Source organism: Orcinus orca, chromosome 21, assembly GCF_937001465.1.
Source record: "Orcinus orca chromosome 21, mOrcOrc1.1, whole genome shotgun sequence".
Taxonomy (NCBI): Eukaryota; Metazoa; Chordata; class Mammalia; order Artiodactyla; family Delphinidae; genus Orcinus; species Orcinus orca.
Genome location: NC_064579.1, coordinates 1,806,706 through 2,078,343, shown reverse-complemented (window position 1 = coordinate 2,078,343; position 271,638 = coordinate 1,806,706). Strand labels below are relative to the sequence as shown.

Genomic DNA, 271,638 nt, shown 5'->3' with positions numbered 1-271,638 from the left:
TTGCTGCAGCCACTATGGAGAACAGTATAAAGGTTCCTCAAAAAATTAAAAAATAGAACGACCATATGATCTAACAATCTCACTTCTGGGAATATATCCAAAGGAAATGAAATCAATTTCTCAGAGAGATATCTGAATTCCTACATTCATTGCAGCATTATTCACACAATATGGAAACAACCTGGTGTCCATCGATGGATGAATGAATAAAGAAGTTGTAATATACATATACATATCTGTGATGGAATATTATTCAGCTGTGAGAAAGAAGGAGATCCTGCCATCTGCGACAGCATGGATGAACCTGGAAGACATTATGCTGAGTGAAATAAGCCAGAGAAAGACAAATACTGTATGATCTCACTTTTGTGTGGAATCTAAAAAGGTCAAACTCATAGAAGCAGAGCGCAGGACGGTAGTTGCTAGGAGCTGGGGTGCGGGTAACGGGAAGATGTCGGTTGAAGGGTACAAACTTACAGTCACCAGATGAACAAGTTCTGGTGATCTAATGTACAGTACGGTGGTGACTACAGTTATCGTATTCTTGACATTTGCTACGAAAATAGACCTCAAGTGTTCTTACCACCTCTCCACCACACACACACACACACGCGGTAACTGAGTGACAATGTGTTGGGCTGATTGTGGTGAGCATTTCGCAATGTAACATATGTTAAATCATCACATTGTACGCCTTAAACATACACACTTTTTATTCATCAACTATACTTCAGTAAAGCTGGGGGAAAGGAGTCAGAGCCTAAGATGGTCTCTCAGGGACCTCCTATCAAAACATTCCATGACATCATCACAGAAACTGTACACTTGGCAATTGTGCAGACTTCAGACTAACGGTTTCCCTCAAAATTTATTGGCCTCATATCTCTTGTGGGAACGAAAAAGGAACGATCATTTATTTAGCACCAAACTTAGACCGGGCATTGGGCTGGGTGCCTCAGATATGTCACTTTAAGATGTTACTCAAATTCTCCTCTTAGCAGATGGGCTTTTTGTCCTTTGCTGAAGTGTCCTGTGGAGTTTGCAGAGAGAAGGCGTCAGGACAACACTTTATCATTATGGATAAAAAACCACCTTACATCCCCAAATGGGGCAGTGCCTCCCTAGTTTTTAGGGTAAAACCCAAATCAGCTGGCTGTTTTCAAAGCTCCAACACTTTCTATTGCCCAGACTTTGATTGGTTTGTGCTTCACACTTTCTAATGGATACAGTCTTTCAGGAAAACTGTGGTCTCAGGTCTTTTGTTTTATCCAACCATCCTTCTCTGTGGCCATCACCTGTCAGCATAAAGAACCCCTGTAGAGGAAGGGTTCTCTGGGACAGTCCCCCTTTCCTCCAGGAAGCTGCAGGCATCTGTCCTCGTTGCCAAGGTGCAGAGTGGGGAAGGGGTGTCACAGAGGAACCTCACCAGAGGGGAAGGAGGCAGAGGAAAGAATGTGGACTTTGGAGTCAGACCTGGATTTGGACCCTGGCCCTGATGCTCACTTGGCGGATGCCGAGTAAGTTACTGAAGCTCCCTCAGCCCTGTCCTCATCAGAGAAATGTGATTAAATTTGGTAACATAAATCGTTTAATCTCTCCCTACCCAATTTTTCATGGAATGTTCACTCCCTCTCTTACCAGTACAAATAGGTAACACAACTAAGTCACTTTCAGGCCTGAATATACTTTAAATATATATTTTAAAATATTTAAAAAATATATTCAGGAAGAATATATTTTAACAGCTTGTAAAGAAAATACATTCTCCCATTCAAAGAAAACATTTAAACTATCCCCTCATCATCAGAAAAATGCTTGAGTTTTGTCACTGAATTATGGGTTTATAGCCTGCTTCAAACCGCTTTTGAAAATTGCAGAGAAAGAGGTTAAAACCAAATATACAGGAAAAAAAAAAATAAGCACACTTCCAAAGAAAAGAATTTTTTTTAATTCAAGTAACAAAAGATTTAAAGACAATTTGTCTCTCCCTGTGGTTGCTGGATACCATTTCACATTCACGTTCTATAAGCAGTTTTGTTTTTTACATCTTTATTGGAGTATAATTGCTTTACAATGGTGTGTTAGTTTTTGCTTTATAACAAAGTGAATCAGTTATACACATACATATGTTCCCATATCTCTTCCCTCTTGCATCTCCCTCCCACCCTCCCTATCCCACCCCTCCAGGCGGTCACAAAGCACCGACCTGATATCCCTGTGCTATGCGACTGCTTCCCACTAGCTATCTACCTTACGTTTGGTAGTGTATATATGTCCATGCCTCTCTCTCACTTTGTCACAGCTTACCCTTCCCCCTCCCCATATCCTCAAGTCTGTTCTCTAGTAGGTCTGTGTCTTTATTCCTGTCTTGTTTAGCCTTGTTGAACCAGTTTTGAGTGCTGATCACGGTTTATGGAGGTGGAAAGGCTGCCGGGAGGTGAGAGGTTAATTGACACGGGACGAGCTGGCCGGGGCGTTCTTCCTTCCTCGCATAACCTGCACCCTCTCACCCCCTTATTCCTCTCAGCCAGTTCCAAAAGGAAAAAGGAAGAAGCCATGGATCTTAACTTTCTTCAAGACCATAAACATCTGATAAAAACTATGGATCCTCTGCTCCCCCCTGCCCACCTGTGTGCATCAAACACCATGTGCCATATGATACCCGCGGGCCCCAGACCCGTGGAGGGCAGCTGGGCAGACAGTAGCCGTAGCTGGCATCATCGTTTCCCAGGATCTGTCCCTAGCCACTCCACATTTTCCCTTTTTAAAATAACATATTCTAAAGAGCTAATGTGTCTGGAAATTGGTAGCCTTCAGAGACTAATTGTTGGGCTCCTTTTTGGTTTTTATTCATAGAAGCGAACTTCAATTTGGAGGTTTTCTGAGGAAAAAAAAAGTGATACTGTTTAATATGAAACTTTGTATTAATATATTTTAAGCTTTTTCTCCTTAGATACTAAATTAAAGCCATTGCTTCATTCTACTCTAAAAATAAAGGAGACTATTTGATATGGTTGCATAAAATTTGTTCTGTTTTTATTGGAAGTTTCAGGGGTTTGGGGCATAGAAACTGCACGAATGAACATTTCACTGACCTTTTTCCACCTGTCTGTTCTCTTTAAACTCCAAACGAGAAGACTCTTTAGTTGTCCCTAAAGAAATGTAAAGGAAATAACCCTTTAAACATGTATTATTTACAAATCATTGCAGCAAAACATTATCAATAATTTAATGATCCCATCTGCTTGGCTTTGTCTTTTTATATTTAAAAAACCCACTGTCATTAAACACTCACATGTTTAATATCCCTAGTCAGTAGTATTTCAAATCCACCCCAATTGACATTTCCCACCCTAGAAAAATAAAATAGCAGAAGGGGAGTATTCAAATTCAATGATCATTTTAGACCACAAAGAGAGAAGGCGTCAGGACAACACTTTATCATTATGGATAAAAAGCCACTTACATCCCCAAAGAAACATTTAATAAATAGCTCATAAGAGAGGCTCAAATGAACTGTACAATCTTTTGTCCACGTACATTTTAAGAAAAAGAGAAAGCCTTAGGACCTGGGCTGGGGTCAAGCTCACTGAAATGTTCAGACGTTGAATAAGAGTGACAATGCTCACTCAGCACTTCTCGGCCAATCACCAGGCTAAGCCCTGTACCATCTCTCTTTTAATCCACACAGCATCCCTAAGAGGTGAGACCCAGTTTTGGAAGTGAGGACATTGGCCCTCAGGCTGGTTAAGTAACTTGCTTACAGGTCCATCAGAGCGGCTGCATGGCTGAGTTAGGATTCCAATCTAGGTCTGTCTGATTCTAAAGGCAATGCTTTCACCTTAAAGCTATACTCAAGTGCTTTTTAGATCCATGAATACTTTATAAGTTCAATATATTTTTAGAAGGTTGTTACTGAAAAGGGCCACAGTTAGCACTAACTTCATTATCATTCACGGTGCATCTCTCACATGAGCTGAGGGGGCCATGGCTAATTTGTACAGGGAGCTGAAATGATGGACACAGTACCAGAGACAAGTGAAAGCCCAGGAGATTGCCCTGCTTAGGGCTCAGGCTGACATCAGGCAAGCTCCCTGCTCCGGGAGAATGGGATCACAGCCACATCCATGTCTGGGGGTGCTGTTGCCGGCTGTGCCGTGCACATGACTAAGTACCACACTTTCCCAGCCAGGGTGATTCCTACACAGGACTTTGGGGATTTTGTAACTTCCCCAGCCTTTTCACTGCAGTAAATGAGGAGCAATTATCTCTGGGCCCAACAAGGCAGAAAGAAATGTGTTTAAATCATAAATCTCCTCAAAGGAAGAGTCAATTCAAGGTTACCGTTGTCCCAGGACCCAGCAGTTATAAACTGTACTCCACTAGAGTAGACCCAGCTCTATAACCGTAAATGGGAATAGCAGTACCAATCGCTATTAGTTTCCTATGACTGCTCTAAGAAATTACCCCAAACTTGGTGGCTTAATGCAACCTCATAGTTCCAGAGGCCAGCAGTCCACAATCAAGGTGTAGGCAGGGCCATGCTCCCTCTGAAGGCTTCAGGGGATGATCCTCCCTTGCCTCTTCCAGCTTCTGGGGGCTCCAGGTGCTCCTTGGCTTGTGGCAACATCACTCCAGCCTCTGCCTCTGTCTTCACGTGGCCTTCTGCTCTCTGCCTGTGCCTTCTCCTCTTTGTCTCTTGTAAGGAAGCCGCTCATTCAATTTAGATCCTACTGGGTAATCCAGGGTAAGCTCATCCCGAGATCTGTAACTTGATCACATCTTGCAAAGACTCTTTATCAAAGACGGTCGCATTGACATGTACCAGGGGTTAGGAGACAGACATATCTTTTTGGGGGCCACCATTCACCCCACTACAGCATCCCACAGGATTGTGGTGAGGATCTAATCGGAAAAGGTAGATAATAGCAGCTACTGATGTACCATAGGGACAACGCACACTGATTTTCTTCTTCCAGAGAGCAACATTTCCACGTGTACAGCAAACCTTGGGGACCAGTGGGGAGGCCCAGAAAGTAAGACTGCTTTTACCTAAAATGATACAGATCTTGTTCTTTCAAAGAAGAAAACCTGAAAAGTCACTTAGATGACGTTTTCTGGTGAGTAGCTCTCAAATGTCAGTGTGCAGCAGAATCGAGAATAGGAGGCATTCTTAAAAGGTCGGATTCCGGCGCCGTCCTCAGAAATTCCGATTCCCAGGCCTGGGGTGGGACCCAGAAGCCGCATCTTTAAAAAACCCCCCAGCTGATCCCAAGGCAGCCTGTCCTCTGGAGGGCTGCCGGCAGATCCCCCACAGCCCACCCGCACAGCTCTGATGTTACAGGGTCAGACGTTTCTGGGTCACACGCGTCCCAGCAAATTTGCATGTCACAAGATAAAAATGTTAGAGATAGTCTGAAGTTGCCATACGGGCACCGTGTTGTGTGTAAAAAAGGCTAATTCAACCTGGGTATTGGCTAAGTCCTGCTACGTTCTGGGCACTGCGATAGATACTGAAATATACTTGTAGAAAATATACATTTTTTTCAAGTACTCACGGCACATTTACAAAAGCTAAACTCTTCTTAGGAACCAACAAAGTCTCAACAAGTATCAAAGAATATATACCGTACAGAAGATTCTCCGTCCATAAAAACGCAAAATAGAACATCAATTCCAAGAGAATTCCCCCAACTTCCCTTTTTTTGCAGGTCTTAAATGTTATCTCCGCCTTTTATTTTTGAGGGTTGGGAGGAGGTAAAGCTAATAATGAACAGAACTCTTAGGGCTCGGGTTTCACCAGCTGGAGCATAGCTGAGATCCTGTTAATCTCAGGTCCTTATCTGCACCAGCCGTGCAGAGAGCTGCACTCCCCAAGCCTGTCAGGCTGCTGTCAGGGCCCCCGGGGGGAGCTTGGCCACCCCAGGCCTTCTCGATTCTTTGCTGAGCACGGCTGTCTTCCCAAAGCCAGGGCCGTCCTGGGTCTGAGGTCGGGGGAGGGGGATGAGGGATGGGGCCAGAAGGAGTCCGGGCGGGGGTGCCGGAAAGAACCCCCCCTCCACCAATGACCCCAGCAACGTGCTAGAGCACGGCTGCTCGTGCCCGAGGCCTCACCCAGACTTTCATAAACCTTCCAACAAGGGTGTCAGCCATGCCACCGGCCAGGCACAGCCTCCATCTGTGAACCCCAGCACCCTCTTTCCTGGAGCTCTCACGTCAGAGCACCTCCCTCTTCCTTGAATCGAAAAGAGATGCTGCCTGGGAAGCCCCATGTCCAGACGCAGAGATGCCAGCTCATAGATTAACTCATAGAGGAGATCAAACCTGTGGGAAAGGAAGTGGACTCTGGCCTAAAAGGAGACGTCAAGGCAGCGTGCTGGAGGCCACCATGGCGGGGTCGAGAGATCTACTGACACCACCACTGGCCCCCTTCACAGGGAGACCCTAATGGAGTCACCTTACCTGTCCAGGCTGCCATTTCTTCCTTAAGATGGGGTGAAGCAACCGGATGGATGCAAGGCCTTATCCAGCTCTCTCAGCTGTACTCAATACAGTGACAAGAGCAGATACACGGTGGTAGTCTAACGCGCTAGTGTTGTCATTTTAAAAATATAACAAGGGGGCTTCCCTGGTGGCGCAGTGGTTGGGAGGTCTGCCTGCCAATGCAGGGGACACGGGTTCGAGCCCTGGTCCGGGAAGATCCCACGTGCTGCGGGGCAGCTGAGCCTGTGTGCTACAACTACTGAGCCTGTGCTCTAGAGCCCGCGAGCCACAATTACTGAAAAAAAGAAAAAAAAAGAAGGTATCAGAGCATTATTACATAAATTCCACTCCCCTTCTCTAAACTTTACCTGGAGAGGGAATGATACTGGAGATGCACAAAGAATTAGTGATGTGAGTTAGTCGTGCAAGAGAGCTGCCAAATGTCACGTTTAGAATTAGACCTTCCTAAATGTAAACAAACTAAGTGAGCAATATGAAGAGTGTATTACAGTTGCGCTTAAGTATTCCCAAGGCCCCCACCCCGGCCTAGCAGGGTGATCCAAGAGAGGAAGCCATCCAAGCATGTTCCAAAAATCACAAGAGCACATATTCTATCAGCTGGTAAAACCCAGCTACACAGAAAAGCTACAAGTAAACACACACACACACATACACACACAGTGAAATTAATTAACCACCATGGTGTATCCTTGATCCGGCTCCACCTTTTTTCTGTCTTAGAGTGGCCACCTTAAACCCTGAATTTTATCATTTAATTCAGACACTCTCTTGAGACTTTTATTAAATCATGGAAAAGTTGGGATCTAGGGGAAGATGGCGGAAGAGTAAGACGTGGAGATCACCTTCCTCCCCACAGATACACCAGAAATACATCTACACGTGGAATAACTCCTACAGAACACCTACTGAACGCTGGCAGAAGACCTCAGACCTCCCAAAAGGCAAAAAACTCCCCACGTACCTGGGTAGGGCAAAAGAAAAAAGAATGAACAGAGACAAAAGAATAGGGACGGGACCTGCACCAGTGGGAGGGAGCCGTGAAGGAGGAAAGGTTTCCACACACTAGAAGCCCCTTCGCGGGTGGAGACTGCGGGAGGCGGAGGGGGAAGCTTTGGAGCCGCGGAGGAGAGCACAGCAACAGGGGTGCGGAAGGCAAAACGGAGAGATTCCCGCACAGAGGATCGGTGCCGACCTGCACGCACCAGCCCGAGAGGCTTGTCTGCTCACCCGCCGGGGCGGGTGGGGCTGGGAGCTGAGGCTCGGGCTTCAGTCGGAGCGCAGGGAGAGGACTGGGGTTGGCGGCGTGAACACAGCCTGCAGGGGGTTAGTGCGCCACGGCTAGCCAGGAGGGAGTCCGGGGAAAAGTCTGGACCTGCCAAAGAGGCAAGAGATTTTTTCTTCCCTCTTTGTTTCCTGGTGCGCTAGGAGAGGAGATTAAGCGCGCTGCTTAAAGGAGCTCCAGAGACGCGCGAGGGGCGGCTAACAGCGCGGACCCCAGAGACGGGCATGAGACGCTAAGGCTGCTGCTGCCGCCACCAAGAAGCCTGTGTGCGAGCACAGGTCACTCTCCACACCTCCCTTCTGGGGAGCCTGTGCAGCCCGCCACTGCCAGGGTCCCGGGATCCAGGGACAACTTCCCCGGGAGAACGCACGGCACGCCACAGGCTGGTGCAACGTCACACTGGCCTCTGCCGCCGCAGGCTCGCCCCACATCCGCACCCCTCCCTTCCCCCGGCCTGAGTGAGCCAGAGCCCCTGAAGCAGCTGCTCCTTTAACCCTGTCCTGTCTGAGCAAAGAACAGAGGCCCTCCAGCGACCTACACGCATAGGCGGGGCGAAATCCCAAGCTGAACCCCTGGGAGCTGTGAGAACAAAGAAGAGAAAGGGAAATCTCTCCCAGCAGCCTCAGAAGCAGCGGATTAAAGCTCCACAATCAACTTGATGTACCCTGCATCTGTGGAATACATGAATAGACAACGAATCATCCCAAATTGAGGAGGTGGACTTTGAGAGAAAGATTTATTATTTTTCCCCCTTTTCCTCTTTTTGTGAGTGTGTATGTGTATGCTTCTGTGTGAGATTTTGTCTGTAGAGCTTTGCTTTCACCATTTGTCCTAGGATTCTATCCGTCCGTTTTTGTGGTTTTTTTTCCTTTTTTAAAAAATTTTTTTCTTAATAATTATTTTTATTTTAATAACTTTATTTTATTTTATCTTATTTTATTTTATCCCCTTTCTTTCTTTCTTTCTTTCTTTCTTTCTTTCTTTCTTTCTTTCTTTCTTTCTTTCTTTCTTTCTTTCTTTCTTTCTTTCTTTCTTTCTTTCTTTCTACTTTTTCTCCCTTTTATTCTGAACCATGTGGATGAAAGGCTCTTGGTGCTCCAGCCAGGAGTCAGTGCTGTGCCTCTGAGGTGGGAGAGCCAACTTCAGGACACTGGTCCACAAGAGACCTCCCAGCTCCACATAATATCAAATGGCGAAAATCTCCCAGAGATCTCTATCTCAACACCAGCACCCAGCTTCACTCAACGACCAGCAAGCTACAGTGCTGGACACCCTATGCCAAACAACTAGTAAGACAGGAACACAACCCCACCCATTAGCAGAGAGGCTGCCTAAAATCATAATAAGTCCACAGACACCACAAAACACACCAACAAACGTGGACCTGCCCACCAGAAAGACAAGATCAGCCTCATCCACCAGAACACAGGCACTAGTCCCCTCCACCAGGAAGCCTACACAACCCACTGAACCAACCTTAACCACTGGAGACAGACATCAAAAACAACGGGAACTACAAACCTGCAGCCTGCAAAAGGGAGACCCCAAACAAAGTAAGATAAGCAAAATGAGAAGACAGAAAAACACACAGCAGATGAAGGAGCAAGATAAAAACCCACCAGACCTAACAAATGAAGAGGAAATAGGCAGTCTACCTGAAAAAGAATTCAGAATAATGATAGTAAAGATGATCCAAAATCTTGGAAATAGAATAGAGAAAATGCAAGAAACATTTAACAAGGACCTGGAAGAACTAAAGATGAAACAAGCAATGAGGAAAAACACAATAAATGAAATTAAAAATACTCTAGATGGGATCAATAGCAGAATAACTGAGGCAGAAGAATGGATAAGTGACCTGGAAGATAAAATAGTGGAAATAACTACTGCAGAGCAGAATAAAGAAAAAAGAATGAAAGGAACTGAGGACAGTCTCAGAGACCTCTGAGACAACATTAAACGCACCAACATTCGAATTATAGGGGTTCCAGAAGAAGAAGAGAAAAAGAAAGGGACTGAGAAAATATTTGAAGAGATTATAGTTGAAAACTTCCCTAATGTGGGAAAGGAAATAGTTAATCAAGTCCAGGAAGCACAGAGAGTCCCATACAGGATAAATCCAAGGAGAAACACGCCAAGACACATATTAATCAAACTGTCAAAAATTAAATGCAACGAAAACATATTAAAAGCAGCAAGGGAAAAACAAAAAATAAAACACAAGGGAATCCCCATAAGGTTAACAGCTGATCTTTCAGCAGAAAATCTGCAAGCCAGAAGGGACTGGCAGGACATATTTAAAGTGATGAAAGAGAAAAACCTGCAACCAAGATTACTCTACCCAGCAAGGATCTCATTCAGATTTGATAGAGAAATTAAAACCTTTACAGCAAGCAAAAGCTGAGAGAGTTCAGCACCACCAAATCAGCTTTACAACAAATGCTAAAGGATTTTCTCTAGGCAAGAAACACAAGAGAAGGAAAAGACCTACAATAACAAACCCAAAACAATTAAGAAAATGGGAATAGGAACATACATACAGATAATTACCTTAAATGTAAATGGATTAAATTCTCCCACCACAAGACACAGACTGGCTGAATGGATACAAAAACAAGACCCTTATATATGTTGTCTACAAGATACCCGCATAAGACCTAGAGACACATACAGACTGAAAGTAAGGGGATGGAAAAAGATATTCCATGCAAATGGAAACCAAAAGAAAGCTGGAGTAGCAATGCTCATATCAGACAAAATAGACTTTAAAATAAAGACTATTAGAAGAGACAAAGAAGGACACTACATAATGATCAAGGGATCAATCCAAGAAGATATAACAATTGTAAATATTTATGCACCCAACATAGGAACCCCTCAATACATAAGGCAAATGCTAACAACCATAAAAGGGGAAATCGACAGTAACACATTCATAGTAGGGGACTTTAACACCCCACTTTCAACAATGGACAAATCATCCAAAATGAAAATAAATAAGGAAACACAAGCTTTAATTGATACATTAAAAAAGATGGACTTAATTGATATTTATAGGACATTCCATCCAAAAACAACAGAATACACATTTATCTGAAGTGCTCATGGAACATTCTCCAGGATAGATCATATCTCGGGTCACAAATCAAGCCTTGGTAAATTTAAGAAAATTGAAATTGTATCAAGTGTCTTTTCCGACCACAACACTATGAGACTAGATATCAATTACAGGGAAAGATCTGTAAAAAAATACAAACACATGGAGGCTAAACAATACACTACTTAATAACGAAGTGATCACTGAAGAAATCAAAGAGGAAATCAAAAAATACCTACAAACAAATGACAATGGAGAGATGATGACCCAAAACCTATGGGATGCAGCAAAAGCAGTTCTAAGAGGGAAGTTTATAGCAATACAATCCTACTTAAGAAACAGGAAACATCTCGAATAAACAACCTAACCTTGCACCTAAAGCAATTAGAGAATGAAGAACAAAAAAAACCCAAAGTTAGCAGAAGGATAGAAATCATAAAGATCAGATCAGAAATAAATGAAAAAGAAATGAAGGAAACGATAGCAAAGATCCATAAAACTAAAAGCTGGTTCTCTGAGAAGATAAACAAAATTGATAAACCATTAGCCAGACTCATCAAGAAAAAAAGGGAGAAGACTCAATTCAATAGAATTAGAAATGAAAAAGGAGAAGTAACAACTGACACTGCAGAAATACAAAAGATCATGAGAGATTACTACAAGCAACTCTATGCCAATAAAATGGACAACGTGGAAGAAATGGACAAATTCTTAGAAATGCACAATCTGCCAAGACTGAATCAGGAAGAAATAGAAAATATGAACAGACCAATCACAGGCACTGAAATTGAAACTGTGATTAAAAATCTTCCAACAAACAAAAGCCCAGGACCAGATGACTTCACAGGCGAATTCTATCAAACATTTAGAAAAGAGCTAACACCTATCCTTCTCAAACTCTTCCAAAATACAGCAGAGGGAGGAACACTCCCAAACTCATTCTACGAGGCCACCATCACCCTGATACCAAAACGAGACAAAGATGTCACAAAGAAAGAAAACTGCAGGCCAATATCACTGATGAACATAGATGCAAAAATCCTCAACAAGGACTTCCCTGGTGGCACAGTGGTTGAGAGTCCACCTGCCGATGCAGGGGACACGGGTTTGTGCCCCGGCCTGGGAAGACCCCACATGCCGTGGAGCAGCTGCGCCCGTGAGCCATGGCCACTGAGCCTGCGCGTCTGGAGCCTGGGCTCTGCAACGGGAGAGGCCACAACAGTGAGAGGCCCGCGTACTGCAGAAAAACAAACAAACAAACAAACAAAAAATCCTCAACAAAATACTAGCAAACAGAATCCAACAGCACATGAAAAGGATCATACACCATGATCAAGTGGGGTTTATTCCAGGAATGCAAGGATTCTTCAATATACGCAAATCAATCAATGTGATACACCATATTAACAAATTGAAGGAGAAAAACCGTATGGTCATTTCAACAGATATAGAGAAAGCTTTCAACACAATTCTTCACCCATTTATGATAAAAACCCTGTAGAAAGTAGGCATAGAGGGAACTTTCCTCAACATAATAAAGGCCATATATGACAAACCCACAGCCAACATTGTCCTCAATGGTGAAAAACTGAAAGCATTTCCACTAAGATCAGGAACAAGACAAGGTTGCCCACTCTCACCACTCTTATTCAACATAGTTTTGGAAGTTTTAGCCACAGCAATCAGAGAAGAAAAGGAAATAAAAGGAATCCAAATCGGAAAAGAAGAAGTAAAGCTGTCACTGTTTGCAGATGTCATGATACTATACATAGACAATCCTAAAGATGCTACCAGAAAACTACTAGAGCTAATCAATGAATTTGGTAAAGTAGCAGGATACAAAATTAATGCACAGAAATCTCTGGCATTCCTATACACTGATGATGAAAAATCTGAAAGTGAAATCAAGAAAACACTCCAATTTACCATTGCCACAAAAAGAATAAAGTATCTAGGAATAAACCTACCTAAGGAGACAAAAGACCTGTATGCAGAAAATTTTAAGACACTGATGAAAGAAATTAAAGATGATACAAATAGATGGAGAGATATACCATGTCCTTGGATTGGAAGAATCAACATTGTGAAAATGACTCTACTACCCAAAGTAATCTATAGATTCAACGCAATCCCTATCAAACTACCACTGGCATTTTTCACAGAACTAGAGCAAAAATTTTCACAATCTGTATGGAAACACAAAAGACCCCAAATAGCCAAAGCAATCTTGAGAACGAAAAACAGAGCTGGAGGAATCAGGCTCCCTGACTTCAGACTATACTACAAAGCTACAGTAATCAAGCCAGTATGGTACTGGCACAAAAACAGAAAGATAGATCAATGGAACAGGATAGAAAGACCAGAGGTAAACCCACGCACATATGGTCACCTTATCTTTGATAAAGGAGGCAGGAATGTACAGTGCAGAAAGGACAGCCTCTTCAATAAGTGGTGCTGGGAAAACTGGACAGGTACATGTAAAAGTATGAGATTAGATCACTCCCTAACAGCACACACAAAAATAAGCTCAAAATGGATTAAAGACCTAAATGTAAGGCCAGAAACTATCAAACTCTTAGAGGAAAACATAGGCAGAACACTCTATGACATAAATCACAGGAAGATACTTTTTGACCCACCTCCTAGAGAAAGGGAAATAAAAACAAAAATAAACAAATGGGACCTAATGAAACTTCAAAGCTTTTGCACAGCAAAGGAAACCATAAACAAGACCAAAAGACAACCCTCAGAATGGGAGAAAATATTTGCAAATGAAACAACTGACAAAGAATCAATCTCCAAAATTTACAAGCAGCTCATGCAGCTCAATAACAAAAAAACAAACACCCCAATCCAAAAATGGGCAGAAGATCTAAATAGACATTTCTCCAAAGAAGATATGCAGACTGCCAACAAACACATGAAAGAATGCTCAACATCATTAATCATTAGAGAAATGCAAATCAAAACTACAATGAGATATCATCTCACACCAGTCAGAATGGCCATCATCAAAAAATCTAGAAACAATAAATGCTGGAGAGGGTGTGGAGAAAAGGGAACACTCTTACACTGCTGGTGGCAATGTGAATTGGTACAGCCACTATGGAAAACAGTATAGAGGTTCCTTAAAAAACTACAAATAGAACTACCATATGACCTAGCAATCCTACTACTCATCATATACCCTGAGAAAACCATAATTCAAAAAGAGTCATGTACCAAAATGTTCATTGCAGCTCTATTTACAATAGCCCGAAGATGGAAACAACTAAGTGTCCATCATTGGATGAATGGATAAAGAAGATGTGGCACATATATACAATGGAATATTACTCAGCCATAAAAAGAAACGAAATTGAGCTATTTGTAATGAGGTGGATAGACCTAGAGTCTGTCATACAGAGTGAAGTAAGTCAGAAAGAGAGAGACAAATACTGTATGCTAACACATATATATGGAATTTAAGGAAAAAAAATGTCATGAAGAACCTAGGGGTAAGACAGAGATAAAGACACAGACCTACTAGAGAATGGACTTGAGGATATGGGGAGGGGGAAGTTTAAGCTGTGATAAAGTGAGAGAGTGGCATGGACATATATACACTACCAAACGTAAGGTAGATAGCTAGTGGGAAGCAGCTGCATAGCATAGAGAGATCAGCTCGGTGCTTTGTGACTGCCTGGAGGGGTGGGATAGGGAGGGTGGGAGGGAGGGAGACGCAAGAGGGAAGAGCTATGGGAACATATATATATGTATAACTGATTCAATTTGTTATAAAGCAGAAACTAACACACCATTGTAAAGCAATTATACTCCAATAAAGATGTTAAAAAAATATGTTTCACAAGCAAAGGTGAAATAAATGTATCTGCAGACACATAAAAGCAGGGAAGCTGTCATCATCAACAAACGTGTGCTACAATAAATATTAAAGAAAGCTATTCAAGAAGAAGGGAAATAATACCAGTTAAAAATCTGGATCTAGACAAAGAAATTAAGAGTTTGGTAAACGGTAAATATGTGGGTAAATATAAAAGTTTTTTTCTTATATTAAAAATCTCTTTAGAAGATAGTCACCTTTTTGAAGCAAAAGTAAAAAAAATGTATTATGGGGGTTGTAACATATGTGAATGTAAATTGTATGACAACCATAGCACAAAGGTCATGAGAGGAAAAATGAAAATACACTGTTGTAATGTCCTTATACTATGTGTGAAATCATGAAGACAGACTGCTATAAGTTAAAGATGTATACTATAAACCTACAGCAACTACTAGAATAGTACAACAAAAAAGACATAGATAACAAGCCAAGAAAAGAGATAAAATTGAATAATAAACATGTTCAATTAATACAAAACAAGGTAGGAAAAGAGAAAGTAAATAAAAGATAGGACAAACAGAAACAAATAATAGAATGGTAGATTTAAATCCAACCATTTTGATAAATACATTAAATGTAAATGATCAAAATGCACATTTAAAAGGCAGAGATTGGAATACTAAATTAAAAAGTAAAAAAGCAAGACACATGTATCTGCAAAAAAAAATCCATTTTAATTGATTTTCAATGTTAAATTAATCTGGCATTCCTGGGATAAGTCCCACTTGGTTGTAGTGTCTAATCCTCTTTTTAATGTTTCTGGATTCAGTTTGCTAGTATTTTGTTGAAGATTTTGACATCTATATTTATAAGCAATATTGGACTTCAGTTTTCTTGTAGTTTGTTGTCTGATGTTGGTATTAGAGTAATACTGATATCAGAAAATAATTGATAAGGGTTCCCTCCTCTTCTATTTTTTGGAAGAATTTATGAAGGATTGATGTTAATTCTTTAACTCTCTGGTAGAATAAACCAGTGATCCTAGTTTTTCCTTTGTTGGAGATATAAAGAAAAATTTTTATTACTAACAATCTTTTTACTTCTTATTGATCTGTATGTCTTTATAGGAAGTTGTCATTTCATCCAAGTTATCTAATTCTTGGCATACAGGTGTTCAAAATATTCCCTTATAATTATTTTTATTTCTGTAAAATTAGTAGTAATCATTCCCCTCATTCAACCCTCATTTTAGTAATTTCATTAGTCTGTCTTTTTTTTCCTGGTCAGTCTAGTTAAATGTTTGCCAATTTTGTCGTTTTTTTTCAAAGAGTCAACTTTTGGTTTCATCTATTTTTCCCTATTTTTTTATTCTTTACTTCATTAATTCCACTTTAGTCCTTATTATTTCCTTCCTTCTACTTGTTTTGGGTTTAGTTTGTTCTCCTTTTCCCAGTTTCTAAAATAGAAGATTAGATTATTGGTTTCAGATCTTTCTCTTTTTCTTTTGTATATATTTTTACTGATGTAAATTCCCCTCTGGGCACTGCCTTAGCTGCATCACATAAATTGTGTTATTGTTTTCTTTTATTTCAAAAAAGTTTCTAATTTCCATTGTGAATTCCTCTTTGACCCACTGGTTAAGAATGTATTATTTGGGAATTCCCTGGTGGTCCAGTGGTCAGGACTTGGCACTTTCACTGTTTGGTCCCTGGTTGGGGAACTAAGATCCTGAAAGCTGTGTGGTGCAGACAAAAAAAAAAAAAAAAGTATTATTTAATTTCCACATATTTGCTGAATTTTCCAGATTACTTCCTGTTATTAATTTCTAACTTAATTCCATTGTGATCAAAGAATATACATTGTTATATTGTATGATTTTAATAGTCTCCAATTATTATTGTTGAATTATATCTTTCTACCTTTGTTTCTGTCAGTTTTTGTTTCATATATTTGGTGCTTTGTTATTAGGTGCACCTATATGTTTTTGTCTGTTTGATCTTCCTGATGGATTGGCCAGTTTCTCTTTCTAAAATGTCCTTCTTTATCTCTAGTAACATTTTGTTTTAAAGTCTATTTTGTCTGATATAGCCACTCCAGCTGTGTTTTGGTTGTTGTTTGCATAGTATATCTTTTCCATCTTTTGCTTTCAACCCATTTGTATCTTTGAACCTAAAGTGCATCTCCTATAGACAGCACATAGTTGGATCATTCTTTTTTACCCAGTCTGACACTTTCTGCATTTTAATGGATTATTTAATCCATTTACATCTCATGTTATTATTGGTATTACCTCTGTCATTTCGCTTTTTGTCTCTGTCGTGTCCTTTTTGGTCTCTGGTTCTCCTTCACTGTCATATTTTGTATTAAGTGAATTTTTCTAATGTAACACTTTATTTCTCTTTTATATTTTAAATTTATTTTCTTAGTGGTTGATTTAGAGCTTACAATATACATTTTAACTTATCATAATCTACTTCAGATCTTTACTAACTTAATTCTAGTGAGATGTAGAAACTTTATGCCTATATAGGCCCTGTCTTCTTGGCTCCAGCCTTCCGAAGTTGACCTTTTGTTAGGTTGAGCTAGGTGAGGAGCAGACACTCCGAAATCATCCTGTTCTTACCTCACATACATCCCTCATTTCATAAGTGTCCAGTGCTTCCAATTCCTGGCCTTTCTGGGACCCTGCAGAGTCCACTGACTAAGGGCTTTCTCTGCTGTAGGCTTAGGTTTCATTAATTCGGTTATCATCCATCTATCTCTCTTCTAGCTTCCAAAATGTTGTCCTTTTCTTCCATCATCTTTGCCCTTATGAACTTATCCCCTTTTTAATCCCTTTTAGCATTTTAACGGAGTTTCAGTTGGGTGAGAGGCATTTTTCCAGCCCACCACATCTGACCAAAAGTCTGTCTCCTGTGACTCTCTAAGGAAAGACCCCCACCGCCAGAAGACTTCCCCTTCATCTCAATGGTCAGAACCAAGTCACCCACCCAATCCTAAATCAATCACAGGCAAGGAGCATGGAACTGACTAGTGACTTAAAGCCTAACCATCGGGGTGGAGTGGGTGTTTGAGATCAACCACAGTGTTCACCCTCAGGAACCTTAATTAAGGCGTGGAAACGCCAACTCCAAACCACTTACCCGAACCAGAAGACAACCTCTTAAAGGCTGTGGTCATGTTTGATAGCTCCATCTTTAGCAGTGAGTGAGGGAATGACTAGTACATAAATACAGCGTATGAAGATTATATTTGTGCACAAACCAGTGAGATAGTAAAGGCAAGATGATTATAAAGGTGATCCACCCAGACAAGACCTGGAATCACAGAGGGAGGAAAGCTTTAGAGCCTGTAGTTACACTGCCTGAATCCTGCTGGGCTAGCCTGTGACCCTTTCCTTCTGTGTAAAGAGGCATTTTAAATGTCAAGGAGCTACAGGACAGGCTTATGATAGCTCTCAAGCTGAATACTAAATCAAATTACTTCAAGGACTCCAATCCTAAGGTCATATATACATAACAGTGGCCAAAATAGACGACATTGAAAAGTTTGAGCTATTTTGTTCACCATGGCATTCATACATTCATATATATATATGGCACTCATTTGAAAACCCCCAGTTCTATTCTGCAAGACATTTAGAGAACCTCTAACAAATTTAATCAAGTGAATTTTTTGTCTGAAATTAAAATTTGTCCTAAACATAAGCTTTTTTAATATGAAATTTTAAGAGAAAGTCCATTTATTAAACAGAGAATAGAAGGCATGGTCATATTGCCTTATAAAATAAACAAGCAAAAAACATGGAAGGGCAGAGTTTCTGAATTGCCTGCTACAAAAACCTCGTAGTTTAGGAAAGAATATAAGAGAATAAAGAGGCTCCTTTTTTTCATAAGAAAAGTGCACAATGGGTTACATTTAAATTGCACACAAATAAGTAGTGCAAACACTTTAGTACTTTTTTTCACACATGTCCTTTATCTTGATGCTAAGATGTACTTTCTTGCAACATCACAGTTTTTATGTGCAATGCACTTGTGAAAAAAATAATAAATTTCTAAATATGATGCCCATCTCCAGCAAATCCATGAGTTTATGACCTCCTCATGAAGGAGCTGACTCAAAGTTTCACAGAAGAAAAGGATGTTGGAAATCTTCTAAGCTTTTGAAGTTAATGGGTGATCTGAGAAAAGAAGAAAACTATATTACTTGTCTCTCTGATTTTAAAAAAATATAATAAAGTTCTTTTTAAATAAATAAATAAATGTATTTATTTTTTGGCTGCGTTGGGTCTTCGTTGCTGCGCATGGGCTTTGTCTAGCTGCGCTGAGGGGGGCTACTCTTCGTTGCGGTGTGCGGGCTTCTCAATGTGGTGGCTTCTCATGTTGCGGAGCAGGGGCTTTAGGTGCGAGGGCTTCAGTAGTTGTGGCTCGTGGGCTCTAGAGTGCAGGCTCAGTAGTTGTGGCGCACGAGCTTAGTTGCTCGCGGCATGTGGGATCGTCCCAGACCACGGCTCGAACCCATGTCCCCTGCATTGGCAGACAGATTCTTAACCACTGCGCCACCAGGGAAGTCACAAGTTCTTTTTTTTTAAGGCAACAAAACTGGAGACGATTGAAAACCCTGGTCTGCTATTCTTCAGCTGTTCCTACTGTTGCTAATAGAGAGACAGGGAGATAAGGCAACGTGTACAGAACCCAGCTTCCCACCACCTGCCGCATCCCACAGGGTTCGTGAGGGAAACGTAGGGCAGTAGGGAGAAAATATTTTAAAAAGCAAGCAAATATTTACTATTTTATTTTATTATTTTTTAATTTAATTTTTATTTTCTATTGGAGTAGAGTTGATTTACAGTGTTGTGTTAGTTTCAGGTGTACAGCAAAGTGGTTCAGTTATACATATACATATATCCATTCTTTTTCAGATTCTTTTCCCATTCAGGTTATTACAGAATATTGAGTAGAGTTCCCTGTGTGATACAGTAGGTCCTTGTTGATTATCTATTTTATATATAGTAGTGTGTATATGTTAATCCCAAACTCCTAATTTATCTCTCCCCCACCCCTCTTCCCATTTGGTTACCGTAAATTTGTTTTCTATGTCTGCGAGTCTGTTTCTGTTTTGTAAATAATTTCATTTGTATCATTTCTTTTAGATTCCACATGTAAGTGATATCATGTGATATTTGCCTTTCTCTGTCTGACTTATTTCATTTAGTAGGACCATCTCTAGGTCCATCCACGTGCTGCAAATGGCATTATTTCATTCTTGTTACGGCTGATTTAAAATATTTACTGTTTTAAAATATTCACTATTTTTAAAAGCAAGTAAAAATATTCACTACTTTTAAGCCTGTGGCTCTAGGCAAGGACTGCCACTCAAGCACCTTTAGAGCCAAATAAGTAACAGCCAAGACTAAAAGGGCGGGGGGACTTGACCTGTACTTGCCCGATGCCCTGCTCAGCCCCTGCCCCTTGGGCCACATGGAATGATGTTGCCAGAATTTCTGATTTTTTAAGAGAAATGCAAAATTTCAATTCTATGGGATCACTCTCGATTTTTAATTTGGACAAAGCTATTTTGCTCGTGGCCTCACAAAATATACCTGCTGGCCAGAATCAGACCATAACCCTTAATTTTCTAACTCTGCTCTGGGGGAAAACAGTGTCTGCTAAGGAGAGGATTGCTGTGTCACTCAAGAAAACGCAGCTGGATCTTGTTGCTAAGCTAGGTTACACTGCCTAGTTGCTCTACGTAACAAATAAGATAAATGTTTGATTTCTGAAGAATTTCAGGGCCAAAAAACTTTTTAAAGACCGGAGAAAACTCTTGGGAGTGAGTAGGAAAGCAGATTTCAGCAATATGGCTGGTGGTCTGCACCTTAGGAGAGGAAGATGGTGAGAAACTCACAGTGATTTATTCTGTGTGAGTATGTATGGTGTGTGTATGTGGTGTGTGTCGTGTGTGTGTGTGGTATGCAAGTGCTGCAATAACCCTCTGTTATCATGAACTTTCTGCGCAACTCCATTTCAGCAAAGCATTGCAGTAGTTACACTAGGGAAGTAAAAGCCAGAGCTGCCTCCTCGGAAAGTTAAATAAGTTTTGAAAGAAAGTGTTATTATTAGGGACGATAAATACCAGAATGCAAATGTATACAAAAAGGGAAAACAAAGGTTTCAGTTAATTCATTTTAATTTGGAGAGTGACATGTGATCACAGGCACTTAAAGGAGGCATTATTCCTGTTTCAGACGCTGCAAATACCAAGCTTTCCCTGCCACCTACTGGCTGTTGGATGCAATTTTTTTAAAAATCTGGGAACTTCCCTAGTGGTCCAGTGGGTGAGACTCCGCACTCCCAATGCAGGGGGCCGTGTGCATGCCACAACTAAGAAGTCTTCATGCCACAACTAAAAAAAAAGATCCCGCATGCTGCAACTAAAGATCCCGCATGCTGCAGTGAAGACCCCGAGTGCCGCAACTAAGACCTGGCACAGCCTAAATAAATAAATAAATATATTTTAAAACAATTTTGAATAAGATAAAGTATCAAGAACACCACCACAAACATTAATGTGCCAGCTTTAGCGGCAAAGTATTATCAATAAAGCGTGAGGGCTTCCCTGGTGGCGCAGTGGTTGAGAGTCCGCCTGTCGATGCAGGGGACACAGGTTCGTGCCCCGGTTCGGGAAGATCCCACATGCCGCGGAGCGGCTGGGCCCGTGAGCCATGGCCGCTGGGCCTGCGCGTCCAGAGCCTGTGCTCCGCAACGGGAGAGGCCACAGCAGTGAGAGGGCTGCGTACAGCAAAAGAAAATGAATAAATAAATAAAGTGTGAAATCTCCTGACTGCATCTCCCTCCTCTTCAGAAATACCCATTATCTTGAATTATATTTGTATCATCCTAACACACTTCTTTATAATTTTCCTACGTATATATGTATCTCTAAGTAATGCTGGTGTTTTGCATATTTTTGAGGTGCACATAAATGATATCCTTCTGTATGGTATCTTGTATGAAATCCTCTGCAGTTTGCTTTTTAAACCTGCGTTACATTTATGAGATTCTTCCTCGTCAACCAGTGAAGTCATTTTCACAGCTATGCAGACTTCTATTTAATGGACATGTCATAATTTATTTGCCCATACTCCTTTTGGTGGGTCTTTAGATAGCTTCCAATTTTTTACTACGGCAAACATTCCTTCTCTGACCATTCTAGAATATGTCGCCATGTGTAAATGTTGAGTTTCTTAGATAAAGGTATTGTAATTGTCTTGCCATAATCCTTACACATCTTGTCTTTCTTGTCATTGCCAAATTGTTCCTCAGAACGATCCTATCAATGTATGCTCTGACCAGCAATGTATAATGGTTCCCACTGCTCCCCAACCTCATCCACACTTGACATTGTCAGATTTCTGAATGTCTGCAGTTATGATGGGTGTGCAGTGATACATCTAGAGGGCTTCATTTCATTCCCTTGATGGACTTTTGCATTGAATATATGAACCATCTTGGGGAGAAACCTTGCTATGGAATTTTTCTATTGGCAAATATGTTTTGTTTAGGTCATCTTGAATAGGGGTTTATAATCTTCTCCATAAAGACCTTGCATTTCTTTTATTAGATTCAAGATATTTCATATTTTTAGACTACTATAAATGTGTAGTTTTGAAGTGAGACTTCCTAACTCACCATTTTTGGTATTAGGATGGATATATTAATGCAACTCATTTTTTATATTGATTTTATGTCCAGTAACTCTGTTAAATTATTTTGTTAACGGCAAAGACTTTATTTGTAGATTCTTTTGAATTTTCTATAAAGGCAATTGTATTTTCTAAGAATTTTGATTTTTTTTTTCTCCTCTTAAATTCTTATTCCTCTTAACAACTTTTCTGCTCCTATTACACTGTCCTGGGATGTAGCACAGCATTGAATGGGAATGGTGAAAACCACCACCTTTGTTACAGCCCTTGATCTTACCGGGAAGTACTCTTCAGTCCTCGTTTTCTAAGAGTTTTCTTTTTTTAAAAAAATCCTGTGTGTTAAAATGTATCTTTTTGAGACTTCCCTGGTGGCACAGTGGTTAAGAATCCGCCTGCCAATTCAGAGGACACAGGTTCGAGCCCTGGTCCGGGAAGATCCCACATGCCGCAGAGAAATTAAGCCCGTGTGCCACAACTACTGAGCCTGTGCTCTAGAGCCTGCAGCCACAACTACTGAAGCTCACGCGCTTAGAGCCTGTGCTTTGCAACAAGAGAAGCCACCGCAATGAGAAGCCCGCGCACCACAATGAAGAGTAGCCCCCGCTCGCCACAACTAGAGAAAGCCCACGCGCAGCAACGAAGACCCAACACAGCCAAAAATAAATAAATAAAATAAAATAAATAAATTTATTTAAAAATTTATCTTTTTTGGCCCTGCACATATTGATAATTCTATTTGGTTTGTCTCTTGTATTCTGTTAATCTAGTGAATTACATTAATAGGTTTTTTTCCCCCAGACTTCAACCATTCTTGCATTTGAGGGATAAACATAACTTGAATTTATTTCAGGGTGAGCTCAGCCTGTAATTTTCCTTCTTACACTCTTTTGTCTACTTCTGTTATAGTGGTCACATAAAATGAATTGGGGCATATTCTCATTATCTGTTCTCTGCCACAAAAACTAAAGATTTAGAAGGAATATTTGTTCCTGAATTCTGAGGGGCAGTGAGAACATGTAAGTAATACTTCATTTCACTTTACAAATGTATAGTATACTAAATTAAATATTAGAGAAGCCTATGAAAAAAGAGAAAGGGCTTCCTTGTATGCCCATGAAGAAATAGAACATTAGGGAACCAGTCTGATTTGTCCAAGGATTAACACTGATTACATGAACCTGGTTTCTTATAGAAAATTACTTCTGAGCTAGCAGTTTCCATGAGAAGGATTTTTCTTCAAAAGCTGTTAGGTTTGGGCTTCCCTGGTGGTGCAGCGGTTGAGAGCCCGCCTGCCGATGCAGGGGACACGGGTTCGTGCCCCGGTCTGGGAAGATCCCACATGCCGCGGAGCGGCTGGGCCCGTGAGCCATGGCCGCTGAGCCTGCGCGTCCGGAGCCTGTGCTCCGCAACGGGAGAGGCCACAGCAGTGAGAGGCCCACGTACCGCAAAAACAAACAACAAACAAAAGCTGTTAGGTTTAACATATTAGAAATTTTGTTTCTTTACTTTCTGGGAATTCTGGAAGCACTATATTTATGAAAGTGCTTAATTAGTCTCTATAAACCAACCAGAATGGAGCTCCTGTTTTGACACTGTCATCTAATTTCTGCATGCCTTCCAGAGATAAGAAAATACTTCATACACATAAAGAAAAGCAAAGTCTTTTCTCAATTACAGCCACACAAACACCTGGAGAACTTACAGCTTCAATTTTACAGCATCAGTCCCTAATCAAAAGTGAACAACAACAAAACCCTCACCAGTTCAAATAAGAAGATAACCTCCTAATTAATTTGGACTCACAAATAGATTAAAAAAATAAACAAAAGCAGATTATCTGTTATCTCTCACCCAACAGAGCCTAGACCCCCACCATCTCAACAGAGATCACCAAATATGTGGACCGTAAAATCAGGTTCCCAAGCACTGCCAAACACAGTTCCCAAAATTACTGCCACCAGTGGGGAGCAATTTGCTGGCCACAAACAAACCATAGTCCCATATACTGGGTTGGCCAAAAAGTTCATTCAGGTTTTCCATGATACCAAACCCGAATGAACTTTTTGGCCAACCCAACACATAGGGTGTTCTCTCGCCACTCATCGATGCTGACTTAGCAGTCCATTACATGCCAGTCCTTGGACCCAGTAATGGAAAAAGACAGAGCCCAAGCCAGGAAAGGAGTAACGGATGACCAAGAACCAGAAACAAAATCAAAAACATGGAATCAGAAGAAAAAAGAAAGAGAAAGAATCAGAAAGTCAATGAAAGGAAAGTTCTGTTTCCACTTGGGATTCATTCTGGTAGCCAAGAAAAGATATGTCTGGGGTTAAACAGCCCATGAGGTCTATTTCTTGGGCAACACAGTTTAGGCTCAGACAGGTGGGTCCACGTGGACATCCTGGTGGGGCCTCCAAATTGTCAAAGTATAATTTTTTTTTAATTAAAAGCATGACATCACACAAATAGAAAGTGAGCATATGTCAAAGATTTATTTAACTCCACGAGGGAGCCGGCAGAGCCTGTGAAAGACTGATGTATAGGTACTGACTACAGATGCTGGAATACGGAGGTTGGATTGGATGGAAAACAGGCTTATGTTTGTACAGTCAATAAAACTGCAACCTTCGAGGTGATCTCTTCTACCAGACAGAAATCTCATTCAGCCCTACAGGTAAGAGTCTTAGCCCGAATTGTTACAGAAAGTGGACCCCAGCTGCTTGCCGCTCTAAAGCCAATACTCGAGAGGCAAAGTTGGTGGAAAGGAAAGTTTGCTTTTTTCAGGGGGCAGGCAACCAGGGGAGAGGGAGAACTTATGTCCAAAGGCCAACTCCCCCCCGGCCAATCAGAGGGCAAGAGCTTTGAAAGGGGAGTTTCAGGGGTGTACAGGAGGAGGGAAGGGGCTATGTGTAGAAACAGCACAGTCAACTCTGACAGTCATCTTGAAATTGGTCCTGCACTGGTCTGATCAGCGTCATCTTGACTAAGTACAATTAACCTTCAGTTCCAGGGTCAGTTTATTCCCACTTCTTTGAGACCAGTTCTTGGAATTTTGCAAGATGGAGTAGCTTATGTCATGGCTACAGCCTGGTCATCGTGTCGTTAACTTCTTCCACCTGCTGGAGGTTTCAGTATCTACAAAACAGCTCACAGGATACGGCTCAGAATATTCTGTATAGCTCTTGAAGAGGAACTAAAGGTCCTTGAATTTACTTAATGACTAAATTATTATTATTTTGTCATATTTGACCACTTTCCTTTGCTTCTGCATTTTCCCACTTCTCTGATTAAATGTATTCTTTTTTTTTTTTTTTTTTGGCCATGTGGCATGTGGGATCATAGTTCCCAGACCAGAAATAGAACACTGGCCCCCTGCATTAGAAGCACAGAGTCTTAACAACTGGACCACCAGGGAAGTCCCTAAACTTATTCTTTGACTAAAACTTTTCTATAGACAAAAGGCAGGCGGAGGACATAGGAGAGAAGGTCCATAGGGTCCTGCTCCGTTTCACAATCAGTAGTAAATAGTAAATCAAACAAAGTTACAGTTTCTTAGAGAATTATACAGTCTTTGGTGAGCCTATTAGGTAACGCTCTATTAGGACACTGGAGGGACTTGCAGTCATTCTTTGCCTTACGTCCTTGTTTTGGATATTCTTTCTTTTCTTTAAAATTTTTTTCCTTCCAGTTTTATTGACATAATTGGCATACTGCACTATGTAAGTTTAAGATGTACAGCACAATGGTTTGACTTACATACGTCATTAAATGATGATCACAGTAAGTTTAGTGAACACCCATCATCTTTTTTTTTTTTTTTTTTGCGATACACGGGCCTCTCACTGTTGTGGCCTCTCCCGTTGCGGAGCACAGACTCCGGACGCGCAGGCTCAGCGGCCATGGCTCACGGGCCCAGCCACTCCGCAGCATGTGGGATCTTCCCGGACCGGGGCACGAACCCGTGTCCCCTGCATGGGCAGGCGGACTCTCAACCACTGCGCCACCAGGGAAGCCCCATCATCTTATATAGATACAAAATAAAAGAAAAAGAAAAAAATATTTCTTCCTTGTGGTGAGAACACAACTGAATGCCTATTGTGTGCCGAATACCTACCAGTGGACTGAGGGAAGGGAGTCGACCCTTGCTCTCAAGGACCATGCAGTCCAGCAGAGAGAGACAGCCATGGTAACAACTAAGTTCACTACTGTATTATAGGTACTATGGTAAAAGGTCTCCTGAGTAGCAGGGAGGGTGTAGTCAGGTCTACTGGAACCAGAGGCATTTATTTCCCAGGTGCTGGGGAGAATAGACCATTCCAGGAAGGAGGAGAGTCATCAAAACCAAGAAGTTTTTAAAAGCCAGTCATTTGACTTGTCATAACCACTGATTATGGCCTTTAATTACATACCGTCCTGAACTGTCACTTAGCTGGTTTGTGCAATAGCGACATTTCATGCAATAGCGACATTTCATGCTTGGAGTGGGGAAATGCCAGGCAGAGAAAGTGTAAGACAAAAAAAAAAAAAAAGTAAGAGGCGGGCTTCCCTGGTGGCGTAGTGGTTGAGAGTCCGCCTGCCGATGCAGGGGACACGGGTTCATGCCCCGGTCCGGGAAGATCCCACATGCTGTGGAGCGGCTGGGCCCGTGAGCCATGGGCGCTGAGCCTGCGCGTCTGGAGCCTGTGCGTAAGAGGCAGTGTGGGCAGTGATGGGATTTGTGAAAATCAGGAAAATTGACATTTGGGACCTGGTTTCCAATCCCAGTGCGACCACCTGTTGCTGGGAGACCTTGGGTAAGTTAATAACCCCCCTCTGTGATTCCTTTGTGCAAAAGGGTCCAGAGTCCACCCATCACCAGCACCTGGAGGTTGCAGTGTTTCTTTGGAAGCTCACAGGCAGGAAGGCAGCAGAGTCCAAAGTTCCTGCATTTTTGTCATCCTGCAGGTCAGTGGCCGGTTGGGCTGAGACAGCTGGCAGCACTGTGGAAGCACCAATAGGCCTCCAGTCCCATAATTACTCTCCAGCTATGTGTGTGTGGGAGAAGGGGGGGTGGGTCAAAGGGGACACTGCGGTGAAGCCATAACTGTGGGAACTTCCTAGAGGAGGGAATGGCCTTTTGGAATGAGGGACCTCCAGAGGCCAACCTGTCAGACCTGTGTTCTAAAATTACCCCTGCGAGCTTTTTATTTTTTTTGCGGTACGCGGGCCTCTCACTGTTGTGGCCTCTCCCGTTGCAGAGCACAGGCTCCAAACGCGCAGGCCCAGCGGCCATGGCGCACGGGCCCAGCCGCTCCGCGGCACACGGGATCCTCCCGGACCGGGGCACGAACTCGCGCCCCCTGCATCGGCAGGTGGACTCCCAAACACTGTGCCACCAGGGAAGCCCCCCCTGCGGGCTTTTAATTTATGATGGTGATCAAGTGCCAGGACAGAGGGTCAAAACCACTGAAAGAAGGATTCATTACATTTCCCAAGAGAACGGGACACCATGCCATGCAAGGCAACAGGGGGAAATCCGGGTCTGATCAGGTGGCAGCAGACAGGAGGAGGGTTAGGGTTAGGCTCAGGGTTAAGCAGAGGCCACAGCCTTTACTGGGATGTCCTTGAGAAAGGCAAGACAGGGCACAGTATTCACTTAGGATTGGCTAGCTTGAATTATTCCAGTGGCTTGGGCTACAGGGGTGGTCTCCAGTCATCTCGTTCCTGGCCCTGGGTGATTCAGGGCAGGGGAAATGTTCTCAGTGTGTATGAGAGCAGAGAAGGGGATGGGTAGGGTGGGCTTTGGATCTGCCAGTCTGTGCAGGAAAGACGTGTTCCAGGCCAGCTGTCCCCACCCCCAGGAATTAGCTGGCCCTGGTGCTGGTGGGAGGGTGTTCCTGGACTGTGCTTAGTCCTCTACGATACTGTAGCGTTAATATTAACCCATCTCACAAGGATACAGTGAGACTTAGGTGTAATAGCAGACACTTCATAAAATGACAGCTGTGTGACCTGTTTCACCAGCCTGGGCTTCAATAATCCACATCACTTTTTATGTTATTGTAGTAAAATACACATAACAAAATGTACCAACTTAACCATTTTTAAGTGTGCGGATCAGTGGTACTAAGTACATTCCCATCACCATCCATCACCAGAACTCTTTTTATCTTGTAAATCTGAAACTTTATACCTATTAAACAACCCCCCATGCTCCTGTCCCCACCAGCCCCTGCCAACCACCATTCTACTTTCTGTCTCTATGAATCTGACTACTCTAGTGAAATTGTACTGTATTTGTCTTTTTGTGACTGGTTTATTTCACTTACATAATGCTGTGAAGATTCATCCATGTTGTAGCATGTGTCAGAATTTCCTTCCTTTTTAAGGCTGAATAATATTCCATGGTATGTAGAGACCACATCTTGCTTATCCATTCATCCATTGATGGACACTTGGGTTGCTTCCACCTCTTGGCTATTGTGAATAATGCTGCTATAAACATGGGTGTACAAATATCTCTTCAGGACTCTGTTGTGAATTCTTTTCGTTGTATACCCAGAAGTGGAGTTGCTGGATCTTTTGGTAGTTGTATTTTTAATTGTTTGAGGAACCATCATACTGTTTTCCACAGCAGCTGCACCATTTGACATTCCCAACAGTGCACAAGGGTTGCAATTTCTCTACATCCTTGCCAACACTTGTTGTTTTCTGTTTTTTGATAATAGCCATCCTAATGGGTATCTCGTGGCTTTCGTATGCATTTCCCTAACAATTAGTGATGGTGTACACCTACTCCTGTGCTTATTGGATCCTTGTATATCATCTTTGGAGAAAGGTCTATACAAGTCCTTTGACCATTTTTAAATCAGGTGGTTTCAGACTAAGACATTTTAAAAAAATATTGATTTATTTATTTGGCTGCACTGAGTCTTAGTTGCTGCACGTGGGGTCTTCGTTGTGGCATGCAGGATCTTTAGTTGTGGCATGTGGGATCTAGTTCCCTGACCAGGGATGGAACCAGGCCCCCTGCATTGGGAGCGCAGAGTCTTAGCCACTGGACCACCAGGTGAGTCCCTTTTTTTTTAAAAAAATTATATGGTCACTCCTTGGTATATTTTTTTAAGAATTTTTTTTGACGTGGACAATTTTTAAAGTCTTTTATTGAATTTGTTACGATATTGCTTCTGTTTTCACATTCTTTGGCTGAGAGGCATGTGAGATCTTAGCTCCCCGACTAGGGATTGAACCCACACCTCCTGCACTGGAAGGCGAAGTCTTAACCACTGGACCACCAGGGAAGTCCCTGAGATATTTTAATTAATAAGATGAAACATGAAATTTGGTAGGTAAAATTTTGTACTTGTATTTATAAATGGAAGGAAGGCTTTTTTTTTTTTAATGTTACCTAAGAAGAACAGAGCAAGATGGAAGACACAGGCTCAGAAGGTAGAATTTCTAAATATAGGGCACATTTCACATAGGACTTCAGAGACTGACACTAGAATCCGGTTTCCTGAGTCTTGATCTAGCACAATGGCCGCTAAACTAGTTCTCAAACCAGTGTTTTCTCACGACGATGCTCTTTCTTTCAGTCAAGGTCTGACACACAAACAGACTAGTCCATGCTTATGTAAAATTTCCACATTTTCTAAGAATTTACTTTCACTTATTTTATTTTGGCTGCCCCGCATGGCATGTGAGATCTTATTTCCCCGACCACGGATTGAACTCGAGCCCCTGCAGTGGAAGCGTGGAGTCTTAACCACTGGACTGCCAGGGAAGTCCTCATTTATTTTATTTTTAAGCAACCACAAACCACTTTTCTTTGGGAATAATGATTATAGAAAAGGAGTTGTGGTACAAAAATGTCTTTTTCTCTGCAAATGAATGAAATTCTTATAGGATATGCAAGAAATTATTTACAGTGATCTCGGGGAGTGTAGAAAGTATGTCAAAAGGTATCATTTGAATTTTGTACCACCTGCACGTACTATTTATTGAAAAGATTTTAAATTTTCTTTTCAATTAAGATAAAAAAACAGAGACCAACATTTAAGCAACTTACAACTAAGACAAAATTTTAAGGTAGCGTAGATGTTAAAATCTGACTTTGTCATCCATATACCTTGTGTTTTAGCCTCTAACGCATATTTATTGGTGAATGAAGATCATTGACATTTTCTAGAAATAATCTAAAAACGTTGACTAAATCTGGTGACATGGAAGATAGGGAAGGGCTATTCTTTGTCCCAGGTTTTGTGAGTGTTCATTTGATTAGGAATGAGGCAAACTCACTCTTCTTTCATAGCTGTCAGCCTGTTCTCCAGAGACATTACAAGCAAGTTCAACTGCCTACAACTTGCAGTGCAGACCTTGGGAGACTTCCCTGAGGAAACAGTATAGAAGAAAAAGTCCAGTCCTGTGTCCTCAGATGCATGATTCATTTGCTAGCAGTTTTTAGCTGAAAGGGCCTCGTCAGAAGCTCTGGTAGAAAATTACACCAAGAAATAATGAATGTTTGGAGATGGGGTTCATAGATGTTACTTAATTTTGCTCAGATACTCATAAGCTTCCCACAGGTCCTGAAATTTGTGCAAGTAAGTACCTGAGGTCATCTCCAATGTGCTTCTAATATTTAAAATACTTCCTCATGGGAGGCTGGAATTCAGTGTGTTCAAAATGTGTAACCATTTTGTTTTCTTAAGAATCTGGAACCCTAGTCAGGCCATGATTTTTCAAATTGTTCACTTTCGTAAAGAATATAGTAACCTGTTTAATAGGTCTGGTTTTCTTCACCCTATTCTTCTATTATCTAGAGTTAGGACTAATTTTTTACTTCTTAGGGAGGCAGTGTAACATGATGGTTGAGGGTGCAGGTTTTGGGGTCAGGCTGCCAGAGTTCAAATCCTACGTCAGTGGTCCCAGCTACAACAGGAAGATAATAATAGTACCTCTCTGACTCATTGAGGTGTCCTGAGGATCAAATGGCATGAACTGTTTGGCAAGGTTTTTATGTACATTAACCACTAGTAAATCAGCTATTTGTTGTTATTTTTCTCCTTTTGTTTTTGGAACCTCGGGTGTACAACGTTAATCAGAATGCTTGGTTCACAACTCACTATCTTTATTGGCCTGTGTATGGTACTGTTTCCTTCATTTTATTTAATTTGTGTTAATTTTTGTATATTAACTTTATTTAATACGATAGCAGACACACACTAACCCACTCAGTCTTAGAACTAGAATATTGCTAATAACTTGCATCTAGTTAAAGGCTCTTATCTTGTCCTATTCTTTAGCCTTCTCCCCTCCCAGAGATAACCACGATCTTGAAGCAATATTGTAACAAATTCAATAAAGACTTTTAAAACAATACATTAAAAAAAATAAGATTTGCACGTTATTTTGCTACAATGATTTATCCATGTTATTTCATGAGCTCTAAATCATTTATTTTCAATGTTGTATAATGGTCTATCATGTGACTAAACCACAATTTATCTATTCTATCAATGGGAATTGGGACTGTTTCCTTTTTTCTTTTTTTCTTTGACACTGTTTCTATGTACATGTCTCTGGTGCATTTGTGCAAGAATTTCTCTTGTGCATATAAATATAATGGATGTGCTAATTTATATACACCTGAATATTAAACTTTACAGGATAATACCAAAGTGTTTCCCAAAATGGGTGTACCAATTTACATTCTCACTAGCAATATATAAAATATCACATTGGTCTATATTCTCTCCAACACTAGGTATTGTCAGACTTCTTCATTTTTAATCATCAAATAGGTATGAAATTATATCTCATTATGGTTTCTGTTTCCATTTCTCTAATTATTGATGGCATTGAACATTTCCTTATATGTTTATTAGCTACCTGTGTTTCCACTTCTGTGAAATTCCTGTTCATATCTTTAGCAGGCAGCCAAACTGGCATTTAATTGTTGTTGATCAGTCTCCTAAAGTTTGTCCATTGTGTTGATTTTTTCATAGAACCAACTTTTGGCTTCTTTGATTTTCTTTATTGTTTTTCTATTCTCTCATTAATTTCCTCTTTAATGTTTATTATTTCCTTATTTCTGCATGTTTTAGGTTCATTTTGATCTTTTGTCTTCCCAGTGTCTTAAAGTTAGGTTACTGATTTGAGTGAGCTCTTTCTTCTTTTTTAAAATTCAGACTATAAATTTCCCTCTAAGCACTGTTTTAACTGCATCCCATAAGTTTTGGTATTTTGTGTGTTCATTTTTATCTATCTCAAAGTATTCTCTAATTTCTCTGGTGATTGCTCCTTTGATCCATTGGTTGTTTAAGAGTGTCTCATACTTTTCACATTCTTGTGAGTTTATCAAATTTATTTCCATTATTGATTTCTGATTTAATTCCACTGTGATCAGAGAAAACACACTGTACAATTTCAATACTTTAAAACTTCTTTAGACTTTTTAAAAGCCCAGCATATGATCTATCCTGGAAATGGTCTATGTGATTTAAAAAGAATATGTTTTCTACTGTAGTTGGGTACAGTGTTTTATAGATGTCTTCTAGGTCTAGTTAGTTTATATTGTTGTTAAAGTCTTCCATACTCTTGTTGATCTTTCTACTTAGTTCTATTAATTATTGAAGGTAGGATATTAAAGTCTTCAATTATTAGCATTGAATTGGTATTTCTCCTTAATTTCTATTAGTTTTAACTTCATGTATTTTGGGGCTCTGTTGTTAGATGCATATATGTTTATAATGGTTATATCTTCCTGATGGATTGACCCTTTTATCCTTATGAAGTATTCCTCTATATTCAGTAATTTTTTTTTTCTTTTAAAGTCTATTTTGTCTGATGTCAGCAATGCCACTTCAGCTCTGTTTTGGTTACTCTTTGCCTGGTATGTCATTTCTACCCTTTTATTTTCAACCTTTTTTATATTTAATGTAAAGTGTGTCTCCTATAGACAGCATATAGCTGGAGCTTCTTTTTCTTTTTTTCTTTTTTTTTTTTTGTGGTACGCGGGCCTCTCACTGCTGTGGCCTCTCCCGTTGCGGAGCACAGGCTCCGGACGCGCAGGCTCAGCGGCCATGGCTCACGGGTGCAGCCACTCCATGGCATGTGGGATCTTTCCGGACTGGGGCATGAACCCGTGTCCCCTGCATCGGCAGGTGGACTCTCAACCACTGCGCCACCAGGGAAGCCCCCACTGTGCCACCAGGGAAGCCCTGGAGCTTATTTTTCTTATCCACTCTGATAATCTCTGCCTTTTGATTGGATTGTTTAATCCATTCACATTAAATGCTATTATTGATATAGCTGGATTTGTGTCTAGCATTTTGCTTTTTGTTTTCTACATGTCTCATGTCTTATTTCTCTCTTGTCTCCTTCTGGGGCTCCCACCATGCATGTGCTGCTGTATTAATTGTTGTTTCAAAGGTCTCTTAGCCTTGTTCACTTTTCTTTAATCATTTTTCTCTCTTCTTCGGACTTGATCATTTCAATTGTCCTAGCTTCATGTTTGCTGAATCTTTCTTTTGTCTTCTTAAATCTGCCTTTGAACCCCTCTAGTGAATTTTTCATTTCTCTTATTGTACTTTTCAGCTACAGAGTTTATATCTGGTTTCTTTAAATGTTTTCTACCTATTGATATTTCCATTTTGCTCATATATAGTTTTCTTGATTTCTCCATAACTTCCTTTCTAGTTCTTAAGCATCTTTAAGACAGTTGTAAAGTCTTTGTCTAGTAGGTTTGGTTTCTTGTCTTTCTCAGGGACAGTTCCGTAGGTTTACTTTTTCCTTTGATTGGGCCATACTTGCCTATTTTTTGGAATGCTTTATGATTTTTTTGGACGTTTGGATCTAATGATGTGGTAACGAGATTCTACCTCCTCCTCAGGGTTTACTGGTTTTTCCTGGGTTTGGGGTTTTTCTGGTTTTGTTTTGTTTGCTTGTTATATTTTTATTGTTTTAGGCTGTCTCCTAAGGATCTGCCAAGGATCAACATGAAGTGTAAACTTAAGATCATCTCAGGCCTTTTCTGAGCCTGAGCCTTTCCCTGGGTATGCATGGTGACTTTCTGCTTTCCTTGTATGTGCAGTTGCTTTTGAGTGCCCTAGTCTTTAATGCCTGGTTCCGAAAATGGGAGAAAAAACTGAAGTGGGGAGGAGAAGGTGCCAGTTCCTTAAATCCTTTGAAGTCACTTTAGCCAGAGGCGGAGCAGCTTGCAGTAGTGAGGGGCATGTGCCGATGGCTGCCCACCTCTGTGTCTGTACCTTTGTGATCAGAAGGAGCAATCAGCAAACAGAACACAGACTTCTGATATTGGAGGAAAGGACCTGATTGCCCACCATGGCTCTCACAAGCTGTGTGCAAGGTCTCCTGCAACTCCTCCACTGCCTGCATGGGCTGGAGGTGTGAGATGGGTAGTTGTCACTAAGCTAAGAGCTGGAATTGACCAAAATTAACCACTGTTTACCATCCAAGCCTTCCCCTGGAAGTTACAGGCCTTTCATAGATTCCGGAGTTCCAATTACTTATATCAGATAGACTTTGCCAGTACTATTGTTGCTTTGGTTGGGAGACAGATTCTTGGTGCTTCCTGCTCTACCATCTTCCCAGAAACCTCTTTCTTCACTTTCATTTTTGAAAGATAGTTTTGTAACATTACATAGTTACATAATTACATTCTTGGTTAACAGGTTTTTTCTTCAGCACTTTGTCATCCCACTGCTTCCTGGCCTTTATTTTTTCTAATGAGAATTTAGCTGTTAATTGTATTGGTGTTCCTTTGTATATAAATAGTCACTTTTCTCTTGCTGCTTTCTAATTTTTCTCTTTATCTTTGCTTTTGATCATTTTTACTATGACGTGTATGGGTGTGGATCTCTGTGTTTATCCTATTTGGTAATTGTTGAGCTTCCTGTGTGAGTAGTGTTTTTCCTCAAATTTGGGAAGTTTTCAGCCATTATTTCTTCAAATATTTTTTTCTGTTCCTCTCTCTGTCTCTTTCTCTCCCTCCCTTCCCCACTCCTTCCCTCCCTCCTCAGCTTCTCTCTCTCCTCTTCTTCTTCTTCTGGGACCCCCATCATGCATATATTGGTGTGTCCAATGGTATACTATATTTCTCTGATGCTTTATTCATTTTTCTTCATTCTTTTTTCTCATTATTCAGCTTGCATCATCTCTACTTACCTTCAAGTTCACTGAGTTTCTTCTGCCAGTTCAAACCACTATCAAGTTTCTCTAGTGAATTTTTCATTTTGGTTATTGTACTTTACAATTCCAGAATATCCATTTGGTTCCTTTTTATTTGTATCTCCTTATCGATATTTTCTTTTCGATGAGATATTGTCATTATATCTTCCGTTACTTCTTTAAGTATGGTTTCCATTGGTTCCTTGAACAGATTTGCAATGGCTGTTTTGAAGTCTTTGTTAATTCTGACGCCTGGGCTCTCTCACAGACAGTTTCTATTGCCTACTCTGTCGCTTGTGTATGAGTTGTGTTTTCCTGTTTCTTTGCATGTCTCATAACATTTTGTTAAAAACTGGGCATTTTATATATTGTGGGATTTCTGAACACTGATTCCAATTACTCTCCACCCCCACCTCTGGCTTGCTGTGATTGTTTTCTTTTTTATTTAATCACTTGGCTGGACTAATTTAGTGAGGTTTATTTTCCCTTCAGTGTGATGTCTCTGGTTTCATTCCTTAGAAGGTGCAGCCTTGGGCATGCACACAGTCACTTGGGGTGACAGGTTTTAACAGATCTTTCTTTCTTTTCTTACCTGCCTCTTTCCCTGGTTCTCTCTGGTAAGTTAGCTTGTTCTCTCTTGTACAATTTAGCTTGTTGCTCTTGTGGAGCTACCACCCTCCTCTTAATTGCTAACCACGTGGTTCTCCATTGTTCTTGAGAGCGCCTTAGGCGTGAACTTCCACTACACACTTGCAAATAAAATAATTTCCTTTGGGGAGAGCTTCAGAGTTCTCTGTCCTTATAGCCTGCCGCAGCCCCGAGGAAAAAACCTCAGACACCTTCTGGGGCTGGCAGTGGGGCCCATGGCCTTCTTCTCTAGCACTCATATGCCTGCATTATGAGCAGAGCTCAGCTTGTACTGTAGCCTCTGGTCCCCTTGACTTGCCCCTCCTGGCATGGAAACTTCACCCTTTGAGCATATTAGGGAGAAGGTGATCAGGGTCCCAGTATTCTTGGCCTGCTGCACCTGAGATAGAGCCTCCATCCTATAGTGGGAGCTGAGTGGAGGAAGGGAGTCCTGACCTCTTGGCTGCACTCACCTGGAGTTTAGCCTTTGCAACACAAAGGTGGGGGGCCTGAGAAATACTGGCAGCCTCCCCTCGCTGGGAGATACATACTATAGCCCATGGTTGGGAACTGGGAGGAGAAGAAACATATATGCCACACAGTCTTAACTTTCTTATGAGATTTAGATGTTCCTGAATGTTCATCTGCTGTATGCCCTTAGGACAACATGCACAGATTTTAAATGTTTTTTTCTTTTTTTTCACCACCTACAGTAGTTACGGTGTGGAGGAGTTCAGAGCTTCTCGTGTAGTCATTCCAGAAGCTGTTTACCTACTTATTGTTAATCCTGTACAGTTTGTCTCACCAAAAATAGTTTAAAACAATGAAAGTTTATTCATATCCCTTATGACGTTTAAAAAATGAAACTTTTATAATCTCTAAACCCAAACTATGAATTTGGAAAGAATAAAAATTCTGAAGATTTTGAGAGTTTTAAAAAATATGTATCATTCAGAAAAAAAATCTCAGTAAAACCACATCCAAGGTAAAAAAAAAAATGTATCCAGACATGGAATTGTAAGAGAATATTACTTCAAGCAAACTATTGTTATTTTAAGGCCAAATTTATAATTGCTTTTTTGCTTGTGTGTATATCAGTTTGCTTGGATATTTTTCTTTCACATCAAGGATTGCATTTTAATACACAACTATATAAAACCGTAATGTCCAGGAACACCGGTTACCATCAGCCAAGAGCAATGCTCTTCACTCACTGCTTATCCAATTCACAGGGTCCCCAATATCAGGAAGAGTAATAACCAAAGAAGCAAATCTGTTCTCTTTTTCCTTTAAATGCTACTCATAGTTGGCTGTCTTCTTAAAATTCTGGAGCACAGCTGGAGTTTTCTTTTTATAGATCACATGGACTTTTAGATATGTCACTTATGACTGACTTTATAAAAGCCATAGGTTGTGGGTATGTGTATGTGTGCATAATTTTTTAAATAACTAAAGATGATCAGAGAATATTACTTCAACCTAAAAACAAAAAACCCGCATCAAGTGAAACTTTCAACTGCCTTCACCATTATGGTTATACTTCTAAGAAAGGGATTACACAAATTATAGTTAAAAGAAAAAATCTCCTCATGTATTTGAATTTCCAAGCAAAAATTTTTGCTAATAACTTTAGACACCAATGTTTCTTTACTGTAATGACAGAATTATTTTTAGTACACATAACAGGTACACAACTAATAAACATTAGATTATTTTACAAAATTTTGAAACTTCTTTAATTTGGAATTTGATAGTTCAAACTATGCAGTAGTTTAAAGCAAAGTTTATAGTTGCATTATAAACAAGTATTTTAAAAACTGGTAACAAATTCTACTCTATTCCAGAAACCCATTTTAAAGAATCTAAACAGAATTGCTTAAATGTAAATGGCATACAGAGAACAGATGTCCAGTTGTCAGGAGTATTTCACAAAGGGATTCTGCAGGGTTTGGAGGTTCAGCAAGTGTTCAGGTCCATTCTAATTCTAAAATTCTACAGTTTTCCTAGCAGTTCTATTAAGAAACAGTTATTTCTTCTATTATTGCCAAATTATATCATTCATAGATGGAAACTTTAGGATGTCACTATCGGTGCTTAGAATAAATGTCATCTTTTATACTATGGTGAAACTCACAAGGGTCTCCTCCCCACTTGTTCCAGACTGAGACCTTGTCCCTGCTGTTTCAGACTAAGTTTCACTATGATTGAAGAGGACCTATTTTAGCCTAAATGTTCTCCTTCTCTTGGCAATGTCATAAACGATACAATAGACAAAATGAATTTTAACAAAATGAATTTTTAAAACATTTCAACAAATGTTCCTTTCGTATTCAGAAATAAACACCTGTACCTCAAACTCCCTATGTTAAACATAATAAATGATTTAAATGCAAACAGTTGGTATACATGCTGCTTGCTCAGTTCTCTCCAAATAGGGATTTATGTCTCATGAAAAAAAAGTAGCTTCAGGTTAAATCATAATGCTAAGACACTAAGTAATTATGATGATCTCTTTTACAATTCAATGTTGGATTCTTGGTTCTGAGGACATGGACGCACACACACACAGATTTTTTTTACGTAGATGACAATTTAGATTTAAGATATACACTTTGCAAAATATTTACCCACATATTCTCCAGGAATCGTTAAGAGAGATGAAATGTAAAAACAACTACTTAGAGATTTTGTGGCTTCTAAAAACAGTGATGAGACTCACGAATAACTAGAAAAAAATCCTGATTCCTTAGAGTTAGTTCTAAGTGTTATCAGACGATATAATTTCAAGTAATCATAATTTTCTATTTTTGAAATACTGGTTCATAAAAAATCGAATCTCCATGAATCAAAGTAGTGGCATGGCAGTGAATTACACTGAAAATCAGGTCTACAAAAGACACTCTTGGACATCATCACTGAGTATCTTTAATACAGCCTTCAAAGGTCTGTGCAGCACTTTGAAATATGAAATAATTACAGTTGGAGCAGTTACTCTAAATCTCAGTAGGTAATTCCTACAGCAGTACTTGTTTACTCAGAACTGTTTTCATTTCAAATATATGTAAACTTTCTCACAAAGTCAGAACACAACTCACAGTTTGAACAGAAACCTCAGTATTTGAGTCTCGGCATTAAGTAAAATAAACATTACCTAGCAGGATGCTTTCGAATGCAAATCACTCCTTAAGGTAAATGGGATGTAATTTCTAACTTGTGGTAAAAGTGAAGAAATCGTTTTTTTATGTGAAGGCTTGACCAAAATCAATTAGTCAAGTGCAAGATTTTCACCTTATGGAACAAGTCAAACTCTACCCACACAACACATCTGGCAGAGATCTGGATGCAGGTACACCTACAGTTGGGGACTGGATGTCCCTTAGCTCGGCGCAGTGAGAGAAAAAGGCAAGCCGTGGATCAGCCCCCATTGGTCATTGGTCATTACCTCACTGATAACAATGCCTACTTTGCTTACTGGAGAGTGTATCTTGCAGTGGAGACACACTTCTAATTCTAGAATGCCAGACAGTGGGGGGAAAAGAAGGGTCCACTTTTTAAAAATCCATTCTTTAAAGTCTTTTAACCATTTTGATTAGGTATGGAATGACTCATTTTCTGCTCTAAAGACAACCAATCTTTTTTTTTTAAGTATTGACTTGCCAATTTATCTTTGATAAATGATTAAGAAAGATAAATGAATCTGCTGACTTTACAAATAAGAATATGTGAATAAGAATATATATATATATATATATTCTGAGAAGTTATTGTCCCATGCTTCTGATTTAAAATGTGACTAAGTTCTCTCTCTCTAAATGAATAAAGTGTTCATTTAAAATTTTAAACTTAAATCATCCTTACTGCACTGTTATCATTCTCTTTACTTTTTATTTTCATATCATTTCTATAAATACTCAAATTAAGAAACAAAAATCCCCAATCTTGAAACCAACTTACAATGAAGTTAGTTTATAACTTTTAAAATATTTTGTTAAAATGTAAAAACCCTGAAATTACAAACAAAACATTTACAATTTTACAGTATATATCTAATTTATTCTTTTAAAAAAATATTCTGAATTGTTTTTATACAAGTGACCAAGTGTAGTTTTTTTCAAATGAAACTCCTCTACAGGCTAGAAGAGGGCAGGTGGTATTGCCCCACTGAACACCAACACAAATTTCACTCTTCATGCTGGGACTTCAACTATTTCAAAATAGTCATTTGGTAGAATCACATAACCCCTCTCGGAGACGTCGTCTTTCTCCTTCTGGAAGTGCACGACCTCCTTTAGCTTCTCCAGCTGCCGCTCCTGTCTTCTGCACCGCTGCTGTGCGGTCTTGAGCTTCTTTCTGAGCTTCTCTACTTGCTGTTCGAGCTGGTGAATCCTCTTCCTCTGGTGCATGGTGTCCTCCACAGTGTAGTTGTGGTCACAGAAAACGGAGAGGTTATCAGGGGTCTGAAGAGGAGGCATGAGTAACCCGATAGCAGCATCAACCTGGGAAACCGGGGGTGTTGAAGGAGGTCGGGGAAGCTGTTCTTGGGGCTCTGGAAGATCTTCCTTCTAAAACAAAGATGCAGAGCACGTTTCAGTTTCATGACGAAACAGTTCACAAGAACTCATCTGTGGAATTTAAGAATACTAGACTCATTTCTGTCTCCTCGGTATAGAAACATTCTAAAATGAGAAAACAGTTCAAGTTTTAATTGTACTTTTCTTTCTGAAGTAGAAATGGGATGCAAGTAACACAGAATGATTATTAAGATTTAATTAAATATTAAGCACTTAAAACTGAGGGGAAAAATACTTTGAAACTGAACTATCACTGACAAAGAAAAATCAAACCTTATCAACATGTAAGTAGGACTACAGAGTGATCTCGAAGTAAGTTATGAAGCTAGACTGAGTTTCTTAGTGTGAGGATATTTAACTTTAATAAACTGCACTTTGTATTTTTTAAAAGTATTTCACTGTGAACAGTGGTTATTTACAAGTGATGGGTTCCAGGCAACATTTATTTTCTTAACACTACTCTGGATTTTCCACAGTGAACACATTAATTTTATAAACAGAAAACCACCCAATATTTTAAAACACTTATTACCTTGTCATGTGGTTCAGTACAAAGAAATATTGTGGGGACAGCATCCTCTTTCAGTAACTTGTTGTTGCACTCCCTCTTAAAGCAGTCCGGAGTAAAGTGTTCTGAGCAAATGCTGCTGTACTTGGTGGGCTTAAAGTTTTTCCTTCTGACAGCTGCCTCCCATTTTTTACAAAGACTGGGTCGAGTAAGAGGAAACCTAAGAAGACGACATAATTCAGTTTTCCAACCTTATTCGAAAAAAAAAGGCACACCCAGACTTTCCTGCTTAGAACTAGCTTACATCGGTGTTAACACACCAAGGAGGCATTTGATTAAAAAACCAGCCCTGCCAATCTTTTTTTTTTGACAGTGTTTAGTTGTGTCCTTATTACCTTAGTTTGTTGAGAATGTACTTGTTTTGACATAGAAAACAGACTTGTGGTTGCCAAGGGTGGGAGAGGGGGAGGTATGGAGTGGGAGTTGGGGATTAGCAGATTCGAACTATTACATATAGAGAATGGATAAACAACAAGGGCCTACTGTATAGCACAGGGAACTATATTCAATATCCGGAGATAAACCATAATGGAAAAGAATACGAAGAAGAATGTATACATATGCATAACTGAATCACTTTGCTGAACAGCAGAAATTAACACATTATAAATCAACTAGACTTGAATCAAGTAAATTTTTAAAAAATGTACTTCTTTTAAAATCCTATAACTAAAGTGACCACCACTAATGTGGAATATAAGTCATCCCTCCCAGCATGGTATCTTTGTTCTTCTTAAAAAGCAATATTTCTTACAGGAATCTGATTGATCACATAACAGCTATAAGAATGTCAGATACAATGACATATACAATCTAAACAGGACAGGCTGATTAAGAATTTACATTATAAAAAAATATTCTTATTAAAAGGTAGCCATGTGGATAGATGCACGCAGGTGGCAGAGTTAAGTGATGGGAGGCTGGGGTCGAGGCCCACATGCAGCGATATTGTAAATAACCTTCACTAACAGATACAGGGATTCCACACACATCTAAACACACAAGGGTAAATCGTATAGGTCCACTATCTGTTTATCTCAGTTTTTAATGCTTAACTTTTATACTGAAGACACTAAAAGTTTCAGGTAAAAATACAGGCTATAGAGTGAATTTGTATTAATTATTTTTTCACCAGTGATTTTCTGCATATTATAAAACAAAATTGCACATTTATAACTATGTACTGAGAAAAAGAAGCTTTTGATTCTCAGAATCAGTATGACAAATATGAATTAATCAAATTAGTTAAATCATAGTGAGAAAGAAATAGAGAAAAGTATTCATTTCGAATTACCTCTTAATCAACTGAAATATGTCCATTAGGCCCAGATAAAGGGAGCTAGGAAGAGCTTAAACTTATTGTGATTTTATTCTTCCAGGTCAAGGATTTAGTGAGCTGGGGGATTGGAAAGAAGCCAAAAAAGGGTGCTTTGCATCTGTGTTCGACAGTTCCTCTTCCAAGTGAGGTACGCCTGAGCCTGACTCTGCTGTGATCAGGAAGCTCTAACCCACCGTTGCGGCAGTCCCTTTTCTTTGCCCAGCATAGCTGTTCCCACTGCCATCAGGTAGAAAGTGAGAAAAGGACTCCTAGAAGGTTCCTGCTGGAAGTGCCTCTAGAAGTACAAACATGGTAGCAATCACTGGTAAAACTCAGCACTCAGGGCCTCCAGACTCAAGGACTACAATGCAGGTTCTTTCTGAGGTCAAGATCTTTCCCATTTACTTCCCCAAACTGTTCTTTTAGATAAGGGCTTAGAGGCAGGTTAGCCCTTCTTTCGATTTAACAGCCAGCAGAAACTCAGTATTTCTGATGTGTGAATGTCATCCTTAACCAGTCTGCAGTGCCAGTGAAGGGTCTTCCCTATGTTTAGATTCCCTCTGCCATATCATTAGAAATGGGGAGGTGGGAACTGAATGCCTTTGATCACATCACCATCTCCAGACCTACTCCTTCACTTTGGAAGTCCTGGAGGTCAATTCATCAGCTTTCAGAAATTCTAATAAATCAAGAGGTAATAGAAGGACATACTGAACCGAATCCTGGAAGTGTTAAGTGTTCTATCCCCTTCTCGGAAGGGGAAACATCAATACTCAAGATCTCTTTAAAGGGACTTGCTTGGTGACACAGTGGATAAGAAGAATCCGCCTGCCAATGAGGGGGACACGGGTTAGAGCCCTGGTCCGGGAAGATCCCACATGCTGCGGAGCAACTAAGCCCGTGAGCCACAACTACTGAGCCCGTGTGCCACAACTACTGAGCCCCCGCGCCAGGCTCCGCAACAAGAGAAGCCACCGCAATGAGAAGTCCACGCATGGCAACGAAGAGCAGCACCCGCTTGCCGCAACTAGAGAAAGCCCGTGTGCAGCAACAAAGCCCCAACGCGGCCAAAAATAAAAAATTATTTTTTTAATTAAAATCTTAAAAAAAAAAGTTCTCTCTATGCTCTAGACACTCTTATTTCTGTTCCTCTCATATTCTATCAAACCTATAAAATGCGCCCACATTCCCTGTTAAAAAGGTCCCCACCCCCAAACTGAATATTTGCTTTTGCTTTTGTAATTACTTAGCTATAAATAATTTGTATGATTTACCACTAACTCTCATTTCTTTAGCTATTATCCACTTACAGTCGTAAGTTACGGCCACATTTTCTTAACGTAGTAAAACTTGTGAACACTGAATTTGGCTGAATGAAAATGGCACCGTGCAGACATCGAACGATCACTATCATTCCGTTCTGCGGTTTTCTTCTCAAGAGAAGACCGTCCCTCCTCGGACTCCGGCCGCGGCACCTCCCGGATGAAGCAGCCCCGAGGGCGGTGGGCCGCGTTCCCTCCGAGAGTGCTCTTCCCCACGCACGATACCCTGCTACTGCCCACGCTGCCGCTGTGCGCGAAACACAGCTCTTCATCTTGGCAGTACCTGAACCCTTCTGGGAAACTCACTGGTCCTTGAACGTTGGGTCCTAGAAACTGGGTCCAAAACATCCTCCCGGACGCCTGGCCAAGTCAGTCCTAACGGCTGTGACGCTGGACCGCCCCACGCCCCCTCCAGCAGGCCTTCTCCGTCGCTGCTGCTGCTTCAGCCTCCCTTCTAAAGACTCATTACCACCTGCCTACTCCGCGACCCGGGTGATGAAACCAGTTGCCTCCGGGTCTGGAGACCTCACGACCCGCCGGGTCTCCAGGCATCGCCCTTGGGCCCCGAACCTGCCACCCCGAGCGGCGCGCGAGCCTAAGCGCGAGGACAGGCCGGCGCGGCCACGCGCGCCGAGAACGCCACCCGGGGCGGGGCGCCGGCGGCTACTCCGGGGACGAGCCCACCGCTCCTGGCCCGGAGCGCCGACGGCGCCCCGCCCCTAGCCCCGCCCCTAGCCCCGCCCCTCTCACAGGTCTCGCGCGGACACGCGCCTGGCTCCGCCCCCGAGCACGGGCGCGCGCCCCCGGCCCCACTAGGGGCCGAGCCCACGAGGCGCGCAGAGTACTTACTTGTGGAAAGAAACGGGCTTATCCTTGTCGTATCGGTTCTTGCAGCCGTAGGCGGAACAGGACTGCACCATCCTCCCGGTCCTCAGTTACTTAACTTCTGCCGCCCCAGCAGGCAGTTGAGGCTGCTATCGATGTCGCCGCGCTCGGCTTTGACACCTTCACTGCTTCTGTAGTTTTGGTCAGCAGTTAGAGTGATGAGAGCCTTATTCGGAGTGACTCATGTGCTCGTTTTGTTGTTTGCATTAGCAGAAGGACCACAGCCATCGCCCGTCTCCCATCTCCAAAATGGCGGAGGCAGCTTCAACCTCACCTCTCGCGATGAGTTCGTCCTACTGTCTCTGATTAGCCCTGAGGTCAGAGGTAACGTTCCCTGGGACGCAGGCCATTGGCTGAGGCCCGGCGTGTCGCGAGGCGAGCTCGGCCTTGCGCAAGTGGGCGGGGCCTCCGAGCTTCCGGAAGGAAGAAGGAACTGCCTGGGGGGAGGGGAGGGGGAGTGGGCGGGAGCCCAGGGCCGGTTCCGCCCCCACGGTGCTTCGCTGGGTTACTTATCCCGGACGGTGTAGGGTGGAGAGCTAGACGGTCTGTTGGGTCCGCTGGGCTAAAGTAGGGCAGGTGTAAACCTGAGGGCGTTGGGCAGTTGCGCTCTTTTCTCTGAAAGCGCGGCCACAGATGGCGTGATTCCTAGAACTAGGTGGACTCCTCCTCTCCCAGCCCGCTGGCCTCCATCGCCTTACCTGCCTCTTCAGGTATCGCGAGGCTCTGAGGAGCCCAGGCCCCGGCGCCTAGCAGCGAGGGCGGACGCCCGCACGCAGCCGGCGGGCCGAGGCTGTTGGCTGCTGTAGCGATCTCAGTTAGCCCGTCCCCAGGTGCTGCGTCGGGAATCGCCGACAGCTGACGCGCCTTTCAGTCGGAGGGAGGTTTTGCCTCTTCCGTGGGTGCCGGTAATCTCGTGGCTCGTGATGAAGTGAGCAAGACTAGTATAGCCCCCGTGTTCATAGCGCTTATGTTCTACTGAGGGGAAGGCGTACAATAAAAAATATAAAAGAATCGCACTGTGCGAAGATGCCCGAATACGTTAGAACGCTGGAAGGGTGAATGAGGGCGGAGGAGAGGTCACTGCCTACTGTCTGAGAAGGGGGCCGTTGAATCTGAGAACCAGAGGAAGGGAAAAACATGTAGCGGTGTAAAGAAGGAAGGTGGGCAGGCTGGGGAGAGCGTTCCTGGCCCAAGGAATGTGTGCTACGACCCTGAGGCAGGAAGGAGTTTTGTCTTTTCTGGGAGCTGAATGGAGGCTGTGTGGTCGAGCCCATGAGCCAGGGAAGGAGGGCATGAAGTGAGGCTGAAGAGCAGCAAGTTGTTGGTCTGGATGTTAGCGCAGTGGGAAGCCGCTCAGCCATTTTAGCATTTTGAAAAAGTCATTCTGGCTGTTAAAGGAAGAGTTTATCAGTGAGGGGCAACAGCGAAACTGAGCCGACCAACTAAGGGGCTGTTTCAGGCAAGCAAGAGGTTGGCAGCTTTGGACTGAGGTGGTGGCAGCAGAGACATGTGTAAGGGGCAGAAGCACCAGAGCTTGCTGATGGATGAAAACGAGAATGAGGAGGAAAAGGATCAAGATATCGGGGGTGACTTGAGCGTGAGTTTCTGGCTGGAGCAACTTAAGATAAATGGACGGTGGTGCCTTTTACTGAGATGCTGACGGCCTTAAAAAAAAAAAATTTAAAAAAAAACTATGTCCCCCAACAGGATAGAGGCCTGGGAGGGGAGGGAGTGATTCCGGAAGCTTTGGGGTTGTAGGACTGAGGAATGTCAGACGTGAAAGAAAGTATAAATAGTTCTGAGGTTGGGAATGCAGGCTACTAAAGAAGCGTGGAAGCTCCCCAGCCAGTCCAGGGTGCCCTTTTGAGGCTTGTGATCCAGTCATTTCAGTCGTTTGGTTGGATTTCCCTCAGCCAAGTTCTGTTCTCCCCTCCCCTTCTATCTTCTAGCTCTCCATAATTTGGAAATGAAATAAACATTTTTATTATGTGTTGACTATCATCCTAATGTTTCCTTACTTGAAAATGGTAAATTTACTGGTAAGGTGAATTGAATGTAATTAAAATATATATATTACTGAACTGAACTAAAGGTTGTATTTTTCTTTGTAAAAAAACAGTCCCCCGAACTAAATTTTCACAGTGTGGTCTGCAAATCAATTTATTTGCTTAATAGAAAAATAATTTTCAGTACCTCTAAACTAACCTGCACCCATCATTGGCTTCTCCTTTGCCCATTTCTTAACATTTCCTAAGGCTGGAATAACTGTTCCTTACTTGTCAAGGGGTGACTTCAAGGAAGCATTTTTACTTTTCAAAGATGATTGTCTGCTTTTTAAAATTGTTGATGGAAGCAACCCAAACGTCCATTAATAGTTGAGTAAGTTGTGGTACAGTCATACAGTGGAATACTATATAGCAATTAAAATAAAGCAGTCCCACAACCTGGATGATTCTTAACAAACATAATGTTGAAGAAGTCAGACACAAAAGAAATACACTATATGATTCTGTTTTTTGTAGAGTGAAAAAACAAAAGTAGGTAAAACTAAAGTCAGAAGAGGCTACTTTTGGGGAGAGAGGCAATGAAGGGGGGCTTATGGGATGGTGGTGGTAATGCAGCTTTTGACCAAAGTGATGGTTAAACAGTGTGTTCACTTTATGATAATTCATCATCTGACCTCTATAAGATGTTTGGTATTTGTTCTACTTTAATAAAATAGCTTATTAAGCAAACAAGGGCCACACAAGATAGGCAAAACTGCCATTTTTTTTACAGAATGAGAGAGATGTTTACATGCTCTTATGATCTCTTCATCTGACCACTTCAGTAAATATCGAAAGTGAATATATGTGTAGCTTTATATGACCATTTAAGGGAAAGGGAATAAATAGGGATGAACTGAAGGATACTTAGAAGTTTGATGTTCTTCAGAGTCTTCAGAGGCTGGGAGCTAATTCATTTACTAATAGAACACTTTTTAGGGAAAAAGGAAAATTTAACCCTTGACCTTAAAAGGGTAGGTTTTGTCTCAGTTTTTCTAGCAGGGCACACTTTGTCTTCTTGCTTGATAAACTGAAGAAAAATACACCACTTTTTTGATGTTGGAGAAGACTAAGGCCTAAAGATGCCTTAAACTCACTGATCTCTAACAGTTTAGATTTTAGTTTCTATCCAACTATGCTGCTTTTTCTATAAACAGTTTTTATTTTAAAATACCCTCACATTCATTCTCTCTGGGCCTCATTATCTTCACCTGTAGAGTTAGGCTGTAGGACTGAGGAATTTCTAATTTGGAATCCATGAATGGTCAGCTCTTTGAATCCCCTGAAAATGAATCAAAACTATATGTATGTGTATATATGCATTTTTCTGGGGAAGCTATCCATAGGTTTTATCTGATTTTCACAGAGAAAACACAAAAACTAGTCAGTTTCTAAGGTCCCTTACAGCTGTTAACATTCTAGGATTCGTGAAACAAAGATTAATTTCCATGTAGATGTTAACTATAGGTTTCCTCTAAGACCGATTAGCAGGGTGAGTGTTTTGATCTGAATTATTAGATATTTTTGAGTAGTTATTTTTAAATTTTGTGTTTTAAAATTAATTAAAATCTAAACTGTTAGATGTAGTGAAGTTTAAAACATCTTTATTTAGCCCATAGCCCTCTCCTATGTCACATACTACATTCCCCTTAAAAGGCCACTAGTCTGGAAGAAAAAGGACAGTGTTCAGACATGCTCAGTGTTGTCTAACGGGTGTGTACTCCCCTCATGCCCCGTTCTGGACATGGGACAAGTCAGAGGAGGCAGTGGGTGGAGGGGACAGTGACTGATAACACCTGAGGTTTGCTTGCAGTCAGGAACTCGATGCTTCAAACAAATACTGATGCTGTGAAGATGGTCTGGTTCTGACTGAACAGCAAAAGCTCTACGATTGTCTTTATCTCTGTGACAGGATCGCCTCCTGTCGGCAGCCCTTAAAGCCTACTAACCTGGTCTTGGGAAACTCTTTAAGCCTTAGGGCCTTAAAACCTTGAGTGCCCTTTTCCTATCCCTCAAACTCAGAAAAGAACATTTCAGTTATCAACTATACAGTTTCAGTAAAATACACACTCAAAAGAAATAGGGGTGGGGAATCAGGGTGCAAGGGTACTGATTCCAATCTCACCCTTATTGTCCAGAATTAATATAGATTGCCCACATTAAATAATTTTTCTCAAAAACATTTCTACATTTAAAATTTTAAAATTAATTAGAAATGTGATGAGGTGAAAAAGAAAGCCACTGCAACCATTGTATTGAATGCTATTTCAGGAGTTTCGAATTTTAAAGCAGTGTCAAAGAAACCAGACAATAACAGCTACTCTTTAATTTTAGATATGTTGCTTTTATTCAAAAGAGTCACTGCTTGACAAACTCTTAAATCACAAGGTTTGAACCAAACTGTCAGTCCTCTGAAACAGCTCTGTGAGGTAGGTATCCGCACAGCCACAGGGACCAGCACAGTCCTTTCTTCCCGTGTTACTTTCAGTGCTGAGAACTATAGCAGCTGGAACCACTGTTCTAGTGGACAGTTAGAACAACTGTTTCTTCTGTCTCCCTCCCCACAGAGCTGCCCAAGTTATCATCTGCTCCTGGGGCTGGACCATCTGTTTTTTGAAAGTTACAATATTGTTGTTTACGAAAATCCAAACTGTTGCTTTGATTTATATGCTCTAACTCTGAATCACAGAAGTATTACTATGATGTTTAAAAATTTAAAACACTGATTGACTCTACTTGCTTTAAATACTCTCGGATCCCTTCTACATTTATTATCACTGATCAATAAAGATGACATAATAAACAGGTCTAAACTTCTGAGAAGACAGCATATTCCCTTTTCAACTTAGTAAGACTTCCTACAGTGTTTTTATATGTTACAAAAGTTGGTACAATACGCCTCTACCAGGAAAGTCTTAGAAGGAATTCCAAATATTACAATAAAAGTACTGTAAGTGTGACACTTGAAGCAGAACACATGCACAGAAAATTAAAACCTTTCAAAAATGGCTTTGCTGTAGCCCCACACCAAATTTATAATTGGTAGGCAACGCGTTTCGAGACTGATAAAGAACTCCTACTCATTAGCTTCTCAAGTTAGTGACTGCAGCTGAAACGTTTTCCTATGAAGTGTGCCACTCTATGAGAAGTTTGATTTGGACATGGTGAATGAGGATTCGTGGAGTCTTGATATGTAATCTTTCTAAACCTTTGTTCTTAGGAGAACCCAAGCTGTTCTACTCCAGTATATTCCAAAAGTCTTCCAAAGGATCCCAGTTTCTCCCCATGTAGGAGTCCTAGGAGTCTAATACCAGTTCGGTCACTTATCTGTGCATGGCTTCAGACAAAAAAAAGCCCTTTCATCTACGTCAGGGATTTCATCTATGAAAAGGAAGGTAATGCCCTGTCTTCTTCACCTAACTCTCTTGAGGATTAAATGAACGGTACGCAAGAAATCGCTTTAATTACAATGTGCTATACTTAAGGATTTTGTTTTTCTCTGTGACAAGCAGCAGCTTTGTCTTAGGCCCAAATTACAAGACACTACTGATGTATCATTCAGCATCTCATCAGTTGATGGCCTCTGATTCACCTGGAAGACTGACAGTGAGGCTCACTGATACATGAGTGGACAGGATGACTAGCAGTGGCTGCCAGGCGCAGAGCTGACACTGCCTGAGCCCTGGGGATCAGTGACTACCCTGCTGTCCAGGTCACTCAAGGGCAGTGCCAGCTGAGGGAGTTAAGATTTCGTAATACTTGCGGTTTTGATTCTTCTCAAACAGAAAACTGCATAAAAGAGCGTTAAGTACTTATGCTGTAGTCATCCAAAAACCAAGATAACGTTCCTGCTGAATCATCTCATTCTGCACAAGGCCTGATGAATCTGGGCTATATTCTGTCATCTAGGGACAGTATTACAAAAGTGTTCTGACAAGAGAAAACTAACCAAATCTGTACATTCTGTTGCTATAGCTCACCAGTAATTTCTCTTGTCAAATTTAGTGTTCCTAGTACCCTCCTCAGGTCTTTGATGCTCACAGCTACAGAGAACCACCTTCCTCAGGAATGTACCAAACTGTTATGTGTCTGCAGTATCACCCAGGTTCCTGAAACAAAAATTCCCTTTACAAGTAACTTTTATATACTGTTCCTATAAAAGGACCAAACTCTTACTGAAATGCCATAACTGAGAATATCAAGAGTGCTGGCTGGAGTCCAATGTCTCACAACTTGTTAATTCTCCTGTCACTTAAGGAAGTGTTCTGTAAACCAGAATATAAAATCAAATTAACAAAGTTCAAGTTTCTTCTTTCCCCTTCAGCTGGTAGCAAAGAATTATATCAGAATGGAAAAGCAGAACTGCTCCAAATGAACAAAACCTAGCTACTCAAAGAAACACTGATTTTTCCCCAATATTGTACAATATTTTATTGTAACCAAAATACTTAGGTGAGTCTCACAGCAATATATTATCATGTGGGTACTCACCGAGAAGGATGAATTGGATAAACTGTACATTTGACAACACCTTACTATACATCCAGTTAACCTGAATAGTTTGGTGGGGGAGAAGATATAGAAGCATCCCATTTTATATAATTCCATATTTTTCCACAACTTTATAGACAACACAGAATGAAGATACAGTTGTAAATCACTATAATTCTAACCTTACTATTGGGACCTGCAACATGTAAAAATTCCAGTCATATATTGCTAGGCATTTGCAAATGACAATCAAATGTTTGTCATACAGTGGTTTTAAACTTGTAAGATAATATTCAAATGATTTAAACTGCCATGGTCCTTTTGTTTGATTTTACACATTGGCTCAAATATTTTAGTGCACTCATTATCTCATCTGTTGAGTCTCTGTGTTACTACTTCTCGGTACATAATAGAGATGTAGATGAGCAACAAAAATACGACAAAGAAATCATCGAGAAAGCCTAGAATTCCAAACAGGGCTTCAGGCACAAAATCTAGAGGCGATATAAGGTAGAAAAAAGCCCCCATTAAACAAAGTATTATCCTGATACGGAACATCCAGAAAAGGCCTCCGACCGAAAACACCTCCCTGAATGCATGCCTCAGTAAAGTGGGTAGGTCCATAATTCTTTCCATAATCTGGTAGGGGAAGAACAAATACTGTGATTTGGTATCTAGTGTGTTAGACTTAAAAATATTATAATTTTCTTACAATGTGCAGACAAACTCAGTTAACATGAATGAAGGAGTTTCATGTATTCACTGAACACCATACTTTCTAGTTACACATTTTATTTAAAAATAGTTCTTTGATTACTAGGTTCTTATAAAATAGGTCTTATTGCAGATAATTGAAAAGTAACTAAAATATCAACAAATTTGAAACACAGGATATAGTAATACAAAACTCAAGTTATTTCTAATCTGAGTTAGTAAAATAAACCAATAAAGAACCCAGTGTACTGAACTAGGCTGAGGCTTGAGCTCAAGTCTCAGCGTTAAAGTTGGACACACCAATTAGCCAAGTGATCTTGGGGAAAGTTGTTTAACCTACTAGAGATAAGTCAACAACTAACTGAGTATGTGCCACAAGGACTATTAAGAACTAGAAGAGAGATTGTTATAAAAGACCTTGATAAATTGCCAGACAATATATAAGTATATACATATATAGAATATATAAGTATATACAGACACATCAACTTTGATGGCTTTGACCATCTAAGAATAGCAATGAAACTGATGTCCTTCTTAGGATGTTTATTCTGCTTAGCTTGAGTTTAAGTGAATTTTTTTTTTTCCTTCGGTACGCAGGCCTCTCACCGCTGTGGCCTCTTCCGTTGCAGAGCACAGGCTCCGGATGCGCAGGCCCAGTGGCCATGGCCCACGGGCCCAGCTGCTCTGTGGCATGTGGGATCTTCCCGGACCGGGGCACGAACCCGTGTCCCCTGCATCGGCAGGCGGACTCTCAACCACTGCGCCACCAGGGAAGCCCTAAGTGAATTATTAATTGCCACAAAAATTTTTGAAATGCCAGGCCTTACCCTTTCTGGAAATGATTATGGTTTCTGAATATATACAGACTAATAATTAGATTATATTTACTTTGTAAATATACTAAAACCCACTGAATTGTATACTTTAAACAGGGGTACTATATGGTGTGTAAATTACATCTAAATAAAGTTTTTTTTTTTAAAAAAAGACAGTACCAGTATCTATTTGTATGACCTTGAGCAAGTCAGTTTCGTCTCTGACTGGAAACTTCTCACTTCCTCTGCATAGCTCTTAGCTGACTGCATGACCATAAGGCCGCGTGTAGTAATGAGGCACCGTGACGACTCCTGAACCTAACTTCTTTGAGGTCTTACTTCTCAGGGGTTGGGAGATGCAAGAGAAACTGGCCAGAGGAAGTAAATCACTTCCTGTGGTCATTCCAGTGCCAGTTCAGCTGTTTTTAACAATCTGTATAAATATCACAAATCCAACTCTAAGTATGTATTTTGTCCAACAAATGCCGAATAAGTCGAGAGGGAGATGGAGACGAAAATGGGAAGAACTGAGCAAGCAATGAGAAAACGGTTTTAAAAACCCCACCAGACAAAGAAAATCTTGTAACTCCTTTTGGAAAACGGATCACAAAAGAACAAAAATGGTCTTTTTAGAATCACTCCTCATGCTGATTTTCTGTTCTCTGTGGAAGAAACTAATACTTAAAGCAAAACAGCTATACAGCTTTCACAAGGTCTATGGTAAATTACTTAAGATATTCTAATGACCAGCCAGTATGTCTTTTGAATACTGTTCTGTCCTTTATCAGGGCTATTTTGTTCAGTTCTCATATGGTGGTGTTTATACAAAATCTGTAGTGATTAGACAAGAAATATGGCATGGGTTATTAAGAAATGTTTGTGTACTAATCACAATCTGACTCTAACTCTGGGGTAGAATATCAAAGTAAAATCTAAATGTCTTTATTATATTGTAATTTCATCACATACCAAGCTTTCTCATTCATGAAGTATATATCTGACGCACACAAAATAACTGAGCAATGGTATGCTTCACACCTTAAAATACGAATGAACATCTTAAAATGATTTTTTTAAGTTCAGTGGTAGTTCTTGAATTTGAAACTGATTTTCAAAGAATCGCCCTAAGATGCCCCTGGAGGATACATAAGAAAACTGCCGGATCAGAAACAGCAGAAGAGGCTCCCAAAGAGCCACGGAGGGCAACAGGGACCAGGTCGAGCTTTTCTTGTCACTAAAAGTTTTGCCTGTCACCATCCACAGCAGGCGAGACTGTATGCCTTTAAATGTACCTGACGTCCCAGAATGAGGAACAGCATGTACGAGGGAGCACAAGTCTACGCAGTTGTGTAATACAGAAGCATTTTAACAGCTTATATTCTTGGCTGGGAGGAGGAGTATCATTTCTATCTTAAGGATAACCATAAATTCTACAAGCATTAAGGCCTACTGTATTCCAGACACTGAGACCATAGTAGTGACTAAATATACACGGTCCTTGCCCTCATGAAGCTTTCCGTCTCCTGAGAGAACGGTAATGAACAAGGTCGGAGGGCAATGAGAGAGACTGCCCTGGTTGATTGGGGACGGCCTCTCCGAGGGAGATATACTAGGGCCAACCTGAAGTATGAGGAAGTCAGCCAGGAGGCGAGCAGCGGGACAAGCATTGCGAGCAGAGGAAATGGCGCGAGTGAGGCACGAAGGTGGGAAGGCCAGGAGCATATTCTGAGAGCCGCATCCCGAGGGAGGGGAGGGGGAACCAGGCCATGCAGGGCCTTGAAAGCCACAGCCAGGAGATGGGACATTAGTCCAGAAATTCAGAAGTTTCAAAACACAAGAGCATCGTGGTCTTATGTTTTCAAAATATTACTTGGGCTGCTGTGCAGAGGAAAAGGTCCGAGTGAAGAGGCCACTGCAGTTGTCCTAAGCAAGAGATGGTGGTGGCCTGGCCTAGTCTGATGGCTACAGACACAGGACTTGTTATGAGGCAGAAATGACAGCATCCCCAGAAAGAGAGAAAAGACACGTTAGGACTTCTTTACAGATCAGAGAAGGGGAATGAGGGAGAAGAGGACATGAGCACTGAGCTGAGTAAGGCTGAGGTAAGGAGGGATCGGGTCAGTGTTGTGCATGTTACATCTCGTGTCCGAGACGCCAGGAACGCGCCAGTGGGATGTATCCTGAGCAAGTGGACGTCAGAGCCTAGAGCGTGGAGCAGAGTCTGGGCTTCCAGTACGAATTTGTACTGAGTGTGTTCTGGGTTTTCAAGTACATATTTAGTCATACACTTCTAGAATTCTTTGTTAAATTTTGAGAAAACTGGGATGAGTCAGTAAAGTGTGGGTTTTTAATCTATCAAATGCCTTTTTGGGGAGGAGGGGCAACTGTAGAATTAATGTGCTCTTTAAAAATAGAATGCTTTTGAATACCTGACATACAAAACCCCCAACACTTAGGGTCACTTAAGGGAACAAATTCAAATGGGGCCAGGGTAAAATAGAGTAAAACACAAGGTAAAACTCCCTCCAGAAGTTCTCAGTTGTAAGTTTCCTGGAAGACAAACCCTATTTTAGAATCACGTAGGAGTCAATAATTTTACCTTTCCCTCCAATGTTTTTCTATTGCTTTTTTTTGCTGGTATCACTTTCATAAAGAGTTTAATAATGCCATTTTTTAAAAGATAGAAAACTGTAGTCCTTGGGAAAGCTGTAACTCAGTGAATGACAGCAACAATGAAAGTAAAGACTTCACGTAACACACACAGATTTTTCACATTGACTATTTGTTGGTAAATCTCACTTTACAAAAGCGAAGTATCATCACACTCTAACTTTGCACCCGCTACAACATTACTTACAGATCTGGGCTGCCCTGAGAATCTCCGGTTATAATCATTAATATCTTGATGCAATGATACAGCATCCTGAGACTGGTCATTTTCACCAAATACTGTTAGCAGTAAAGTTACCTGTAGATTTACAGAAAAAAAGAATTGTTACACCTTTCTGCAGCATTAATTTTTTTTCACTTTGTGTTATTATTCAATAGAATGAGAAAAGCTTCTGAATTTAGATTTCGCTCGTTTCTTTTAACAAAGGCGACACAGGGGAGAAAAGTAAGCTACTGTTTCCTTACAATAAAATCCATTCAAAATGTTATTTGAACTCCTGTAAAATAAAATGGGCACTGGTTTAAGTACTTTTCAATCCACACCAGGGATCAAGTTAGTAGTTCGCTGTTTGGGCTAACAGACATTTGAGGATATAAGAATGATGAGAAAATATTCAGGAGCAAAGTGACATATCACTTTGAGAGAGGAAAATTAGGGCTTTCGTTTTTGATTAAAATCATGATTCCTTATCCTCTCTGGTATCTGAATGATCTTTGAATGCTACCAGCATCACACAGAGCTGAAGTTATTGCAGGAACCAGCTCTCAAGCACCCATCTCTACTACAATCAAAAAGGTAATTCTTGATACTGTTATATAACATAATACATTTAATCCTGATTCCTCCATGGCGGAGCTAAGGAGGATACACAAATGTTCCTGGACTATACTCGGGTAATCTGAAGATGACGGTACCTCGAAAAACAAGTATATTTAAAAATATAACACCTCCTATAGAAATGGCCACTGTACAAAGAGATAAATATGGGAAGGAGCCGTGATAGATTTGGGTTTAAATCATCTCACTGTTGTTTTGACCCTCAGCTCAGCTGTAAAACCAGGACCCCACTGTTCAGGTGCTTCCCAAACAGCCAAACACAGGAGTGCCTAAGAGCAGCAGGTGGTAGGAACAGCAGGTACAGCCATCTCTTCACAAATTTGTTAATAAAGATGAATTCTTTCACTAAATGTTAACTGACCACGTACATGGGCCAGGCACTGCGCTAAGTGCTAGACGTACAAAAAAAGGACAACGTGGCCTTGCGCCTTGGTGATCACAATCCCCAGGATAGAAGGGGAGGGAGACGTGTTCAACAGCCCGTTATAAGGCACTGGGGTAGGCGTTATAGTGATGCTGGAGAGGAAGGACTTCCTCTGTCTGGGATGTCCAGAAAGCTTGACACTTGCACTCACCCTAGGGACGTGGTAGGACCGCTGGCGTGTCAGTGTGCACGCCCAGGGGAGACGTGGTGACCATGTCCCAGCCACAGGCAGCAGCCTGCACACTGTTCCCAGTGAAGCAGGCGGTGGGGCAGGTAGATGAACTGCAGTGGGAACGCACTGCAGTTAGGGAACCCACAAGTTTATCTCCACCTTTCTCACCTCTAGCCAATTTATGTGTGGTCCAAAGGATACCACCTGCTAATGCGCATATGCCCTATGAAAAGCCACAGGTAGTGCCAGAAAGAGGGGCAGGTGGTGGAACTAATTGTTTATGGCAAGACCTTCGGCCTGGTCTCCGTGTTGCTGGCAGAGAGCTAAAGATGAGAGGTGGCACTGGCAAATAAGCTTCAGGGCCAACTGCCTTGTGTCACACATCAAATCAGCTGGAGAGGTGGTACCAAAAAATGATCTTCCTCCTAACCATGTGGTAAAAAGTGTGAAAGAGGCAGAATCTGGGGATGTATCGATAGAAGCAAGAAGGAAAGAAGAGAAAGCCTTGAACCTTCCTCTCTCCAACCAAAAAAGGCAGCAGTGGGGGAAGTGGATAAGCGAGAACAATGGCTGAAAGGTACACACACGTGTGTGCATTTCTGTGTATGTGTATATGTATTTAACAGTGCACACTATATGGTTTTATTTATATACAGTCCCCAAATTAGGCAAAACTGAACAGTAATCTTTAGAGGAGCATGCTAAAGTAATAAAACTGTAAAGAAAATCAAGGAAATGCTTATCCTAACAGTCAAATAGTAGCTACCTCTAGGAGAGGAAGGAAGGGGGGGAGATTTGGAAGGGGTCCCGAGGAGGCTTCTGGGGCTGTGGCCAGTTTCTGTTTCTTCATCTGAGTGGTGGCTACTCAGGTGTTGCTTTGTGACAAGTCAGCGAGCTGTACCTCTTTATTTTGTGTGCTTTCCTGTACGTCTGTTATATTTTACAAAGAATTTTTCAACAACTGTTGTGCCTTCTCTAATCTTATTTTACTTTGTGGTCCCTGTGGGTTTACGCCTTTCCTGTTTCGGTGGGGTTGCCAGAGGGAGCAAAAGTAAATGTGTGCACTCAATTCAGCATCCTGACTTGGAAGCTCTCCATCCTGGTCGGGACGTCCGTTTGCACTGGAAGACTTCCCAAGGAGAGGCTGTCTGTGTACCTGATCATGAGTCATTATCAGACAGGCATATATTTTAAATGAAAAGAATAATATAAAGGAAATTCTGAAAAGTGAATAGAACATCCCATTTGGCTATATTTATTAACTTAAAAACTACAAATATCAGTTTCTCAGATTTTTCAAACGAAACAAAATTTTGTTTCTCCAGTTTGTCGAAGAAATTGAGCCGTTTGATAGCGTACTGACACTTCAGTCTCCGACACGCGTGTGTAAAACCTCACTGCGTCCCTCGGAGGCAGCATCTGTACTGATGTAACAGGCTAATCTGCTCTGGGTGAGGCGACGTGGCCACGGCTCCACAAGAGACATTTTTCAAAGGCATTGTTCGTCATTTAAAGCTGTCTGGACCCTCACCACAGATGGGCAGGTTAAAAAGAAAGTACAACTGAAAAATTATTTTTTTCAAAAGAAGTCTATGCAGAGCATATTTGCTTAAGCCTGATTGCCAGTTCAGTTGTTCCCTTGCTGGTGTTACAACAAAGACTTATTAGGATTTGGGGAAGGGTTCATGTACCAGCTGTTTTTCACTATGACTGAAGGGATATCAAAGGGAATTCCCTTTTTTTGAGGTGTCTTAAAGACATTAAAAAAAATAATGGAGAAACATCAGAGAAGCTTTGGATAAATGAAGTTCTGCTAAAAACATAAAAATAATTCAAGAGTTAGATACAGAAACTATAAAAATTTACAAAATGAGCTAGTATAAATGATGTTTTCTGGGCACAAACATTACCGTTTGTCTACAGATTGGACAACTGATTGCCCCAAGCCATGAACCGTATCGCCAGTACGCCACAATGCAGGTACCTAATGGGAAGAAAACATTAATATTGTTGTTGTTAAGTCCATATATCCTGGGAAAGTTTCATATATTTGAAATATTTTAACAGCATCACCTATTTTAAAATGTTTTTTACTTTATCCAACCAAGTCTTAAGGCAAATTCAAATCTAATAACAATTCCCAGCCACTGAGAAATATTTTAATTTAAACTACCTGTTAAGATACAAGCATTTTTACAATCAAAAGCAAGCATGCATTAACTGCTTCAATGCTATGAGGCTTAATAGAAAATACTGCATTTCCTATGTGAATAAATAAAACAGTAATTAATTGAACATTACTGTACATATGACAACCAACAAATCACACTATAAATTTTCTGTTGCAAATTTGATATATATGTTACAGAAACACAACTTCCATTTTTTTAAAAGTTTAGAAAACCAAGTCACTTAAGTGTCAATAATAGTAATTAGGTAGTATGCACAAAGGAGCCAAAGGATACAAAGATTTCACACTTCCTGCCCTAACAAAGTTCATAATCCAGTTAAGTAACTGAATCAACTTTTGTACTGGATGGATTTGATTTTTCTTCTTGAAGGCATTGATGAGCAGTGAAACAGGTAAACACAGCCTAGAGAGAGGATTTACAGACCTGAAAAAGTGGTGGTAGGTGCACTAAGTGTATAGGCACTAAAGTTCAGACCAGTAACAAATGAAGAAGGAGTATTTTTAAATACTGGCTGATATTTAAGGAGCCAATTCAGTTTCTTCTCTGCAGGCCCCCATTTCTCGGATCATCCAGGTTCCACTGTGAATCTGAACTAACTGCTTCCTGGCTCCTTCAATCAAATTAAGGGGACCAAGGTAACATACTTATATGACTCAGAAGGTAGTTACATCTTGAAGTGTGTAATATTAAATTTCAGTACAAAAGGTGTACAGAATTTGAACCCAACTTTGTAGGGGTGGTAAGATTAGACAGGCAGAAGACAGGAGCGAGGACACTCTGGGTTTTGCGATGGCAGGAACAAATCCCAGAGGCAGAAATAATGGTACATGAGGCCACTGGTGAGCAGGCCACTGGCTGAAGCCAAGGCCACCCAACCTGACCATTAGTGACTGTGGGGAAAAACTGGTTCGATGATTTAAAGACAAGTTTAAAAAGCTAAACCATCTGTATCTGATATCTTTTCCTGCTCTCAGGGTGCTGTGTTAATTCGATAATATTTACTAAATACTTTGAGCGGTCTAATTTCATACAGAAACCATATGAAAGCCAAACTGATCATAAATATGTTAGTATTATTACCATCTGTAATGATGCCTTAGATTTAGCTACTACCTTTTCACCCAAAAGTCCACTGTGTTTTGACATATGTTAATTTATTTAATTCCATAACTTTTTCCACAGATTGGAGTATAGGTGTCCTTGGTTTGCAAATTATGTAGTGGCCACTTGCCTGCACTGGAAAACTATGGTCCAGCAAATCAAACACTTCAGTTCATACACATCTGCTGTGATGTGCCTGATGCTTTCCCTTAACCAGGATGGCGGGAGAGATGACTCAATGACTTGAATCCGGGGCACAATCTCTCTAGATCTGTCTATTTGTAAAATGAGAATAAGGCCTCATAAGACTGCCGGGGAATTACATAAAGTAATGTGGGTTACAAATGCAAGTTAGGTGAAGTCTGTTGCTGCTGTTATTCTTGACTTGCTGTAAAGGAACAGAACTGTAGTTCCACACATGGAGCTAAGCTGAAATGCTCTTCATATACATGGTATCAGTATCCTTGAACTACTGTTCAAAGAAACACATTTCTATTTATTAAGAAGCTGAATAACTAGTTTTTTTTAACCTTTGAAGCTACAGACAGTAAATAAAAGTGTCCCGACAAGAAGAGCAGGATATCGGAAGGAATCTACCCTATTACCCCAGACCCAGAGGTAAAACCAAGAGCACAGCACAGCCATCTTTCAACTGACCGGGTTATCCACACAGTGCATCACCTAAGCCTGGGCTGGCAAATAGACTTCGCCCAGCCTGCCAGACCTCACTGATTCCCAACCCCTGCCTTGGGTGCTGTGCTAGGGGACGGCCGAGGCACAGCCAGACCCAGAGCAAGTCCACAATCGATAAGGAACGTCGGCCAGAGGTTTGAGGGGGAACGTCTGCTTTCTCTGATGGCCATTTAATCCCCTGCCCCAGCACCTGATCTTTCATTATTTGGCTGCTCACTAGCACTTCCAACAGATAATTAAGGATAGACACTGAAATAGTGCTTTGTAATTTGTTAGTTACTTAGACAAAAACCTGAGGGAAGAGGTTGAAATTCATGGATGAGGCAATGATGGGATTGGTCAGTACTGACTAAATGGGCACAAGGTATAGAAAACCCTGCATAGCATGGAATGGATTCCAGATACTTTATTTCACCCCCAATAGCATGAACAGTAACACTGTATACCTTGGAATTCTGACTCTTAGACAAAAGATACAAAGGGGAGAAAGCAAAGTACAAATCACTGTATGCCACATGTTAAATCAGTACAGTTTGGGAGCAATTAGCACCCTATCTTGCATACAGCTGTTCGAAGGGAAAGAAATACTACCAATAAAAAATAGGTCTAATGATGAGATAAACCTTAAGGAGAGAGTAGTTGTATAAACCACCATTCACATAGTATTGGGTTGGCCAAAAAATTCGTTTGGGTTTTTGGTAACATCTTATGGGAAACCCCGAACGAACTTTTTGGCCAGCCCAACAGAACTGCGCACAGGCTGTGAAGTCAGACCCGGGTTTAAAACCTAGCTCTGTCCGTCTGCAGCTGGGCTGCCGTTTGTAAAATTTCTTAGCACTGCTGAGCCTCGGGGTTCCTCACCTGTGAGCTGGGATGAGATGGAGTATGTTGCGTCCAGCACACAGCAGGCCCATAATAACCGACTCCTGCCAATCTCACGTGACCACAGCCAGCAGTGGCTATGCGGTATGTCCCATCACTCTCTGTGACTCTTCCTGGAAGGTCAGGAGATGCCCAGGGGTGGACAGCACCCCTTCCTGATACTAAGTTAGTGCGACATCAACGTCCCTTCTCGTCCCTCTACATGTTCTAGGGTTCCCAAGCCTCTGGAAGTCCCGGAGGAAGAGAGGTAAGAACTTCTGCACCGACTCAGAGTGAAAAAGAGGTGGCAGAGCCAAGGGAAGGTCTCGGGCAAGGTCCTTGGGAGAAGAACACTGCTGCGTTGGGAAGGAGGAGTAAAAAATGAAACCACCAGAAAGCGATGAAAATGAGGAATTCAGTGACTCCCTCATGGTACAGATATCCTTAACTCACTATTCAAAGAAACACATTTCTGTTTATTGGGGGGTTGAATAACTAGTCTTTTTAATCTTTGAACTACGGACGCTAAATAAAAGTGGCTGACAGCAAGAGCAGGATCTCAGAAGCAATCTGCCCCACTCACAAAATACAAAACGTGACAGAGAGAAAATCAGGAATCCGGCTTGTGCACACACACGGGTCTTGGTCTAAATAGTCACTTTCCCCAAGAACAGCATTGTTTGCTTACCACAAAAGAGATGTCCACAGTTTGTTTCAACAGGGAGGGAAGCTTGATGTAAACAGATCGGACAGTACATGTCAGTGTAGAACTGCTGTCGGGCAGCAGCAGGTGCATCCTGGTGAGAAGACAAGTGCATATTGAGCCACGACACACACAGTCTTTTCAAAATTCATCTTCATGCTAAAGATACTTGACAATACAGTCAGGACTGTGCAATCCTCAAATTTTAGATGTGCACTAGTTAAGGTCTTACAAGTTTGAGAAACTTATGAGGCTCCAGTGTTGTTCTGCCTAAACTGCATGGTCTCTACCTTCCTTCCTGAACACAGTCTAAAGATAAAGATAAAAAGATATATCTAAAGATAAAAAGCCGATTAACTCAGGAGTTACTCTATTAGAAAGAGTAAGTTATTCTGGGTAACACAGGCTGAGCTCATGCGTTCATTAGCTGAACAATAAGAAATGTCAAACTACTCCCCAGGTGTTAGCTTTCTTCTATCTTTAACGTCTGTTTCATTCATACATTCCTGATAGTCGTTACATGTCTGAAGATTATGAGATAGTTGTATGTGAAATCACTTTGTAAATTATAAAACATCAGGCCAGCATGAATTATTGATAACAAGAGCTCTGGAACACAGTACCACTAATATGCTTAAACCATTTTTGCATCAGTGAATTTAAGTTCTATGAAGCAAGAATTCTTGTCTGTTTAGTTCACAAATGAATTCTCAATGCCCAGAACAATGTCTGACATATGGTAGATGTTCAATAAATATTTGGTGAATGGATAAATCATAAAAACCCTCTTTGGAATTAAAATTTGACTGGTGGGTAGACAATCAATTTTTAATTTTTTTTTTGATATTAGGTATCTCAGCATGAAGGTATACAATGTCCTACTTAATCCAGCTTTCATAAAATATATTACATTTCTGGTTCTTAGGGAATCCATATGGTTAAAAGCAAAGAAGAGGCAGAGGAGAAAAGTTTTCTTCTTTGCCTAAGTAGTTTTAACAACTTTGATCACTGAAGAAAAAGAAAAGGAAAAAAAGCCATCCCTTATAGTCGTTTCTTTGAAGGTCTTAGGGGAATATACTTTATTTATTTATTTTTTTAAATCTATTTATTTATTTTTGGCTGCATTGGGTCTTCGTCGCTGCGCGTGGGCTTTCTTTAGTTGCTGCGAGCGGGGGCTACTCTTCATTGCGGTGCACGGGCTTCTCATTGTGGTGGCTTCTCTTGTTGCGGAGCACGGGCTCTAGGTGCGCGGGCTTCAGTAGTTGTGGCTCGCAGGCTCTAGAGCGCAGGCTCAGTAGTTGTGGCACATGGGCTTAGTTGCTCCGCAGCATGTGGGATACTCCTAGACCAGGGCTCGAACCCGTGTCCCCCGTGTTGGCAGGCAGATTCCTAACCACTGCACCACCAGGGAAGCCCGGGAATATATTTTAGAAAGAGTAGTTTTTCCACTACATTTCATTAAAGCCAATTAGACAGTAATTATTTCCTCACAAGGTAATATCAGGAAAACTGTTGTCTTTTAAAGCAAGTTAAAACTAAATTCATGAAAACATCTTAATTAGATTAAGACTAGTCATTTGCCTAATCTGAAAATGTACAATCAATAGAATAATAAAGGTAACTCCAAGCAGGAAAGAAGCACATGCTTCCAAAAAGGAATTTATTGATACATCATCGCAATTTCTTATGCAAGGGGAGTGATAACATGTACTCCTCATACAAATGCACAGATTTATATCACAACAGTACCTGTTCTGTTTGAAGTTGTTCCCGAAGCACCCGTACTAGCTCTTGGTTTTCTGGGTGAATGTTTTGATGTGCATTTCTGCTGAATAAATTATAATATGGTTTTAATATAAAATATTGTTAGATGAATCCATTTTCCTTATGGGTCTAATTTTTGACCTAGACTACTAGCAACATAAGAAATGTAAATGATGGCCTACAACTGTACTCCAACTGTAGGACTGGACATTCTAGGCTATTCTGAGATCACTGATTATCGGCTCATTTCACGTTTAACTGGCAAATGATGAAATCCAGAGGCCTAGTACCTTGGGGATTGAATGTAATTTCAGACTTACATATAATATAACACGTTTATTTCTTTTGTAAGATTTCTTGTATTATTATGTATTTGAACACTTTTCCATATCTAATTAGGTCCTTCTCCCAACTTTTCACCTATGAGGTGAGAGGGACAGAGAAAAACAAAACCTAAAATGTATAATGTAGAAAAGCCCAAACCTATGATACCACTAATCTCTTAACATTAACAATTAAAATGAAGAATCAAAGGCAGGAAGTTAGAGGTCCATATAAAAGGATGGGATGCCTGAAGTGAGGACTGAAAACTAGAAGCAGTGGTTAGGTTGGTAGGGTCAGGGGTGAAGATTTACATCTGAATCAGTTTAGTTTCATTTGGCTATAGAAGTTTTTTCTAAACCTAAATCTCTTTAACAGCAATATTTTAAGTCTACTCAGTGTCGGTGTTATTAATCTATAGAAGAGCCTTTACTCTCTAGCTGACCCAATATAGCACAGCAATAAGAATTCTAAATCAATATTCTAATGGGATAAGGAAAATTAAAGAAATCCATCCCAGGGTTATTTAATTTTTAGTAAAAAATTTAAATTTTAGAAAAGAAAGCCGAAAAAATATACATTAGTTCAGAGACGACATAAAAACAATTTAAAGTCAAATATCTAATCAGAAGCTCAACATAAATGTAATGAAACTACTTGAATTCTGTTTAAACACCTTAAATTTTGGTGGATTATTTATTTTAAAATGTTACATTCTTATGACTGAATAAATGAATCAGTGAAAGAAAGCTACTCTATGGGAAAAACAATCTATCAAGGAACAGCCCAGGAACCAGCCTATTTACACACCAGGAAACACCCAGTTAACTGGAAATTCTCAGCTCTTTGACAATGAAAAACCATTCCCTTTTCACTGGAAAAAAACAGTCATGGTTTTCTGAGGATTGATGTAAACCATGTGACTGGAAGGTCTTTCTTTTGGTCTCTTTCCATAAAAGAGAAGATATAAAATTCTTAAATCTGATAGTAGAATATTAGAAAAGTCAAAGTATAGCCAAAGAACAAGAACAAACAACCCAAGATGCTAAACATGGCCTGTAGCTCAGGTAGCTAATTGTGACTGGCAACTTTGAGTACAGAACCAAAAATCTAGAAATCTAATCAAGATAGATTGAAAGCTAGATTAGAAGATCAGGAACATACTGTTATAGAGAAAACCTCAGGCCTCAAATGGCATCACCTGTGCTAAAGCCTATGACACCAAACCGAGACTTCACACCTGGCCCAACTGCAGCTCCCACCTTCCCCAGGACCATCTGAATTGGTCAATCTGGGGTTTCCTGGTCAGTACCAAGGAGGTAGCCTGCATGATAAGACCCCTGCCATTTCCTTCCCCCAGAAGAAGAAGCCTTGGCCTGAAATAATCCTAACTTTTCTTTTGCTAATAACTTCCTTGCCCCACCCTCCTTCTGCCTATAAAAACCTTCTATTTCATACAACTCCCGGAAATATCTCTCTACTTGCTGGATGGGGTGCTGCCTGATTCATGAATAGCTTAGTAAAGCCAATTAGATCTTCAAATTTACTTGGTTTAATTTTTGTTCTTTAACAATATGATCACCTTAGCTATGAGAAAATGATGGCATTTGACACTAAGCGGGTCTAAAGTGAGATGCCAAGGAAAACAGTGGCTCTGCTATGAAACAGAAGTACATGTGTTGTTAGTGTATTTATCAACGATTTATGGTCCTTCTAAGTTCTCTGAAAAGAGAAACCAAAACTGTCAAACCAGTTAAGTTATATGTAGCCCTGGAAAAGAGCCAGGAACCTCTGATATGAGGAAAGCAATGATACCCAAAGCGTGGGTCAGGAAAGGAAGTTTGAATCAAAGTTTACAAATATGCAAGCATGTGGTTCATAGGTTAACCTGCCTACCAGACCCTTTTGACTGGCTTCTGGTATGTCAACACATGGTAGCTATTATTAATGGCTTAAGAAGGAAGACCAAATAGAAAAGATTTAAAAAGAAATTAATTATAACTACAAAACATTGCTGAAAGATATTAAAGAAGACACAAATAAATGGAAAGACATCCCATGTTCATAGATTGGAAGACAACATAGTTAGGATTCAGTGCAACCCCTATCAAAATCCCAACAGCATTCTTTGCAGAAATAGAAAAACCCATCCTAAAATTTATATGGTATCTCAAGGGACTCTAAATAGCCAAGATAATCTTGAAAGATAAGAACAAAGTTGTAAGACACTTCCTGATTTCAAAACTTGCCACAAAGTTATAGTATAAACAATGTGGTGCTGGTAATAAGGACAAACGTATAAAACCAATGGAACAGACCATAGAGACCAGAAATAAACTTTCACATATATGGTCAATTGTTTTTTTAAAAATATTTATTTACTTATTTATTTGGCTGCACCAGGTCTTGGTTGCGGCAGGCAGGGTCCTTAGTTATGGCATGCAAACTCCCAGTTGCGGCATGCATGTGGGATCTAGTTCCCTGACCAGGGAGCGAACCCAGGCCCCCTGCATCGGGAGCACAGAGTCCCAACCACTGCGCACCAGGGAAGTCCCTGGTCAATTGGTTTTTGACAAGGATGCCAAGACCCTTCCGTGGAGTAAGGACAGTCTTTTCAACAAATGGTGCGGGAAAAACTGGATATCCATATGCAAATATAATGAAGTCAGACCCTTACCTCATACCATATACAAAAATTAACTTAAAATGGATAGAAGACCTAAACTTAAGAGCTACAACTATAAAAATCTTAGAAAAAAACACAGAGGGAAATCTCTGTGACCTTGGATTTGGCAATGATTTCTTAACCATGACACCAAAACACAGGCAACAAATGAAAAAATAGATAAATTGGACTTCATCAAAATTTAAAAATTCTGTGCATCAAAGGACACTATCAAGAGTATAAAAAGACAACCAACAGAATGAAATAAAATATTTATAAATCATATATTTGATAGGTGATTAAGATAGAATATAGAAATAACTCAAACACAAAAAAGCAAACAACCTAATTCGAATATGCACGAAGGACTTGAATAGACATTTCTCTAAAGAAGTCATACAGATGGCCAATAAGCACATGAAATGATGTTCAACATCATTAGTCATCAGTGAAATGCAAATGAAAACCACAGTGTGATACCCCTTCACACCCAGTAGGATGACTATCAAAAAAACACAAAGTAGCAACTGTTGGCCAGGATGTAGAGAAATTAGAACCATTGTGCATTGCTGGTGGGAATGTAAAACAGAGCAGCTGCTGTGAAAAGCAGACTGAAGGTTCCTCAAAAAGTTACACACAGAATTACCACATGATCATGCAATTCCAGTTGAAAGCAAGGACTCAGATTCTTGTACTCCAACGTTCACAGAGCACCATTCAAAATAGCCAAAAGGTGGGAACAACCTAAATATCCATCAACAGATGAATAAACAAAACGTGGTATATACATACAATGGAATATATATATATTTTTACATCTTTATTGGGGTATAATTGCTTTACAATGGTGTGTTAGTTTTTGCTTTATAACAAAGTGAATCAGTTATACATATACATATGTTCCCATATCTCTTCCCTCTTGTCTCCCTCCCTCCCACCCTCCCTATCCCACCCCTCCAGGAGGTCACAGAGCATGGAGCTGATCTCCCTGTGCTATGCGGCTGCTTCCCACTAGCTATCTACCTTACGTTTGGTAGTGTATATATGTCCATGCCTCTCTCTCGCTTTGTCACAGCTTACCCTTCCCCCTCTCCATATCCTCAAGTCCATTCTCTAGTAGGTCTGTGTCTTTATTCCTGTCTTACCCCTAGGTTCTTCATGACATTTTTTTCCCTTAAATTCCATATATATGTGTTAGCATACGGTATTTGTCTTTCTCTTTCTGACTTACTTCACTCTGTATGACAGACTCTAGGTCTATCCACCTCATTACAAATAGCTCAATTTCGTCATACAATGGAATATTATTCAGCCATAAAAAGGAATGAAATTCTGGTAGATGATACAGCATGGATGAACCTTGCATGCATTACTAAATGAAAATGCCAGAATGCTAAATGAAATAAGCCAGACACAAATGGACAAACACGGTCTAATTCCACTTTATGAGGTACCTAGAATAGCCTAATTTCTCGAGGCAGAAGGTGGAATAAAGGTTACCAGGAGCAGGGGGAGGAGAAATAAGGAGTTATTATTTAACTGGTAGAGTTTCTGTTTCGGATAATGAGAAAGTTCTGGAAATAAACAGTGGTGATGGTTACACAACATTGTGAGTGTTCTTAATGCCAATGAATTGTACACTTAAAGTGATAACTTTTATGTTATGGATATGTTACCACAATAGAAACAAAGGATGAATTATAATGACTACAGACATCAAAGAAATTACAGAAAAGAGACAAAAAGTTCCTTTGTTTGAATCTTCTAGTACGCATGTTACCCCTCCCCTAACTCATTAATTGAATACTTCAGCTAAAGTAGCAGGATGACAATTGCCAACTGAATTTGAATCTGAACAGCTGGACAGCAACTTAAACTGACCTCCCATCCAATCATATGACAGATTCAAGACAACATCCACGTAATGGGGAGCACCTTATATCATTTGAAAAGTTGTATCTTAGGTTAAGCCAAAATCTCATCATTTAGCTCCACCTATTGGCCCGGTATGAGATAATAGAAAATATATATTAATAGATATTGGTCTCTGCCCCTGGTTCCTGGCACAGAGCTCCAGAAACACTTGCAAATTCCTAAGTGATAAGAGTACTAGGAGCACCTTGTATTCTAAGATTTGGTCTTTGACCTGGCCCCTCACACAGAGTTCCTGAAGGCCTTGTAAATTCCTGGGTGACAGGAGTGTCTTTTGCTCTAATGAGGTGACTCTGGGTGGGCTCCTGGATGAGGGCTGCTCCCCGGAAGGACAAAGTCCTGATTAGAAGCTTGGAATGTTCAGCATCCGCCACCCCTGCCCCAATTCTCCAGAGAGAGGAGGGGCCAGAAACAGAGTGAATAATCGATGACGCCTACGTGAGGGAGCCTCCGTGAGATCCCAGCAGTGCGGTCCGGAGAGCTTCAGGTGGGTGAACACGTCCACACCAGGAAGGTGGCGCACCCCAACTCCACGGGGACAGAGGCTCCGGCGCTCAGGACCCCCCGGACCTCGCCCTATGCATCTCTTCATCTGGCTGTGCATCTGTATCCCTTATCACACCCTTTAATAAACTGGTAAACCTAACTGCTTCCCTGAGTTCTGTGACCTGCCCTAGCAAATTAATCAAACTTGAGGAGGGGGTCACGAGAACCTCCGATTTCTTGTGGGTAACCTGGGGACAGAAATCAGACAGAAGCTGGGGGTGACTTGGGGACCGACTTACTTGCCGTTGGCATATGAAGTGTGGTGGCGAGCAGGCTTGTGGGACTGAGCCCTTAACCTGTGGAGCTGACACCATCTCCAGGCAGACAGTATCAGAACTGAGTTAAATTGTGGGACACCCAGCTGCTGTCATGGAGAATTGCCTGGAGGGGAAAAGCCCACACACATTTGGTGACCAGAAGTGAAGAGTTCTGTGTAAATAGAAAGGAGACACAGGAGAGAAACGGTAGGGAAGAACTGGGTCCTTCACTACATAAGAAGGAAAAATCTGTAGGTTTTGTCCTTTACACCCTAGTTCTCTCCATGAAGCTACACAGAATTAACCTAATTCTTCTTCAACAAAACAAGCTCTCATCGTATTTAAAGCTTTTGCATCCTACAGTCTTTTCCCCTAAGCTGGATAGCCCCAGTTCTTTCAGGCATTTTTATATGATTTGTTTCCATAGCTTTACCCATTTTGATAACCTCCCCTGAATGTTTTCCAATTTAAAATTCTTGACCCAAACTGAATATGATCTGTATGTGACCTTTATCTGATTATTCTGATTAATACACCTTGATGCTGTTAAGTTTTTGGCATCTACAACATACAATTGCCTTATTAGTAGAAACTTCTATTTTGGGCTTCACATCACTACAGTCTGTGAGGAAAAATATTTTATTTACAAGTAATAATTATCCATAGTAGAGAAATTAGAAAAACAAGTAAAGGAAAAGAAAAATATTTTTAAATAAAATTAATTTTATAAAAATACTTTTTTTAAACAAAATGGGCTACTTGACCTATGGTTTTGTCATGTGCCTTTTACTTAATTCTCACTCAACAATTTATCATGGATACTTTCAAATGACAATAAATTCATATCTGCATCCCATTCTTAATAGGTAAAGAGCAGATTTTTTTTTTTGGTATTTGCCTAGTCATGACCCATTTTTAAAACAGCTTGATTGAGGTGTAATTAATCACCACCGTCAATTTTAGAACATTTTCATCACCTCAAAAAGAACCCTGTACCCTTTAGTTATTGCCCCCATATCTCCAACTCCAGTTCTACACAACCACTAATCTACTTTCTATCTCTATGGATTTTCCGATTGTGGACATAAGAACAGACTCAAATATATGGCCTTTTGTGTCTGGCTTAGTTCACTTAGCACAATGTTTTCAAGTTTCCTCCATAAGGTAGCATGTGTGCATCAGTATGTCATTCCTTTTTAAAGCTGAATAATATTCCATTGCATGGATATACCACCTTTTGTTTACCCATTCATCTATTGATGGAGCCATTCATCTGTTTCCACCTTTTGGCTATTATGAATAATCCTGCTGTAAACATTCCTGTACAAGTTCTTATGTGGAGATATGCTTTCATTTCTCATGGGTATATATACTTAGGAATAAAATTGCTAGCATATATGGTAACACTATGTTTACTCATTTGAGGAACCCATAGTTTTCCAAAGTGGCTGCACCATTTTAACTCCCCTACCAGTAGTGTATGAGGGTTCCAATTTCTCCATATCCTCAACAATTGTTATTATTTGACTTTTTGGACCTAGCCATCCCAGTGGGTATGAAGCTGTATCTCACTGTGGTTTTGATTTGCATTTCCCTGAATGACTAAGAATGTCAGGCATCTATTCACATACTTGTGGGCCATTTGTATATCTCTGGAGGAATGTCTATTCTGGTCCTTCGCCCATTTTTTAATTGGGTTACTCATCTTTTTATTATTGAGTTTTGGGTTCTCTACATATTCAGATATAAGGGCCTGATCAGATATATGACTTGAAATGTTTTCTCCCATTCAGTGAAATGACTTTTCACTGTCTTGATGAAGTTCTTTGAAGCAAAAAAAGTTGTTACTTTTGATGAATTCCAATTTGTCTATTCTTTCTTTTGTTGATCATGCTTTTGGCATCATATCTAAGAATCTTCATGATTTACTCCTATGTTTTCTTATAAGAGTTTTATAATTTTGCCCTTACATTTAAATCTTTGATCCATTTTGAGTTAATTTTTGCATATGATGTAGTATGGGTACAACTTTATTCTTTTGCATGTGGCTATCCAGTTGTCTCAACATCATTTGTTGAAATCTTTCCCCACTGAAAGGTCTTGGCACCATTGTCAAAAACCAGCTGACCACAGATGTACGGGATGACCCATTTTTAAATCTTGATTCTGTTGTACCAATACATTAGCCATCCATCCCAACTGACAATTTAACAAACATGCTTCTTTTGTCTTCTTCATCCCAGTTGCTAACAGAAATGAGAAGAACAGGCTCAGAAGCAGAGCCCTGCAACAATCCAGTGTCCTTCTTTTTTGGCTTACACTAAAACATTAGTCAGCACTCCTGGGAATGATCTGTCAACCAGTTATAAACTCACTTAAATCTGCTGTCATCTGGTCATCATTTCCCCACTACGTCCACAAGGGCATCACCAGGTACCGTGTAAAATACTCTACTGAAATCAAGATAATGTCACCCTAATAAGAAACTAACCATGCAGAGGTAAAAGAGAATGCTCATATTCTGTTTAATAATACTTTCTATAATTTTTATAAGAAACTAACAGATCTGTACTTTTTGGAATTACTGTAATCCCTTTTCTACTTTATACTTTTGTCATTTCTGTTTTCAACACTATATACAAAATTTTATTTATCTCCATGTGTTAATACTTAAATTTCTACTTTATTACGCTATCTCTGTTTATTGGTACATAGACGTCTAAGACCTTTAAACAGTATTCCTGATTCTATAACAGTAATTCTATAACGGTAATTTATAGAATTCTATAACAGTAATTCTATAACAGTAATTCTATAACAGTAATAACTCCTTTAATCCTCTCAACAACCCTATGTTCTAAGTGTTTCACATTTATTAATTCACTTAATCCTACATAACAGCAATTTTAATTCTAATCTTAATCCCTCCATACTGTCCAAGATTTTTTTGTCCCAGTTTTTTTCATTTAAACACTGAAAATATATTTGCACCTATTATATCACCTATAAGTTGATGAATTCAATTATGAAAATTACATTTTAAAACTGTGATACTCCAACAGAAAATATTAACATTTTATTCAAAATATGGGTGATAAATCTAAATTTTTTTGACTAGACAGTTGATGACGGGAAAAATACACAGTAGCATTCAGAGCCTAGTGGAAAATAAAATACCTTCGTAAATATATACAATCACTGAACTCATTACTTGCTTTTTTTTTTTTTTTTGGTTAGTTTCTGCTTTATAACAAAGTGAATCAGCTTTATTACTTGCTTTTAATATTAAGTATTAAACATTACTAGAAGCAGTCAGAAAGTCAGTGGCCCTTGGAAATACGTATTATTTAAGTTCTTTTGTCCTTTAGTCTCACCTGAAAAGTGCATATACCAGGGTAGCAATCAAAGCGAAACTGACCACAACTGCCACAAGTACTTGGTCACTTACTCCTTCTATGACTGAATCATCATCCAGTTTCAAACTGTGAACTTCACCTTGATATTTGGCCATTCCAGGTCTAAAAGAAAAAGAGATAAGATGAAAATTAAAAACGACACAGTGAAAATGAAATATATTAATAAAAACGATATAAATGTAGCTGACTTCTGATATATGTATTTTTTTGTAGCACCCACTTGAGGTAGGTTGCATTAAGTACATCTCCAGTGGGGAATGCCCCATTAATGAGTTCTTTAAAATCATTAAAGAAGAAAAGACATTTCTCATGCCCAATTGCTCTTTTCTTATTCCTGAATACCAAATAAATTCTCCACATAGATCACATCCCTCTTCTCCCTCATGGCACTGAATGTGCGTCATGGAATGTACCATGTACGGATACGGAAGGAAATATATTGTCTTCTTCTGTAAATATTCCTGTATTACCTGGCATACTGCCCTGTACACAGAAGGACCTAATAAATACATGTTTAAATAGGAGTGACTTACCTTACCTATGGTGTTAGTAATTTGAAAAGTAAAAGACATGGAGGCTATAGAACATTTATAGCTATACTGAGACTACTTGAATTAATGAAAATTCTGTTGCTTGGAAAACGATTAGCCTCACTTGGAACTAAGCTCAGTTTATGGTTCAGAATTCTGGGAACTGCCTGGAATATGGAATCACCCTGAGGCTGCATTTCCTTATGAAGAGAAAAGGGAGGATATGAAACTCTCCCTCCCATACACTAAACTAGAGGAAAATGGTAATACCCAATTTCTATAGATATGAGGGGAGATGGTCCAACCACATCAGAGTCCAAATATCACAGGTTATTCCTACTTTTTTCTGATGGCAAACACTAAAGTTACTTAAAATCTTGTAAGACACCTAAAGGGAAATAAAGGCAATAAAATTCAATTAAATATACATGACTAATCATAATTAAGCTGTATTTATGTAATGTCCTGCACTGAAAACAGTTTTATTCAATATCATAATTAATCAGGTGAGTTTCTGTTAAAAGGAAACTTTGAGTGTGAAAGTCTAACACCTTTGAAAAGAACCTGAACTGGCTGCTAGTAAGAAAATTACCTCTCATGGAAGAAACTTAAGCAAACAAACAGATCAAAGGTGGCTTTCATCAGCTTTACACATGGTAATGGCCTGATGTATCAGGAACTTTCTAATGACAGGTTTCAAGTATCCCTCATGAAAGCACACACCAGAAACTCAGAGAAGGAGCTCTAACCTCAGTATCTTATTCAAAAGAAGAGTCAAATGAACTGCCAAATGAAACTGAAGAAAAAAGCCTCAAGTAATCTTGGGGTGGGCCATGTAGTCAATCTAGATCTTTATGTTGTCAGGTTTCCTCTTTTTAAATTGAAGATGCTGTGGCTGTCAGGAGTCCTGTCAGTGAGAACTACTTGCATCTGCTCAGAGATCAGCAAAATGTTATCCTGTGTGGAGAGTCCCAGCCTCCAATTACTGAATCCAGTTCGGAGGATTTTCTCCTAGCTGTACATTTAGGGAGTTCACTACTTTGTACTATTTCTTTTTTTAATGGGTTACATTTGTTTCACTACTTTGTACTATTTCTTTTTTTAATGGGTTACATTTGTTTCTATGTCCTTCCAAGTGTAATCAGTGATCATGTGACTAAATTCTACTCTATACATTTTATATATATATATATATATATATATATACTCATATCACTGAATCACTTTGCTGTACACCTGAAACACAATATTGTAAATCAACTATAGTTCAATAAAAAAATAAAATAATCAAAATTATATATATATATTCTACTGTATAAAGACATACTTCTACCAATTACACCCTTCAGACGCTGCTTCATTCACATATCCAAGAACTCAGAGATCCAGGATACTTTAAGTATTGCAGGACCATGTAATGTTATTTGCATCATTTTATAGCAAAAGTTCCCAAAGTTGTTGAAATGAAGAGTTACTTTTTATTGCCACAAATTCTAGTGTCACTGAAGGACACTAGAATTGAAGGACACTGAAGAACTGAAGGACACTGAAGGCTGAGAGAGGGTAGGAAGGGAGGAGACTGCTGGTAAGTCTCAGAGAGGAACAGAAAGGTCAGCTGCACTTCCCTGCCACGTGGAAATCCCAGCCCTCACATGGATAACTACTAATGGTGTCTGACCAACCTGTCGGGGCTTCAGTAGTTAACTTCCGCCAGTAGTTTTTCTTATCACAGGAGTCCAAAAAGGAACTGCAGGTGCTGCTGGCTCAAAAATGAGGTATTATGCCACCACCTCAGTTTGGAAAGAAGCCAATCTAAGAATACAGGGGATAAACAATAAAAAGAAATAAAATTTTCTACTTGAGGAGTTGACCTTATACCCCAATCTTGAAAATGAATTCCAATGTCAACCTGAACTTCAGTCCTCCAACGTCTGCTCATCTGGAACAAATCAATGCTGCTGATTTGGACCAAGGGCACAGGCTCTCAGCACAAGCCCAAGCCCCGCTGCATGGCATGCAGGCCCCGGAGTTTACCTCCAATTCTGCTACCACAACTGGGACCCCGCTTAATCTCTTAGGACCCCTCATTTTCTGCAAAATATGAAAGCTGGATCTGAAGATTTCTTAAGTTCCCTCCACCACTACATTTCTCTGATTCAGAGCTTTCTGGAATTGAAAAAAAAAAAAAGGCAGGAAAGCTAAATAACCAAAGGTTAAAATGGTTACAAGTGGGGAGCAGGCCTGGGAGAGCCAGATCCTCACCTTTCCCAGGATACAGTTCTATAGTCTGAATTCTTTTCAAGAACGTATTACTTTAGCAATAAAAATAGAAGCCAGTGTCTGCTTCCTTCCTTCAGAGATGAAAATTAGACTTCAGTGCTCAAATATTTAAGACGTCTCTCCCCAGTACCATTCTTGCAGAGCACCCTAGACCCTCCCAGTTTCCTGATGGTGCCCTCTGCAGACCTCAGTGACTGGCACAGGGAGGCGCCTGCGCTGGCTACCTCTTACCCCGCTGAGCAGCACAGGGGATTTTACATGTTGCAGGGGCCTTGCACTAAATGCTGCTCGCTTGAAACCCCAAAGCAAGGTTATTGAATTTATAAAACATGGCATCTAATCTATTTCATAGGGTCCTATCAAATGAAAACAAGTTAGTAGTACTCTGTTGTTAACTATTTGAGATTTACAGAAACAAAACACCATAGATCTTGGAAACGGTGTTGATAATTGATAGAAAAATTGATAATTGAGGGAAGGGGGAGTGATTTCCAGCACTGGCTTTGTTAATGCTTAGCTGGCTAAGTCTTACTGAGTAGCTTAATACATTGAAGAAGCATAAGCTTTGCAGTCAGACAACTGTGTACTTGTGCAAAATCTGGGTCTCAGCTTCCTCATGTGTAAAATACATAAAATTAACTTGAACTATATCAAGCAACCACTTTTTTTGGCAAAAAACACACAAAACCACTCTAGTTTTGTGGAGTTCATGATAACAAAGGTAGAGCACTTACATATTGCTTGGTACATCATACAGGCTCTCAATTAACGGAAGCTATAATATTTTGATTACTATTATTAACAACCCTCAAGGAATCTGCAGAACCATGATAAGACGTGGCCATGCCTTCCTTACAGCTACACTAAGTAGCATCTCAAGCTCGCTTTGATCTAAGCTCTAAGTATGTATTCCCTGGGAAACTGGATAAACTTGGCACACTACGGTGAAGGACACTCCCCTGTTTACTTGAATGTGATAAACAGCTGTAGATGAGAATTAGCCTCCAACTAACTGGAGTAAGGAGACAGCTAAGACAAGTGCCACTCACCTCTCTTTGGTCTTTTCCAAAGCTTTCAGGAAAAATGAATCAAAACAACACAGACAAATAAGGGAAATATAGGAAATTCCGTAACTTCAAAGGAGAAACTCCATGTCTTTTTACCCAAACTCATGTAAAAACATGATGGCCACATGGCTTCTGCAGACAATTACACACATTCAAGAAGTTTTTAATATAATTTCCTTCATGGAGGGTAACTGGAGCTACGGAATGAAATCTCAAGAACACTGCACATCATGCACAAATGCATTGTGGGTGAGCCATCAAACCTGAGAAGGGAGGCTGAGGTCAACTGTGTCAAAGTCCTAAAAACCAGAGCAGCTGGCGTGAAGGTGCTCACCCATTACAGGCCTTCCAACAAGGCTCCACATCCAAAGACAGGTTACACGGGCATCAGGCTGACTTGATGACTTTACATGCCTAACAAGGGTAATGTTCACTTAAAGTGCCAGGGATCCTTACAGAGATAACCTAGCTTGGAATGTAGAAACTCTGGTTTGACAAAGGTCCAGAGGCACCAAACGAAGGCAGGTGAGGTACATTTTATCACTTCTAAAGGTTTCTCTGCCCTTGGTGTAGGGAATAATGTTTAAAAGACCACTGAGAAGACTTCTGGTAAGATCTTCTACATTCACACAATGAAAAATCTGTTAACTGGGACTCTGAAAAGCATCACGAAAAACTCAATGCTGTCTTGGCAGTTCTGATAGCTCAATGACAAAACCTAGTCTTAACAGGGAAAGGGGGCTCCAGGAACTGCAAACCACAGAAAGGTGTGTCCCGGTAAGTTAACTTTGTTGCACCCCACATAAAAGTTTGGCATCATCTGGTAAAGTGACGCACAACCTATAACTCAACAATCCCAGGACTCCAAGGCATATCGCTAAAGAAACTTACACGTTGATACTAGTCTCCAGGGATATGAATCTTATAGCATTGTTCTTAGTTAGCTCCAAACTGGAACAGCAAAATGCCCATCAACAGTAGCATGGATATACTGTTATATTCATACAGTGGAGTACTAGACAGCACTGAAAATTACCTATGGATCTACACAAACTTACTATGAATGCAAAGCTATAAAATAACAGTGATTCCACTGACTGAAGCTCAACAACAGCAAAGAAAAACTATGTTGTTTAGGCATGCATACGTAGGTGGTAAAGAGATAAGGAAAAGCAAGAAAGTGAACATCATAAAAGTCAGTCTAGGGAGGGAACGATGCTCAGAAAGGAACATGAGGTGCTGGAGGAACTCCTGAGGTACGGGCAGTTCTCTTTGTTTTTACCTGCCTGTTTTATTCCTAATTACTCTCTAGGCATGTCCGTTGTGTACACTTTTCTGCACATGCTGTATCGCCTAACGATTCATCGGTAACCCTGCAGAGGTTCACCCACTGGAACGGGGGCAGCTCGAGGCCGGTCCCCCTGGCCACTGCGGAAGGAAGGACAGGCCCCGGGAACCGTCGCGGTCCCCCGGGCTGGCTGGCGCCGCACACCCACCCCCGCCTCCCGGGGCTGCGAGGTCCGCGCGGCCCGAGCAGGAGCGGCGGGCTGCCCTCGGCGACCCGAGCCCGCCACGTCGGCCTCACAGCGCCGGCGCCCGGGGCCGCCCGGCTCCCCGCGGAAGGCGCCCCGCCGTCCCGCCCAGGCCGGGGCCCCGCCGGCGCTCGGCCGCGCGTACCTCTGCACCGTGGAGGACACCTCGCCAGCTCCCGGTGACCGAGGGCACAGATTGTTTCCGGGGCTGCCCGCCACCCTCGCGGGCGACCACTGGCTGCCTCCTCCGGGCCGGGCGCGCGGGCACGGCGCACGCGCACTGCCGCGCTTCCGTGAGGGCGCGGCGGGGACCAGCCGGCGGGGAGCGCGCGGGGGCGACACGCAGCGGGCGGCGGGCGCGGCCGTGCGCAGTGCTGGGCTACTGCGGCTCGGGCCGGGCTGGGGTCTCGGCGGGAGCGGGGTTGCGGGGCTGCGGGGCTGCAGGTCCGCGGGCGGGGCGGGCGGACGGGCGCGCGCGCGGTGCCGCGCGGTCCCGACGGGCCGGAGGAGGAGGGGCGCCGGTGACGCTGCGGGTGCCGCTGCCAGCTCCGGACGGAGTCGGCGGCCGGGCGGAGGACGGGCAGGCCGACCCTCGGACGCAGCCCCGGGCCGAGCCGCGGGCTTCCTGGCGAGGCAGGGCGGCCGCGAGCCCGGGCGGGAAGATGTTCAACGTGGAGTCCCTGGAGCGGGTGGAGCTGTGCGAGAGCCTCCTCACTTGGGTAGGTGGCGACGCGGTCCGGAGGCCCCCTCCCCCAGGCCGCCGTCCTGGGATCTCCCCGCGCCCCGGGCGGGCGCCAAGGGCGCCGGTGCCGTCACATCCGGGGCCCGGGGCGGGGGCCGGGACGCCGGTGCGGGCTGAGTCCACGGCGGGAGGCCCGGCCGGGTCCGAGGGAAACTCGCGGGGCCCGCGGGGCCGGGCGGAGGCCGAGGACGGGTGCGGGCGGCGCTGTCACCAGGCGGCTCCCCGCGCCTCCGGGGGGCGGGGGGGGCACCCGAGACCCCGGCCCGACGCTGCCGCCTTTGTTGTCCCGCTCGCCGGGACAGCGCAGCCCTGGAGGGCGAGCGGCGCGGGGCGCGGGGGGGAGAGGGCTTGCCGGGAGGGCGGAGGGTAGGAGAAGGACCCGCAGCCCCGTCTCCGCGATAGGAGAGGAGAAAGTGAGCGGCGTGGAGGTGCCTAGGGAAGGTGTTCGAGGTGAAAATAAGTCTGGAAGGTGTAGTGGGACTCGACATTTGGGGGGCAACGTTATGCCATTCTAATTTTAAATTATCAAATGCTTACTAAGATTCTCACATGTGCACGTAAATATGTGTTCCGTTCTAATGCCAACAGTCGTGCCTTTAGCAGCCTCTTGTACAGGTGGACGTAAATCCAAGCTTGTGTGTTTCCCTAAGTGCGGTGTCAGTTCCAGGGTTGTGCCTGTGTGTGTATCTACAGGATAAACCTGGTGCTTCTTTGGGGAGCTTTCCTTTTACTCATTGCTAAAACGTTAAATACCACTTTTAAAATGCAGCACTAATCTATTTAGGGAGGTGACTACAGCATTTGTATTAATGTGCAAGGTAAGACACAGATGCCAAACAGATTCAGTTTAGCGGTGCCTTGGGCGATAAGCTTAGATCCCTGGAGTACAGACATCACTGCCCTGTGTGGGGACATTTGGGTGGAATGCTTAGAGGGCCAGTGTCCTAGGCTGGTTGGAACAAACATAATGAAAATAGTCTTGAGATTTTCACAATTTGGCTTATGACACAAATCAAATTATGTTTTCTGAAACAGAATATGTACAAGGGTAGATAGAGCTTGATCTATTCAGTAACTTTTGTATTAGGGCATTCTTGGCATTTCAAATCGTTTGCAATAATATATAGTTAACATACAGCTTACAACTGTAATGGGTTCCGACTTAAGTGGGGAAATGGGTTCCCCTGCTGCATTTTAGAGAAGAGAAGAAACAGATAAGCTGCATAATGTGGCCAAAGTTTGACTAGGTAGGGGAGAGATAAAGGAAAGAATTACCACATTCTTTGATACTGTGGAAGGAATGGATTTGGCAGAGGTTGTAAACAGAAGATTGAGGATCTGAAGATACGCATTTTTGAGTCTGTACCTCCTTCAGTGCTAGAAAAAAAAGGCAAGAGGGCAAAGATGAGGAGACATTGAATCTGAAGTAGGGTTACATTGTTTAAAGTCTAGAAAGACGAGTCACGGAAACAAAGAGGTGTGTTTGAAGGGCATCTGCCAGAAGGTGGTGGTCAGTGCAGTTATTTGGGTGAGAAATGCTAATAAAAATACAGAGGAAGAATCACAGAGAGAAGTTTGAAGGGGTACTAACAGAAGCACACTATGGCCACATCTATTTAAAATCTGGTAAAATGTTAAAAAAATAGAGATAATCCAGGTTATCAGCTATAGAGAGAGATCAAGGAGTCTGGTTTTGTAGAAAAAAAGGCTTTTTGAAATTTCACTGGAAGGCTCATCCAGGAAAATTTCTGGGGAAGAGATTATCAATGACAAAACTGGAGGGCAGAGTTCAAACAAAGGTATACAATTCTAAAATTTGGAAACATTTTAAAACGTTGTACATTGAAATGTTTCAAAATAAAGTTGAGGTTAAACGCTGGGTTTGTTCTTTTAGTTATAAAAAGCAGAATATCCCCTGTGCTCAGAACACAGGGGCGCCCCGCGAGGCCCCGGGTCCGCGAGGCCCCGGGTCCGCGAGGCCCGGGTCCGCGAGGCCCCGGCTGGGTCCGCGAGGCCCCAGCCTGGCGCGCGCAGGACCTCGTGCCCAGAGGTTTCGACGCCCCATGCACCGTCCCACACCCCGATGTCAACAGTCGCCTCAGCGCCGTAAGCTTCGCGTCTACAGACTTCGGGGCCGCCCAGAAGCCAAAGCCCGTCGAAGGTCTGACCCCGCTGACCCGCGAGCATGGGCAGCAACCTGAGCATGTATCTGGGCACGGCCAAGGCCACGCAGCCAGCCCATGCCCGGAAGCGCCAGTCCCCATGGTTCCCATGGACCGGGCCTGCCCGCGGCACCTGCCGCCCGATGGGCCGGGCCGGGCGCCCAATCCTGTGCTACCGCCGCCGCCGCCAGGATCACGGGCTCTGGTTCCGCAGCAGGCGGCCGCTCCCCGCCGCCCTGCGCAACTGGAAGTACTACCCGGTCCGCGGGTCCTCGGTGCCCCAGGGCTGGAGGCGCCTTCCCAGCGGGCCGCCCCTCCGCACCTCCTCGGGGCTGGGGTTTTCCGGCCATGGCAACGGTTTCACGATGAGGTCCCAGTGGAACGCCCGCCTCTCCTGCCACACAGGAGACAGAGCCTGGTGGACATCCGTACCGCCCCTGTTGAAAGCCTAAGCAGCTTGTCCACGTGTCCGCCCAGCCAGGAGTCCCCGGACCCCTGTGCCAAGGAGGCCGCGCTGAGGCCCCTCAGCCGATGCGAGGAAGGACAAAGGCGGCTCGACGGGCCTCTCAGGTCTGAGAGCCCCGAGCCCAGGCTGTCGGCCTTCCGGCCCGTGATGAGGAATGGAGTGGTCCCTGTCTTTGTGCCCAGGCCGGGGCCTCTGAGAAGAAGCATCTGCTCCGGGTGCAAGCGCCTCCGAGAAGAGGACACTGAGCCCCGGCCTGACAGCAGCCCTGCCTGAGCCTTCCCTGCCTGCCGCCCACCCTGCTGTGAGGCCCCCCCACCCCGCACCCGCCCAGGGCACACTCACAGAGCCTCGCTGGAGAGATGGGGGCGGATCAGCACTCCCGGGCCTGGGCCTCCTGTAGCCTGACGTCCCCCTTGAGTCCTGAGAGCCAAGGCCACCTCCTCCTGACACTCAAACCCACATTTCTTTTACCCAGCTGACCCCTGCCCTACCCCTGCCAGAGTCACTGGCACGGGCCGCCAGGCCAGCTCCCTGCACTCCAGCCAGGAGCTGCCAAGCCCCAGAGCCACCTCTCCTACCTGCAGAGCCCGCCCCGAGGAAGCACCGCTGACGTCCAGGCCTGCACTCTCTCCTGCCCACCCACCCTTGCTGCCTTTGCCCCTGAGAAGACCCTTCTCGGAGGACCCTTCTCAGGAAGGCGTGCTTCTCCCCTATTGCCCACTTCATATGGTTTAAAGGTTGTTCTTATTTTAAATAATACTAAAATAGCTTCATTATCCTTAAAAAAAAAAAGTTTCTCAGAATACTACTTCCATCCAAATCACTGTTCAAGAATACATGTTTTTTAATACTTAAAAAAGAAAAGCAGAATAAATGTTCATGTGGAACGTGTCTGTGGTAGCTGAAAATGTGCATTCACTCTAGTAGCTCCCCTCATAGCTGAAGGCCAGATGAATGCTGAACACAATTCCAAAACCAAAAGTAAGGGGGGAAAATGTATCCTATACATTCCTAAGAAAGGACCCCCATTTAGAATAATTTGTTTTGCATAAAGTTCTAGCCAACTTGGTTGTGCAGTTACTTTGCACACAGCCAGTGAGAAGGTAACTGCCACATTCAGCAAAATGCAGGCAGCTGTCAGTGACAGAGAAGACCGGAGAGGTGAAGGTTCAGCCTGGGCAGTCTTTGAGCTGACAGCCTTGTATACATCAAGAGCCTCCACATTCAGTTACTGAAGATCATAATTATGATCCTGAATATCAAATAAAAGTTTATTTTCACTACCCAGCATTTAGTTTGAGATCAGAGGTATATAGTACATATTAGAAGTTCTTCCACCAGAAATGGTTAAAATAACAACGCAGGCACTTAGAGGGATGCCTATTAGCCACCTATGCAGAATTCATTTCTGTGGAACATCTCAGTGTCCCAAATGCTGGATAACTTGCTATTGTATCAGAAAGGTTACTAGCCCAAGAACCAAATGTTCCCCATCTTTGTTGAAAGAGGAATGCTTGTTAAGAGACAAAGTATCATCCTACCAAGGGAAAATGGTTTAAGCTTAAATTCCGAATCAAAGTTTATGCAGTAAGAAAGTTCAGCAGGATGTGCTGGAAAGTTTCCACTCTTAACCTCTCTACCCACCCTCTGAGTCAAAATGTACTCTTACCTGTTAGGAAAAATCTGCCCTAGGGCTTCCCTGGTGGCGCAGTGGTTGAGAGTCAGCCTGCCGATGCCGGGGACACAGGTTTGTGCCCCGGTCCGGGAAGATCCCACATGCCGCAGAGCGGCTGGGCCCGTGAGCCATGGCCGCTGAGCCTCCGGACGCAAAAATCTGCCCTACCTATTACACCTGTCAAGCCTAATTTCTTGAATGGTACGTGGAAAGATTGCTCTTTCCTAGGTTTAAGAGACTGAAAAACCAGAAAGAATCTGGAATGCCGCCAACTAATGGCAAGAAGCTAAGTGGAGCAAGAATCATGACCACACAGGTTCAGTACATTTCTTCTGGGAAACCCAGCAACATTAACATATCCTTGTAACTTTCATATTTAACAGCCTGTAAAATGGCATGTTGGCGTTTACAATTAGGGAGAGTATAATTTTTGGGGTGGTATCTCCCCCATTCCATTCTCTCTGTCCTTCCTAACTCTTAGGTCCTCTAATGGAGGAATAAAGGAATCAGATATACAAAAGCATGTATATTTTTTAAAGCTTTAATTTTTTTTTCCAACTGAGGGCCAATATGACATGTTAGTTAAGAGTATAGGTTCTGAAATTTGACCACCTGGGTTCAAATCCTGACTTTGCTTCCTACTAACTGTGGGTAGCTTTGGACAAGAAACTTCACCTATGTTTTGATTGCATTCAATTTAACACTAAGAAATGTTTCCTATGCATTAGTATTGATCAGCATAATTGGAGGGCTTGTTAAAATGCTGACTGCTAGGCCCCAGTTCCTGAGTCTGTAATTCAGTAGGGCTGAGCTAGGGCCTGGTAGTCTTCATTTCTAACAGGTTTCCAGGTGGCGCTCTTAGTGGCCTGAGGCCTACACTTTGAGAACCACTGCTCCAGAGCAAGGTTTGTTAACCTTAGCATTACTGACATTCTGGGCTGGATCATTTTTGTTCTGGGCACTGCTCTGTCATCCTGGTCTCTACCTACTAGATGCCAATAGCACCCACTTAGTTGTTACAACTAAAAATGTCTCATAGGGAGCAAAATTGCCCCTGGTTGAGAATCACTACTCTAGAGGTAGTAATTCCAGATGATCTCATGCATTACCCTTCTCATGCTTTTGTGGGGGAAGGTGAGGTGGAAGTTGGATGGTGTTAATAGAGCTCCTTGGAATTAAAAGAGAGGTTATGACCCTTCCAGCAGCGTGTCACGCCCTAATGTGGTTAAGTGCAATTATCTTTAAATTTTACTCTACTTATTGGGCTTCTCTGGTGGCGCAGTGGTTGAGAATCTGCCTGCCAATGCAGGGGACACGGGTTCGAGCCCTGGTCCGGAAAGATCCCACATGCCGCGGAGCAGCTAAGCCCATGCGCCACACAACTCCTGAGCCCACACTCTAGAGCCTGTGAGCCACAACTACTGAGCCTGCACTCTGGAGCCCGCATGCTACAACTACTGAAGCCTGCACGCCTAGAGCCCGTGCTCTGCAACAAGAGAAGCCACCGCAATGAGAAGCCCGCGCACCGCAACAGAGTAGCCCCTGCGTGCAGCAACGAAGACCCAAACACAGCCAAAAATAAATAAAATAAGTACATTAAAAAAAATTTTTTTTTTACTGCTGTCCTGAAACACCCTGTAGATTTTAACTCAGAATTTATGAGAACTGGTAGGTGAGAGATTTTTTTAAAAATTAAAATACACATACCATAAAGTTCTTTTAAAAGTGCACAATTCAGTGCTTTGTAGTATGATCGCAGGTTGTGCAACCATCACCACTGTCTAATTCCAAGAACATTTTTATCGCCTCAAAAGGAAACTCCACAGAGAGAGTTTCTCTGGGATCTGCTTTACCTTTATCTCAAAGCAGAGGTGGACATCCTCTAGCCTTCATGAGCGACTATTTACCTCAAGAGCCAATTCAGAGAAAATAATTGTTTGGAAGCCACATTTAAAAAATCAAAATGAAAATAGTTTTAAGTCCCAAGAGAGAAACAGATGGAGTCTTACAAGTAAATTACTTGCATTATTGAATTACCTGCTTTATTGAGCTTTTCCTTATGCTTGGCCAGAGGCAGTTTTCTGATCTTTCATCCTTTACATTTGGTAGTGGGTTTGGATCAGAACCCTTTGGATCAGAGGGTTCCAAATGCCAAACCAGTGCCCCGCCACATAGCATTATTTGATGAACTTGTTAAAAATAGACTCCCAGTCTTCTTCAACTTCCCACATGATTCGGGTGTACACCCAGGTCTGGGAAGTGCTGCTTAAGACTTTTACAAATACATAATGTCCATTTATTTTCTCTTTAAGCAACACACCCCTCCATAAGGTATTTTTCCCAATTTCTAGATTGAAAAACTGACATGAAATGAGGTAAAGTGGCATATCCAAGGTCACACAGCCAGCAGATTAGGAGCAAAGCTGGGGGTGGAGTTAGTTTACATGCAGAGCGTGTTCAGTGAGGGCTGTTCTGGGCCAGGTTGGTGATCAAGAGATGAGTGAGGTGTGGCCCTCACCTGTGGTCTTTTTCATTCTAAGCCTACAAGAAAGAGATGAATTCAGCAACTGTAAAATGAAAGTGGGTGCTTATTTCTTTTCAAACTACAGTGTTATTGACGAGGCGACTGGAGAGAGTGTGGAGTGAAATTCAGTATCATTTCCTACAGATGATGTTTATCTGGTCCATTTATTCAGTTACTAACGATATATTGAACCTCTGCATGTATAAGGTTAGTGTCATGGGGTAGCCTGCAAGGGCCCTCTTTTCATTACCTCTCCCAAGTAGACACCTAAGTAGAAACCACCTGCTATGTGACCTTTAAGACCATTTCCTTAGTTTCCGCCGCCATAACCATCTCAACCCACAAGACTGTCAAAAATATGAAGAAGCTGCTGACAGCACTTGTTAATAGTTCTTGTTTTAAAGATTTGATAGATGACACGGCACAGAGAAGTGGACGCTCACCAACTGTTAGTAAATTGCTACAGCACTTGTTCAGGGCAGTTTGGCAATATTTATCAAAAACCTTAAAACGTTCATACACTTTGATCCAGCAAATTTACCTCTAGGAATATAACCCTGTAAGTAAAAATGTATTGAAGGCAGATGGTCCCCTGACCATTATTTGCCGGGTTTCCATTGTCATTACCTAGTTTGACCTCATGTGTTAACATACAAACCTATTAACATAGGTCTCCATGCCTATTCCCTGCAAGCCTTTCTTCATACTGCAGCTGCTGTGATCCTTATACGATGCAGATCTCATGGCCTCACCCTCCTGCTTAGAATCCTTTGCTTTCTCTCCTTGCTCTGAGGATGAAGTCCTAACGTGACTTGAGAGGTTTTGCACAACGATGCTTCTTTCTTTAACCCTGTCTTTCCCCGTTCTACTCTCTTCCCTGTTTTATCTCTTCATCTGATTCCCATACTCCTCCATTTTACAACCTATAAACTGCAGAGCATGGCTTGCGTCTATCTATTCTCAGTGATTTATTGCCTTCTAAGTCCTGGTTGTGCTACTGAGTAGAATCATTGCTGGCTCAGCTGTATTATTATCTTGCTCAGAAATAATTTCTACTAATTCTCAGCTATGTTACGTTAGTTCTGATTCATAATACATTGAAAATCAAACTGAACTGAATATCTAACCTAACTGTGTGATTTCTACATCCGTATAAAGATATTTTGGTTCTGAGTAAAAGAAATCTCAGCTTGGCCAGGCACAAAGAAGAAATGTATCTCACATAATAGGAGGCCTCAAGATTTTTAGTTTAGTGGCTCACTTTTGACCTCAAGGACCCCGTTCTTTCTGTTCCTCTTCTCTGCCATCCACTGCATTGGCCTCATCCTAACGGTCAACAAGATGACTGCTCGTGGCAGTTGAAGCAACCAGCATGTTTATTCACACCAAGGGGAGGTTGGCTTTTCTCTCCCGGAAGCCCAAGTAAGCCTCTGTTTGCATCTGTTTGGTCCAAATTGTCTTTGCCTGTGCACCCATGAGCCAGTCACTGGCAGAGGCGATGATGGTACTGTGACTTTCTTAGATGATTATCTGTGAGGAGGGTGAATGCGGGGAAGCCGCCCAGTGTCCACCACCTTCTCTCTTTTACCACAAGGAAAAAGTTGCAATAGCAAGCTGCGGGAAACTTCCCGTGAGGGAACACATTTCACAGTGTTCTGCTTTTTAAAACGTATTCAACTCCCAAGATGAGGTAGAAGAAGTCTAAGAATTCTTCTATATGGTTAACCATGGAATCTTTTTTTCCTTTTTTTTAATTTCCTTTTTCCAGATACAGACATTTAACGTGGATGGACCATGCCAGACCGTGGAAGATTTAACGAATGGGGTTGTGATGGCCCAGGTTCTCCAAAAGATGTAAGAATAAATTGCTTTATCTTTTTGTATCTTATTATACCTGGATATTTATTAGATTGAAAACATGGACAAAAAAATCCAGTGCTCGCATGAAACACGTGTTGCGCGGAGACCGAGAACTGAGCAGCACAGGTGGTTCCGGCAGCCTGTGCTCGTTTAGGCACAGATGGACCGGCTGCAGGGGTAGTTAGGGCTGCACTTGCTGCAGTACTCCAACGGTTTCAGCAGAATTCTTTCTTCCTGTGGTTTTCAGTGTAAGCTTGGCAGACATTTTCCTGTTAGCGTCCAGATTTTGCCATCATAGAAGGATCTGAGAGGTTTACTCTGTCTTTAGGGTTCTGCTCAGACGTTGTCTTACCAGCGGGGCCTTCCTTGCCCACCCCTAGAAAATAAGCGATAGCCATGCCCTGTGCTCGGTTTCCCTTTTAACCTTCCGTATGCTTCTCAGAAGTAGGTAACACCATATCGTATACCATGTATTTTGCTTGCTTATTTGTTACCTGCTGCTTCCCCCCACACCCGTCTGCAGACAGACAGACAGACAGACAGACACACACACACACACACACACACACACACACACACACACAGTGTAAGCTCCACCTAGAGGCAGGGTGAAAACATAATAGTTGTAAAATTGATATTGTATGGCTGTCTTCAACTTTTGACCTAGGAATTTTTCAAACAGAGGATTATCTGTGAATTTAAGATGTCAGTAAGTTTGATGTGATTTGGGGGATACTTCTGTCTTTTGAAGCCCTGAGCCCTTGTCAGCCTGAGACACTAAAGAACTTACATGGGACTTGCTGAGATTTCCTGCAGCTCTTTCGAGAATCAGTATCATTGCTAAAGGATTCTTGCCGTTGCTCCCCTTGCAGTGAGCTGTGTAGAGCTGCCCGTCTCGAAGCTTCTCAAATGCCTGCATTTCAGAGAATCTACCTGCCTTTCACACTGGCGGTTCATGCTTGAAAACTATAGCTTGCTGTACCTTTCTTCTGCACCTTACATCTCTCCAGACATACACGCATGCAGACTTTCTGGCAGAGCTCAAGAAGGCTAACTTGAAACTGACCATCCCGGGTTCTAGCACAGAGAAGAGCGGTCTTGTGATTTTCGTGGACACTTTTGAGTGGTGCCCTAATAACATTTAGCTTTTGAATGGTCTAGAACAGCGGTCCCCAGCCGTTTTGGCACCAGGGACCAGTTTCATGGAAGACAATTTTACCATGGATGGTGGGGGAGTGGTGATTCAGGCGATAATGCGAGCGATGTGGGGGATGGTTCAGGCGGTAATGCGAGTGATGGGGAGGTTGGTTCCGGCCGTAACGCGGGTGATGGGGAGGTTGGTTCCGGCCGTAACGTGAGCGATGGGGAGGTTGGTTCCGGCGGTAATGCGGGTGATGGGGAGGTTGGTTCAGGCGGTAATGCGGGTGATGGGGAGCGATGGGGAGCGGCAGATGCAGCTTCGCTCACTCGCTTGCCACTCACCTCCTGCTGGTAGTGGTCCACAGCCAGGGGGTTGGGGACCCCTGCTCTAGAGAGTTTCAGTGCAGTTCTTAATAAAAATTATTTGTGGGCAAGTGGGCCTAGCTACGTGAGCTTTCCAGGTATGTGTCATTAAATGAATTTTTTGCTTGTTAGTTTGGGTAGGATTTCTATTGTAGAAACCAGAAGAAAGACTGTATGAATATATTATTTTACCAAATCAGGATCATAGCGTGCATTATGTTCTGCAGAGTGGTTATTCTCATTTACGAAAGTCTTGTGGGCATATTTCTCATCAATATTTAGTTTTTTACATTTTTTTCCCAAAACGCATTCCTTTTTTCATTTTGTTGTGGTATAATTTAGACCGAAAAGCATACTAAAAGAAGTGATTAATTTGTGTGTAGTATGTATATATTGTATGTATATGCACACACGTATACACACATCCATGTAACCACCACCCAGACTGAACTATATAACATTTTGAGCCCCCAAATGGTCCCCCTCATGCCCCTCCCTAATCAATACCCCTTGCCTCAAAGATAGCCATGGTTCTGATTTCTACACCATCCTTCTTATAAGTGGAATCATACAGTTTATACTCTTTTGTGTTTGACTTCTTTCACTCAATGTAATGTCTGTGTGATTCATTCATGTTGTTTTATATTGTCTATTTAAATAATTGTATAATAACAGCTTCACAGAAGCTTCCTCCTTTGTCAGTTTGATGTTTATTGAACGGCTACTCTGCATCCAGCACTGGTGATGCAAGGATGAGCCACAGTCCACAGGTAATTGTGTTCAGAGAGTTTATAACCTGGGGAAAAGCAGATGTTAAATGACCAAGGAAACAAAACTGCTAGTATAACAAGCGCTACAGAGAAATGGTGAAAATTTCTAAGTTAGCAGTTGTCTCCCCAGGGCTAGCATTCAGAAGAGTCCAAACCAGAGATATCAATTTGGGTGTTTCTTAATTGAAGCCATGAGTGTGGATTAAATCACTCAGGGAAGAGTATAGGGTAAGAAGAAAACAGTGTGTAGCCTGAGCCTTGAAGAACTCTGACATTTAGCTGTTGGTTAGACATCTACCAGCAGAGGGACCAGAGAGGCACAGGGAAAGCCAGTAGAGTGTGGATGCTGAGAGAAATAGCAGATCTCTTCATTTAAGCCCATAAATGGGCTTACAGTATGTTTTATTTTTTGAGGGAGAGGGTGTGGCTTCTTTCATGCAACATAAAATTTTGAGATTTATTCATGTTGTTGCCTGTCTTAATATAGTCCATGCACATTCCATTGTATGGATATACCACAATCCATCCATCCGTCGGCTGCTGAGGAACTCCTGGGTTGTTGTAGTTTGGGGCTGTTACAAATAGAGCTGCTGTGAACATCAGTGTCTACATCTTTGTATGGACACATGCTGCCATTTCTCTGGGGTGAAGTTCCAACTAGGGGTGAAATGGCTGCAACATGTGGCAGGTGTAAGTTTAATATTTAAGAAACTACCAAACTGCTTCCAAAGCGGATGTACCATTTATGTTTTTACAAGCAGCGTGTCAGTGTTCCAATTGCACCATGGCCTCACCAGCACTTGCTGGGGTTGCTCTTTTTAATTTTAACCATTCTAGTGGCCGTCTAGTGGTGCTCATTGTAGATTTTATTTGTATTTCTATAATGACTAGTGATGTCGGGAATCTTTTCTTGTATTTCTTGTATTTATTTACATTTACTGTGTGTATATATATATGCATACATATATATATATCTTCTTTGGTGAATTGTTTGCTGTAATCTTTTTTTGTTTGTTTTTAATTTCTGGGTGTGCAAGCCCAGTGCCCCACCATGACTCTGGGATCTGGGACATCCCTGGGACTATGGGGCCCTCTGAGAGGGGGCTGGCCAGACCGTGTCCACACGCTGGTGGCCACACGCTCACGTCCGCACACTTCCCCACCCGCGGGCACTGGGTCAAGCCAATGAGGCACAGGTGGGGTTAGGAGTTTGTGGCCACACCTGCCTTTGAATCTTGGCTGTCCCTTAATAGATGCTTGACCTTGGGCCCATAACCTTCCTGTACCTCAGTTCTCTTATCTGTAAGTTGGGGAAACTACCTATATGTTTAGAGTACCTGGAGCGTAGTGAGCTTACAAGAAATTTTAGCTGTTGGTATTATTTCAGTTAGCTAAAGGCATCATTATACACTGTTAACAGTGTATTCTTTCATTTATCAATATAGGAATTTTGAAAATTTTTATGTTTACTTACATTTTATTGAAGTATACTTGATTTACAATGTGTTAATTTCTGCTGTACAGCAAAGTGATTCAGTTATACATATATATTCTTTTTCATATTCTTTTCCATTATGGTTTATCACAGGATATTGAATATCATTCCTTGTGCTATACAGTAGGCCCTTGTTGTTTATATACATAGTAGTTTGTCTCTGCTAATATCAATCTCCTAATTTATCCCCCCCTCACCTCCTTTCCCCTTTGGTAACCATAAATTTTTTTTCTACGTCTATGAGTCTGTTTCTTTTTTGTAAATAAGTTCATTTGTATCATATTTTAGATTCCACTTATAAGTGACATCATATGGTATTTGTCTTTCTCTGTCTGACTTAATTCACTTAGTATGACAGTCTCTATGTCCATCCGTGTTACTGCAAATGACATTATTTCATTCTTTCTTATGGCTGAATAATATCCCATTGTATGTATGTACCACATCATCTTTATCCATTCATCTGTTGATGGACATTTAGGTTGCTTTCATGTCTTGGCTATTGTGAATAGTGCTGCTGTGAGCATTGGAGTGCATGTATCTTTTCCAATTAGAGTTTTCTACAGATACATGCCCAGGAGTAGGATTGCTGGATCATATGGTAGTTCTATTGATATTTTTAGAATACTGTTCTCTATGGTGGCTGCACCAGCTTATACCAACAGTGTAGGAGAGTTCCCTTTCTCCACAACCTCTCCTGTTTGCTGTAATCTTTTGCCTATTATTTATTTATTTTTATTAGAATATAGTTGCTTTACAATACTATGTTAGTTTATACTGTACAGCAAAGTAAATCAGCTATATGTATACATATATCCCCTCTTTTTTGGATTTCCTTCTCATTTAGGTCACCACAGAGCATTGAATACAGTTCCCTGTGCTATACAGTAGGTTCTCATTAGTTATCTGTTTTATACATAGTATCAGTAGTGTATATATGTCAATCCCAGTCTACCAATTCATCCCACCGCCCCCCTTTCCCCCTTGGTATCCAAACATACATCTGTGTCTCTATTTCTGCTTTGTAAATAAGATCCTCTATACCAATTTTTTCAGATTCCACATATACGTTTTGATATATGATATTTGTTTTTCTCTTTCTGACTTACTTCACTCTGTATGACAGTCTCTAGGTCCACCCATGTCTCTACAAATGACCCAATTTTGTTCCTTTTTATGGCTGAGTAATATTCTTATATTTATATATCACATCTTCTTTATCCATTCCTCTGTTGATGGACATTTAGGTTGTTTCCATGTCCTGGCTGTTGTAAACAGTGCTGCAGTGAACATTGAGGTGCATGTGTCTTTTTGAATTATGGTTTTCTTTGGATATATGCCCAGTAGTGGGATGGCTGGGTCACATGGTAGTTCTATTCTTAGTTTTTTAAGGAATCTCCATACTGTTCTCCTCAGTGGCTGTATCAATTTACATTCCCACCAGCAATGCATGAGGGTTCCCTTTTCTCCACACCCTCTCCATCGTTTACTGTTTGTAGATTTTTTGATGATGGCCATTCTGAGGTGTGAGGTGATACCTCATTGTAGTTCTGATTTTGCATTTCTCTAATAATTAGTGATGTTGAGCAACTTCTCATGTGTTTGTTGGCCATCTGTATGTCTTCTTTGGAGAAATGTCTATTGAGGCTTTCCGCCCATTTTTTGATTGGGTTGTTTGTTTTTTTGATATTTAGCTGCATGAGCTGTTTATATATTTTGGAGATTAATCCTTTGTCAGTTGCTTCAGATGCAAATATTTTCTCCCATTCTGAGTGTTGTCTTTTCATCTTGTTTATGGTTTCCTTTGCTGTGCAAAACATTTTAAGTTTAATTAGGTCCCATTTGTTTATTTCTGTTTTTATTCTCATTACTCTAGGAGGTGGGTCAAAAAACATCTTGCTGTGATATGTGTCAAAGAGTGTTCTGCTTATGTTTTCCTCTAAGAGTTTTATAGTGTCTGGCCTTACATTTAGGTCTTTAATCCATTTTGAGTTTATTTTTGTGTATGGTGTTAGGGGGTGTTCTAATTTCATTCTTTTACATGTAGCTGTCCAGTTTTCCCAGCACCACTTATTGAAGAGGCTGTCTTTGCTCCATTGTATATTCTGGCCTCCTTTGTCATAGATTAGGTGACCATACATGTGTGGGTTTTTCTCTGGGCTTTCTATCCTGTTCCATTGATCTATATTTTGTTTTTGTGCCAGTACCATACTATCTTGATTACTCTAGCTTTGTAGTATAGTCTGAAGTCAGGGAGCCAGATTCTTCCAGCTCCATTTTTGTTTCTCAAGATTGCTTTTGCTATTCGAGGTCTTTTGTGTTTCCATACGAATTGTAAAATTTTTTGTTCTAGTTCTGTGAAAAATGCCATTGGTAATTTGATAGGGATTGCATTGAATATGTAGATTGCTTTGGGTAGTATAGTCATTTTCACAATATTGATTCTTCCAATCCAAGAACATGGTATATCTCTCCATCCGTTTGTGTCATCTCTGATTTCTTTCATCAGTATCTTATAGTTTTCTGCGTACAGGTCTTTTGCCTCGTTAGATAGGTTTATTTGTAGGTATTTTATTCTTTTTGTTGCAGTGGTAAATGGGATTGTTTCCTTAATTTCTTTTTCTTATCTTTCATTGTTAGTGTATAGGAATACAAGAGATTACCGTATATTAATTTTGTATCCTGCAACTTTACTAAATTCATTGATTAGTTCTAGTAGTTTTCTGGTGGCATCTTTAGGATTTTCTATGTATAGTATCGTGTGATCTGCAAACAGTGACAGTTTTACTTCTTTGCCAATTTGGATTCCTTTGATTTCTTTTTCTTCTCTGATTGCCATGGCTAAGACTTCCAAAGCTATGTTAAATAATAGTGGCAAGCGTGGGCACCCTTGTCTTGTTCCTGATCTTAGTGGAAATGGTTTCAGTTTTTCACCATTGAGGACGATATTGGCTGTGGGTTTGTTGTATATGGACTTTATTATGTTGAGGTAGGTTCCCTCTATGTCCACTTTCTGGAGAGTTTTTATCATAAATGGATGCTGAATTTTGTCGAAAGCTTTTTCTGCATGATTGTATGGTTTTTATTCTTCAACTTGTTAATATGGTGTATCACATTGATTGATTTGCGTGTATTGAAGAATCCGTGCATCCCTGGGGTAAATCCCACTTGATCATGGTGTATGATCCTTTTAATGTGTTGTTGGATTCTGTTTGCTAGTATTTTGTTGAGGATTTTTGCGCCTATGTTCATCAGTGATATTGGTCTGTAATTTTCTTTTTTTGTGATATCTTTGTCTGGTTTTGGTATCAGGGTGATGGTGGCCTCGTAGAATGAGTTTGGGAATGTTCCTCCCTTTGTAATTTTTTGGAAGAGTTTGAGAAGGATCTGTGTTAGGTGTTCTCTAAGTATTTGATAGAATTCACCTGTGAAGCCATCTGGTCCTGGAATTTTGCTTGTTGAGTCTGGCTAAAGGTTTATCAATTTTGTTTATCTTCTCAAAGAACCAGCTTTTAGTTTTATTGATCTTTGCTAGTGTTTTTTGTTTCTCTTTCATTTATTGCTGCTCTGATCTTTATGATTTCTTTCCTTCTACTGACTTTGGGTTTTGTTTGTTCTTCTTTCTCTGGTTCCTTTAGGTGTAAGATTAGATTTTTTTTTGAGATTTTTCTTGTTTCTTGAGGTGAGATTGAATTACTATAAACTTCCCTCTTAGAATTGCTTTTGCTGCATCCCATAGGTTTTGGGTCATTGTGTTTTCATTGTCATTTGTTTCTAGTTAGTTTCTTATTTCTTCTTTGATTTCTTCAGTGATTTCTTGGTTATTTAGTAGCATATTGTTTAGCCTCCATGTGTTTGTGTTTTGTACAGTTTTTTTCCTGTAATTGATTTCTAATCTCATAATGTTGTCGGAAAAAATGCTTGATACGATTTCAGTTTTCTTAAATTTACCGAGGCTTGGTTTGTGACTTAAGATGTGATTTATCCTGGAAAATGTTCTGTGTGCAGTTGAGGAGAAAGTGTATTCTGCTGGTTTCGGATGGAATGTCCTATAGATATTAATTAAGTCTATTGGTCTAATGTGTCATTTAAGGCTTGTGTTTCCTTATTAATTTTCTGTCTGGATGATCTATCTGTTGGTGTAAGTGGGGTGTTAAAGTCCCCCACTATTACTGTGTTACTGTCGATTTCCCCTTTTATGGCTATTAGCATTTGCCTTATGTATTGAGGTGCTCCTCTGTTGGGTGTATAAATGTTTACAATTGTTATATCTTCTTCTTGGATTGATCCCTTGATCATTATGTAGTGTCCTTCGTTGTGTTTTGTGGGTTTTTCCTATTTTTTAATTGAATTGTTTTCATCTTATTAAATTTAGAGTTCTTTATATATTCTAAATACAAGTTCTTTCTCAGATGTATGTTTTAAAATATTTTCTCCCAGCCTGTGGCTTCCCTTTTTATTTTCTTAATAGTGTCTTTGCAGAGCAAATATTTTTAAAGTTTTAATTATTAAATACTTATTATTTAATATATTTTTTTAAGTTCACATGTTTTTTTTTTTTTAAATTGTATTAATAAACCTTTACCAAACTCAGGGTCTCTAAGATTTTCTCCTCTGTTATCCTCCAGAAGTATTATAGTTTTAATGCTTATATTTAGGTCTATGACACATTCTCAGTTACTACTTTTTGTGTATGATATAAGGGTCTCTTTTTTTTTGCACTATTTATTGCAAAGATTCCTTTCCCATATTTTCAGGATTTTGATTATGTTGAACTGTAATGACTGGACAGAAAACATCCATGGATGATTAGATTCTTGTTCATTGAAGTAATTTTTAATAATAGATCAGGCACTGAAAACACTTAAGATGTAGTTCATCCTTTTACATCTATATATGAACAAATACAAAATGAAAACATTTTCTTGAGGGGGCCCTTAAGTTTTTAGGGAGCTGTGACTCTTAATGTTATCAAAACTCAAATTTATAGAATTTTCTTTCCTATTTTCTACTTCCTGGTTTGAAGAAAATTAACATTAGCCTTTGTAAAGATTTTTACAAAGCAGCACCCACTTTGGAGAGCACAGCATGTTCTATGTGAGACAACAAGAACTTGAATTGACTGTTTATGCTGTAAAACCTGTGATTCTTGGTGAACCTATGGTGCACCTGCCAGAGAACAATCACTGCTTTGCACTGATCAATTTCGGGCCTGAAAGAATCCTCTTCTCCCGTAACAGCACTGCCTCTGCAGGCTTCTAAGTAAGGCTGTTTCTTCTTCATGTACCACTTGGCTCAGCATGGTGCCTCCTCAGTGCTGCTTCCAGACCGTTCCCCTCACATCTTCCCTAACACCCCCCAATTTTGAGTCTTATGACATCATCCCTCTCGTTTCTCAGCAGCTTTGGATCCAGGCATCCTGCTGCTCTTTCCAGTACCACCCTTGCTGAAATTCCTGGGGACTTGGGTATGGTCCTTCAGACCGTTGCCTGTCAACTCCTTGACTCATCTACTTTGGTCTCATCCTCTACCCAGTTTCAGCCACTCAATCTCGCGGTCATACCCCATAGCTTATCATCACCAGTAATCTGCGACCCTCTGTGGTCTCGGTTTGCTCTCTCCCGCCGTCTGACCACTGCCTCCTCTCTTTACATCTCACTCTCTCTGGCCGCACATCTCCAGCCATCCTTCCGTTCTCGAGGGCAGGTGGGGTCTCAACACTGTCCTTCACCTTCCCCTCTTTCTTTCCTCTTATTCAGCTGAAATTCCGTGGTCAGTCATAATCACTCCCTGTGTACATTTTTAGCTTCTCTGCCCCTTTTTTATTTCTTTGTACTTTTTTAGCTAAACCACAACTTGGTTAAATCTAATATCCCACCAGTTCTGCGTCTCACCTATGCGGCTGAACCGAGCTGGAAAAGACACAGACTTGCTGGTGCGTCTCATTTTACATTTCCCAGTGTGAACCCCTGGTCATCTGGTACTTCCCCAGCCCTCTCACTACCCCTCTTCCGGGTGACCGTCTCCCACTGTCCTTTCTGCAGACCTTCAGCACCACTTCCCCACTCTCTCCTCTGATTACCTTCCAAGGTAAGGGACCGCCTACTTCTGAGAAAGTTGAAACACATACAAGAGAATCTCTGTTGACTCCCCGACTACGTTTGCCCCCACCGGCATCAATGTGGCCACCTCGCTGCCCGTTACCGCCTTCGAGCTGTGCTGGGGGCAGTCCTGTCGTAAAGTCAGCGGCTGCACGTTGTCTGTTGGGTCCCTTTGCCTCTCACCTACTCAAGATCTTTGCTTTACCAGTTCTCCCCTCTTTGCTGCACCCACGGCTTCGCCTGCTCTGCAGGGTCATATCCACTAGCAGGGAAGCAGGCTTATTTGTCTTTAAACAGACTTCTCAGGATCCCACTCCTGTCAGCCACTGCTCCCGTTCCCCTGCCTGTGCAGCATCTGTCTCAGAGTTCTCCCCCACCCCCCCTTAAACCCACTTCCGTCACGGTTTCCCCACCATCATGTTAGAACTGCACTTGTTGTGATGCTAATGCTCGTTCTCAGTCCTCGTCTGGACTGGCAGCGGCGTTCAAAGGACAGATGCTCATCTGCTTATTACCTCCTCCTGACACTTAGTAAGATTTGGCCTCCAGGATACTGTGACCTTCCAGGTTTCTCTCCTGTCTCATTGGATGATCTGCATTTCCTGTGCTGGTTTCGCTCTCCTGTGCTCCCTCCTAAGGATGCAGAGCTTAAGGACTCAGGCCTGGCCCCTCTTCTCTTTTGTTTGCGTTCACCCCCTCAGTGATTTCGTCTAGTCTCTTAGCCTTAAATAGCATCCGTATCCTAAGGACGCTCAGATTTTTATCTCCAGCGTGAACCTCTCCTCTGACGTCCAGACTTGTCTGATTGTCTACTTAGCATCTCCAGTTGGGTCTAAAAGACATGTCAGAGTCATCGTATCTAGAACTAAACCCTGTCTTCTGCTCAGACCCACTCAGTCAAAGTCTTCTCATTTCAGTTGTTGGCATTTCTGGCCTTGAGCTGCTCAGACCTTGAAACCTCTCTTTCTTTTTCTCCACATCCTGCATCCAACCCATCAGGAAACACTGAAGGCTACACTTTTAAAATATAGCTAAATCCAGCCTTTAGATCTAACTTCCAGATTACAGAGAAATACAGAGGACAGAGGGATAGGTTAAACTGAGTCACAAGGAAAGGATCAGGAAAATCCAGAAAGTGCGATATTTCACAGGACAGTTGACCTGGTCTCTTCAGCAAGTGAATGTCAAGAGAAGAAAGGAACGGGGTGGATTCTTCTAGATCACAGAGTCCAGAGAGAAAGACACTGACCAAACGCATCACGTGGTTCTTCTGGAAGACCTGCCGCGTGCAGAGTGTGGATGCCCCGGAGGACGTCATGCTACGTGAGAAAGCCAGTCCCAGGGGGCAGACTGCACCACTCCACTTCTGGGAGGTGTCTGAAGTGGTCAGACTCATGGAAGCAGAGTGAAGTGGTGGCTGCCAGGGGCTGGGATTTGGGGGAAATGGGAGTTGCTGTTCAACAGGTATAAAGTTTCAGTTGCGTGAGATGCATAAGCCCTTAAGGCCTGCTGTGCAGCGCTGTGCTTGTGGCTAATAGCACTGTACTCTGGTCTTGAATGTCTCTCGAGAGGGCAGAGCTCATGTTAAGTGTTCTTACCACAGTTTCAAAAACAAAAACAAATGCAATGCATGAAGCTTGGATCTTGTGTGAACAAAGACATTTCAAGGATGTAATGGAGGAAATTTGAATATAGATTGAGTATTAGGTGGTATTCTGGGAGTGTTTCTTTGTTATGTTAGGTGTAGTATCAGAACCATGGTTAGTAAGGCACAGGAAAGTGCCTTACTTATCACAGATGTATAGTGGAATTTTTAGGAGTAAAAAAGTTTTATGATAAAAATTATTACCTTTACTGCTACCATATTGGTCTGGCTGCCGTCATCTCTTGCCCATATCATGTTGGTAACTTCCTGACTAGTGTCGGTGTTTCTGTAGTTGCCTGCCCCAGAGTCTCATGTGAACCCAGCAGCCACAGTGAGGTTTTAGCTTAGAGCCCTGCACTGGTGCCCCATTTCACTCAGGGTAAAAGCCAAAGGACTCACAGTGATGTATCAGAGCCCAAGTGACCTGAGCCCTTGGTACCACTCAGACCGCATTCCATTTTTTTTTTTAACATCTTTATTGGAGTATAATTGCTTTACAATGGTGTGTCAGTTTCTGCTTTGTAACAAAGTGAATCAGTTATACACATACGTATGTTCCCATATCTCTTCCCTCTTGAACTCTGACCTCATTTGCTGGCGTTCTTTCCCACAGCAGCGCCCTGCTCGTCCTCACACGCCTTCTGCTGGGGGCATCGTGCGTGGCCCGTCCCTCTGCCTCGGATGTTTATCAGTCAGATGTCCACATGCTGCCCTTCCTCACCAGCTGCCAGTCCCCACTGAGAGCTGTCTGCCTCTCCACCTAGCCCACCCTGACCACCTGTTCAGTATCGCCGCCGCCCTTACCTCCCAGAGCCCCTTGTCCTGCTCTAGAGTAGGTGTTCTGTAAATGCTAGCTAAATGAATGAATATGGAATTATGAACTTGGAAATGAAAAGAAAGCAACTTTTATCTTCTTTTATCCTTTATCTCCAAGAAGAGTTCACCACTCTGTCATTTTCCATCAACAGTTTCCCTGATACCAACTCGATGTTCTGACACCAGCTTCCTGAGGTAGCTCAGACCCCACAAGTTAAGGTCACAGTCCTTTGATTCTGACACTCGGGGCAGACTCGGCAGTTAAGGCCCCAGTCCCACAAGACTGTCCCCGCTGCGATGCCAGGTAGATATGGATGGGGTCCTTGGGGCACCCACACTTCTGCCCAGCCAACTGCAAATGCAGGAGTTCCCATGAACCCCCTCAGGTTTGATATTTGCGAGAATGACACAAAACACAGGGAAGCTCTATACTTATGATTACATTTTTATTGTACAGGATCCAACTCAGGAACAGCCAAATGAAGGAGATGCACAGGCACGTGTGGGGTAGAGGCAGCGCAGAGCTCTGGGACCCCGTGAGCCCACTGCCTTCCCAGCACAGTGATGTGCTCACCCACCCCGAAGTTCTGAACCCTGTTGTTTAGCGTTTTATTGGGGGGTTTCACTAAAGAGACATGAGTGAAGTCGTTAGCCATGTATTTGAACTCCGCCACCAGTCCCTTCCTGGAGGTCAGGGGGTGGGGCTGAAAATTCCTCTGGGACCAGCCCTCGTCCTGAAGCTGTCTGCGGGTCCCACAGTGAATCACCCTGTTAGCATAAGCTCCAGTGTGGCTGGAAAGAGCTCATGATGAGTTATAAAAGACACCCCATCACTCAGGAAATTCTCAGGGTTTTAGGAGCTCAGCGCCAGGATCCAGGGACAGAGGGCAAATATATTTTTTATTCTGCCACAACTGCATATTGATTGAAAGAGCAAGATCAGAAGTAGTTGTGCCTCTAAGTGCCATTAAGTTTTATTTTCAGAGTTCAAGAAAGAGAGAAAAAGAAAGTAGATGAGACCAAAAGAGGTAAAATGAAGGCCAAGCTGCGGACGGTGGTGGAATGCCTCTTTTTATTTATGGGACCTGATTGCCTGCCCTTGGTTTAGAGCCTGTGCCTCTGCGCCTCTGTTGCTCTTTCTAACACTGCAGGGGCTAAAGCATAATTTGCTTTATTTTTGTTGTCATCAAGGATGCGAAATATAAATGTCATAGCCAACTCTTCCATATCCATTTAGTGGCAGGGGACCAAAATAATTGTTTTAGGTAATGAAAAGATGATTAGAAAATAGACCTAAGAGGGACTTCCCTGGCAGTCCGGTGGTTAAGACTCCGAGCTTCCGTTGCAGGGGGCACGGGTTTGATCCCTGGTCAGGGAACTAAGATCCTGCATGCTGCACAGCACGGCCAAAAGAAAAAGGAAAATAGACCTAAGAATTAACGTATCTATTTTAAAAAATAGTAACATTTGCTAATAAAAATGTCATATTAAGAAATTGAGTCAAAATACAGTGTTTGTTTCGGACCCCATCTTAATTTGGGGGACTTCAATAAGAATATTATGGTACTTAAATAATTTAAGCAGTAGAAATAAAATTTAATTTTTTGGTTTCTGTGGAAGCAGTTGACTGCAGGATGACAGTGTATTCCTGGAATTATGTTACGGATTAAAATTAATGGGCTTTTCCTTTAGCTTAAGCTATGACTGGTGCATGAGTTACAGCCGAATAGATGTGTTACTGGGAAAGTCGAGGAAATGGCTTCATATGTTTTGTGGCTGGTTTGTGTCATTTCCTTAACAGGAGTCAGGACATAGTAAGACGCTAAAGATGGTTTCTGGCTCATGAAGAACATTCCCAGTAAGATTATCCCTTGTCATTTACGTATCTGTGCAGAACTATAATCTGTTAATATGTTGGAGAAAATCACCTTTATGCTGTTTGATCCTAGCCTGAGAATGTTTATTAAGGGGTACTTAGAAAACATTGCTGAAATTGTAAACTACTTAGCGAAACAGTTATGGCTAGATGCCTGCATATTTGAGTCAAGTTCATGACTAGGAAAAGTATTGAATGGAAGAATGCTGTGGACTACTATTCTTTTTCTTTTTTAATTGAAGTATAGTTGATTTACAGTGTTGTGTTAATTACTGCTGTACAGCAAAGTGATCCAGTTATACATATATATATATATATATATATATATACTTTTTAAAAAATATTCTTTTCCATTATGGTTCATTAGGTGATATTGAATATAGTTCACGATGCTATACAGTAGCACCTTGTTGTCGATCCATTCTATGTCTAAAAGCTTACATCTGCTAATCCCAACCTCCCACTCCATCCCTCCCCCAACCCCCTCCCCCTTGGCAACCACCAGTCTGTTCTCTATGTCTGTGGGTCTGTTCTGTTTCATAGATAGGTTAATTTGTGTCATAGTTTAGATTTGTGGACTACTATTCTTGCTGTGTTCCGCCCAAGTAGCAGATTGGAAGCTTATTAAATAAAAGTGCTATCACCTTCCAAATGTATTTCAGTGCACAGGTATCAATGAGAACTGCTGTGCGTCAGACGTGAAGTGCTGGGCAGACAGTGATGAATGAGACAGACACCTGCCCCTGTTGACCATAGAACATCTTGAACGATGTGGGTCTTTGTTCCCTGTGACTAGACGGCTGAGCAGGAAGGAGAGAATTAGCCACAGGACCTTGGTGGTGTTTGCTAGGACCAGTTTCGTGTTGAACTCTGCTGATCTCTTGTAACAAAAGCGACAGTACCATCAACTCTGCCACTTAACGGTGTGATTGAACTTGGGGAAATTACTTAACTTCTGAGTCTGATATTGCTCAGCGTACCATGGGGACAGCGATACCTTCCTGGCAGTGTCACTGTGAACGCAGAGTGCCTGGCTCCATGGTTGGCAGGTTACTGGTGCTGAGTACCTGGTGGTAATGGCTGTCTTTTGTCGTCTTCCCGTCCAGCTCAGGCACATTCTGAGGCTTTGATGTGGTCATCTTTTAGGCAAGAAGCAAACTGTATCATAGTGATTGGTTTGAAATACTTTATTCAGATTTTTCTGAGTTCTTTGATTCATAAGAAGTGTTGCTCTAAGTTGTAAATGAAGTATCCCATAATCTTGGAGTTCTCAGAGTATATAATTTTAGACATTTTAATTTTTTTTTAAATAAATTTATTATTTTATTTTTGGCTGCATTGGGTCTTCGTTGCTGCGCGCAGGCTTTCTCTAGTTGCGGCAAGCGGGGGACTACTCTTCATTGCGGTGCACGGGCTTCTCATTGCGGTGGCTTCTCTTACTGCGGAGCACAGGCTGTAGGCGTGCAGGCTTCAGTAGTTGTGGCATGTGGGCTCAGTAGTTGTAGCTCGCGGGTTGTAGAGCACAGGCTCAGTAGTTGTGACGCACAGGGTTGCTTATTTGCTCCGCGGCATGTGGAATCTTCCCGGACCAGGGCTTGAACCCATGTCCCCTGCATTGGCAGGCAGATTCTTAACCACTGCGCCACCAGGGAAGCCCTCTTAGACATTTTAAAGCATTCTTTTTTATAAGTTAAGGGGTTTCCTGTTGAAATATAAGTATCTTTTAGCTGTGTGGCCCTGAATTTCCACTTAGCTAGTAAGTTCAGTGCCTTTGGCTTTGGGTAATCATCACCCATTTAGCACCAGACTCACAGATTGCCCTACTTATGATTGTCATTTTTGATTGGAAAGACTATTACTTGATTGGCAATGATTATGATTTTTAGATTACAGTTTTTTTGATTATTAAAAATATGGAATATTTTTTACTTTCTGAGCTATTTTTATAACAATTCTTTAATATCTCAGTAGAATTCACTTAAGTTGTTTTTCTTTGCATTATCTATTTTCACAAGAGGTTTTAAGCAAAGAGGACACTTTTGGGGGGTTCTCTGCCCAGTTTACAGGAGTCCCTTTCTCTGAAACCTGAAGTTGTGGGTGTCCTACTTGTGGCTCTCCATCCTTTTGGTCACATACAATCGGACTAGGGATGAAAAACAGCCTCTAGCTGTATTATTTGGAGTTTCCTGGGAATTTAGAATTGGGATTGAGTGATGGCTGGTCTTCAAAACTATCTTCTTGAACTGGCATGGTGAAGACTTGGAGTGTGTGTGTGGCTCTCTTCAGCGTTGTGTGGAGAAACAGAAAAAGTTGGTCTTCAGAGAGAAAACAAATAGATGGGCAGAAGCAAAGGTGAAAGTCAGAAGGGGAGTACTGTCTGGATTCTTAACAGCTTTCCAGATCCTTATTTCACTACTCAAGGAGGCCCAGCTATCTTTATGTACCATAACATACATCAGTGGTCTTCCAGTAAGTTCCCTTTTTTTGCACAATTTTGCTCAAATTAGTTTCTCTGACTTAACAACAAAAGAACCTTGACTAAAGAAGCTAGATGAAGCTTAAAACAAAAATAGATGGGTATGAGTATCTACATGCAGAAGGAGGAAGTTAGACCCTTTACGTACACTATGCACATGGATCATAACTTCAACTTAAAACTAAAGCTGTGAGAATCTTAGAAGAAAACATAGAAGTAAATCTTCCTGACCTTGGATTAGGCAAAACCTTCTTAGATATAATACCAACAGCAAAAGATAGATAAATTGAACGTTATCAAAAATTAAAAACCATTGTGCTGCAAATTATGCCATCAAGAAAGTGAAAAGAAAACTCACAGAATGTGCGAAATTATTTACACATCTTATATCTGATAAGGGGCTTTTACCCTGAATACTAAAAACAAAAAAAAAAACAACCAAAAAAAAAAACACCTCTCACAACTCAATAATAAAAAGACAATTCAGTTGTTTAACAGGAAAGACTCTGAATAGACTTGTCCATAGAGGATATACAGGTGGCCAATAAGCACATGAAAAGATGCTCAACATTGTTAGTCATTAAGGAAGTGCAAATCAAAACACAGTGAGAGGGACTTCCCTGGTGGCACAGTGGTTAAGAATCTGCCTGCCAACACAAGGGACACGGGTTCAAGCCCTGGTCTGGGAAGATCCCACATGCCACGGAGCAACTAAGCCCGTGCACCACAACTGCTGAGCCCGTGCGCCACAACTACTGAAGCCCGCACGCCTAGAGCCCGTGCTCCGCAACAAGAGCAGCCACTGCAATGAGAGGCCCACTCGCCGCAACTAGAGAAAGCCCGCACGCAGCAACGAAGACCCAACACAGCCAAAAATTAAAAAAATAATAAAAATAAATGAATTATAAAAATTTTTTTTAAAAAACACAGTGAGATAATATAATACTTCACACCCACTAGGATGAGCATAACTTTTTAGAGAGATAATAACAAATGTTGACAGGCTGTGGAAAAATTGGAACTAACGTGTTGCTAGCAGGAATGTAAAATGGTACAGCTGCTTTGGAAAACAGTTTGGTCACACTTCAGATGTTAAACAGAGTTATTATGGGACTGAGCAATTCCACTCCTAGGAACATACCCACATGAAGCATGTATATCAGCTGATGAATAGATAAACAAAATGTAGTGTATCCATAAATGGAATGTTTTTGAGCCATAAAAAGGAATGAAGTGGTGACACGTCCTACAACATGGATGAACCTTAAAAGCGTGCTGAGTGAAAGAAGCCAGACACAAAAGACCCCACACAGTGTATAATTTCATTTACATGAAATGTACAAAATAGGCAAGCCCATGAAAACAGAAAGTAGATTAGTAATTTCTAGGGGCTGGAGAGAGGGAAATAGGAGTGACAGCCAGTGGATACAGGATTTCTTTGGGGAAGGTGGAAAGGTTCTAAAATTAGATTGTGGTGATGTGAATGTACTAAAATCCATTGCATTGTGTATTTCAAATGGGTGAGTTGTATGGTATGTGAATTATATCTCAATTTTTAAAAATTTAAGAGTAGAGAAATAGACAATAAAGTTAACATGTTAACTTGGATACAGGCTTCAAAAATAATCCTAATAGATTTCTACAGAGAAAACTTAGCTGTAACTTTTTTCGTAAATACTTATGCCTTGGGACTTCCCTGTTGGCGCAGTGGTTAAGAATCCACCAGCCAGTGCAGGGGACACGGGTTCAATCCCTGGCCCGGGAGGATCCCACATGCCACAGAGCAACTAAGCCCGTGCACCATAATCACTGAGCCTGTGCTCTAAAGCCCGCAAGCCACAACTACTGAAGCCCACACACCTAGATCCCGTGCTCTGCAACAAGAGAAGACACTGCAGCGAGAAGCCTGTGCACTGCAACGAAGAGTAGCCCCTCTCGCTGCAACTAGAGGAAGCCTGCGCGCAGCAACGAGGACCCAACACAGCCATTAATTAATTAATTAATCAAGCAATTAATTTAAAAAATTCTACCAAAAAATTCTTATGCCTAAGTATGTATATTTTTCTTAATAATAAAGTTTTAAAATTCTACATAGCAGGTTACTTTATTTAAAGGTAATTTGACCAAAATTTAGTAGCGGTTGTATTTATCAGTCTGAGTGACAGTGTAAGTTGAAATGTAGATTTTTTTTCCCCTAACATATTTCCCTTGTTGCCATTATGTTTTCTGAGTGAACGGAGGTTGTTGTGTAATGAAAAGATCTTTGGATTTGGCACTTGCTGGAGCAGGACAGAGGTGTTCAGTCTGTGGTCTTGAACAAATAATTTAATTTTTTAGAGCATCGATTTCAGGAACTTTAAAGCGACTATCATACCAGGATAAAACCTTTTTTTTCTTTCTTTCTCGTGTTTATAGAAGTTTTGGAGGTTTTCCTAAGAAAAATAAGCATAAGTATATTCAGCGTCTATCCTTGTTTCAGTTTGTTTGTCCACACCAGTGTTATCTTAGATTTAGGGCTTCTGCAAACAGAAATGGTATCCAACTTTGTCTAATGTCTAGTATTACATAAACAGGTTCTCTGTTTATATTATTTAAAGAAACTGAAATTTTAATAACATTATTGGTGACCTTTGAAGTAGTAGGTGATGGAAGTCATTGAAATATTAACTGAAAAGCTTATTTTAACCTTCTTCCTAATATACGTCCTTTGCCTTTATAAAACAATTGTCATTGATTTTGACTGTTTTTAGATATTAGCATGGTATCTACTAATTATGTTAATTCCAGATTAGTGTATAATTTGAAAAACATGTATTAATTGTATGTTATCACTTTTCACCTTTTAGCTTGCTTTTGATAAAATTATGTTTTTTAATGAGTGATAACAGTTGATTTTAGAGATTTCTACTGTAATTGCATTCGATCTCATGTACATGTATTATTTTGTGGCTCATGTGTGTCAAATACCTCTTTTTGTTGCAGTTAAGTGATAATACAGGACGGGTTTCAGTTGTGTGTGTGTGTTTGGTTTTGTTCTAGCTTGAAAGCTACATGATATTAACATGCTAGCCTTTTCTTATTTGCAGAGATCCTGCATATTTTGATGAAAATTGGCTAAACAGAATTAAAACTGAAGTAGGAGATAATTGGAGGCTAAAGGTATTTTCTTTTTATTTTCCTATTTGTTAATTAACCTTTTACTTGGGTGTATATAATGCTTGTTGACTTTTGCTCTGATGTGTCTAGTGAGCTCTAGAAACTTAGATAGCCTTTGGTGAAATAATCTAGAATTGAAGATTGGGGTAACCTGGAATTGCTCGCCAAGACATAGTCTGAGTTGGTAAAGCATAGTGACTGAGGGCTCGGGCTTCAGAGCCAGACTGCCTGTGTCCACATCCCAGCCCAGCCGCTCACAGCCGCTGGGAAAGTCTTTAACCTTTCAGTGCCTGAGTTTTCCCGTTTGTAAAATGGGGATTGTGATAGGATCTACCTCACAGAGATAAATGTATTAATACATATGATGTACTTAGGACAGTAATGTTAGTTGCTAGTGTTGTTATTAATAATGAGAAAATACTGATCATTATTAACTGTGTCCAGAACACTCAGAGAATGGATTATTTTTATTTCCTTCCTAGTAGCCTTATTTTTCGGTATTCCCCAAGCATCTTTGATGGAAACCCACAGTGAGAAACACAGTTTACACTGCAGCCTCCCACCCGCCTAACTGCATGTTCCTGAATAGTTGAATACGTTTTTAACCTTACTTAATGCAGTAATGTTTTTAGTTTAGTTTTTGAAATATAGATTGCAACCCATCTGTAAATTATTTTTTTAACTTTATATTTTGAAACGATTATAGATTCACAGGGGTTGGGAAAAGAAATGTACAGAGAAGTTCCACATACCTTTCCCCTAGTTTCTCCAGGGCTGACATCTTGTGTGACTGTAATGCAGTAGCAAACCTGGGGAACCGACGTGGATACGATCCACAGCGTGTTCACAGTTCAGTCGTTCTGCACACACTCTTCTGTGTGTGTGCACCGCCCTGTGTGGCCCTGTCAGCGTGTAGACTCACATAACGGCGATGCAGGCTGCCCCATCCCTGCCAGGTGTCCGGTGGAGCCTCTCTCCCATCAACCACACCACCCTCACCCGAACCCCTGGCCACCGCTGACTTGTTCTCCATCTCTATAGTTTCCTTACACCACCTTGATCTGTGGTCATGACTGGCAGCTTGGAAAACTCTGGAGCCATTTATTTTTAACACACATTGGTAGGGACTCCGAAAGTGCAAGTGAGTGAGCGTGTGAAACCCCTGGACTTAAGATGAGCTAAGCGTGGTTTGTCTTTATATTTCCCCATAAAACACGTGTTTGAGGAAAATATTTATTCACTGACTAGATATTGGGTCTGCCAAAATCTAATTCTTCCTTTTCACTAAGCTAGAGTGAATGGATGCTATTTAATTTCTCAATAACCCTTCAAGAACAGGCAATAAAAGTGATGGCTTTTTAACGTTATAACCTGTTTAAAGTCTTGCTGCTAAATCAGCTTATGTTTGCTGCTGCTTCACAAGAGGGAGTTGCGTGTCCCACGCCCGTGCACACAGTGTGCACGTAAATCCACACGGTCTTCAGTGTCACCAGGGTGGCAAAGGCAGTAACAGAGAGAAAGCGAAATGTTTATTGTACTCTTAATATTCTGAACTGAAAGTAACCATTCCGATTTGCATTCCTATTCTCTATATTTTATCCTATATTATGTTTCTTCAATTATATTTCTTCAATTTTAAGATTGATTTTAAGATACCATTGATTAATTATAAGATTTGTAGCTTTTTTCAGTGGAGAATAAACTACCATTTTAAGTGAAAACATTGATTTTTAAGACTTTCTAATTTAAAATGTTATAATACGAAAAATTGAACACCCTAGAACCAGAGAAAGTATATTATATATTTTCCGTGTCTCCAAATTTTTAGGCATACAAAACATGTTAGTTTTATTTATGAGATTCTTTTTTTTTTTAATATGAAGTTTTCAGTTTATTTTCTCCCTTAAAAATAAGTATGTCTTTGATTAACCACTGGATCCCCCTGCTGTGGAATCTTTTATTTGATAGCTATCACTCCTACAGTCTTCTGTCCTAGGACATCTTCAACTATGAGTATCTACCTGGGGACAGCCAGGTAGATGATCAACAGCATCATATCGTGTGTGCATATGACTTAACGCAAATTCAGCCAGATGAGTTGGGTCAAAAAAAAAAAGGGAAGAAAATAAGTTTACAGTAAATAGTGCAGGTAATTCTGCCCGTGATTTCACCCAGGTAACATGACCAGGAGCCTGCGCTCTGGAGTTGAGTGAGTGTTGGCCCCTCATCCTGTCTTGTTACTGGGATGCTTTTTATAGCACAAGTATCTTGGCAATGCTGAGCGTTATACTAACATTTAAAGATGCAGTAGTATTTTTTTAACCTTATGGCTCCTAAATATTTACTTGGTCTCAGCTGAAGGAAAACACTTTTCTGACCATGGAGGAATTTGGAATCATTCCTTCATAGGTGACTACCTGATTTGTAGGTTGTGTTAGGAGATATCCAAGGGTAATTTTGACTGTAATTTTTGTTTAATGCTCTAAATTTAGAACTTACCCTCTATGTAACATGCAACTCTACTTTTCTGGGTAAAACAGCACTGAGCTCAAGTCTTCACTAAGGATGATACATTTTTTTTTCCATGCAGAAGATCTACATAATTTAATCTTACTGTTAGGTCTTGTTCAGTTACCTTCGAATTTTTGTCAGTGTGGTTAGAACATTGAAAATTTAACATAATTGGATACTTAATTTGCTTTATAAATCTCTTAGATCAAATAAATTAAGCCACTGATAGTCTTTTTTATGATAGTAATTCAAATGTACTGTTGAATTTTATTTTTTATGTTTACTTTATGATTAACAAGAATGATTAGTTGGTTCAGAAATTTTTTAGGTTAAACTATATTTTCATCTGTGATTGCTTTTTACCCAGTTGGTTTCTCTCTGTTTAAACAGATAAGCAATTTAAAGAAAATTTTGAAAGGAATCCTGGATTACAATCATGAGGTAAGGAGTTTTTATCATTCTGCTTGGAAGTATTACTGTAGGATAGTTTAATCTTACAATATTTTACAGTAGTTTCAAGTAAAGGAAATATTACCTTAATATTAATAATCAGCTTTATCTTCCATTGTATGGTCTCTAAGATGTTGGTTCAAAAAGCTGGTTCACCAGCTATTAGATGTTTACTAGATAATCTTTTTCACTATAATATGGATAGTTTGTGAGTGGTTACTCATTTATGTTGAACTTTCCCTTCTGCTGTCCATTAACTCTCTCCTTTCTTCCCTTACTCGTGAAGGTGGTTTAGAGTCCATGCATAGTTACTAACAAGTCCTGTGCCTACTTCCATTTTATTCCTTGGCAAACCCCTACCCCTAGATTAACTCAGTTTATCCTCTGAGTCTGCATCAGAACGGTCAGGATATCGCTGGGGAAAAAAATCAGGCAGTGGAACTAGTTTTACTTTAAATTTCATGATCACAGATACCAAGTGGACGCAACATAGCCCAGAAACACCTGTGTTATTTCCTTACTGTTTTTTCCCGACAAGCTTACATGCATTTAAACCTACATCTGTACTTACGTTATCTGTCTTCACCTCAGTGTGTGACTCTGCCGTCCGCCCTACTATTCAAGTCCAGAGCCTACAGATCATCCTGCAGTCCTTCCTTCATTTGATATCATCAGCAAGACCTATAGTTAAATCTCCAAAATACAGTTTTCTCTGTTTCTGCTGCCACCACCCTGTACCGAGCCATCACCAGCTTTTGCTTAGATAACTCGCGGAGTGTGCCCTGATTTCACTTCTGCCCCGCTACAGTCTATTCTCCACTCTCAAGCCAGGATGAGTTTTTAAAAAGGAGAATTTATGTCACTCTCATCCTCCAAGTCATCTTCCATGGTTTCCTGTCGCATCGAGAATCAGATCCATACTTCTTACGAGGAGCCACCGGATGCCACATGACCCTTCTCACCTCCTCTTTCCCTGCTCTTTCCTTACCCATCACACTACAGCCACATTCATCCTGCTTCTGTGCTTTTAGGATCTTCTTTTTTCACTGTAGGGTTATCAGACAGAAACCTACCCGTTTGTCTAAATGTGTCATTTCATTTGGGGCCAGTTTCCCCATGAAGGAAGCCTCCATTCTCTTTGCTTATGTGGGTGTCTTGTTATCAGTATTTTAGAGTCAAATGGAGTGAAGGTGGCCAGGGGAGTCTTCCTGTTGTGGGCATGAACCTATATTTAACTTCTGCTCTTTCTGGTGCCCCCTGGTTCAGAAGCTCTCAGGCTCTACTTCTCTGGAGAGTGCACATCCAGTCTTTCTGGGGGAGGTGGAGGGGTCAGTAGTACTGTTTCTTTGCTCAGCGTGCATACCACATACCAGATGAGGGACTAAGTTGTTGTGACTCAGGATAGTTATAATTTATGTATGGGAGGTATAAGTAGAAATTGGGAGTGAGATTGGCTTAACTGCTCTGCTCTTAACAGTGAGTTTCTGACAAACTAATCTCTATTAAGTATTTTATTTGGTCATATAGATGTAAATGCAATTCTCATGTTTTTATCTCTGTCCAGATTTTAGGGCAGCAAATTAATGACTTTACTCTCCCTGATGTGAACCTTATTGGGGAGCATTCTGATGCCGCAGAGCTGGGAAGGATGCTCCAACTCATTTTAGGCTGTGCTGTGAACTGTGAACAGAAGCAAGGTAATTTATTTGACGTTAGTGTATGCATGTAAAATAGTTAAGTAAAGTAATACACATTGTATATTTTATATATAAATCCCATGTACAAACAACAACATCTTAAGGCCACCCACAAAGTATGCCATTTTCTGTGATTTTGCTAGTAATCTGTTTTCAAGCTGAAAAGAGTTTTACAGGTTAGAATAAATTTGATTATGATGATGTTCTTCCCCTTTCTGCAAGACTGCATAATTCTTTGAGTAGATTATTTTTAACTACACTCAATGTAATGAAATTTACTGTTAATTGGACAAGGTCCAGCCAAATTAATTAATAATTAATTAATAATAGTCAATTCAGCTATAGGAGTGTAAAGTTCGATATTTTAGATTGCAAGTGCAAAGGGTTTACTTCATAAACATTTACTGAATTCATGCATCATGCCGGGGCTTGGAACACAGTGTCAGACAAAACCAATATAGTACCTGCCCTCACGGAACTTGCAGTTGAGTGGGGTGGGCATTTCTAAGTAGAACCCTTGACTTTAAAAGGCAGATGAAAAATTATTTAATGTAGTTCATTGAATTCAGATAAGAATTTCTTATGTATTTATTCTGTTAGGAGATTCATCAGCTCTTGGAGATGTATAGCTGTTAAGAGTTGGCTCATTATTTATTACAGGGTGTGAATAGGAGAAGGCAAGGATGTTACCTATATCCGTCATTCTATGGGAAGACAATCAAAATATTTGTTGAGCTTCTCACACAGACCAAGTGTTCTCTGTAACACCTGGCTTGAGGTTTTCCCTAAAAATTACATAAATGATGGAAAATTTGAACAGGATTTTAACCTCTCACTGTCCAGAGGGCATGCTCTGGTCTCAGGAACACAGCAGAGAGCTTGGATCAAATGCACTTCTGAGTTGCCGAGTGTTACCTGTCACTGCCCTGGGGGCCCGGCCTCTTTCCTCGTCTGCAGAGGGAGGGCACGACAGCTGGTCGTCGTGAGGAGTCGGTGAAACGGTGTGTGTGTTTGCTTCGCAACCCATAGCGCACCGCAGACACAAGGGCTCTGTGTTTAGAGGCTGTTTCTCAGTTCCTAGAAGTGAGGCGTTGGCTCAGCGTGCATTTCTCTTGGCTATCTGACTTGTCAAATTGGGGCACGTAAGTGGTGGTGTATTTGAAAAAGCAGAGATTAGCAGTAAAAACGCACTAAAAATAATATTTACCTAGTTCTCCCTCCTGCCTGGTTAACAGAACAAACAGCACTTTTTACAAATTGGGAAACTGAGACTCCTGAGTATTGTTTGACTTGCCCAAGATCTCTTGCTCGTGAGAGGCTAGCGAGGACAAAAACACGTGTCTCCCACATTAGAACTAAATGCTCTTTGTACTGAGCTGAGCTGTAGGCTTTGGACCTAGACGCTCATTTTGCAGGACAGACTCCCTGGCGTAGCCTAGCTCATTCTCCACTGCCTCCTGGATCTGCCAGTAATCATACGTACTTGGATTTTGGACTTTTAAGATTTAACTTTTTTTTTTTTAACTTTTCAAAACTAGTACATTAACGTGGTTCTCATCATCATTTTATCATCCAGCATTTTACGGTGTTCGCGGGGAAGGGCCTTGACGTGGCAACACCGCTTCTTAACTAACGCTTCCCCTCTCACACCTGACTAACCTCTGCCCCCTGTCCCCCGTCACACCCTTCACACCCACAGGGCTGTCGTCCGTCTTCCTCCCATGACTGGGCCACTGCCTCTCCCCACCATGTTCACAGTCTTTCATTCCGATCCCGGCTGTGCCAGCTGCTCTGTAGCCTGGGAATTCTGTGCTCGGTGCCTTGTACCCAACGCTCGTAGGACGCTCCTCACTAACAAACCAAACAAACAAAAAGTTCAGCTCAGACTAAAGGGATTCTTTTTTTTTTTTAAACCGGAAAGTGGTTAAGTTATCATGCACAGTATTCCCACTTTGGGCCTAAGAATGATGCCTGTGGTTTAAGTGTGTCGTGTATACTTGCATATGCATCATTGATTGGGTACAAGCATCCTTACGACAGTACTTCCTTAAAAACATGCTTTGTTTAACTAAAAGCTTTGGCATTAACAACCAGAATGTCATAATTTAATAGTGCTGTCAAAATTCTTTTTTTTTTTTTAAACAAGTTACCTGTCAAGCAAAGGACTACAGTTTGGCATTCCAAATCCATGAGTTTCTTGCCAGTAGGTCACTGTAACGATTGCACAGTAAGACTCTTTCATATAATATTAGAGTGCTGAGACAATTTTTTTTGGTGATTTTTTGGGTATAGAGTGGAGAGAGGCAGGTTGAGGCTATAATTTCCTAATGACTTTATGTTTTAAAATGTTTCTTATTGGGTGGGGACGGGGGAGTGATGAATTGGGAGATTGGGATTGACATGTATACACTAATGTGTATAAAATGGATGACTAATAAGAACCTGCTGTATAAAAAAATAAAATTCAAAAAAAATGTTTCTTGTTAAAATATATTTACGTATTTGTTGAAATCCAGCTGGCCTATTGATTTTTTATGCTTAATACCTGTTTTTCCATCTATTATTGGATTTGAAAATAATGAAAACTACTTCCAGGGCTTTATTTAGAAGGCAGAATTTTTTTTTTTCAACTTTGTCACTCTGAACGGCTAAGGGAGCCTTCTCTTTTTCGGCATTGGTGAGGGTAAGGTTGATGAAAGTGATGCTTTAGCTTATTAGAGATTTGGGTCATTGTTTTAAAGCCCAGGGTTACACAGTGTTTAACTATAGCGTCAGTCTCTATCTTAAATTCACCTTAATTCTTTGTCCTGAGCAGGTCTCAGTATCCCTAAGTTTTTTTTTTTTAATTGTAGAAAATATTAAGGTAGAAATTATACACAATTCAATACTTTGATGTCACATAAGAATAAAACACAGACATCAAAGTTTTATAACATGTAGCAAAGAATAATGTGAAAGATTTTTAGATTTTAGGAACAGTAATACAGAGTCCTTTCCATTCTGGCCTTAGGCTGTACCGTTTCATTGTTTTACATTCCCGAGATCCTCCATTTCTGTGACCTTTAGCTGTAGCCTCAACTTTATGGGGGGGGCAGTTATTTTTAAGGACGGATAAATAATGTGATTTTCAGCCTTTACTTTACCTATGACACATGTATTTAACCATATACGAGGAATTCCGAGGAAGAATCAAAACACAGGAAACTTCTTTTCAGAATTCATGAAGTGTTAGCCTTTACTCCCTTGATTGTCTATAACTTGAACACTGACATTCCAGGTTGTTCTTACTTTCAGAGTACATCCAAGCCATCATGATGATGGAGGAATCTGTGCAACACGTTGTCATGACAGCCATCCAGGAGGTATGTTGGACCTTTGTGCTTACAGTTTGTGAGAAGTTAAAGGAGCAAACGTGAGTTTAAGTAATTGAAGTAGAAATTTTAAAAAGAGATTCTCCTACTCATTTTTTGAGAATTTTTTTCTTCGCACTTATGCTATAGCTTGTCTCATTTTTATTTAAACGTTAAATGTTTATCTTGGAATTATAGATATTCCGTAACAATTCCTAATTTTTTTAATGCTCTAATGAATTAGGAATAGTAGACTAATTCCTAAAGCCATTATGAATAATATCTATCTTAAACCAGCAGTCTGCCTCACACTTAAGTATTGGTTTCTTATTTGGAAGGAAATGGGTCTTCAACTCCAGCCAGACTCAAGGCAATTTCTAGATGAATATTTATTTGAAACTGTAGGAGGGGAAAAATGTTTTTCTCCTCTACCCTTTCAAGTTTTTAGCTGGAGCCTCTGTTAAAAACAAACAAACAAAAAACAGATTAACAATAGAAGAGCATACAAATGTATTTAAGTTTTACACAACACAGGAGGCTTCATAAAGAAATGAAGATCAAAGAAGTGTTTCTTTTTTTTTTAAATTATTTTATTTATTTATTTTTGGCCATGTTGGGTCCTTGTTGCTGCGCGTGGGCTTTCTCTAGTTGCGGCGAGTGGGAGCTACTCTTCCTTGTAGTGCGCGGGCTTCTTATTGCGGTGGCTTCTCTTGTTGCGGAGCACGGGGTCTAGGTGCGTGGGCTTCAGTAGTTGCGGCACGTGGGCTCAGTAGTTGTGGCTCGCGGGCTCTAGAGCGCAGGGTCAGTAGTTGTGGCGCATGGGCTTAGTTGCTCCACGGCATGTGGGATCTTCCTGGACCAGGGATCAAACCCGTGTCCCCTGCATTGGCAGGCAGATTCTCAACCACTGTGCCACCAGGGAAGCCCAAAGAGGTGTTTCAACCTGAGTGTTTTGATGCTGGATTTGGTGAAGAGTGGAAAATCTCGTGGAAAAATGTGATAGGGCGAAAAACAGCAAGTCCTGTTTGTTCGGATTCCTTCTCCATCCCTCTGACTTTGGAGATACGGATACTCCTTTCCTCTGAGCATAGGGAGGGTGCCTCTCACGTGAGGGACTTAAGACCTGCTTCAGAGGAAGGTCAGAAAATTTTTCCTGTCCCTGCTGTTTCTCAAATTCCTTCAGCTTGAAACATTCAACATGCCAAACTGCCATATTTGGGGGTAGCATGTCCTGAACTCCATCAGGTGTCAGACATAGAACTATAAGAGTGAAAGTGATCTTAAGATGGGAGAATTTTTTAATCATAGAAGTAATGGAAGAAACCTTTAAGGGAACTAAAATAGTATAGAATGTAAGTAACTAACAGAAAAAAATGCAACAGACAAACATGAAAAATGCTAAATGCAAATTAAGATAAAGTGTTTCCTTTTTTATTCTACTTTTTTTTTTTTTTTTTTTTTTTTGCGGTACGCCGGCTTCTTTCTGTTGTGGCCTCTCCTGTTGCGGAGCACAGGCTCCAGACGCGCAGGCTCAGTGGCCATGGCTCACGGGCCCAGCCGCTCTGCGACATGTGGGATCTTCCCGGACCGGGGCACAAACCTGCGTCCCCTGCATCAGCAGGCGGACTCTCAACCCCTGCGCCACCAGGGAAGCCCTATTTTACTTTTTTTATTTTTTATTTAAAAAATTTTTTTAAATATCTTTATTGGAATATAGTTGCTTTACATTGCTGTGTTAGTTTCTGCTGTATAACAAAGTGAATCAGCTCTATGTATACATGTATCCCCATATCTCCTCCCTCTTGTGTCTCCCTCTCACCCCCGCTTCCTGTCCCCCGGCAGGTGGTCACAAAGCACCGAGCTGCTCTCCCTGTGCTATGAAGCATTTCCTTTTAAATCCGACCAACTGACTGTGAATCCAGCAGTTCCCACTACCTCCTCAGATTTGATTATTTGCTGGAATGACTCATAGAACTCAGTAACAGTGACGGTTTATTACAGCAAAAGGATACGAATCAGAACCAACCCCCCACCCCCCGAAATGGAGGTCTGGGAGGGTCCCGAACTCAGTCTCTGTTGTCCCCTCCCCGTGGAATCAAGACATGTCACCCTCCCAGCACATTACTGTGTGACAACACACAGAGAGAGCTGCCAACCGGGGAAGCTCACCCGAGCTTTCATGTCCAGCCTTTTGTTGGGGTTTCATTTTATAGGTGTGATTGGTTGGATCATTGGCCACAAGGTTGAACTAAATTTCCAGCCCCTGTCTCCTCCCCAGAGGCCAGGCTGGTATCAAGTGGCTCAAAGCCCCAACCCTCCCATATGCGGTTGGTTTTCTTGGCGTCACCAGCCCCCAACCAGAGTCATCTCCTAGCTTAAACTATCTAGGGACCCACCATGAATAACAAAGACACTCAGCAGAGAAATCCCAGAGATTTAGCGGCTGCCTCCCAGGCACTGGGGGCAAAGGAGCAGCCAAATTCTCTATCATACAGGACATTTCAACACAGCAGAGCTTTTAGGAGAGGATCCGTTTGTCAGTCAGGGCTGATGGTAGCAGGGTAAACTAACAAAACGATGGTCAGCCAAGCAAGATATGAGTTTAATTTGCTCTCAAGTGGTCATGGGTTGGCTCCGTAGGCATCAGGGACGCAGCTTTCTTGCATCTTGTTGTCTGCCATCCCTAATGTGTGATTCCCACCCCGTGGTCAGCAGTGGCTGTTTGGCTTCCAGCCCTCACATTCACATTCCGGCCAGCAGTCAGGGCTGAAGGAAGGTTCTCCACTTCCTCTTAGTAAACTTCCAGGAATTCTCACTCCTGTTATCCAGCTGTTACTCACATTGCCACACAGGGAAGCTGGGGAATGTGGTCTTTTTTCCAGGTGGTCATGGACCCAGCCAAAATTTGAGGATTCTGTTACTAAGCAAAGACAGGAAAAACAATAAGGGGGCCACTAACTGTTCTGCCTTACTGTCATTGATTCTGTAATTTCACTTTTAGGAATTTATTCTGAGGAAATCTGAAATAGATGGATGGTGATAATTGTACTGGCAAGCGTTTATCTACACCTACTCTGTGCTGATGGTGCCGGTACTCACTAACGCAGTACATTTTACGTGCATATTCATTTTGTTTATTTAGTAAATACTTATCGAGCACCTAGAATGCAGTGGGAGCTATAGGAGGGCCTTCAGGATACAACTATGGAAAAGATAGACATGGCCTCTTGTCTCACAAAGTGTGATCTAAAGGGAAGAGTGGCCAAACGAGCAATTCGAATACATCCAAAGCATTCAGAATGAAAAGTGCCGTGATGGGGAAAAGATAGTAGGACCTCAAAAGAGTGTGTCCCTCAGCGTGGGGATGTTGGGGAAGGGTTCTCAGAGAATGCGGCGTCTCGTCTAAGCACTGGAGGAGGAGAAGAGGTCAGGAAGGGCACACACTTGCGGTCCAGGAGGCAGCCGCGTGGCGCGGGGAGGTGTCGGAAGAAGCCTCAGCAGGCGCGGGAGGTGTGGGTGCTGGAGGCAAGGCAAGAGTGTTAAGGCCAGTAGGATGCCGAGCAGCTTTGTGGAAAGAATTTTGGAAACCAGTGAATTGCTTTTTAAGGAGGAAATACACTGAAGTCTGTATTTGAGAAAATCCAGGCAGTGAGAAGAATGGATTGGAGGAAAACAAGGCTAGAAAAAGGGAGAGCAGTTGAGACCTTACTAATTATCTGGTGAGGAACGATGGAAGCCTGAACTAGGTTATGGCGGCTGGGTGGAGAGAAGTGGACAGATTTGAACTTTGTCAGAGCTTTATTTAACAGGTTTGGTGACTGATTGGGCCGTGGAGGAGGATGGGGTGGCTGGATAGAATTATGGAATTGAAGAAGGGCTTTTGTAAGATGATTGTCTGTATGTCTTTATTCAGGTGTAGCTGACTTTGATTTTTTTTTTCTGTTGTGGTAAAATACACATAACATAAAATTTACCATTTTCAAGAATATTTTGTAGCATGTATCAATATTTAGTTCCTTTTCGTGGCTGAGTGATATTCCATGGTGTGGGTGTGCCACATTTTGTTTATCCATTCATCATTTGATGGACGTTTGAGTTGTTTCCACCTTTTCGGTATTGCGAGTAGTGCTGCTGTGAACCTGAGTGTACGGGGTTGTTTTGAACACCTGTTTTTATTTTATTTTTTTAATAAATTTATTTATTTGTTTATATATTTTTGGCTGTGTTGGGTCTTTGTTGCTGCACGCGGGCTTTCTCTAGTTGCGGTGAGCAGGGGTTACTCTTCGTTGTGGTGCTCCAGCTTCTCATTGAGGTGGCTTCTCTTGTTGCGGAGCACAGGCTCTAGGTGAGCGGCTTCCGTAGTTGTGGCACGTGGTCTCAGTAGTTGTGGCACATGAGTTTAGTTGCTCTGCGGCACGTGGGATCTTCCCGGACCAGGGCTCGAACCCGTGTCCCCTGCATTGGCAGGTGGATTCTTAACCACTGCACCACCAGGGAAGTCCGAGCACCTGTTTTTAATTCTTTTGGGTATATACCCAGAAATTGAATTTCTGGGTCACATGGTAATTCTGTGTTTAACTCTTTGAGGAAGTGCCAGCACAGGTGTGTTTTCCACCGGTGCTGCACCATTTTACATTCCCACCAGCAATGTGCTAAGAATTCTAATTTCTCTCCCTCATTGTCAACCCTTGTTATTGTCCATCTTCTTGATATTAGCCATCCTAGTGGATGTGAAGTGTTTTCTAATTGTGGCTTATTTGTATTTCCCTAAAGATTAATGATGTTGAGCATCTTTTCATATGTTTTTTGGGCATTTGTATATTATCTTCTTTGGAGAAATGTGATTGGTAATCAAGTAAATGGTAGTCTTTTAATTTTTTAAATGCTAATAGGAAGAAGCCACAGGAAAGAGCAAGATAGAGGTTGAGATAACAAGAGAGAGGATGATAACTAGTACAGGGTCTCTGAGAACCTGGGAAGAGACAGGGTTGAGAGTGTATTACAACAAGATTGAAAAAGGAAAGGATGGGTATGAATGCTGCCAATTTTGTAGGTTAAGGTACAGGAAATTGGGGAATTTCTTACCTGGAGGCAAGGTTTTCTGATAAGAGTAGTGGGGAGTTGGTGAGGTTTGAGAAGTAGGAAAGGTTTGGAATAATCTCTAAAGGGAACAAAGAGACTGCTGATTGGGGAAGCATAGCTGCACTTTGGGGGCAACTTTGAAGGCCCAGCTGAGACTGGAAACTATATATTGTGTTTTATGGTTTAAAAAATATTTATTCTCTCAGTACTTAGCAGTCAGGATATATGGCCAGAAGAGATAGGCAGCTGGATTGGTCTTGGATTGAGATTTTGCCCAGGAGAAGTTATTAAGGTAAGGGAATTGATTATATTGACAAAGTCATCACAATAATAGACCATGAAGTCTAGGCCAGAAAGCGAAGGTAACTGATTAAACAGATGATGAACTGCGTAACTTAAAGTACGGAGTGGGGAGATTTCCAAAAATAAGATGACAATGTTGGCAGAAGAAAGAGGAGTAGGCTTTACGCAGGCAGAACAGTAATGTTCACCGTGGAGTCTAAGCAAAGTGAAGAAGAATGAACGTCAGATGATGGGCTGTCAGTGAAAACCAGGGAGGAAGTCGGGAGGTATAGGACCTGGAAACCTCGTCGAGGTGGACATCCTAGCTGGGATTGACTGGGAGGAGGCTGTGTTCAGGGGGTTTTATCCACTGCTGTGTTATGATAAGAACTAACATGTAACAATGGGGACTGGAAGAAAATACTTCTACTCCCTTCTACCCCCCCCTGCACCCCCCGAATTAGATCCTTCCTCTCTGAGTGTCTGTCACACATGTCACACATGTCTGTCATCACATGACACTGTATTTGTCTTTCTTACTTGAGCTGTGTGAAACCCATGGCACAGGTAGCTTCTTGAATAGTTCAAAATTATAGACGTGGTTATTTCTGGATGGTAGAATAATGGGTGTTTTCTCTTTGTACTTTTTCTGAATTTTATCTTCTCTACCTTGGGTGTTATTTTTTTAATTGGAAGAAAAATCTTTTGAACATCTTTTTATTGACATTCTTACAATAAAAGCATAAAAATTGAAGTCAGTATTCTTTTACTCTTTCTGAGATTTTTTTCCCTCCTAATAATGCTAAGGGACCTTCACTCTTCTCATGACATTAATATAGAGCAGTGGTTCTCAAACTTCAGTGTGTGGTGCTGGACCCTAACCCCAGAGTCTCTGATTCAGTAAATCTGGGCAGGGACCCAAGAATTTGCATTTCTGACAAGTTCCTAGGCAATGCTGGTGTTGTTGGTTTGGTGTTGTTGGTTTGGGGACTTCTCAGTCAGTGTTGAGAACCACTGATGCAGAGAAGAAGGTACAGCTGAGCATAACATTTCAGTTCTTTAGAGAGTGGGATGAAGGCTGAAATTACAAGATCTCTCAATAGTCTGTCCCCACGTTTCTAATTGTCCCTCTCTTTTGTCCTTCAGACAGAGCATAAGAAGGAAACAGGAGAAAATTGGGACATTTGAGTCTGCCCCTGACATTTGTCACAGTCAGAATTTTATCCCTTCTCCCCAAACCCTCACACACCCTCTGGATCTTCTCTGTGTGCAACACAAGGGTGAGAGAGGCTGAGACCTAGATTCGTGTGTATGTGCGTGTCATCACTGAACATTAGCGGTTAATTTGGGCTGATATTGATGTGACCCATGTTTATTCTTTAGAAATAGTTACTTAGTGTTACTATTTTTCTTACTGAAAAGTCAATATTTTAAATATTTAGCCACATTTTAACTTAAAGACTTGTCTTTTTAGTGGTAAGAATAAGTAATACTTGACTCTCGTGACTGGCCCTGCTGTGAAAATGCACACCAGAATTACACGTGTGATTTTAAGTGAAGGCTAATCCTGCAGCAAAACAAAGCTCCAGGCTGAAGAGCTTCGATGTATAGGAAAATGTTCCTTTTACATTTGTGATTTCATTGTAATTTTTATAATTCTATGGCAGCTGGGTGTTCATGTTTGTTGTTGTAAGTGTATTATATAGAATGTCACTTTTTTCTCGTGGTTGTAATCATTTAAATCTTAATTTCAGCTGATGAGTAAAGAGTCTCCTGTCTCTGCTGGGAATGATGCCTATGTTGACCTTGATCGCCAGGTACCTGATCTTGCATTGTTTTTATCCATTCAGAGATTAAAGGGTGAACTTTAGATATTAATGAAAAGGATGTTTCAGTTGAAATTGCTTATGAAATATATTGGTATAATTCTTTATTTTTTACCTAAAATTCAAGAACGTAAGCCACTTTACTAATGGATATTACACACTTGTAATTAAATTTGTAATTTGTAATTAACATATTATTGTACAGCCCACTTTAAAATAAATTAACCTCTTTAATTTACTATAATTCATGTTTTCTAGTCATGTTTTCTTTTTCCATTAGTGATATCTTTCTGTATGCCACGTTTAACACAATAGATGCAGTCCTGGAAAATGGCATGCATTTAATCCTGTGATTTATTTATAATACAAAAGATATCTTACCTTTTATTTCGTGTTATTCTTCAATTGAAGAAGTCTCCTCTACCCTTCATCTTTGTGAAGAAGTGAACTGTCTGGTTTTCACTGACAGCCCATCATCTTACGTTCGTTCTTCCTCACTTTGCTGACTCTACGGTGAACATTACTGTTCTGCCTGCCTAAAGCCTACTCCTCTTTCTTCTGCCAACATCATCATTTTATTTTTGGAAATCTCCCCACTTCATACTTTAGCTTAAGCATTTCATCATCTCTTTAATCAGTTACCTTCTCTTTCTGGCCTAGACTTCATGGTCTATTACTGTGATGATTTTGTCAATATAATCGATTCCCTTACCTTAATACCTTCTCCCGGGCAAAATCTCAATCCAAACCAATCCAGCTGCCTATCTCTCTGGCCGTATATCCTGACGGCTAAGTACTGAGAGAATAAATATTTTTTAAACCATACAACAATTGTGTTGAAATACATTAGCTATTTATTTTAACAATTGAACCTCTGTTCCTCTAGCACATATATATTTTACCAAGGTGAGATTTCTTAGTTATTACAGAATCAACATTACCAAGAACCAAGTAGCCCTAGGAGATGTATAAGAACACTTGATATGAGGAAAGAACCAATTTCCAAGTACAGAAAAGACAAGACTCAGGACTAAAAGATGTCTGCAGTTGGAAGAAACCCTTCTTTTGACTCGTGCAGAAGGGTTCTTGATTTCTCCCTGCCCCACAGAAAGAACAGGGGGAAGCGTTTTAGTTTTGTATTGTACATGTGCGATCATTAGTTGTTGCCACGTCATATTGCGACGTTCACTGTAGCTCTTTGCTTCTACCCAGCTGAAGAAAACTTCAGAGGAACTGAATGAAGCTTTGTCGGCCAAGGAAGAAATTGCTCAAAGGTGCCATGAGTTGGATCTGCAGGTAAGAGATCTGGTTTTATACCACCTGTTTGCAGCACGGCTCTGCGTCCCACCATGTGCCCTGGGTCCCACGTGCGGTACAGTTTGGCTGTAACACAGCCCTAGTTTGAGAAGAAAAAGGAAACAGAGCCTGGAAAAAGAGTGCAGACTGAACAAAGGTCAGAGTTTTCCTTCCTTCTCACAGCCCCATCAAATTCATAATAAATGAATTTAAAATGGGATAAGCCCACAAGAAAAGAAGAGAAGGAGGAGAGAGATCGGCTCTCAGGAGGACTGGGGGAGATTTTTAAAAGCCCTGATTTGTAGCGTTTTCCAATTTCCACAGTATAAACACTGTCACAGCGACCAATTCCAGGTTGTTAATGGTTTAACAGTCGGCTCACCAGACTCCCGAATATTTAGCAAGTGGCTTGGTTATAGCCAGCAACAGCACACCACTGCTCATCATCAACCTCAGAAGGCCAAAAGGCAGTTGGATAAAGTGCCAAACGGCCTAAAAGGAGTAAAGAATGCAGTGCCAAAAACACCTATAAAGGGGGAGGGAGCTGCTGTAGCTGAACCCCAGAGAAGCCCCCATGCTTGGTGGAAGGCTGCAGCGAGGTGTAATGGGGTCTTCTGTAGGAGAGCTCAGCCCCATTGCCCGTCACCCACTGCAGATACCCTGACCTGTAGCTGGTTTCCCAATCGGAGGGTTCTCTTCTAAAGAAGTTAAGCAAACAGAAGTACAGGAGGTTAGACCGAGTATTAGTATTGCAGGGTAAGGCCCTTTTCATTTTGACCTTTCTGGATTCCCTAATTTACAGAAAACCGATTCTTACATGTGAGGAAAATCTGCGTAACAAAAAAGAGAAGGGTCAAGATAAACAGGAAACTAGCCCTAGAGGAAGTGGAGAAATTGGGGTAGTAGAAAAGATTTTTCTTTTTATTTTGGTTTTGGGTTTTTTTTTGCGGTACGCGGGCCTCTCACCGTTGTGGCCTCTCCCATTGCGGAGTACAGGCTCCGGACGCGCAGGCTCAGGGCCGTGGCTCACGGGCCCAGCTGCTCCACGGCATGTGGGATTCTCCCGGACCGGGGCACTGAGCCTGCACGTCCAGAGTCTGTGCTCCGCAACGGGAGAGGACGCAGTGGTGAGGGGCCCTTATACCGCAAAAAAAAAAAGGACAAGATGCTATTTTAAAAAGAAAAAATCAGAGATCAAGAAACACTAAAAATAGAATTGTCAAAATAAAAAAATTCAATAGAATAGTTAAAAATAAAGTTGAAGAAATCGCTCCTAAATTAAAAGACAGAAAATTAAGAAATAAAATTGTTTGTCTGGGATTTACCTCAAAATCAGGGAGGAGGGGGGAGTGGATGGAAGTCCAGATAGGTGCATAATTGGCCATGTTTTGATACTTGTTAAAGCTGTGTAGTAGGTACACAGGGTTCGTGATATTTTATACTAGAAGCATCTTACCTTGAAAGGCGTAAGAGTTGGTCATTGCTTTGGATGCAGATAGGAAGAAATGTGATCAGAGCACACTTTCTGGGTGATGTAGTAAATAATATTTACCTAGTCATAAGGTTAAGTGCTGTTAATTGCTTTTCAGATTCTAAAATTCAGCTATACACAAATGCAGTATTTTACAATAATGATAAATAAGAGTTGGTTGTTTTTATGAGCAGGATATAAATAGTCTCTTTGACGGTGTAACATTCAAGTCGTACACTGGGATTGGCAGACTGCAGCCGGCCCTCTGTCTCGTGAGTAAAGTGGTAGTGCAGGCAGGCTTGTTCCTTGATGTGCTGTCTCTGGTGCTTTCACGCTGCAAAGACAGGGTTGAGGACTTGCCACGAGACCTGTGGCTCTGAAAGGCTCAGCTGTTCACTGCCCTATTCCTTACAGAATAGTTTACCAGTCCCTGGTGTGAACAGATCGCAGAGCGAGTGGCGGGGCTGCAGAGAGGTTATGAGGAGATTGGTGGCAGCGCCATGACACACTCAGCCCTGCAGAAAGCAGTCGTAACACAGGCGTGCTGATGTGACCTCTGAGGTAGCGATGTGAACGTCACTGGTCTTCAGCATCTAGCCCTGCCTGTGGAGAAGCAGTGTTATGAAAGTAAAGATGTGGGTGCTGGAGGTGAGCAGGAGAAGCAGGGCGAGGCAGGGCGGTGAGGGCCCGGTGGGGACCCCTGTGTTCTCGTCTCACCACGAGGGAGCACCGGCAGTACACGGCCGGCCGCTTCTCGCCATCCAGTCTCAGCTCCAAATCACGTGGTTTATCTGTCATGAAATATTCACTGGGCACTTAGGTGTGCCCAGTACTAACCTCAGCCTCCCCGGGAAGTTCCTCGGTCACCAGCCTACAGTCATCCTCCAGCCTCTCCTCTTAGTCTTTTTTTAAAATAAATTTATTTATTTATTTATTTTTAGCTGTGGTGGGTCTTCATTTCTGTGCGAGGGCTTTCTCCAGTTGCAGCGAGCGGGGGCCACTCTTCATCGTGGTGCGCGGGCCTCTCACTGTCGCGGCCTCTCCCGTTGCGGAGCGCAGGCTCAGTAGTTGTGGCTCATGGGCTTAGTTGCTCCGTGGCATGTGGGATCTTCCCAGACCAGGGCTCGAACCCGTGTACCCTGCATTGGCAGGCAGATTCCCAACCACTGCGCCACCAGGGAAGCCCCTCCTCTTAGTCTTGCTTTAACCCTCTGCAGAGCACTTTCACTCTAGGTCTTGCATGTATTTATTAGTTTACTTTCTTAATATGATTTGTCCTTGTTTATATATTTACTATGATGATTTGTTTAGAATATGTAACACATAAGAATAAGAACTGTCTCTGCGTTTTTCATCGTGGTATCCCTTGCACCTGGACAATTGCAGCAGTGCCTAGCACATGGTAGACCCACGATGAGTATCTGAGTGAGCTAATGAGTGGGCACGTGATGGAGTGAAACAAGTCAATGAGTAGTTGTTCAAAATTGCAGAGGTGGCCAGTGAAAGGAGCAGGAATAGTGCCATAACTATTTGTGGAAACGGGGGATGCCGCAAGTGGCTCTAATTTCACATGTCAGAGGAGACAAGTCACTAGATAATGTGTAAGGTTGATAAATCAAGAAATGGGGGTATAACATGTTATTGAGAGATGTCGAGTCACAGCCAAAAGCAATAAAATTAGGGACATTAAAACTAGTTGTCAGGCTTCCCTGGTGGCGCAGTGGTTGAGAGTCCGCCTGCCGATGCAGGGGACACGGGTTCGTGCCCCGGTCCAGGAAGATCCCACATGCCACGGAGCGGCTGGGCCCGTGAGCCATGGCCACTGAGCCTGCGGGTCCGGAGCCTGTGCTCTGCAACGGGAGAGGCCACAGCAGTGAGAGGCCCGCGTACCGCAAAAAAAACCTAGTTGTCTCTTGGAAGTAGAAAAACTCAATGGGAAACTGTAGCTTTCCATTATAAGCCCCTTTGCTTTATTTGCTTTTTTTTCCTTAAATTGTGTTTATGTATTATTTTTAATTATTCTCCTTGTGGACTAAAAGAAATGCACAACGTGAGAGTTGTGAGTTAAGGTTTCTTTGGGGCAAAATGAGGACAATAGCCCAGGAGACAGCATCTCAGCTCTGAGGAACTGCTCCAAAGTGGTGGGATGGAGGTCAGTATGTATGTGATTTAGGTGAAGAGGGTGCGTGCAGTGAAGCACACGTTCTGGTAGAAGGTGGCTGCCAGTCACGAGGAGCAGTTGTCACCGTTGATGATTTTAGTGCTTTTCTAGATATGAGGAGATGCAAGAATTGGGCTCATAAAATCTTCTCCTGAAAATATCTAACTATCTGAAGGCCTGTTCTGCCAGTTTTCCCAGAGCACGGGGGGCCTCGTTCCTGATCTCTTCCTGAACTCCTTTCAGGGAGCGTTACAGGTCAGCGGCTGCAGCAGCTCATGATTTAATCCTTGTTGAGGCAGATGGCAAGTACCAATTTGTAGTTGACACCTTTTTCTGTGTATGTGAAAAGGATTTCTGCCAAATATATTGAATTAAATTACTTTAGCAACATTTGCTAGTCTGATGAGTCTGGTATTAAGGTGTTGCATTATGCACTCAGCCTTCATATAAATTGACCACATACCAGGCTATAAAGCAATTCCCAATAAAATTCAAAGAATCTGTGTCTTTAGATCATGCTTTCTGACCAAAGTGCAATTTAAGATAGAAATTATTAACAAAGAAATGAGCTTTTAAATTTTAAAGCCTTAAACATTTATTTTAAAAAGAATGAAAGAGCAGAAATGAATGAAATAGACCAGTGGCACGGAATTGAGCTACTACTCTACTCTGAGAAAAGACTCGTGCGTTTATGGAAATCTGACAAGTTAGAGAGCTGGCATTTCAGACTCATTCATTTATTCAGCAAACATTGAGCACCCACTCCAGACCATCCACTGTTCTAGCTGCTGTCAATACAGTGAAGATAGGGGAAAACACAGAAATGGGTAAAACATCCCTGCCTCCAAGGTGCTTGCACGCGATAAAGAAGACAGACAGTGAACAGGATAAGAATACGGTCTGTTGTGTGCTGCTGATAAGTATTCTAGAGAAAGGGGGACTCGGGGGGGGGCGGGGGCACGGGGTGGGAGGAACTAGTTCTGACTGGGTTGTCAGCAAAGGCCGCCGGGGAGGCAGCAAGTTAGTAAATCCTAGAGGGTGGATAAGCGGCCTCCCAGGCTTCCTGCGAGGCTCATCCAGGCTCATCCAGGCTCAGCGGGGCAGCTGGTGTCTCCGGGAGCACGAAGGTGAGGGCAGCAGGAGTGAAGCCTGGGGAGAGGAGTCCGTCTGCAGAGGCCTGACGGGCCTTGGTACAGGCTGCGTAAATAAATGGGAAGCCGTTGGAGGCTTGTGAGCAAAGACGTCCTGTGATCTGAGTTTTATTTTAATGGATTATGGTGGCTGCTGGGTGGTGAGGGCCAACTCAAGGGGACTAATTCAGAGGCCTTCGCAATAATCAGGCAAAAAATTAGGTTGGCTTAAATCAGAATTGAGGGGCGGTTAGAAGTGGTTGAAATCCGTCTGAAGGCAGAGCCGCTGATGTTTGCTGAAAGAGTGGGCGTGGGTGTGAGGACGAGATGGGACAGATCCTGCCAGAGCAAGTGGAAGGACAGAGTTAGCATCGCTGAGATGGGGAAGACAGTGGGAGGGCAGGGCGGGGTGTGGGGGAATGAGAGTCCCACCTGGACAGGTTAAATTCAGATGCCTGGTGGACCTCCAGTTGGACGTGATACCCACTGCGGGGTTCCAGGCTGGAAATAGAAACATGCGAGCTGTCAGTGGATAAATTATGTTGACAGCCCAGAAGCTGGAAGCCATCAATGTATTTAGAAAGGAAAAGCCATGCGTGTGCCAGAGGCAGGGAGGTGAAGAGGGCTTGACTGGAGTAAAGAGGAGGCACACAGACCAGGAGAGGGAGGTGTCCTGGGAGCAACAGAAGCCAAGGTCGGCTGATCCTGAGGATGGTGGGGCAATAGCCCAACTGGAAGAAAATGGGGGTGGAGAGGGAGAATCAGAAATGGCAGGTGACTTCTGTTTTTACAGTTTTTTGAGATGTAGTTGACATACAACAAACTGCTCATCTTTGAAGTGTACAGTTCTGATGCATGTTGACATGTATAAACGTGCGAACCATCACCACAATCAGGATAGTGAGTTCTCATGACTCTGTAATCCTCTTCCAGTGCCGGCTCTGCTTTCTGTCACTGTAGATTAGCTTGTGTCTTCTAGAATTGCATATGAAAGGAGTCATACACAGTGTACTCTTTTTCTGCCTGGCTTCTTTCATTATTTTGAGATTCATGCATGTTATCGGTATTAATAGTTAATTCTTTTGTTTGTCAGATAGTATTCTGTTGTATGGATGTGCTGCAATTTATTTATCCATTCACCTACTGGTCAACGTTTGTTTTTCTGTATTACAAATGAAGCTGCTATAAACATTCTACGTCTCTGTGTGGACATATGCTTTTAGTTCTCTTTGGTAAATAAATACCTAAGTGTAAAATGTCTGGGTTATGTGGTAGTTGCATGTTTAATTTTTTAGGAAAATGCGAACCGGTTTCTCACAGCCTGTGGAACATTTCACGTGCTGAACGGGTGTGTGAAGCTCCCATCTGTTTTCATCTTTACCAACACTTGGTACAGCCAGTCTCTCTGATTTTCGGCATTCTAGTGGGAGTAAGTGTATGGATATAACATTGTGGTTTCAATTTGCATTTCCTTAATGACTAATCATGAGTATCTTTTTGTGTGCTTAGTTGCCATTACATATCTTCTTTGGTGAATTACCTTTTCAAATGTAAAATAAAGAATGAATTCTTGCTTACTCTTACGTACTGCTCTGCCTGTGCAATATTCCAAAATAGTGTCAGTGTTTTAAGTGGAGGTTGCTTGTACTTCTTTAAAAACAGGCTTTAATTCGTAATGGTAATTCACAAGTGATTATGCGGATTCCAGTGTAATTGGAGAAAATAAACACTGTCTTCCTATATTCTAACAGGTTGCAGCATTGCAAGAGGAGAAAAGTAGTCTGTTGGCAGAGAATCAGGTATTAATGGAAAGGCTGAATCAGTCTGATTCTATAGAAGATCCTAACAGTCCAGCAGGAAGAAGGCATCTGCAGCTCCAGACTCAGTTAGAACAGCTCCAAGAAGAAACATTCCGGTAAGGGACAACTCACTCAGATCTCATTTTTTTAGATTTGGTAATGTCTTTTTTTTATATATAAATTTATTTTATTTATTTTTGGCTGGGTTGGGTTTTCGTTGCTGCGTGCAGGCTTTCTCTAGTTGCGGCGAGCGGGGGCTACTCTTTGTTGCGGTGCACAGGGTAATGTCTTTTAAAGTTAAGAATATAGTGTTAGGACTTTCGGGTAACTGCAGACCAGGGAGGCTGTGCAATTAGCCACTTCCCAAAAGTCTTCCCACACGACATGAAATAACTGCTCATTTAGGAAAATCTATGAATGCTCACCCTCAATATGACTTGCAGACAGAATGCCCCAACTGAACAATAACTGTGAGTGAAAGGAAGGAAGCAAATACCATCCCACCTCCATCCTGCCAGGCACTCTGAGGCAAGTAAAGGCAGACAGAGAAAAAACTCAGAGACAGAGGAAGAACTAGCGAAGGGGCCTGAGGGTGAGTTGGAGCAGTCGCTGCAAAGATTAAATTCACTCAAAATCGGAAATTACTTTAAAACAAAAAAGGAAATTAGATCACAAACTGCAGGGATAGGAATTCAAAGAAAGTGTATCTTCTTAAAGGACCAAATGCCAAAATAATAAACAGGCACGGAATTTAGAGATTGTTGCCCTTTCCAGAGCACAGTTTAAAGAAACGCAAAATAAAGGCCAGGTGCGTGGGTTATAGAGACAAGCCTATTTAAAGGGCGAGCTGATGTAAAGGGGCAGTCTTCCAGACACATCTTCTGGGAGAGGAAAAGGCCAAAAAGAAGGAAGAGGGCCCATTGGCGATTGGATGGTGAAAGGGAAAAGAAGAAAAGGAAAAATTTGGTGTCCTGCAAGACAAAATAGAACCCCAAAGTTGAAGGACTTGGCAGTATGATAAAATATTGTGTTGTGATTTACTAGAAAACATATCCTGGCCTGTTTCTTACCCAACCATAGATTTTCAGTGTCAAAACTGGGAGACATTAAATATCAATTAGGTTTTTTTTACTTGTGCAGTGACTCAGTCCTTTGTTTCCCCATGAAATGTTTGCATTTTTTTTTTTTGTCCTTGACAGGAAAAAATAAACAAATTTTCTTAGTCTTCTCAGAAACCTTAGACAAACAACCCATCCCCTATGGTCTACATCTGTGGTTCAGAGTGTGATCCGAGGACCCTCTCAGAGAGTCTTCAGGGCCCTCTCTTTTCCAACTGCATTTCTGTGCTTGGCTGGATCTCCTTCACATACCGCAGCCAAAAAACCATCACAGCAGACCAGTGTAGAAACACCTATGGGAACCCAGCTGTCTTCTACTAAACCAGATGATTTGAGTCACAGAATATAAAAAATATTGCCACTCTCCTCATCATTTTTTAGTTTTAGACAATAGAGTTATTTTTCATCAACAGTATGTTGTCTATATTAACATAATGGGTTTATTACTATTATTTTCAAATGACTGACATCTCATTTATGAGTATTCTTTAAATAATTCCTGAATAAAATAGTAGCAAATTCAATCCAGTACTAAAGTAAGCTTTATCCCAGGATTGTTAACCTGTTGAGTATTATTAAATCTATTACAGTAACTATTAAATGTGTTATAACTCCTCCAATTCATAAGGTAAAGGAGAAAGAAAAATATAAAATAAGCTTGGTACATGAAATTCTCAGTAAAGTTAAGAATGAAATGAGGATGAGTATTAATCTATTATTTGACATTTTCCTAGACATTCTAAAAATCCTGTCTTTGCCACTTACTAGCTGTGTAACCTTGGGCATGCCTCCATTTTCTCTACTATAAGATGGTATAATAGTATTATCTACCTTCTAGAATTTTTGTGAGCATTAAATGAGTTAATATATATAAAGTATTTTGAGAATATTGCCTGGCACATAGATGCTATATAAGATTTCGCTGTTATTACTTTTCTAGAAAATGAAATAAGAAAAAGAAATGAGATTAAAATATTGGGAAGACAAAAAGTATCAATAAACGATGATTATTTGTAGGTAATATGTGTGTCCACCCAGAAAATATAAGAGAATTAACTCAGAAGTTCTTAGAACCAATAAACATTTAACAGGGAGAGGGTAATGTAAGACTGCTGCATAGGTCATAAGTTTTTTTACCAATAACTAGTTAGTATCATCAGGAAAAACTTCCATTTATAAGTATTTAAGTGAAGAATAAAAAAAAAAATTAAGTACAGGCTTCCCTGGTGGCACAGTGTTTGAGAGTCCACCTGCCGATGCAGGGGACATGGGTTCGTGCCCCGGTCCGGGAAGATCCCACATGCCATGGAGCGGCTGGGCCCGTGCGCCATGGCCGCTGAGCCTGCGCGTCCGGAGCCTGTGCTCCGCAACGGGAGAGGCCACAACAGTGAGAGGCCCGCGTACCACCAAAAAAAAAAAAAAAAAAAATTTAAGTAATATGAAGGAGTTAGATGACAAAAACTTCTAAGTTATACGTAAAACATAATACTGTGTGGAGAGAGAGAACATATTTTTAGGTGTTTTTAATGGAACATTGTAAGAATGCCATTTTTTCTTAACTTATATAATTTGAACTTGATTCCAATTCAAATTTTATGTTCATCTAGAAGTATTAATGAACAAGAGATTCCCAAAATGTTTTGAGAACAAAGTATAATGAGGGAATACTGGCCACACCCAAGTACTAATATACTAATGAAAATAGCTTGGTACCAGTGCAGCAAAATAGACACCAATGACACAAATGAAGATCCAGAAACCAGTCCAAGTATATGTAAAAATACGTAATGTGATAAAGATGGCATTTTCTAATCAATAGGGAAAGGTTAAATTATTTGCTAAACAGTTTTGGAATGGTTGGTAGATATTTTGGCAGGAAAAGTTAGATTCCTGTACTACATCATATACCCAAATGAATTCCACGGAAATTGAAAACGTTAATGTTAAAAATGAAACTGTATAAATACTAACAGAAAACAAAGAATTAGAAGGAAAAAAAAGTTCTAATTGCACATTAGAAGTAGAAACTATACTTATATGGGGAATCCAAAAAGAAATGATACAAATGAACTCATTTACAAACCAGAAACAGACTCAAAGACTTAGAGAACTTATGGTTACCAGGGGGAAAGGGTGGGGGGAAGGGATAGTTAGGGAGTTTGGATCAACATGTACACACACTGTCATAGTTAAAATGGATAACCAACAAGGACCTACTTTAGAGCACAGGGAACTCTGCTCAATGTTGTGTAGCGGCCTGGATGAGAGGGCAGTTTGGGGGAGAATGAATACCTGTATATGTATGGCTGAGTCATTTGCTCGGCACCTGGAACCATCACAACATTGATAACTGGCTATACCCCAACATAAAATAAAAAGTTAAAAAAAATTAAAAGAAGTAGAAACTATGAAGTGTAAGATTCATCAATTGAATTACATAAAAATTAAGAATTTCTGTACATTAAATACTTACATAAATAAAATTAAAAGTAAATAGGGCTTCCCTGGTGGCTCAGTGGTTGAGAGTCCGCCTGCCAATGCAGGGGACACGAGTTCGTGCCCCGGTCCGGGAAGATCCCACATGCCGTGGAGCGGCTGGGCCCATGAGCCATGGCCGCTGAGCCTGCGTGTCCGGAGCCTGTGCTCCGCAACGGGAGAGGCCACAACAATGAGAGGCCTGCGTACCGCAAAAAAAAAAAGTAAATAATCAATGATAAATATTTGTGACATGAGAAAGAATCTTTTAAATCCAAAGGAAGGATGTATGTTAAACAAAACAAATTAATATAAATTAGGAACAATATTATCCATATTTTGGGGGGAAAAGATCTATGAATAGAAATCAGACTGGAGGTTATACTCCAAAAATGTTAACAGTAGGTATCTGTCTAGAGCAATGCATAATTTTTATCTTCTTTGCTTTTCTGCATCTTGTGAATTTTCAAAAGGAATATGTGTTAATTTCATCATTGAAAATAAAACTTTAAATAAATTATAGCTGCTATATTTTGGCGTCTAACTTTCTGAGTAGAGGAATGGCGATCCGTTGTTACCTTTCTGCAAGTCTTGGAGCAGTAGGATCCGTTTCCAGGATAGTTAAAACTTGGAAATACAGTGTATGGTCACAAAAGTAGGAGACAAATCCAAGAAGAATTTATTTTCATGTTTTTTACTTACTTTTCCTGTTCTAAGGAGAATTATTAGACAGTAAATAGTGCTTTCTTGGTCTGTTTTGTTTCGGTTACAGACTTGAAGCAGCCAAAGATGACTATCGAATACGCTGTGAAGAGTTACAAAAGGAGATGTCTGAACTTCGGCAGCAGAACGATGAACTGACCACTTTGGCAGATGACGCTCAGTCTCTAAAAGATGAAATAGACGTTCTTAGGTAGACAACCTTCCCATCTTTGTAGAATCTCACACCTGTGATCCCCCAGAACAGTTCTGCCACCGATTTTACAAACTCTAGGGTCTTTGAGCACAGGAAGATGGGTTCAGATCCCAGTGCTGCCGTTTAGTCAACCTCTATGGAACCATTTTCTCATCTGTAAGATGGAAATAACACACATACCTACCTCAGACTGACATGTGGAATTAAGTGAGGTGATATTTGTAAGCACTTGGAACAGTATCTGGCAAATAAGTGCTGTATATAAATGTTTGTTAAATAGAAATTAACCTCTGGCCACCACTTCATACTTGCATAGCTCTGAGCTTTTCTCATTACTACTGTTCTTTAATTTTGCGTCCTTCAGTCACTTGGTCTTCCTCTTTCTCAGATACCGTCACACCCACACACATGGCTCATTTCCTTGCTGGACTCAACTGTTCTCTCACTGGGCACCTCACTCCCTGCCACCTCGTTTCTGCACCATTCTGCTTGTGTAATCTGTCCTCTGTTGGATCATTCCAACCATCTATGTTTTATGCGTTTGCTCTTTGAATGCTGAGAACAAACAGGGAAAATCACAGTGAGGTAGTTTTGTCCTACTGCAGACTAGTGATCTTACTCTCCACTGGTCCCCTCCCACTGGTCCACCGCTCTACTGCCCATCTGTGTGGGCTCCTCCCACTGGTCCACCTTTCTACTGCCCATCCATCCGTATGGGCTCCTCCCACTGGTCCACCACTCTACTGCCCATCCGTATGGACCCCTCCCACTGGTCCACCGCTCTACTGCCCATCCATGTGGGCTCCTAGCACTGGTCCACCATTCTACTGCCCATCCGTGTGGGCTCCTAGCACTGGTCCACTGTTGTACTGCTCATCCGTAGATTGCTCTGTCTCCCGTTTCTCTCATAGCTGCTATGTATTTTCATAACTCTTCTCACCTGACTGACCCCACCACACCTCTCCTGTGCTTCAGTCTCAGTAGATGACATTGTCTCCTGCATTGAGGAACGAGGCCATGACCTATGGACCCTCCATGTGCTGTGTCTCCTGCATTCGCGCCCATCTTTTCTCTTTTGCTTCTAGAGTGCAGACCTGTTACTCGTCCTCCTGTCCAGTGCTATCCTTCAATGCTCTGGGTCTCAACCCTTCTTGCTTCTGCAGGGACTGTGCTACCTCAGTTATCATTTCCCTTCACATTTGAATCTGCCTCCTTAGCATACATTTATATGTTTCTGTCCCTCTTATCTTAGAAAAAGTGAGAGACCTATTATTCTCTCCTTCCCTCCAGAACAAATTTAGATTACACAAGGTAAAGTTTACATTCTTTCCTTAACCCACTAAAATTCACCACTGCCTGCCCCACTGCTCCACCAAAACAGCTGTTCCTCTGGTCACTAATAACAGCCTAATTGCCAAATTATTTGGACAGTGTACAATTCATTTTGCTTTTGTGCTACATGTGACTCTGTTGGCTACCCCCTCCTACTTGCATTCCTTAAATTTTATAATGTTGTCTATTATAAATTTTGCTGTAATTTTGGTCATACTTTTGAACCTGCACAAACAACTAAGCTGGACTCACCTTTGGTCTTATAATTTCATTAGAACGTGTTACTTCCTGGCAATCCGCTTGGTTTAGCACTGCCTACAGCAGCTTTACCATTGCGGATGTGTGTGTGATTTCTGGTTTCCCATCTCATTCTAGACATTCTTCTGATAAAGTGTCTAAACTAGAAGGCCAAGTGGAATCATATAAAAAGAAGCTAGAAGATCTTGGTGATTTGAGGCGTCAGGTTAAACTCTTAGAAGAGAAGAATACTATGTATATGCAGAACACAGTTAGCCTAGAGGAGGAGCTGAGAAAAGCCAACGCGGCTCGAAGTCAACTCGAGACGTATAAGAGACAGGTAAGGAGAGCAGCACAATTTCTTAACGCCGTTTCCAGCTGAGCTCTCCAGTGTAACGCTGGCTTATCAGAGTCCACTGACTTGTTTTCATGGTATTCGGTTTTTCACCTATGAAACTTAGTTCTTATCCAGGGCTTATTGGTTGGTCTCTATAGCAGATCCTTTTATTATTTATTATTTTTAATTTATTGTGTAATACTTGAGAAATACACAAAAGTAAAAAAATAATACAATAAGTATCCATGCTTAATAAACAAAACACTCTCCCCCTCCTCATTGCAGTAACCACTAGCCTATTTTGTGGGTTTTGTGCCTACGCATCTCTTTATTCTTCCCTGTACATACACACACACATACATATATGTGTGTGTATCCCTAAAAACTTATAACACTTTTGACATTTCAAAACTTTATATAATGATATAGTGAAAGTTCTCTTCTGCGATTTGCTTTTGCTCAGTGGTATTTGTGAGATTTGTTTTGTTGATAGTTGTAGCTTTATCCCATTCACTTGCACCAATCTGTAGTATCCTGTTGAGTGACAATACCACATTTATCCATTTTTCTGGAGAAGGACATATAGGATGTTTTGTCTTTTTCTTTAATATTGCAAGAAAGGCCACTGTGAATAGCACTGAACATGTCCTCTTCGATACATGTGTGGAAGTTTTACAACTATGTGGAATATCTTCCTTAGAGAGTCTTCATTTAATTAGATATTGCCAAATGTCCTCCACTGTGATTTTATTACCAGCAGGCAGTTTGTATGAATTCTTGTTGCTCCACATCATCACCAACACATAGTATTATCAGACTTGAAATTTTGCCAGTTGAAGGATGGATTTGAAATGATGTCTCCTTATGATTATACTTTGCGTTACCCTAATTGCAAATATATTTACTGATCACATTTCTTTTGTGAACTGCCTATTTTTATCTTTTATTCATTTTTAAAGTTGGATTATTTCTTTTATTGATTCTAAAAGTTCTTTATTTGTTCCTGGTATTAATCTTTTGTCACATGTTGCCTTTATTTCCTAGCAGTCTGTGACCTGTCCTTTTACTTTTTTTGAGATTGATAATTTTAACATGATGAACTTTAAATACCTTTTTCTTTATGATTTGTGCTTTTTATAAAAAAATTTTATTGGAGTATAGTTGATTTACAGTGTTTTGTTAGTTTCAGGTGTATGATTTGTGCTTTTTATGTCTCAGTTAAGAAGTCATTTCCTATATAAAGATGTAACACTAATCTCTGTTTTCTTTACAGAGGTTTAAAGTTTGTTTTGTACATTTAGGTCTTTAATCCACAAGAAATTGATTTTCATGTAGGGTGTGAGGTAGGGATCCATTTGATATTTTTCGTCTTTGTGGACAACCAGTCAACCTAGCAGCTTTTATTTAATAATCAGTCTCTTCTGCGGTGCCCTACAATTCTATCTTATCATATATCTAAAGTTACCATGTTATATGTGGGTTTGTTTATAGCGATCTCTTCTGTTTCATTGGTCTGTTTGTCTACTCTAACACCAAAACACTCTCTTATCATCTATAGATCTTTAGTAATTTTGATATTTGGGTAGTACAGATACCCGCACCCTGTTCTTTTTCAAAATTGTTTGTCTATTCTTGGACCTTTCCATTCCCTTTAAACCCCAAATCTTTGGCAATTGGAATTACATTGAATCTGGTGATCAGTTTAGGGAGAATTGACATCTTTATGACAGTAAATGTTCCTATCAATGAATATAGTATCTTTCCATTTATTTAGATCTTCAGTGTCTTTCAATTAAGTTTTATAATTTTCTTATAAATATCATGCACATATTATATTATAGTTACTCTTAGTACTTTATGTATTTGGTTGCTTTTGTAAATACAGTTAGAAAAAGAAAAGATACCATTTTCAATGTGTTGCTCATTTATGTGATTAAATTGGTTTTTATATGTTGATTTTACAATCTTGCCAAATTCCCATATTATTTCTAATAATGTCTATTAGTTCTTTTGGCAGAAGTCATATTTTGTACAAATAAAAGCCATTTTGTTTCTTTCTATGGCATACCCTTTTTTTCTTCTTAATCAACATGGCTGACCTTTAGTACAGCCTTTAATAGAAGCAATAATAATAGGCAACCATTTCTCATTGATTTCATACACAGTGCTTTAAATGTTTTACCAGTATATTGTAAGGATTGCTATAGGTTTTGTGGCCACCTTTCATTAGGCTAACAAAATTTCATTGTATTCCTAATTTGCACAGGTGTTTATCTTAAATGGATGTTGAATTTAATCAGCTACACCTATTGAGAGACTCCTATGCTGCTTCTTCTTTCTATTAATCTGATTCAATTAATGGATTTCTATGTTTAAACCATCCTTGCATTCCTGAGATAAACTTAGTTTAGTCATAGCAGATCTATTTGTGGTTTCACATAGTTAAATTTACTTTGTTCATTTTACTTGGAATATTTTGCCTCTATGATTTGTCTACTTAAAGTTTTCTATCTCGTGCTTTCCTTGTCTTCTGATTTTGGCATCAAAATTGTACTAGCTTACGGGCTTCCCTGGTGGCGCAGTGGTTGAGAGTCCACCTGCCGATGCAGGGGACGCGGGTTCGTGCCCTGGTCCGGGAAGAGCCCACATGCCGCAGAGCGGCTGGGCCCGTGAGCCATGGCCACTGAACCTGCGCGTCCAGAGCCTGTGCTTCACAATGGGAGAGGCCACAACAGTGAGAGGCCCGCGTACCTCAAAAAAAAAAAAAAAATTGTACTAGCTTAATATAATAAATTAGAGAAGTTTTAGTAGAGCAACCCTGTACACCATGAATGTCTGGCAAGTTTTTTTTGGTGAATACATTTTTTTCCAACATTTCATTATGAAAATTTTCAACATATAACAAAGTTGGACTGAGAAATTACCAAAAATAAATGTAGCCCAAAGAAACTATAAATGTGATTAAAGGGTATAAAATTAAAATAAGAAATGATTTAATTAGAGTTCCAGAGGAAAGAATGGAAAGAATTGTAGGACATTATTTGAAGGAAAGAATGGCTGAATATTTTTCAGAATTGATGAAGGACATCAGATTTAGTATTAACAGTGAATTACAAACAGAATAAATAAAAAAGAAATCTGCACTTACAATTATTGTAGTGTAATACAGTAATTCTCTATCTGTTTCTGATCTGGAGCTTAATATATTTTATTTTTCAGTATAATATTTTTCTTTCTGCAGTTTCTCTTTGGGTGCTCTTTCAAACCTGCTTGATCATATTTGGTGGTCTTTTATTCCTTTTATAATTTAGATTTCTTTATTTAGAAGTATTAAACCTAGTATTTTATGTCTGGTAACTCCAATTTGAAATCCTTAGAGGTCTTATTCTACTATTTTATTGTTGTTAGTGCTGTTAATGTTTTTCTGCTGACTGTTGTTCATAGTGTATTATTTCTTTAAGACTTTTGTAATTTTAGATTTTGCTCTGTCATTTGGCTCATCTTTACCTTTGGGAATACTGGGGACCTGGTTGAGGTTGTGTTCCTCCAGACAATGTATGTTTTTCTTATGCCAGATTTTCCACAGCATTACCAATCAGGACGACTTTAAATTAATTGCTTGCCTTAGGATTTGCCAGACAAGGCATGTGGTAAAAATTCAAGCATAAATCCATGCATTTGCAGGCTGTGGTTACACATTTTCAAGTTACACTTTTTAAAGCCCAGAACACTCACTTTAAGATGGGCAAGTTTCCTTATTGATTTTGCCAGCTGATGGATTTTTTTTTCCTAACCTACCTGTTTACAGACTCACCACCTTTTATTAGAGTACAAGGTAGTTTAACAGCAGCCTGCCTCCCGATAGTTTTAAAGGCCTGGGTTCCTGGTATTGCCAGGTGGCATCTCACACTGCCCATAGCATCCTCACAAACTTCCTGCTCCACTTTTAACCCCTGAGGATTTCCCTTACTTTGTTATAAGCCTGGCGAGGCAGTTGTATTCTTTCCCCCTAGCATTTCTTTTGCTTCATGCTAAAAGGGTTCCCAGACTGCAGTTTCCTGTGTTACAGGAAGTGGAAGTCCTGTAGGTTTTCATAGTTTTGAACATTTGTTCCTCTGGATGATCTGGTTTTAGAACCCATAGTATCTGGGCAGATTTTTGTACCTGGTTCTCTCCATTGGGTTAGGCTCCCGTATCATGTGTATTTTTTTGAGTATTTTTTGGGGAGAGACTTTTCATAGATCTGTAGAAGAAAATAATAATGATTTCTAATGTTTCAAATTATAAAAATTAATGGTACCTTTCTATACAGGTAGTAGAACTGCAAAATAGATTATCTGAAGAATCGAAGAAAGCAGATAAATTAGATTTTGAATATAAGCGGCTAAAAGAAAAGGTTGACAGTCTTCAAAAAGAAAAGGATGTGAGTATATATATTAGGTATTTTGGTTTTGAGCAGTGCTGAGGTTAAGAAAATGATAGTTAGTTCATGTTTTGCCTACATTAATTTCTGCTTCTATTTATAAATTTGAAAATTTGAGATCTTTTTTTTTAATTATAAAAGATTTACATTTGTGTTTCAGAAATAGATCTAAAATAAAAGATTGCTATTCTAATTTCTTTTTAATATATTTAACTTTTCTACCACTGTTGCTTCTTTTCCTTTGTCTTTCTTGTGAATTTCTAGAAATTTATGTAGCTTTTCTGTTTTCTATATGAAGACACAATTCTTTTTGTTGTTCAGGATATTTTGAAGCTTTTTAAAATATTTTTACTTTGTCGTGATTTATGAATATACATGATTTATGAATATTTCAGCATATTTTGAAGCTTTTTAAAATACTTTTACTTTGTCATGACTTGTGCTGTTTGATCTTTTATGTTTCATGAAAAGAAAGTTATTTACATAATAAGGTACTCATTGTTAAAGATGGAGTAGGTGGTTTTGTTTCTTATGATTAACTGATAGGATCCTGCCTTGCACGTAGTAGATACTCAATATTGTCAAACGGGAAAAAAATCGTGTAATCGTTTCCTTCTGTGATCTTTCTGTAGAAGGTCAAAAGGTGTAACATGTCCATGTTCACCACTGTTTATCATTCTATTAGGTAAGGCAAAGACCACTGATGAGTAAACTCGTAAAGCTTGAAGCTAACTTTCCTCATTCTTAATGTCCCTCCAGAGGTTAAGAACAGAAAGGGATTCTCTGAAGGAAACCATCGAAGAGCTTCGTTGTGTTCAGGCTCAAGAAGGGCAACTCACAACTCAAGGTAGCAACATTTCAGTAGCCCAAGCAAGGTTACTTATTTCTGATAGTATCAGGAAAAATATTAGATTCATTTTAAGATGATTGCGCCAAAGACGAGAACTTGAATTTGGTAAAGAGGCCATGAGATTGATACAGATTTTGAACTGTTACCCAGATTTTATGACTGTAGTTACGGGACTGGATTTACTTGCCTACTTTTTAATTTTAATTAAATTTAAATGTTTGGGTTTTATTAAATCAAAAGCATAAACATTTGTTAAATCATCTCTGTTAATAATACACCTGAAAAGTTTTTAGTGACCTCTTTAGAAGTGTATCAGACTTTATACATCAGTGATTTTTCTTGGCTGAGATGTGAGGTGGGTATCAATTCACTAAGGGACTTAACATCCAAAGTAGAAACCTTCTCCTTCTCACAGGAAAGGAGCAGCACTTAGCTGAGGGTTTACCTTTTACCACTTGAGGGATGCAGGACCTGGTTGCTGACTTACAGAGCTTCACCCTCTGTTCACTCCCACTCCAGCTACCAACCCTTGGCTTTTCAGTTACCTGAGACTAGAATTTTTCTTTTCCTCTGACTACAGCCTCCTTTTCCCCTCCTCACTCCTTCTACCAAACCTGCTCATCTGCTCCATCCACCTTCAGCCCCCTCTGTAGTCTCTGCTGATCATCTACTGATCACCACCTTTTCCAGCTCACCCAGCCTGCATACCAGCCATTTCAACTGTGTTCTCATCACCACTCTTTCCTTATCCTCTTAACTTATTTCAAGCCCTAATTAGTTTTATTCTGTACTCCAGATTACCAAGGCCAGCTAAAAAAAATTATGTATCTTTCTGGTTTTTTCCTTTTCTTTTTTGTTTACTGAGGTATAATTGACATATAATATTATACTCTTAGTTTCACATGTACAATATGATTCGATATTTGTATGTATTGCAAAATGGTCACTATAGTAAGTCTACTTAGCTAACATCTGTCCCCATACATAGTTGAAAAACATTTTTTTCTTGTGATAACTTTTAAGATCTACTCTCTTAGTGACTTTCAAATATACAATACTGTATTATTATGTACACCATGCTATACATTACATCCACGTGACTTACTTATTTTATACCTGGAAGTTCGGACCTTTTGACCCCCTTCACCCATTTAGCCCACCCCCACACCCCAGCTCTCTTCTCCATAGCGGCTGCACCAATTTACGTTCTCATCAGCTGGGCGCAAGGGCTCCCTTTTCTCCACATACTCACCAACACTTGTTATTTCTGGTCTCTTTAATAATAGCTGTTCTAACAAGTGTGAGGTGATAGCTCATTGTGGTTTCGATTTGTATTTCCCTGGTGATTAGTGATATTGAGCCTTTTTCATGTACCTGTTGGCTATTTGTATGTCTTCTTTGGGAAAATGTCTATTCAGATCCTTTGCCCATTTTTAATTGGATTGTTTGGGTTTTTTTGCTATTGAGATATATGAGTTCTTTATATATTTTGGATATTAACCCCTGATCAGATAACTGACTTGCAAATATTTTCTTCCATTTGGTAAGTTGCCTTTTCATTTTTTTCATGGTTTCCTGTGCTGTGCAGAAGCTTTTTAGTTTGAGGTAGTTCCACTTGTTTATTTTTGCTTTTGAGAAAATTATACATCTTTCTTGACTGTCCTCACCAAAAGACAAATTATTTCTGATCATAATTGGATCCTTGTTGCTGCTTGGTAGTCCTTTCATGTATCTCTAGTCAATTCTACATGAGTTTTCCCAAAATTTTGAGACTCTAGCCTTGAACCTTAATGCTTTAATTCTTAGGTCCTGTATCATCAAGAAAAGGGAGGCCATCTTATGTAAGCTTTCACATGTTTCTTTATTACCTTTAAACCTTATTCATGTATATATCCTTTTTTCTTTTAATATTTATTTATTTGGTTGCACCAGGTCTTAGTGGCAGCAGGCAGGCTCCTTAGTTGTGGCATGCAAACTCTTAGTTGTGGCATGCATGTGGGATCTAGTTCCTTGGCCAGGGATCAAACCCGGGCCCCCTGCATTGGGAGCACAGAGTCTTAACCACTGTGCCACCAGGGGAGTCCCTCATGTATATATCCTTGAGCTAGCATTTTTGCTCTGAAAATTTACCCTATGAACTAAAACATCATTTATAATAGTGAAATTTAGAACGAACATAAAAGTTCAGCAGTACAGGAATGGCATTCTCATTCAACTGTATACTTTAGAGCCATTAAAAAGAATGAAGTATATCTTATATATGCCTGCCGTGGAGGGCTGTGTATGTTGTATCATTAAGTTGAAAAAGTAGGTGGCACCATTCATGATAAACATTCTTTTTTCAAAAATTTTTTTTAATTGAAGTATGGTTAATTTACAATGTTGTGTTAGTTTCTGGTGGACAGCAAAGTGATTCATTTATACATTTATGTACATTCTCTTTTGTATTCTTTTCCATTATGGTTTATTACAAGATATTGAATGTACTTCCCTGTGCTATACAGCAGGACCTTGTTATCTGTTTTATACACAGTAGCTTGCATCTGCCAATCCCAAACTCCTAATTTATCACCGCCCCCCACTCTCCCCTTTGTTAACCATAAGTTCGTTCTCTAAGTCTGTGAGTCTGTTTCTGTTTTGTAAATGTCATGATAAACACTCTTAGCAATCTAGGAATAGAAGGAAACTACTACAGCCTAGTAAAGGATGTCTCTGAAAACCCTACAGCTGACCTCATACTTAATGATGAAAGACTAAATGCTTTTCCCTAAGATCAGGAACAAGGCAAGGCTGTTCAGTCTTGCCACTTCTATTCAACATGGAGGTTCTAGCCAGTGCAGTCAGGCAAGAAAAAGAAATAAAGGGCATCCAGAAAGGAAAAGAGGATGTAAAAAATCATAGATCTGATAAATGAGTTCAGCAAGGTCTCAATATACAAGGTCAGTATACAAATACCAATTATATTTCTATGTAGTACTAGTATACAATCTGAAAATGAAATTATAATAGTATGATAAAGAATAAACTGCTTAGAGATAGGTTTAACAAAGAAATGCAAGATTTCTACACTGAAAACTATGAATCATTACTAAGATAAATTAAAGATCTAAATAAATGTAAAGACATTCCACATTCAGATGTTGGAAAAAGCACTGTAGTTAAGACTACAGTTCTCTTCATATTGGTCTAAAGATTCAATGCAATCCCAATCAAATTCTCAGCAGACTTTTTTGTAGAAATTGACAAGCTGATTCTACAATTTATATAAAAAAACGAAGGAGCCACTATATAACCAAAACAATAATCTTAAAAAATAAAAAGTTGGAGAACTTACACATTCTGATTTCAAAAGTTACTATAAAACTACTGTAATTGAACAGCATGAAACTCACATATGGAAAGACATAGAGATCAGTGTAGTATATACCACATTAATAGAATGAAGGGGAAAAAAACCACATGATCATCTCAACTGATGCAGAAAAGGCAACTGACAAAATCCAACACCCTTTCATCATAAAAAACTCAATAAACTAGGAGGAGAACTAGAAAGGAAACTTCTACAACTTGATAAAGGCCATATGAAAAACCCACAGCTAACTTCATACACAGTGGTGAAAGACCGAAAGCTTTTCCTCTAAGATAAGACAATGATGCCTGCAACCAGCACTTCTATACTTCTGTTCAATGTAGTATAGGATCTTCTAGCCAGAGCAATTAGACAAAGAAAAAAATATCTAAATTGGAAAGGAAGTACTAAAATCATCTCTGTTTGCAGATGACGTGATCTTATATGTTGAAACCCTTTAAAAATTACACACACACACACACAAACTCTGAGAACTAATAAAATGAATTCAGCAAATTTACAGGATATAAAATCAACCCACAAAAATGAGTTACGTTTCTATACGCTAACAATGAACAATATGAAAAGTAAATTAAGAAAACAATTGAATTTACAATAGGATTAAAAAGAATAAAATACTTGGGAATAAATCTAACCAGGGAGACACTTGTACCTTGAAAACTACAAAGCACTGCTGAAAGAAATTAAAGAAAACCTAAATGGGAAGATATCGCATGTTCATTTAAGGCTTAATATTGTTAAGATGACAGTACTACCAAAAACAATCTACAGGCGGCTTCCCTGGTGGCACAGTGGTTAAGAATCCGCCTGCCAATGCAGGGGACACGGGTTCGAGCCCTGGTCTGGGAAGATCCCATGTTCCGCGGAGCAAGTAAGCCCGTGAGCCACAACTACTGAGCCCACGCTCTAGAGCCTGTGAGCCACAACTACTGAAGCCTGTGCGTCTAGAGCCCATACTCTGCAACAAGAAAAGCTACCGAAATGAGAAGCCCGCGCACCGCAACCAAGAGTAGCCCCCGCTCACTGCAACTAGAGAAAGCCTGAGCACGGCAATGAAGACCCAACGCAGCCAAAAATAAATAACATAAATAAATTTATATTAAAAAAACCCTACAGATTCAGTGCAGTCCTTATCAAAATACCAACAGCATTTTTTGCAGAAATAGAAAAACCCAGACTAAAATTTATATGGAATCTCAAGGGATCCCGAATAGCCAAAACAATCTTGAAAAAGAAAAAAAAAATAGCTTGAGCACTCATACTTCCTGATTTCAAAACTTAGTATAAAGTTAGAGTAATCGAAACAGTATGTGTAGGTATAAGGACAGATATATAGACCAATGGAGTAGAATAGAGAGCCTAGAAATAAACCCTCACATAAGCAATAAATTGATTTTCAACGAGTGTCAAGACCACTTAGTGGGGGAAAGGAAAGTCTTTCAAACAGATTGTGCTGGGAAAGCTGTGTGTCCACATCCAAAAGCATGAAGTTGGACCCTTACACCATATACAAAAAAGGAACTCAAAATGGATTAGAGACCTAAATGTAAGAGCTAAAGCTATAAAATTTTTAAAAAACATAGAGGAAAATCATCATGATGTTGGATTTGGCAGTGATTCCTTGGAATTGATACCAAAAGCACAGGCAACAAAAATAATGGGTAAATTGGACTTCAACAAAATTAAAAACTTTTGTGTTTCAAAGAACACTTATCAACATAGTGAAAAGGCAACCCACAAGATGGGAGAAAATATCTGCAAATCATTTATCTGATAGATGATTGATGTCAAGAGTGTATAAAGAACTTCTACAATTCAACAACAAAAAGAAACTGCAAAAGTCCTTTGCAGTTCACAGACAATCAAAGGACTTGAATAGACATTTCTCCAAAGAAGATATACAAATGTCCAGTAAGCACATGAAACAGTGCTCAACATCATTAGTCATTAGAGAAATGCAAAGCAAAACCACAGTGAGATACCACTTCACACCCATTAGGATGGCTACTATCAAAAAAGAAGAAAGAAAGGAAAGTGACAAGTGTTGGTGAGGGTGTGGAGAAGTCGGAGCCCTCCTGCCTTGCTGGTGGGAACGTAAAATGGGTCAGCCACTGTGGAAGAGTTTGGTGGTTCTTTAAAAAGTTACCATATGATCCAGAAATTCCATTCCTAAGTGTATATACAAAAGAATCAAAGCAAGGACTCAACCACATCCTGGTATACCAATGTTCATAGCAGCATTATTCACAATAGCCAAAAGGTGGGAACAACCCATGTGTCCATAGACAGATACATGGATAAAGAAAATGTGATATATGTATGTATAATGGGATATTATTTGGCCATATAAAGAGATGAAGTTGTGATAAATGGTGCAACATAGATGGATATTGAAAACATTATGTTAGGTGAAGTGAGCCAGGCACAAAAGGACAAATATTGGTGTGAGGCGTCTAGAATGGGCAAGTTCATTTAGACAGACAGAAATTGGAATTAAAGTTACGAGGAGCTGAGGGAGAAAGTAATGGGGAGTTACTGCTTAATGGTTCCAGAATTTACGTTTTGAGTGATGAAAGAGTTTGGGAATAGATAGTAGTGATGGTTCCACAACATAGTGCCTTAGCGCCAACATGGGACTTAGTGCCACTCAGTTGTACCCTTAAAAAGTGTTAAAATGATATAATAATAATGTTGTAAGGCAATCATGTAAGGCAAGTGTGACATGGTTTTTTACTTGAATTAAAGATTTTAGCTGTTAAAATTAATGCTCAAAGTAGGAGTTCATATAGGAACTAAAGGAGGTAGCTGTGCCCTCTCTTAACCTTGCACCCATGATTGTTTGTTTACAGGGTTAATGCCTCTGGGAAGTCAGGAATCTTCAGATAGTCTGGCAGCAGAGATCGTCACACCTGAAATCAGGTAAGGAGATGGTGAAGGTCACAGCCACACTGCACAATATTCTTGGAGAAAACGTACTACTCTGTAGTATAGAGGACCAGTTCCTTTTCTTTATTGCTAACACTTTCAACGCGAACTCGAGGTTAGATGTCCATGATTTAGGATGTTAGGGGCTTTCTTCAGCTGTCCCCACAGAGACTTGATTTCTCTCTTTGGGAGGACAGTGTCTCACATATACTCAGTAAACTAATATATCTGTGCTTGGGCATCCTCAGCAGACATTTAGCAGTGAAACCACGTGGCCCAAAGACAAAGGTTATGCTTAGCCATCAGCCTGCAAAATAATTAGTCCTGGGCTTCCCTGGTGGTGCAGTGGTTGAGAGTCCGCCTGCCGATGCAGGGGACACGGGTTCGTGCCCTGGTCTGGGAGGATCCCACATGCCGTGGAGCGGCTGGGCCCGTGAGCCATGGCCGCTGAGCCTGCGCATCCGAAGCCACAACAGTGAGAGGCCCGCATACAGAAAAAAAAAAAAATTAGTCTCTAAGATTTATTACTCAAGTACAGGGAATGGTCTGGGAAAGACAGAATGTACAGACAGGAGGAAGCATCTCCTCATCTCTACTGCTCTTCCCTCAGTAGTACCTTACATTTGTATTTAGTCATAGCATTTTAAATATTCCATTTATTTCAATATATGCCTGGCTTTATGTTTAAGAATGAAAAATTGATAGGGAGGCACCAGCTGTCCATCAGAAGGTGAATGAATAATCCTGAATATTGCTTTTACCTTTTTCGGGCTAATTTGCCCCCTTTTTGAATTGACACTAGCCTTGATCCTTCATAACATCGTTGGAGGTATTAACTAAAATAATGGTTGTGTGAAAGTTTTATAAACTGTGAAAGTCGCAATAGGCATTGAAATACTTATTGAATAAATGAAGACAAAGGTTTTTGTTGTTGGCATTTGTTTAAGAAGGACAGACAAAAGGTGTATAATGGAACACCAATTCTGGAAGCATCTTGTATACCTTTTACTTTTCTGCCATCTGACATGGTACTTTATTATTGGACCAATAAAGTTTGTTGAATGAATAAATACACTTATTTTTATGAATATTTATAAATAAATGGTTATGTCCAAAAAACAAATTTTAAGGAAGCTTATAGGTAATGCAGTTAGATTTTTAAGTTCTGAGACAAAAGAACAATGATAAAAATTCAACAAATAAAATGGTTTTTATTGAGTATTACTCAATACAAATTAAAATATTCTCTGTGGGGCTTCCCTGGTGGTGCAGTGGTTGAGAGTCCGCCTGCCGATGCAGGGGACACGGGTTCGTGCCCCGGTCCGGGAAGATCCCACATGCCGTGGAGCGGCTGGGCCCATGAGCCATGGCCACTGAGCCTGCGCATCCGGAGCCTGTGCTCCTCAACGGGAGAGGCCACAACAATGAGAGGCCCGCGTACCGCAAAAAAAAAAAAAAAAGAAAAAAAAAAAAAAAGAAAATGAAATAGTACAAAGGATGAAATTTCTCAATGTATATCATAGACAGTGGGTCAGTATTCTTGATGCATAATGAAATTTGCTCTTCCAGTTTGCAAAAATCTGTTAAAAGTGATGATTTTCACTGATGTTAAGGGTGTGGAGAAATTGGAAACCTCATAAACTAGGAGTAAAAGATTAAAGTGATACAATCTTTTTCAAGTGAGATATAATTGACATATAACTGTGTAACAACTTTAGGTATACAACATAATGATTTGCTATGTGTGTATGTTGTGAAATGATTACCGTATTAAGTCTAGTTAATATACATCACCACACATAATTACCAAAAAATTTTTTTTCTTGTGGTTGTACAACTTTTCTTTTGAGCAGTTTGGCAGAATGTGTATGTTGTCTAAAAAATGTGCCTATCTTTTGACAGAAAAATTACTTGTCTGAGAATTAATTCTGAGGAAATACCCAAGGATATACACAAAAGGATATTTATAAAGCTAATCATTAATAACATGTTGAAGTTCAAAATTGGTAATAATCTAAATGCCCAATAATTGGGCATGAATTAAATAATGATCGTCTATATACTTTAACATGTCATTTAAAATATTAAAGTATAAAATTTAATGCTATGAAAAGATGGTGAAAAGTTAAGTGTAAATAGCAGATACCAGTGTAACAGGTACTGTGAGATTCATTTTTACAAGTGTTTGCATGTTTGTACGTATGCATAAAGTTAGAAGGCTGTATTTCAACAGTAATTATTTTGCACTGCAGGGTTATGGAGGGTTTGTATTTTCTTCTCATTTATCTTTTTTTCACCCTACAATGAGCTTGTGTTACTTTGTAATTGACAAATATGATGAAGTCATTTTTTTCAATTTACAAAATATATCAAGTTCTGTGTAACTGCTTGAGTTGGGTTACAGATTTGACTCTCATCTTTTCAATAGAAAAAGTTAAAGTACTTTATAAGGTTTAAAGTGTTTACAAAATAAGAGCAGAATTTTTTTGTGTGTTTGATATTTCGCTTTTGTTTTTTCTTTTTCCATGAGAAGCACAGTTTTTCATAGCATCTGGTATGGATAGTAATATCTTCTTCATGCGGCCCTCTAGAGATGACCCTCTCTAACATAAAGGACGAATTCTATCTTCAAGACGTATATCTTCAATGATATCGTCATGTGAATTAATGTTCAATTATATCATCCCTGCAGTATTCACAGTGGCAATTTTTGTGTGGCTGTTGCTTTTAGCAATCCTCAGTGTAAGCATTTGGCATCACGCAAAGAGCCCAAAACAATGCAGTCCAGTAACCTGGCTCTGATAATCTGTCTTGTTACAAGACTACAGATTTACCGTATCTACAGGAATGGATGGACTGCATGTCTTGAAGGCATTCTTCATGGAATGTTACATCTTGCCACCAAATTATTGGTAATGTAAGAGCATAGCATTAGAGGTGATGTTTTGTTGACGAGAACCAAAGAACAAATACCATAGGTGCATTCACAGCTTAAGTGCTTAAATCATTCACAGCTTAAATGCTTAAATCAGAAAGGAAATAGGATTTTGAAACCTCATTCATTACAAGTCATGCTGTATGGGGATTCTGTTATCTTCAGATTGTCCATTCTAAAAAGAAAGTGCTTAAGACCTGAAATGTAATGTCTCAGCCAGTTACAACAGGAGCTAAATTTTTTCCAGGTACTTTGTTTTTCATTTCTGTTCTATGTATTAAATCTATAACAGTGCATAGCTGGATTTTGATAACTACGTTAATCTGTTTTTCTTCTGCTCTCAGGGAGAAACTTATTCGTCTTCAGCATGAGAATAAGATGTTAAAAATTAACCAAGAGGGTTCAGACAATGAAAAAATCGCCTTATTGCAGAGCCTTCTAGATGATGCCAGCCTGCGCAAGAATGAACTGGAGACAGAGAACAGGTAGGAGGCACGTGGCAGCAGCTTAGACACCGGTTTTCTCTGTTTACCTTGATTTTGATTCCCTTAAACAAAGGTTTGAGTTGTGGTTTGAAAAGTGAAGGTGTGTTATTCCATTTCATTTCAAGAGTGCTTTTTTCCACTTACGGGCAAATTTGCCCAAAAGTATAGTCTCTCTGTAATAGCATTCCTGTCTTTAGCTCTTCTCTTCTGGCAAAATGATACCAAAGTCCTACCATTTTCCCTTTTTAATCACTAATTAAAACTAGAGGATTAAAAAAAGTCACGATTTATTCACAGTCTTTCGAGACAATTTTACTTCATAGTCATGCTTATATTAGTAGAGTTTACCCTGTTTTTACAAGCTAGTGTTTCAAAGAATTGACTGGTATGAGGAAAACAGTAGGATCCATCATGATTCAATTGATAGGGCTTTTTTTTTTTAATCTGTTATTTCTTGTGACTCTGATAGGAAGTCATCCATTTTATGAACAATTCAATTATTTTGAGAATTTAGAATCTGCAAATTTAACAAAACATCACTTTTCTGCTTGTAAGTTTTAAGAGTATTGCAGTAGGCAGTTTGTCCAAACTACTTTTAAACCAGTAGCTTGCGCTGGCAAGGGCTACTTTTATGTTTTATTGTGACAATCCTCTCATTCTTTTCCTTTTGGGAAATGTTTCTTAAATACCAGACATATGATGTCTTTTCTTTTTCTTAGAGCTGTGATATTCTGTCATTTGTGAGGGATTTGACAATTTTATAAATAGTTTCACAGTTTATGTGATATTACAGATTCTTTGCTTATTGTGCCTGATTGATTTGGCATTTCCTAGGTGTGAGTCAGTCTTGAGAGTCAAAATTGTTACGATAGTTTTACATGTCCTACCCTTCTTCCTGTAACTTTAATTTTTAAAGCTGCTGAGGGAGAATCAGCACACTGTAAATACCAGGGTGATTATTAGAGCATAATTAAGCATAAATGTAAGGAGACATTTTTATATCATTTCTTAGGAGCATAGATAACGAATACTTTTTAAAAATACTTAGAAAAAGTGGAAAAAGAGAAGGAGGAGGAATGGGAATTGTAGAAAACAGCAGGCAGTCATGCAGAGCCCATGGTGAGGGCACCTTGAGTTACCCCCTTCATCCTTGGCCTCCACTGTCTTTTAGCATCTTAGTGGGGAGAGCCTTCTCCCAACACTAATTTCTTATCAGTGAATCAACACCTACAACGTTTTCTGTAACACTTCGCCTTGTTTGTCACAGACCTTACAGCTATTACTCTTTCTCCTTCAAAATAGAACAGCTAGCTGTCATTCGTAGAGGACTCGTGCATGTAGATGACTGGTTACCTCCTAAATCCCTGTTATTCACAGCTGTGTTTGTTTATTAAATTACAACACTGATGATAACTTACCTTTAGATTATAGCCATCTGTGGGTATTATGATCTGTAACAGTAATCCTAGTAATACGAGCAGCTAACATTTATTAAACTGCTGTTCCAAACATGTTCCAGCGTTGTTCCAAACATTGTGCTAAGTGTTTTAAACATGTGGTCTTAACTTTATTAAAGTTTTACACATGTAGGAATTTGGGCTGAGACCCAGGCTGCCAGACTCCAAAGCCTCTACTTAACCTCTTTCTTGCCAGTTTATCTTTTGCCACATTTATAAAACGTTTTTTTTCCCTGTCTTCTCCTCACAGGATGCTGTACTGTTAAGTGAGTTATCATAAGTTTGTTCTTACTGAGTTTAGTAAGTGTTTACATTACCTGGTCTGTACCTTAACCTCTTACTCTTTGACAGCACTGGGTTAGCACCAAGAAAGCAGAGTTTCAGTTCTACTTAGTCTCATAACTGTACGACCTTAAATACTATTTGCTCACCACCATATGATGTCACCTTAGAAGGAGAGGTTTGTAGTAAACCTCCAAAGTCCTTTCCAGTTAGTTTTCCCAACAAATTGGTATTTGTTAAAATCTGTAACACCTGTTGACCCTCAAGCAATGTAAGGAGAGGCATGAAGGGTCGAGAGTGGAGCCGTACTGGAACGGCTTGGGGAGCTCTCTGGAAGCACGTGTGATCTCCTTCCCTTCCCTCTCAGAGTAGGTTGTGATCTCAAGCTCACCCTCTCCCTACACCCCCTTGACAACTATATGTAATTAGACTTGGATTAAAATGTTGATTAACTAAACCCTTGAAGGGGGAGAAAGAAAGTAGAGGCATTTATAGAGTACCTGCTATGTGCACACCCTTTATATATTATCTTACTTAGTTTTCTAAACAACCCCATGAGGTCAGCATTATAATCCTCATTTATTTTGTAGTTGAAATTTTTTCGTATATATTTAGATATATTTTTATAGGTTCATACATGTGTGTGTACATGTATGCTCCATGCTTTAATCGATATGTTAGACTATGTTTTATGACATTTATGATGGCCTCCACCTAGTAACAATATTTTTTGACTGATTAATTTCAAAAATGTCTAAGATGGATAGTTGAAATAGCCTTATAGTTTGATATATTTTTCATATTGCTTCCTGAGAAGATTAAACAAAGTTACAGTCAGCAACGTACTTATGTACCTCTGTTCCATATTGAATATGAGTTTTCAGATAATTCTTTCACTGAGTGAAAAAACAGATTCCTTTGTGTGAAAAACATCAGTTATTATTATAGATTTATTGCCTTTTTACCATGATTCTCACTAAATTATAGAACCTAGAGGTTTACAGTAAGAATTTCTTGTCACTTGTTGAGTAAAAAAAAATTTCTTACTGAACTTCTTGGCTATTTGGATTCTAAATATTCATTGCCCTGTTTTGTCCTTAATTGGGAGCAATCTGGCTTTTACTCAAGTACTCACTAGCCAGTCCAGTGGGAGCAGTTAGGACTTTATCTCTCCTCGCCTCTTTACTGTTTTCATTGTGGATCGTTTCCCCTTCCGCAGACTTGTTCTCAGTTTCAGGAACAGCCCTCGCTTGTGTCTCTCCCAGTCCTTGGATTGCTGTCCAGGGCGAGGCTCCTCTTTCATCCCTTTGCTTGGTGGTCTGCCGTGGCCCCTCTTGTTCCTCCTCCGAGCTGGTTCACGTTCTTTCTAGCCACTGTTACTCATGCTCGTGGCTTCAGTCATTGCCGAATGGCTCTTGGGTCTGGAGGGTCGGCTTAGCCCTCCCGCTGGGCTTCAGGTGCAGGTGTCCAGCTGTTCGACAGGCATCTCTCATCACTTCGTTTTCGACAAAGACCAAATGAAGTCCTTTGTGCTCCTTTCTCAGCCTGCTCCTCCTGTATTCCCTTTCTCAGTAAATGGTCCTTGGTAGCTCAGACCGGACTCCTAAGTTACTTTTTGCTCCTTGTATTCCTTTGCATTTTCCGTGCACCCCGCCTCTGCCCCCTTCTGTTTTAGGGGGAGGCGTGATCGCTGTGCCGGCCCCGGTGGGGCTTCCCAGATGGTCTCCTCCACTTTCACACCAGCGTGATCTTTCTGAAACACTGTCTGATCCTTCCACATCGTCCAAGACCTACTGGTCCCCTGAATGTTGCATCCTAATGATCTAGAGAATTTATGGGGATTGAGCTCCAGAATCAGCATTTTTAAAGGCTGGCTGGGCTATTCCCATCCCAACAAAATGTTAGGCCCGATTATAGGATAAATAAAAATACATTTGCATTTCTCAGAGGGGTGTCCCAGCCTCTCCTTTTCTCCTCTGGTTTCATCTCCAGCCTTCCTTCGCCTCATAACTTGGTCTTCAGCCATACAGTTCCTGAACTCTTCGTACCCGCTCCCTTTCTGTGTGCTTCGGACATGCTGAATTCTCGGTCTTGAATCCCCTTTCCACCCTTAACCACATAAGCGTTTTATTTACTGTCTGGTCTCCATTCAAGTGAAGCCCAACTCCTCCACGCGGTTAGGTGCAGTCCTAGCTTCTCTGAGCAGCCGTCACTCCTGTGTGTACCTCTGTGTGCCGTGTTGAAGTATTTAGCTCATATTTTATTTCTTTACATTTTGTCTCCCCACTAAATTCGAGTGCAAGGGTCTGCTAGCACTATGCTGAGTGTGGTGCCTGACACTCAGTTTGAACAAACCTATAGTGAAGTGAATTTCAGATAAATATATGTGTATAAATATACCAGCTCAACAAAATGTGTCCACCAAAACACTGCATTGGATATCATTATAGACATTTTAAGCAATACAAAAAACAACCAGAAAAGTGAGCTACTACGACTATAACATGAGACTTTGTTTTTCTCATTATACTGTTTCTCGAACCAATGTGAAAACCTAAGGCAGAAGGCATAAGTTTAGTCAGAACTTGGAAAATTAATGTACCTTTGATTTCTAGGCTGGTGAATCAAAGACTTCTAGAAGTACAGTCACAAGTCGAAGAATTGCAAAAATCTTTACAGGATCAAGGCTCAAAGGCAGAAGATGTAAGTCTTAATATGTACCAGTGATGGTCCAACAGTTTCATAATGTTAAGAAAAGCTATAACTTTTATTTGATCGTCTATATCAAAATAATTGTAATTATAGTGGTTATAGAAAAGAAACAGTGTTTTCCTTTTACTAACATTCCTTATAAAAAGGACCAGACAGTACTTTATTGTCTCTTTCAGATTCATCCTGCTGGGAATTAGAAGTTCACTTGTAGTTATCAGCTGAAGAATTAATTGGGGTTTTATGTTTTACATGTGCTCACCTCAGTATTCAGAGTATAGGTTTTTCCCTCTGGTCAAAAAAAAAAAAATGCTGATAGAAACTTAGCATGTTCAAGTAGCAATGTTTGTTGTAAATTGATTTTAAGAAAATAATGCCGGGCTTCCCTGGTGGCGCAGTGGTTGAGAGTCCGCCTGCCAATGCAGGGGACACAGGTTCGTGCCCCAGTCCGGGAAGATCCCACATGCCGCGGAGCGGCTGGGCCTGTGAGCCATGGCCACTGAGCCTGCGCATTCGGAGCCTGTGCTCTGCAACGGGAGAGGCCACAACAGTGAGAGGCCCGCGTACTGCAAAAAAAAAAGAAAATAATGCCATTTCTAAAATGCTACCATCTCTAGGTTTATGAATCCCGCTTTCTCCCCCTGCCCCTCCCGCCACACAGATACACACACTCACACGCACATTGTCACACACACACACTCCCCTGCCCCCGCTTGTGCGCACGCTCTCTCTCTCTCTCTCTCTCAAATATAAGCTCACTGCCCTATTTTAATATTCCCTTAGCACTCTGCCTCTCTGCCCTAGCCCTGCCTGCTTGGCGGGCGCTCACCTAGAAAAGAGTAAGTGTGCCGAGGCGGGAACAGGGTCCTCCCCACCTCGCCATGCTCACCGCCCCACACAGTGAGCTGGGGCAGCTCATAGTAGTCAGGCTCTGATGCAGGCGTAAATCAATCATGTTTTGCAAATCCCTTACATTTAATGAGCTGTATACACTAGAGCTGCTCCTGTAAAAGGGCTCAAAACCAGTGTGAAGAGGGGATAACAACTGAAGTTTAATCTTTGCTTCAGTCAGTTGATAACTTTTTTCCTTTTGCCAGAGTAACTCTGGCTTTTGAGTATAAACCTATTTGGTTGTTTTCATTGTTAGAGTCATTTGGGGCACTCAGCGTCAAAACTGTAGACACATCTAGTTCTGTCCAGCCTTAGTAACGTAAGAGGGTGTAAAAACAAAACAGCATATTACTTAAAACCTGAGAGTGTGAGGTATAAAAAGCTCACTGGTGACCTAATTTTATGAGTTTCTTATGCACCCATCTGGCTTATGTTGGCAGCGTGCTCTCTGAGATGATGGGCTGTAATTTATCCTCTGATGTGGTGGTAGTTCTTCTTAGATCTCCACATTGATTCCCAGTTCCTAAAATTCTCACCAACATTTAAACCACATCATCCCCTTATTAAAATGGAACTAGTTTGAAATACCATGGTTTACTTTCAAGCATGCCTTTATCCAGAATGCTAAATCACAAGCAAAACCACCATTCGTGTATGAAAATACTAGTAAAACTAAGAGGGTCTTAGCAGTGAACCAAAGCGGGTAACATTTCTTAGTTCAGTGAAATCACTAGGTCCCTTAAACTGAGGTAAATGTAGACTTCGTTTTGGTCTCGAAAACTTTGAGGAGACTTTCTGTTGGTTTGTTATGGTAGAGAGGGGAAGGGTGTGCAGATCCTAGGAAGTAAAAATGGCGAAACATCAGTATCCACTCAACCTTAGTGTTAGACTCTAATAACCATTATACTTGCTGTTCTTATACTTAAGCATACAGAAAGGTATTTATTCTGTAAAACATTTTTTTACATAACCTGATTAGATATCACTGTGGCTATGAAATCTAATTAAATATGCTGTGTGTCATTGCTTTAAGAGGCCATATTTCAGAAATGAGTTCCCAGGCCTAAAAGTGCTATTTGCATAAATTAGTCAATTTATTTGACTGCTCAGATGCTGAGATGTGTTGCTCTAAATTCTTGAAAATTCTCTCAGAGCTGTTTTCTCTGTAAAGATTCAGATAGAAACTTGCCTCATTCTGAAGGCGGGCTCAGCATAATGTGGAGAAAAGTGTGATCCCCGACGTGTGGTTCTTCCCACGGCAGGTGTTCAATGTTGTTGTCTCCTCTCTTTTCACCCAACCTACAGTGTTGCTTCTCAGGAATATGTAATGCACAGAGCAGCCTGCCAAATGGAATTGATCCTCTCTAAAGAACAACGTAATTTCTGCCCATTTCTGTTATTAAAAGCACAGTCCTTTCATGTGACCTTAAGTCAGAGTAGCGTGATTTGCACATTTTTATTATTATTTTTATGTCATTTATTTTTAGCATGGAAGCAGAAAAGCATTGTTATATCCAGGCATATGGATAATTTGAGCTAGCCACAGTGTATAAAACTCCAGAGAACAAGACAGGATGAGGAGACCATAGAAGAAAGAAAAATGTACATTTTTGAAAAAAAAAGCGTGTCTTTTACTTCTGTTCATGAATTACTAAATCGTTCCTTCTATTGGCTGCTGTGTTTGCTTCATACTAATATGTCCTCTCTGTCTCTTGGCATGGTTTCTGCTCAAGGCTATTGTAAGTATGGCTTCCTATTCATTTCTATATATTGAAGAGTTTTTATACATTATCTGCCATCATAGTTGATGTGGTTGAAATTTTAAATTAACAGGAGTTTTATGCAAAAGGAATATACCAATATTACTTATAGGTTTATGCCCTTTACAATTAAGCTACTTAAAGGATATCAAAAACCTAACCGGTCAGGCTAAAAGGAACTCTGCTCCTTTTTTTCCCCATCCCGCTCCTACCCCCATTGTTATAACTAGTTTGTTTTTATCAAGTATTTTGAAGCTAGCTTGCTGTCACAGTCTGGCCTCCTGATGCCACATTTTATGAGTAACAGTCTTCCACTGGAGAGGCTTCACTGGAGGTGAAGACTGTGCATAGACTCCGGGGTCTGGCAGGCCTGGGTTTTAATTTGGGATCTGCCTCTGGAAAGCCCCTGAATGTCTCCCCAGCCTCACCTCCCTCAGCCATGAGATGGGGCTGGTATCACTCACGGTTGTGAGGTTGACATGAGACAGTGCACATGATAAACTTGAGTGAGTGCCTGGCATATTAACTGCTCATTACATAATCATTTTATTATATATTATCTCAGATTTAAAAATTAATTTTGCTTAGAGCCTAATCAAGACAGAAATGCACAATTAAAGCTAAGGTGTTTTTTAAAGTATTTTCATTTTACCCTCTGTACTGGAGAAGGAATGAGCAGTAATCAGAATTCAACAGGGTTGAGACTTCCCTGGTGGCACAGTGGTTGAGAGTCCACCTGCCAATGCAGGGGACACGGGTTCAAGCCCTGGTCCGGGAAGATCCCACAGGCCGCGGAGCAACTAAGCCCGTGCGCCACAGCTACTGAGCCTGCGCTCTAGAGCCCACGAGCCACAGCTACTGAAGCCTACACACCTAGAGCCCATGCTCCGCAACAAGAGAAACCACCGCGGTGAGAAGCCCGCATGCAGCAACGAAGACCCAATGCAGCCAAAAATAAATAAATAAATTTATTAAAAAATAAAAAGTCAACAGGGTTATCATCTTTCTCTATGTTTGGGGGAAGCAGTGGTAGAGGACATTGTGGTCCACTAACCTAGCTGTAGTTGACATACTCAGCAAAAAAGTGCATTTGAATATTCCAGAGCTGTGTCAGAATGGGCTCGAATAAGCGATGACAGTAATCACTATCAAGTCAGGGGACTGAAAATGGAAGAGCCCGGTGTGACGGGTATGTTCCCCTCCGTGCTGCTCTTGACTGATGGGACAGTTTGTTTCCTAAGTCTGTATTATTTGGGTTTGGCTGAATTAATTATGTAACTATTTATCTCAACGTGAACTGTTTCACAGAATTCATTAGTAATGTGTACCCTACAAGCGTTGAGTTTAATTATGAAACCTGGTGGTCCTGTATGGAATGCCGTTATTCTTTGTTTATTTTAGGTCAGTTCTGATCTCCTGCTTCTCAGGAGACTCTTTTTTTAAATACCCAGTCAAAGCTGCATTCTCCAGCATATTAAATGCTGTGCATATCCCATCTTTCACGTTCCTATCCTGTCACAAAAACTATTTGCAACCTGTGCATATCAGAAACTTCTGATTAATTCAGTAAGTGTTTACGGAAGTTGATCCCATGATGCAAGGAAAATATAGCAGATAAAAAGTGTCTTAGGGACTGTCTATTATTATTAGAGTTCTACTTGCCTATTGCATCCAGGAATATTAGGTCTGTACATAAGTGGCTTTTTTATTCATTTCCCTGACTATAAATAGAGAATTCAGACATACAGTTTATGGGTATTTTATACTGATCGTTTTTATCACTTATAGGCTGCTGTCTCCCTTATCAAAGAGAAATAAACTTGGGTACATTGTGTATTTTCAGCTCTTTGACCAGAGAACTTACTGAGGGCTCACTCAGTTATTTACTACTGTATTCTTAATTTTTTAAAATTAGCTTATTAGTTAAAATGTTAAGTAATAAACTATTTTTTTATTTTCCATTTTCAGTCAGTTCTTCTAAAAAAGAAGCTTGAAGAACATCTGTAAGTATAAAAGCTATTGAGGCTCATTGTTACATTGTCCAGTGAAACATCAGTGTTTTGTGTTGGTGGTTACAGAGTATCTAGGCAGTGGCATGGGTGGCCCTGAAGGTATAGAAGATTATAGGAGACATTAATAGTATCTAAAGGGTCATCTTCACCCCAGGTCCTCAAATCAAAACAATTACTGTGTTAGAACTGTTTTCTCAAGTGAGATTCCAGGGTTTTATGTCTTCACGATAGTATTTAATGATCCCAGTTAGGAGTGTGGGACCCTCTGGATCAGCAGTCAGAAATGTTTTCTATAAGGAACAGAGAGTAGTTGCTTTAGGCTTTGCAGACAGTGGTCTGTGTCACAACCACTTAGCTCTGAGGTTCGAGAGTGGCCACAGGCAGTATGTAAACCAGAGCTGTGACTGTCCCAACCAAGCTTTCTATGCAGGAACGGGCCGCGGGCTGAATTTTCCAGCTCTAGAGTCTGGCCAGCTGAAGCTTCCTTTTTATGTAAATGTTTTAAAGTATTATTAAGCTTATCAGTAGCAGCTTTTCAAACATTTCCTTGAATTACAAACATACCTGAACATGACTTTTTGATCTAAAAGATTAAATTTTTAAATATTACAGTTGTTTTCTCATGAAGAAGAAACCTTCTTCCATATCCGAGGTTGACAATGTTAGGAGTGTTTTGTAATTTTTCTTGCACCCAGTAACTGCTGTAACCCTTCCTATCACTTTCTGGCAAAACTCTGTCCTTGCAGACATTGAGTGTGGGTGCCCATGGATTGCCAGCCTGCTGGAGCGTTACAGGGTTAGACTGTGGTAAACAGACATCCTGGGTACCATAGTGGCCATTGGGAAGAATTCTGTAGTCTGGCAGTTTGCTGCGTGCTATCCTAATTTCTTTCTTTCTCTTTCCTCCTTCCTTCCTTCCTTTCTTTCTTTCTTTCCTTTCTTATATGGGAAAGTGAGACGCTCCTAGGGCAAGTCTATCACTGGGCAGGTTCTTAAAATACTAGAACAGCACCTATCACCTTCCAGCCACTGTGAGGTTACCTGCAGTGAGAATTTAGTGTTGAATTCTGTCCTTTTTTCATTTCCCATCCTTTAATTGCAGATAATAGAATACCTGTGGTTTCATAAAACTACTGTCTGACCATTGTTCTGTGTTCATTTACATGGTAAAAATCTTCATCAAAAAGAATTTATTAGTGAAGATGAGGCCTGTATTAGTTTCCTGTGGTTGCCATAACAAATTACCACAAACTGCAAGGCTAAAAACAACAGAAATTTATTCTCTAACAGTTCTTGAGGCTAGAAGTCTGAAATCAGGGTATCAGCAGGATTGGTTCTTTCTAGAAGTTCTAATGGAGAATCTGTTCCATGTACCCCTCCACTAGCTTCTGGTGGCTGCCAGCAACCCTTGGTGTTCCTTGGTGTATAGATGCAACCTCTCTCTCCATCTTCGCGTGGCCTTCTTATAAGGACACCAGTAATTGGATTAGGGCCCACCCTGACCCAGTATGACCTCATCTTAACTAAGTACATCTGCAAAGACCCTATTTCCAGGTAGTGTCACATTCACAGGTTCTGGGGTTTAGGACCTCACCATATCTTTTTCAGAGACACAGTTCAGCCTACCACAGAGCCCACAGACATCTCAAAAGATGAATGACCGTGCAGATTTAACACTACAACAAGACTATTTTACACACAACAAATTGGTAAAATTTAAGAATCAGACATACTAAGTATTGCCAGAGATGTTGAGTGCTGGTAACTCTCATCCACTGCTGGTAGGGATATACATCAGTTTATTCAGTAAACTGCAACATGCATATATTCTGTGACCCATTGATTCTACGTTTCTATGTATACCCTAGATTCCCAGAGATGCTGTGGTCCATGTTTACCAGGAGACATTTAGAAGAAAGTATGAAAGAACATTGGGGTTTTGGGTTTTTTTTTTTGTAGTTTCAAACATTTATTTTTAAAAAGTGACTATAAGGTAGTTTATTTAGTTATTATTCATTTCCCTCTGATGACTTTTTGTTGTTGTTGTAGGCGGTGGTTGTGTGCATTGTAGGATATTCAGCAGTATCTCTTTCCTCTCCCCACTAGAAGCCAGTAACACCCTCCTAAGTTGTGACAATCAAAATTATCTCTATACAGCCCCAAGAGGGCAAAATTGTCCCCAGCTGAAAAGCTCTGTACTTCGAGGTCCCTACCAAATGTCTCAGTTTCAGTGAGAACACAATTCTGACTAGTTGGAACTCAAATGTGTGGACTTTCGGGATTTTTCCCTCTCAGAGCCCCAGTAATTTTTCATTCTTCTGTAGTTGTCCCTTGACAAACCTCGTGGTGTCCATTCCTAGAAACATGCAATTTAGTATTAATCCAAACACTTAAGCGCACCCATATGCCAATTTATGGTGATCTTTTCTTACATAGCTCTTTCATCTCTTACTCTGTGCTCCAAAAATTCTAGCCGCATCTGCCTCCCCACGTTCTAACCTCTTTGTCCTCAGCTCAGGGGGATGGGCACACCCTTCCTGTGATCTCCTCCTGACTGCGGACAGAAAGCCAGAGCGATCATAGGGGTTCCCACTCTGGTTTTCTTTCTCTGAGGATCAGAATCTTGTACTGCTTACTGTCCACCTTCTGAAACAGTTGTTTTACATAGTTTTCCCAGCTTCCTACTTGTTATTAGCAGGAGAGCAAGTCCAGTAACAGTTATCCATACCTTCATGGCCAGAAGTAGAAACAACATAGGAGCTCAAGAGCACTGGGTAATGTCTGGACACACTTCTCTCCTCACAAGTTGTGTGTTTAACAAGAAAGAACATTGTTTTTAATCACAGAAAAGCAGAAACAATACAAATATCACCAACTGTAAAATGATAAATAGATTGGGATATATTCAAACAATAGAACACTGTACAGCAATAAAAAGGTATAAACCAAGGCTAACACATGAACATAAATGAATCTCAAGAACAGAGTGTTAAGTAAAAAATGGAGGTCACAGAACAGTACATACAGTATAATTAATGTGTAAAGTAAAAATAGGGCAAAATTAAGCAATGTGTAGTGTTCAGGAATATACACAGAGGCCCATCACAAAAATCATGAGAATGGTTAAAATTCTTGATTTTGGTTACCACTGGGAAAGAGATAGGAACACATGGGATTTTTAAGGTTCTGGGATAATTTTTATTTCTTAACCTTTTTCTTCACTGGGCTTAGTTTTTCTTATTTAAACTGTATATATTTATTTTGTGTAACATATGTCTGCGAGTGTGTGTGTGTGTGTGTGTGTGTGTGTATACCCTCAACAAAGATTTATTAAAGTATTATGCATAGAAAAGACCAGAAATAGACATAATAAAGTCCTGTATTTTTTTCTTCGTGTTTTTCTGTATTTTCCAATTTTTGCAGCCTTTTTTCCCTCTCATATTACAGAGTGCCGCACTAAATAGTATAGAGAATTACACATTATGTAAATACTAGGAAAAAACTTCTGTTCATTCATTCTTTTACTTTTATATTGGAATATACCTTACAATAAAGTATACAAATCCTGAGTTCCTAGGTCTACAGCTTGATGAGTGTTTTCCTACATAGGCAGGTAGCCCAGATCAATAGCATGTTTCCAGCAACACCCCAGGATTCTTTGTTCTCTCTTTTAATTAATTGATTACATCCCCAGACTAGCCACTGCTGATCTCTTATCACCCTTTGTTAGTTTTGCCACTTTCTGAACTTCATATAAAAAAAATCATATAGTATTATCCTTTTGTGTCTGACTTTATTCAACATTATTCTATGATATCTCTCCACGTGGGTGCATGTACCATTAATTTATTCTTTTTTATTGGTGTGTACTGTTCTTTCTATTCTTATTTTAGGAGCTTCAATTTTTTTGCAAGAGTTTTGCATTATAAAACCTCAGCAAAGTTTTAAATTTAATTTTTACGATATCCTTATTCCTAGAAACAATAAAGATCATTAAGTTATTTCTAACCTCTTGTGCAGGTTTATATAAAAGAATGACTACTATTTCAAACTCTGAGATTTTTGTCACTATTTTTTAGTCATTTAGAAAATACATTTATGTTGGATTAGTCTTTTCATCTTTGTTTCATAGCACTTGTGTGCTATGCTAGTGTATCCCATAAAGAAAGAATTTATATCTTTCATTTCAAGTGAAAAAATGCAAAACAGTAGTAGGTAAGAGTGTTAACATCTTTTGTTACAGAGAGAAGCTGCATGAGGCCAATAATGAGCTGCAGAAGAAGAGAGCCATCATCGAGGACCTTGAGCCGAGATTCAACAACAGCTGTGAGTTTTCCCAATTAGCGTAGTTTTCAGTTGGTTAGCGCTAGTGATGAGTTTAAATAAAATTTGGTTTTTTTAGAAATAGGCCCTATTATATTTTCTAGCAATTAAGGAATTGTTCACAGAAAGAGTATACACACACACACACACACACACACATAATCATCTTTACAGTACTTCTTAAATTTCTAATTTACTTGTGAGTTTTTCCTTAACTATGGATGCTAATGCATATTTTAGGAAATTTTTTTCACTGTGTCATTAAGTCAGCCAGACTTTTCCTTTGGTTGATATTTACACCCGTTTGTAGCTTGACTTTATTAATTCTTCTCTGTGGATGTGGGAGAAGGACACAGACTTTTACTTTTTTAGTATTGTGGTGAAATATACATAACATAAAAATGACCATTTTAACCATTTTTAAGTATTGGGTTGGCCAAAAAGTTCGGGTTTTTCTGTGAGTTGCGATGAAAATCCCGAACGAATTTTTTGGCCAGTCCATTGTATATAGTTCAGTGACATGTTAAGTACATTCACACTGTTGTACAGCCACTGTCCATCTCCCAGACGTTTTCATCTTCCCAAACTGAAACTCTCTAGCTGTTAACCACTCCCCTCCTCCCCTCTTCCCAGCCCCTGGTAGCCCTCTGTTCTGCTTTCTGTCCCTATGCACTTGACTCTTCTAGGTAATTCATGTAAGTGGAATCATACAATATTTGTCCTTTTGTGTCCGGCTTCTTCCACTTCACATAATGGCTTTCATTTTCACTTAGTATAATGTCTCCATATTGTAGCGTATATCAGAATGGAGGCTGAATAATCAACTATTTGTGTAAATAGACCACATTTTGTTTATCCCTTCAGCCATCCATGAATACTTTTTAATTTGTGCACTTCCATAGTGTAGTTTTTGTTTATTTCTAAGAAAAGCTTTTTGTTTAAAAAAATAAAATTATATATAAGTATAGACAAAACAGTCTCTCAAAGCTGTTTACTATTTTGTCAGTTGAAATATTTTCAAGTTGTTAGGTCTAAAAAATTTTTAATTTTTTACTCTCTCACCGATAGCCTTAAAAATTGAAGAATTACAAGAAGCTTTACGGAAGAAAGAAGAGGAAATGAAGCAAATGGAAGAAAGATATAAAAAATACTTAGAGAAAGCCAAAAGTGTAAGTGTGAGTCTGTGGGCCTCTCACTGCACTTTCTCATTGTGTTTCGCTGATGTTTCAAAATACAGTGCCTGAACGGTGACCTCTCACACAGAAGGACACGAGGAGTCTTTCGACAAAAAGAGCAAGAGGCCGTGATCAAAACAGGTCGCCCCAGCCCCAGGTTACTTACTCGTTACCAAGAGGGAATCACCCTTCTATGTAGGAAATGAGTGGCAGCCCCACCTTGCCTAATTATCAAAATCGGCTGTGCCCGGCGGGAGGGCCCGCCTCTGTCTCCAGATGAGCCTTGCTGTCGGCAGTGCTCAGGGCTTCTGGCCTAGCTCCAGTTCCCAGGGAAAAGGAGGTTACTGGAGCAAGTTAAGTAACACCTTCAGGAAGGCATCAGATAAATCCAGACTTTGGGATGAGAATCCACATTATGAAAGCAGAAATAGGCACTGGAGCATCATGGAACACCAGAAGCTGTTCTCCTGTAAAGGAGCCCAAAGGGACCTCCCTGCCAAATGCAGCGATCCTGGATTGGGGACACCTGTGGAAATGTGGATTTGGGCTGAATCGTGATGACTTATAGAGAGGTTCACTTTCTTACAGATGTTGTGGGAGGATGTCCTTAGTCTAAGGAGATGCGTGTTGAAGTGCTTGAGGATCATGTGTCATGAGACAAAGGTGGCAGTGCTGCAGTTGGTCAATCCGGGTTAAAGGAAATGGGTTTTTATTGTTCTGCTCTTTCAAGTTTTCTATGGGGTTGATCATTTTTGATAGTAAAACTGCTGAGCCAAAAAGCAAAGACCCTTCCCAGAAGCCCTCTGGTGGGCCAGCTAGAATTGTGTCACCAGGCTGTGTGTAAACCCAGCATCTGGCAAAGGAGAAGGACCACAGAGACAGGCTTGTGGACCACTGGGACCCGCTCCATCCTCGCACATCTGGTCAGAGGCAGAGGCCCCTGAACCAAGTCAGAGGAACGGAAAAGGGAAGATTGCTGTCAGTAGTGTCTGCTGTAGTGTGATTAATTTCAAGCCAGAATTACTTCTTATCACTGACTCTTTCACATAATTTTAAATTTTTATATAATTAAGAATTATAACAACTGGATATCATTTTATACATTCAGATTTTAAAGTGTCCACGTAAGATAACTTTTGAGTCTCATAAGGTTTATCTTTTTTTTTAATGACTGCTTCCTTAGATATTACACTCCTTGGGTTTGAGACTTTTAAAGTTTTTCTTTTATTACTTTTTGCAGGTTATCCGTACTTTAGATCCTAAACAAAATCAAGGAGCAGCACCAGAAATACAAGCTCTTAAAAATCAGCTCCACGAACGGGATCGGCAATTCTATTCATTGGAGGTAGTTTACTGTAATATGATAAGACATTTGATTTTTAAATTTTCGATTCTAGAAGCCTTGCTGTGCACAGTGGTCCCTCAACATCCACGAGTCACAGTTACCAAAATCCATGGATGCGCAAGTCCCTCGTAGAAAGTAGTGAATGTGGTTATTTGCATAAAATCTAAGCCCATCATCCATGTGCTTTAAACCATCTCTAGATTACTTATAATACCTAATGCAATGTAAATGCTATGTAAATAGTTGCCTATGGGGACTTCCCTGGTGGCGCAGTGGTTAAGAATCCGCCTGCCAATGCAGGGGACACGGGTTCGACCCCTGGTCCGGGAAGATTCCCACATGCTGCAGAGCAACTAAGCCTGTGCACCACAACTACTGAACCTGCGCTCTAGAGCCCGCACGCCTAGAGCCCGGAGAAGCCACCGCAATGAGAAGCCAACGCTCCGCAATGAAGAGTAGCCCCGGCTCGCCGCAACTAGAGAAAGCCCACACATAGCAACGAAGACCCAACGCAGCCAAAAATAATTAATTTTAAAAAAAGATATCCATACTTTAAAAAAAAATAGTTGCCTATGCGTGGCAAATTCAAGTTTTGGTTTTTGGAACTTCCTGGTTGTTTTGTTTGGTTGGTTGTTGTTTTTTACCATTTTCGATCTGGGGTTGGTTGAATCCATGGATGTGGAACCCATGGATATAGAGAGCTGACTGTAGAGTTGTGCCCATGAACTTAGATAGTTTATTGTGGGTATTTTATTTATGTTGAATTGTTTTTCATCTTAACATGCTTACATGTGCTTGCTTTTTAGAAAGAATATGAGAAAACAAAGAGTCAAAGAGAGATGGAGGAGAAATATATTGTTAGTGCCTGGTACAATATGGTAAGAAAATAACACGTCAAAACATATTACGAAATTCAGTGAATATGTATCATTTATTATATTCCCTTTACTGTAGAATTAGTTCTACCAAATGAATCTGAAAGTAATTACTGTCCTAACACACACTAACAAAACCCTAATGCTGATCTTAGGGCCAAACAACAGATACAGGAACCACCGTAAACGGGGCTAGAACATTGTGGACACATCATCATCCCTGTCCTAGAGGATAGAAAGATTTCTGTCTCTCAGGACCATTTTATTCTCGGGTGGTAGGGACTTTAATAATATCTAAACACAGATACAGTAGCTTTTGTTTTGTGGTACTATTTCAGTGCCTTTGCAGGAGCGGTACTTGTAATGAAAATAGTTTAACTGTCTCTCAGGTTTTGGTAAATGTTCACAGTCTTAGACCCTGAACAGCTGAAGGTTTTGAAATTGAATTTTACAACAAAAAATCTTAAACGTATTGCAGGGGAAAATAAATGCTTATCAACATTTTGGGCTTCAGTAAGACTTTTCTGGATATGAAGAGCTATGGATTTTGAAGAATGCTGTACTTTTTCAATATTTTTTTTCTTAGACCTTTTCTTCTTTTTCTGCTTTGTTCTTCTTCCCAATAAGACCACTTCGCCTTTTCAAAGCGTTAGCTGCCTGAGATAGGAAGTTGGACCAGATTCCTTTCATCATACCCCTCTGACCCTGTAGTTGTGTTACTGGCACAGTACCGTTTTACAATTACAATTGTAAATTATACCATTTTACCGTTATAATTGATACTGTGTCTGAAAGGTTCATGTCCCAGGTCTCCTAATAATGTGATTTGAACTTTGTCAAAATTTCATACAGTTTTATGACATGTCCACATTTATATTTGCCTTGGTACTACATATTTAAGATTTTTATCACAATTTTAAAAAACAAAAAAGGAAATCATACTGGGTTTACATTACCATTACTGTTAACAAATATAGATTAATTGAAAATTAAAATGTAAAAAATAAGAAAAACCTGTGTTTAAGGTAGGTCTCTGGGAACTAGTCCTGACTTCACCCACATTGTTTTCTCTTCGACCTCCTTCAAGGTTAATGTTAGCAATATGGGAGCTCTGCCCCTCAGTCCGTATTAGTGATTTCATATACCTGATTGATTTTTATGACTTCACATATTGTGTTTCTTATGGAACAAAACTGATTTATTCTGTGACGTGGTATTAAAGAAGAATCCTAGTTTTCAGCTCTGCGGAGAGTGAAGGAATAACTCCCAGTAGGATCACACAAGTTATGTTCAGATAGGGTAGCCGGTAACAGCTTCATACATACATTCAGAAAGTTCTGCATCCCAGACAACCGAACTGGAAGTGAGGATGGTGAGTGCTGGGAAAAGGTATTAAGTATCTCAGGGAATGGCCTCATGATGGATACTGAGATCTTGAAGGGGAGTCTAGAATTTGAATAAGTTGTTTAGAATATGAAAGTTAAAAAGGTATATTTTAAATAAAATATAATTGTTAATTTATGTAGCCAAATTAACAGATTTGTCCATTTTATTCAGATCCTTAAATGCTTTAATTCCAAACTGAGTAAAAAGCACATCCTGGGTTTTCTCGTGGGGAGAGTGGAGAATGTTGTGCATTGGGGTCTGTTTGAAACGCAGAGCCATGACCCCAGTTTCCCTGGAGGTGACGGGAGTTGGGAGGTTTGTCTTGCCTTCTGCCTTCTGTGCGGGTTTGCCCAGCGCCTCTGGCGCCTGCTCCGCCTCTCTCCCGGCTCTGTTTCTCCTCCTTCCCTGTTGCCGGCGTCCGCTTCCTCCCGTCATCTCGCTTCCAATCACCGGTGAGACAAAGCTGCCGCTCCCAGTTCTTCCTGCTTCTCTGGCCAGGGTTCTTCGCTAGCTTATTAAATGAGAACCGAAACCCTTTTTACCGGATCTACTCGGGGTCCTCATTGTTTACTCCTCCGCGTTTAGAGAGCGCCACAGGTTCTCCCTCCCGTTCAGGTGCCCTGGGCCCGGCAGGTGGGCTCGTCCCCCTTCTAAGCGGGTAGGCCTCCTTCTCCAGTCCTCGGGAAGGACCCCTGCGCTCCTTGGGCCCGCTGTGTGGGCCAGCCGTCAGGAACTTCCCTTAACAAGTGTGCCTGTGAAGAAAAGCAGCGTGGTGGTATGTATTATACCTGGTGTGACTTTCCACCCTAAGAAAGAACAAGTGCTTTTGTGGTTTTCTATTCTAACTAAACCCTCTGATTTCCATATCCCCACGTGAATCAACTGCTACCAATCAGTTGCCCTTTTTTTCTTGGAAAATCACTTTATGCATTTGATTCGAAAGGGAAGTATGTATGATTGAGTATGGACGATGCATTCCAAAGATCCATCTCTATTATAATCTATTGTTTGGGTTATTGTAAATTCAGAAAATTAAGCCTTAATTTTTCCAAAAGATTTGTACCTAATTGTTGGAACTTAAATGTCTCTAAGATTTTAATCTATCATGAGCAGAGTGAACGTTCCTAATTGTGCCTTATGTCGTCAGGTAACAAATTCTGCGCGATGAAATTTTCTTTTGTGAGGGTGTGTTCCATTATTTTTTCACTGATTACTTTTTTTCCGTGTTACGTAGGGAATGACTCTGCATAAAAAGGCAGCAGAAGACAGACTTGCTAGTACAGGTTCGGGGCAGTCATTCCTGGCGAGGCAGAGACAAGCCACCAGCACGAGAAGGTCTTACCCGGGCCACGTCCAGCCAGCCACAGCAAGGTAGACAAGTCCTGCCATTAGAATAAAAAACACCCCGCATTCAAAGCATACTTCTGTTACATATAACATTTCAGGAAATTCAGCCAGCTTATATTTTGTCTGTATTTCATGTATTTAGTTGTTTTCCATTTGAGGACTTTCTCTCTTCTGTATCTATAATGTTTTAGTTTCTTGGTCCTTTATTTTGTAGTCCTTTTGGTTCCTTTTAATGTGCCAAAAAATTTTTAAATGCCCAATTAAAAGTGTTGTATATTAGTGTAGTACTTTTCTTTGTATGAAAATGTCCTTTCCCCAATGGTGTAGGCTTTGTAATGAATTAGATTTTCTGCCAATAATTGATATACAATTTATATTCTTTATTGTGTCTCTGTGTTACCATGCTTTCTAAGAATGTCTTTGTTTAAAGGGAATTAATCTTTTTATGATGTATTAATCTGTGTTTTCAATTGTTTTCCAAATGCACTTCAAATAACTTGCATACTTACTATGTAAAATGGTTGGCAAGTGCACTTTTTGCAAAGACATAAATACATTGGCAGAGGTGCTAATCAGATCTTACCTAAGGCACCTGATAGAACTATTTAGAGGGAAAAACTGAGTTTTCACATTGTTTTATAGGAAATTAAATTTGTCCAAAGATTTGGAAACTATTTTTAAAACATAAATAGAATTTCATTATTTCCTACTATCTTATTTGCTGGCAGAAGTGAATGCACTGGTTAGGTTATTTGGGGAGAAGTTACAGAAGAAAAAAAATCAGGCAGTGTGTTCATTTTTCTTCTTTTTTTGGAATATCACAGTAACTGAGGATCAGATTCTAGCAATGGGCTGACATTTCGTTGCAACTGCCCTCCACATATAAAAGTATATAAAAGATGTATTTTTTATATACTTATGAGTCATAGGTGGCCTTACCTTTGGGGTAATTTCCTTGTTGACTTGCACCTCATTTGTCTTACTTATTCCTTAACATAAAACCTGCTATTTCTCAATAATTCCTAATACTTAACATCTTAGTATCAGTCGTTAGGATCAATAAGTGACTTCTTGTGTCTGATGTTATGACAGGTGGCTGTCGTATTTTTTCTTAATTCTATGTACTAGTCTAAGAGTTTGCTACTGAGTAGATTCTCTTGGGTATTTGGTTGCCCCAAAGTGCTTACATTTGTTGACAGATTATAAACTATGTTTATTTACATTGATGAATGGCTGTCAAGTAATAATGATTGTAAAGCACTTTGACTATAGAAGGTGCTATATAAATGCAAAATGTCATTCATTTGATCATGAAATGTCTCTGCCTAACTTTCCATATTGGCCCCAAATTATATTTCAGTTCCCCTCCAGCCTTTTTCTTGCACCATAGCCCAGAGCCCAGTAAAGCAAAAATTTACTGAAACTAGGTCGATTATTTGTTTTCGGTTTTGGATAGGTCACCTATTAAGAAGATTTTATTTCATATACTTGCTATTTAGAAGTTCAGGTTTCATTTAGTTTTGTGTATTAAATACAAATGAGTAACTTTAAATCAAGCTAAACATAATCAAGAATTTTCAGAAACTATATTCCAGTGTTTGATTTTAAATCCTTATTTCCTTTTTTTTAATAAGAAATTGACCTAAAGACTATTTTAGGTGTTTTCATTTGTCCTCAGAAACTGTACTTGAAGAAAGATATTAGAATATACACAGAAATGACTCCATGCATTGTGCTAATTTTTTACATTAAGTACAGAAGTCTGAGCTCAGTGTGAGTGCTTCTGCCTGGTAAGAAGAAAAGCAGGAAGACTTAGTAGTAATGGAGAGAACCAGCGAGTGGAATGCATCGTGGGGTTTCAGGAGGGCAAGCAGACCTAATCAACATAGAAAGTTTTGACAATGAAAGATTAAAAATGATTTAAGATGGGTAACCCTCCCCCACCTCCACCCCTCCCCATCCCTTTATTTCACAAATCAGAGTAAGGATCCAACAGTTTTAAAACAGGGCATGAACACTCACCTTGGTAAAATTAAAATTATTGGGAAATATAGCTGTAAAATAAGATAGATGAAAATCAGAGTCCATGAGCTGTTTGTTAAATGGATTATATCCCATGAGAGGAGAGGTTTTAATTTTAGTTCTCTATTTACTGTCCCAGTCCTGGTCTCCTACCCACCCCCCTGCTCAGATATGTTTCTCTGAATGGGAGAGGAAAGTGCCAAGCTTTTAGAAAGAAGTTTTCCGTCTTATTTTTCTTCAGCATGCCATTATTTTGGTGCTTACGTTCGTAAGTTTCACTCACCTTTACAGTATGTTTAAATTTTAGTATATTGCTTTCGTTCCATAGCAGAAACTTTATTTCTAAACATTCTGTGATGTTTTCTTAAAAGTCAGGAATAGAACTTTGCTGTCCCAGTGAGGACCCCGTTTCCTTTGCTCAGCTTTGGACAGGATTTTTACATTTCTCTTTCTCTGGCGATGACGCTGGGCACACTGTGGAGTCAGCACAGAGTTAGTGCGCTAAGGTTGGGGTTGAGCCATCACCCCCTGTCTGAGTTCTTGTGAACAAAAAGCTTATTTTCTGTTTTCCCTCTAACCAGGGTGAGAAAATACAGAGTTAATAACTAAAGACTACAAAAGCATGAAATTTATATTCTGCAGTGTGTATTTAAGAAGTTTGTAAAGGGGAAAAAAAATCCAGCAAATATTATGCTTACCGCATCTTAAAAAGAGAGTACGTAATACAGCTGTACGTATCTTTAAAAAACTTGCAAAAACCCGATCATACCTTTTTTAGTATTTGTCTGATTATTTAATAATAACCAAGAAAAAGAAGTACCAAAACAAAGGCTCCATTTTCTAAAATTGATCAGCATTGAATTATTTCTGTTTGATGGCCCAGCCTGGTAAAATTGGCTAACGAGATGATTCATTATAATAAGGATAATACTGTCTGCTGTTATTTTGTTACGGTCTTACTGCTTTGTCTGTATGATAAAAGCTCAGTTGTACAAACTTGAGCTAAATGTTTCCAGTCAGAAACATCAGCCCATATATATCAGCAGTCTTCAGCAAGGCATGAAAACCGGTGCTGTGCAAACAAACCAGCAGTAAGTGATTGTGAGGGGAAGGGGGATTTAGGTTGAAGAAAAGGTACATTTTATTTTTGAGCTATTTTACTCACACTTCCTTTTCAACTGCAGTTTTATTTATTCATATCTAATGATATGAAATATTTTGTAGTGTCTCTTGTGCTCCGACAAGCATTCATCTTTTAAAGATAACACCGTGTTGAAAACTTGAAAATCTTTATTCTGATATAAGAATTTACTTGAAATAAAATTCTAAATTTTTGAATTTATCCCAGCTCCCTGCATTTAATCTCCAGTGATCCAGATCTCAGACTCCAGGAGTGTTACACTTTTCCCCAGTTGGAACACATGAGGTTTATCTGAAAAAGCATCCACAACCCACAGATAGTGTAAACCTAGTTAGTTTACAGCTACTGGGATAAGAACCTGTGATCCTAAAGGGAGAGGAAGGTGCTTGGCATCTTGCTTTTTGCTAGGGGCAGAATAACAACATGCTTCTTGTTGTCTGTTCATTCAACTATGGGAGCATGTTTTGACTTTTTATCCTTATATTACAAAGTGACTCTTTGCCTAGAAATGGCTGTTGAACTGATGCAGGATTGTACTCCTTAACAGTGAGCAGGAGTCTTACCCTTACAGGGTAGGAAGGACTGAACAGAACAAAATAAGATGGGATCTCAGAATCTTTGAAAATTACTTTAGCATGTTTTAAAATTTTTCCCTTTTTATATGTTAAAAGGGCTTTTCCGTTCAATAATGATAATCTCTTTTCCTATAGTCCCAACTGTCAAAATGGCAGCTTATTTTAGTAGATGTGCAACCCAGTTTCACTACATTTAGAAAGCAATTTCAGAGTTAATTCTTTGTAACTATAATGATTCGAATATTTTGTATCATGAAGTTTTTATATGAGGGAGGCCATTCTCAATGTATCTGTCATCCAGTTTTTTACTTTGTATAAAGCATATTTAAATAATAATTGGTATATGTTTATTTTATGGAAAAATTTGAAAATATTTTAGTGTCCAATTTAAGCAAGATAATTTTATTGTTCTAAAGTTGTGCAATAAATACTGTTTCTTTCTCAGAAGCCTAAAAAACATAAAATAATTTGCTACCGACACAGCTAATTTCTGCCCCTCCCCATCCCCCTAAATCACGGAAGTATCAATATTTATCTCCCTTTTTATAAATGAAGGACAGCACAAATATGATGACATCCATCTCTTTTAAATCACTGATTATGTTCTTGGAAAATACGTACTCATAATTTTGTTTTTAAACAGCCTTTTATCAATCCAATTCCCATGTATTTATAAATATAAAAACTTTAAAACTTATATTTAATGTTATCTTGAAGTATGCTTGAATTCTTCACACTGCACTTAAAATGATAGAGAAAGGGACATTAGTTTATTTGAGAAATTAGAGACCCGAAGCTAATTATGGCAAGTATATGAGTTTTAGCAGTTGTGGTCTATGGATGTTTCCTAACAATTCTATTTCAGCAATTACGTCTCTTTTCAGTATTTTTCTGCTTTCTAACATTTTCCAATAATATTCTGTGAGATAGGTTTGTATGCTGTATATAAGTGAACTTAGAAATCGGAAAGTAACCGAAGGCTGTCAAGGCAGATCCATTCCTAGTGAGTAGAATCGATTATCGGAAAAAGAAGAGGCCTAATTTTGAACAAATATCCAGGCAGATAGAAGTGCTAACACTATTAAACCTATACTTGTCTTAACAAATGTTCCTAAGGTAATAGTTCACATAAAATCTCCTGATTTTATTACATGATCATTCAATAAAAAAGAGCAGACAAAAAATAATTTATATTCTAATTGTCCTTCCCTTCAGTGGACATTAACTGGGCACACAGTATTAACTGTACATGTTTATGAGTGGAGGGGAAAGCATCTATTTTCATTTTGAAACTGTTAACCCATTACTAAATCTAAGATAGTGATTTAAAGCCATGAGGATAGGATGATCTGATGAGATGGGAAGAAATCTGTGGTGGCTGAAACTCACTACCAACTTCCTAGCAGTTATCTAGGTCCGCTGCTGTGTCTGGTTTGCAAACCATGTCTCCCTTAATTATACGTAGTAGCCCCACAGAAAATTTTGTTTAAAATGAAGACAAGGGCTTCCCTGGTGGCGCAGTGGTTGAGAATCTGCCTGCTAATGCAGGGGACACGGGTTCGAGCCCTGGTCTGGGAGGATCCCACATGCCACGGAGCACCTGGGCCCGTGAGCCACAACTACTGAGCCTGCGCGTCTGGAGCCTGTGCTCCGCAACAAGAGAGGCCGCGATAGGCCCGTGCACCGCGATGAAGAGTGGCCCCCGCTTGCCACAACTAGAGATAGCCCTCGCACAGAAACGAAGACCCAACACAGCAAAAATAAATTAATTAATTAATAAACTCCTACCCCCAACATCTTCTTTAAAAAAAAAAAAATGAAGACAAGAGTAGACTTCATATGTGTGTGTGTGTGTGTGTATTCAAGGAGAGCCTTTATATACCTAATACATCACTGCCAGGCTCTGAATTAGATGTTTAGGGTCTGCAGATGAAATCATCAGAGAAGGTGTCCGTACCCTCAAAATTTAAGGACAATGGGGCTATCAAATATCCTAAATTATATTGACTCAGAGCTTAAAAGAATAATTAAATATCACGAGAAGAGCAATCTCAAAGTGAGAAAAAGAAAATTAGCAAAGCATGCTGAGGCTTTAATGTGTGTGGGAGACTTCTGCGCAGGCACCGTTGCCTTAGAGATCTCCAAATTGACAAAGGAAAATAATTTGATTAGCATTGATATTGTAAAAGTTATAAAAGGAACTCATGTTTATTCTCGGTGTATTTGTCAACCTATGGACAGTGATTACTGTATATACAATCTATAGGGTGTTTATTTTATAGATGTCACTATTAGAGATGAATGTCTTAATATTATTTACTACTTCTAGTCACTTATGTATTATTTATACTTTACTGCAAGATTCACAGCACTTTACTAATATTAGATAATTATTTTCCTTCTACCTTTCTGTGGCATTTTCTACTTACATCTTTTCCACTGGGGATCTTCTCCTTATTTTGGAACACTCACTAAGAAAAATGTAAAAGATTGCCCAAATAAATAGGCTATGTACTGTTCCTGAAATGTTTAAAGTCAGATCTGAAGTTCTAAGTCTAGAACTCTCTTTGAAGCTGGGTTAGGGCTACTAGGCATGAATTACATTTTATATTTCACATTAATAAGACTCATAAGTTAGTACTCGTGAAGCCAAGTTCTCTCAAATGCAGACACACTTAAAACTTTTTGTTGAAAACAAAAGTTGCATTAATACAAAGTAAACAGTCTTCTGGTTAATCAGAAGATGCTCTTACCTGCCATTTACCTGTCTCCTAAAATACAAATCTGCAAACTGTCCTTCACTTTCATAGTTTCTTCAACATTGCATGTACTCAAACACAGGAGAAACAAAGCCAGGTTCCAGGAGCTGTGAAGTCCAAGAATCTGGAAAATGGTGGGGGTGAGGTGATGGGAAAAGGCAGACACTAACAAGGGCAGGATGCTACAAAAATAGTCTGAGTTCTACTATAACGTATGCTTTATGAACTTGGCCGTTTTCTTAAGTTCAAATATAGCAGAGTTTTCAGCTGATTCTTTTAAGAGATGCTTTGAGGAGTCAGGACTCCTCCGCTTGTACTTGAGTATATCTGTATTCCAACCCTAGTCAAAAGAGAGTGAGATATTTGTTGTTACATAAACACTGACACAGATGATTGCTGCCAAAGAATAGGGAGATTTGCTCATAAGAACTTTCTCTTAAAGTTTTTTATTTTGCGTTTCTGGATGAGAGAAATGCTTTTATGGTGTGAAAAGTTTCTGTAGTGCTTTCTTCTGCGTTACCCTCTGCTCTGCTGGTATGCTTGGCGTGGGCAGGTCACCTAGAAGAGAGAAGCACAAATAGAGAAGGCTAGACTCTGACCTTTGAGGGAAGGGCCACTTTCATCCTCCCCGAGTAAAAAAATAAAAATGAAACACACCTGTACACACACACACACACAGTCACACTCACACACAAGGACGAAATGGTAAGTGGGTAAGTCACCTTCTAAATGTCTTTAGCATCCGTTGGCTGCTTGTTAATCTAGTTAAGAGTAGATTCTAGACCTGCGTTGTCCAATTCACTAGCCAGTTCACAGCCACATGTGCTAATTTAAATTAAGTAAAGTGAAGAATTCAGTTCCCCAATCCGCCAGCCACATTTCAAGTGCTCAGAAGCCACCTGTGGAAAGTGTGTTACCATTTTGGACAGCACAGATATAGAACATTTCCATCTTTGCAGAAAATGCTTTTGACAGTGCTGTGGTGCCCAAAGAGAGAATAAGGACAAAATAAAGATACTCAGTTGACTTATGATACTCTTGGATTTTACCGGCATCGTTAAAGAAAGCTATTTTTCTTATAAAAATTAATACCAGCCCTTTTTAAAGACCCTGGAAAAATCAAAACCCCATTCTTTGAAACTAGTTTTCAATGTATTTTTTAAACAGATTCTTAGCACTTTACTTTTTAAGTGATATTATTAAATAACTTCATAGATCATAACTTAGTATCTTCAGGTTTTCTCCTTTTTTAAGTAGTCTTTTAAAATTGATGATACATAGTTTCTAACATTTATCCAGCAGAAACTGATGAATGCTTAACTTACTTACAAGTAAAAGTTGATAAACATCATATTCCTCTGTTTTGTTACCTTTAAATCTTTCTATTCTGTTACTTTTTTTTTTTTTTTTTTTGCGGTACGCGGGCCTCTCACTGTTGTGGCCTCTCTCGTTGCGGAGCACAGGCTCCGGACGCACAGGCTCAGCGGCCATGGCTCACGGGCCCAGCCGCTCCGCGGCATGTGGGAATCTTCCCAGAACGGGGCACGAACCCGTGTCCCCTGCATCGGCAGGTGGACTCTCAACCACTGCGCCACCAGGGAAGCCCTATTCTGTTACTTTTAAATCTGAATAGATCTAAGGAGAGTTGCCAACAGTTTTTTTTGTTTCTGCCCCTAAAATCACATTTGATCATCTTCTACCTTAAAGGTTTATCAAGATCCAAATAGTTTCTTTGATTTTCTTCATAGTTTCTTGCTCTTAATTACTTAGATTATGAATCAAATTAAGTTTAATGTATGAAGCAAAGATTTTATTCCAGCAACTTAATGAAACATTTTTTTAAGATTTATTAATTGACTTGGCCTATTACTAAAGTGCTTAACATAACTAAAAGGATCTACACAAATGCATCTTTGAATCTTTTAATGAATGTAAGAGACTAATCATAACTCTTTGGAGTCAGCTTGGTACTTAGTGAAAACTATCCCGTTAGGAAGTCAGATGCTTTCCTCTTCGTTTTTAAATTTTTTAATCAAGCAGCAGACTTGATCCAGTAGTGTCAAATTCCAAGCAAATATAATGAAATTCTTATTGTTATTCAAGTACAGATGAGTAAATGGTGTGATTTGAGTTTGTTTTATTATTTTCATGGTGGTCTAATGTGTGTTCTACAGAGACTCATTTTACTAGTTAAGGGAGATTTTCAATGTGCTTGAAATAAGAAAGAACATGCTAGTATAAATACAGGAAATGACTGTACACAAATGCCAATCAATCATTTGGGGGCTTTTAAATTTTTTAATAGTAGGCTTTTGGTTTTTTTAATAGCCTTAGTTATTTAAAATTCAGATGCACTGAAATGCCATTGCTGTCACTAGCTGTTTACAGATTATGTGTAATTCATAAAGCTTTGTACTCAGAAGAATAATTTCCAGGTTTACTCTTGTTTTGCAGTTTTCATGTTTTGACAATTGCCCCACCATTTATAACACTCAATTTCTGGTTGTGTAATGAATGGTAAAATTCAAACATATCTAATTTAATAATTTGCCTTATTTTGATTAACAAATTCTATCAAAGATTTGGGGATAGAAAGAGGCTTCTTTTTCCTATAGTATTTTTTAAACTTTTCAGATGAGCTGGAAAACACCTTAGTACATTGGAGTTGGAGTTGTACTGGTTACAATCCCAGCTCTAAAGCCTTATACTCATGTCTTAAGTATTACTGATTGTTCTGTGAATTGTTAGTTTGATATTTGACATTGTAGTTATCCACCTTGCAGTTTAGCCTTTGTAAAAAGGATATTGCTAGGTATGTTCTTATTTCTGGTTGACTATTGAATTCGTAATTTCATGATTTCATTTTTAGTCATAATCCAAAAAGGAAATCCACGTGGAACTCTAAATTTCTCTCTCACCTCACAAATGGAATCAATACAGTTTTAACAACATTGTACATAAATGGCATCCAAGCAGTTTTCCATCTGTTTACCAAGTTTACCAATCATTTACTCTGTGTTCGACTTGTGGGTTTTCTCACTATTTTTCTGAGGTAAATGACTTGTGAGAAATTTTCACCAAAATCGCAAAAACGTAAAGTCCAAGAAATCACCAGAAGACAGATTTTTAATTTTTTGAAATCTTATATTGTATTTCCTTTTGATATCACTTACTCATTTTAATTTTATGACTGCCAACTTGTTATGGTATTAATTATATGTATATGTTTATATGTATGCATATAGTATATGTATATGAAGAATAAAGTTAAGATTTGGTCAAACTATATTTTCCCATTCAAGTACAAAAATGTTTTCAAGGCTGCAGAAAGTGTACAGTTGTCATACAAGTTGTAAATAAAGACTTGTATAAAAATTCAGCTTAGATTTTTTCTGCTCTTAGGCCGTACAAACGCATGTTTAATAATTGTCTAATAGTGTCCATCCGCTTGCCATACTGTCCTGTCAATTTAGATATTATGCCGCTGACTGGCTGTAAATCAGGAATAGTCTTTGAGTTTCTTCCCAGTACCTAGGATAAGTTTTGTTTTGATTTAGGCTGGTTCACAATGTGTGTAAGCTGACTGTCCAAAGTTCTGAGGGATAAAAGGTAAACATAGCTTCTCCTCTCTTACCACAGACAGTCCAGCAAGAACCAATGGTAGGTACTTACATTCTTTCACAATATAAGGCATTATTGTTGAAGCACCCTGTTTAAGCCATAGATGCCCCTTTTCCTGCCTGTCGACCCTTAAAATTCACCCTTTTCCCCCACCTCCACCCTAGACATGATTGAAATATGGCATCTTCAGTGTCACGTAAAGTGGCAGCAGCAGTGGAGAAATCGATTATACTCACATTAAAATAATTCCAGAGTGAAGTTAGCACCAATATTTAAAAACAAATAAACCTAGTATGCACGTAACCAAAATAGTGCCCACTTTAATTTGCATTTAATATGACATTTTAATGTCAGAAAGAGAAATGTAAGTGTTCTTCACTCATTAGTATGGAGGTAACCGTATTAAGTTTAGCCTTTATTGAGTGTCTGCCCTGGGTATTGAATGTTGAAGCAAAGGAGAAGGGGATGAGAAGGTAGGTAAATAACAAAAATTAAAGCAGCTGCCTTGAAATAGCTGTGTGATCAAATGGGGCACAACACAGGAAAGTTCCCACCTAGAGTGTGTCCCAGCCAGAAGCCCCCGGTCGGCCTCGAGCGCCATTCCGGTCATTCCTGCAGTGCAGACTACTGCACAGTGTCGTGGGTTTAACGATGATGTGCTCTCCCGGGGCTGGGCACAGCCCCAGCTGCTCTCTGTCGGGCCCCTCATTCGCTCCCACCTAGGTGATGGCTGAGACTAGAGTCATCCGAAGACTGTTCTCACATGTGGTACCCAGACTGGGGTGGACAGAGTGCCCAAGAGTGATCAGGCCGCTCCCCACACAACCTCCCGACGTGGCCAGCTGGACACACACAGTGGAGTCACGGGGGAGAGGGACTTCCTAGATGCAGCTGGCTTCCCCCAAGCAGGAGTGCTGAGAAACCCTGCGGAAATCTCCAAATCTCGTCAGCACCCAGCCTCGGAAACTGCACAGCATCAGTTCTCTTTTATTTGTCAGGGTTGTCACAGATAAGACCAGATCCAAGGGGCTGACCCTCCACCTCCCAGTGGAGGAATGACCCACTTACCACAGCTGCATTGTCTGGATTCAGAGAGAAGTAACACTTCTGCCATGAAGATCATACTCCTGAAATCAGGATATTTCCCCGTTTTCTAATCCCTGTGCCAAGCACACCCACAGGGGTACAGAACCACCAGGTACGTAACTACACTGTGAACAAAAGCTAAAAGTTTGAAGCCACAAAAACACGCACTTCTTTTAACGGGTATCTAATTGTATTGTAACATGAGCTCTAAAATGTTTCTACTCCCTACTTTGGCAGTTAATTTCTGAGACTGTATTTTAAGGGAATTGTCCAAAATATGAGCGTCTCTGTGTAGTGAGATGAACTCTCCGTGTTCCTAGCCAAAGCCCCCCATTTGTACGATGGCTTCTCCTAAAGGACTTGTTTCCAGAGATTTCCCCCACTTCCCGGTCTGGCATTTTCAGGTTTTTCTGCTCTACTGAATCATTCCTATTAACATACAAACATGCTGTTATTTCTCATATCTTCGACCTGTCTTTATTAATGAATTATTGTTAATTTTTAAACTGCATATCCTTTTAAAATTTATTTATTTTTGGCTGCATTGGGTCTTTGTTGCTGCACGTGGACTTTTCTAGTTGTGGCGAGCAGGGGCTACTCTTCATTGTGGTACGCGGGCTTCTCATTGCGGTGGCTTCTCTTGGTGCAGAGCACAGGCTCTAAGCACACGGGCTTCAGTAGTTGTGGCACGCGGGCTCAGTAATTGTGGCGCATGGGTTTAGTTGCTCTGCGGCATGTAGGATCTTCCCAGACCAGGGCTCGAACATGTGTCCCCTGCATTGGCAGGCGGATTCTTAACCACTGCCCCACCAGGGAGGGCCTAAACTGCATACTTTTAAGCGTGCAGTTTAATAATTTTTGAGATGTATATACTCATGATGAACCCATCACGACGATCAAAATAATGTGCATATCCATCACCCCAGAAAGTTCTCTCAGGCCCCCTGGTAATTGCCCCAGGCCCTCCCAGTTCCTCTACGCCCACTCGTATCCCTGGACAACCACATCTGCTTTCTGACGCTGTAGACTACTTTGTGTAGTTAGGGTACAATTTTGTGTAAATGGAATCCTGCAGTATGTACTTATTTTTGTCTGGCTACTTCTACTCAGCATTATTTAAGGTTTATCCATATTATGTGTCTCCACAGTTCATTCCTTTTTATTGCCGAGTGGTATTTCACTGTGTGGATATGGCACGGCTTGTTTATTCATTTGCCTGCTCATTAGCATTTGAGTGCTTCCAGTTTGGGGCTGTCACAAATGAAGCTTTGTATGGGCATGTGCTTGGGTGAACACCTGGAGTGGAATGGCTGGGTCCCATGGTAGGTTTAGATACTGTTCAATACATTTATGCTTATTACCGATTTTGGCTTAATTTTTGTATATGGTGCAGTGCAAGGTATGGACTGTAGGGTTTTTTTGTTTATTGGGGTAGGCATATAGAACGATCCAGCACCATTTGTTGAAATTATCTTTTCTGCACTGAAATGCATTTTACAACTTCGTTGAAAATCAGTTCTCTTTATGAGTCTTATTTCTGGATGTCGGCTGTTACACTGATCTGTATCTTGACACCAGTAATACCCCATCTTGATTATTGCAGCTTTAAAGAAGTGTTGAAGCCACGTAATGTAAACCCTCCATCTTTTTTCTATTTCAAAGTTGTTTTAACTGTTTATATCCTTTGCATTACCTACCATATGAATTTTAGAAGCAGCTCATCAATTTCTACAAAACAAAACCTGCTGGGATTTTGACTGGGATTGCATTAAATCTATATAGATCAACTGAGAGAATTAATAACTTAATATTGAGTTTTCCATCCAATTATTTAGGTTTTCTTTAATTTCTCTCATCAGTGTTTTACAGTTTTCAGTGTACATGTTTTTCATATCTATTGTCAGATTTATCCTAAGTATTTCTTTATTTTTGATGCTGTTGTAAATGGTATTTTTTAAATTTTAATTTCCAGTTTCATGCTAGCACATAGAGATACATTTGAACTATCTTTTGGTTTACTTAATTTTCTCTGTTTTTTTTTTTTGTTTTGTTTTGATTTCTATTTCAATTGTATCCATTCTGATCTTTATTATTTCCTTTCTTCAACTTACTTTAGTTTTCATTTGCTCTTTTTCTAGTTTCTCAAGGTAAAAACTGAGATTATTAGTTTAAAACCTTTCTTATTTTCTACTATAGGCCTTTAGTGCTAAAAATTTCCTTCTCATTACTACCTTAGCTGCATTGTACAGATTTTTATATGCTATGTTTCTCTTCTCATCCAGTTCAGAATACTTTCTGATTTTCATTTTCACTTCATCTTTGACTCATGGGTTATTTAAAAGTGTGTTATTTACTTTTTAAGATTTGAGGATTTTCCAAGAATTTTTCTGTTAGTGATTTCTAATTTAATTCCATCATAGTTAGAGAACATGTTTTGTATGGCAGGAATCCTTTTGAATTTATTGAGATTTGTTTTATGGCCTAGGATAATGTCTATCTTGGTAAATATTTTGTGTGCACTTGAAAAGAACTTTCAAGAATTCCGCCAATGTTAGCTGGAGTGTTCTATAAATGTTGATTAGATGAAGTTAGTTGAGAGTGCGCTTTAAGTCTTCTAGAGCATTACTGATTTTTCTATCTACTTTTCCTATCAGTTATTGAGAGAGAGATGTTGAAATCTGACTAGAATTATGGACTTGTCTATTTCTGCTTGTAGTTTTTGCTTTGTCCATTTTGAAACTATTATTAGGTGCATAAATTTTTATACTCAATATGTCTTTTTGATGAATTGATTCACCCTTTGTCATGAAATGATCCTCTTTATCTCTGCTAATTTTCTCTAATCTAAAATATACTTTGTTATTGTTATGGACACTTCACCTTTCTCTTAATTAATGTTAATATGTCTTCTTACATCTTTGTACTTTTTCTTTCATCTTATTTTTAACTTACTTGTGTCTTTAAAGTGGATTTCTTGTAGGGAGCACATATTTGGTCTTCCTTTTTATCCAGCCTGACAATCTCTGCCTTTTAATTCTGTCTTTAAGCCATTTACATTTAGTATAATTATTGATCTGATTAGGTTTAAAATTTACCTTCTTGCTATTTATTTTCTATTTGTCCTCTCTATTCTTCATTCCTTTTTTTTTTCTGCCTTCTTTTGGAACAACTGGGTATTTTTTATAATTCCATTTTATCTCCTTTGTTGACTTATTTGTTATAACTCATTTGTGTTATGTTAGTTGTTGCTTTAGGGTTTATAGTATACTTCTTTAATTTATCACACTTTAATTTCAAGTGATATTATACTCCTTCAAGTATAATAGCATAAGAACCTTCAGTAGTGTACTTCCATTTCATCCTTCTAGACTTTATGCTAGTACACTTTAATTCTACATTTGCTATAAGCCCACAATACATTCTTGTTTTTACTTTAAGCAGTGAATTATCTTTTAAAGAGAATTATATAATAAGAAAAAAATGGCCTTTTGTATTTTCCATTACAGTTATCATTTATGGTGCCTTTTTTCTTTTGTGTAGATCCAGAATTCTATTTTTATAATTTCCTTCTGGATGCCCTTCAATATTTCTTGTACTGAAAATCTACTGATGATGAATTCTTTCAAATTTTATATATCTGAAAATGTCCACTTTGCCACCATTTTTGAAAGAAATTTTCACTGGGTGTTTTCTTTCAGTTGTTTAAACGGTTGTTCCACTTTCCTTTACCTTATATTTTTTCTATATTAGTTGTCTATAGCTACATAACAATTAACCCAAAGTTGGCTGCATAGAAAAACAGTTTCTTTTAAGAATGCAGGTGCAGCCTAGCTGGTGCTTCTGGCTAAGGTCTCTCACAAGGCTGCAGTCCAGGTGCCTGCCAGGGCTGTAGTTATCTTGAAGCTGCACTGGGGGAGGATATACTTCCAAGTTTACTCACATAGCTGTTAGAAGGCTTCAGGTCCTTACTGGTGGCCAGAGACATCAGTCCCTTGCCATGTGGACCTCTCTATAGCACAGCTCACAACATGGCAGTTTGCTTCCCTCAGAGTGGGGACTCTGAGAGACATAAAGGTGGGGGGAGGAGGAAACATGTTGGAAGTCACAGCCTTGTAATCTGACATGACATCCCATCCTTTTGCTGCTTCTCATGATACATTCTGGGTTCACTCTGGCTTATGGCATCAGAAGACATGTACTAGAAGGCTGAGAGCACACACTTCAGAGCCAGACCACCTGGTTCAGATTCTAACTGCACCACTTTACTGACTCTGTAACCTTGGACAAGTTATTTAACCTCTCATTATCTCTGTCTTCTTCTGTGTAAAATGAGGATGATAGTAGTAACTACTTTATAGAGTGAGTGAGGTATACACATGAAATAAGAGAACAGTGGCTGACTCATAGTAAGCACTGTGTGTGATAGCTGTCACAATTCACAGCATTTTTTGGAAGAACAAACTATTGGAAACCAGCTATATATTCATGTTTTGGAGGATAGATAAATGTGTCATTGTCATACAATTGTATGCTATATAACCAATAAGAGGATCTAGATCTGTTATAATAGAAACAGATCACAGAAATAATTGTTGAGTGAAAAAAAGGCACATAAGTTTTAGACACTTTGAGTGTGACAGTATATTAAATTTGTAATTTTTAATTATAGACTTTTAATATCAAAAAAATCTAATGAATATAAAATTCTATTTATATAATCCCAAATTTATTTATAACCCTGTCAAATTACATAGCCCTATATACATGTCCTTCCATGCCTGTGTATACACATCTCTGTCATTCTTGTTTCACTTTTCCATACAGTGCGCTTGGCATAATTTTCATGTCAATGCTATTTTTTTGCAGAACAGATTTCTATAAGTGGAACTAGGATACTCAGTTTTAGGACTAACCATTATCTGAGCCTTCAGCGAGTCATAACCTTTTTGCTGGTAGAGGGTCTTGCCTGGATGTTGATGGCTGCTGACTGATCTGGGTGGTGGTTACTGAAGTTGGGGTGTCAGTGGCAATTTCTTAAAATAAAACAACAGTGAAGTTTGCCACATCCCTTGACTCTTCCTTTCGTGAACAATTTCTCTGTAGCATGCATTGCTGCTTGATAGGATTTTTACCCACAGTAGAAAGTCTGTCAAAATTGGAGTCATTCCTCTCAAACCCTGCTGCTGCTTTATCAACTCAGTTGATGTCATATTCTGAATTCTTTGTTGTCATTTCACCAGTCATCACAGCATCTTCACCAGGAGTAGATTCCATCTCAGGAAACCAGGATCTGTGGTTGGCTGAACCCACAGATGCAGAATCGGGGATGCCGAGAGTTGACTCTAAGATTATATGCGGGTTTTCTACTGCACGGGAGTCGGCATCCCAACCCTTGGGTTGTTCAAGGGTCAAATGTAATTATTTTTTCCTTTGGGCTTTTGGTTTTAGTCTTGTGTTTTTCACCATTTTACTCCAATTCTGTTTTCCACCTTAAAGTATTTTTTATTGTAAAATATAATACAAAAACAGGAAAGTACATAGTATGAACATGTAGTCTTACAAGTTGTCATATAGTGAACAACAACGTAATCACATCCCGGCAGGATTAAACATTGCAAGTGCCTGAGAATCTCCACACATTTCCCTTCTCAAGCTCCTCCTTCCCCAGAGGTAACCACTAGACTGACTGCTACGGTAATGATTCCATTTTTTGTTTAGGGTTTTACCATTAAGTAAAAACAACATGGTATGACGTTGCCTGTTCCTAAACTTTGTGTAAATAGAATTATATAGTCTGGCTTCCTTTGCGCAGCATTTTGTTTATACAGTCATCCTTATTATCATGTGAGCTCCAGTTAATTTATTTCATTTTTGCATAGAATTCCATTATATGACAATATACATTGTACCCTTGATGAGTATTTTGGTTGTTTCCAGTTTGTGGCTATTCCAGACAATGTTGCCAACATTGTTCATATATTCTGATGCATCAGAGTATGCGTTTCTTTGGGGACGTACCTAAGAATAGAATTACTGCGTCATTAGGATAGGTATCTTCAACTTTCCTACATAATGCCAAACTCTTCCCAAAGCAGAGTAGTCATTTCGAACTGTCAAGCTTTTTCATTTTTGCCAATGTAATGGGTGGGTAGTGGTATATAAAAATGTCTTTAATTTGCATTTTCCTGATTACTGAGATTGGTCACTTTGTCATGCATTTATTTGCCATTTGGGTTTCTTCCTTTGTGAAGAATATGTTCCAACCAATCTTCTATTTTAGGTTATCTGTATTTTTATTTCTAGGAATCTAGTACGTATTTTGGATTTAAGCCCTCTGTGGTTTGCCTTCAACTCTTGGTGTATTCTGACGAATAGAAAGTTCTTAATTTTAACATAATCAGATTTATCATTTTTTCTTGTATTACTTATTTTCTGTCTTGTTTAAGAAATTTTTTCTAACTCTAAAGGCTGGAGATTTCCTCCTATATTATCATCTAAGATATTTATCTTTCGCATCTCATATTTCAGTACATAGTGTGAGGTAAGGATGCAATTTTGTTCTTTTTTTTAAATTTTTTTCCGGTATTGATGCCTAATTGTCCCAGCACCATTATTCAGAACACTAGATTTTTCTCACTTCTCTGCAGTGAAGGTTTTCTCAAGTCTCAAGCATCCATATATATTCATAGATATGTTTGTGAGTTCTCCACTGTGTTCTGTTACTTGCTTTGTCTATTTCTGTGCCAATATCACACTCTCTTAAATCATTACAGCTAAAGTATTAGAATTAATAGAAGTTAGGACTTCCCAGGTGGCGCAGTGGTTAAGGATCCACCTGCCAGTGCAGGGGACACGGGATCGATCCCTCAACCAGGAAGATCCCACACGCTGAGGAGCACCTAAGCCCGTGCACCACAGCTACTGAAGCCTGTGTACTCTAGAGCCCACTCACCGCAACTACTGAGCCCACGTGCTGCAACTACTGAAGCCCACGCACCTAGAGCCTGTGCTCTGCAACAAGAGAAGCCGCCGCAATGAGAAGCCCACACACTGCAATGAAGAGTAGCCTGTGCTTGCTGCAACTAGAGAAAGCCCGCACACAGCAACGAAGACCCAACACAGCCAAGAAAAATTAATAGAAATTAGGAAAGCGGCTAGATATAAAAATCAATTTTAACAGCATACCTAGAAGATATAAAACCTCATAAGAGACAATAAAAAGCTAAATAAACAGAGATATGCCATGTTCATGGATTGGAAGATTTAATATAGTAGAGTTGTCAGTTACCCCAACATTGATCTACAGCTTTATTACAATCCCAGTCAATCTCAATGAGATGGTGGTTTGTTGGTTTGTTGTTTTGAATTTTATTTTACTTATTTTTAAAACAGCAGGTTCTTATTAGTTATCCATTTTATACATATTAGTGTATACATGTCAATCCCAATCTCCCAATTCATCCCACCCCCACCCCCCACCCCCCGCTGCTTTCCCCCCTTGGTGTCCATACGTTTGTTCTCTACATCTGTGTCTCTATTTCTGCCTTGCAAGCCAGTTCATCTGTACCATTTTTCTAGGTTCCACATATATGCGTTAATGCACGGTATTTGTTTTTCTCTTTCTGACTTACTTCACTCTGTATGACAGGCTCTAGATCCATCCACATCTCTACAAATGACCCAATTTCATTCCTTTTTATGGCTGAGTAATATTCCATTGTATATATGTACCACATCTTCTTTATCCATTCATCTGTCAATGGGCATTTTAGGTTGCTTCCATGACCTGGCTATTGTAAATAGTGCTGCAATAAACACTGAGGTGCATGTGTCTTTTTGAATAATGGTTTTCTCTAGGTATATGCCCAGTAGTGGGATTGCTGGGTCATATGGTAATTCTATTTTTAGTTTTTTAAGGAACCTCCATACTGTTCTCCATAGTGGCTGTATCAATTTGCATTGCCACCACCAGTGCAAGAGGGTTCCCTTTTCTCCACACCCTCTCCAGCATTTGTTGTTTGTAGATTTTCTGATGATGCCCATTCTAACTGATGTGAGGTGATACCACATTGTAGTGTTTTTTTTGTTTTGTTTTGTTTTAACATCTTTATTGGAGTATAATTGCTTTACAATGGTGTGTTAGTTTCTGCTTTACAACAAAATGAATCAGTTATATATAGACATATGTTCCCATATCTCTTTCCTCTTGCATCTCCCTCCCTCCCACCCTCCCTATCCCACCCCTCCAGGCAGTCACAAAGCACCGAGCTAATCTCCCTGTGCTATGCAGCTGCTTCCCACTAGCTATGTACCTTACGTTTGGTAGCGTATATACGTCCATACCTCTCACTTTGTCACAGCTTACCCTTCCCCCTTCCCATATCCTCAAGTCCATTCTCTAGTAGGTCTGTGTCTTTATTCCTGTTTTACCCCTAGGTTCTTCATGACATTTTTTTCTTAAATTCCATATATATGTGTTAGCATATGGTATTTGTCTCTCTCTTTCTGACTTACTTCACTCTGTATGACAGACTCTAGATCTATCCACCTCATTACAAATAGCTCAATTTTGTTTCTTTTTATGGCTGAGTAATATTCCATTGTATATATGTGCCACATCTTCTTTATCCATGCATCTGATGATGGACACTTAGGTTGTTTCCATCTCTGGGCTATTATAAATAGAGCTGCAATGAACATTTTGGTACAAGACTCTTTTTGAATTATGGTTTTCTCAGGGTATATGCCCAGTAGTGGGATTACTGGGTCATATGGTAGTTCTATTTGTAGTTTTTTAAGGAACCTCCATACTCTTCTCCACAGTGGCTGTATCAATTTACATTCCTACCAACAGTGCAAGAGGGTTCCCTTTTCTCCACACCCTCTCCAGCATTTATTGTTTCTAGATTTTTTGATGATGGCCATTCTGACTGGTGTGAGATGATATCTCATTGTAGTTCTGATTTGCATTTCTCTAATGATTAGTGATGTTGAGCATTCTTTCATGTGTTTGTTGGCAGTCTCTATATCTTCTTTGGAGAAATGTCTATTTAGGTCTTCTGCCCAGTTTTGGATTGGGTTGTTTGTTTTTTTGTTATTGAGCTGCTTATAAATTTTGGAAATTAATCCTTTGTCAGTTGCTTCATTTGCAAATATTTTCTCCCATTCTGGGGGTTTCTTTTGGTCTTGTTTATGGTTTCCTTTGCTGGGCAAAAGCTTTGAAGTTTCATTAGGTCCCATTTGTTTATTTTTGCTTTTATTTCCCTTTCTCTAGGAGGTGGGTCAAAAAGGATGTTGCTATGATTTATGTCATAGAGTGTTCTGCATATGTTTTCCTCTAAGAGTTTGATAGTTTCTGGCCTTACATTTAGGTCTTTAATCCATTTTGAGCTTATTTTTGTGTATCATGTTAGGGAGTGATCTAATCTCATACTTTTACATGTACCTGTCCAGTTTTCCCAGCACCACTTATTGAAGAGGCTGTCCTTTCTCCACTATACATTCCTGCCTCCTTTATCAAAGATAAGGTGACCATATTTGCGTGGGTTTATCTCTGGGCTTTCTATCCTGTTCCATTGATCTATCTTTCTGTTTTTATGTCAGTAACATACTGTCTTGATTACTGTAGCTTTGTAGTATAGTCTGAAGTCAGGGAGCCTGATTCCTCCATCTCCATTTATCGTTCTCAAGATTGCTTTGGCTATTCGGGGTCTTTTGTGTTTCCATACAAATTGTGAAATTTTTTGTTCTAGTTCTGTGAAAAATGCCAGTGGTAGTTTGATAGGGATTGCATTGAATCTGTAGATTGCTTTGGATAGTAGAGTCATTTTCACAATGTTGATTCTTCCAATCCAAGAACATGGTATATCTCTCCATCTATTTGTATCATCTTTAATTTCTTTCATCAGTGTCTTATAATTTTCTGCATAGAGGTCTTTTGTCTCCTTAGGTAGGTTTATTCCTAGATACTTTATTCTTTTGGTTGCAATGGTAAATTGGAGTGTTTTCTTGATTTCCCTTTCAGATTTTTCATCATTAGTGTATAGGAATGCCAGAGATTTCTGTGCATTAATTTTGTATCCTGCTACTTTACCAAATTCATTGATTAGCTCTAGTAGTTTTCTGGTAGCATCTTTAGGATTGTCTATGTATAGTATCATGACATCTGCAAACAGTGACAGCTTTACTTCTTCTTTTCCGATTTGGATTCCGTTTATTTCCTTTTCTTCTCTGATTGCTGTGGCTAAAACTGCCAAAACTATGTTGAATAAGAGTGGTGAGAGTGGGCAACCTTGTCTTGTTCCTGATCTTAGTGGAAATGCTTTCAGTTTTTCACCACTGAGGACAATGTTGGCTGTGGGTTTGTCATATATGGCCTTTATTATGTTGAGGAAAGTTTCCCTCTATGCCTACTTTCTGCAGGGTATTTATCATAAATGGGTGTTGAATTTTGTCAAAAGCTTTCTCTGCATCTATTGAGATGATCATATGGTTTTTCTCCTTCAATTTGTTAATATGGTGTATCACATTGACTGATTTGCGTATATTGAAGATTCCTTGCATCCTGGAATAAACCCCACTTGATCATGGTGTATGATCCATTTAATGTGCTGTTGGATTCTGTTTGCTAGTATTTTGTTGAGGATTTTTGCATCTATGTTCATCAGTGATATGATATTGGCCTGTAGTTTTCTTTCTTTTTGACATCCTTGTCTGGTTTTGGTATCAGGGTGATGGTGGCCTTGTAGAATCAGTTTGGGAGTGTTCCTCCTTCTGGTATATTTTGGAAGAGTATGAGAAGGATAGGTGTTAGCTCTACTCTAAATGTTTGATAGAATTCGCCTGTGAAGCCATCTGGTCCTGGGCTTTTGTTTGTTGGAAGATTTTTAATCACAGTTTCAATTTCAGTGCTTGTGATTGGTCTGTTCATAGTTTCTATTTCTTCCTGATTCAGTCTTGGCAGGTTGTGCATTTCTAAGAATTTGTCCATTTCTTCCAGGTTGTCCATTTTATTGGCATACAGTTGCTTGTAGTAATCTCTCATGATCTTTTGTATTTCTGCAGTGTCAGTTGTTACTTCTCGTTTTTCATTTCTAATTCTATTGATTTGAGTCTTCTCCCTTTTTTTCTTGATGAGTCTGGCTAATGGTTTATCAATTTTGTTTATCTTCTCAAAGAACCAGCTTTTAGTTTTATTGATCTTTGCTATCATTTCCTTCATTTCTTTTTCATTTATTTCTGATCTGATTTTTATGATTTCTTTCCTTCTGCTAACTTTGGGGTTTTTTGGTTCTTCTTTCTCTAATTGCTTTAGGTGCAAGGTTAGGTTGTTTATTCAAGATGTTTCCTGTTTCTTAAGGTAGGATTGTATTGCTATAAACTTCCCTCTTAGAACTGCTTTTGCTGCATCCCATAGGTTTTGGGTCATCGTGTCTCCATTGTCATTTGTTTCTAGGTATTTTTTGATTTCCTCTTTGATTTCTTCAGTGATCACTTCGTTATGAAGTAGTGTATTGTTTAGCCTCCATGTGTTTGTATTTTTTACAGATCTTTTCCTGTACTTGATATCTAGTCTCATAGCGTTGTGGTCGGAAAAGATACTTGATACAATTTCAATTTTCTTAAATTTACCAAGCCTTGATTTGTGACCCAAGATATGATCTATCCTGGAGAATGTTCCATGAGCACTAGAGAAAAATGTGTATTGTGTTGTTTTTGGATGGAATGTCCTATAAATATCAATTAAGTCCATCTTGTTTAATGTATCATTTAAAGATTGTGTTTCCTTATTTATTTTCATTTTGGATAATCTGTCCATTGGTGAAAGTGGGGTGTTAAAGTCCCCTAATATGAATGTGTTACTATCGATTTCCCCTTTTATGGCTGTTAGTATTTGCCTTATGTATTGAGGTGCTCCTATGTTGGGTGCATAAATATTTACAATTGTTATATATTCTTCTTGGATTGATCCCTTGATCATTATGTAGTGTCCTTCTTTGTCTCTTCTAATAGTCTTTATTTGAAAGTCTATTTTGTCTGATATGAGAATTGCTACTCCAGCTTTCTTTTGGTTTCCATTTGCGTGGAATATCTTTTTCCATCCCCTCACTTTCAGTCTGTATGTGTCTCTAGGTCTGAAATGGGTCTCTTGTAGACAGCATATATATGAGTCTTGTTTTTGTATCCATTCAGCCAATCTGTGTCTTTTGGTGGGAGCATTTAGTCCATTTACATTTAAGGTAATTATTGATATGTATGTTCCTATTCCCATTTTCTTAATTGTTTTGGGTTCGTTATTGTAGGTCTTTTCCTTATTGTAGGAAACACACTCCTCTTGTGTTTCTTGCCTAGAGAAGTTCCTTTAGCATTTGTTGTAAAGCTGGTTTGGTGGTGCTGAACTCTCTCAGCTTTTGCTTGTCTGTAAAGGTTGTAATTTCTTCATCAAATCTGAATGAGATCCTTGCTGGGTAGAGTAATCTTGGTTGCAGGTTTTTCTCCTTCATCACTTTAAATATGTCCTGCCAGTCCCTTCTGGCTTGCAGATTTTCTGCTGAAAGATCAGCTGTTAACCTTATGGGGATTCCCTTGTGTGTTATTTGTTGTTTTTCCCTTGCTGCTTTTAATATGTTTTCGTTGTATTTAATTTTTGACAGTTTGATTAGTATGTGTCTTGGCGTATTTCTCCTTGGATTTATCCTGTATGGGACTCTCTGTACTTCCTGGACTTGATTTACTATTTCCTTTCCCATATTAGGGAAGTTTTCAACTATAATCTCTTCAAATATTTTCTCAGTCCCTTTCTTTTTCTCTTCTTCTTCTGGAACTCCTATAATTCGAATGTTGGTGCGTTTAATGTTGTCCCAGAGGTCTCTGAGACTCTCCTCAGTTCTTTTCATTCTTTTCGCTTTATTCTGCTCTGCAGTAGTTATTTCCACTATTTTATCTTCCAGGTCACTTATCCATTCTTCTGCCTCAGTTATTCTGCTATTGATCCCATCTAGAGTATTTTTAATTTCATTTATTGTGCTGTTCATCGTTGCTTATTTCATCTTTAGTTCTTCTAGGTCCTTGTTAAATGTTTCTTGCATTTTGTCTATTCTATTTCCAAGATTTTGGATCATCTTTACTATCATTATTCTGAATTCTTTTTCAGGTAGACTGCCTATTTCCTCTTCATTTGTTAGGTCTGGTGGGTTTTTATCTTGCTCCTTCATCTGCTGTGTGTTTTTCTGTCTTCTCATTTTGCTTATCTTACTTTGTTTGGGGTCTCATTTTTGCAGGCTGCAGGTTCATAGTTCCCGTTGTTTATGGTGTCTGTCCCCAGTGGCTAAGGTTGGTTCAGTGGGTTTTGTAGACTTCCTGGTGGAGGGGACTAGTGCCTCTGTTCTGGTGGATGAGGCTGGATCTTGTCTTTCTGGTGGGCAGGTCCACGTCTGGTGGTGTGTTTTGGGGTGTTTGTTGAGTTATTATGATTTTAGGCATCCTCTCTGCTAATGGGTGGGGTTGTGTTCCTGTCTTGCTAGTTGTTTGGTATAGGATGTCCAGCACTGTAGCTTGCTGGTCGTTGAGTGAAGCTCGGTGCTGGTGTTGAGATGGAGATATCTGGGAGATTTTCGCCATTTGATATTATGTGGAGCTGGTAGGTCTCCTGTGGACCAGTGTCCTGAAGTTGGCTCTCCCACCTCAGAGGCACAGCTCTAACTCCTGGCTGCAGCACCAAGAGCCTTTCATCCACACGGCTCAGAATAAAAGGGAGAAAAAGTAGAGAGAAAGAATTAGTAGAAGTAGGAATAAAGAAAGAAAGAAAGAAAAAAGGAGGGAGGGAGGGAGGAAGGAAGGAGGGAAGGAAGGAGAAAAAGAAAGCAAGAAGATAAAGTAAAATAAAGTAAGATAAAATATAATAAAGTTATTAAAATAAAAAAGTAATTAAGAGAAAAACAAAAAAACGGATGGATAGAACCCTGGGACAAATGGTGGAAGCAAAACTATACAGACAAAATCTCACACAGAAGCATACACATACACACTCACAAAAAGAGGAAAAGGGGAAAAAATCATAAATCTTGCTCTCAAAGTCCACCTCCTTAATTTGGGATGATTTGTTGTCTATTCAGGTATTCCACAGAAGCAGGGTACATCAAGTTGATTGTGGAGCTTTAATCCGCTGCTTCTGAGGCTGCTGGGAGAGATTTCCCTTTCTCTTCTTTGCTCTCACAGCTCCCAGGGGCTCAGCTTTGGATTTGGCCCCGCCTCTGCGTGTAGGTCGCTGGAGGGCATCTCTTCTTCGCTCAGACAGGACAGAGTTAAAGGAGCCGCTGATTTGGGGGCTCTGGCTCACTCAGGCCGGGGGGAGGGAGGGGCACGGAGTGCAGGTCGAGCCTGCGGCGGCAGAGGCCAATGTGACGTTGCACCAGCCTGAGGCGCGCCGTGCGTTCTCCCGGGGAAGTTGTCCCTGGATCCCGGGACCCTGGCAGTGGCGGACTGCACAGGCTCCCCGGAAGGGAAGTGTGGAGAGTGACCTGTGCTCGCACACAGGCTTCTTGGTGGCGGCAGCAGCAGCCTTAGCGTCTCATGTCTGTCTCTGGGGTCCGCGCTTTTAGCCGCGGCTCCTGCCGTCTCTGGAGCTCCTTTAAGCAGCGGTCTTAATACCCTCTCCTCGCGTACCAGGAAACAAAGAGGGAAGAAAAAGTCTCTTGCCTCTTCGGCAGGTCCAGACTTTTCCCTAGACGCCCTCCCGGCCAGCCGTGGCGCACTAACCCGCTGCAGGCTGTGTTCACGCCGCCAACCCCAGTCCTCTCCCTGTGCTCCGACCGAAGCCCGAGCCTCAACTCCCAGCCCCGCCCGCCCCAGTGGGTGAGCAGAGAAGCCTCTCGGGCTGGTGAGTGCCGGTCGGCACAGATCCTCTGTGTGGGAATCTCGCCGCTTTGCCCTCTGCACCCCTGTTGCTGTGTTCTCCTCCGCGGCTCCAGAGCTTCCCGCCTCGCGCCACCCGCAGTCTCCGCCCGCGAAGGGGCTTCCTACTGTGTGGTAACTTTTCCTCCTTCACAGCTCCCTCCCACACGTACAGGTCCCGACCCTATCCTTTTGTCTCTGTTTATTCTTTTTCTTTTTTCCCTACCCAAGTACGTGGGGGGTTTCTTGCCTTTTGGGAGGTCTGAGGTCTTCTGCCAGTGTTCAGTAGGTGTTCTGTAGGAGTTGTTCCACGTGTAGATGTATTTCTGGGGAGGAAGGTCATCTCCACGTTTTACTCTTCTGCCATCTTCCCGGAAGTCCTCACATTGTAGTTTTGATTTGCATTTCTCTAATAATTAGTGATGTTGAGCAGCTTTTCATGTGCCTCTTGGCCATCTGTATGTCTTCTTTGGGGAAATGTTTATTTAGGTCTTCTGCCTAAATTTTTGGATTGGGTTGTTTGTGTTTTTAATATTGAGCTCCATGAGCTGATTATATATTTTGGAGATTAATCCTTTGTCCGTTGATTCATTTGCAAATATTTTCTACCATTCTGAGGGTTGTCTTTTCATCTTGTTTGTAGTTTCTTTTGCTTTGCAAAAGCTTTTAAGTTTCATTAGGTCCCATTTTTTTATTTTTGTTTTTATTTCCATTACTCTAGGAGATGGATCAAAAAAAATCTTACTGTAATTTTTGTCAGAGTGTTCTTCCTATGTTTTCCTCTAAGAGTTTTAGAGTGTCTGGTCTTACATTTAGGTCTCTAATCCATTTTGAGTTTATTTTTATGTATGGTGTTAGGGAGTGTTCTAATTTCATTCTTTTACATGTAGCTGTCAAGTTTTCCTAGCACCACTTATTGAAGAGACTGTCTTTTCTCCATTGTATATCCTTGCCTCCTTTGTCATAGATTAGTTGACCATAGGTGCATGGGTTTATCTCTGGGCTTTCTATCCTGTTCCATTGATCTATATTTCTGTTTTTGTGCTAGTACCATAGTGTCTTGATTACTGTAGCTTTGTAGTACAGTCTGCAGTCAGGGGTCTGATTCCTCCAGCTCCGTTTTTTTCCCTCAAGACTGCTTTGGCTATTTGGGGTCTTTTGTGTCTCCATATAAATTTTAAGATTTTTTTGTTCTAGTTCTGTAAAAGATACCACTGGTAATTTGATGGGGATTGCATTGAATCTGTGATTGCTTTGGGTAGTATAGTCATTTTCACAATATTGATTCTTCCAATCCAAGAACATGGTATATCTATCCAACTCTTGTGTCATCTTTGATATCTTTAATCAGTATCTTATAGTTTTCTGAGTACAGGTCTTTTACCTCCTAAGGTAGGTTTTCCTAGGTATTTTATTCTTTTTGTTGCAATGATGAATGGAATTGTTTCCTTAATTTCTATTTCTGATCTTTCGATGTTAGTGTATAGGAATACAGGAGATTTCTGTGCATTAATTTTGTATCCTGCAGCTTTACCAAATTCATTTATTAGCTCTAGCAGTTTTCTGGTAGCATCTTTAGGATTCTCTATGTATAGTATCATGTCATCTGCAAACAGTGTGAGTTTTACTACTTCTTTTCCAATTTGGATTCCTTTTATTTCTTTTTCTTCTCTGATTGACATGGCTAGGACTTCCAAAACTATGTTGAATAATAGTGGCGACAGCGGACATCCTTGTCTTGTTCCAGATCTTACAGGAAATGCTTTCAGTTTTTCACCATTGAGAATGATTTTTGCTGTGGGTTTGTCATATATAATCTTTATTATGTTAAGGTAGGTTCCCCCTATGCCCACTTTCTGGAGAGTTTTTATCATAAACGGGTGTTGAATTTTGTCAGGAGCTTTTTCTGCACCTATTGAGATGATTATATGGTTTTCCTTCTTCAATTTGTTTTATGGTGTATCACATTGATTGATTTGCATATATTGAAGAATCCTTGCATCCCTGGGATAAATTCCACTTGATCATGGTGTATGATCCTTTTAATGTGTTGTTGGATTATGTTTGCTAGTATTTTGTTGAGGATATTTACATCTATATTCATCAGTGATATTGGTCTGTGATTTTCTTTTTTTGTAGTATCTTTGTCTGGTTTTGGTATCATGGTGATGGTGGCCTCATAGAATGAGTTTGGGAGTGTTCATCCCTCTGCAATTTTTTGGAAGAGTTTGAGAAGGATGGGTGTTAGCTCTTCTCTAAGTGTTCGATAGAATTCACCTGTGAAGCCGTCTGGTCCTGGGCTTTTGCTTGTTGAAAGATTTTTAATCACAGTTTCAATTTCATTATTTGTGATTGGTCTGTTCATATTTTCTGTTTCTTCCTGGTTCACTCTTGGAAGGTTATACCTTTCTAAGAATCTGTCCATTTCTTCCAGGTTGTCCATTTTATTGGCATGGAGCTGCTTGTATTAGTCTCTTAGGATGCTTTGTATTTCTGCATTGTCTGTTGTAACTTCTCCTTTTTCATTTCTAATTTTATTGATTTGAGTCCTCTCCCTCTTTTTTTGATGAGTCTGGCTAAAGGTTTATCAATTTTATTTATTTTCTCAAAGAAGCAGCTTTTAGTTTTATTGATCTTTGCTATTGTTTTCTTTGTTTCTATTTCATTTATTTCTGCTCTGATCTTTATGATTTCTTTTCTTCTACTGACTTTGGGTTTTGTCTGTTCTTCTTTCTCTGGTTCCTTTAGGTGTAACGTGAGATTGTTTATTTGAGATTTTTCATGTTTCTTGAGGTAGGCTTGTATAGCTATAAACTTCCCCCTTAGAACTGCTTTTGCTGCATCCCATAGGTTTTGGCTCATCGTGTTTTCTTTGTAATTTGTCTCTAGGTATTTTTTGAGTTCCTCTTTGATTTCTTCAGTGATCACTTGGTTATTTTGTAACATACTCTTTAGCCTCCATGTGTTTGTGTTCTTTACGTTTTTTTCCAATAGTGTTGTGGTCGGAAAAGATGCTTGATATGATTTTAATTTTCTTAAATTTACCAAGCTTGGTTTGTGACCCAAGAAGTGATCTATCCTGGAGAATGTTCAGTGTGCACTTGAGAAGAAAGTGTAATCTCCTGTTTTTGGATGGAATGCCCTATAAATATCAATTAAACCTATGTGGTGTATTGTGTCATTTAAAGCTTGTGTTTCCTTATTAATTTTCTGTCTGGATGATTTTCCCATTGGTGTGAGGTGCTACAGTCCCCCACTATTATTGTGTTACTGTCAATTTCCTCTTTTATAGCTGTTAGCAGTTGCCTTATGTATTGAGGTCCTCCTTTGTTGGGTGCATATATATTTATAATTGTTCTATCTTCTTCTTGGATTGATCCCTTGATCATTATGTAGTGTCCTTCCTTGTCTCTTGTAACATTCCTTAAAGTCTATTTTATCTGATATGAGTATTGCTACTCCAGTTTTCTTTTGATTTCCATTTGCATGGAATAGCTTTTTCCATTCCCTCACTTTCAGTCTGTATGTGTTCCTAGGTCAGAAGTGAGTCTCCTGTAGACGGCATATATATGGGTCCTGTTTTTTTAACCATTCAGCGAGCCTGTGTATTTTGGTTGGAGCATTTAATCCATTCATGTTTAAGGTAATTATCTATATGTATGTTCTTATTACCATTTCCTTTAGCATTTGTTGTAGAGCTGGTTTGGTGGTGCTGAATTCCCTTAGCTTTTGCTTGTCTGTAAAGCTTTAGATTTCTCCATTGAATCTGAATGAGATCCTTGCCGGGTAGAGTAATCTTGGCTGTAGGTTCTTTCCTTTCATCACTTTAAATATATCGTGCCACTCCCTTCTGGTTTGTAGAGTTTCTTCTGAGAAATCAGCTATTAACCTTATGGGAGTTCCCTTGTATGTTATTTGTCATTTTCCCTTATTGCTTTCAATAATTTTTCTTTGTCTTTAATTTTTGTCAATTTGATTACTATGTGTCTCGGTGTGTCTCTCCTTGTGTTTATCCTGGCTGGGACTCTCTGCAATTCCTGGACTTGGGTGGCTATTTCCTTTCCCATGTTAGGGAAGTTTTCAACTATAATCTCTTCAAATATTTTCTTGGGTCCTTTCTCTCTCTCTTCTCCTTCTGGGACCCCTATAATGTGAATGTTGCTGCGTTTAATGTCGTCCCAGTTGTCTCTTAGGCTGTCTTCATTTCTTTTCATTCTTTTTTCTTTATTGTGTTCCATGGCAGTGAATTCCTCCATTCTGTCCTCCAGGTCAGTTATCCGTTCTTCTACCTCAGTTATTCTGCTTGTGATTCCTTCTAGTGTAGTTTTCATTTCAGTTATTGTATTGTTCATCTCTGTTCATTTGTTCTTTGATTCTTCTAGGTCTTTGTTAAACATTTCTTGCATCTTCTCAATCGTTGCCTCCATGCTTTTTCCGAGGTCCTGAACCATCTTCACTATCATTATTCTGAATTCGTTTTCTGGAAGGCTGCCTATCTCCACTTCATTTAGTTGTTTTTCTGGGGTTTTATCTTGTTCCTTCATCTGGTACATAGCCCTCTGCCTTTTCATCTTGTCTATCTTTCTGTGAATGTGGGGTTTTTTCCACAGGCTGTAGGATTGTAGTTCTTGCTTCTGCTGTCTGCCCTCTGGTGGATGTGGCTATCTAAGAGGCTAGTGCAAGTTTCCTGATGGGAGGGACTGGTGGTAGAGCTGGGTGTTGCTGTGATGGGAAGAGCTCAGTAAAACTTTAATCCACTGTGATGGGTGGGGCTGGGTTCCCTCCCTGTTCGTTGTTTGGCCTGAGGCGACCCAGTACTGGAGGCTACCCAGCTCTTTGGTGGGGCTAATGTCAGACTCTGGGAGGGCTCACGCCAAGGAGTACTTCCCACAACTTCTGCTGCCAGTGTCCTTGTCCTCACGGTGAGACACAGCCACCCCCCTGCCTCTGCAGGAGACCCTCCAACAGTAGCAGGTAGGGCTGGTTCAGTCTCCTCTAGGGTGACTGCTCCTTCCCCTGGGTCTTGATGTGCACACTACTTTGTGTGTGCCCTCCAAGAGTGGAGCCTCTCTTTCTCCCAGTCCTGTCAAAGTCCTCTAGTCAAATCCCACTAGCCTTCAAATTCTGACTCTCTAGGAATTCCTCCTCCTGTTGCTGGACGCTGAGGTTTGGAAGCCTGACGTGGGGCTCAGAACCTTCACTCCAGTGGGTGGACTTCTGTGGTATAAGTGTTCTCCAGTTTGTGAGTCACCCACCCAGCGGTTATGGGATTTGATTTTATTGTGATTGCACCCCTCCTACCATCTCATTGTGGCTTCTCCTTTGTCTTTTTTGGTGAGTTCTAGTGTCTTCCTGTCGATGATTGTTCACCAGTTAGTTGTGATTCCGGTGCTCTCGCAGGAGGGAGTGAGCGCACATCTTTTTACTCCGCCATCTTGAACCGATCACTCCACTGCCTTGTGCCTCTGTCTTACTTATGACTGGGCTCCACTCAGCCACTGCTTTACTGTCTGTTATGACTGTCCTGACCCAGCTGGGCATAGCCTCAGGTGCTTCGTGGTGGTGGAGCCAAAAGACAATCACAGGCTCCTGGTTCTGGTTCTCGATTAAGCAATCTTCATGTGCTTTCACCCCTCCTGCCCTCCCCTCCTGTTTTCTCCCTCTCTGTCTAGCTCACACGTTTCTAGTACTAGCTCCTGGAGTGCAACCAGGGCCCTGAAAGTACCAACCTCCCTGATTGTAGCCAAGAGAGAAAATGTTGAAGCTTAAAGAGCACTGGGGGAAGTTGAAAGCTCAAGCATTTAACACAATCCCCAGGCACCTAATCATTATCAAACTTATGGGTAAACTCTGGAAGAGTGCAGTCAAACTGAGAGCATCATGTAGCTAGTGACGGCCCTACCAATGATGAGCTCATATCAATAATTCCCAAGAAGTCAAAAACAGATGATGAATGGTACACATGAATGAGATAAATTTTGTGATAGGTAAAATATACCTCAATAAAAAACTGATGAACAATTTGCACTACAACTTATATCACTTGTTAAGTAGTTTTATTTACACACACATTGTGATTTAGTTTATTTGTATAATAAATGGTAATTTAAAAAAAATTGTTCATTGATTGGTTGATTTCTGTATTTAGCACAACATACTGATTGCTGATCAACCCTGCCTACGCTCTCCCACTAGCACTGTGGCATCTTAACTTTCCCCAGAAACCCTGATGACATAGCAGCAGTCTGTACTGTGGACTCATTGAGCTGTCGTTTTCAACCTGGGCTGCACCTTAGAATTATGGGGGGAGCTTTTAAAGTATGCTGATGCCAAGCCCACACCCTCAGCCAATGAAATTAGAATCCCTGAGGCTGGGGCTCAGTCACTGGAGTTTCGTTAAAACTGTCCACGTGATTCTAAGATGCAGCCAGGGTTAAGAAATACTGGACAGAGGAAGGCACCCTTTGAAACTGGGGAGGCAGGCATGGGTTTCATGAGTGTCCATTTCCTAACTGTCACCCTTCTCCATGTTCTGTAACAAGTGCGTCAGGCCTGGCTCAGGTTCTCACTTGTAAAGTGGAGAATCAACAATTGCCCTGCTTCTCCATAGGGTTTTTTTGGTCTCAAATGAGACAGCATTTGTGTGTCCTTATGGATATTCGTCCAGATCCCATCTGTCCCTCGTCTGGGGTGATGACTTTCTTCTACCCTGTCTTACAGTTTCCCTTCTCTGGCTTTCATTTTTCTGATCGTATTTTCACCAAGCATCTGTAGACTGCTTCTGATATCCTCAGGGATTGGTAAGAAGGCAGGAGTGTTGGTGCACAATTCAAAGCACATCACAAGGATCTAGAAGACAATGACAGGTTTAGAACATCCATGTGCTGACAGGTATCCAGCTGTTTTGAAAAAGGATCAGCCAGTCTTTTTTTACTCAGATTGTATTCTTATTTGTACTGGTTTGATGGGAGAGCTAATGGTGTAGGGTACCTATCTTGAAATAGTGGCAGCAGTCATTGATTTTCCTTTTCTATAACTGACAACTTTAAAGAATATGTTCTGGGACTTCCCTGGCAGTGCAGTGGTTAAGAATCCGCCTGCCAATGCAGGGGACACGGGTTCGAGCCCTGGTCCAGGAGGTCCCACATGCCACAGAGCAACCAAGCCTGTGTGCCACAACTTCTGAGCCTGCACGCTAGAGCCCGCAAGCCACAACTACTGAGCCCACGTGCCATAACTACTGAAGCCCGTGTGCCTAGAGCCTGTGTTCCCTAACAAGCCACCGCAATGAGAAGCCCGCGCACTGCAACAAAGAGTAGCCCCCAATCACCGCAGCTAGAGAAAGCCCGTGCACAGCAACAAAGTCCCAACGCAGCCAGAAATAAATAATAAATAAGTAAATTTATTTTTAAAAAAAGAATATGTTCTGTGATTTATTAGAGTTTGGAGGAGTTATTAGGTTATTGCGGTTTGGAGAGATACATATCAAAGGATCAGGAAGGACAGAGAAGCTGTATTGTAGCCCAGAAAGATCTATATCCATTCAATACTAAAATTTGCCAAATAAATATGACTCTGTTTTTTTTTTCTTTTAAAGCCACCAGAAATATATGCATGGATGTAAATCCATAGGGAAAGAACACAGTGAACAACTGAACTAAATCAGGATTGGATGGTCAAAGGGAGTTTTGTCTACTCTGATCAAAAGGAACTGTCACCTTGGAGTCATTCTTAACTATTTTTGGGTCTTGCATCCTCCATCCAGTTAAGCTGTCAGCAAATCCTATCAGATTAACCTTCAAAGAACATCCAGAATCCATACACTGCTCATCACCTCCAACTGAACTGATACAGTCCATTGTTTTCTAAAATTGTTGACCACGACCCACGGTAAGAAATACATTTTACAACATGACCCAATACACCTGAACATATATAAGTTTAAAAAAACTTCACCAGGGTTTCCCTGGTGGCGCAGTGGTTGAGAGTCTGCCTGCCGATGCAGGGGACACGGGTTCGTGCCCCGGTCCGGAAAGATCCCACATGCCGCAGAGCGGCTGGGCCCGTGAGCCGTGGCCGCTGAGCCTGCATGTCCGGAGCCTGTGCTCCGCAACGGGAGAGGCCACAACAGTGAGAGGCCCGCGTACTGCAAAAAAAAAAAAAAAAAAAAAAAAAACTTCACCAAAAATTACTTTCTTCTTCTAAATGCACTGTGCACTATTTTCTATTCCACTGTATTTCAGTTTTTGAAATACTCATTAAACACTCCAAAAAATGCTGGTCATGGAATCAGATACTAAGATGGAACTTGGGACCAACATCCGTGTGGTCAAACTGCAAGGCCTGTGAGGTCTCAGCCTCCCAGGTGGAAGCCGTGTGGCACCTGTCAGTGATCCCCGTCAGGCCGCGATGGCTGGGCCCTCATACCTAAGAGGCCCTCTGTCTCTTAGCAGTCCATTGTGGGCTGTCCTCAGGCCACACAGGAGGCTGGCTGCTGACTGCACTCCCCAAAGCTGGGCAGCAAGTTCCTCCTTGGAGGAGGACTGGTGGGTCACCTTGTCCACCATAGGACCCACTAAAATGACTTTATGATCGATCAGTGAATTGTGAAGCATAATTTAAACACTTTGACCTTTTGCCCGGACTGCTACAATAGCTTTACACTCATCTGTTTCCATTCTTGCCTTTCTACTTTGTGTATTTCACACATGGTAGCCAAAATAATCCTTTAAAAATGTAAATCACATGTCCCTCCTTTACTCAAAACCTTCCACTAATTTCCACTTAAAATCAAATCCCACAAATGTTAATTAGCACATTAAAAGATGCTCAACATCACTAATCATTAGGGAAATGTGAAGTGAAGATACCAGTTCACATTCATTCAGATGGTTATCAAAACAAAACCAGGAAACAAGCATTGGTGAGTATGGGAAGAAACTGGAACCCTTGCACAGATGCTGTGGAAAACAGTTCCCAAAAACTTAAACATAGAATTACCGTATGTCAAGCAATCCCACACTGGGTAAATACCCAAAAGTGAAAGCGGGGTCTCTAACAGGTATTTCATTATTCTCAACAGCCAAAAGGTGAAAGCAACCCAAATGTTCATTATCAAATGATTGGATAAACAAAATGTGGCCTATACATACAATGGAATATTATTCAGCCTTTAAAAAGGAAATTCTGACACGTGGATGAACCTGGAGGACATTATGCAAACTGAAATAAGCCAGACACCAAAGGACAAATACTGTATGATTCTACTTCCATGAGGACCTAGAATAGTCATACTCACGGAGACAGAATGTAGAATAGTGGTTACAAGGGGCCGGGGCGGGATTGGGTGGGGAATGGGGAGTGTTTTATGTGGACAGAGTTTCAGTTGGGAAGATGATAAAGTTCTGGAGATGGATGGTGGCCATGGCTGCACATCAATGTGAATGTACTCAACATCACCAAACTATATACTTAAAAATGATTAAAAAGATAAGTTTCATGTTATGACTATTTTTTACCACAATAAAAATAATAATAAAAATCCAAATCCTTACCATGATCCTTGGCTGCTTCTTCAATCTTATCACCCTCCAGTTCCTTCCCTTCACTCACAGGCCTTCAGCCCTGCTGGCATCCTTGCCGAACCAAGATCGCACCAAGCACGCACTTCCTGTTCTCTGACTGGTATGCTTTTTCCTCTCACAGGTCTCTGCTCAAACAGCCCCTGAAAAGCCTTCCTGAAAATCTACTGCTGAAGGTGAAAAATAATTTTCCTTCCACCCTTCTGAGTTCTTGGTTGAAACCCCAGTAATAAAAGACAGATTAACAAGAGAAAAACAAAAAGAGGTTTATTAACATGTATACCTCGTGTATACCTAGAGAAAATAGAAAAATACGTAGAGATAAACAGAGAAAAATTAGCAACTCCCTGAGATGGCTTAGAACTCAGGCTTAAATACCACCTTAATAAGGAAAGGGGATGGGAGATGAAGGCCTCTTGGGGGAGAGTAAAAGGTTTTTAGGAACAATGAACGGGCCCTTAGAAGAACAGGTTGCAGATGTGACAATTTGACAAAACTTGTCAGGGTGTGGCGTCCACTTCCACTCTTGAAACTCCCAGGGAGGGGACTTAACGGCAATTGAGTTCCTTTTGGAGGGTCTGTCTTTAGAAATGTAAGGGAGTTCGGAGAAGCTTCTCCCCACATTTACGGTTTTTCAAGTGCCAACAGCTCAAAATAACCAAAACACCAAAGCAGCATCTGTGGAGTAGCATGTCCTGTACTCCTACATACATATTTTGGGGCGTATTCTGCTATCCTCCCCTAGAATGCAAAGCCCGTGACTGCAGAGTTTATTTTGTGCCATGAGCAAGCCCGGCATATACTAGGTAGTCAGTGTTAAACATTTACCTTTCCTATAATGTATACCCATATTCCTTGCATAATTAGAACTTTAATTTCAAAAGACTAAAATCCTGGATTACTGAAATTCTGCGGTATAAACTCAGCATCCAAAAGAAAAAAAAAAAAAATGTGTGGAAGGAGCGTAAATGCCCTTGGATGGCTAACGCGGAGCACGGGCGCGAGCTGCTTATCCAGGGCTCCCAAGCTTCTCCCGCCGACACTAACAACTAACAACACTAGTACGTTCCGAAGCACCAGCTACAAGCGTTCGGACAGGCCTGCGGACAGGACGAGTGGGAAATCTGGTGCCCCAGGTGGCGTGATGCAGCCCGAAGTGCAGAACCGCGCCCAACAGGGACGGCCAGGCCAGGGTGCAGGCGCGGGCGCTGGGCACTCCGGCCCGCGTCTCTATGGTAGGAGCGGAAAAACCGGAAGTAGCCGTGAGAGGGGCGGGGCAGGGGCGGGGCCACCGGCACCTCCTCCGCTGGGAGCCGAGGAGAGATGGCGGCTGCCGACGGCGTCGGGGAGGCTGCGCAGGGCGGGGAGCCAGGTCAGCCGGAGCCGCCGCCGCCCCAGCCGCATCCCCCTCCGCCCCAGCTGCCGCAAGAAGAGGCGGCGGCGTCCCCTATGGACGACGGGTTCCTGAGCCTGGACTCGCCCACCTATGTCCTGTACAGGTAACGCCCACGGCATGGTCGCGGGGCGGGAGGCCCTCCCCCGCGCGCGGCGCTGCACGGGGCGCGGCTGCGGCAGAAGCTAGCGCGTCCTCGCCGTCCGGCGGCCGGGAGCGGCGGGGTGGGGCCCGCGCTGTCACCGTTCTGGGCGGTGGAGGTTCCGGAACCCACAGCGCTGGCCTGCTGTAGTCCGAATGCCAAAGGGCTTGGGTGCAGTCGGACCGCAAAGAAGGTCCAGATTGGCTCGCTTTAGAAACGGGGCTTCCCGTGGTTTGTTCTGCGGAAACGGAGAGAGCTAGCGTAAGATCTTTAGGGACCGGGACGTTTTCATTCAGTGTTTCTAGCGCCCAGTGTCAGCCAGGCACCGAGTTAGGCTGTAAGGATGAGACTATGAGAATTCAACTCCGTTACGCATCCCCTCGTCGCCTCGTGCTTAGTGCAAGCCATGTGCAGTGTCGGGTACTGCTGTAACTTTCTCACCTTTCCTCTCCATCTTTGCCACCACCCAGTCCCGTCCCCGTTAGTTCTTTGCTTTCTATTGGTCATGCTGGTTCCCCAGCTGCATTTTGAACCTGCAGAGACGACTGAGAAGTCGTTACTTTTCTCATGTCTTATTTTTTCTTCTGTAGTTCTAGGTAAACCCATTAGATGACTGATTTGCGTAGGTTGTTTATGAACTGAGTGAAAGCCACTATGCACATTTCGTTCTTGGAGTTAACAGTGTTAGTGATTTCAGTTGGTTGAGGTGGCCCCATAGCCCTCAGACCTCCTCTCTGAACTGTGAAATACTCGGGTTCTTCCCTTGACTGTGTCCTATTTCCCTGTGCCTAAAGGACAGCGGTACCATTCTCATGCCACTCCCCATATAGGTCTCACACCTCGAGTAATTGTTTCCCCTGGATTTCTCCTTGTATAATGGGCACAATTTTAGGATTTGTCTAGATACCACAGAATTTTTGCTGTCAATAGCTGATGAGTACAGAGAACTGAAAAATGGGTAATAGGAAAAGAATGTAAGTAAAAGAGTGGTTAACGAAAATTTGGTCACACTGAGCAGTTTACACAGCAGTGTCTATAGGCACCCAGTGTTGCCACTGTAATTTATTTTAGCATTGATAATGAGAAGTAGTATTCGTTGAATACTTACTATATGCATTTATTATATGCTACATTTATAACATATAGCATATATATTTAAGCATACAGTAATACTATATAGTACATTTAGTGTATTTCCTGTATAATATTGTATATGCTGTGTGTGTTAGGGTATATATAGTATAATAGTGTATATATAGTATAATACTATGTATTATATGCTTACTATTATGCATATTTTAAGAGCTTAACATATTATCTCACTTAAACCTCCAAGTAGCCTTCTGAGGTCGGTTGGTAATAGTATCATCTCCATTTTATAAATGAAGAAATTGAGGCCCAGAGAGGTTAAGTAACTTCCTCAGGGTCCCACAGCTAGTTAAGTGGTAGAGCCAGTGTTCCACAGATTCCAGACTCTACTGACCACCTGGACCACCTCTCAGTGTACAAAAATGATAGTGATTACTTTTACTTTTAAATATCACTTTCTAGTTATTCAGAGTATTCAAATAAAAAATTGTTATTCAAATGTTTTTAAACTGTTGACTGATTCCAAAGAGCCTTATTAGACCAATGAATTAGATTGATTTCTAATTTAAAACTATTGTGTACTTGCTACAAAAACCTGCTTTTGCATTTATGTAAAAACTTTAAATTTGAAAACTATTGACTTATTAACTTTAATTGGAAAATTATTCATTTTATTTTTCTTTTACTTAAAAGTTTAATATGTAAAACAAAGTGGCAACACTTGGTCTTGAAGAATCCAACCATGGTTACATTATTTGCAAGTTAAAGTGTAATTGTTGCCTTTTTAAAAAAACATCAGATTTCTTCTTTTCCTTACACGCTTGAATATAATCACTGAAAAATATATGTATTTTCAGGGACAGAGCAGAATGGGCTGATATAGATCCAGTGCCGCAGAATGATGGCCCCAATCCAGTGGTCCAGATCATTTATAGTGAAAAATGTAAGTTTATTTTTTATTAGGGAAAGGTCTGTAAGTCAAACTTAGTAGCAAAGTTGAAATTCACAACTATGTGACTAGATAGATGACAGATTTTTGTCTAATAAAGATCTAAGTGACTTAAGCTAATCTTGTGGGGTTTTGTAATTTATTTTCATGATTAAAAGTTTTATTTTGTCCAAAGAGTGGACATATTTTAAGTTTAAATAATGAATGTTACATTATAATACATAGTAACCACTGTGTGATTGTGCTTTTCATTTAGTGTTTAATCTGCACATGAGATACAACAGAAATGATTTACTGTTTTATTTAGAATAAACTTTGGTTGTTGAAACATGAGCATTTTGAAATATATTTTAGCTGTGAAATGTTAGGCTCAGCTGGAATATATTACTGATAGTGAGTGGATTATTTTCTTTGACAAAGTATTCTTTCATAATGAATGTGAAATGCTTTGTAAATTGAAGGCCATGCAAATGTTAATTGTTAGTTGTTCTTCTAGGAAAGGGTAAACAAAATGGAATGCAAGTTTTGTAGTTTTATGTATATATTTCTTTCAGTTAAGGCTCTGTTATCCAAGATCATTCCTCTTTTACAGAAAGCGATTATTATTTTTTCTGATTATGAGATAATGTCAAGAATGTAAAGAAAGAATAATAGTGTGAGGGTTTGCCTTATCAAATATGAAAGTGTACTACTAAACTTAATAATTAACATGTGGAACTGGTGCAGAAATAAATAGATTAATAAAGAAACTAAAAATAGGTCATCAGTATAGGTGGGACCTCAATATTTGATAAAAAGGACATTTCATATCTGTATGAAAAAGATGGATTAATCAAGTAATGGTTTTGTAACAGTTGTCTGTGGATTTGAATATAAACAGAATTGTATCCCTATCTCATATCTTACATGAAAATAAATTACAGATGAATTAAAGTCCTAAAGCAAAACTGTAAACATACTAAAGCAAATAGAATAATCTTTCATTCTTAGGGTAAAGAAGGAATTATTAGGCAAGATGTAAAACTCCGAATTGATTGAGGAAAAGATCAGAAGGTATAACTGCATGAACCTGCAAAACTTCCAAACTGGTGAGAGATATTATATGTGAAGAGTTAATTCACTAGAAGAAATAGAAATATCTATGAAGAGATGTTAACCTCACTAGTGATCTGAGAAATGGAAACCACAACTTTTCCAGATTCATAAGGTACCTTTTGAAAACTGACACAGTCATTCATTTCTCTTTCAGTTAAAAATAATAAAACCTTTTTTTTCAGGGTAAAAAAAAAAAAATCAACATTTTTAATTCTTAAATTAGGGGCTTCCCTGGTGGCGCAGTGGTTGGGAGTCTGCCTGCCGATGCAGGGGACACGGGTTCTTGCCCCGGTCCAGGAAGATCCCACATGTCGCGGAGCGGCTGGGCCCGTGAGCCGTGGCTGCTGAGCCTGCGCATCCGGAGCCTGTGCTCCGCAACAGGAGAGGCTGCAACACTGAGAGGCCCGCGTACCGCAAAAATAAATAAATAAATAAATAAATAAATAAATAAATAAATAAATATATATATATCATTATTACAAACCACAAAGGAAAAGAGAGAAATAATGACCCATTGATCAAAAATTGATAAATGATTATATCAGAATTTTAAATTTGTGCAACAGAAGACACCATGAATAAGTTAAAAAGCAAACAGCAGTGTAGGAGAAGATGTATAAACAGAGGATCGATATTCAGAACCTTATAAGGAATTCCTACGAAAGGTTAAAGAAACAGGGAAACTAATCAAAAAATAGACAAAGGGTATGAACTTGTAGTTCATAGAAGAAAAAATTTCGTTAGCCATTAAATAGGGGGACAATCCATTATCATTAGGAATGAAAGATAATTTTAAACTGTTTTATGATATCAGATATTGAGACATACGAACAGATCCATGCTTTTCAGATGGTAGTTTTCATATGTTTAGCCATTTTAGAAAGCACTATTGCGTGTATATTTAGTAAAACTAGAAAATGCTCATATCTTACAACCTTGAAATGCTGCTTCGCCTGATACATTCTGGGTTCACTCTGGCTTATGGCATCAGAAGACATGTACTAGGAGGCTGAGAGCACAGACTTCAGAGCCAGACCACCTAGTTCAGATTCTAACTGCACCACTTTACTGACTCTGTAACCTTGGACAAGTTATTTAACCTCTCATTATCTCTGTCTTCTTCTGTGTAAAATGAGGACGATAGTAGTAACTACTTTATAGAGTGAGTGAGGTATACACATGAAATAAGAGAACAGTGGCTGACTCATAGTAAGCACTGTGTGTGATAGCTGTTACAATTCACAGCATTTTTTGGAAGAACAAAATATTGGAAACCGGCTATATATTTGTGTTTTGGAGAATAGATAAATGTATCTTTGTCATACAGCTGTGTGCTACATAACCAATAAGAGGATCTAGATCTGTTATAATAGGGACAGATCGCAGAAACAGTGTTGAGTGAAAAAAAGGCACATAAGTTTTAGACACTTTGAGTATGACAGTATATTAAATTTGTAATTTTTAATTAACAGACTTTTAATATCAAAAAATCTAATGAATATAAAATTCTATTTATATAATCCCAAATTTATTTATGACCCTAAATTATATAGGGTCATATAGCCCTAAGACTGAGTATCCTAGTCCCATTTATAGAAATCTGTTCTGCAAAAAAATAGCATTGACATGTAAATTAGGCCAGGCCCACTGTATGGAAGTGAAACAAGAATGATGTAGATGTGTATACACAGGCATGGAAGAACATATCACTGAGGGGGAAATGCCAAAATGAAAAGCAGAATGAAAGTGTTATGCCAACTTCATTAAAAAACAAGAGCAAGATTACATTTATTTGCTTAGAAAAATGTCTGGAGAGACATATCAACTGGTAACAGCCATTACCAGTGATACAGATCCAGTGCACTGGGGAGTAGCACTGGATATGGGAGACTTCATGTACTTTTATATTGTTTGCAGTGTTTACAAAGAGCATGTATTTCTTTCTTTTCTTTTCTTTTTTTTGAATACTCAAAATAGTTTTATATTAAACATTTACCAAATTTAAGTTGTGCTAACTTCTGATACATAGACATATGAATCTACATAACTGTATATACATGTATACATAAATACATACATAATTCACATCTATGGTAATATTTTGAGCTTTACCTATGAAATTAATTTCAATTTGGGTCAAATATTTCATCTTTTGGAAGAAACCTAACTTGTTCATGAAAATCTTGAATCCATCTGAGGTAAGGAATAGAATTCCGGGTAGAACTGGGATATGGGAGTGGCGTGGTCAGATATGCCACTAGCCCATACAGGGTGCGTTGGCGAAAATTTGAAAAAGGAGCCACATCGTCTGGGCAGACACGGCCATGCACCAATAAACTCGGCTTGGTGAATGGGGTAGGATTTCAGCTCCCATTCCCTGCCTTAGCTGGATGCCTTGCACTGGGTGCAACCTGCATGTAGGTGGCAGTCCTAGAGGGATGGCTCAGTGGCGGTGCAAGCAGAAGATGGTCATCTGGCCAATGATCTGTACAGCTCCATTCCTCGCTGGACTGATTTAATTTGTCTGGAGGAGTTCGGTCGGGTAGGGATCTTTTCTTCTCACCACTTCTGATGATTTAGCTGAAGAACGAGATCTCCCCGATGAAAAAAGTCCATTTTCAGGTTCAAGTGTGCAGATGGCTGTGCAGCCTCCAAGTGGGCTTTCATGGTTTAATCTTAGGAAATAGCCCAATGTTGATTCTTGAGTCCTAAAAAAAATATGCTGTCGATCTGGTTGTAGATGAGCTTTGCAATTTCCCTTTTCTCTCAGCGCCTCAGCTCGGCCGCCTCACGCCAGGGATCGTACGGAGGGGCAGCGTGAGGAGAGAGGAGCGGGCGGGGAGCCACTGGGCTGCGCCCCAGTCCCAGGCAGGCTGGCTGGGGGACCAGGGCCGTGCACGTCCCCACCCGGATGGCGCGGCCAAGCGGGCGCATGGTGTTCCGCGCCCTCCAGGCTGACTCCCGGAACATGTATTTCTTTTTAATTAAAAATATTTTGGAGGACTTCCCTGGTGGCGCAGTGGTTAAGAATCCACCTTGCTGGGCTTCCCTGGTGGCGCAGTGGTTGAGAGTTCGCCTGCTGATGCAGGGGACGCGGGTTCGTGCCCTGGTCCGGGAGGATCCCACATGCCGCGGAGCGGCTAGGCCCGTGAGCCATGGCCACTGGGCCTGTGCATCCGGAGCCTGTGCTCTGCAACGGGAGAGCCCGCAACAGTGAGAGGCCTGCGTACCGCAAAAAAAAAAAAAAAAAAAGAATCCACCTTGCCAATGCAGGGGACATGGGTTCAAGCCCTGGTCTGGGAAGATCCCACATGCCACAGAGCAACTAAGCCCATGTGCCACAACTACTGAAGCCCACACGCCTAGAGCCCGTGCTCCGCAACAGGAGAAGCCACCGCAGTGAGAAGTCTGCGCACCACAACGAAGAGTAGGCCCTGCTCGCCTCAACTAGAGAAAGCCCACACGCCACAGCGGAGACCCAGTGCAGCCAAAAAAAAATATTTTTTAAAGTAACGCATGCTCATTGAAGAAAAATTTGAAGATGTTAACATCAAAAGAAGAGTATAATCATCCAGAACTAACCACTGTTAACATTTGGTGTATAGCCTTCCACTCCTCGGAAAATATGTTTCCACAGAGTTAGGTTTATACTATGTATGTGTGCATGTGTGAATATAAAATAATGTGTTTATACATTGTATATAGAGTTAACATGTTATAAGCATTTTGTTACACATTTTAAAGTATTTGGGAGCTTGGTTCTTAATGACCACATAATATTCCATAGTTATTTACCATTTATATTGTTTCTAAATTTTACTCTGGTATAAATTAAATTCAGCATTTTAAAGATAGTATTTAGGAGTAGATGACCTTTGTATGTTCAGAAAGAGCTATAATTATTCATGCTCTCCTCTGATAATTTCTTTTTTGGGTTGTAGTCTAATGAAACTATACATACCCATGTGTGCTTGCATGCACACACATAAATACATGTGTGTATTGTATATTTAATTTTTAAAATTTTTTAATGAAAGGTCATTGGATGCTTAAAGTAGTGATTTTTATAAAACAAAGTTGAAAACAACCAGTAGTAGCAGAATGGTTAGGCAAATCAGGATATATTGACCTTGTATTCATGCATATTGACCTCCTAAAAGTTTGTGAACCCTGTCAGTAACTGGAAAATTATATGCTATAAGAAAAATAGCAGGACTTTCCTGGTGGTCCAGTGGTTAAGAATCTACCTTCCGATGCAGGGGATGCAGGTTCGATCCCTGGTCAGGGAACATACCCACGTGCCGTGGGGCAACTAAGCCCATGCGCCACAGCTACTGAGCCCGTGCTCCACAACTACCAAGCCCTTGCACTCTGGAGCCCACACGCCACAACTACTGAGCCCGCATGTTCTGGAGCCTATGCGCCACAACTAGAGAGCCTGCGCGCTGCAACTACTGAGCCGATGTGCTCTGGAGACCACACACCACAATTAGAGGCCCATGCACCACAACGAAGAGCCCGTGCACTGCAACAAAAGATCCCGCATGCCGCAATGACATCCCACATGCTGCAACTAAGACCTGATGCAGCCAAATAAATAATAAATAAAAATTTAAAAAAAAGAAAAATAGCATACCATGTCCACATAAATTTTTAATTGTGGAAAAACAAGTATTGAGGAGTATTTAACACCTGGGTTTCTTTAGTAGTCTGTTTAGGGCCTTAGTCTGTTCTCTATGTTAATCTGTGCTGTGATGTGAAGGCATTTCAGCTGCAGTGAAATGAGCATTGTGATTAGCAGTGTGTGCTTTGGTGTCAGACTAGATTGGGGTTTAACTTCTGTCTCCAAAGTACACTGGGCCATGTGAACTTGTTAATCTCTCTTAAGCCTGTTTCTCTTGTGGAAATGAGAGTAAAATAGGTTAATATTTGTAAAGGTCTAAGTTCCTTCAGTTAAGAGATTGGCAAAGATCAGAAGTTTTGATACTCTGTCAGTGAGGATGTGGAAAAAAATCGGTGTATTCATACATTGTTGGAGGGACTATATATTGAACAGACCTTTTTTGAGAGGTTAATTTGGCACTGTCTGTCAGCATCAACAGTGCACGTAACCTTGATCCAGTAATTCCGCTTGTAGGAATTCATCCTACAGATGTACTGAATTTGCACGTGTGTGCAGAAACATACCATGATAGGACAGTGAAAGAATGAAAACAATTTAAACATTCATTTATAGGGGACGAGTTAGGTATAGAGTGCCCATACAACGAAATGCTGTGCAACTGTTTGAAAAATGTAGTAAACTTTGTAATGGGGAATGTGGTTGAAAATTATGTCACCTTCTCAACTTGTTCCTCAAACTCGTATGTTCATAAATAAGCATATATTTTTAACTAAACGAATAGCTGCTGCTCTGCACCTTATGTTTTTCACTCAACAACCTGTCTTAGCAGTTGTTCCATTTCAGTACATAACAGACCAGCCTCGTTACTAATAGCTGCATAGGATTTTGTTGTATGGGTGTACCGTGATGGACTTAACCCATTCTTTACTCATGGAAATTTCAGTTGTTTCCAGTTTTCATTTCTTTTATTTCTTATGTAAATTTCCTTGGATGCTTTGGGCACATACAGGAGTATATTTGTAAGAAAACTTACTGGAACTGGAATTGTTAGGTCAATGAGTAGTCAGTTTTTATTTATTTATTTATTTTTTAGAGAAACACTTTATTTTTGGCTGTGTTGGGTCTTTGTTGCTGTGCACGGGCTTTCTCTAGTTGTGGCGAGCGGGGGCTACTCTTCGTTGCGTGGGCTTCTCATTGCGGTGGCTTCTCTTGTTGTGGAGCACGGGCTCTAGGCCTGTGGGCTTCAGTAAGTTGTGGCTCACGGGCTCAATAGTTGTGGCTTGCAGGCTCTAGGCATGCAGGCTTCAGTAGTTGTGACGCGCGGACTCTTGAGCTCAGGCTCAGTAGTTGTGGCACACGTGCTTAGTTGCTCTGCAGCATGTGGGATCTTCCCAGACCAGGGCTCGAACCCGTGTCCCCTGCATTGGCAGGCGGATTCTTAACCACTGCACCACCAGAGAAGTCCCCAGTTTTTAATTTTTAATAGATATTACCAAGTGGTTTTCCATAGAGATATTTACTAGTTTATACGACCTTGAATAATGTATGAGTGAAAAAAGCAAGGCCCAGGACATTAGAATATGGGATCTGATCTCATTTGTGTTAAAAAAAATGAGAAGATGGAATTAGAACATGTACTTTTGTGTGCATAGGATATATTTGGAAGGATACATTAGAGTCACTCCACAGTTGCTTCTGGGGAGAAGAACTGGGAATTTAGTGGAATGGAAACTTAGCATGAACCTTTTTGTACTGTTTGAGTTTTCTATCATTGTGTATATTACTTTTTCAGTTAAAAAAAACTGATCAAAATAAAATGTGCGAAAAACAGCTAAGTGAATATATTTGGATATATGCACTCTTAATTTTTCTTTAATGCATAAGGTCTCTGGGGGATCTGGAGTCAGGCATCAACCCCCGTACGTGCGTCCTGGCTGTGACACAAGTTATCAGGGTGGCAGTCATAGTCATGGATTTTCTTTCTTTTGCGTATTGTTATAAATCGTATACATACGATAAAGTATCTTCCTCATAGAGTAAAACAACATTTTGTACTATAGTGGTTGTTTTAAACAAGAAAGACCATCCTAATGCAGTTGTGTGCTCTGTTTCTAGTTCAGGATGTTTATGATTATTTCCGGGCTGTCCTGCAGCGTGACGAGAGAAGTGAACGAGCTTTTAAACTAACCAGAGATGCTATCGAGTTAAATGCAGCCAATTACACAGTGTGGTAAGTAAGACACCTCGTTAATATTCCCTGTCTGAATGTCGCAGGTTTTAGTTTGGATGACTTTTTTCTTAACGATAATTTTTATCAAAATAACAATTCACATATGAGTTTAAAAGTCAGAGACTGAATGAAAAATAGCAATCTCTGCTCTATTCCTTCTCATTACAGAGTCCCACTCCCCGGAGGCAACAATTCCTAGGTGTTTTTTCTTAAAATCACCTCTATATTCTAAATCATATGCTTGATTATTTTTAATTTTTTCACTTTACACATTACTCCTGCTATGGAAGATACAGAGTTCAGTCTCCTATACTGTCTCCATCACAGTAATCAGTTCATGGTTCATGCAGACCCACATTTCATCATATATTTATATTTCCTTTAACAGATTGGCTTTTTTATTTAGTTTTGTTCTCTTTTTACCAGCAAGTTATCTGTCTCCCCGACTCTCTGCTCATGTAGAATGTCGCGTTACTGTTGAGCACAGCAGGTAACCCTTCAGTTCCTTCCTTTCTTCTCCAAGGACTTGGGCACCGTGTGTCTGGTCCATAGCTCTTTCCTGTGTCGGGTCCCTGTTTCCTAGATCCCACATCTTTCTCTTTCCTGCTTTACTCTCATTTTATAGACCAGATCCTTGAATAGAAGAAAACTCTTAGAAGGCTGTGATGGAAATTGTTACTGAGGTTTCGTAAATTTAAAAGTGTCTTCAGTCTCTTCGAGCTTTAGTGATAGAATTCTAGATTGGAAATCATTCTCCGTTAGATTTTTAAAACTGTCTTTCTGTTTCTTTCAGCCTCTATTGAGAAGATTCCCATTCCTTCGTTTTAACCTTTTCTTTAGCTTTGGGAAATTTTTTTTTTTTTATGTTCTTTTGATAATGTCTTCTCTCTTTCCTCTGTTGGCTCTCTCTGGAATGCCTTTTAGTTGCATGTTGTACTTCTGAGGTTGTCTTTTCTTACTTTTATCTGTTTTTATTTACTTTTGAGATTTTTTCAGCTTTATCTTCTAACCTATCTGCACTCATTTTTAATTTACAAGAGCTCTTTTTATCTTCTCTGAGTATTCTTATTTAATAGCATCTTGTTTATTTCATGGGTGGGATATGTTTTCATTTTTCTGTTTATTTGTTTTGGTCTCTTTAATGTAAACATTTTTCTCAAATGAATGGTAAGTTCTTGGCTCTCCTTTCATACTTACAGTGGAAGCAGGAAAATGATTTGGCATCCCTGCGTGTTGCAGGACTTGTCACCGAGAGGGGTTTACCGTGAAGTTAGTGTGGAGGCATGGCTGCTTTGTTTGACGTCTTCACATGTCAGTATTTCTGGGTTTTTTCTCTTGACTACTTTGTTTCTCTGAAGAAGAGCTGCCTGAAGAATGTACATTTGGCTGCCACAGTTCTGGGGGTCAGTTCTGGCAGGGGAAGACAGGGGTGGGGGGCATCTCAGCTGTTCAGTGTATCAGCGTTAAATTTCCTTGTTTCCAGCCTTTACTTCACCCTGCCTTCTGCTGTGTCTGGTATTTCTTTCTGCTTTGGATTTTTCCAGAAAATAAAGCCACTTGTCTGCTGCCCAGGCTTTTTAAGAAAACCCTAGTCCTCCTTCTCCTATGTGTTTTCTTTACTTCCACAAAACACTTCACTTCTGGCGCTTCTAGTCACTGAATGTGTGTGGGATTTTTCCCCTACCAGGCAGTGCCCTGTGACACCACCTGGGTGTCCTACAGTTTAACTCAATTCTAACACTGTCTACCTGGAGGTAACGTCAGATCCCACAGGTTAAGGGCTCGGTCCCACAAGCCTGCCCCACCCCAATGCCAGTCGCACATCCTGTGCTTCTGACTGGTGGGCCATAAATCAGAGGTTCCACAATTCCCTCCTTGGGTTCAGCTGATTTGCTAGAGCAGCTCACAGAACTCAGTGAAACACTTACTTATGTTTACCAGTTTATTAAATGATATGATAAAACACAGAGATGCACAGCCAGATGAAAAGGTGCATAGGGTGACATCTGGGAGGGTCCCGAGCACAGGAGCTTCTGTTCCTGTGGGGTTGAGGTGCATCACCCTCCTGGTACATGGATGTGTTCACCCACCTGGAAGCTCTCTAAATCCCCTACTGTTGGGATTTAATGGTGGCTTCCTCACGTGGAAACGATCGATTATTAACTCCATTTCCAGCCCTTCTCTCCTGTCTGGAAGATGGGAGGTGGGGCTGAACATTCCAAGTTTCTAATCAAGGCTTGGTCTTTCTGGTGACCAGGAGCCATCCAGGAGCCCAACCAGAATCACCTCAGTAGAAGGGATGCCCGAGTGCTCTTATCACTCAGGAATTTACAAGGGTTTTAGGAGCTCTGTGTGAGGAAGAAAAAGACAGACAGACAGACACACACACCCAGGTTGGGAGATGTTGTCACCTCTCTGCTCAGGGTTGGGGGAAGGATCTTGGCTGCTGAGGACCCTGTCTACATTTTAAAATGTTTTCAGCCCCACCCTTGACTTCCAGTTTCGGAAATACCTGATACATCTGATTTCTGAACCTTTCTTCCTCAGTTGACAGGTTTTTAGCACTTTCTGGTTTTCTAAGTCAGTCAAAACTTATCAGCTTACCATTTTCCATCGTTTTGTTGACCTCTTCCAGTTGCTGTGGTATCCCCTCATCCTTGTGGATTTATACCCTTTTTATTTCTTTACTGTCATTTTAGTAGGATTATCTAGAGCTGTTAGGGTGATCTTCTATCACTTTATGTCTCTAATATGCACATTTTTAGCTTGTAAGAAATTCCTGACTGTACACAGCTCAGAGCAACTTAGAATGCATTTAAAATTTCCTAAGTTTATTTGCTGTTTTCTTAAAAACAGTATACCTGAAATTACCCATATGAACCAGGCTGCCTGTATGTGTATGTGCTCTGTGAAGCCTTATTTTCTTTAAACTAATTATAATAGAGGAATACTGTCATTTCCTCTATTTAGCATTTCATTTTAAGAGATAACTTTTAAAGTAGTTTTTTGGGGGGTTGGAGTCAAGATGGCAGTATGGGAAGACACAGAGTTGGCGTCTCCCCACAACTAGGGCGCTTGCCAGACACTGGTGGGGGACCTCGATGCCCAAGGAGATGGGAGGAACCCCCAAGTGAACCGGTAGGACGTGGGGGGACTGAGCAGGGAGGAGAAGTGGAGGCCAGACAGGACCAGCGCCCCTGAGGGGTGGCTGAGAGGGGAGGGGTTCCTATGCCTGGAGGGACCCTCGGGGGCTCGGATTGGAGCGGGCAGAGTGCCCAGCATTTGCCCTACTCACTTGAGCCTGGGAAGCCTGCTGGGCTCCCAGGCCGGATCTCCCGCCCTCCAAAGCCCCCTCCAGGATGCATGGGTCTTGGAGGCATAGGAGGGAGGACGGGGGAGAGGAGGAGAGGCAGCAGGAGGGGCCCTCCAGGACGGCAGGAGCAGGAGAGGAGCAGAGGGTGTTTGCCCCGCCCACTTGGGCCCAGGAAGCCAGCTGGGCTCCCAGGCCGGGTCCCCCGTCCTCTGAGACCAGAGGCAGGCCTGGGCCCCTTCTGTTCCATTGAGCCTAAGCCCCACCCCCCCACACACACACCCCCAGGGCCTTTTCCAGCTGTGTGAGTCCTAAGCATAGGCCCCACCCACTGCCCAAACCTCACCCTTGCTTAGGCCCCACCCTCCACAGCCAAGGCGTTTTCTACCTTTTTTTTTTCTTCCTTCTGCTCTTTTTTTTTTTTTCCCTTCTGCTCTTGTTTACTATTGTGATTCTGTTTTACCTTATGGTTGTTTCATCTATATTTTTATTTTTATACTCTTTCTAACATACCTGTTAGTTTCCTAGTCTAATTTTATTTTTTACCCTTTCTTCTTCTTCTTATTTATTTATTTATTTTTTTGCTGCTCTGCGCAGCTTTCAAAATCTTGGTGCTTGAGCCAGGGGTAGGACTGAAGCTCCTGTGGTAGGAGTTCCGAGTCTGAACCACTGGACTAACAGAGCACCTCAGACCCCAGGGAATATTCATTGCGGTGAGGTCTCCCAGAGGTCCTCATCTCGGCACCAAGACCCAGCCCTACCCAACAGCCAACAAACTCCAGTGTTGGACGCCTCAGGCCAAAGAACAAGTAAGACAGGAGCACGATCCCACCATCAAAAAAAAAAAAATGAGACTGCTAAATATATATCACAGGTGAAGGAGCAAGTTAAAAACATAAGACCAAATAAATGAAGAGGAAATACGCAATCTACCTGAAAAAAAATTCACAGTAATGATAGTAAAGATGATTCAGAATCTCAGAAATAAAATGGAGGCACTGATTGAGAAAATACAAGAAATGTTTAACAAAGATCTAGAAGAACTAAAGAACAGAGAAACAGAGATGAACAACACAACTGAAATGAAAAATACACTAGAAGGAATCAATAACAGAATAACTGAGGCAGAAGAACGAATAAGTGAGCTGGAAGATAAAATGGTGGAAATAACTGCCGAGGAACAGAATAAAGAAAAAAGAATGAAAAGAATTGAAGACAATCTCAGATAGCTCTGGGACAACACTAAACGCACCAACATTCAAATTATAGGGGTCCCAGAAGAAGAAGAGTAAAAGAAGTGGTCTGAGAAAATATTTGAAGAGATTATAGTGGAAAACTTCCCTAACGTGGGAAAGGAAGTAGTCACCTAAGTCCAGGAAACACAGAGAGTCCCGTACAGGATAAACCCTAGGAGAAACACCAAGACATACTAAAACTAACAAAAATTAAATACAAAGAAAAAATATTAAAAGCAGCAAGGGAAAAACAAAAATAACATACAATGGAATCCCCAAAAGGTTAACAGCTGATTTTTCAGCACAAACTCTGCAAACCAGAAGGGAGTGGCAAGGTATACTTGAAGTGATGAAAGACAAAAACCTACAACCAAGACTGCTCTGTCCAGCAATGATCTTATTCAGATTTGATGGAGAAATTAAAAGCTTTTCAGACAAGCAAAAGCTAAGAGAATTCAGTACCACAAAACCAGCTTTACAACAAATGCTAAAAAACTTCTCTAGGCGGGAAACACAAGAGAAGAAAAAGACCTACAAAAACAAACCCAAAACAATTAAGAAAATGGTACTAGGAATATACATATCGATAATAACCTTGAATGTAAATGGATTAAATGCCCCAACCAAGAGACACAGACTGGCTGAATAGATACAAAAACAAGATCCATATATATGCTGTCTACAAGAGACGCACTTCAGATGTAGGGACACGTACAGGTGGAAAGTGAGGGGATGGAAAAACATATTGCATGCAAATGGAAATCAAAAGAAAGCTGCAGTAGCAATACTCATATCAGATAAAATAGACTTGAAAATAAAGACTGTTACAAGACATAAGGAAGGACACTACATAATGATCAAGGGATTAATCCAAGAAGAAGATATAACAATTATAAATGTTTATGCACCCAACATAGGAGCACCTCAATACATAAGGCAAATGCTAACAACCAGGAAAGGAGAAATCGACAGTAACACAATAATAATAGGGGACTTTAACAACCCACTTACCAATGGACAGATCATCCAAACAGAAAATAAAGAAACACAAGCGTTAAATGACACAATAGACCAGATAGATTTAATTGATATTTATAGAACATTGCACCCAAAAGTGGCAGAATACACTTTTTTTTCAGGTGCACACAGAACATTCTCCAGGATAGATCACATCATGGGTCACAAATCAAGCCTCGGAAAATTTAAGAAAATTGAAAGCATATCAAGCATCTTTTCTGACCACAATGCTATGAGATTGGAAATCAGTTATAGGAAAAAGACTGTAAAAAACACAAATACATGGAGGCTAAACAGTGCACTACTAAATAACCAAGAGATCACTGAAGAAATCAAAGAAGAAATAAAAAAATACATAGAAACAAATGACAACAGAAACACAACCGAAAACCTATGGCACGCAGCAAAAGCAGTTCTAAGAGGGAAGTTTATAGCAATTCAATCTCACCTCAAGAAACAAGAAAAGTCTCAAACAATCTAACCCTACACCTAAAGGAAGTAGAGAAAGAAGAACAAAGAAAACCCAAAGTCAGTAGAAGGAAAGAAATCATAAATATCAGAGCAGAAATAAATGAAATAGGAATGAAGAAAACTATAGCAAAGATCAGTAAAACTAAAAGCTAGTTCTTTGAGAAGATAAACAAAATTGATAAACCCTTAGCCAGACTCACCAAGAAAAAAAGGGAGGGGATGCAAATCAATACAATTAGAAACGAAAAAGAAGAAATCACAACGGACACCACAGAAATACAAAGGATTATAAGGGACTACTACAAACAACTATATGCCAGAAAAATGGACAACCATGAAGAAATGGACAAATTCTTGGAAAGGTACAATTTTCCAAGAAAGAAGTAGGAAGAATTAGAAAATATAAACAGACCTACTGCAAGTAATGAAATTGAAACTGTAATTAAAAACCTTCCAACAAACAAAAGTCCAGGGCCAGATGGCTTCACAGGTGAATTGTATCAAACATTTAGAGAAGAGCTAACACCCATCCTTCTCAAACTCTTCCAAAATATTATAGAGGGAGGAACACTCACAAATTCATTCTACAAAGCCACCATCACCCTGATTCCAAAACCAGAAAAAGATATCACAAAAAAAGTAAATTATGGACCAATATCACTGACGAACACAGCCACAAAAATCCTCAACAAAATACTAACAAACAGGATCCAACAACGTATTAAAAGGATCATACACCATGATCTAGTGGGATTTATCCCAGGGATGCAAGGATTCTTCAGTATACGCAGATCAATCAATGTGACACACCATATTAACAAATTAAAGAATAAAAAAGTATATGATCATCTCAATCGATGCAGAAAAAGCTTTTGACAAAATTCAACACCCATTTACAAAAACTCTCCAGAAAATGGGCAAACCCATTATCTGGAAACAATCCCATTTACCATTGCAACAAAAAGAATAAAATACCTAGGAATAAACCTACCTAAGGGGGCAAAATACTTCTACTCAGAAAACTATAAAGCACTGATGAAAGAAATCAAAGATGATGTGAACAGATGGAGAAATATACCATGTTCTTGGATTGGAAGAATCAATATTGTGAAAATGACTATACTACCCAAAGCAATCTACAGATTCAGTGCAATCCCTATCAAACTATCAATGGCATTCTTTACAGAATTAGTGCAAAAAATTTTACTATTTTGTATGGAAACACAAAAGACCCCGAATAGCCAAAGCAATCTTGAGAAAGAAAAACAGAGCTGTAAGAATCAAGCTCCCTGACTTCAAACTATACTACAAAGCTAGAGTAATCAAGACAGTGTGGTACTGGCACAAAAACAGAAATATAGATCAATGGAACAGGATATAAAGGCCAGAGATAAACCCATGCACATATAGTCACCTAATCTATGACAAAGGAGGCAAGAACATACAATGGAGAAAAGACAGCCTCTTCAATAAGTGGTGCTGTGAAAACTGGACAGCTACATGTAAAAGAATGAAATCAGAACACTCCTTAACACCATACACAAAAATAAACTCAAAATGGATTAAAGACCTAAATGTAAGACCAGACACTATAAAACTCTTAGAGGAAAACATAGGAAAAACACTCTTTGACATAAAACACAGCAAGATGTTTTTTGTCCCACCTCCTAAGAGTAATGAAGATAAAAACAAAAATAAACAAATGGGACCTAATTAAAGTTAAAAGCTTTTGCACAGCAAAGGAAACCTAATCAAGACGAAAAGACAGCCCTCAGAATGGAAGAAAATATTTGCAAATTAAACAATGGACAAAGGATTAATCTCCAAAATATACAAACAGCTCATGGAGCTCAATATCGAAAAACAAACAACCCAATTAAAAAATGCGTGGAAGGGCTTCCCTGGTGGCGCAGTGGTCGAGGGTCCACCTGCCAATGCAGGGGACACGGGTTCATGCCCCGGTCTGGGAAGATCCCACATGCCGCGGAGCGCCTGGGCCCGTGAGCCATGGCCGCTGAGCCTGCGCGTCCGGAGCCTGTGCTCTGCAAGGGGAGAGGCCACAACAGTGACAGGCCCGCGTACCGCAAAAAAAAAAAAAAAAAAAAATGCGTGGAAGACTTAAATAGACATTTCCCCAAAGAAGACGTACAGATGGCCAAGAGGCACATGAAAAGATGCTCAACATCACTAATTATTAGCAAAGTACAAATCAAAACTACAGTGAGGTATCACCTCACACCAGTCAGAATGGCCATTATCAAAAAATCTAGAAATAGTAAATGCTGGAAAGGGTGTGGTGAAAGGGAACCCTCCTGCACTGTTAGTGGGAAGGTAAATTGATACAACCACTATGGAGAACAGTATAGAGGTTCCTTAAAAAACTAAAAATAGAACTACCGTGTGATCCAGCAATCCCACTATTGGACATATACCCTGAGAAAACCATAATTCAAAAAGAGACATATACCACAATGTTCATTGCAGCACTATTTAGAATAGCCACGACATGGAAGCAACCTAAATGTTCATCGACAGATGAATGGATAAAGAAGATGTGGCACATATATACAATGGAATATTACTCAGCCATAAAAAGAAACAAAATTGAGTTATTTTTAGTGAGGTGGACAGACCTAGAGTCTGTCATACAAAGTGAAGTAAGTCAGAAAGAGAAAAACAAATACCGTATGCTAACACATATATATGGAATCAAAAAAAAATGGTACTGCTGAACCTAGTGGCAGGGCAGGAATAAAATCGTAAACATAGAAATGGACTTGAGGACACGGGGTGGTCGGGAAACTGGGGCAAAGTGAGAGTAACATCGACATGTACACTACCAAATGTAAAATAGATAGCTAGTGGGAAGCAGCAGCATAGCACAGGGAGATCAGCTTGGTGCTTTGAGACCACCTAGAGGGGTGGGATGGGGAGGGTGGAGGGAGGCTCACGAAGGAGGGGATATGAGGATATATGTATACATATGGCTGATTCGCTTTGTTATACAGCAGAAACGAACATAGTATTGTGAAGCAATTATGCTCCGACAAAGATGTATTAAAAAAAAGAAAATAAAAAAATAAAGTAGTTTTTTGTCTCATTATATATTGAGTTGGAATATTTTGAAATTTTGAAGTGAAAATAGACTAGAACTAATCATGTCTTTAGGGAAAAGGTTTTTTTAATGGTTTGACTTCACCTGTGAAAAAATTAAAGAGAAACTTGTTTCATTTATAAGTAACATTTTTAGGGTGGTTCTAAAAATAAAATATATGATAATGTTTGTAATGAAATTAATTTATTATATGAGTAATGTATCTAAATGAACAGCTTATACCATATGGGGAAAGAGATGTTTTTGATTCTTGTGTAATAGAACACTAGTAACCAGAGTATTACCTGGAAATAATCATTTGTTGGTTGTCTTTTCTTCTGTCTCACATTTGCTGCCTTTCACTATTTTGCTTCAAAATGCCTGATTCTTCCATTCATCAGATAGTTGTATGAGTTTGGACAACGACAAGCAGTTAAGTTGCTAAATTACTGGTTATATAGAATACCTACCAAAAATGTGTCTATGTTGTTGTCTTGTGACTTCATTTGATACTGTGGCTGGGCAATTTATGTGGAGTAATGAGACTTTGGATGCTTGATGTTTGCTGTAGGCATTTTCGGAGAGTTCTCTTAAAGTCACTTCAAAAGGATCTACATGAGGAAATGAACTACATCACGGCAATAATTGAGGAACAGCCCAAAAACTATCAAGTTTGGTAAGATGAAAATAGGAAGGAAATAAGTCACTATGCTAATAGTACCTGCCAATGGGTGACGAAACCATAGGGAATTGTTTTTTTCTTTATGATTACAGTGCTTGCATTGGAGCTAATGTCACCAGGCTTAACGGTGTTGTTGGGAGTACCTGAGATAACTTTATGTTTAGTGCTTGAAGTGGTGCTTGACCCATAGTTAACACTCAAATGTTTGCTGCCGTAATTATTTCAGACTTCGACATTAGCACGTAATAGTACTAGAGTCAGGAAAAAAATTGAGTGAAAAATCTGAAAAAATGTTTCTATTCAGTGTGTTATAAAATGACTCTCTGGTATTTCATCTTTTATTCATTTGTTTATTAAAAATTTCTTATTGATGTTGGGGGTACAAAAATGAATGCGACACCATCTAAAAGGGAAAGCAAATAATAAAACCAGTTATTTTACAGAGCAGTGTGAAAAATATAATGTTAGGGTTTTTTACAGTGTGTATTTGTTCTAAAAATTAAGCCCCTAACTTAGCTTAGACAAGAGGATGGGGGAGCAGGACACAGTGGGGGAAAAGAGAAGTTAGGGAACAGGAGGACAGAGAACAAATAGGAAAGAAAGAAAGAGTCCGGACAGTACCCAGCATTTAGTGAGCCCCCCATGAATGGTAGCGACTGTGGTGATGGAGGTGGCGGTCGAGGAAGAGGAGATGGAGGAGGTGGCGTTGCCGTGGTCATGGTGAAGGAGAAGCAGCAGCGTGGTGACCGTCAAGAGCTGTCTCCACTTCTGTGCCACTGACTGCCTGCTCTTCATGCAGGGCTTGCCTCCACTGGATGTTTTTCCAGGGTAATGACTGGCACACACACCCTGTCTTTATGCCTGAGATTTAAGGATGATTTCTGAGAAGAAAGACTGCTGAGGCAAAGAGAATATTCCGGGGAGAAGAGGCATGAAAGAGCTTGGTGCACTCTGGGAACTGCATGTAATTCCATGTGATTAGAGTACATTTGGGGGCCCTAGGACGAGATCATAAAGGGCCTTATGAACGTTGGTAAGGGTTTGGGGATTGATCTTAGCTGCAGTGGAGACCTCCTGACAAATTTTAATTAAGGAAGTAGTATGATTAGATTTGTGTCTCAGGAGCTTTACCCTGACAGCAGGGTGGAGGATAGCGGAACAGGCTCACAGTTCTGGTGGGCCATTGGCAGTGTGGGAGCCAGGGGAGAGTGTGGTAGGGTATGGGAGAGAGAAGGGTAGATGTGAGAGAGGTTTTGGAGGCAGAAGCAACAGGCTTTGAAGGTAAACTTATCAGGGGAGTGACAGAGAAGAATGATGTCTGTATTTTTGGCTTGACCATTGGGTGAATGGTGGTGCTGACCACTTGGGGAATTTTGGGAAACAAAGCAGCACATTTTTGCGAAAGGAGGGTGGATTCAGCACTAGAAAAGTAGAACTTGATGTGCTTATGGAAAACCTGTGTAAAGTTGTCCAGTTGTCCAGTAAGTGACTGAAAAATGCTTCTCTGGAGTGGCAGTCACAGCTCTGGATGAGGATGCTCAAGGAGAATTAGAGAAGGTTGGGGACAGAACACTGGTGAGCATCAGTGTCAGAGAGGCGGAGAGGTGGTCCAGGACGACTGAGGAAGGAAACCAGAAGCTAGTGTCCTCACAGAAACCAAGAGAAGGGAGAGTTTCAAGAAGAAAGGGGTGGATGGCAGTATCAGCTGCTGCTGAGAGGTCGAGGAGAGCAAGGGCTAGAGATGACCCATGGGATTTTTAAGTTAGGCAGTTGCCAGTGACTGGTCTTGGCACGAGCAGTCCTCCCACCAGGGGCGGGGCAGGGCAGGGGTGGGAAGAGGAAATGAGCCACGGAGCAGTGCTTGAATCGCTGATGAGAGAGAAGACGGAGCAAGCAGCTAGTCAGGGCTGTGTCTTTGGGTTTTGTTTTTCCAAAGTGGCAAGGACTTCATGGTGTGGGGAGAGTTACTAGAAAGAGAGAAGGTGAGAATTCTGGAGAAAAGGGGGATAGAGCAACGGCTTGCTTGGAGTTGGGAAGAGATCCAACACATAGGTTAGCCTTAGGAGAAGGAACAGCTCCCCAGCTGTGGACACATGCGGAGAGTGAACTGCTCTCTGGCCCAGTTGGCTAATAATAATCTGCATGATCAAATACGGTCGTTAAGGAGTACAAACCATAAGTAGATACTTAATTTTCAAAGAATTAGAACATAATAGATCTGACAGTGAGTAACTGAACATTTGGCAAAGCATGGAAGTGCTAGCTGTTGTGGATTTCCATTTGTAGAATTTTAAACAACTTTACCTGTGTAGCTTCTTTCTTTGTAAGTGCATGATGGTTGCATTCCTGAGAAATTGCCTTATGAAAGAGCTGTTTTATTGACAAAAGTGATTAGCTAGAGAGTTTCAGTCCCTCATTTAAAAGGCATTGACTCTTCGGAATTAAGGTGCTTTTATATAAATATTTGGAGGTTGTAGCTCCAGAAGGGAGTTCCCTGGTGGTCTAGTGGTTAGGATTCAGCGCTTCCACTGCCGTGGCCCAGGTTCAGTACCTGGTCGGGGAACTGAGATCCCACAAGCTGTGTGTTGTGGCCAAAAAAAAATCCAGAAAAGTACTTGAAGAGATATATAAACTATGTACCATTTTATCTTAAAAGAAAAAAAAAATCCAGACATCACAAGCATTCTCAGCATTTGATTACATCTAGTTTTTGCTGAAGAGAAGTAGCTTCTTTTTCTGGACGCTGCAGATACTGTCATTAACACGTTGTCACCTATCGTTATGAAAAACAAAATACAAGACATCCAGAGTGGGCTTCCCTGGTGGCTCAGTGGATAAGAATCCACCTGCCAATACAGAAGACACAGGTTCGAGCCCTGGTCCGGGAAGATCCCACATGCCACGGAGCAGCTAAGCCCGTGCACCACAGCAGCTGAGCCTGCGCTCTAGAGCCTGTATGCCACAACTACTGAGCCCACGTGCTGCAACTACTGAAGCCCACATGCCTAGAGCCCGTGCTCCGCAACAAGAGAAGCCACTGCAATGAGAAGCCCACGCACTGGAACGAAGAGTAGACCCCGCTCGCCGCACCTAGAGAAAGCCCGTGTGCAGCAATGAAGACCCAACACAACCAAAAATAAATAAAATTTTAAAAATTTAAAAAGAAAAAAAGAAACCCAGAGCAGTTGCTGTTGGAAACCTAGCAGTTTTTAATTACGGTACATTTTAAATTGCCCACTCCGCTAGTTGCTATCATAACTAGTATAGTACAAGTAATGCAAATCCTGTATGCCACGTCACTTTTTATTAAATTCACTATGAAAACTTATGCTGTAAGATCAAACCCCTGTATTTAATTAATACTCTTTAAATCATAGAACATCAGAGAGAGCTTCTTAGTATTTTTTTCTGAGAAGTCATTTTGACACACTGGAGGACCTAATTCTTAAGTTTTTCTTGAATTATAGAATTTACCAGTAACCTGGAAAAATAAATTATTACTGTGCTCACTGACTTGGAAGACTTCTTAAATTATTTGGAAACCGTTCCCTCTAGGATCTTCCTCTTGGTAGTTTCTTGCCTTAATATTCTCTAAGATGAATTTTTAAATTTTCCATGCATGTAGAATAGGTCACCCATTAAGCATTAAATCTTTCCCCTTTCCCCCATCATCCCTGCGCACTTTTAGTATAATGAGTACTAATGGGTTTTTTTAAAAAACAGCTTCACTGAGATATAATTCACATATCGTACTATTTACCCATTTAAGGGGTATATATGTGCAGCCATCACCACAGTGAATTTTAGAACATTTTCACTAATAGATTTTTATAAATATTTCAGCTAAAGAAAATTATAAAAATAGAACCCGGTAGAGAACTCTTAGAAGTATTTTCCTGGTACAGAAACTCCTCTTTCGACAGACTTGCAACTTGTCATAGCTACTTGCCAGAGAAGAAGTGAATTCCATTCTGCCCACAAACTGGTGGAATAAGAAGTTGCTTGAATGGTGGCACTTAGGACTTAAGGAAAACTGACAGCATGTTGATAACCAGAGGGGCTTCCATACTTGATAAAATAGTATCACATTTCCCATAATCTCATTGTGACATCTGGGCATGTTGAAAAATTCTTTCACACGTATTGTGGTTGTCAAGAGATTACTGTACTTTCAGATTTAGCTTGAGATAAACCTTCTTTAAGCTCTTATTATCTGGTTTCATTTTACGTGCAAATCACTGTTTTATGTTTCTCAGCTGTTACTTAGTGTTCTGAAATTTTTTCTCATAGTGTTTATTCTGTAGTACCTTTTCTTTCTAGTAGAGTCTTGAGAATTAGAGATAAATTGCTGTTTCTTGAGTGTCCCTCCACATCACCTAACACATGCAGCGGATACTTTCGTTTTGGGGTAAATTAACACGAAACTTCTTCTCTCGACTTTAGGCATCATAGGCGAGTGCTGGTGGAATGGCTGAGAGACCCATCTCAGGAGCTTGAGTTTATTGCTGATATTCTTAATCAGGATGCAAAGAATTATCACGCCTGGCAACATCGACAATGGGTTATTCAGGTATTGCCTTTCTTGTGTTTTACAGATTTTTATTTTTTTAACTGAATTAAATAATTAATTACTATTAAATTGTAGTATACTTAAACACACATGTAGATCATTACAAACAATATATAATGACTAAGAATTATTCAGATACTTAATTAAACCTGACATCCTTCATGTTGGTTAACCTTTATAATCTCTGGATATGTTGGTGAGTAACTTCACATTAAAGAATAATAATAGTGACTTTTTAAATACTTTTTGGATTGAACTTGAGTCATGTATTTGCTAGCAAATTGAATAGAAAAAGTAGTTGTAAATTTTTTATACAGCTGTGTTGTTTTAATTAACAAGGACATATTACATATTAAGGTTTTGCATGCTTAAACTTTGAAATATGATTTTACAGTAACTGTTGTATATTTTATTTCTGCCCACTTGTTAAAATTTTATGCTAAATCCTGAATAGAAGAAAACAGTTATGGGACTTCCCTGGCGGTTCACTGGTTAAGATTTTGCCTTACAATGCAGGGGGTGCAAGTTCGATCCTGTTCAGGGAGCTAAGATCCCCCATATCTTGGGGCCAAAAAACAAAACATAAAACAGAAGCAATATTGTAACAAATTCAATGACAACTTTTAAAAATTGGTCCACATCAAAAAAATCTTTAAAAAAAAAAGAAAAAATAGTTATAACTCCCACTCTGGGCATTTTTATTTATTCCAGCAAACAATTGTAGTGTTGTGTCCAGTGAATTTTTTCCAGGGATTGCTACTTTCTGCACTGTTCATTATACCAAGAGTATTTCACCAAAATATTTATTGCTTAAAAATTTAAACTTTTCCTAATTTGATTAAAGGAATACATTTTCTAAAGACATTTAGTATTTTTTTTATGAAATTCTAGTTTTTTGCTAGTATCAAATAAGCAATGTATCTCCGTTAGCTTTTTCATAGTTAACATCCCCAACTTTTGTGGCATTTGTACGTTTTGACCTTTTACTCCTTTTTCAAATTGTCTTTGTTAGTTCTCTCCATAATTTTTTAAATTAAAACAGCTTTGTAATGTAAAAATTTATATCTAAATCCAATTGTATATTTATCTACATGTATTTTAGCATTTTTGAATACTTCCCTTTTACTTAATATATGTAATAATGTCAAATCACATCAAATTAATATACAATAGTACAGTTAATCATTGTCTTATCACTGAGTTTGGTTTTTTCCTTCCACATTTTTACTGTAAACAATGCATAAGCATTTAGTTAGATATGCTTTCTTTTTTTTTTTCTTTTGATTTAATTCTTTAGAGTAGTTCTTGGGTCAAAGTTAAAACATGCTGCTTGGTATCTAAATTGTTTTCCACAAGATGCTCCTGAATGACAGCCACTCTGGGTGTTCACTCTCACTTCCTCATTTTTCCTTCCTCATCGCCATTCCTCTGTCTTTGATGACTTGTCTTGCCCCGCCATTTCCTTGACCTTCAGCATCCCTCTCCAAATATGTGATGAGTCCATGTCTTCAGTTCTACCTGCTTAGCTTTGCTGAAGTTTTATTTATTTATTTTTGTTGTTAATAAATGATAGGACATTTCTAATTGGATGTTTTATTTTGTATTTTCTTTTAGGAATTTAAACTTTGGGATAATGAGCTGCATTATGTAGACCAACTTCTCAAAGAGGATGTGAGAAATAACTCTGTCTGGAACCAAAGATACTTCGTAATTTCTAACACCATGGGCTACAATGATCGTGCTGTATTGGAGAGAGAAGTCCAGTTAGTAATCTTCGCTTGTTCACTCATTAAAAGAATATTTGTGTGCCTACCATGTCTCATGTTACTACTGAGATACAGGGCATAAAGGCGTTGGGATACAGCAAAGATCAAGATTGCCCCAGTCCTACCCTCATGGAAGTAATAGGACAGAATACTTAGGTGAAACCTATAATGATAAATTTACGAATAATATAGTGTATAGCAGCGGTCCCCAAGCTTTTTGGCACCAGGGACTGGTTTCGTGGAAGACAGTTCTTTCACGGACCGGGGATGGGGTGGGGCTGTGGCGGGAATGGTTCAGGTGGTAATGTGAGCGATGGGGAGTGGTCCACGGCCTGGGGGTTGGGGGCCCCTGGTGTATAGTAAACCTTTACTTTGTAGTGCCTTAAGTTTCTTAAAATATTGTTGCTACTGTAGAGGCTTAAGTTTCTTAAAATATTGTTGCTACTGTAGATTGAGAAGAACTCAGATTTCATGGTGTCTAGGAAGCTTTATTTTAAAACTATCTCATTAAATTTTAGATAACAGTCCCCAGATGCCATGTTACTCTAGTGCAGGGTTTGGGCCAATGAGTCTTTGTTGTCCTGTGCATTACAGCATGTGTGGCTCCATTCTCAGCCTTTATGCCCTATATCTCAGTAGTAGACCCCACCCCAGCCCAAATCACCCCCAGTTGAAAACTGCTGTAGCATACAAAATGCTGTTATAAGATCTAGAAATTTCTGAATTGGCATGAATTTCTATATTCTATCCATAAACCTCTTTTCTGACTTTGTCTAATTTGTCTCAGTGTCTTGTTTGAAATTTGAATATGTTTATTATCTTTATAGCCTGATGAGATCATAGTCATATTTTAATTATAAAAGTTGTTTCAACAGCTCCTAGGAAGAGCTGATTTCATGGTACATCTGCCTCTCATCTCCCTTGCCCTTACTTCTGCTTGGATCAGGGCAGTTGGCTCTAATTTTATCTGTTCTATATATAGGGTTCCGGTGATTTAAATTTTAAAAAAGCACACACACACAGTCTCCAATCTAGTGTCCTATCTTAACTCTCTTCTCCAGGCTTCTTTCTTTATAATATTCATAATTTTCATAATACTGAATGAGTTTATTATTACTTTCTGTGAAAAAAAATGCTGTTAAAACAGCACTGCAACAAAACTAAGATTACTAAACTTTAGTCAGTCACTAATTTGAGCAAGTGTATAGTGAAGCAAAGTTCTGTAACTCCCTTGGAATTTTTTGTAACTGGATATAAATTACAATTAATAATCTGGTTAAGGGGAAGAGAAAAGTAGGGAGCGTCCATTTGGAATGGAATTACATCATAGTTTGCAGGTACTCTTGTTTTGGAATATAAGAAATATGCTGTTGTTGGTTTCTTATTTTTATTCTTTTTCTATATAATCTCCATGCTTGTCTCTTTTTTATTATAGCTTCCAGGATTATTTAGTTCTCCTTTTTCAATGAGTAATGATTTTTCTGGCATAAGTAGATCTTAGACATTTTCCCCAAGATTGCTTCAGCGAAAAAAGGACAGTCTCCTTGTTGTAGCTGACATCTCCTTCAGAGGGCAGTCTCCAACATTAACTTCTTTTCCATTTGTGAACTGAGCCTTCGTATTACTTTGTAAATAAGAATTGACCATTGCAGCCACGAGGGAGTCTCTAATTCAGATATAACCTAGGGAGGTACCAAGTCCACCAGCAGAGATAAGTGAAAGCTCATGTCCAGGCTCTGCCACCACCATAGGAAGACTGTTTCTCATTATTGCACTGCTCTTGCAGAGTTATACACATGTTTATTTGTGGTCTTTTTCTTACAGGTACACTCTGGAAATGATCAAACTAGTACCACATAATGAAAGTGCTTGGAACTATTTGAAAGGGTAAGAGGTTGTTTTTGCTTTTTTTTTTTTAACCTGCTAACATGAGTCATCTTGGAATATGTTCCATAATCAGATTCCAAAAGGACACTAAAGAATTTTCCATTTTTCTGGATCTAAGAGCAGAAGTGTAATAGCGTTATGATAACACCTAAGAACAGTACCTTCTACCCTTTCCTTAACCTCCCAGGCACATACCAGCACAGTTTTTAGAATAGTCCATGAGTAGACAGTGACACAATTTTAACTGCATTTATGAATCCTGGTGTCTTTATGTCACAGAATGGAACACACACACCAGTTTCTGTTCAGCTCAGGATCACGGGAAGACAAGACAAATCACTTAGAAACAGATTGCACAGACACATAGCCACCCTTTCTGTTGTCATTTCCGGAGATCTCCTGTTACAAGTCTCACTCCTTAAATCAGCAAGGTTTCTCTTGCCACTGACATCACCCGGCTCCTTGTCAAACTTAAGGGTCTCCAAGGAAACAGGCCCAAAATGCACAAAGCATGGAGCTCAGTCACATTTGGAGATCTGTCAGAGGTTGGGGCCTATAATATCTGGAGAGCTAAAGGGATGAACAACCATCTCAAGACACAGAAATGTCTCTCCTGTTTTTTTCCTTCACTTTTAATTTTAAGAAAATGGAGTTTTTTTCCTTTAATTTTGTATGTTGCAGTTTGACTTACAAATGATTATTTTTAAACTTCATTATTCTTTTTAGCTAATTTTACCCAGCTCTTAATTATGTATGATAAAGCTCACATTTAATTTAAAAATTTCATTTCATTTCAACCTCATTCAAAATGTTTCCTTTTCTTGCTTATATTACAGGGGTCATTTTCTCTTGATCTTTCTACTATTTTTGTTCTTCCCTCTAAAAATTGGGAATAATTTTTTTTTTTTTTTTTAGGATTTTGCAGGATCGTGGTCTTTCCAAGTATCCCAACCTGTTAAATCAATTACTTGGTTTACAACCAAGTCACAGTTCCCCCTACCTAATTGCCTTTCTCGTGGACATCTATGAAGACATGCTAGAAAACCAATGTGACAACAAGGAGGACATCCTTAATAAAGCATTAGAGGTAAGCTGGCAGGACTCAGCGATTTCTTCTTGGAGTCTCAAAGCTGGGTCTGCCCAGCGACACGAGTATTCATGCCCCTTTCAACACAGCCACTCAGAATTCCGTGCAGGGCTATTCTGCTGTTTAGGGTGACACCCATATCACTAGTGCACATAGTATGTGACTCTAGTTGTGTATCTCATTTGATCATGACCTGAATGAAACTGTACTAGTCCAAATGCATTTGCCCTAGGGATTGAATTACACATTTCCTTTAATGAATTTTTGTTGTTCATTTTCAGTTATGTGAAATCCTAGCTAAAGAAAAGGACACTATAAGAAAGGAATATTGGAGATATATTGGAAGATCCCTTCAAAGCAAACACAGCACAGAAAGTGACCCACCTACAAATGTACAGCAATAACACCATCTAGAAGAACTTGATGGGATGCTTTTATTTTTCTAAGAGACTCTAACGCAGGAGTTAAAAACCAGAGCGATCATCCCCTTTGCCTGTGGTGTGAAACGTACATTACACGGGCACTGCTTTTTAACATGAACCCAGTGTGATGCTCCTGGGGTGCTAATGCTGTTCAGACTGGTTCTGAGTGATTTGATTCTTGTTAAGCAGAGTGATTCAGGGGAGGGAGGAGAAACAGGAAGTCCCCAGAGGAACTTGGTAGCCTTTCAGCATTCACTGTAACCCCTTAGCAGCAACTGCCCTAAACGGTGTATGTGTCAGGATTTGCAGCGTTAATGTTTGCAGGCAACGCGTATGTGAAGGATGTGAGTCACTTACATTTCAGTTCAGAAAGCAGGGAGTGCAGTTGTTACATTAGAGCTGCTCTGCCACACTCACAGTATCTTGCTATCACTGTAACCAACTAATGCCAAAAGAATGGTTTTGTAATAAAATTATAGCTGTATCCTAAAACAATTGCCATAGTGGTTTGACTTTTTTTTTTTTTTTTTTTTTTGCGGTACATGGGCCTCTTACTGCTGTGGCCTCTCCCGTTGCGGACCACAGGCTCCAGACGCACAGGCTTAGCGGCCATGGCTCACGGGCCCAGCCGCTCCGCGGCATGTGGTATCTTCCCGGACCGGGGCACGAACCCGTGTCCCCTGCATTGGCAGGCGGACTCCCAACCACTGCGCCACCAGGGAAGCCCCGGACTTTTTAAATAGCATTTAACTATATACAGGGGACATTGTCTTGGCTTAGAAAAACAATTGAGGAAGGATATATTGCTATAAAACTGAAGAAACCAGAAACATGACTATGTTAAAGGAAATGTAATTAAAATGTGAAGTGGTCAGTTCTTGACTACAAGCAACAAAATTCACTCAAGGTGGTTTAAAACTCACAGGGTTTATTGAGGTATATAGGTAGCTCACAGAATAATTACCCGATCTTCCGAAATATGTCCCAAAACCCCACTGCAGAACTGGAGCATCACATTGCTGTTGCCTGTGCTGGGATCAGGAACTGCTGAGTGAGGCTGCCAGCTCCATGTCCACTTCCACCACCTTCCACGCAGGCTCACCTGCTTCCCTTCCCACAGGACGTGGCTCCAAAGTAAAGGCTCACTTTAGTGCATCTGATTGGAAAGAACCTAAAGGACATCGAACACCCTTAACTGCAAAAAGGCATCTGGGAAATGTAGTTTATAGCTTTCCAGCCTCTACGCTTCAGGAAGACTTGCTAGAAAGGAGTTGAAGGTTAACAAGCGAGTTTCTGTGTACCTGCACATAATTAAATCTCACCTTACCAATAAAGAATTTTTGTTCACTGTTCAAAGCACCAGACTATAACTAAAGAAATTATATAGAGTAGAACGGGGAATTCCCTGTCAGTCCAGTGGTTAGGACTCAGCCCTTTCACTCAGGGGCCTGGGTTCAATCCCTGATCAGGGAAGTAAGATCCTACAAGCTGCGTGGTGTGGCAAAAAAACCAAAAAAAAAAAAAAGAACAGTTATCTCAAGAATTCAGAAAATAACGATATATTTTTTAAAATATTTATTTATGTATTTGGCTGCACTGCGTCCTAATTGCAGCATGTGGGACCTTTAGTTGCAGCGTGTGGGATCCTCAGCTGCAGCACGCGAACTCTTAGTCGTGGCATGCGGGATATAGTTTCCTGACCAGGGATCAAACACGGGCCTTCTGAATTAGGAGCACAGAGTCTTAGCCACTGGACCACCAGGGAATTCCCACAATATTTTTTTTAAACAAACTTTTTTTTTTCTGGCCATGCTGTGCAGTTTGTGGGAACTCCCAATAACAGTATTTTAATAATTCCTGGAGAAACTACCATATGACCCAGCAATCCCACTCCTAGGCATATATCCAGAGAAAATCATAATTCAAAAAGACACATGCACCCCAATGTTCACTGCAGCACTATTTACAATAGCCAAGACATGGAAGCAACCTAAATGTCCACCAACAGAGGAATGGATAAAGAAGATGTGGCACATATATACAATGGAATATTACTCAGCCATAAAAAGGAACGAAATAGTGCCATTTGCAGAGATGTGGATGGACCTAGAGACTGTCATACAGAGTGAAGTAAGTCAGAAAGAGAAAAATATCGTATAATATCACTTATACGTGGAATCTAGAAAAATGGTACAGATGAACTTATTTGCAAAGCAGAAATAGACACACAGATGTAGAGAACAAACATGGATACCAAGGGGGAATGGGTGGGGTGGGATGAATTGGGAGTTGGGATTGACATATATACACTACTATGTATAAAATAGGTAACTAATGAGAACCTGCTATATAGCACAGGGAACTACTCAGTGCTCTGTGGTGACCTAAAAGGGAAGGAAATCTAAAAAGGAGGGGATATATGTAAGAGGGGATATATGTATATGTATAACTGATTCACTTTGCTGTACAGCAGAAACTAACACAACATTGTAAAGCAACTGTACTCCAATAAATTTAAAAAAACACTAATTAAAAGGAAGACCGGTCTGATTAAAAACAAACAAAAAACCCCAAAATAACTAGGATAATGGTGAAAAAAAATTCCTGGAGAAAATATACTTTGTGGGTATTTAACATTTTACATGTCAGTTTTTGTTTTTAGACTCCAAAAATCTCTGAATTTATATTTGAAATTTGCATAAAGTGTCATCCCTATGTAGACAATTTCAAAGGTGTCATGAAAAAAAATTGTACAGAAAGGTTTTCATAAGATGGCATTTACTCTCAGAAACTACCTTGTCAGTGTACCCAAATTGATTAGATTCAGGGCTGCTGACTCAACAAAGCTCGTAAGAGACTTTAATAAAAAGCATAATGGCAGTTTACTAATTTACACTGAGAAATGTAACAGGCGGACCAAGCAATTGCACCAGCCTAGCCACTTAGCATTTTCTGCCTGAAGTTTAACTAGGTGGCAATTCATTTATCACAAGGTTGCTTAGTGAGTATGGAATCAGGTGAGGAGGCCCCATGATTCAAGTGTATAATGACTTATTTTGATGATCCTAATGAGGGTCATCTCCTGATGGGCAGCTGAATACAGAGACCTGGCAGTGCACTTTTTTCATTGGACTAACAATTAAAATGTGGTCTGTGGAGGGGCTGTTAGCTCAAAATTATTTATCCAATAATACTTTCACTGTGTTGCTATCTGCACTGCTGGCGCATAAACAGTGGGTCAAACTGCTGGTGCCTTAGCACAAATCAAGGCAGTGGTACTGAGTACTCATTGTTTTCTTCACTGCCATGCATTCACTGAACAATGTACTGGATGAATCAGTAATTATATATTTTATTCACAGTACTCATGGTCTCTTCAGTATTTTGTGTGACTGAATGGAAGTATGCCTAAACTTCTTGGTTGTCTTGAAGAAAAGCATTTGTGCAATTGTGTAAGTTGTGGCCCAAACAGGCCACTCTTCTTGGAATGCCATTTGTACTTGAACAACTGAGTGTTTATTGCCAATCATAAAATTTGAGCTTTTGAGGGAAAATTTTAATCTACCACAGTCAGCTTGACAGCTTCCCGCTACCTTCTGATGAAATCAAAGTGATGATATTAATGAATTATTAATTCATTATTATTGAATCAATAATAAATAGTTAAATGTATCCACAATTGGTGGATCCGTATAGCTCAATGGACCAATATTTTCCAAATGACCCATCTATGATATTATCATGAATGCATAAACAATCCATTCACATTACCAGATGTAACAGAACACAAAAAGTACATTGATAGAGTTGCAGATTCCACACTGCAACTAACCTTTGAGAAACCACCACTTGTCGAATTTTGGTGTAGTATTGGAGAATATCCACAACTTCTTAAAAGACTCCTAAAATACTCCCTTTCTGACTATATATCTGTGTGTATGAGTGGATTTTCTTCATGTACTTCAACCAAAAACACCATATTCCAACAGATTGAATATAGAAGCAGATAGGAGAATCTGGAAATCTTCTATTAAGTCAGACGAAAGAGATTTGCAAAAATGTAAAACTGCCATTTTCCTGGTTGGTTTTTTGGAAAATATAAGTTTCATAAAATGTTACTTTTGTTAACATGTAATGGGTTTATTGCTTTATTAATGAATTAAAATTTTAAAATCTCAAATATAGCAAATAGCACTAGCTTGGACCCACATAAAGGAAATCTGGAGCTAGAGGAGAGAGTAAGATCTCTGCCCTCAGGGATCCCAATTTTGAGAGAGACCAACAGTATGCTATACCCCTCAGTACCCTGAAAATGTTTATTAGCTTGTTGAAGAAGTACTATTTGGGAACACAGAAGCAGGAGGGATTATCTTCCTGATGGAGTCAGGAAGGGTTCACAAAGGAGGACAAATTTCATTAATTACATCCTTTAGTGAGGCCTTCAACTCAATTTTTTAATTGGTTATATCCCAGATATTAACTTATAAATTAGTAAGAGAGTCCAGAAGTTTTCCCTCTGGAAGTTATGTTATAAAAAGCAATGTTTTTCAAAAAAAAAAAAGGCAATGTTTTTCAAATTGGGTTATAACCCATTAATGGGCAAGTCAGTGTGTATCGACAAGCTTTAAAAACAAAAAAGTATATATAATAGAACTTTCAACTTCACTGAATTCTCTCACATTTTATTTCTTTCCTTCTACTTGACTTGGTCCACTTTAGCTTTTTTGCCTAGCAATTATTGTGATATAATCAACAAGTAACACTGTGTAAGCTTAAGACATACAGTATGATGATTTGATACATATTGTGAAATGACTACCACGTTAAGATTAGTGACCAGATCCTTCACCTCACACTTGTGTGTGTGTGTGATCTCTCTTAGCAAATTTCTAGTATATAGTACATGCTCTAATTTTTTAAGGTGGAAGCTTAGATTGATCCAAGCTTAGATGATGATTTTTCCCCAATATAAGCATTTAATGCTATACATTCTATTTTTATTCAGCTCAAAATATTTTCTAATTTCCCTTCTTGAGACATCCTCTTTCAGTCAGGGATTATTTAGAAGTGTATCATTTAATTGCCAAGTGATCAGAGATTTTCCTGTTATTCCCTATTATTATTATTTAGTGGTTACTCTAGGAATTATATAATACATATTCAACTTTTTACAGCCTATTTATATCAATATTTTATCACTTCAATTGGCATGTAGAAACCTTACCACGGTATAGGTCTCCTCACCCCCACCATTTATGCTATAGCTGTCTTATATATTACCTATACTTACATTGAAAACCCCATCAGACAATTTTTTTGCATTCAACCACCAAACATATTTTAAAGAACTCAAGAATAGTAGTCTATTACATTTACCAAGAGATTTACTATTTTTGTTACTTTTTCATTCCTGATGTTCCAAGTTTCCTTCTGGTATAATTTTCCTTTTGCCTGAAGAAATTTCTTTCAGCAGTTCTTTTAGATTAGTTCTGCTGGTTGCAAATTCTGTTTAGTTTTCCTCAGCTGAGAAGGTCTTTATTTCATCTTCATTCCTGAAAGATGTTTTCGCTGGATACAGAATTCTGAGTTTACAGTTCTTTCAGCACTTGAGAAATGTCACTTCCTGTCATTAGAATGGTCGTTCACCTACATGTCATCTCTCTCTGGCTGCTTGCAAAATTTTTGTCTTTAGTAATTTGATTTTGATGTGTCTGGCCATGGATGTCTTTGGATTTACCCTATTTGCTCAGCTTCTTGAATCTGTAGGTGTCACCAAACTTGGGATATCTTCAGCCATTACTTCTTCAAACATTTTTTCAGCCCTTTCTCTTCTGTGGGATTCTCAATGCAAGAATGTTAGACCTTTTGTTATTGTCCCGAAGGTGCCGTTTGTTCTTTTTTTTTCTTTCTTTTTCCTTTTTTTCCCTCTGTTGGTCAGATTAGATCATTTCTATTAATCTGTCTTCAAATTCACTGACTTTTTTTCTCTTGTCATCTCCATTCTACTATTGAACCAATCCAATGAGTTTTTTGTTTTGGTTATTATATTTCTCAGTTCTAGACATGGGCATTGGAAGGGCTGCAGCCTGTGAATTATTGTGAAGCGATGGGGAGTTACCCGAAACCCACTGGTAAGCTGAAACACCAGATGTGGATGGCTGTGGCTCACGACAGGAACTGAAGACACTGAGAGATGCTGAGGTGCGTGCGTGTGTTTTGTGCGTTCCTACGCAGCGCGGCTCAGCTGGGTGCATTTTTCCGCATTCACCTAGTGTTTTTCCAGAATGAAGTTACGCATAAACAAACGTGGACGTCTAGCACGGGCACCCCCGGGGGCCTGTAAAAGCACAGAGCGCTGGCCCCAGCCCCGTCTGGGATGGAGCCCAGAATTCGCACTCCTGACAAGTTCCCTGGAGCCGTGAAGCGTCGGCACCTGGTCTGAGGACCGCCCTTTGGAAGCACGGCCTTGCGCTGAGCGGGAGCTTTCTGCTGCGTCTAGATCGTACAAGTCCTCTCCGCACCGGCACCCGCGCCCGGCTGCGCGTCCGGACTAAACACGTCACCGCCCTTACGCGCTGGCAGAGAAGCAGCCGCCACAGGAGCCGGCCGGGGGCGCCGGCGCTGCTTCCGGGTGCGCTCCGACACTGGCTTTGCGTTCCGGCGACCGACCTCCGGGTGCGCGGCGGCGGGAGGACGACACTAGGGCGCACCCTCGCGCTGGTCCTGCTGGGCGCGCTTCCGGCCGCGCAGGCGCAGGAGGCCGCGAGCCAGACCGGGAACCGGGACTGCAGGTAGGGGCGGCGGGCCGGGGGAGGGGTCGGCAGGTAGGGGCGGCGGGCGGGCGCGGGGGTAGCTGGGCTGCGTCTTGCCCGGCGCCCGAGCTGGACTTGAGCCGACGGACACGCCGCCGGGACAGGCTTCAGCTCCTGCCTCTGTTGGTGCCGCGCTGCCACCGCCTCCAGGTCTGGAATCGTCTGCTGCCCCTTTTTAAAAAGCAGGGTTAAGCCGTGTTCTTTGGTGGTCTTGTCTTCTCCACCCTTGCTTGACCTTTACTAAAGAACCTTAAGGCTAAGCAGGAATCCGGAATATTTAAAATAATTAATGTACCTGTGCTTTGTTGGCAAAATGGGATTCTAACCAAAATTGTATGGGCGGGGCGGGGGGCACTAATTCATCATTTCTTCTCTGGTTGGTTGTGTAAATTATTCTGTAGCTGGTAAAAAACAATTTTGTTCCATTGCTTTTCTTTCTTTTTAAATTAAGCTGTGAGTGTATAGCAGTGGGAACCACTTTTTTCCTGTTGCCAGTTTTTTCTTATTGTCAGAAATCCTTTGTGTCTAAACAGTGCCTGAATTTCTCCTACCCACCTGGACCTTTAATCGTTATTTCTTAATTTGTAGAAGCTTTCAGTGTCGTTTTGCTTATATCTGGGCGAGAACATTTCCTCAGCCTTACAGCCTCTTCCCTAACTCTGGGCAACATACTACAGAAATATGCCTTTAAAAGAAAAAGGAGGGGACTTCCCTGGTGGTCCAGTAGTAGAGAATCCTCCTTACAATGCAGGGGATGCGGGTTCGATACCTGGTCAGGGAACTAAGATCCCACATGCCGCGGGGCAACTAAGCCCGCATACCACAGCTGGAGAGCCTTCTTGCCGCAAAGTGCAAAGCCCACACGCCCTGGAGCCTGGGCACCACAACTAGAAATACGCCCGCAGCCGCAATGAAAGATCCTGCATGCCACAACTAAGACCCGATGCAGCCAAAAACAAATTAAGTAAATAATAAATCTTAAAAAAAAAGACCATAAGGTGATAGAGTGGGTGAATGACTTCTTTAAGAAGTGGGTGGGACTTCCCTGATGGCACAGTGGTTAAGAATCTGCCAGCCAACGCAGGGGACACGGTTCGAGCCCTGGTCCGGGAAGATCCCACATGCCGCAGAGTAACTAAGCCCACATGCCACAACTACTGAGCCCCTGCTCCGCAACAAGGGAAGCCACCACAATGAGAAGCCCGGGCATTGCAACAAAGAGTAGCCCCTGCTTGCCGCAACTAGATGAAGCCCGTGCGCAGCAATGAAAACCCAACGCAGCCAAAAATAAATAAAATGATTTTTTAAAAAAGACCCTGTGTAAACCTTCCACATGTACACAGGAAGTGTGTGCAAACCTGAATCACCAGCTGCGGTATAGCCAATCCAAAAGAGTGAAGTAGAGCGTCATGTATCTGCTTCGATAAACCTCAAAAACATAATGCTGGGCTTTTAAAAATGCAAGTCATAAGAGGACTTTGTGTCCTGCATCCCCGATACAGAGGGATTCTACGCCATTTTAGATGAGGGACTTGAGCATCCGCAGATGTTGGTTTTCGCACGGGGTCCTGGAACCAATCCCCTGCGGTTACTGAGGGACGAACAGTACAACACTGCTTGTATTAATATAAAGTTTGAAAACATACGTGTATTATGTGTTGTTATTTATGGGTACATACTCATGTGGTGAGAATAAAAAGCACGCATGGAAATTATTAAAGTTCAGCTTGCACCCCCACGTCACATGTGTTAACACAGATGTCTGGGCTCCACCTCAGAGTTTCTGGTGCAGTAGGTGTGGGGCAAGGACTTAAGAACCTGCATTTCTCAGAAGTTCCAGGTGGTGCTGCGGCAGGTACAGGGACCACAGTTTGAGAACTACTGACATACCAACTTGAGGATGGGGACTATTTCTTGGGATGGAGCAGAATAGGACTGCGAGGGGCCCCTGGCTTCAACCATGTTTGTAATAGGTTATTTCTTTAACAAGGGGATGCAGTGTTACTTGACAAAGCTGGATGGGTGCTCATGATCTTACGTTTTAACTTTCTTTATGCTTGAAACATTTCAGGAAAGAAAAAAGATCCTAGTCGGTGAGGAAAATGGATTGGAAAAGAGAAAGCAGTGGGAGAGTGCGTATGAAAGCGTTGCAGAAGCCCAGGAAGGTGATGCTTAGACCAGGGCGGGGGAACGGGGGCGGGGGGATCGGGTGTGAGCAGATTTGGGAGCTTTGCAGAGACAAGTGACTGTCGGTGGTGACTGGTTGGTCTAGTGGCTACGGGGAGGGAAGAATCAAGTCACCTGGTTGTGTGCCCGTCACAGAGGGGAACCCTGTGGAGTGGGCATGCTGGCGACCGGAGAGACAGAATTCAGGTATGGATGTTGCAGACCTTGAGAGGCCAACTGAGCGAAGTGTAGGAGAAAGAGCCAGGCCACAGAAGAGACCTGAAACAATCGGCGTGTACACAGCCGCCAGAGCCACATGCGGGGACGAGACCGCGTGGAAGGCGTGGAATGGAAGGGGGGCCCACGACATCCAGAGGGATGCCGTCACCTAAGCTGGGCTGGCTGGCTGCTCCCCGCCACCCATTCTTGTACAGCCTGTGAGCTGAGGATGCGTTTCACTTTTTTAAATGTTGGGGGGAAAATCAAAAGAACATGTGGCATGTGAAATTCGAATCTCAGCTTCCATGAACACAGTTTTGTTGGGGCACAGTCATGCTCGCTCACTTGTGTAGCATGGCCTGGCTGCTGCTGACGACGAGATGAAATAACTCTGACAGTTACCTGGTCGCTCGGCACCACTGCTTCTCACCCCGCTCATCACGGTGCCGTGGCCACTCGATTCCCGCTTCTGGCCCCTAAACCTGAACATTTGCTGTCTGATCCTTTGCAGAAAATAGTTCTCTGCTCCCTGACCTCAGGTCTAAGTTGACACACTCTTGGTCACTTTAAATGCTACAGAGGAGAGATGGCCGTGGTTTTGCCCATTTCTTTAAGGTCACCTTCTAAGAATCAGGCGTCGGTGGAAGAAGCTCAAGAGACCGTGAGGCCTGAGTGGTGAACGTCGTCATCATGTCCACAGGAGTCCTGGAAGATGCCTGGAGGGAGAGAGGTGGAGAGAAAGATGTGGGCCCGGAATCTCAGTGAGGAAGGTGAGCAGACAACTCCCTGCAGCATTGCTGGACGTTGCTGACAGGACTCAGGTGGCGGGTGAGCATGTGGCATCGTCTCGAGAAAGGAGCTGTTAAATGAGGCTGGAGCAGTCGAGTAGAGCCAGGGTCTCTCGAGCACCTCGTCATGACGGCAGGGATGAGCAAAGCAGCGTGTTCTCTTCTCATTAGGAAGAGTACACTGACCCGTAGAAGGGTCCATTACTTCTAAAATTCCCTGCTCAGCAGAAGAGTGTCACTCCTGACCCTTCACCTGCAGCCTTGTCACTGGAAGAATACAGTTGTCACTCACTGAGATTGTGAACACTGAAAACAGCAGATTTGAGGGGAAGAGTTGAGTTTGGGAAGTTGTTTTTTTTTTTTAAAGGTTTCCCTTTTTTTTTTTTTAGATTTGGGGGTAGGAGTTTATTAATTAATTTATTTATTTTTGCTGTGTTGGGTCTTGGTTTCTGTGCGAGGGCTTTCTCTAGTTGTGGCAAGCAGGGGCCACTCTTCATCGCGGTGCGCGGGCCTCTCACTATCACAGCCTCTCTTGTTGTGGAGCACAGGCTCCAGACGCGCAGGCTCAGTAATTGTGGCACACGGGCTTAGTTGCTCCGCGGCATGTGGGATCCTCCCAGACCAGGGCTCGAACCTGTGTCCCCTGCATTGGCAGGCAGATTCTCAACCACTGCGCCACCAGGGAAGCCCAGGAAGTATTTTTATATTTTAATGTTGAGATTTTATATATACATAAAAATACATACCACGTCTTCTTTATCCATTCCTCTGTCGATCGACACTTAGGTTGCTTCCATGTCTATTTATATGGTAAATAGAACTGCAGTCAGCATTGGGGTGCATGTAACTTTTCGAATTAGTGGGTTTTTTTTTTTGCTGAATATATACCCACAAGTGGGATTGCTGGATTATATGGTAGTTCTAATTTTAGTTTTTTGAGGGACCTTCACACTGTTCTCCATAGTGGCTGCACCAATTTACATTCCCACCAACAGTGCAGGAGGGTTCCCTTTTCTCCACACCCTCTCCAGCATTTATTGTCTCTTGTCTTTTTGATGATGGCCATTCTGACAGGTGTGAGGTGATATCTCATTATGGTTTTAATTTGCATTTCTGATGATTAACAATGCTGAGCATCTTTTCATATGTTGGCCGTTCATATTGTCTTTGGAAAAATGTCTATTCAGGTTTTCTGATCACTCAGCCATAAGAAAGAATGAAATTCTGCTATTTGTAACAACATGGATGGACCTAGAGAGTATTACGCCTAGTGAAATAAGTCAGAGAAAGACTAATACTGTATGATGCCACTTATATGTGGAGTCTAAAAATAAAACCAACAAATGTATATAGCAAAACAGAAACAGATATAGAGAACAAACCAGTGGTTACCAGTGGGGAGAGGGAAGAGAGGGGGCAAGGTAGAAGTATGGGATTAAGAGTTACAAACTCCTATGTATAGAATAGGTAAGCAACAAGGATAATTGTACGACACAGGGAATACAGCCATTGTTTTGTAATACAGTAAGTCCCCTACACATGAACCTTCAAGTTGCGAGCTTTCAAAGATGCGAACCTATGTTCCATCATCGTCAGGCGTGAGTGAAATGGCAGCTTGCCCTCCGTCTCCTATTGCTGACAATCCTTCAGCTCTGCCATCTCCCACCTTCTCTCCCTCCTCCAGTCAGTAACTCTTCTTGCCTATTCACTCGATGCCAGCCCCTGTGTGCCAGCTGTTGTACTGTACTACTGTACTTTTCAGGGTAGTGTACTGTAAGATTAAAAATGTTTTCTGTATTTTTTGTGTTTGTTTTTTATGTATTATTTGTGTGAAAAGTATTATAAACCTATTACAGTACAGTGCTATAGCCGATTGTGTTAGTTTGGTACCTAGGCTAACTTTGTTGGGCTTAACGAACACTATCTTGGAATGGAACTCGTTCGTAGGTAGTGGACTTGCTGTAGCTTTAGATGGAATATAATCTAGAAAAATACTGAATCACTATGTTGTACACCTGAAACTAATACAATATTGTAAGTCAACTATAATTCAATTTAAAAATTAGGTTGAGATATATTTTACAGGCTATAGATTTGCTATTTTAAAGTGTACAGTTAATGATTTTTAGTATATTCACAAGGTTGTGCAACCGTCACCACTAATTCCAGAACATTATCATCCAAAAAGAAATCCTGTCACATCAACTACCTCTCCCCATGTCCGCCTCCACCCAGGCCCTGGCAACCACTGATCTACTTGCTGTCTCTGGACTTCCCTGTTCTGGAGTTTTATATAAATGGAATCATATGCTATTTCCCTTAGTTAATTTTCCTGAGAATAATGTTTTCAATGCATGTTGCAGCATGTATTAGTGCTTTATTCCTTTTAATGGCTGAATACTATGTCATTGTGTGGACACATCACGTTCTGTTTATCCAGGCATCATCTGATGGACATTTAGGTTGCTTTCACTATTTGGCTGTTATGAATAATGCTGCTGTGAACATTCATGTACAAGTGTCTGCACGAATGTGTGTTTTCAGTTCTCTTGGGTAGATACCGAGCAGTAGATTTGGTGGTAACTCTGTGTTTAACCTTTGAGGACTTCAGACTGTTTTCCACATTGGCTGCTCCATTTTGCATTGTCACCAGCAATGTATGAGGGTTTCCCATCCACACTTGTTACCGCCTGGTTTTTTGATTATAGCCATCCTAGAGGATGTGAGGTGGGATCTTGTCGTTTTGGTGTGTGTTTCCCTGGTGACTATTAAAGTTGAGCATCTTTTCATGTGCCTGTTGGCCATCTGTATATCTTCTTTGGAGAAATGTCTGTTCAAGTCCTTTGCCCGTTTTTAAATTGAGTTATTTGTCTTTTTATTGTGGAGGAGAAATATTATTTTTGAGTTGTCCACCAGACTCCAAGTAGAGGTGTCAGGAAGGCAGGTGTGGAGTTCTGGGGAGGCTGGGACTGGGCTTCACACCTGGAGCTCAGCGGATGGGCATGGAGATCTCCCCACCCCGGGAACGAGGGTGGGGGCCAGGTCCCAGCTGCAAGTGGTTTCCTGGGAGCCGAGTGCAGAGCGTTTTCAGGAGGAGGGAGGGAGTGGTCAGCCAGGCCAGGTGCTGCCGAGGGGCCAGGCCTGCACGTTGGCTGTTGAGCTTTGGCACAGGGTCTGTGCCGTCAGTGGTGTCCCGTGTGCCCCAGTGCTGTGGTTAAGCCAGCGCACAGTGGTACAGCCACGTCGCTCGTCGGGGTAGTGATGCTCCCTGCGCGTGGCAACCAGCATCCGCCCCAGGCACCCTGAGTGTCCCGCTCCCGATGTCCAGGTCCCTCCCCACCCTCCACCGAGGCAACCGGGTGGTAACGCCTGCCTCCACCCCGGGCCTCGCACCTGCTCCCGGACGGGAGCCCACTGGATGGTGAGCGCCCCTGCCTCACCGTGGTGTTCACCTGTGCGCCCGCCCGTCTCCCTCTGGTCGTGTTGCCCTGCGTTCTCATCAGTGCTCGTTCTGGGTTCCCGCTGGGGCCTCCCACCCTGGGGCACCTTTCACACCTTTGCTTCTTAAAAACATCAGGGGGCTTTTGAGTACCTTGCAAGGAACATCCCAACCCCTCAGAGTCCCAGCCATACCCCGACCCCAGCTTCTCTCCTGTCCACCTCCTGCCCCAACCCCACTGGACTCACAAAGCCACAGTTTGCTTTCATCTTACTAACTGTTCAGTGCGTATCTACTCAGCGCAGACAGCTGCAGGGAGACAGAGACAAAGTCAGACCCAAGACTCCCTTCTGCTCGAAGCTGTAATAGGAAGCAACGATTCTGGGAGGAGCTGGCATCGAGCGTTTGGTGCAAGGCTGCTCTCAAACCCTCTCTGATCCTCACGGTGACCCTGAGGCCTGGGAGGCTGTGTCACGCTCAGTCCTTCCTGAAGTAAGATGGACCGTGACTACTCCCTGTTTCCCTGTTTTAGGAGCTCGCAGAAGCCAGCGCCATGGAGACGAGGCCCCAGGAGGGCAGGAAAGGGCCCCCGCCCAGGGACGTGCCCCCGGTGGTGGGACTGCTGCTGTCCATGGCCCTCATGAACGCCCTCCTCTACCTGTGCCTCGACTGGCTCTTCATCTCGCCCCGGCGCTCCACGGAGGACCCCACACGCTGTCCCTACGGCCACTTCAGGATGGGGCCGACGAGCAACTGCTCCCCGTGGCTGTCCTGCGAGCAGCTGAGGACAGAAGTGAGGCAGATGAAGCGTGTCGGGGAAGGAGCCGTGAAGAGAGTGAGTCCCTGGCTCACCGCCCGGGGCAGCGAGTGGCCCAGCGGGAGGGGGGCTGGCATCGTGTGGCCGCCAGTGCCTCCAGCTGGGACATTATCCTATAGAGGGAGGCGAAGGAAGGAAGCGGCTAGATGCACCAAGGAGTACTCTGCTTCGCTGTTGACAGTAATAGAAAACTAGAAGTCATGACTACAGGGCAGTGGTTAAGTTATGGTCCAACCACTTGTAGAATATTCTACAGCCAGTAAGTGTAGTTAGGAACCCTCTGCGGCAACGTGCAAAAGCTCTCATTATGGTAAGTAGAAAAGCAAAATAGAAAACTGTGCAATATGCAGTTTTCATCTGCAAGATCATATATGGAGAAAAATATTAAAATGATAGAAAGTGTGTTATGGTGAAGGAAGATTTGGGGCAGTTTTTTTCGTTCTTATTTTTCAAACTCTATAGTGGTATTATATTGATTAAAAATTTTTTATTTTAAAAAGAGAAAGCAAAGGGGCGAATTCAGTTCTCACGTAGAAGCTTCCAGAGCCCCGTCTCATGGGCTGCATTTCCGCAGTGGTTGCACTGAGACAGGGTGACTCCAGAAGCCAGTGAAGGGTGTTGAACAGGACAGACCCTCTGTGAGGACGCAGCGAGTGACGGCAGGGCTGCAGCTGGATAGACAGCTGCGTCCCTGAATGGGGAAAGGATTCACCTTGAAGGGGGGAGTCAGAGGGAAGAAGGGAGGGGAATTAATGTGAGGTGAAACCATGAAGCCAGGTGACGGGAAGGTAACGGGTTTCTTCAGATTCGCCCGCTCATTGTAGTGGGTGCTCATTGTAGTGGGTGCTGACCTCCACCCCGCCCCTCCTGGCACCCCGACTTCAGTAACTCCTCGGGGCCTCGGTGGGCTGATCCCACTGCTGGGGGTGCAGCAGTGGACAGAACAAAGGCCCTTGAAGCCGGCTGGAGAGTCAGACAGTCAAGAAGACAAGAAACAGGTGCGTAGGAAGCTGTGTTAGTGACGTGCTCTGAGCCAGTGGGGCAAGGGAAGAGCCGCTGGCTTGTTACTCCAGGTGGTCAGAATGGTGTGGTACTTGGGGACAGCAGACGCCCCTGGGTGGGATGTGCCTGCTTGTCCAGGACCAGAGGCAGGATGCGAGGAAGGCGTCAGAGGTGAGGATGCCCCAGGGGTGCTGGCCGCAGGCACCACCTCGGGCAGCGTGAGTGGAGGGGAGGACTGCTGGCCTGTGTGCAGAGCGGACCCGGCCGGGCTCGCAGGGAGTTTGGTGACAGGTGGCTACAGCTCGACATGAGTGTCAGCGCCAGACACGGTAAGAAATCAGTGGGTTCTGGTTGTATCTTAAAGGTGGGGGCGGTAGGACGTCCCAGTAGACTGGACATGGGGTGTAAGGGAGGGGATGACGGAGGCGCCCGGCTGGGGCAGCAGGGAGGACAGGGTCTGCGTCACCTGCTCAGGGAGGCCTTGTGAGTGTGTGAGGTGACCGTCCTGAGCCGTTCAGGTGGCCAGGCAGGGACACGGGCAGTCGGGTGTACGAGTCTGGCACTCGGGGGCGGGGATGGAGATTTGGGGGTGTTGACAGCATTGGGCTAAGCGGTCACCAGGGAGGGGAGCAGTAGAGGACTCACAGCCAGGTAATTTCTGTCTCCTTCGGAGAGGGACCCTGAGGGCTGCCCGCTTGCTTCCATGCTGCTGTGCTCGCTCAGAACATTTTTGGAATTTTTTTTGGAATTGCTTTTTACCCTGAAGGATGTTTCTGAGTAGCTTCGATGGTGGCAGATTATTGTTTGAGGACAGATTTGATTTTACGGAACCTCGCAGATGACACCCAGCCCACTAGATTCAACAATGTGGAATGTGGTTTGTTTGTTAAGGTAAAGGGCTGTTACACTGAGATTTTGTTTCTTTGGCTGAAACTTGCCCTTGGGTCACAGGTGTTCTGAGCGCAAGATGTCAGCTCCACTGGGAGCCCCATCTGTCCTGCCCCGTTGGGACCCCAGGGCCTGTGCATGGTCCGGCCCAGGGCAGTCCCCTGACCCTCTGTGTAGGCACCTACTCCCACAATCCTGCTGCGGCCACCCCGCCTACGTGGGCATCCCTCCTCTCTGGCACCCGTTCTGGGGGCATAGTTTCTCAATAGGAATTTCTGTGACCAAAGTTCCTGACATCCCTGTCTGACCTCCACCCCGCCCCTCCTGGCGCCCCGGCTTCAGTAACTCCTCGGGGCCTCGGTGGGCTGATCTCACCCCCTTCTCCCTCTCCCACCTGTCTGCATTCCGACTCACCCAGCAGCAGATTCTGCTGCTGTGTCCTCGTCACTCTGGCGCAGACACTGGCAACATCTCCCTGCATCTCTGTCTCCATCCTGCCTGGCGGGGAAAGCCCCACACCCGGTTGACGCCAGCTGTGTATCTGCACTTGGGCAGCTGTCCTGGAGGCAGAGAGGAACGTCACAACCCTGCCATTCCGGCGCGACCACAAACCTCAGCACAGCCCAGGGGTCAGGCTCTTTTCCCTTAGCTACTTTTTCCTCCCATTCTCTGAGACAGACGTTTCCTTTAACAACCCCCTCGTTGTTTCCTTAGACGTTTCCTTAGCTGGTGATCTTGCTACTAAGATGTTGTGAAAACAGAAGCCACCCAGAGGCCCTGTCCTCATCTGCCCACCCGACCTACAAACCTTCCAGCTCCGGGGTTGTCCCTGACTGCTCACAAGTTCCCTTTAAATGATTCCCCCTTCCCTACATCATCGCTCTTCCCCACTCTGAAGGTGGTCCCTACCGGCTACACACAAACGCTCGCGCTTTCAAAGAGAAAACCCTCTTCCCGTGATTCCCTGTTGCTTCCCCTCTGCTTCCTCCTCACCCATCCACCCTTCCATCCTCCTCCTGAGAGGCTCCCAAACACCAACCTCCAGGGAGACACTCTCACCCAGCTTCCCGCTGACCCCTGGCCAGATGTTGCTCTGCCTGCCTCTCACTTGACCTTTCCTGCAGCCCGGGCTCCTTGACTTTCTGGTTTTCCTCCCCTGGGCAGCCCTTCCTATTTACTCTCCCCTTGGCTTCTCCTGTTCGCTCTTCTTGCCTCAAGCAGCGGTTCTTAGCCCAGAGGCGAGGCTACTCCTCAGGGGACGTTTAGCAATGAGTAGAGACCCCAATGTGGCTGTCACAGCTGGGCGTGGGGAAGTGACACGGGCGTCCAGTGGGCAGACACCAGGGGCGCTGCTGACCACCCTGCCATGCGGGGACGGCCCCATCCCCAGCAGGTGGCTGCGCGGCCCGAGGTGGCCCTGGTGCTGAGGCTGAGAAACCTTATTCCTCCCGGTGGCTTCCAGGGTCCCCTTCTTTTTCTTCTTGGGATGCACTCTTAGGTGATTTAATCTATCCATTGCTCTAAATGCATTTTATGGGCTGGCGACCCCCAGCTTGATACCTGCAGCCCGTCCCTCTCCCCTGAGCTTCAGGTCTGTGTATCCACCTGTACTTGACCTGTCTACTTGGAAGTCTCTTGAGAATCTAAGTGTGACCAACGTGGAACTCCTGGTAATTTCCCCTCTGAAGCCCGTTCTTCCCCAGCCCTCCTGTCTCAGTAAATGCCAGCACTCCGCCCAGTGGCGCCGGCCAGACCAGGGAGTCAGCTTGCATCCTCTCACCCCCTCCCCCTGACGAGGCCAAGAGCAAGTTCCATCAGGTATGTTTTCAAAACATTTCCCAACTTGTTGGGTAACCCCTGTGTCCCTGGCCTTGGAACCGGCCTCCCTGCCCACCTGTGCCCTTCCCCAAGCCCCAGGCAGGCGTCTTGCAGACACACTTCAGACCACACATGTCCCTTCCTTAAAACCCACAGCATCCTTAGGAAAAACCCCAAACCCAGGCCCTACCTTCCTCCTAAACTCACCCAGACCAGTCCGGGTCCTCACCCCACCCTGCCACCACCCTGCCCTTTCTTTTGTTCCTTGATCAGACAAGCCCTTTCTCACCTCGGGGCCTTTCCCAGCCTGAAATCTCTTCCTCCCCATCTGCCCGACTCCTCATGTCCAGATCTCAGCTCAGATGTCACTTCTCTGAGAGGCTTTCCCTGACATCCCTCTCTAAACCCATCTCACCCCCTGCCGTGGACCCTCCCATCTGGCATCTGGTTTGTTGTCTCATATAAATGCAAGCTTCCTGAGGGCACAGACACCAGTTACCTGTGTGTCCTCAGCACCTAGCCCGTGGCTGGTTCATAGAGCAAGTCTAGCCCGTGGCAGGTTCATAGAGCAAATTTTAGGGGCCTGAACACAAAGGCTCATTGCTGAATCCACATAAAAAAAAATACTGGCTTATCTTTGACAGTTTCCTCACTATACAAGCACACCACCCTCCCCCCTTTCCCCAGGCTGTGTTTCTGGTTTGTGTTTGGAATTGCTGGGGCCACAGATCTTTTCCTGCAGCTGGTTTGGGGGCAAGGCCGACTGCCCCCCTGCTTTTCCTTTTCTGCCCTTTGATTATGAACGCAGCACATCCAGCTCGGATGTTCGAAGGAGCTGGAGCCCAGGGTGAAGGCCCTTCACCTGCCCCTCCCCGCTGTCCCGTCTGACGCCTGCAGGTGACAGTGGGTTCAGCCCTTTTGGATTTTTAAACCCAAGATGAACGGACAGGTACGTTTTCTGCCAGCCGCTCAAGGACAGCAGCGGCCACGTCTCAGGGCTGCCTGTTTTCTGAACCACAGACTTGGGCAGCAGTGCTCGTGAGGAGGAAGGGCTGCAGTAGAACCGGTGCTTCCGGGGGCGGACACTCCACCGTGCTTTGCGGACACCAGGCACCATCCCGGCCACTCGTGTCCACCTGGGGGAGCGGAGGTGGTGTGGCCCCGTGCAGCATCTGTGTACTTAGCCGCACAACCCTCCAGCAGAGTTTTCTCGGTTACGTGATTTTTCCTTTAAAATTAAGGTATGGTACGTTAAAAAGCCGTAACATTTGAGTTGGCTCCCATCAGAAGAATGGATTCAGCCCTTACTCTGTCGCCCTCTCGCTTTGTGTAACCCTTAGAAGGGCCGTGTGTGATCTGTTTTTACTGTGGAAGGCTGGCGGGAGCGCAGGCGTGGCATGAAATAGCAGCGTCCGCCCCTCGGTCTCCCCTGCAGGCTCCACCTCCTCATCCTCTTAGCCTTGGACTTCTCTGTGCGCACTGCCAGCGTGGCCTCGTCCAGCCCTGTATCTTTATCCCCTGAACGAACTCTGGACTTTTCTATCCCCTGCCTACCCCGCATCTTGGATGTTGAATGTCTTCTCAGCCTGAGTGTGTCACAGACCATCCCCTTAGCCGGCTCCTCCTTCACCGCCCCCATCACCCTAAGGACAACCCCATCCGTCCAGCTGCTTACACCACAACCCGGGAGGTATCCTTTGTTTTTGGTTTTGTATTTAATTTTTCTTTTATATTGGAGTCGAGTTGATATACAATGCTGTGTTAGCTTCAGATGTACAGCACAGTGAGTCAGTTATACATATACATGTATCCACTCTTTTTCAGATTCTTTTCCCATATAGTCATTACAGAGTATTGAGTAGAGTTCCCTGTGCGACACAGCAGGTCCTTGTTGATTATCTGTCTTGTATATAGTAGTGTGTATATGTTCATCCCAAACTCCTAATTTATCCCTCCCCACCCAGGGAGGCACCCTTGTCATCCTGCTTTCTCCACAGCCACGTTCAGTCCCTCAGCAAGTTGCAGCGTCTCCACACGCAGGAGAGACCTGGAATTTGGCCGCTCCTCGGCTTCTTCCCGGCCCCCTCCCCGCCCAGGCCTCTGTGCCTGGTACCTGATTATCTCGGCAGCCTCCAGAGTGCGCTCTCTGCCTCCACACTTGCCCCTTCAGATGCTCTCACAGCAGCCAGCTCCTCCGTGTAGGGTGCCCTGTCTCACGCTAGTCCTTTCGGCGACTGAAGGCCTCTCCCAGCCTCTGCTCCCCTCCCCCTGCTCAGACACTGCAGCCCGTGGACATATCCCACCCCAGGGCCTTTACCCTGCTGTCCTCCCCGCCTGGGACATGGTCCCAGATGCCACGTGGCTCCACGCTCCACCTCCTTCAGGCTCCTGTTCGAGCCTCACCCCAGTGAGAGCTTCCCCAAGCTAATAAAGCTGTAAACCCTTCCCTGCTTAATTTTTCTCCAAAGCATGTTTTACCTTCTAATGTACTTTACACACTTCCTATTTATTTTCTCTCTTGTCCGCCTCCTGCACTAGAATGTAAATTGCATATGGGCAGGGATTTATTTCAGTTTTTTTAATTGACATAAGTACTTGTTAAATGAATGAAGACATATTTGACATTGTACTACAGAAGACCACATAAGCTAATTATCTTCTAAAATTTGTCTTTACATTTGTAATAAAGGATCACATGAATAATATATAAAGAACTAGATATTAATAAGCACAAAGCAAACAACCCTAGAGAAAATACTCTGAAGGACAATGAACAGACTTTCCACAGAAGAAATACAGAAATGCCCAGAGGGTGAAAAGTGCTCAGTCTCATTAATAATCAGGGAAATACAGATTGGAACAGGAAAATGTTTTTCAACCATTAGATTGGCACAGATTACCAAGATTGGTAACGCCTAGTGTGGTTAAGGCTCTAGAACACAAGACTTATACACGATTGGTGAAAGTACATGTTGGTACTTTGAAGGGTCCTGATAGTACCTCGTCTTCATTCAGTGATGCGTCTACTTACCTAGCTTATAAAAGCACTTGCACATGTGCACAGAGATGTAAATATAAGGCTATTCATTGCAGAATTGTTGTTACTAGGAAATAAATGGGAAATAGTTTAAATGTCTATCAAGTCTTTAAAAATAGATTACATAAGATCTTATTAAATGTTTATGTAAAATGATAGAGCTGTGTAGAAAAAAGAACCTAATCCATTCTGACAGCATCTGTTCCAAATTTTATGAATTTTTATTATATCATACTTTAGTTTTAAAAAAAAGAAATGATCATCTGTAAAACTGAAAATATACCAGTATAAGTAGTACACCCATACTGTGAAATATTCTGCAGCTTTAAGAATGACCTAGATCTATATATACATTACGGAAAGATTTCTGAGGCATCTGTTAAATGAAAAAAGCCACCTGCAATATATTTGTCATATTCCCACTTTACATAATAAACTCAAATGCTATTTTATAAATGGACATTAATACATGTAAACGCATAGAGAAACTTCTGGGAGGTTGCCAGCCAAATAGTTAGCTAGTTTCCTTTGGGTTGGGAGTAAATGCAGAGGAAGGAGTTCTACTCCTTCTGTATTTGAACTTCTACCAAGAAAAGTATTCATGATTATTTTTATAACTAAAAAAAAAAAGGTAAAGTTGGTTTCTGAGAAATGATTCTTAACCTTTAACTTGCAAATATGTAATATTGGAGGCTTCGGATATTTGTGAGAGATCCCAAAGACTATTACTACTTAATAATAAGTAGTATTTAATCTTTCATTTATCTGAGGCACAAAAATGGATTTGTCATAAACGAGGGTTCAGGAGGAAGTCACGAGGCCTGTAGCCGAACGTCTCCCGCGTTTCTTGTTGAATAAATGCGTAAACCGTGGCAGCTTCTCTAAAGTGATTACTGTTTTGTATGAAAAATGGGCCTGGACACCAAAGCCATCTGCTAGTGCTGGTGCCGACCACGAGCAGGAGGGGAGCCCAAGGGAGTGATGGGCTCAACAGAAGCAGGGTTTTTGTTTTGTTTTGTTTTGTTTTGTTTTGCTTTACGGTATGCGGGCCTCTCACTGTTGTGGCCTCTCCCGCTGCAGAGCGCAGGCTCAGCGGCCATGGCTCACGGGCCCAGCCGCTCCGCGGCATGTGGGAATCTTCCCGGCCCGGGGCACGAACCCGTGTCCCCGGCATCGGCAGGCGGACTCTCAACCACTGCGCCACCAGGGAAGCCCAGAAACAGGATTTTTATATTGGAGTCAGAGATCAAATACAGTGCTGGTGCAGATCTATGGAGAGAATAAAATGTGTTCTGTATAAAAATAAATAAAATATATATTCATGAAACTTACAGTGACTGTAGCAGCCAGAGAAATATGGCTTCTTAATAGAAATTATCCGTAGTGAAATTTCTCAAATTCGGGTTTTTGAGAAGGTCTTGAAAGATTTCTCTTTTGATTAAACGGTCAACAGCAGTTAAAGGGTTTTTCCATTAAGGAACCTCCCTTCTCAGGCCCAAAATAAATCTTCACAGTCCTCTAGCCCACCTCCATTTGAAATAATAGTTTTTAGTTCTTTAAAAAAATGTTTTAAAATATAAAAGTAATATATATTCATTCTGGAAAAGTTATACCAAAAGGTATGAAGGGAAAAAAAAAAGCATATAAAGAGAACAGCAAAAATCCTTCGATTCCTATGTAATTTTGCCTTGTTTTATGCAGTTAGAACAATGGTATGAAAACACTTTGTATCCTTTTCATTTGTAACGTGACTTTTATCTGAAAACCCTATCAGGGTCTGCATTTTGCTGAGCCCTGTAACCTTCCTTGAGTGGTCCTGCATAACCAGACTGCTCGCCGATTTTTGATGGATGGATAGCTTCCAGTTATGCTTTTATAAATAATGCCAGATTTTTATTCTTAGAGCTTTTTAGGTATTTCAGATTGTTGCCTTAGATAGATTGTAGATTTTAATGTTAAAGGCTCTTGATAAATATGCCCCAAGTTGCTTTCGTAAGCTTTATTTTAACAATGAAGAAGAGGAAGCCAGAGGGACACAGCCCACGGGGTCAGGAGCCACCTGGTGCGGTGGAGTCCTGACCCGGATCCTGTTGTCTCTTCTGCAACCTTCTGCCTTCCCTTTGGGGACTCGAGCAGAAGATCAGTGGTTCTTATTTCTTTTTTTTTCCATACCACTTTATTTATTTATCTGTTTATTTATCTATGTATGTATGTATGTATCTATCTATCTATCTAAGCCGCAGAGCTCACAGATCTTAGTTCCCTGACCAGGGATTGAACCCCGGGCCCATGACAGTGAAAGCGCAGAGTCCTAACCACTGGACTGCCAGGGAATTCCCCTGTGGTTCTTCTTTGCCAGCTGATAGAAATGGGAATCCTAGGCTGTGCGGTACAGCGGCTCCTCTGCCAGCTGTGTGCCAGGACAGCAGGTCCAGTGTGTGCCACTGCAGCTCCTGCTGTTACAGCTGAAGTCACAAAACCACGGACCATGTAAAAATGTATTCCTTACGTAGAGTCATTCCTGTTTGTGGTTTGCTCTGACACCTTTTAAAGTGAATGGTGGCATTGTGTGTGATGGGCTGGCTGGGCTCGGTCCCTGTGTGGGGTTTTCCAGCTCTCCACTCGCCACTTTTCCAGCCTTCTCCCGCCCCGCCCCCGCTTTGTGCTGCCCTGCTTTGGTCTGTCTGCTACTCCCTGCCTTTGTTCGTGCTGTCCCCTCTCCTGGGAGTGCCCCCCATTCTCCACAGCTGGCCTGCGAGCCCCGTCATCCCACAGACCAGCTTCCAGGACATTCCCGCGGGCTCTCCAGACAGCCCTCAGCACCCGGACCAGCTGCCCAGCCTCCTCCGCGCTGGGCCTTCGCCCTGACAGGGCATTTGCCTCACCCGGCATCTGGTCCTGCTTATGAGCAAGTCTTTGAAACAGTCTGTGCCTCGCTAATGTCTGTGTCCTCTGCACCACGTCTGACACTGAGAGGCATTTGCTGTGTTGCTTCCTGGCTCACCAGCTGACAAGGGTTCCGGGTTGACGTTCTCTGTGGCTGTGTTCCAGGTGTTTCTGTCCGAGTGGAAGGAACGCAAGGTGGCTTTGTCGCGGCTCACCAGGCTGGAGGTAAGAGACGACTTCCTGCACGGACTGCGGATGCTGAAGTCGTTGCAGAGTGAGCACGTTGTCACGCTGCTGGGCTACTGTGAGGATGACAACAGCATCCTCACTGAGTACCACCCCTTAGGCTCCCTGAGCAGCCTGGAGGCGACGCTGAACCTCTCCAAGTACCAGAGCACGAACACATGGCAGCACAGGCTGCAGCTGGCCCTGGGCTACGTGGCCATCATCGACTTCCTGCACCGTAGCCCCCTGGGCACGCTGGTCATGTGCGACTCCAGCGACCTGCCCAAGACGCTGTCCCAGTACCTGCTGACCGCCAACTTCAGTATCGTGCTCAACGACCTGGACGCCCTGCCCCTGGTGAACCGCAGCACCGGGGCCCTGGTGAAGTGCGGCCACCGGGAGCTTCACGGGGACTTCGTGGCCCCAGAGCAGCTGTGGCCCTACGGAGAGGACGTGCCTTTTCACGACGACCTCATGCCCGCGTATGACGAGAAGATTGACATCTGGAAGATTCCAGACGTCTCCAGTTTCCTTCTGGGGCACGTAGAAGGGAGCGACATGGTCCGATTCCACTTGTTTGATATTCACAAGGCGTGTAAGAGCCAGACGCCTGCAGAGAGACCCACCGCTCAGGACGTCCTGGACACTTACCAGAAGGTTTTGAATCTACTCAGAGACACCGCGACATCTCAGACAAGAGAGATGCTGTAAAAACCAGTGCAGTCGGTGAGGTATGGGAGTCAAGGATCGGATGGAAGAGTTACAGTGGTTCCACTCTGATGGTGAGGTTTTTGCTGCTTTGACCCGTGGTTCTTCCATCCGCGTGCACAAGTGAGCGGCTCCCTATCCTGGCCGCCTGGCAGGAGTTACTAAGCCAGAGCAAACCGGGCTTGATGGGAACCTGGCTTCAGGCGGAGGTGCAAAGAAGCAGCGAGTCTGGCCAGTATCTGAAGGAAGTAACAAATATGGAGCTACAAAGAGGCTTCCCTAACACCTAAATGTGTAAGCTTGTAAGAAATGTGTGTAGAGAGGTTTTTAAATTGCAGTGTACGGAAGAAACAAGCAGTAGTACTCGCCTTTTTAGGTGAGTATTGCGGTGTATTTCACTGGTACTGATGAGGCATCTCTACCATTTCAAATGATTGCTCTGTGAAGCTCCCGGGCCATTCCCTTCCCAGCGAGCTTGGACGTTCTTTGAAATTTTGAATGGATAAGGAACATTTAAAATATCAAGTATGATGGAGATTATGTTACTGCCTTGGATGGTGCTTGTGAAATTCCTACTTACCTTCCAGCTGGATTTTCTGTGTCCAAAATTAATTATTGTGAACATTTTATATCAACAGTATCTGTCACTCATTACTGGAAGGTGTCGAGCCCTTCCACTTGAGCTGCATGATTGAATCCTTCAAGTAGCTCTTTCCTTGGTCACTGTCATCCTTGTTTGCAGGGGATGAAGGATTTGGTGCATAGTCATCATCACCAGTAAGGGGGTTAAAGCTGACTGAGGGGCAGAGATGCTGTGCAGCCGGCTGCCTGCCCCTGGCTTGCACAGGCCTCACAGTCACTGGAGTCACAGGGAGCTGGGCCCTGACCCGCAGGCTCTGACTCAGTCTGTCTGGGTGGAGTCCGAGAGTTTGCATTTCTCACTGGTTTCCAGGTGATTCTGGTGCTGCCAGTCTGGGGACCACATTTCGAGAACCACTGTGCTTAACTCTCAGGGAGGGCAACCCAGGCAGTGGGATAGGGAGTATTGTCAGTATTATCCCTATTCTACCGCCTGTGGTTGATCGGGTCCTGTGGGTCCTGTGGTTCGTCAGAGAATACGCTTGCCCAGAGTATATTAACTGCTACTTTCTGTTATAAAAATGCTGCCAGAACCCACTAGGACGGCTGTAATCAGAAGGATGGACAGTAACAAGTGTTGGTGAGGATGTAGAGAACTGGAACCATCATACACTGCTGGTGGGAATGTCAAGTGTTCCAGCTGCTTTGGAAAACAGTCTGGCAGTTCCTCAAAAAGTTAAAATAGAGTTACCATGACCCAGCAGTTCCCCTCCCCAGTATTTACCTGAGAGAATTGAAAACATGGCCATAAAAGAACTTGTACATGAATGTTCATAGCAGCATTATTCGTGAGAGACAAAAGATGAAAATAACCCAAATGTCCATCCACTGGTGAATAGGTAAAGAAAACAAAGAAAATGTGGTCCATCCATTCCATGAGGTGTTGTTCAGCCATAAAAAGGAAAGAAGTACTGATACATGCTCCGACATGGATGAATATGCTAAGTGAAAGAAGCTGTCGCAAAAGACCACATTTGTATGATTTCATTTATATGAAATGTCCAGAATCGACAAACCCATAGACATAGAAAGTAAATCAGTAGTTTCTAGAGGCTGGCAGGGGCCTGGGGTTGAAGAATGGGGAGTGCTTGCTTGTGGGCACAGGGTTTCTTTGGGGGTGATGAAAATGTCCAGGAATTATGCAGTGGTGATGGTTGCACAGCTCAGTATACTAGGTAACACTGAATTGTACAAAAAGGGAAAATTCTATGGTATGTGAATTATATCTCAGTAAAGCTGGAACCCCCCCCACTTCTGCCACAAGACCATGTACCTCTTATGACCCTTTTCACTTGATGTAGTAGTTACTGTGTGGAGTTGCTGATTTGAAATTACCCTATTCATGTTGTAATTCTGGTTTGAGGGTTTTCTTGGTTTGGTGACTTTGCATTGGGAGGAAAACATTGTTTCAAATGAATTTGTTTTTAAATATTGATGATAGAGCTAAAATGAACAGCATGGTGTAAGGGAGAGGACGCTGTCAGGATCAGAAGACCTGAGTTATCATCCCAGCTCTGCCTCTGATTCATGTGTGGCCTCAGACAAACCCATTTCTAAATGAGAGAGTTGGCGAGAGGCATTTCCAACTTCTGCTCTGCCTCTGAGTTCTCCCTGCTGCTTTACCATGCCAGTGCCAGACACCAAACTGGCCCTGGCCCTTCAGGTTCAATCTTCAGTACCAACAGAACTGCAAAATCATAAGAGGAACTTACATGCTCACTAAAACCTAGGTGAGTTCATTGCCCACATATTCAGCAAAAGTATAATCAGGAGAAGAGGCAGATGAGGTGAGCCATTCTCAAAGCACAGCCCAGGATTTAGTGGTCTCTCTACTAACCTTATTCCAAGTTTTTTTTTTTTTTAAATCACCATGGGGACATCACTGGAGGTCCAGTGGTTAAGACTCTACACTTCCACTGCCAGGGGCAAGGGTTTGATCCCTGGTCAGGGAACTAAGGTCCTGCATGCCACGTGGTGTGGCCAAAAAAAAAGAAAAAAAATCATCACTACCATGTGGTTTATAGTGTGTTTTCTCTTTATCTCATGTGATGCTACAAACACCCCAAGCTTCGGAGAGCCTCCAGGGATTGTAAATCGTTCAGCAGAGACAGGACACGTGAGTGTTCTTAAAACGAGGCACATGAGGTGGGAGTGGGGTGGAAAGCTTATCTCATGCAGGATGTGTTAAAAAGGTCCTCTATGTATCCACCCTCCCCCCATTATTTTAAAAATAAATGTCAGTTTCAGTAATCACTATTCTCATATGACTTCTAATCATTTAACATAGGGGTCCCCAACCCTGGGGCCACAGACCAGCACCAGTCTGTGGCCTGTTAGGAACCGGGCCGCACAGCAGGAGGTGAGCGGCGGGCAAGAGAAGCTCCATCTGTATTTACAGCCACTCCCCATTGCTTGCATTATCGCCTGAGCTCCACCTCCTGTCAGATCAACGGTGGTATTAGATTCCCATAGGAGCGCAAACCCTACTGTGAACTGTGCATGCGAGGGATGTAGGTTGTGCTCCTTATGAGAATCTAATGCCTGGTGATCTGAGGAGGAGCTGAGGTGGTGATGCTAGTGCTAGGGAGCGGCTGCAAATACAGATTATCATTAGCAGAGAGGTTTGACTGCACAGAGACCATAATAAATCAATTGCTTGCAGACTCATCAAAACCCTATGAGTGAGTGGTAAGTGAAAACTACGCTGCTTTTGGTGGCAGGCTTTATAGTGGCAAGTGAGTTGATGGTACTTCAATCGTACAGCTGCATCTGATGGCGGGCTCTAAGTCAGAATCCGACACTTATTTTAGTCCTCGTGTGGCCTGCCCATTATTTTATTTACCACTTCCATCCGTGCCTCTTTCCTGCACTGCACACTTGTCTCAGTCACAGTTTTGGTAAGCCCGCAAGCTAACCCTAGCCCACATGAGTAAAAAACAAACATCGCTGGAGAGCTTCTTTGAAAAGGTGGAAAGACCCAATGATGAGACAACAGAAAACTCTAAGACTGCCAACAAAAAGAAAGCTGCATTTAGAAGAAAATGCCGAGTCCTACTTAAATTACGGGTTCATTGCAACAGGTGATTCACATTCTCCAAGCCTGCTTTGTATAATATGTGGCGATTGGCTATCCAATGAAAGCATGAAACCTTCAAAACAGCTTCACCGCATGGAGACCAAGCACCCTGCGTTAAAAGACAAGTCTTTGGGGTTTTTCAAAAGAAAAAAAAAAATGAATACAAAGAACAGAAGTTCAATTATTGAAGTCTACCACTTCATCAAATGTGTCTGCACTGAGAGCATCATACTTAGTGGCTAACCACATTGCTAAAGCTAAGCCCTTTACTATTGGTAAAGAGTCGATCCTGCCTGCTGCTAAGGACATTGGTCGTGAACTTTTAGGAGACGCTGCAGTTCAAAAGGTGGCACATGTTCCTCTTTTGGCTGGCCCTGTAACTAGAAGAATTGATGAAATAGCAGAGGATATTGAGGCACAATTGATAGAGAGGATTAGTGAGTTACCATGGTACGCAATCCAGGTTGACAAGTCTATCAGTGTTGACAAGGCAGCAATGCTTGTCTTTGTGTAATATATTTTTCAGGAGGATGTGTATGAGGATATGTTATGTGCACTTTTGTTGCCAGCCAACATCACAGCTGCAGAACTATTAAAGTCTTTGAATGATTACATATCAGGAAAACTGAATTGGTCATTTTGTGTCGGTATATGCATGGACGGAGTGGCTGCCATGACTGGATGGCTTTCTGGTTTCACTACTCAGGTCAAAGAGGTCACTTCTGAATGTGAGTCTACACACTTAGAGAAATGCTGGCTAGCCGAAAAATGTCACCTGAACTTAATTTTTTTGTGTGTGGTACGTGGGCCTCTCACCATTGTGGCCTCTCCTGTTGCGGAGCACAGGCTCCGGATGCGCAGGCTCAGCGGCCATGGCTCACGGGCCCAGCCACTCAGCGGCATGTGGGATCTTCCCGGGCCGGGGCACGAACCCGTGTCCCCTGCATCGGCAGGCGGACTCTCAACCACTGCGCCACCAGGGAAGCCCATCACCTGAACTTAACATTTTGAAGGATGTGATTAAAATTATCGACCACATTAAAGTACACACCCTTAACTCACGTCTGTTCATGCAGCTCTGTGAGGAGATGGACACAGAGCACACACGTCTTTTCTTATTCACAGAGGTGAGATGGCTTTCTAAGGGTAGATCACTGGCCAGAGTTTTTGAGTTATGAGAGCCGCTCCAGAGATTTCTTTTAGAAAAACAGTCACCACTGGCAGCACATTTCAGTGACACGGAATGGGTTGCAAAACTTGCTTACTTGTGTGACGTATTCAACCTGCTCAAAGAAGTCAGTCTGTCACTTCAGGGGAGAAGGACAACTGTGTTCAAGTTGGCATTCAAAGCCAAACTGGAATTATGGGGGCGACGAGTGAACATTGGGATTTTTGACGTTTCAAACATTAGCAGAGATTTTGAAAGAGACTGAGCCAGGGCCTTCTTTCTCCCATCTGGTGCATGATTACCTGTATCAGCTTTCAAAAGGGTTTGAGCATTACTTCCCAACCACAAAAGACCCCCGAACTGGGAACGAATGGATCCGCGACCCATATGTGAGTAAACCAGGTGAATCGACTTTGCCGGTGCTCAAAGAGGATCAGCTGCTTGAGATCACAAATGACGGTGGCCTTAGAAGTATGTTTGAGACAACTTCAAATCTCCATACATTCTGGATTAAAGTCAAGGCGGAGTATCCTGAGGCTGCCACAAAAGCACTGAAAAGCCTGCTTCCATTTCCAACATCCTTTCTTTGTGAAGCAGGGTTTTCTGCAGTGACAGCAACCAAAACGAGATTATGGAGTAGACTGGACATAAGCAACACACTTCAAGTGTCACTGTCTCCCATCACCCCCAGATGGGACCATCTAGTTGCAGAAAAACAAGCTCAGAGCTTGCACTGATTCTGCATTATGGTGAGTTGTATAATTATTTCATTATATATTACAATGTAATAATAACAGAAATAAAGTGCACAATAAATGTAGTGCTCTTGAAACATCCGAAAACCATCCCCCCGGCCCTCGTCTGTGGAAAAATTGTCTTCTATGAAACCGGTCTCTGGTGCCAAAGAGGTTGGGGACTGGTGATTTAATGGTAATTTAAAATGTGAAACCAAGTCATCCCCAATGTTCTGTATAACTCACCTACACACACACCTAACCCATGGCTGGATCCCTGTGCACACCCCAGAAGGTGGTGAGAGTGAACCTTTGCAGATGCCTGGTGAGCACGTGCAGAAATCCTGACTCTGCAGGATTGGGAGAAAGTACACAGATTTGAACATTCAGCAGTGCCCAAGGGAAAGCAAACAGGAGGCTCTCAGCACTCAGCCTAGCTTTGTAGGATAAAGAGAAGGCAGAGAATCTTAAGAATTCCCCCCTAGGAGGGATCAAGAAATATGAAACAGGTATATCAATAGAAAAGTTCTGGAAGAGCCTCAGAATCCCTGGTAGAACTAACAGAAGCTATTTCTCCTTCAAAGCCAATCACTAAAGACTGGAAGAGATGGCTGCCTCTTCACATGTGAAGATGGCCATTCAACACTTCATGGGACATGAAAAATAAAGGAACATGATAATTCTTCAGTAACTGATCCCAAAGGAGTGGAGATCTGTGATTTGCCAGATAAGGAATTCAAATTAGTCGATATAAAGAAGCTCAGCAGGCTACAAGAAAACATGAAGACAATTCAATGAAATAAGAAAAATAATACATGAATGAAACAAGAAGTTTAACAGAGAGCTAGAACTCATAAAAGAGAACCGAGCAAATTCTGGAGCTGAATTCTACAGCGAATGACATGAAAAATGCAATAGAGAGCAACAGCACAGTTGATCAAGCAGAAGAATCTCAGTAATACAGCAAGTTGAAGACATGTCATTTGTTCTCTATCTCAGTAAGACAGGAAGTTGAAGACAAATCATTTGAAATTATTCACTCAGGGAAGAACAAAGTAAAGGGAATGAAAACGAGTGAAGAAATCCTGCGTGAATTATTGATAACATCAAAAGAGACAGTCTAAGCACTATTGGAGTCCCAGAAGAAGAAGAAAGGGAAAAGGGGGCAGAAAGTTTACTTTAAAAAATAATGGCTTAGGGCTTCCCTGGTGGTGCAGTGGTTGAGAGTCCGCCTGCTGATGCAGGGGACACGGGTTCGTGCCCCAGTCCGGGAAGATCCCACATGCCGCGGAGCGGCTGGGTCCGTGAGCCATGGCCGCTGAGCCTGTGGGTCCGGAGCCTGCTCTCCACAACGGGAGAGGCCACAACAGTGAGAGGCCCACTTACCGCAAAAAGAAAAAAAAAAAATAATAATAATGGCTTAGAACTCACCAAATCTGGGGAGAGATTTGGACATTCAGGTTCACGAATAGGTCCCCCCAAAGATTGTTGAATCTTTTTGTTTTGAATCTTCTCTAAGACATTAAAATAAAGCTGTCTAAAAATCAAAGATAAAGAGAGATTTTTTAATGCAGCAAGAGAAAAAAAAAAAGTCCTCATGTACAAGGGAACCCCCATAAAGCTATCAGAGAATTTCCCAACAGAAATCTTGCAGGCCAGGAGAGAGTGGAATGATATATTCAAAGTGTTGAAAGAAAACAACTGCCAACCTAGAATACTTAACCTAGCAAAGCTGTCCTCCAGAAAGGAAGGAGAGATAAACACTTTCCCAGATAAACAAAAGCTAAGGGAGGTCATCACCACTAGACATGCCTCACAAGATATGCAGAAAGGAGCTCTTCAAGCTGAAATTAAAGGATGCACATTAGTGACATGAAAGCATATGAAAATATAAATCACCCTGGTAAAGGTATGTACCTAATCAAATTCAAAATATTCTGATACTGTATATGGTGGTTTGTTAATCACTAAAGTTTATTATAAAGGTTAAAGGACAAAAGTATTAAAATAACTATAGCCACAATAATTAATTAATTATTTGGTTACGCCATTCTTAGCTTTGGCACATGTGCACTTAGTTGCAGCTTGTGGCCTCCTCATTTGTGGCATGTGGGCTCCCTAGTTCTGGCAGGCGGGCTCCTTAGTTGTGGCAGGCAGGCTCCATAGTTGTGGCTCTCTGGCTCTTTAGTTGTGACATGTGAACTCTTAGTTACAGCATGTGGGATCTAGTTGCCTGACCAGGGATCAAACCCAGACCCCCTGCATTGGGAGTGAGGAGTCTT

At 41.2% G+C, this 271,638-nt stretch overlaps 5 protein-coding genes and 1 long non-coding RNA gene across 37 annotated transcripts; 3 read left to right on the top strand and 3 right to left on the bottom strand.

Annotated features, from left to right (window-relative positions):
- Positions 1–2,219: 2,219 nt before the first annotated feature.
- On the bottom strand, positions 2,220–6,208 carry LOC117198486 (uncharacterized). 2 transcript variants are annotated; one of them, XR_004479684.2, is made up of 3 exons: positions 6,115–6,208; positions 3,096–3,152; positions 2,220–2,881 (listed from the first exon to the last, which is right to left on the bottom strand). It is a non-coding gene; the product is annotated as an uncharacterized LOC117198486 (long non-coding RNA). The 2 variants fall into 2 exon arrangements; XR_004479683.2 differs by having other exon boundaries at positions 2,220–2,427.
- Positions 6,209–37,774: 31,566 nt separating this feature from the next.
- THAP1 (THAP domain containing 1) lies at positions 37,775–45,259 on the bottom strand. Of its 8 annotated transcripts, none has more exons than XM_033415365.2 (4): positions 44,840–45,259; positions 44,274–44,350; positions 41,315–41,510; positions 37,775–40,773 (listed from the first exon to the last, which is right to left on the bottom strand). In XM_033415365.2, the coding sequence occupies exons 2-4, from the start codon at positions 44,336–44,338 to the stop codon at positions 40,399–40,401; spliced, it is 636 nt and encodes a 211-aa protein (XP_033271256.1). In that variant the 5' UTR covers positions 44,339–44,350; positions 44,840–45,259; the 3' UTR covers positions 37,775–40,398. The 8 variants fall into 8 exon arrangements, with proteins under 8 accessions (XP_033271256.1, XP_033271258.1, XP_033271253.1 ...); XM_033415367.2 differs by lacking the exon at positions 44,274–44,350 and adding an exon at positions 42,863–42,963 and having other exon boundaries at positions 44,840–45,256; XM_033415362.2 differs by having other exon boundaries at positions 43,979–44,350; positions 44,840–45,244.
- Positions 45,260–51,336: 6,077 nt separating this feature from the next.
- RNF170 (ring finger protein 170) lies at positions 51,337–79,347 on the bottom strand. Of its 7 annotated transcripts, none has more exons than XM_033415369.2 (8): positions 79,053–79,193; positions 75,711–75,840; positions 73,457–73,600; positions 64,347–64,425; positions 62,583–62,691; positions 58,958–59,031; positions 55,801–55,911; positions 51,337–52,050 (listed from the first exon to the last, which is right to left on the bottom strand). In XM_033415369.2, the coding sequence occupies exons 3-8, from the start codon at positions 73,591–73,593 to the stop codon at positions 51,781–51,783; spliced, it is 780 nt and encodes a 259-aa protein (XP_033271260.1). In that variant the 5' UTR covers positions 73,594–73,600; positions 75,711–75,840; positions 79,053–79,193; the 3' UTR covers positions 51,337–51,780. The 7 variants fall into 7 exon arrangements, with proteins under 7 accessions (XP_033271260.1, XP_033271261.1, XP_033271263.1 ...); XM_033415370.2 differs by having other exon boundaries at positions 64,347–64,422; XM_033415372.2 differs by having other exon boundaries at positions 73,531–73,600.
- A 73-nt stretch (positions 79,348–79,420) lies between these two features.
- On the top strand, positions 79,421–219,329 carry HOOK3 (hook microtubule tethering protein 3). 6 transcript variants are annotated; one of them, XR_007474573.1, is made up of 28 exons: positions 79,421–79,626; positions 88,245–88,330; positions 108,105–108,177; positions 111,076–111,126; positions 112,700–112,832; positions 116,127–116,194; positions 123,301–123,363; positions 124,585–124,668; positions 131,182–131,345; positions 135,595–135,735; positions 137,446–137,647; positions 141,957–142,067; positions 142,827–142,914; positions 149,137–149,206; positions 152,492–152,632; positions 156,987–157,074; positions 161,700–161,734; positions 165,987–166,069; positions 167,135–167,235; positions 168,482–168,586; positions 169,393–169,464; positions 172,082–172,218; positions 183,311–183,510; positions 205,888–206,180; positions 207,996–208,047; positions 211,353–211,438; positions 212,435–212,651; positions 219,279–219,329. XR_007474573.1 is itself a non-coding variant. In XM_049704190.1 (23 exons), the coding sequence occupies exons 1-23, from the start codon at positions 79,570–79,572 to the stop codon at positions 205,949–205,951; spliced, it is 2,217 nt and encodes a 738-aa protein (XP_049560147.1). In that variant the 5' UTR covers positions 79,421–79,569; the 3' UTR covers positions 205,952–207,837. The 6 variants fall into 6 exon arrangements, 2 of the variants coding, with proteins under 2 accessions (XP_049560147.1, XP_004285123.2); XR_007474571.1 differs by lacking the exon at positions 183,311–183,510; XR_007474572.1 differs by lacking the exons at positions 183,311–183,510; positions 212,435–212,651.
- FNTA (farnesyltransferase, CAAX box, alpha) lies at positions 209,166–239,429 on the top strand. Of its 2 annotated transcripts, XM_012538784.3 has the most exons (9): positions 209,167–209,370; positions 211,353–211,438; positions 219,279–219,393; positions 229,092–229,196; positions 233,646–233,772; positions 235,387–235,535; positions 237,363–237,425; positions 238,341–238,512; positions 238,794–239,429. In XM_012538784.3, exons 1-9 carry the CDS (start codon positions 209,195–209,197, stop codon positions 238,914–238,916), a joined length of 1,116 nt encoding a protein of 371 aa, XP_012394238.1. In that variant the 5' UTR covers positions 209,167–209,194; the 3' UTR covers positions 238,917–239,429. The 2 variants fall into 2 exon arrangements, with proteins under 2 accessions (XP_033271252.1, XP_012394238.1); XM_033415361.2 differs by lacking the exon at positions 229,092–229,196 and having other exon boundaries at positions 209,166–209,370.
- A 5,176-nt stretch (positions 239,430–244,605) lies between these two features.
- On the top strand, positions 244,606–266,634 carry POMK (protein O-mannose kinase). 12 transcript variants are annotated; one of them, XM_049704201.1, is made up of 6 exons: positions 244,606–245,725; positions 247,818–247,911; positions 248,832–248,901; positions 252,891–253,193; positions 254,016–254,173; positions 262,972–266,634. In XM_049704201.1, exons 2-6 carry the CDS (start codon positions 247,849–247,851, stop codon positions 263,740–263,742), a joined length of 1,365 nt encoding a protein of 454 aa, XP_049560158.1. In that variant the 5' UTR covers positions 244,606–245,725; positions 247,818–247,848; the 3' UTR covers positions 263,743–266,634. The 12 variants fall into 12 exon arrangements, with proteins under 12 accessions (XP_049560158.1, XP_049560161.1, XP_049560163.1 ...); XM_049704204.1 differs by having other exon boundaries at positions 248,747–248,901; XM_049704202.1 differs by lacking the exon at positions 244,606–245,725 and adding an exon at positions 245,876–245,896.
- Positions 266,635–271,638: the final 5,004 nt, after the last annotated feature.

Excerpts from the sequence above, each read along its gene's own strand:
- THAP1 (XM_033415362.2), bottom strand. The coding sequence starts at position 44,262 with ATGAAGAGCTGTGTTTCGCGCACAGCGGCAGCGTGGGCAGTAGCAGGG. Across the intron at positions 41,511-43,978 it reads TGTGGCCGTAACTTACGACT|GTTTCCTCTTACTCGACCCA; the intron begins GTAAGTGGATAA and ends TCGTCTTCTTAG. Across the intron at positions 40,774-41,314 it reads GTACTGAACCACATGACAAG|AAGGAAGATCTTCCAGAGCC; the intron begins GTAATAAGTGTT and ends TCTTTGTTTTAG.
- RNF170 (XM_033415371.2), bottom strand. The coding sequence starts at position 73,593 with ATGGCCAAATATCAAGGTGAAGTTCACAGTTTGAAACTGGATGATGAT. Across the intron at positions 62,692-64,346 it reads AACAACTTCAAACAGAACAG|GATGCACCTGCTGCTGCCCG; the intron begins GTACTGTTGTGA and ends TCTTCTCACCAG. Across the intron at positions 52,051-55,800 it reads TCTCAGGGCAGCCCAGATCT|ATTATGGAAAGAATTATGGA; the intron begins GTAAGTAATGTT and ends TTCCCCTACCAG.
- HOOK3 (XM_049704190.1), top strand. The coding sequence starts at position 79,570 with ATGTTCAACGTGGAGTCCCTGGAGCGGGTGGAGCTGTGCGAGAGCCTC. Across the intron at positions 123,364-124,584 it reads ATGTTGACCTTGATCGCCAG|CTGAAGAAAACTTCAGAGGA; the intron begins GTACCTGATCTT and ends GCTTCTACCCAG. Across the intron at positions 157,075-161,699 it reads AAGGCTCAAAGGCAGAAGAT|TCAGTTCTTCTAAAAAAGAA; the intron begins GTAAGTCTTAAT and ends TTCCATTTTCAG.
- FNTA (XM_012538784.3), top strand. The coding sequence starts at position 209,195 with ATGGCGGCTGCCGACGGCGTCGGGGAGGCTGCGCAGGGCGGGGAGCCA. Across the intron at positions 219,394-229,091 it reads GCAGCCAATTACACAGTGTG|GCATTTTCGGAGAGTTCTCT; the intron begins GTAAGTAAGACA and ends TGTTTGCTGTAG. Across the intron at positions 233,773-235,386 it reads ATCGACAATGGGTTATTCAG|GAATTTAAACTTTGGGATAA; the intron begins GTATTGCCTTTC and ends ATTTTCTTTTAG.
- POMK (XM_049704201.1), top strand. The coding sequence starts at position 247,849 with ATGGATTGGAAAAGAGAAAGCAGTGGGAGAGTGCGTATGAAAGCGTTG. Across the intron at positions 253,194-254,015 it reads GGGAAGGAGCCGTGAAGAGA|TGGGTGCTGACCTCCACCCC; the intron begins GTGAGTCCCTGG and ends TGCTCATTGTAG. Across the intron at positions 254,174-262,971 it reads GTCAAGAAGACAAGAAACAG|GTGTTTCTGTCCGAGTGGAA; the intron begins GTGCGTAGGAAG and ends GCTGTGTTCCAG.